The 288,358-nt window shown below is 42.9% G+C and overlaps 1 protein-coding gene across 1 annotated transcript; it reads left to right on the forward strand.

The window, feature by feature from the left end:
- Positions 1-7,712: 7,712 nt before the first annotated feature.
- LOC126455320 (tachykinin-like peptides receptor 86C) lies at positions 7,713-200,375 on the forward strand. Its single transcript, XM_050091165.1, has 3 exons — positions 7,713-7,904; positions 190,987-191,183; positions 200,354-200,375. The coding sequence occupies exons 1-3, from the start codon at positions 7,713-7,715 to the stop codon at positions 200,373-200,375; spliced, it is 411 nt and encodes a 136-aa protein (XP_049947122.1).
- Positions 200,376-288,358: the final 87,983 nt, after the last annotated feature.

The following is a 288,358-nucleotide window of genomic DNA, read 5'->3' on the forward strand; positions in this document are numbered from 1 at the left end:
GACTACAAGGAGTGACAAATTCGAAGAACGCTACGTCACACACTCACCATGCAATCGGTGGAAGACCTCATGAAGATGCAGCCAATGCATTTGTTCCTTTTTGTGGCGTATTATCCGGAAATGTAGGACGAATTCTCCAGAAACATCAAGAAAAGAGATCCACGCATCAACTAAAACATCGGAATTGCTACGTAGAGTCAAATACGACTTCTGAGTACGGAAATTCGGAGTCTACCAGATAACCTGCCAGTGTGGGCCAGACAAATACATGGTGGTCAGAAACAGTCTGAAAAGCTGATAATGGTGTTGCAGGAGAGATTGTGCTGGGAATTAACTGCTCAGAAAAAAGTTCGATACGTTCCGCTGTTTCCGAGTTATTTAGCATTGAAGTTGGCAATTAGGTCATCGCGCGCGCAGAGTCAAGCAGCCTGCCAGAGACAGTGTGGCTAAACGTGTACTTCAATTGGTTTCCTCATACCGAACAAAAGTAGCTTAAATTTATTACTTCCGGAAAAGGCACATTTAACTAGCAACGACCATTTAAAGTAGTGGCAACTCACGGATCAAATGGCTCTGAGCACTATGGAACTTATCTTCTGAGGTCATCAGTCCCCTAGAACTTAGAACTACTTAAACCTAACTAACCTAAGGCCATCACACACATCCATGCCCGAGGCAGGATTCGAACCTGCACCCGTAGCGGTCGCGCATTTCCAGACTATAGCGCCTAGAACCGTTCGGACACCCCGGCCGGCAACTCACGGATCCATAGATGTCTGTGCATTACCGCATTTCAGCGCATGAAAGCGCTTGAATTTGCGCGTAGGTGACTGGCTGGCTAATTTCAGCGATCATTAATTCAGCGCCGCAACTATCGAATTTTTTCTTAACAACTACACACATCAAAAAAGTTTTCCATTACCTCAGTTCCGAGAGTTCCGGAACCTGTACAGAAAATTGGAACAGAGATCAACATAAACATCACTTCCGCCCATTTCATTGTTCACTAAAACCACACAGTGTATGTTGTACCACTATGCAGCGAGATCTTCAGAGGTGGTGGTCCAGACTGTTGTATGCGTCGGTACCTCTAATACCCAATAGCACGTCCTCTTGCATTGATGCATGCCTGTATTCGTCGTGGCATACTATCCACAAGTTCATCAAGGCACTGTTGGTCCAGATTGTCCCACTCCTCAACGGCGATTCGGCTTAGATCCCTCAGAGTGGTTGGTGGGTCACGTCGTCCATAAACAGCCCTTTTCAATCTATCCCAAGCATGTTCGATAGGGTTCCTGTCTGGAGAACATGCTGGCCACTCTAGTCGAGCGATGTCATTATCCTGAAGGAAGTCATCACAAGATGTGCACGATGGAGGTGCGCAAATTGTCGTCCATGAAGAAGAATGCCTCGCCAATATGCTGCCGATATGGTTGAACTATCAGTCGGAGGATGGCATTCACTTATCGTACAGCCGTTACGGTGCCTTCCATGACCACCAGCGGCGTACGTCGGCCCCACGTAATACCACCCCAAAACATCAGGGAACCTCCACCCTGCTGCACTCGTTGGACAGCGTGTCTAAGGCGGAAATCATCCTGATCGGGTTGCCTACAAATACTTCTGCGACGATCGTCTGGTTGAAGGCTCGTGCGACACTCGTTGGTGAAGAGAATGTGATGCCAATCCTGAGTGGTCGATTAGGCAAGTTGTTGGGCCCATCTGTAACGAGCTGCATGGTGTCGTGGTTGTAAAGGTGGACCTCACTATGGACGTCGGGAGTTAAGTTGCGCATCATGCAGCCTATTGCACACAGTTTGAGTCATAACACAACATTCTGTGGCTGCACGAGAAGCATTATTCAACATGGTGGCGTTGCTGTCAAGGTTCCCCCGAGCCGTAATACTTTGGTAGCGGTCATCCACTGCAGTAGTAGACCTTGGGCGGGCTGAGCGAGGCATGTCATCGACAGTTGCTGTCTCTCTGTGTCTCCTCCATGTCCGAACAACATTGCTGTGTTTCTCTCCGAGACACCTGGACACTTATCTTGTTGGGAGCCCTTTTTGGCACAAAGTAACAATGCGGACGTAATCTAACGTCTAGGCATGGTTGAACTACAGACAACACGACCCGTGTACCTCCTTCCTGGTGGAATGACTGGAATTGATCGTCTGTCGGACCCCCTCCGTCTCATTGAAGTGGCTCATGCATGGTTGTTTACGTCTTTGGGGGGTTTAGTGACATCTCTGAACAGTCAAAGGGACTATATCTGCGATACAATATCCAAAGTCAAGGTCTATCTTCAGGAGTTCTGGGAACCGGGGTGGTGAAAAACTTTTTTTGTGTATATTTCTCAGTGCAACCTCCCCTACAACACCCTTCAGGTTTTTTAGATTGTTCCGGCTCACTCTCAGTAAGTCAGACGGTGCGTACTGTCGTGCATCGTTGCCGATTGCAGCAAATGTACGTCATCAGATTGCAGCAGCCTAACAAGTCAGCACTCGCGCGACATTGCCTACTGGAATTACATGGAATGGATTACCACCATTCTAATTTTCCCACACAAACTTCTAACTTCTGCGACTGTGTCACTAAAGAATTTACCAAGTTTGAAGAAAGGCGATGAGTGGTCAGTCGCGATAGTGGCTACATCTTTAGTTAGGCCTGGAAACTGACAATTAGTCTGATTAAGAAGTTGTTGTTGTTGTCGTCTTCAGTCTTGAGAGTGGTTTGATGCAGCTCTCCGTGCTACTCTATCCTGTGCAAGCTTCTTCATCTTCCAGCACTACTGCAACCTACATCCTTCTGAATCTGCTTGGTGTATTCATCTCTTGGTCTCCCTCTACGATTTTTACCTTCCACGCTGCCCTCCAATACTAAATTGGTGATCCCTTGATGCCTCAGAACATGTCCTACCAACCGATCCCTTCTTCTAGTCAAGTTGTGCCACAAACATCACTTCTCCCCAATCCTATTCAATACCTCCTCATAGTTATGCGATCTACCCATCTAATCTTCAGCATTCTGCTGTAGCACTACATTTCAAAAGCTTCTATTCTCTTCTTGTCCAAACTATTTATCGTCCACGTTTCACTTCCATACATGGCTACACTCCATACAAATACTTTCAGAAACGACTTCCTTACACTTTTATATTTTATTTTATTTTTTTTATATTAGTTATTAAACTGTCTTAAGAGCATGTAAACAAAAACCAAAATAATAATCCTACCCTGAACCTGAAGGTTTTACAAGATCTTTGATTTCTTGAAGTGAACGCTGCACATTTTATATCCTCTCTACTTCGACCGTCATCAGTTATTTTGCTCCCCAAATAGCAAAACTTCTTTACTACTTTAAGTGTCTCATTTCCTAATCTAATACCCTCAGCATCACCCGACTTAATTCGTCTACATTCCAGTATCCTCGTTTTGCTTTTCTTGATGTTCATCTTATATCCTCCTTTCAAGACACTATACATTCTGTTCAACTGCTCTTCCAAGTCCTTTGCTCTCTCTGACAGAATTACAATGTCATCGGCGAACCTCAAAGTTTGTATTTCTTCTCCATGAATTTTAATACCTACTCCGAATTTTTTTTGTTTCCTTCACTGCTTGCTCAATATAGAGATTGAATAACATCGGGGAGACGCTACAACCCTGTCTCACTCCCTTCCCAACCACTGCTTCCCTCTCATGCCCCTCAACTCTTATAACTGCCATTTGATTTCTATACAAATTGTAAATAGCCTTTCGCTCCCTATATTTTACCCCTGCCACCATCAGAATTTGAAAGAGAGTATTCCAGTCAACATTGTCAAAAGCTTTCTCCAAGTCTACAAATGCTAGAAACGTAGGTTTGGCTTTCCTTAATCTTTCTTCTAAGATAAGTCGTAGGGTCAGTATTGCCTCACGAACTGATCTTCCCCAAGGTCGGCTTCTACTAGATTAAGAAGAGGAAGAAGAAATTCCACAACGAGAACGAGATGACTTTGTGGGCAGCCGGAGGAAGAGCAGAGGTGCTGCCAGCACGCGTACGTGGGCGCTAATCTAGGACGGTGCAATGTGTCGGACGGCGGATAGAACGGAAGATCCAGGGGAAAGGGGGGGGGGGGGAGGAGATAAAAATGTTCAGATATGTTAATGAAGATATAACAGTTCACAGAGAGATCCTTGAGACACATCTGTTTCCTAGAATGTCTGACAACCAAGTGCAGCGTTTACTTCGAGAAATCAAAGATCTTGTAAGACCTTCAGGTTCAGGGTAGGATTATTATTTTGGTTTTTGTTTACATGCTCTTAAGACAGTTTAATAACATTGTAAAAATTAATAACATACAAAAAATATAGATTGTGAATGAAGGTTACAGTCGTTATTGGTATTTATTTATGAGAATATGATTTACTATGTTGTGTTGATAATGGTATGCTTAATCTGACTAGGGCACGTTTCCGAGTCTGATCGTCAAATAGGTGTTTCGCAGTTTTGTGTTTTTCTTCGAATAAGTTAAATACGTTTTAAGTTCAGTATCAGGAATAAAAAATAATAAAAGGAATTTTGTTGTTAACGGTTTCGAGAGTTATGTATGTTTTGGGATCCAAAATTACGATGCAGTTTCTACGTTTCAAATTTGTAATTTTCTGTTTGGGATAGAATTGACGAAAATTAGAAAGTGTTAAAGTATTGCTGGTTCCTAAGCTTTCGGATGTGTTCTAAAATCCCAAAAGGTAATTTAACATATAATTTAACACAATTGCAAAGTTAGTAAGTTTCATGTTTTGGTTTAAATAAAGTGGGTGTATCCATGTTGTTAACATTCTGAGACTGGTTGTATGTATTATGTCCTTTGCTCGTTTCATAATTTATGGTTTTTAGATAATTGTGTATTTGAAAATCTAGTTGTAAACCTATATGGGTGACAATTTCCATAATCAGTAAACTCTTACTTAACTAATATTGTATTTCTTGGATATGGTCCTTATTGGGTGTCTACAAATGTTACCTAGTGACATATTGTGTGAATAGATTAAGTGGTAAGATCTATATCCATTCAAAATCGTGAAGATGAACTAGAAAGCTTTAATGAAGCGGTCAGTACCGTGTCCATAATATTACAATCGTCGCTACGAAATAACTATTTCCGTGGATTTTGTACGTTTCTTAAATTATGAACGTAACTGTGAATACCATTAATCATCATATATGGTTTCATCACTTAAATGCGCAAATTAACTCCTGCAGCGATGTCAGACTGCAGTGGCACAGTGCCTGGGCTAGAGCTGTTAACAAAATATAGAAATATCGATAAATCTATATTTTCCCTGTAGAATATCGATAAACATCGGCAATATTACCTGCTTCAATATATATAAATTTGTCGATTTCAAAATGATAATATCGAGTGCCAATATTTTTATGGTATCTTACATTTTTTTCGCAACTTTCGTTAAATATTTGAAATTGTTCTTTTGAAATTGTAGTATAACATAATTTCACTTTCACTGTGCCAAGGAGCCTCACTACTTCTTGAGCTTTCATCACGTCCAGTCTTCCTCTTCGACTGTGTGAAGGAAATATGTATGGCACAATAGAAGGAGTCCGACTGCACTGGGAGTGGCGGTGTGGATGGAATAACAAGATTTCCGATGTGAAGAAATATCTCACATGTTGCGTTAAAAACCATTTTTAAGGCAACTAGTGTGCTATTTCTACACATCGGCATTCTTGGAAATGCTGAAAATGATGAACAGAAATCTAAATGAGAGGACTGGTTTTTGCGGCGGGTGGAGACGTGTGAGGGAAAATGCTGCCGTAATCGGCGCTCGGCGCCACCAACAGAAACTGCAACGCTTAGCTTCATTACGCAATTATCCTACATCGGCGTGAAAAAGGTTAATTTCGGCATGTTGCCAATGAAAAATTAAGAAAATAAGGTAAGAGAGTTTAACTAGAACGGAATACTGCATGACAGAGCAAAATGTACACAAATGAAACTCTCAAGGAAGTTTATGATTGATCAAGAAGTAATAAAGTGACATCGAACATAAAGAAAACTAATACCATGAATTTCAGTTTGATGAGTAAAAATGACAATGTTAAATTAAATGTAGGTGGCACCTCTATAGACTGTGTAACAAATGCAAAATTTCTAGGAATAAATATTGATTCTCAGTTGAGTGGTGTGAACACACAAAGGTACTTACAAACAGAATGTCATGAGCACGTTATGCCCTTAGAACCCTATGATCAGTGTGTAACATGCAGTGTCTTTTAGTTACATATTATTCATATGTACACTCAACTCTTAGCTATGGCATTCTTTTTTGGGGAACAAAACATGAACACAGTTTTCAAACTCCAGAAAAGAGCCATAAGAATAATAACCAAAAATACTAGTCGAGCTCATTGTAAAGATCTGTTCAGAACACTGGGGATTTTAACTGCTCCATGTGAATACATTTACCAGTCAGTTGTACACATCAAAAATAACATTGGTAATTACTGCACAAACAGTTCTGTCCACGCCCATGCAGCAAGAGATAGAGTCAACTTACGTTTACTAAGAAGAAATAAACATAAAACTCAAAACAGCATTTTGTACCCAGGAATAAAACTGAACAATAAATTGCATAAAGAGGTTTAAAAAACTGCAAAAATACACTTATTTAAAAAGGCAGCTAAAAGGTACCTATTATGCAATACGTTTTATACATTGAAGGATTATTTAGCTAAAACAGAATAAGGGTTTGATAAAAAATGTTATACTAATAATAATAATGATGATGATGATCATAAAACATCCAACATTCCACGTAACACATTCACTTCATGTTTTTTCCTTCTTTTTTTCTTTGTACAAATATTTATCCCCCTAGCTATGCATGGCACAATACTAACACCTCTTCCTCCTTCTGAGCTCAACATCTCACTCATTATGGAGGGATGCTGACTCAGTTTTTCAGGATAGCGAATGGGAAGTTGCGGTACAGAAAATGGCCCAGAGATCACCAGTGTGTGTGTGTGTGTGTGTGTGTGTGTGTGTGTGTGTGTGTGTGTGTGTGTGTGTGGTGAATGAAGTGTTATGAAACAATGTGTGTATAGCGTGAGAAGTGACTGATAATGAAATATGAATGAACAATGTGTCATTACATCATTTAATAAGTTATTTGTAAAAAAGTATTGCATACTAGGAGTAAATCTAATGATTGTCTTTAACTAGAAGTCTGTAAATATATGTGTGAATTAGCTTATTTTAAATTGATCTAAATTTGTAAATAGATTGACATGTCCTATATGCTTGTAAAAAGAGATCTACAGATGAATAAAGCTACTACTACTACTACTACTACTACCGTTGTTAATTAAGGACAGAACAGTCGACCCAAAAATTATTCTCTTGCAAGCTTTCCGTCTGCACAAAGCCCCATTATTAAATTATAAATTTTCAAATTAAGTGTTTTTCTTTCAATTCGTGCTCTAAGGAGGATAGGCAGGCTGTTGACTTGTTGATGTACCGAATATCTAATAATAAATCAATACGTAAATGCCCCACTCTAAAGCCAGGAGTATATTTACAACGTGCAGCCGATTTTTTATAGGCCTTTAGGTCGATGTATTTCCCTTCTATATACCGATACTATCTATCGATATATAAAGTCCCAATAACGATGCTTTTGAAATATTGATGTATCGGTTTCCCAGCACTTTTAAAAATGTCAACAGTCCCAGTCAGTGAGGGACCGCCGTGTTGCAGGTACAACCTGGTGCTGCTGCTGGTGACTTACGTACTGCCGGTGGGCGCCATGGTGGGCTGCTACAGCGCGATGGGCCGCGAGCTGTGGGGCAGCCGATCCATCGGTGAGATGACGCAGCGGCAGGCGGACTCCATCCGCTCCAAGCGCAAGGTGAGTGGACCCGCGTGCGAAGGCAGGCACAGGCTGATCGCAGGCTGTAAGGCCAATGCAACAGACTGAAAGACATCACCATTTCACAGTGAAAGATTGATCTCACCGTTTCTGTCTAAAGGAGTGCCAGCCAAGGCGTGCCAATTTTCACCTGGCCCGGATGTACGAGCTGCCTGTGGACCAAGGCTCTCCATCTCTCGGCTTTGCTCGTTTCTTCCTGGAACTACTAGGTATAGCGTGACAATTCGTTTGGTATCGCGGAGTGGCGTTTCTCGCTCGACACAACTCTCTTCAGTTCCGCTCAATCGTGATGTCAGAACTGACTACCCTTCGCTGTTTGTTCGTCTCGTGCAGGATGTTCATAGGTCCAGTAGCTATTTGCACAGAAAGAGGCAGCAAGCAATCTATCGTCATAAGCCTATAAAAAGCATTGGAAGAAGGATGAGGATGCTCAATATACACCATTCTATCGCTTGCTCCTTGTCCCGCAGTTACGCAGGGTCGGCCATGCTTAACTGGATTTGGCATGTTAATTGTTAATTTAAGGGGTGGCTGGGTGACCTTCCTGCCGCCACCCTGTACCCCCCCCCCCCCCCCAGGACGGAATTAGTGTACCCCAGCTATCTGCATCGTCTAGTGTAAATCGTGAAATAATGTGAATGTGTTTCAAATATCTGCGAGTCGTGGAACTGAGGCGGGACGTGGGGACCAGCCCAGTATTCACCTAGTGGGATGCGGAAGACCGCCTAAAAACCACATCCTTGTCGTTAATCAGCCGGGCGGATTCGATCTGGGGCCGGCGCTCTCGGCTATCCTGGCGGGTTAATGCCCAATGTGCGAGGTGCATTCAAGTTCTAAGGCCTCCGATTTTTTTTCTCTGGACTGGAAAGAGATAGAAACATGCGCATTATTTTAAAATGAGGCCACGTTCATTGTCAATACGTCCCAGAGATGGCAGCACCGTACGACAGATGGAATTTTACCGCCAGCGGCGAGAATGAGAACTGTTTTAAATACTTAAAATGGCGACGTTTTCCTTACTTGAACAGCGTGCAATCATTCGTTTTCTGAATTTGCGTGTTGTGAAACCAATTGAAATTCATCGACAGTTGAAGGAGACATGTGGTGATGGAGTTATGGATGTGTCGTAAGTGTGTTCGTGGGTGCGACAGTTTAATGAAGGCAGAATACCGTGTGACAACAAACCGAAACAACCTCGGGCTCGCACAAGCCGGTCTGACGACATGATCGAGAAAGTGGAGAGAATTGTTTTGGGGGATCGCCGAATGACTGTTGAACAGATTGCCTCCAGAGTTGGCATTTCTGTGGGTTCTGTGCACACAATCCTGCATGACGACCTGAAAATGCGAAAAGTGTCATCCAGGTGGGTGCCACGAATGCTGACGGACGACCACATGGCTGCCCGTGTGGCATGTTGCCAAGCAATGTTGACGCGCAACGACAGCGTGAATGGGACTTTCTTTTCGTCGGTTGTGACAATGGATGAGACGTGGATGCCATTTTTCAATCCAGATACAAAGCGCCAGTCAGCTCAATGGAAACACAGATTCACCACCACCAAAAAGATTTCGGGTACCGCCAGTGCTGCAAAAATGATGGTGTCCATGTTCTGGGACAGCGAGGGCGTAATCCTTTCCCATTGCGTTCCAAAGGGCACTACGGTAACAGGTGCATCCTACGAAAATGTTTTGAAGAACAAATTGCTTCCTGCACTGTAACAAAAACGTCCAGGAAGGGCTGCGCGTGTGCTGTTTCACCAAGACAACGCACCTGCACATCGAGCTAACGTTACGCAACAGTTTCTTCGTGATAACAACTTTGAAGTGATTCCTCATGCTCCCTACTCACCTGACCTGGCTCCTAGTGACTTTTGGCTTTTTACAACAATGAAAGACACTCTTCGTGGCCGCACATTCACCAGCCGTGCTGCTATTGCCTCAGCGATTTTGCAGTGGTCAAAACAGACTCCTAAAGAAGCCTTCGCCGCTGCCATGGAATCATGGCGTCAGCGTTGTAAAAATGTGTACGTCTGCAGGGCGATTACGTCGAGAAGTAATGCCAGTTTCATCGATTTCGGGTGAGCAGTTAATTAGAAAAAAAATCGGAGGCCTTAGAACTTGAATGCACGTCTAGGACACTCTAGGACAAAAAAAGGTGACGCGCCACTAAGGAGTTATCCGAATAGGACGGAAATTTATAGCTGTGATTTACATGTGCAGACAGTTAACTTGTAGCTCCAGAAAAACTGGATGTGTGGGAGAAAAAAACTTCACGAACTAAGAAAGTAAATAAAACATTTGCACACCTTTGGCCCTTATGCGGGGAATTATTCGGCTTGGCACTGGTATTTGTTGGATGTCTATCTGAGAGATATCATGCCAAATTATGTCCAGTTGATGGACAGACCGTCAAAATCTCGAGATAGTTGGAGGACTGTGCCCATAATGCTCCAAGCATTCCCGATTGGGAAGAAATCCGGTTATCTTGCTACCAAGGTAGGGTTTGACAACGACGAAGACAGCAGTGGAAACTCTCGCTGTGTGCGAGCAGGCACTGTTTTGTTGAAATGTAAATCCACGAGCTTGCCATGAAAGGACACCTAACAGGGCGTAGAATATCACTGATGTGCCGTTGTGCTCTAAGGGAGCCACGGATGTCAACCAAAGGGATCTTTCTACGAAAAGAATGTCACATCAGACCATCAATCTTGGTTCTCTGTCCATATGGTGAGCGACAATCATGTTGGTATCCCACATCCGTTAGAGATGCCTGCAGGCACGTCTTCGTTAATCTTCGGGACTCAATTCGTAGCGGGACGCACCACTGAAGCCAATTCTACTACATTCGATGAGTGACCAGTCTGAAGACGTGTCTGGATACGCCACGCCACACTTACAGCAGTGCGGTATGCCGATGATATTTCTACGCCCCGTTTTGTTGCCCTTTACAGCAAGCTATCCAGGCTTTACATATCAGCAAGATAATACCCACCCGCACATGGCGAGACTTTTTTCTGATTTCCTTCATGCTTGCCAAACCCTACTTTGGCCGGCGAGGTTACTGGATCTCTCGGTATTTGAGAACGTTTGGAACATTATGGGCAGGGTCCTCCAACCAGGCCGGGATTCTGACGATCTAAAGCATCAATTCTACATAATTTGGCACCACGTCTCTCAGGAGCTCAACCAACAGGGCTATCAACAAATGCCGAGCCGAATAACTGCTTCCATTGGGGCCAGAGGCGGACCAACACGTTATGACTTGGTCAAATTGCGAAGCGCTTTCCCTTCAATAAGTTATCCAGTCTTTCTTAAATTGTAATCATTCTTATGTCTGTAGATGAACATCACAGCTATCGATTTCCGTCCCACTCGGATAATTCCTTTGTGGTATGCAGTATTTTTTGTGTACATTAAGCAGTTGCATAAGTGATGGTTACTACAAATTTGCTATGAAACGACATGACAACACCTCGCATAAAGCATTTAAAGATCCATTTTACATTGAAATAGCAAAAGATTACAATTATTGACAGAAATATTTTGTGCTAAATTTGCAGGAATGGAGTACGGGAAGGAATTGGTGGTACGAATAGTAACATTTCTGAAGTCGTACGCATTACTCCATTGTCAGTTGCAACAGGTTTCGATGGAATAGAACGAAGAGTATGGAGACTTTATTTATTACTGCAAAGTACTTTGGTTATGTCAAGGGACAAGCCTGGAACGATTTTTCGATTTAAAACTCGCTATTGTTGAATTTATGAAGGAAAAAAGGAGTTCAGGGGTGAAACTTGGAGCATCCAGAATGGATTGCTGAATTTGCATTTTAACTGGACTTGACTACACACTACCCGCAGTAAGACATTGCTAGGTGAGAAACAACGTATTTAGGATTGTGCATTTAAGAAGATAATCGCATTGCGGGAGTCAAATACAGACAAATAAGGTCGTCCATTTTCCTAAGCTCACTGACGTCAAAGAAAATGAGAAAACCCTGAGGTTTGAAGAATTCATTGTCGTCTTGAAAATATTTCAAGGATAATTTCGTAAACGTTTTGAGGACACTACCAGTTTTACTTTTGTTTCTTCGGGACCATTTTCGAGACCATTATCCGTTTCAATTGAAAGCACCACTTCGTATTTCCTGATTGACCTGCAAGGTAATTTCCTTTTTAATGGCAAATTCTTTTACAGTAAATCTGTCCTGGTTATCTACATGCCTTTCCTCAGTGGAATTTCCACACCTCCATATTCAGGCTGCAAAAGTGCTACGACCTTTCTATCGACTTATTTGTGTGCAAGAACTTTTCGGAATTATGAAACCAAATAAGTGACGATTGCATGGCAAACTGAGTGAAAAAAATCTGTGAAACTGTGTCTGTGTCTCAACAGACTATACTAGATAAAAATCATGTCTTCAGTACCCCAAAAGTAATTAAATAATACTGAAAATTTATTTTGGTTTCATCTGTGTTGTTAAAGAAACTAAACTCCGCTCGAAAATGCCATGGTACCGACTGGCCGCCGTGTAATCCTCAGCCAACAGGCGTTACTGGATGCGGATATAGTCAGCACACCGCTATCCCGTCCGTATGTCAGTTTACGAGAGCGGAGACGCTACTTCTGGATTAAGTAGTTTGCCGCACAAGGGCTGAGTGCAGCGTGCTTGCCAACAGCGCTCGGTAGACTGGATGGTCACCCATCCAAATGCTAGCACAGCCCGACAGCGCTTGACTTCGATGATCTGACGAGAACCTACGGTGCCACTGCGGCAAGGCCGTAGGCATCTGTGTCCTTACGAAATGTGAAATATAAAACCAAGTCATGCGCAGTGAAAGTGCACTGCTATTTAAGTGCATCATATTTACAGTTTCCCACCTCTTCACCCCGCTCGCGGTCAGACAGCACAGTGTGGTTGCGGGGAAAGTATGGAGCAAGGCCGAGCGCTATGGCACTCGTGAAGAGGAAATCTCATGAGCTGAAATCTTGGGCTCAGTCAAACAGAGGGCAGTCTGCCCGCGTGGGCAGAATGCTCTGCTGCCTGCAGTAGATGGCCGTGGACCGACAGCCCGTAGACAGTGTGCAGCGATCCAGTTGTAGAATGGCAATCGTTGCGAGCGAGCGAGCTTGTACGGCTTCTACATTACGACACCTGCTTGATCCTTTTGTAACATGTGTCTTCGGATACCTAAGCAAAATGGTGATATGTAACTCTATGGTTGCCAGTGGTTGTACTATGAGCAGACGACGTCACTGTCATTCTGCCACGAGCAGTAATCTGTTGTCCGTGGTCAGTGAGAGAGCAGTGTGGATGGCGGACATGCTGGATAGAGGACGATTTTTGAAATGCTACCTTGTGAGATGGTGCTTGTGGAATGAGGTATAAGGGGCAGTCAAATAAAAATAGAACATTCACCATATCACACAGTCTGCACGACAGATAGCCCCACAGTTGTTACGTTTCGATACTGCCACCCTTGTGGTAGGGGAACAGCCGTGCGGTTAAAGGCGCTGCAGTCTGGAACCGCAAGACCGCTACGGTCGCAGGTTCGAATCCTGCCTCGGGCATGGATGTTTGTGATGTTCTTAGGTTAGTTAGGTTTAACTAGTTCTAAGTTCTAGGGGACTAATGACCTCAGCAGTTGAGTCCCATAGTGCTCAGAGCCATTTGAACCAACCACTTTTTTTCTCACCATAACGCTGAGCGGCTACTAAACTGTTATATGCTTTTGAGTCTCCATCACCTAAGAACTTAGTGTAACACACTCCTCTTTCGTTTACAAAACGGTTCAAATGGATCTAAGCACTATGGGACTTAACATGTGAGGTCATCAGTCTCCTAGACTTAGAACTACTTTAACCTAACTAACCTAAGGACATCACACGCATCAATGCCCGAAGCAGGATTCGAACCTACGACCGTTGCAGTAGCGCGGTTCCGGTCTGAAGCGTCCAGAACCGCTCGGCCACAGTGGCCGGCTTTTGTTCACAGATCGACTAAAAATTTAAATAGCTGCAGAGGCCTTCATACCACCACTTAGTCGTTCATAGTTTCTGTCACAGATATACCTTCTTCATTCCCTGATTTACACTCATAACAATGTTTGGTTAAAATCTGGAAACCTATTACCGTTCCAGTATCCACACTGGTTACTATAGCAACAGAATTCTTAGACCTGTAGCCGCCATTCTGACAAGTGTCATCAAAAGCTACTGGTATGTTAGACATACCATCATTTATTTTAACAGCTTCGTTTGCAGCACCCTTCATCGACTCACATGCAACAGATTCCACAACAGCCCCAATAAATCCTGCATCCTTGTCGATTGTACAAGGTGGACGTGGCATATCCATCACGGCACACATTGTTTTTTCTGCAGTGTGTCCTTTGCCAATAGCTCTCAATCCATAAAATCACCTAACATTTCTTCAAAATAATTATCTTTACACTTATCATAATTCAAAAATGGATTAGTATATTTACAACTGGCATGTCCACTTGATACCTCACTGTCTTCATGTAAACTAACTGGCCCTCCACATATTTTACAACACACACATTCACCTAACGCCCTTGATAAGATGTGTAAATCTATCAGAATATAACCTAACCTACCATTTATATCACTTTCGTTTTGAGACAACTGTGTATCACAACGTTTTATTGTAATTTTCGAAGCACTAGTGGGTGTTTCTCTAGACACTGAACGAGTCTGCTTGTATTTCATTTTCTGTAACTTCACATGTCACATGTTGAACACAGTTTTCCCCTTTATCCGAAAATATATTACCATGAAACCCACGTTTCCTAAAAACTCTTCGTTTTGGCGTCATACTTTACTTTTTGAGAGATTTACCAATCTATTCGTCATTTTTCCTCAGAAAAACGTTAGCACTTCAACATACAACGCGTGTTTGTACTATGAAACGATACGATACTGTTTTTGACGGTGCTGCAAATACAAACACGTAATTTATAACACAGCAGTCCACGGCCTTCTATTCAAAAAATTACCGATTTCATTAGATCTTGAAGTAATGTATATAACAATTATAACATTTTCAACTGTTGTAGATTATATTTAATAAAATAAAATAAAATACTTTCCATATGAGTTCATAAGTGATATATCATTTTATTCGGAAAACTGCGGAAAATTTTATGAGATAAAAATCTGAAAATGTGTAAAAAAAATTTTCGTTTTAACTCCACTTAATTTAGAAATTTAGAGGTAACATTCAAATACGAATTGCGCATTGTTATGTTATAAAATTTTACCGCTTCAGAGACATAACTGTTCTACTGATCCACGTGTCGTCTTTGATGGAGATTACCGACTTTCATATTGCCATAATATTCGTTGCTATTGATTAAGACGACATACATAACTTTCACGCTCCGCCACTGGTGTAGATGAACTTCTCTTTGTGTGGCTGTAACTGGTGTGGCGAGTTGCTGGGTACAAAGAATACGCTCTCTAAAAGAACACGTTTGATATTCTGTCTCGATATATAGTGCCCTAAAAGTTGCAGAAGGTGCTCAGGAAGTCAGGGCTCCCCAGAGTTATCTTTTAAACTCTTGACAAAAAAAAATGCATCATTTTACACCTCCACACGTACCCATATCGGCAGAAAGAATATGATCAATTTATGGCGAAATCTAAATTTCAATACTTATGACTGAACTCGTTCACTATCGTTACGGGTTTGTAAGTTACATTGGCCGTGTTCACCTTTTAGCCACGCTAACCACTGAGCTAAGGGGGACGTGGATTTGATTCGCGAGCCAGTCACAAATTTTATCCACTTGGCGACTGGGTGTTGTCCTAATATCCATTTGATCATTATCGACACTCAAGCCGCCAAAATAGCGTCAGATAAAAAAGACTTGCACCAGCGGCTGAACTCCGCAGAAGGAAAACCGCGGCCAAAATGTGCCTTACGCACATTTCATTTCATTCTGAAGATGTCACTTCAGTGGTCGTCTCTAAAGGAAATAAAAGGATGTATGAGGAACAGTCAAATGAAACTCAACATGAGACACAACGGGATCATGGAATGGCTCCATTCAAAAGTGTTCAATATACACGTTAGACACTTACCGCACTGAGAGATGAGACGGTCTGTCGCTGACGGATCCACAATCGCATCCACTCTTGCGCTTCCTCGGCCAGCTGAAGTCGACGTCCACGTGTGTCTTTTTTCAGGTCGCCAAAGAAGTGAAAATGCGACGGTGAAAGATCCGGGCTATACGGAGGATGTTGCAGTGTTTTCCAACCAAAAAGATGAAGCGTAGCAGCCTTCATTTGATAGGCAGTGAGGGAGCGACCGTTATCGTGCAACGGGATGACACCGTCCGACAGCATTCCGACAGACTGAGAGAAAACGGCATAATTAACAGTGGCAACATCCCACGTCTCCCCCGCCAAAGAAATCCAAAGCTTTTGACTCAAGTTCGGTAAGTTCTTCAACTGCAGTGGCGCTTTACTCGTCGCAATGCACACTGCTATGAGGACACATTGTAGAAACAGCGACGCGCAGTTAGTCAAAAAGCTCCGGAATTCTGTAAGATGGCCGCGTGGAGTGGCCGAGCGGTTTGCGGCCCCATATCACGGACTGGGTGTATATGTTGTTCTTAGCATAAGTTAGTTTAAGTTAGTTGCAGTAGTCTGAAAGACTATGGACCGATGACCTCAGCAGTTTGGTCCCATAGGACTTCACACACATTTGAACATTTCTTTGGAACGAAAGCATACTGTTGCACAATAACGCTCGCCTTCACACTGCCGATCGGACGAAGGCTACACTTCAGCAATTTGGGTGGGAAACACTGCAACATCCTCAGTACAGCCTGCATCATTCGCCATGTGATTTTCACATTTTTGCCGACCTGAGGAAAAACATGGGTGGCCTTGGGTTTCAGTCGGACGTTTCTAAGGCGTGCTGAATGAAAACCTTCGCTTGATGAATACATTAAGACTGCGCCGTTTACATGTATTGAATAACTGTACACTGAAATTAAATTGCTATTACTACACCTATACAAACAACCTGACAAAAAAGGGGAAGCACCCATTAAGGGAGCAGAAAGCGAAATGAAATTACAAAGATAGAGTGCATCTGCAATTACAAAATCCAGTAAAATTTACAACGAACTTGGCGTATGAGCCCAGTTAACACAATGACGTTGCACCCTATCTGACTTTGATGCCTGCACTAATTCGGTAGGTAGGGGTGTGATATCCTCTTCTGAGTCACGCTGACCCCCAAGTGTTGTAACTGGTCCTTGATATACTGGATACGGGTACTGGGACGCAGTTGACATCCGAACTGGACTCACATATGTTCTGTTGGTGACTGATCTGGGGAGCTTCCCGGACACGCAGTCCGTTCACATCTGGATACTGCACTACTCGACGAGCCGTCCAAATGGAGTCTCTTAGTGAGACCACTTTCAAACCATGTCAGGTGCTGATAACGCTGTCTCACACGAGAGCCCGGCGTCTCAGTGCCTTTAGAATGATCATTCAACATCTGACGCTGTTCACGTTCCTTGTACACCTTACCAGGTCTGGAAACAACACAAAACACGAGAACACTAGTGCACTCTGCGGACCTTTCCGTCGCAGAGACTTGCGACTCAAATCATTTACACACCAGCCAATTGTGTGAACGTGTACAAACATGTGTTCTGGTTGCTTCACTTCTGTTGTCATGCCGTGTAATTCGTATAAGACCACCGACTCTTTTCTGTGTTATGGACAGTTGGTTGCCAAGAGAAAAGCATTAAATGAAATTTAATCCTTGCTGGTACCAAATACGAGTACATCGTAGCTATCACGTAACCATTAACAATTTGAAATATGATACCAGCGCGTAACCCAGAGTAAAGATATAAAGTTGGACTCTCTCAACAGGTCACATAATATGGATACAGCATGTAAGAGCTACATAAAGCAGATGGAATATGAAATGGAAGTCAGACGACAGCTGCAAGTGACTGCCAACAGAATTCTAGATCACTTTGCGACGGACAGGGTTCGGATGAGGATGAGGCTCACAGTGCTACGAAAAGACTAAGGCTGACATTTTTGTCTTGTGAGTAGCAGTAACTGTGTTGATGTTTAAGATAATTCTCGTTGTTCCGCCACCGCTGCACATTTTCAGTTAGATTACATCTTTCCATCTCTCAGATTCATCTTCAGATCTGAGTAGTGACAGTACTCTGACACGTGGTTCTCAGCAAACAAGACGTTTTGCTAACGCAACTACTTAGATTTGAAGATGATCCTGAGTGATTTAAACATGTAATCTAATTAAAACTGTGCAACTGAGATGGAAAAATAAATGAGCGCTATCTTAAAAAAACTACTTAAAAAGTAACTCCTTATGTAATGCATTATTTGCTTAATATCGACAGAGGAATTTTAACAAACAGGTAATTTCTATAATATTCATCCGATGAAACCACAGGCATCGATATGCATTGTGTGTGTATAATAAGCTAGGTGACCTAGGGCAGATTTCTTAATCCAAGGTTTCGTTTATAATCTGGGCTTACGACACAAACACCAGTAATAACGAATCACAAGTAAAAGCAAATTCTTGGAATTAAGGAATTAATACACTGAAGCACCAAAGCAACTGGTATAGGCAAGTGTATTCAAATACAGAATGGCTCAAATGGCTCTGAGCACTATGGGACTTAACATCTGTGGTCATCAGTCCTCTAGAACTTAGAACTACTTAAACCTAACTAACCTAAGGACATAACACACATCCATGCCCGAGGCAGGATTCGAACCTGCGACCGTAACAGTCGCGCGGTTCCGGACTGCGCGGCTAGAACCGCTAGACCACCGCGGCCGGCTCAAATACAGAGATACGTGACCAGTCAGAATACGATGTTGCGGTCGGCATCGCCTTATATAGGCGAAGTTGTTAGATCGGTTACTGCTGCTACAATGGCAGGTTATCACAATTTAAGTGAGTTTGAACGTGGTGTTATAGACGGTGCACGGGCGATGAGACACAGCATCTTTGAGGTCGCGATGAAGTCGAGATTTTCCCCTAGCGACCGTTTCACGAGTGCTTCGGGAATATCAGGAATCCAGTACATCAAATCTCCGACATCGCTGAGGCCGAAAAAAGATCCTGCAAGCATGGGACCAACGACGACTGAAGAGAATCGTTAAACGTGACAGAAGTGCAACCATTCCGCAAATTGCTGCAGATTTCAACGCTGGGCCATCAGCAAGTGTTAGCGTGCGACCCATTCAACGAATCGTCATCGACATTAGCTTTCAGAGCCGAAGTCCCACGCGTATACCCTTGATGACTGCACGGCGCAAAGCTTTACGCATCGCCTGGGCCCGTCAACACCGAAATTGGACTGTTGATGACTCGAAACGTGTTGTCTGGTCGCACGAGTCCCGTTTCATATAGTATGGAGTGGATGGACGTGTAGGGGTATGGAGACCACCTCATGAGTCCATGGAACCAGCATGTCAGCAGGGGAGTGTTCAAGCTGGTGGAGACTCTGTAATGGTGTGGGGCGTGTGCAACTGGAGTGATATGGGACCCCTGATACGTCTAGGTACGGCTCTGACAGGTGACTCGTACGTAAGAATCCTGTCTGATCGCCTATATCCATTCATATCAATTGTGAATTCCGACGGACCTGGGCAATTCTAACAGGTCACTGCGGACGCCAGACGTCCAGAATTGCTACAGAGTGGCTCCAGGAACACTCTTCTGAGTTTAAACATTTACGCTGGCCACCAAACTCCCCAGAGATGAACATTATTGAGCACATCTGGGATGCGTTACAACGTTCCGTTCAAAAGAGGTTTTCACGCCCTTGTACTCTTACAGATTTATGGACAGCCCTGCATGAATGATAGGGTCAGTTCCCTCCAGCACTACTTCACACACTAGTCGAGTCCAAGCCACGTCGTGTTGCTGCACTTCTGCGAGCTCGCGCTGGCCCTACACGATATTAGACAGGTGTACCAGTTACTTTTGCTCTTCAGTGTACTTCAGAGCCTCTGAAGGCTAATGTTTTTCCACACGTCTTTTGATTCCTGTCTGATTTAAAATCTGTAAAGTCAGGAAGATACCCGACCATGAAAACACTATCAGTAGTAATGGCGAGAGGAAATATCAAAACTGCTTGTTAGAATTGTCGGTAGTAAAGATACAAGACATTTGCATACTTACGTAACTCCCTTTCTTACAAAATGTGTTTCGTTCTTGCTGCCAATTTTGGGTCGAGCCTTCATAACATTGTTGTAAAAATGTTATCATACATCTTAAACCATCCATACTGGCATTATAAGTATGCAACCCAAATTCCTAAATTTTCAAGCATGTTATAGTGTTTCATAGCTGCTCAATCGACTTTGGAGAACGTGTCAATAGACACATTCTGGTATTTTGAGTATGTAGTTACACTGTTATATTTATTCTGGCTCTGCCGTTATTACATCTCGTTAATTTTGCGCCACCAAAGAGTTAAGTTTCATTACACCGGTGCTATCTGCAAGGCATTTCTTTAGTAGAATACTTATTCCTTACTTCTTAACTTTCGGTAATGCGCCACGAGCCGGGAGTGCGGTTTGCCTCCTTTGAAAAGACTCCCAGACTTTAATTACAAACGTATCGATCCCGGCACTTATTCCATCACTCCTCCGGAACCCGTAATTCAATTGTCGCCACTCTTCGAATGGCTTTCAACTACTTAGTACTTTCCTCGATGATCTGATACTACAGTTCTCTTGAAGCTAACTGATTTCTGTTATCTTCACTACTTAACACGTTTCATAAATGATTTCACTTACGTTTCATATCAGACAGCATTTCTTATCTCGGCACAATATGCATCCATCGCTGCTAGTGACGAGTTAAATTGTTTTCGCAAAAATGTAGGATGCACGCATTTATCTCATTCTTACATAGTATTCTATCTGAAATTTCTATTTAAAATAATTTTCTTATAATTATTAACTTAGCTCCATGAGACGTACTAGGTTCTTCTGTGAAGTTTATTGTAATGACGTCAATCTTATGCCACATTCTTTTAACCGTTCATATCCCCAGTTACCTCACTGTAGGTTTACCTTGCACTTACGTTAGTGATGTCGGAGTACAATTCTTTTTCAGCTGTTGTTCATCCACAAGCGAAACCCAACAAAAAGAAATTAGAACGTACAACGAGACCCTCCGAAATGTGTGTAACTTCGATGTATTTTTTGTCTTTTTTCTTTTTTTAATTTGTTGTTCACTGTAATATCGCCAGACTTTGCTCGATGTAAATGTAAATGTCGTGTGACTAGGGCCTCCCGTCGGGTAGACCGTTCGCTGAGGTGCAAGTCTTTCGATTTGACGCCACTTCAGCGACTTGCGCGTCGATGGGGATGAAATAATGTTGATTAGGACAAAACAACACCCAGTCTCTGAGTGGAGAAAATCTCCGACCCAGCCGGGAATCGAATCCGGACCCTTAGGATTGACATTCTGTTGCGCTGACCATACAGCTACCGGGAACGGAGACTTTGCTCAATAATTTCGCATTTAATTAATGATATCCGTATCTTTGGAGGAGTTAACACTACTTTTCTTCTTTCTGAAATGGATACAATTCAAGTTTGTCCAAAACTTCCATCTTCCGGTAAATGGGCAATTTTAACTCTTGCATTTATGTCTAATTAGTGTTTTGAACTGTGTGACTAAATGTATCCATTCCTTCCCGAAAAACCTCATAAAGGACCTTGTGATAGCCACGTATAACCAGATATCACTGTCGTGTGGCCGCTCGCCGCCAGGTGATAGTCTTCTCACGTGACGCCTTTGAGCCGTCTTGCATGTCGTTGATGATAAAACGATGATGAGGATGACGCAACGCCCAGTCCCCGAGCGGAGAAAATCTCCGACCCTGCCGACAATCGAACCCACGTTACTTCCGTTAATATTTACGGACGCTGACCCTGCAACTACCGAAGCGGACGCAATTTTAGATACTCAGTGCTGCTGCGTATTTAGTTTTATTGAAGCTGTCTTAATTATTTCACTTATAAAGTAGCTTTAATGGATTCTACGCAACAAATCGATACAGTAGTTGATTCATGGAATGTACATGAACAATTCAGCAACCCTTATGACATATCAATTAAGAAAAAACTGCAACTAGCCTAACATTTGAAAGGAATAATTTATTTCGCCGTAAGACATTTCGGGCCCGAACCCATCGTCAGACGGCTGCGAGGATTTGCCTTCTCTATACATTACAGCATGAGGGTCTGCACCATTCAATTGGAGCATGCTGAATATGTGGCAGGGTGGTTGCAGTTTTTTGTTAAGTGATATTTACGAAAACATCTACGGTGTTCTCGAACTACAGATGACAAAATAATGTCTGTACGGCATAATTCAGAGCGCATGTATCCCAACACATGTAAAAACAAAACGCAAATACAAAGCTTTATCGAAGGACCATTAGTCATGTCGCCAGTTATATCAGTATGAAATAAAATACTACGGTATGTCAACATGTGAACTAAAGCCGCCACGTGCTTCATTAAACGGAATGTGCAGTAGTCAAGAAGAAACGAAGAGCGTTGGTTCAAATCACCCTCCAGTTACCCACATTAAGGTTTCGCATAATATTACCGAATCGCTTAAGTCAAGTGATGAAATGGTTCCTTTGCAAGGCCACCGTCGCTTTACTGCTCCAGTCCAGGTTATGTTACGTTTCTAATGTGTGGCTTGCGATGGAAGGTCAAGTAAGAGACCTGCTAACAATATACGATTAACTGAGCACGCTCTTCACATTGCTTGAGATCGTTAAATATCAAGTACCCTTTTACTAAACAATGAGATGACAAAAGTCGTGGGATAACGATATGGACGTATACACATAATCAGCTGAGTAATGTGAAAAGGTTTCCGACGTGATTGTGGCTGCACGACGGTAGTTGGACCTAGACGCACTGGTCATTTCATTTGGGAAATCGTTAAGGAATCCGACGTTCCGAAATCTACAGTGTCAAGAGCCTGCCGCGAATACAAAACTTCACGCATTACCTCTCACCAAGAACGACGCAGTGGCCCACAGCCTTCACTAAACGACCGAGAGAAGTGGCGTTTGCGTAGAGTTGTCGGTGCTTACAGAAAAGCAACACTGCGCGACATTCCCGCAGAAATGAATGTGGGAAGTACGACGAATGTATCCGTTAGGACAGTATGGCGAAATATGACGTTAATGGACAATGCCGACATACGATAGACGCGAATGCCTTTGCTAACTGTATGACGTAGCCTAAAGTGACTCTCCTGAGCTCGTGACTACATCAGTTGGATCCTTGAGGATTGTAAAAGCGAGGTTTTGTCAGATGAGTCCTGATTTCAGATGGCGAGGGCTGATGGTATGGTTCGAGTGTGGCGCAGACCCCACGAAGCCATGGACTCAAGTTGTCTACAAGGCACTATGCAAGCTGGTAGTGGCTCCGTAATGGTGTGAGCTGTATTTAGATGGAATGGACTGGATCCTAGGGTCCAACCGAACCGATCATTAACTGAATAGTTATGTTCGGCTACTTGGAGACCTTTTGCAGCCATTAGCTGACTTCATGTTCCCAAACAACAATGGAACTTTTATAGATGACAATTCGCTATGTCACTGGGCCACAACTGTTCGCGAATGAGAAACGTAATAGACAGTTGGAGCGAATGATTTTGGTACACAGATAGTCCGACATGAATGCCATCGTACATTTATGGGGCATAATCGAGAGGCCAGTTCATGCTCAGAAAACCTGAACCGGCAACACTTTCGCGATTATGGAGGGCTGTAGAGACAGCATGGCTCATTATTTCTCCAGAGGACTTCCAACGTCTTTTTGAGTCCATGTCGAGTTGCTGCACTACGCCAGGAAAAGGAGACCCGAAACTATCTTAGGAGGTATCAAATGGTTCCAATGGCTCTGAGCACTATGGGACTTAACATCTGTGGTCATCAGTCCCCTAGAACTTAGGACTACTTAAACCTAACTAACCTAAGGACATCACACACATCCATGCCCGAGGCAGGAATCGAACCTGCGACCATAGTCTTAGGAGGTATCCACGACTTTTTTCACATAGTGTACTAATTTCATTGTTGCGTTTCGGGTATGTCCCATCAGTAAAATACCAGCAAGAAAGTGGATACAAACTATCGCGTTAAGTGACAACTCACTTCCTTCCGAGCACCACTGCCAGCAGACTTATCACTTGATACGATACACTCTGTCAAGTATTTTCTGCTATTCTGATGATGAGCCATGACGGAAATGTAGGAAGGAATTTGTTGTAGAAAGTGGATTCTGAAACAGTGTTACGGGTCTGCTGAGTTACACGCTTCTGATGTCACCGTCATCGCGTTTGCGACGTTAAGCCCTGATCTTCTTTTCTTCCATCTTTCTTCGATGTGACTGTCACAGCAAAACAGTCTGAACAGTGACGCACCTAGCTTTTCTACGGACACTGTTAAACACAGGTCTCCTGTGTGATGCGAGACGCCACTGGCTCATCGAAGTAAAGTGCTCTGAGCTGACGTTGGTAATGTTATTATTTTTTTTCAACACTCACAGCTTAAACACAGTGACTGTTGAGCAAACGTAAGTCAGGATTTGCTAGGGTTCGCTGGTCGCACTATGGCTGGGGGTGAAGAGACATTCGCGCAGTCGGCGTGACGTGACTGTGGTTAGCCGCCGCCGCGACCACACAGGCGGCTTCTGCGGGGATTAACACGCGCGACCAGGCTTGCGGCCGGCTTCTGTCTCGCTACAGCAACGCACAAAGCGAGAAGCTTTGGCGCAAAAGATTTAGCGCCGAACAGCCGACGAAGGAAGCGAGAGGATATTCCAATAAGGCACGGCGAATTACCCGCTCATATTTGCTGAGAAGTCTCTCTGGCAGAGGCGTTTCACTTCCATTTCTCACCCCGTTAAATATTACGGTTTCAGTCACACGGCGCGTCGGATATTTCCGCGCAATCGTTTAGTCTTATTTTAGGCTTACCCTTCTGCTTTATACACTGTCTACCGTATCTTCCTTCGCCGTCGGCGTTGCCGTGGTTATCGTGAGACACCGTTATACCAAGAGGAAAGGCGCGTCGATCTTAGAGCATGAGATATGATGACCTTAAGCCATTGACAACACACAACGGTCACGGTAGCACCTGATTCCAGAATAGCTGCAGTAGTTAAGATCTACGAACTATCCCCTGTTGACCAGGTCCCCAAAACTTAACTCGTAACGAGATCCCTTCAAAGCAAATTGTCATAACGATCATCTATAAAGGCTTCGTACAACGAGAAGAAATGTTACGGTTTATGGAATAATAACAGATACGACCAAACTGTCTTTTCTCTTCTGCTTTATTTAACATAACTTCGTTCACAGTTTCATTTCGCATTCACCACTCATTCACCGAATCCCTTTTATGAACAGTTTTGGTTGCTTAACACCAACAGTCAATGATAATGATACAGCTTTTCTCCTTTTTATAAATTGAAGCCCGCTCTCCGTGATATAATTTAAAAAAAACCGGTCTCAATACCGCGTCCCTCGTGAGATGCGAATAGACTTATCCCGGAATTGACCGCCCTGTAGGTGTACTCAATTTAATGACCACACTTCGCTGTCCACTATTTCGCGTAACTGAATGTCCATTTGTTAGTCTGATTATACACTGTAGCTATTTAAAATTCGCCGCTATATTTTTCACAACGCACAATTAGCACTTCGTTACTTGTTTGTTTTTTTCTTCTTCTAAGAGTAAACGGAAAAAAAGACGCCGTATCATCGGCTTAGTCGACATAAAGCAAAACACCTTAATATGCCCAATTTTACCTCTTCTTATAGGATCGGCTACCTTACTCATTAATTTATTACATATTATTTCCAATAACGCTAAACAGGTATCGCCGTTATATTTTAATTGTATTCAAAAGCATGTTACTACTATTATGACCGACCAAATCGTAACAAATCGCGCGGCGTGCGTTTTTAACGATAACTTTACGCTATTCAAGTTCCGTTACAGCTGTCTTGACTCGTAATGTTACAACTGGTATATAAAACATAAGGACGTAAGTATCTTCTGTTTGACATGTGACGGAATTCAATTCAAATCAATTCATTTCAATTTACTGCCACTAATTTTTGGCCTGTTACTATCAACTCTAAACACGTCGAACATATTTAATAATCATCGTAACGTACAATGATTTATATTTGCTTATAGTAATAAATTATGTGAACAGTAACCATTTGTAGTGTTATGTAGAAAGACAACAGAAAAAATAAATAAAAAATAACATAAAATAAAAGGAAAGAACTCAAGTTCCAAGTGAATACTTTCCACCTTATATTACTAGATCTGTTACTGGCAACCACGGAATAACTCGACGTTTGCCGGATAATTACAACCTCACCTACTTCTAAATCTGTTATTGCTACACTGTTCCATATTTACCAGGATGCTCACGTGCGTGTCACCTGTCAGATTCCTATCTAGACGTATCAGGGGTCCCATATCACCCCAACTGCACACGCCCCATATCTTCACAGAGCCCCCAGCAGCTTGAACAGTCCCCTGTTGACGTGAAGGATCCATGGATTCATGAGGTTTTCTCCGCTCGATTCAATTTCAAACGACACTCGTACGGCCAGGCAACATGTTCTCACTCATCAACAATCCAATGTCAGTGTTGACGGGCCCAGGCGAGGGATAAAGCTTTGTGTCGTGCAGTCATCAAGCGTATACGAGTGGGCCTTCGCCTCCGAAAGCCCGCATCGATGATGTTTCGTTGAATCGTTCGCACGCTGACACTTGCTGATGGATTTGTGTGATCCTCGTCAATCCTCGGGTGTATGGATACTTGTGTGGGTTGCCATAGCATTATTTTTTTTCTTTCTTTCTTTCCTTCTTAAAAATGTTCCTTCTATATATGTATACATGCTGAAAAGCCTAAGAAACTGGCACACTTGTCTAATATCGTTTAGGGCCCCCGCGACCAAGAAGAAGTGCCACAAAACGACGTGGCACGGACTTGACTAATGTCTCAAGTAGTGCTGAAAGGAACCAACACCATAAATCCTGCAGGGCTGCCCATAAATCGGTAAGAGTACGTATCCCAAATACGGTCTATAATGCTCATCTCTGGGGAGACTGGCGGCCAGCGGATGTGTTTAAACTCAGAAGAGTGTTTCTGGAGCCATTCTGAAGCAATTCTGGACCTATGGGGTGTCGTATTGTCCTGCTGAAATTTCCTAAGTCCGTCGGAATGCACAATGGACATGTATGGGTGCAGGTAATCAAGCAGGATGCTTACGGGAGGACGACGGTTCAATCCCGCGTCCGGCCATCCTGATTTAGGTTTTCCATGATTTCCCTAAATCACTGCAGGCAAAGGGCACGGTCGACTTCCTTCCCCGTCCTTCCCTAATCCGATGAGACCGATGACCTCGCTGTTTGGTCTCTTCCCCCAAACAATCCAATCCAATCCAGGATGCTTACATATGTGTCACCTGTCAGATTCCTATCTAGACGTATCAATGGTCCCATATCACCCCAACTGCACACGCGCCATACCTTCACAGAGCCGCCAGCAGCTTGAACAGTCCCCTGCTGACATGAAGAGTCCATGGATTCATGAGGTTTTCTCCGCTCGATTCAATTTCAAACGAGACTCGTACGACCAGGTAACATGTTCTCACTCATCAACAGTCCAATGTCGGTGTTGACGAGCCCAGGCGAGGGATAAAGCTTTGTGTCGTGCAGTCATCAAGGGTACATGAGTGGGCCTTCGGCTCCGAAAGCCCATATCGATGCTGTTTCGCTGAATCGTCCGCACGCTTACACTTGTTGATGACCCAGCACTGAAATCTGCAGCAATTTGTGGAAGAGTTGCACTTCTGTCACGTTGAACGATTCTCTTCAGTCGTCGTTGGTCCCGTTCTTGCAGGGTCTTTCTCAGACTGCAGAGATGTAGGTGATTTGAAGTGTTACCGGCTTCCTGATATTCACGGCACACTCGTGAAATGGTCGTACGAGAAAATTCCCATTTCATCGCTACCTCGGAGATGCTATATCCCATCCCTCGTGCACGGATTATATATAATGTGCGTATCATTATCTATAATCGAGGAAACGCTTCTTGTGCTCTGTTTTGATATTCAGATCGTCCAATTTACCATAGAGAATCAAGGTTAAGCAACTTTCTTTTAGATATTTCATGTACAATTATATTAACTGTAGTTCACAAGTTTTGGTCACTTACACCTTAGAACGACGTGATCAGCGGACCTTCCGTCTCCACATTCACAGACTGGTGTGCTACGACATCATACTCAATGCAGCTCTTTGGGATATGGTCCGTGACCGGTTAATAAGTGCACCATACCTCAAGTAAGGCGATGTCGCGCAGTTTGAGGTGTACGTGATGCTTCGGAACATACTGTAAGCCCGCCTTGCAGTGCTTCTAGGGTCACAGTGAAACTGCCATTCAACTAACTTCCAGGCTCGTAAATATCTTTTATCAGTAATAAGAAGTCCTGTGATCTCGTACACACCATCATATAGTCCACGCCCCAACCAATGCAGCGCTGCTGTGTAACGTACAATATCCATTGGACATATCCCGAGAATCATAAGTAATTTATAGTCAGTACTGCTAGCACTGGCCGGCCGGAGTGGCCGAGCGGTTCTAGGCGCTACAGTCTGGAACCGCGCGACCAATACGGTCGCAGGTTCGAATCCTGCCTCGGGCATAGATGTGTGTGATGTCCTTACGTTAGTTAGGTTAAAGTAGTTCTAAGTTCTAGGGGAGTGATGAACTCAGATGTTAAGTCCCACAGTGCTTGGAGCCATTTGAATCAATCTTTTGCTCGAATCTCGTCCTGGAGTCTATAGACACATTAACAGAATGTCATCTGCGTATGCAAGAACACTTTCAGTTACGTCTGACAGGTGTAATAGGGGTTCAGTACTATGATCCCAAAACAGTGGACCACTTATGTAGCCTTGAGGGCAGTCCTTGGTAACTTTTCTTATTACCTTGCTCTGGCCCGCAATCCACTGGGCGCTACGTCCGCTACAGTAATCTACAAAGCTGTTATACAGACATTTGGGGACATCGAGATCTCAGAGGGGTGCAAACATCACAAACTACCAAAAACTATAAACTGCGCCTGCGATGACTCTCATGAGCGTGACTGAATACTTAACTGTCGAATTTTCTGCAATATAAAGAGCTCTGTTAACCCCATCATGTATACACTTCCCTTTTCTGAATCCATATTTACACTGGTTTAGACTCAAGAGCTCCCTTTGTGCAAGCAACCGGTTTTAGAGCAGGCGCTCCTGAACTTTGGTCAAGACTTGTAATCAACTAATAGGTCTATAGGTCATCCGATCTTTATCCTTTCCCTTTTTAATCACTACTTCTCTAGCTTTTTTCCATATCTCCGGAATCCTACCTACTCATAACGCTTCGTTTAGTAATTCTGTCAAATATATGACACTATTAGTGGAACTACCATCCGCACGACCTCAGGGTACAAGCCTTTACCGTTTTGAGCTTGAAAATTGCGATAGCAACTTTTTATTGAGGGAAAGGTATCACCAACATGTGATTGTCGTATTCATTGTCTAATTCAGTTCTAAGTTGTGCGTATATTTAAGTATCTGTGCTAGTGGTATCATCAGAGAGGAGGGCGGGGAGCATTTATTCTGCTCACTCTCCACATTCAGCCGTCGTTGAGTCATCCTCTTTACGAACGTGACAGTAAGTTCCTTAATATTTTCAGTCAATAGCTTATATGGTCTCACCCATATGTCAGACTGCAGTCGCCTTCGTAGAAACGTCGCCCAGTGTATTCTTTTAGCTTTCTAAAGCAATGTTCTCTAGTGTATCTTAACTGAATGTGTGACTGCCAAGTAACAAAGCTCGATGAAAGTTGGACCATATATTGAAAGAACTGTTACAGTATAGAATAGAACAGAAGGTAATTGAAAAAATGTGAAAAAAACGTATGATAGCCAGAAATAATGCTGTAACTCAAAGACAGTATATGTTACATGAATGGTTGGTATTAGTCCTTTCGGACATGTTCAAAAGAATAAATATCACACATTCAGATAATTGATTCGTCTCGATGGGCAATGAATCCACAACCCCCAGTGCGGAAGCACATTTACACTATGTGATCAAAAGTATCCGGACACTCCCAAAAAGAAACGTTTCTCATATTAGGTGCATTGTGCTGCCACCTACTGCCAGGTTATCCATATGAGCGACCTCAGTAGTCATTCGACATCGTAAGAGAGGAGAATGGGGAGCTCCGCGGAACTCACGGACTTCGAACCTGATCAGGTGATTGGGTATCACTTGCGTCATACGTCTGTACGCGAGATTTCCACACTCCTAAACATCCATAGGTCCACTCTTCCCGTTGTGATAGTGAATTGGAAACATGAAGGGTAACGTACAGCACAAAAGCGTATAGAGACCGCCGACGGTTGAAAGGGTCGTAACGTGTAATAGGCAGACATCTATCCAGACCGTCACACAAGAATTCCAAACTGTATCAGGATCCACTGCAAGTACTATGACAGTTAGGCGGAGGTGAGAAAACTTCGATTTCATGGTCGAGCGGCTGCGCACAAGCCACACATCACGCCGGTAAATGCCAAACGACGCCTCGCTTGGTGTAGGGACATAAACATTAGACGATTGAAAGGTGGAAAAACGTTGTGTGGAGTGTCGAATCACGGTACTCAATGTGGCGATCCGATGGCAGAATGTGGGTATGGCGAATGCCCGGTGAATGTCATCTGCCAACGTGTGTAGTGCCAAAAGTAAAATACGGAGGCGATGGTGTTATGGCGTGGTCGTGTTTTTCATGGAGGGGGCTTGCACCCCTCGTTGTTTTGCGTGGCACTATCGCAGTACAGGCCTACATTGATGTTATAAGCACCTTCTTGGTTCCCACTGTTTAAGAGCAATTCGGGGATGGCGACTGAATCTTTCAACACGATAGAGCACTAGTTCATAATGCACAGCCTGTGGCGGAGTGGTTCCACAACAATAACATCCCCATAATGGACTGCCCTGCACAGAGCCCTGACCTGAATCCTATACAACACCTTTGGGGTGTTTTGGTACGGGGACTTCGTGCCAGGCCTCACCGACCGACATCGATACATCTCCTCAGTGCAGCACTCCATGAAAAATGGGCCGCCATTCCCCGAGAAACCTTCCGGCGCCTGATTGAACGTTTGCCTGCGTGAGTGGAAGCTGTCATCAAGGCTAAGGGTGGGCCAACACCATGCTGAATTCCAGCATGACCGATCGAGGGCGCCACGAACCTGTCAGTCATTTTCAGCCAGGTTTCCGGATACTTTTGATCACTGTACTTCGACTTCTAGCGAGAACCTGAAATTACCGTCATGGAGGACATCGATGGAAACAGCAGACAGGTGGCGCTAGATGTGAATGCGAGCCTCCTGGGAGCGTGCCAGGATAATCCATGCATTTGCTATAAACATTGTGTCTGGGTGGCGCAGTGATTAACGCAACTGCCTAGTAAGCAGGCTATCCTGGGTTCGAGTCCCAGTCTGGCAAACATTTTCACTCGTCACCACTGATGCTACGTAAAGTCCTGCTGCAGTTGATATCATTAGTTCCTTCCCTTCCTTTCCTTTCTCCCCCCTCCATCTTCAGTTTACATAATCAAAGACAATAATTACACTAAAGTCATTGCGATTTATGATGGTTCTCTGGACATTTCAAAAGGAAAGACGTGGTTTTTAATAGCATGTTTTTGTGGTAGGGTATTCTAATCCTCCACCAACGCGCTTGGTGGTCCTTAATACAAGTGGACGCACTGCAGTACCTCTCCCTGCCACATCCCAATCGTGCCCTTCTGATTTAAGTCAGCGAAGTGGGCAAACCAGTCCATTCACCGAATACCCTCTCGTTCCAAGAGCTTTCCCAGCTGCGCTATTAAATATGATGGAGCATTTTCATCCAAAAAATGAAATCTGTGCCGGAAGCACCCCTGAAAAGACTCACATGAGGAAGGAGTACAGTGTCTCGCTCCAAGAGGTCCTCCACCTGCCCTATTCGACGAGGTCGCACGTTGTCATCCATAAAAATGAAGTCAGGGCTGAATGCACCCTTGAAAAGTCTCAGATGGTGTAAGAGCTAAGTGTCACAATAACACTGACCGGTGAATGCACCTTGTTCAAAGATTATGAGACCAGTGCGCCCATGTCTCCAGACACCATGACACCTGTACCACCATAACTATCGTGTTGGACAGTGTTCCTGGGTACAGAAGTGTTCTCACCTCTCGCCATATGAGTTTGCATCAAGACTCACCACCCACTGCTCTCATCTGAACATCGGGCGAAGAGACTACGCCCATGCAGTCGCCGAGCTATTGTGAAGCATGAGATTGTTGACCTTGCAGTCCTATTAAATGTGGTTGCAGTTGCACCTGTTGTTTGACTTTGTTCCTTTCTTCCCTGTTGCACAATGTACCAGTCACCTGATGGTCTCCTTAGGGCAGCAATACCTGTGCTTCGGAACGCTCCCCATGCACGTGAAACACTGCAATGAGGAATACCAAAAGCCTAGGCTACGCTCGTCACACTTCGTCTTTCTTCCAGTTTCCCCATGATTCTACCCTGTGTGAAGTAATCCAGGTGTTATCTCCGAGCCATGTTGTAATGAATAAAACCACCAGGATGCACCGTAACTGCTCATTGATTGATACACTTTCCTTTTCCCGTTCCTTCAACTGCCTGGTCTTGTTGTGCCAGCCAATTTGGAGGTATAGTCACGCAACTTTATGGGTAAGAGTGGGAGACCTCTGGCAGCATTCTCCCACACTTTCATTTATTTCCACTGAAACTTTATCTAGCTCGACCTTGAGAGCAGAGCAGTGAATATTCCGGCAGAAACTTAGTACAGAGTTTAAATATGCAGTATAAACTTATTACCAGAACAGTTTAAGATATCGAAATTGTATTTTCAGACAGAATAATTGTGAGAAAGTCCTCACCAAACTTCGCACAGTCTCTTTCCATAACTATGTTAATTATAGAGATATCGGTATCAGCTCTACTTTTTCAGATAAAGCTGTAGCACTTCCTGTGAAAAATACGATTACTGGTTTCTGAGTAAATCCTTGGAATTTAGGACTTATCTATTTTCAACATCAATTTCTGTCTAACAGGTAAGTTCGTGATTTCATACTCATACGTCATGTTGGATATAGGTATACCAGAGTCCCAGAGGAAATGCAGTTTACGAATGGTGTCGTTCATTTGGGTCGAGTGAGGGTTAGTGTGAAAAAAATTGTCTTTCACAAACCATGAGAAATTAGATATGTTACTTTTTTATGGAGAGTGCAGAAGAAATGCGGAGAGAGCATACGAGCTGTAAGCACGGAAGTATAACAACAGTCGTTTCCAAGAAAAACGAAAATTCAGCGGAAACGCAAAAAATTGTTATTGGAAGATGGCCGGAGTACGGCGCTGGGTGTTAGAAATAAGCCTGCAACGAGAGACCCAAAGGAAATAGATGCTCTGCCAGTTTTAGCTCATAATTCATAATTCACGTGTTAACGCCAGAGAAATTGCGCCTCTAGAACAAGTCAGTCCAGTATTGTTCGCATTTTGCGCGCAAACAGCGTCCATCTCTATCAGGTGCCTCTTCCCCGTGAGGTTAACCAGACGGATTGTAAATGATGCATGGAATTCTGTCGCTCGGTCCCGATGCTGCAGCAGGTCTACAGTTTCTTACATCTAGGAAATCTTACCGGTGAAGTTATCGTTACAAATTATGAGGAGCTGAATGTAAGAAACGTGAGTCATTAGGCTTGTAAGGTAACACTTTTTCGAGTATATACTTTCACGCGGATTCCGTTCACAAGCAGCGTGTTTATTGTACCGCATCAAGTGCAGATAATTCCTCGCAGCACACAAATGGAATGTAATTTTAATAAAATGTTTTAAATTTTGTAGATAAAGACGAAGCGATAGTTAAAATGGGTTTCATTTCGTTTTTCATGTCGCAAGCAATGGCGATAGCGAGAGAGACAATGTGGGACAAAGAAGTGCCATCTGTCAGGATTACGAAGAACTCGATAGAGAGGACAATGAGCTGTCGATGAGTGTGACAACTGTGCCTGAGTGTGCAAACCTAAACAGCGCCAGTGAGTTTTTTTAACGATGTATCAATTCCATGATTAATTTCCTTTTCTTAACAATGTTGTCGGGTTTTTTGGATGGAGAAATAAAATGTGCTGCGCCTGGATTATGGACAGCTTTTCTGTAAAATTTTGAGAAGGAAAGAGCATTGAGCATCGATAAACCTACAACAGAGTGTAACTAACGAATGTGTGCAAATGAAGTGGAATATTAAATGCATTGTAAGTAATTATTTCTTTTCTTTCAGTAAACAGATTGCAGGCGTTTTCTTGTCATGTAAAAATTCAGTTACCGCCTTTTAGTTCCAAACACAGCTCAGTACAAGGGTATGTTGCTGGTAATGTAAGTAAGCTGTAGTGGATCGGCACGCCATTACACTCACGGAGGGACCGATTATAACTTTATTTTCAGAAAAAAGCTCGGCATGACATCTATTCACCGAATAGGTTAACTGAAAAAGCCATTTCACAACAATTACTTTATAGCAGTTAGCATAACAGTTTTCTCCTTTATGATTACAAAAGCGAGAATGTGTATTAGCTGGATGGTTTTTATTAAACCTATTCACTCACTTTCTCGTTTATAGGTAGTACCACTAACCTCCCAGCTGCTAATGTGGAAGGTGCAAAGAAGTTTTTCCAAGAAATTGGAATATGCTTGTTTTTATCTGCTACCTCAGAGTAGTAGCTTAGCACACTACAAAACTGTCGCTGCAATTGTGAAAAATAAAATATCGTATATCCAGGGAAATCCAAGTCTTAACTTTCTCTCACATTACATTACAACAACAACTCCTCTTTACTTACGTTGGATAATGTCTTGGATCAGTATCCTGGCGATCTAAATTGAATATAGCACACTCAAAATACTTAGTTCACCTCGTGGATGAAGCCCGAAGCTCGTGGTCATTTCGTGCGCTAGCAGGCTACAGAGAATCCCCTCCACATTGTGGAGTGCGATCATTCGTTACGGGATTGCTGGAGACTGCGTCATTGGTCTTTACAGCACTGAAGAAAACTTAACGGACAAAAGATGCGCACTTCGGAAATACCACACGAAATACGTGGCTGTGTGTGGTACCAGCACGATCGATCTCGGGCTCATAATTCCCTTTTGGCTGTGAAAGCGCTCACACAGCTCTTACTGGTCGTTGGACAGGAAGTGGAGGCGTAACCAGTTCGCCTAGATCTTCGACTGATTTGACGATATTCTAGGAATTTCTTCAGTCTGCTCAGAAGTTCTTGTACCGGTGACTGCAGACGGTGGGTATTTCGAACCTTTCCTGACATAAATGGAATTTCAAATAGCCTTTATGGCTACATTTCTTAGAGGTTTCGTTTTAGTTGGTGTACTTGATGTAATTTTCCAGTGTAAGTACTTATCTCGGCATTAAACTGATAATGCGAAGTTATTGTTTAACAGTCTTTATACCACAATTCATGTTTTTAATATCCATTTAGTTTTCAACGTGTGAATGCCTTGTTTCAAGGTTCTGGGAGAAATAAGAGCAGAACTGTTACCGTAATTAATTGACTATTCACCCTTAAATGCCACATCCTTGCCTTCCAATGTAATGAGTAAAAATAAACTCCGCATACTCGCTTTAACCTCACCAGCGAGTCCTGTGACGTCATCTCAGGACCAGCCGTCTCTGTCTCCTCGTAGACTCGTCTCCGCTGCAGTCGTCACCTGAGTCTGTTGTCGCGTGCCAGTGGACTCGACTCGCTCAGAAAGGAGCGCGAGACACGAGTTCGCAAGTACAGTGTAACCGCGGAATCGCGGCATTCCCGCTACACACGCAACCGTTTTGAAAGAAATTTTCACCTTAAACTGTAAATTACTATTCATTTATTTCACACAATCACGGTTTTGGCTTTACAGCCATTCTCGAGTGCAAGCTGAAATGTCACTCAATATACGACCTGCCTAACTGACAAAAGCAAGTTATATTCCAGTATAACGACTGATCGGTTAGCAATGAATATTATTCTGTTTACACGTAAATTTGTATAGAAAATATCTATTCACAAAATGTCTAGCAATTGTGTTGACGTACACTGTCGGTAATGTCTCGAAAGTATGTATAATGACAGTACCAGGAAATGTGACATGAGGATGAAGTTCTTTCTCTAAATGGTGATAAGTTATTAAAATAACTTACAGAAATGGGTGATGGGGAATACTCACAAGGGAACCTCCCCATCGCACCCCCCTCAGATTTAGTTGTAAGATGGCGCAGTAGATAGGCCTTGAAAAACTGAACATAGATCAATCGAGAAAACAGGAAGAAGTTGTGTGGAAATATGAAAAATATAAGCAAAATATGCAAACTGAGTAGTCCATGTGCAAGATAGACAACATCGAGGCTGGTGTGAGCTCAGGAGCGCTGTGGTCCTGTGGTCAGCGTGAGCAACTGCGGAACGAGAGGTCCTTGGTTCAAGTGTTCCCTCGAGTGAAAAGTTTAATTTTTTACTTTCAGACAATTATTATCTGTCCGTTCGTTCATTGACGTCTCTGTTCACTGTAATAAGTTTTGTGTCTGTGTTTTGCGACCGCACCGCAAAACCGTGCGATTAGTAGACGAAAGGACGTGCCTCTCCAATGGGAACCGAAAACACTTGATCGCAAGGTCAAAGGTCAACCGATTCCTCCACAGGAAAACACGTCTGATATATTCTATACGACACTGATGATGGCATGTGCGTCACATGACAGGAATATGTTGTCGACCCACCTAACTTGTACACTTGGCGAATGGGTAAAAAGACTCTTCTACCATGCCCCGATTTAGGTTTTCTTGTGGATGTGATAATCACTCCCAAAAAAGTGATCGCATCGAACGGACGGACGGACAGATAATAATTGTCTGAAAATAAAAAGTTAAACTTTTCATCAAGGGAAGACTTGAACCAAGGACCTCACCTTCCACATCTGTTCACGCTAGCCACGGGACCACGGCGCTCCTGAGCTTACACAATCCTTGATGTTGCCTATCTTGCGCATGGGCTACTCAGTTTGTATATTTTGCTTATTTTTTTCATACTTCCACACAACTTCTTCCTGTTTTCTCGATTGATCTGTGTTCAGTTTTTCAAGGCCTATCCACTGTGCCAACTTATAACTAAATCTGACGGGGGTGCAATGCGGAGGTTCCCTTGTCAGTATTGTAGAATACTCAGTACAATGTCGTTTATTGAAACTGAACTACACTTCTCGAACAATCACTATATACACAGAAAAACAATTAACTTGTAGACGACCATTCATCAAGAGCGTCGGTGAGGTCCGTCGGACCTGGTCCTAGCTGGGCGAGGAACTGGCCGTACTGCTGCTGCGCTGGCCTTATAAAGCCGGCGGAGGCCGGCGTAGTACTCCAATCTGTGAGGCGACCTCTGCAGAAAAAGGTTCGCATTAGTCTCTAGCAAGTTCTGTTTGTTTTGAAAAATTGTTTTCCTCTTGGTTGCGCCTGCAAGTGCTTGTGTATGTTATATGGTACACAGGGGTGTCTTGAGTGTAGTCTGCCAGGCAGGGGGCGTCTGTGGCAGACGTAACAGGTGATTAGCTACACAACTCGTTGTTAGCAAATTGTCAGGACTAAATCAATACAGAAATAGCGCGATTATTTGTCGATGGGCGTGCAAAAAGAAACGAGCCAGAGGCATAATTACAGAAACCAGTACCTGTACGTTAGATGTTGAGACACTTGTCCCACTGTGACACAAGATGGTGAATGGCTCTCTCATAAAATTCCCAGGGGCTGCGATGTTAACCAGTTCCGCACCTACAGCTGGACGTCGTCGTCCAAGACGAATCGTTTGCCCCACATAGACTTTTTAAGGAGACCAAAAATGGCGTAATCACAGGGAGAGAGGTCCGGGCTGTATGGAAGGTGACCGAGAACCTCCAATTTGAATTTCTGCAGGAGTGCCGCGATTGTGTTATCCGTATGAGGCTTTGCATTGTCGTGGAGTAGAATGACCCCACGTGTGAGAGTTCCTGGTCGTTTTGATTTGATCGCATGGCGAAGGGTGGCTGAGGTTTGCGGGTAACGCTGGACATTCACTGCTGTCCCGTGCTGCAGGAAGTGAAACAGAAGGGGCCGGCCGGCGTGGCCGTGCGGTTCTAGGCGCTTCAGTCTGGAACCGTGTGACCGCTACGGTCGCAGGTTTGAATCTTGCCTCGGGCATGGATGTGTGTGATGTTCTTACGTTAGTTAGGTTTAAGTAGTTCTAAGTTCTAGGGGCCTGATGACCATAGATGTTAAGTCCTATAGTGCTCAGAGCCATTTGAACCATTTTTTTAAACAGAAGGGGGCCATCTTGGTCAAAGAAGAACGTCAGCATAACCTTTTCTGCACTCATCCAGCTGTACGTGAGGAACTGGTTAACATCACAGCCCTGGGAATTTTATGAGACAGCCATTCACCAACTTGTGTCAAGAGGGACAAGTGTTTCAACAGCCAGAGTCAGTACTTCTAACATACAGGTACTGGTTTCTGTAATTATTGTCAGCGCTACTTTACAGTAGCAAAATCGTGTAACCATCATCCTTACTAATAAGAAGTCACGACTAGCTTACACCCCTGCGCGCTTCAGTAGGAGAGAACGAGTCGACGAGTACATCTACATCTACATACATACTCCGCAATCCACCATACGGTGCGTGGCGGAGGGTACCTCGTACCACAAATAGCATCTTCTCTCCCTGTTCCACTCCCAGACACAACGAGGGAAAAATTACTGCCTATATGCCTCCGTACGAGCCCTAATCTCTCTTATCTTATCTTTGTGGTCTTTCCGCGAAATAAGTTGGCGGCAGTAAAATTGTACTGCAATCAGCCTCAAATGCTGGTTCTCTAAATTTACTCAGTAGTGATTCACGAAAGGAACGCCTCCTTCCCTCTAGAGACTCCAACCCGAGTTTATGAAGCATTTCCGTAACACTCGCAGTGATGATCAAACCTACCAGTAACAAATCTAGCAGCCCGCCTCTGAAGTGACCCCTGCTCCACAGTTCTCAGACTCCTCACAATTGCGTAGCTACAGTGCAAAATAAGAAATCCCATTGTGCGCCACCGTACTTGCTGTGTTGGCACGGCGTATTGATAACCGGAGGCCTGGGTTTGATTTCCGGTCCTGTCTGAGATTTTCTCCGCTCGTGGATTGAGTGTTGTGTTGCCCTTGTCTTCGTACCGTCACAAGTGACAAGAAAATCGCCTGCACGGTGTCACATGACGACTCTAAACCCATGTAACTCGTACTAGGGTACAGTCTTGCCCTAAGGAACGTTCGAAATTGTCGAAACACACTGTCGTAAGCACTGTTGAGATGCCTGTAAGTACACATCCTGAAATCCACATTTTTATATACAAAAAGAGAGCCCATTTTCACTGATGTAGCCGGCCACTGTCGCCGAGCGGTTCTAGGCACTTCAGTCCGGAACCACGCGGCTCCTAAGGTCGCAGGTTCGAATCCTGCCTGAGGCATGGATGTGTGTGATGTCCTTAGGTTAGTTAGGTTTACTTAGTTCTAAGTCTAGGGGACTGATGACCTCAGATGTTAAGTCCCATAGTGCTTAGAGTCATGTAAGTGCACTGATGTACGAGTAACAGCGGCGCCTTTATTTGTAAAGTATGCAACCCGAGTTTAGGCTCGTAATCGCTCCGCCTCTATCTCTACTCCAGAGTCTGTTCAGGCTTCTCTGGCCCAGTGTGAATCGTTATCAGTTTTAAACTAAACTTTTCTCCACTTCTGACGTTTCGTAAGGAGACTTTCTTAGCTGCGACAAGTCGAAGTGTGCCGTCGGCCTGATGTGACAGATCCGTGTAACAAAACGAACTTCCACATAACATGGTGATGGCTTTCAATGGCCAAAACTGATAACTCCTAAGTCATAAATATTTGCAGTCTCTTAGAGATTACAAGTCGGATTTTGGAGAGTAAACCACCGTTGAATTCGTCTCTCTTCGAACTACAATACTAGATGCATGAATTGATGTAATTCCATTTCAATGATAAGTTGATACGGATGGTAACTGATACAGCTACAGCTACGAAAAGAGATGTATGCGTTTAGAAATGGCTTCACAATTCATGTCGGTGTTGGCAGAACTACAGTATCTTCAACGACTTAGAAAATATCTGAGAGGGACAGTGCAACTAAATCATACTGTATACTGTAGGTAAGGGAGCTATTCAGAAAGTAAGTTCTGATTGGTTGCGAAATGGAAACCACTGTGAAAATCTGGTGAATAGATGTGTTGGTTTGTGTCTCTAGTACGCTCGTAGATCGTGACACGTCGCTCTTCACAATTCTGAGCGCACAGTGAGGACGTAAAGATTCCTAGAAAATATTGCCTCCCACCAAGAATGAGGGTCTGGTGAGAGATTTCGCCGTATGTTGCGCAGCGCAAACAACGTAAATGTCACGCTTTTCTTTCTTTATGACAAGTATCGGTCGCACCCTGCAGGGGCAATGAAGATGCTCCTGCAGCGTTTTCGATGGGAAGCGTTTGATCACCCACACCACAGCCCGCAACTGGCGCGCCCTGAGTTTCATCTCTTGTCACATGAACTGCACGGTATAGAGACAACATTTTGGCACAGACAACAAGCTGGAGACAAGAGTAGAGAATTGGTGGAAAGCACAGGCAGCAGCCTGCTATGACGAGGGTATTGGAAAGTTGGTACAAGGCTATGAAAAAGGTCTAAGTAGGAGCGAGGACTGTGTAGAGATGTAGCTGTAAAGTGTAGCTAAGTATTGCAAATAAAACATTTTTGGCTTTCACAGTGAGTTCCATTGGAATTACTTTCCGAATAGCCCTCGTACTTACCATTTGGTAGTACCGACCGAAGTCTAAAATCTGCAGTTATTTAGTTTTTCACAAATTTCTAGAACATTTTACGAGTGTGCTGAGTTCACATTTGTACTTTAGCGCACTTAAAACCTTTGTTGATTTTGTGTATGTTTACAAATTCCCACTTAATAATAATTCTATTCCGCCTTGCTCGTTATTATTTGACCCACAGACAATGAACGGTTCTTCCGTGCGCAAAGCGTTAATATCATTCATTCCGACTGTAAATCAGTCCAGCTCGCCACTTCGTGTGCAGTTCGCTGATGAATAAGAAAATTCATGTGCTCAGTAGATTTGTTAGTACATTGTATTTACTGTTAATATCGTTACTAATGTAGGCTAATATTTACTTCTCTGGACTGTGGTAGGGAAGGGGTAGGACTGATGGCTAACGATGGGAGAAGGAGACAGAGGGGCAGAGATCAGGGAAAGGAATTATGAGCACAACAGCTAGGGTATGATTTGGAGTGGACACTATTGAGCAAAAAATTGCGTTCAGTATCTACACCCTCCGGAGTTCTTCAGACTGTGCCTCGGATTTACATTTTCGGTTGATTTAAGGCTAAAAATATGACAGAAACAAAAGACGTGAGAGGTTCCGTGGACAGTTATGATTCATCTTACCCTCAGGAGGAGATACAGAGAAAGCGACATCAGCAAATCATTACATGTTGGCATTTGCTTACCTTCCTGAGACTATTCTTTCTATCGCGAGACGTAGACGTGCGTTAACGCTAGAACACGGCCAAGTTTCCACTAAATCGTAGGTGCGCCCAAAAAAGTGCAAAGAAATGTTCAAATGTGTGTGAAATCTTATGGGACTTAACTGCTAAGGTCATTAGTCCCTAAGCTTACACACTACTTAACGTACATTATCCTAAGGACAAACACACACACACCCATGCCCGAGGGAGGACTCGAACCTCCGCCGGGACCAGCCGCACAGTCCGTGACTGCAGCGCCTTAGACCGCTCGGCCAATCGCGAGCGGCAAAAAAGTGCAATGTACTAACTTGCCTGCACAATGCCTGGAGCGAATTACGGTGGGACGTACGTGACTGAACGGAGAGTAAATATTTGTCTGGGGAACGCGCTTCCGCTGCAGAAAAGAAACACGTTACATCGAGTAAGACGACGTGAACGTTCCACCACCTGTCAGTGCTCTGGGCTTATAGTGCCTTGCCGCCGCGCCGTCACGAACACTTTCCGCTCTGCCAGACAATACTTCGCGAGGAAGGTGCGGTTCTTACAAAGCTGAATGTGGTGCGCCGAAGAGGCTACCGCCTTATCAAGGAGATTACGCATTAATCTCTAAATAACACGTTTCGATTCGTACCGTGACAGTTCATCTTACACAAATGGCTATCACATCTACATCTACATTTATACTCCGCAAGCCACCCAACGGTGTGTAGCGGAAGGCACTTTACGTGCCACTGTCATTACCTCCCTATCCTGTTCCAGTCGCGTATGGTTCGCCGAAGAACGACTGTCAAAAAACCTCCGTGCGCGCTCCAGTCTCTCTGATTTTACATTCGTGATCTCCTCGGTAGGTATAAGTAGGGGGAAGCAATGTATTCGATACCTCATCCAGAAACGCACCCACTCGAAACCTGGACAGCAAGCTACACCGCGATGCAGAGCGCCTCTCTTGCAGAGTCTGCCACTTGAGTTTATTAAACATCTCCGTAACGCCGTCACGCTTACCAAATAACCCTGTGACGAAACGCGCCGCTCTTCTTTGGATCTTCTCTATCTCCTCCGTCAACCCGACCTGGTACGGATCCCACACTGATGAGCAATACTCAAGTATAGGTCGAACGAGTGTTTTGTAAGCCACTTCCTTTGCTGATGGACTACATTTTCTAAGGATTCTCCCAATGAATCTCAACCTGGTACCCGCCTTACCTACAATTAATTTTATATGATCATTCCACTTCAAATCGTTCCGCACGCATACTCCCAGATATTTTACCGAATTAACTGCTACCAGTGTTTGTTCCGCTATCATATAATCATACAATAAAGGATCCTTCTTTCTATATATTCGCAATACATTACATTTGTCTGCGTTAAGGGTCAGTTGCCACTCCCTGCACCAAGTGCCTATCCGCTGCAGATCTTTCTGCATTTCGCTCCAATTTTCTAATGCTCTGTATACTACATCATCATCCGCGAAAAGCCGCATGGAACTTCCGACGCTATGTTCTAGGTCATTCATATATATTGTGAAAAGCAAAGGTCCCATAACACTCCTCTGTGGCACGCCAGAAGTTACTTTAACGTCTGTAGACGTCTCTCCATTAACAACAACATGCTGTGTTCTGTCTGCTAAAAACTCTTCAGTCCAGCCACACAGCTGGTCTGATATTCCGTAGGCTCTTACTTTGTTTATCAGGCGACATTGCGGAACTGTATCGAACGCCTTCCGGAAGCCAAGGAAAATGGCATCTACCTGGGAGCCTGTATCTAATATTTTCTGGGTCTCATGAACAAATAAAGTGAGTTGGGTCTCAGACGAGCGCTGTTTCCGGAATCCATGTTGATTCCTACAGAGTAGATTCTGGGTGTCCAGAAACGGCATGATACGCGTGCAAAAAACATGTTCTGAAATTCTGCAACAGATCGACGTCAGAGATATAGGTCTATAGTTTTGCGCATCTGCTCGACGACCCTTCATGAAGACTGGGACTACCTGTGCTCTTTTCCAATCATTTGGAACCTTCCGTTCCTCTAGAGACTTGCGGTACACGGCTGTTAGAAGGGGGGCAAGATGTTTCGCGTACTCTGTGTAGAATCGAATTGGTATCCCATCATGTCCAGTGGACTTTCCTCTGTTGAGTGATTCCAGTTGCTTTTCTATTCCTTGGACACTTATTTCGATGTCAGCCATTTTTTCATTTGTGCGAGGATTTAGAGAAGGAACTGCATCACTTTCGGTCCCCACTTCCCCAGCTCCTAGCCATGCAGTGTAGCTCGATTTCCGCCTGGAAAAAGATAACAGAAGTAACTCATTTTCCTCCGTAAAAATTCATCTTGGCGAAGCAGATCACTTACCCTATTTAAAACGATGGGAAATTCTAACGTTTGGCTGGAAAAAGTTAAGAGGGGGAAATTGTAATAAGCCATAAATACGGGGGGAAATCTGAATTCATTCGAAGTAGCTCACTGGAGCTATGCTAAAAAGGTGGACCGGTCTCATGCTGTGGTACACGCGTAATGCGCACTGTGTTTAAGTTCCAGAGTGGTGCATCTTTTGATGATTTTTTTATCTTTTTTTGATATAATCGGTTTTATCCGCAAATCACAAGCATCGTACAAGCACCAAATCATTGGGATTACACGCCGAACCACTGGTTCTATCCCGATAGACAGTTTTTTCCGCATTTTTCTGATAGAGGAGCTTTGTTAACTGGGTAACACTCCAGTAGCTCTACCGTGTCTAGATGTATTTATATAATGTTTTAAGAAAGTTACAGCTTTATATAACTGGAAGGCCTCTCTCTCCTGCACAGCCACTGTACTGCTATTCGCCATCCGACGGTGAGGAGTTCAGCAATACTTCCAACCTCTCACCCTCAGATGTTGTGATCCTACATGTAGATTAGGTTCTGTTTTCCATCTACTCTGCACGGAAATATGTGCCGACTCCCATTTCTACATTTTTCTTTCTTTCTTCCAGTTTAATATCGCTGTCTAATGTACACTTTTTTTGTGATCCTTCAGTGACAGTCACCATTTATGTAACTTCCTGGCAGATTAAAACTTTGTGCCGGACCGAAACTCGAACTCGGGACCGTTGCCTTTCGCGGGCAAGTGCTCTACCAACTGAGAAACCCAAGCACGACTCACGCCCCGTCCTCACAGCTTCACTTCTGCCAGTGCATCGTCTCCTACTTTCCAAACTTTACAGAAGCTCTCCTGCGAACCTTGCAGAACTAACACTCCTGAAAGAAAGGATATTGCAGGTTCGCAGGAGAGCTTCTGTAAAGTTTGGAAAGCAGGAGACGACGTACTGGCAGAAGTGAAGCTGTGAGGACGGGGTGTGAGTCGTGCTTCGGATGCTCAGTTGGTAAAGCACTTGCCCGCGAAAGGCAAAGGTCCCGAGTTCGAGGCTCGCTCCGGCACACAGGTTTAAACTTCCAGGAAGTTTCATATCAGCGGACACTCCGCTGCAGAGTGAAAATCTCATTCTGGAAGTCACCAGTCATGTTTCATTATGACCCGTTCATGATTTTACTGTTCTAGCTTCTGGTCAGTATGTGTAGGACATAGGATTTACCTGCGTTTCGTAGTTGGCAGTTATAATACAGGTTTACTATAAATGATTTACTTGTTTTCAAAGTTCTGTATTTTGCAAAGCATTACATGTACAAGTATGGTTGATGCATATTTGGAATCATAAACTCACCAACCTACCATTTTCCCCACCACTTGTCGTTGCGGGTACGGGGCCTTGACAAAATGACGACAAAGAAACAAAAGAGTTTCTATATACTAGATTATGCGAGATATTTGTGTGTTGCAAACAATGCAGCGTGCATTCGGAAGGAATTAGTTAAAAGAACAGCCACAGTATTGCGCGATGGTGTCGAGCATTTAGGAACACTGGCTGTCTCTGTAAGCAAAAAAATTAGCGGTCGACCAAGAGCACCAGATACAACCGTGGAGAGGGTGAGGCAAAGTTTCGTACGCCGTCCAAAAAATAGACGGCATGCGCAAGCCGCGAACTTGCCGTTCCGCAGAAAACTGTGTGAAGAAGTTTGTGACGGCAGTTAAATTTCAAACCGTACTGTCTGCAGATCGTGCAACAGTTAAAACCGGGAGATTATGGCCGGCGCCTTCAGTTTTGTATCAAAATGCAGGAAGCACTTGAGGAAGAACATTTTTGGCTCTGCGCTGATATTCAGCGACGAAGCAACCTTCCATTTACCAACCTTCCATTTATCTCTTAATTGCCACAATGTCACAGTGAACATCCTCAAGTAATTGTAGCTCATGAACGAGATTCGCCACAGGGTTTATGTTTTCTGTGCAGTGTCACAGCCGAAACTGTACTGTCAGTACTTCTTCTGTGAGAAAACTGTGATGAATGCCTTTTACTTGACACGTGGCGGTTGTGTTTGTTTCCGCAACTGACTGCTGATTCCGATAATTTCATCTTCAAACATTCCGGGCCATCCTCTCATTGGAGCATCAATGTTTGACGCTACCTAAACGACGAACCTCCGCAGGGTATAGAGGTGAAGGTGATGCGGCTCTGTTCACTTGGCCTCCCCACGCCGCCTCGCCCAACTCCCTTTCCTTTGAGGGTAAATTAAGGACCGTGTTTATGACCCCCACTGCCAAAAACACTGGAACCACTCAGAGAATGCATCAATGCAGGATTTTGGTAAGGTGTGCAACGAGTCTGACTACGACTTGGACGTAAGTCGAGAGTTCAGAAGGGTAGCATAGAACATTAGTAGAGTGCAAAATCGAAACTTGGTGAGTTTACGTTTCTGCTCATGCATCAACTATATTTATACACGTAAAACGTTGGAAAATATAGAGCACTGAGAAAGAATGAATGATTTATAGCAACCCCGTATATCACTTCGTCTATATTCGTACTTCCCATTTAGTCATTCTATGTTGGTACATCTTCTTGTGCCTCCGTCCTGTGATCTGCTACCACTTCTATTGTTACCTTTGGAGTCATTTGTCACCTCTGTCTGTTGTCTGCACTCTTGTTGTTGCAAGTACACCTAATGTAGCGCTCTGCACTATAGTTGAGAACTAAGTGATATTGTGAAGAGTCATCGTGCGTGCACTCTAGTCGTCTTCCATGCTGCGAATGGTCGTAATGTAGGTGTATGTGCTCTGCGTTCTCTCTCTTTCTCTCCCTCTGTATTTCTCACTATCTCTCTCTCTTTATAGGCACTTCCAGTCTCCTGACCGTGTTTAATAAGCAGAAAATACATGGAGTATGGCCCGTGGCGAGTTAAGAAATGAATCATGTCATGGCTGAGATTAAAATGTTTCATCCTAGAGTGGGATACCAACTCCCTTAGTGATGTAGGATTTACCTGGTTTCTATAAAAAAAAAACATGCTCGATTTCTTTTTCTTTCCTTGCTTTGTCGCAGAATGACCGCATTTAACTTTCTCCACAGATTAAACTCCAGAGGTATTAACCCTGATGAGACTGCAAACCGTTTTGTGTTTCTCTAAATATCAATACAGCCAGCGAGAATTTGTAGCTGACCAGTTGTCCTTATTGCAAATATATATTTACTCATCGTTTGTCAACAACGCTTCACACATAAACAAAATCACATTTCGAAACGCCACATCATTTTGCAGTTTTTGTAGATAGCAGTCGGAAACAGTAACCCATTTTGAAAGTCGCTGCCATGAATATGTTATTGGAGGGATTATGGAAAGCATGAAATGCTTTGGAATATAATATTTTCGGAACACTCCTTTTAATAATCCCATTCACACATTCAAGTTGCTTCGTAGAGACATGTGAACTGTGAGTTACGCTGTTAAAATGTTAGTTGCATTTCGTTCAGCTGATGCTGCTGCTTTTGCTTGGTGTGTTTTATTTTTCACATTTACAGTCCCGTTAAAAAATAATTTTTGGAACGACAGGTTGTGAAGGTTAAGCACTATCAGGGTAGCTGTCAGTTCTGTTCTAAGAATTTGGCGACATGGCCATAAATGATAACTATACGTACTTTTTCAGTTGTTGTGTACATTGTGAAAATCTGAATAGCTTCATAAGAAAGTTGTCTGATCCCTATGACAGCAAAGCACGGGCACATACATTAGCTTATATTTGGTACAGAAGGCGGACTTTAGGACCTCTTTCCCTAATGGCAGGAGAGTACGTTGTAGTACTACTGTCTTGTTACTATTTGATCAAGTTCCACACTTGTTACGCAGTTTCATCTTCTAGGGCTCTTTACATTGCCGCCAAAAACAGTACAATGATACACTCTCTTTTTCAAAAAGTATCTGTCATAATTCGGCAACTACAAAGTTCAAAAATTACTTTCACACATCAGAAAATTCACCAGGCTATTCGCCATAAATTCGAGAATCGTTCCTCGATATATTTATTCGTTTTTGGTATGCGAAGGTCATTCCAAAAGTAAACGTCGTTTTGATGGGATGAGCCATGAAATTTTACCCCTACCCTCAACCGTCGTGTCATGGACCTTCCTAATCGTTGGCGCTAGTGCAAATGGTCCTTCATTGTCTGCTTTGAAAGGCATCAGGTTAGAGCCAGTGTGTCGGCTTCATATTTATTAAGAGCATCAGTCGTTCAATCGAGCGATAGAGAAATTTCTTTCTTTTCTGTGTTAGTAGAATGAGGGTTTGGATATGCAGCTGAATCTTACATGATGATTGCTGAAGTTACAATTTCCCTCTAATAAAATATTTTCCATTAATTACGTACATGTTTGTCTGTGGTATCTGGCTCGTTTTGGCTGCGTCGAGTTGTGGGACCAGCCTTTACCTGGACGTTACTGTCCGGAAAGTTACGCGCGTGAGTGGTCTCAGTATTGCGAATGGCGGCGTATTGCCGAGTACAGGCCCGTGTCCAGAGGATCTGGACCACTTGCAGTGGTCGCAAGAGAGCACTCACACGCGCAATAAGCCCGCTTTGGTACTTCTCCGTATCGTGTGTAGTGCCGCAGCCGCGACCCCACAGAACGTGTCCAGCTATTCCGAGCAGCTCTGACGGGTTCAGACAATATCTTGAAGAGGCTGGAGGAGGGCAACTGCGTACATATTAGATCCATTCAGGAATACATCATATTGGGGATCCAGCCCTGCGAACCGAAAGGGATGCTTTTGGAAAATTTGGGCAGTAGTTAGTACTGGAAATAGGACCTTCCGTGAACGTGGAGTGCTATTTTGCACATTAGACCTACTCCTGAATTTCACCAGCGCTTCCATGATGCTAATACTTGGAAGTCATCAATCCGAACTTTTGATCCAGGAAACGGAGCACTTGTTGATTGGACATTGTCTTAATAATTAGCCAGAACGTGAAAACAGGTGTCGCCATTCGTAGAGGAGGAAACGCTAGTTCTCTCGCGTTAGTCAGGGCTTCCGCCATTCTCCCAGGGGGGGGGGGGGGGTTTGATGTAAATTTTTTTAACTGATATATTAAGAGACTGGTTCAAGTAATAACGTTTTCGGAAGAGAGAGGGATATCTTTCGTACGTTTCCTCTAATTGGTGGTTTTCTAACGTCCTGTTTGATTGTACAAGTAACAGTTTTTGACAGTCTTTCCACGGAGGGCTCAGAGAAGCGTCGTCTTGGTAAGACTCTCTTGTTCGAGACCCGAAACAGAGAAATTCTAGTTATCAAGACACGGAAGGAAGCAAAGCGGTACTCTTGGTTGGACCGAGCATTAGCAGAAATTTTGGCTTCGTGGTGACCGAGGCGAGAGATTCAACGTCTGTCAAGTCCATGGACAGCACTTGCATTGCAAATGCCTTCTGCAGTTGCTGAAGTTGCTGGCCATCTTCCCGCATCTTAATGCTGGTGAGTTTTGGCGCCGGCCGGAGTGGCCGTGCGGTTCTAGGCGCTACAGTCTGGAACCGAGCGACCGCTACGGTCGCAGGTTCGAATCCTGCCTCAGGCATGGATGTGTGTGATGTCCTTAGTTTAGTTAGGTTTAACTAGTTCTAAGTTCTAGGCGACTGATGACCTCAGAAGTTATATCGCATAGTGCTCAGAGCAATTTTTTGAGTTTTGGCAGCAAAGATGTTAGTGATGAGGTAGGAGTAGACAAGTTTTCAGTCAAAGAACAGTGGATCTCATTTTAAATCATACTCTGGCAGTCGACAGTTTAATCATAAGTTATTTGGCTTCCAGTACGCATTACCCTAACCCCACAAGAGCGGCACTGTCATAATGTCCGATTTGAAGCCGTTTACTTAATTTGCTTGAATGACCTCGTGAGTTAGTTTTCTTCCCTTCCCCGTGGACTTTGCCGCTCAGTTTCTGTCAGCTGTTTAATTATACAGATTTCGTATTCCGATTCCTACTTACCTTTAGAGTGTAAGGACAGCTATTACAAATACTGGAAGTATGCAGAATGAGATTTTCACTCTGCAGCGGAGTGTGCGCTGATATGAAACTTCCTGGAAGATTAAAACTGCGTGCCCGACCGAGACTTGAACTCGGGACCTTTGCCTTTCGCGGGCAAGTGCTCTACCAACTGAGCTACCGAAGCACGACTCACGCCCGGTACCCACAGCTTTACTTCTGCCAGTATCTCGTCTCCTACCTTCCAAACTTTACAGAAGTTCTCCTGCGAACCTTGCAGAACTAGACTCCTGAAAGAAAGGATATAGCGGAGACATGGCTTAGCCACAGCCTGGGGGATGTTTCCAGAATTCTGGACACATCATGTTTAATGGCAGATGAACGAATAGCCATGATGATCAATCTGATGTTCAATTGCGACTGACGACCACAAATAAAAGAATTAGAAAATTATTCAGCGGGACAGAAATCTGACAACTGATGCGCTGAACTTTTGCTTTCCATAAATGTCACGGTCAGTTCTCTGTCAAATAGTCAGTTGTGATTCGGAGTAGAGAAAAGTACCAGTAAAACCCCATTCTTTAAAGAATCGAACTTCCGTGTATAAAACAGCCTCAAAGATCTTATTACTTTGAGAATGAGTTAATGTTAAATATTTGACTTTAAGCACGTAAGCGATATAAACTTTAGGGGAGGTTTAAAATTATGTCCTAAGTTTCTTGGAAGTCGCTAAGTTCTTTCATTCTCAAATATTGCTATTTGCGCACATGCAATTATTTTTGCCTCAAGGTACACATTTTTTAAACGTAATACTGTTCGCTTAGTGAAAGATGTTCCCGGTGGTTACATCGATTTTTGACAGATGAACACTGCGACTAGGATGACGAGTGTTTGGACTACATTGTTACTGGTGTCGAGAAATGGGAGGACTGACCATAAATGCATGGGTCTACTGTCAGTCTTTCCAGCGACTGGACAAACGGCTGGATTTTTGTTCATGACATTGTGCTGCTTCACGATAAAGCCACCCACATTCTGCTGCGCTGATGAAGGATTAGCTTTGGCAGTTTAAGCAGTTTAAGTGGGAAAACTTGTTGAACATCCCCCTAATAGCACTTTATAAGCCAGGACTCAGCCCCGACTGATCAACTTTTGCACATCGAGAATTTTTTGGGCGAAAAGCACTACGGAAACGACAAGGATCTTAAAGAGGACAAGAGGTATATCTAAGATATCAAGCCGGCCGGTGTGGCCGTGCGGTTCTAGGGGCTTCAGTCTGCAACCGCGTGACGGCTACAGTCGCAGGTTCGAATCCTGCCCCGGGCATGGATGTGTCTGATGTCCTTAGGTTAGTTAGGTTTAAGTAGTTTAAAGTTCTAGGGGGCTGATGACCACAGATGTTAAGTCCCATAGTGCTTAGAGCCATTTTTTAAGATATCAAAATATGAAAACACAAAGGAATTAATGACATTATTTGCCAGTGGGCACTGATTTAAACGAATGGGGAAAGTTGAAAATTTGTACCGGACCAGAATTCGAACCTGGGTCTCTCACTTACTAGGAAGATGCACTGACCCCTGCGCCAGTGCCCCTCCCCCATTATTCTCATTACGTGCGGCATTTCGGCGAATCCCGTGAGAGTTCGAGCCTGGTGTGGCAAAGTTGAGAATTTGGATCTGACAGGAGTTGCGCTAGGGTAATATGTGCAGCTGCGCTGACGTTGTGTCCGGATGGCACAGTGGCCAGTGTATCAGGCTGCTAAACAGGAGATCCAGGTTCGGCTCCTCGTCCAGCACAATTTTGAACTTTCCCTATTGATTTAATCTTGCGAAAATAGACGTTGTTTAATTTCAGAATGGCCCTCGTATTTCCTTTGGGCTCAGCTCCTCACCCTGTACATATTTCCACAGAGAGAGAAAGAGACCGCGCGGGATTAGGCGAGCGGTCTCAGGCGCTGCAGTCGGCTGGTCCCGGCGGAGGTTCGAGTCCTACATCAGGCATGGGTGTGTGTTTGTGTTTGTCCTTACGACAATTTAGGTTAAGTAGTGTGTAAGATTCGGGACTGATGACATTAGCAGCTAAGCTCCATAAGATTTCACACACATTTCAACATTTTGAGAGGGAAATAGAGAGAGAGAGAGAGAGAGAGAGAGAGAGAGACGGCTAGTGTACATAAGCAACTGATAGTTTGTCATTCGTTACAGGGAATATGCTTACCAAGAATAAAGTGAAATTGAAGGTACGAGGTCTTTTACGGCAGTGGATGGACGTGTGTTTTTGTAGGAACTGTACTGAACTACACTATTAATAAAACTGAAGTGTTCTGTCATGGTACCATTGGTGACCGTTGCTATCGTTCGCTATGGAAGTATTTCTGAAATTGGCGGACTTGAAGGTTTCAGTTATCGTGATGTAATTACGTATCGTACTTTTAATGTTTCTGAAGTCTTTAATAAAAACATAGATACATCCTATTTTAATGCTAATATGCCTTTTGTAGTAACAACACATGTTACATGTAGGCTTGGTCCTGATGAGGCAATTTACGTAAGGTATACAGGACACAATGTGTGTGAAACTGTAAATTTTATTACTGATGCGACTGTATGTTTTCATAAATAAAGCCTGTGAACTTGAAAAAAAAAAAAACTCACAACACACACACACACACACACACACACACACACACACACACATTGATCTTGCCAAAAGCCGAAAGTCGCTGTGCTGGAAGTTAACTGTCTCTTATCGGTCCACCTACTAGTATTTTCTATTATAGTCTGATACTGTCGACCATATTTGAACGTCCTACCTACTATGAAATGGTGGTGAATGAAGTGTTCATCGCATATTTGTTGAAACCTATACAGTATCGGAAAGCTTTGGAGGAATATGTTCTTGGGCGTTTGGAAAAAACTCTGTTTTGCTGCTGGGGCTGTCAGTGGATTTATTACATCTATGGTCATCAGTCCCCTAGAACTTAGAACTACTTAAACCTAACTAACCTAAGGACATCACACAACACCCAGCCATCACGAGGCAGAGAAAATCCCTGACCCCGCCGGGAATCGAACCCGGGAACCCGGGCGTGGGAAGCGAGAACGCTACCGCACGACCTCGAGATGCGGGCAAATAACAGTTGTGTCATATTCCACCTATGGATTTAGCCCTGCAGCACACTGTGGCAAAGTGACGCCTAAAAACAATATATCTCTACCCCGGTGGTTCTTTGCGAAGTACATAGACTGTAATTGATGGCACTTAAGGAGAAGTAGAGGGAAATAATACCGTTGTCAGCCGAACAACAGAACGTGCAAAACACACTACACAGAAAGCTGCATATAGCATTTCAGTAGATATGAAAAATAGCACAGTACTGGAATCGCACCAAACTAAACGAAACACTGATGACTTCAAATAAATTTTTATCAGTTTTCTGAGAGAGAAGAGAGAGACCATTGTTTGTATGCTGATGTTGAATTGTATTACTGTCGTTAAGGGAAGAGGACAATTAGACTGTTTTCCTTTTTCAGATCACAATTTCATTCCCTTGGGGTTTATTAAGTAAACAAGTAATTTGCATTTCGTTCTCTTTCCCGTTCTTAAAAGTATACGTTGACTTATGAGAATCTGAAAACATTTTGCGTACCTCTCTGCTGAAGCTGCCAGTGATACAGGACCATTAAAGAAGACTGCCAGACAGGCAATGGAACCAAGCAAATGCCAACCGCGCTACTTTGCCTCCTCAGCACTGAGGAAAAGTTTATATTGGTGGTCAATGCATTGTTGCGGGACAGAATACGACTACAATATTTAATTTAAAAATTGGTGTGTCTCATCAGTTTTTAGGGCATGTACAAAGTGAATACTATTTGTTAAAAAATACCTGAAATATATACAGCACTCAATCTCAGAATTAACAATCTAATATTTATGAGTACAATGCCACATGACTATCGAATATGTGCTGCAATGAAAAAAAATATCGCTCTTTTGTTATGATGAGTCGATCTCTTACTCGATCGTGTAGAATAAATTAGCACCGTACAGCATATTCTAAACACACTACAGTATAAACTACTGAAAACAAATGGAAACTACCTTTGTTTCCCAAAGGCAATGCTGAAAGTGTGGTAAACAGTTTCCTTCAAGCGGATGCTGTCACCTACTGGGAACATGCAGAAACGAAAACAAATTATGCACGGAAAGCGCATGCTGTGAAGCGTATCCCACGATTGGACACAGCGAGTATAGTTTATTCTCTGAGCTAGCAAAAAGTAAAAACTGGATGTAGCATTTACGCTGCATAAGGACTGAGGATGTTCTTCACGGGAGAATTTTGTGACAACATGGTTATTTTCGGAGACTTTAATGGGAAGGTAATTCCACTATTTTCAGTAAATGTAGATGTTATATGGCTGTTGTTAATTCTCATCTTTTATTTTAACGGATGCCAGTCATAATTAAGAAGAACGTTGCTGAAATTTCGATTTACTTTTTAGAAATAAAGGAAATGATTCTTTTTTGTAGTTTCATATAGGACGGAGGACTACAGTTTTTCACAGAGTTTGTATATTCGGCATTTATTCACAACTTACAAGTATTCCCCTAATTTCTGTCTGTATCTGTTATCTGATTATTTTCCGTTCTCCTCCCGGTATCCCGGGAGGAGTAAATAAAGATGCAGCTGACGCTAAAGAACTATACAGCCTATAGGACTGTCAGATGCACGATTGATTTACAGTATCTCGCACTGGAAGTAATTAAAACGGAAATAATTTTTCACTGGACTGAAAATTGGCAGTAAAAGTAATTAGATCAACTTCGAAGTGTTAGCTTAGTTATGCTTTTCTTATAACATAGACACATTTCTAAGTTGGACCAGTAAATGGGACATGGTAAGAGAGCTGCGCTAAAGCAGTAAATATTGCATACTCTTGTTTATTCGCTTAAAAATTCTAAACAGACCTTTGCAAATGAGAAAATCAGGGTGTTAATGAGCAGAAGGGAAATAACTATTCTGAAATTGTTGCATTAATATAAAATGTAACTGAGCATCTAATTAAAGTATTCATCGACTGATTATACACGTTACATGGAAAGTTCCATTCTAAAAATATTATTTTCGGTTATTTAGAAATTAAAGAAGTACAGTTCTTTATTTTGCTCCCACAAGTTTTCCGGTTTGTTTTTTCCTGCTACACAGAAGTTCATGGCTCATAAATATTTGTGTAATTTAATAATGGCTTTGCGTTACACGCCATTTTAGGTAACTTTTTTTAATGGTATTATCCAGCCATCATAACACGATTTGTTACTAATTACCTCACTCGTTATGCTTTCTCCATTTGCAGTGCAATATACTTTCAGTTTATAGATAAATCACATCTGATTCAAGCTAGGCACCTGTGGAAGATACGCATTTGTGATGCAGAGTTATTGTTGTTTAAGGGTGATGGAATCTGAAAGAGAAAAAGTCTGATAATTGTGATTTCCCACATGGTCATTATATATATATAGAGTGAGTCACGTAAGACGTAACACCCCATTTATTTCGTGAACGATTACACATATCGAAACGTGGTTTTTGGCAAACGTTAGAGCGCCGAAGGGCACTTCTTTTTGTTTGGTTAAAACTCTTAGCGCTGTTATCAACTGAGATACTGAAATAAATATGTTTTTTTCATATGGAACCGTGTACTTTTGATGACTCCATTCAACAGCTCTTGAGAAGACAACTACAATGATATAGCGATTTTTAATGTTGACGTTACAACCTATCGCAAAAAAATTCGAGAAATGTCCTAGAATTTGAGAGAATAGTGGCCGGAATCAGCATTAACGGTGCAAACACCGTCAAGCAGAGTTTTCGTGCTACAATGCGTCAAAATATCAATATATTTGCCTGTTTACTTATGTGCATTGCAGGCCATTCATTTCTGCTCCATTATTCGTTTCGTGCAGACATGTACACCAATGAGGAGAAGTTGGATAAATGTAAAAGAAATGCCGTAGAAACAGTACAGCGATATAGGGCTACATTGTCAGATCACCAATATGAGACGGGCCAGGCCATTGCACGAATTATTAAGACACTAATGTGGACAGACTACTTGAACGTCAAAAGGAGGACAAGAAAGAAGACTGCAACTGGCAGAGAACATGAAGAAACTGTTCTGGCCAGTTTGCTAAGGAATCCTCACAGTAGCACAAGACTTATTGCAGGGGAGGGTCATTCGCATCCTGCATTGACATAATTTCCATCCCTATCATCTGTCACCACTTCAGTCACTCGACTACCAAGCAGTACAGATTTTTGTCGGTTTGTCCTTTACCCACTGAGAGACGACCCTGCGTTTTACCAGCGTGTGTTCTTTATCGACGAAGCAACGTTTACTAACCACGCTAATGTAAATTTGCGTAAGAGGTACTACTAGGCAGCCGAAAATCCATACTGGCTTCGTCAGGTGCAATATCAACGGCAGTGGAACGTAAACGTATGGTGCGCCATCACAGGGAAATGCATTTTGAGACATTACTTCAACTGAGGCGTTCTACATGGACATTCGTGGGCACACTTTCTGACCAACATTCTTCCGGTTCTTCTAGAAGAGGTACCACTGGATATTCGACAGTGACATGTGACGGTTGTCCAGCTCACTCGCCCCGTGTTGCAAAGCAAATACTTAATGAGAACTATCCTGGACGTTGGACCGGGCGAAATTATGTTGTCGAATGACCTGCGTGGTCCCCCGAGATGACTCTCTTGATTTATTTCTTTGGGGAGCACTCAGTGATGCAGTCTATGACGAAGCCCCAACTACGCTAGACCATATGTGTCGTCGAATCGGCAGTGCATGCTCTACCATATCATTCACTATAATTACAGCAGTTCATTGTTTCGAACAGTGATTGCAAATTTGCTTTTCGGTCCATGGTCATCAGTTTGATCATATGAAACTTCCTGGCAGATTAAAACTGTGTGCCCGACCGGGACTCGAACTCGGGACCTTTGCCTTTCGCGGGAAAGTGCTCTACCAACTGAGCTACCGAAGCACGACTCACGCCCGGTACTCACAGCTTTACTTCTGCCAGTACCTCGTCCCCTACCTTCCAAACTTTACAGAAGCTCTCCTGCGAACCTTGCAGAACTAGCACTCCTGAAAGAAAGGATATTGCGGAGACATGGCTTAGCCACAGCCTGGGGATGTTTCCAGAATGAGATTTTCACTCTGCAGCGGAGTGTGCGCTGATATGAAACTTCCTGGAAGATTAAAACTGTTCGAGTCTCGGTCCAGCACACAGTTTTATTCTGCCAGGAAGTTTCATATCATCGCACCTCCGCTGCAGAGTGAAAATCTCATTCCAGTTTGAACATATGCTTAAATAAAGGATAAAGTTTTTTTTTTTGAGGACATAATTTATGTGACGTCATTTGATTTGTTACCAAATCATTGTCAGTAAACTGTTTATTTCATTTACATGTGCACAAAATTGAATTGCAGTATCAAAGAAGTCGACAGCGTGTATTGTTCATAGCTGGTAACACTGTCATTATGCGCTTAGGTTCAGCGTACACGACGTTTCGTTAAAAAGAATATTTATTTTGCCGTATACACGTGGTCACAAAAGTAATTTTAATAAAACTGTTTGACGAATGTATCACATATGGTATAATTCAGAACAAAGTGGGTAGAGACAATTGTCCGACAGCATGTGTTTTACCTCTAAGAGGCGCACAACCACGTACAGGAAAAGATAGGTCACATCTTCCTCCTAACCAATAGATATTTAATACGTTAGCTGCTATTTGCAGTATATAAGACTTCTTTATTTTTGAAGAATGCACAGTTGATTTCTCTGTTTCAGCTCACGAAATGTGGAAGGATTCACAAATGTGAATTTTCCTTAGCCCTTTGTGATAGGTTATATTCTAGCCTATATCGTATATCTCTATACAACATTCGTATGGGAAAGCTTTATCTTCATAGTGCAGGCCTGCCTTACGGTATGCAGCTACACTGCTGTCCAAAATTAAAGCAATAAATAGAAATTTTGCAAGGTTGCGTTTATTTTGCCACAAAACGCTATAAGCAGGTGATAGTAAAGTAGAACAAATGTAGAGACTACAAAACGTAAACAACTGCAACCTGCATAACTCTAGGCAAAAATGTTCTTCGTTTTTTTCACCTCAACCTATTTGCACACACATTCCGACAACTGATTAATGTGCTTAGTATGGGTTGTGACTACATCTGGTAGCAATAAAGCCTGACAACGACAGGACAAGCGATGAATGATGTCATCAGTCTCATGTCGAGGTAATAACGCCCGTCTTTCTTGCATAGCTGCTCGCAAGTCTTGGGGAGTCGTTGGTGGATGCCGACGTGATGGAACCAAGCTCCGCACTGCATCCCAGACATGCTCCAGGGGATTCAAATTGGAAGAGCGAGCAGGCTACGCCCTGCGTGCAATTTCTTCCGTTTCCAGGAAACATTAACCACCCATGCTCTCTGAGGTCGAACATTATTGTGCATCAGTACAAAGTCTGGGCTCACAGCACCTCGCAACAACCACATATGAGATCCCAAGATCTCATCACGATACCTTAGAGCAATTAAACCTTACCGAATCATCCGTACAGTTTAATGAAGAACTGTTCGAGTGGTCAGGATAACCCCTGCCCACAGCATTAGGGATGCTTCTCTATGTCGGTCTCTTTCCACAAAGTTTGGGTACCGCAATCGTGTTCCACGTTCCATCCAGATGCGAATCCGTCGAGAATCACACTAGAGATCACATCGGGACTCATCCGTGAAAAGAACATTGGCCCACTCTTCGACTGTCCAGGTGGCATGGAGACGACTCCACTCTAGAAAAAAAATGGTTCAAATGGCTCTGAGCACTATGGGACTTAACATCTGTGGTCATCAGTCCCCTAGAACTTAGAACTACTTAAACCTAACTAACCTAAGGGCATCACACACATCCATGCCCGAGGCAGGATTCGAACCTGCGACCGTAGCAGTCGCGCGGTTCCGGACTGAGCGCCTAGAACGGCGAGACCACCGCGGCCGGCCCGCTCTAGAAGTTCCCTTCTGAGAAGACATGTCGGTGGTACACTTACAGCAAGTCTCCGACAGTAAAGGCTACTCTTCCGAAGCCTTCCCTACACCGTTTCCCTCCAGACAACATGTCCAGTGGATGCTGATAGGTCAGATGCTAGTTGCCGTGCTGTAGCGTCGTGCTCTTACAGCCAAACACCGGTCCTCTCTTTCTGATGTCACAAGTGGTCGCTCTGCCCTGCTCTCTGGGAAACAGTTTCGGTCTCTACAATCTATCGCCACATCCGAGAAACAACAGAACGATTCACATTAAACCATCGGGCCACATCAGTTTGAGACTGTCCTGCTTCCATTTTTCTTACGGCTCTCCACTGCAGAGAGTCTGTTAGGGGTCTTCTCTGTGCCATACTTCATCCTCTGTAACTGTGTACACCGCGATTGTGGATGTGGGACTACCCGACAAATACTTCCCCGTTTGACGGCTGCCCTGACGTTATCGCTGGCTGGGTTGTCCGTTGACCGGAATGCCATCTTTCGTGCAGAACACGATCGTACGGTCAACTGTTGACAGTTGGTTTTATTGTATAGCCACTATGGATATAGCGGTTTGATGCTTTAATTTTGGACACCAGTGTACGCAGTATGGTCCGAGACGCCTGCTTGGCAGTGTTCGCACCGCAAATGCCGTTTCCGGTTGCCTTGCTCACACATTCTAGGACATTTCTCGATTTTTTACGACAGTTTCGACTTCAATATTAACAAACGCTATATCGCTGTAACTGTCTTCTCAAGAGGTGTCGAACGCAGTTATAAAAACTACACAGTTCCATTTAAAAAAAACCACTTTCTTCAATATCTCAGTTGATGCCAGTGCTAAGAACATTAATCAAACAAGAACACGATGCCACTCGACTCTTTAACATTTGCCGAAAACCACGTTTTGATATATGTAATGTGAATCACCTAAAACTTGCACTGTAAATATTGCAGAAATGGAAATGGTTTTCAAATGGCTCAAATAGTCTAAGTACTATGGGACTTAACATCTGAGGTCATGAGTCCCCTAGACTTAGAACTACTTAAACCTAACCAACCTAAGGACATCACACACATCCATGCCCGAGGCACGATTCGAACCTGCGACAGTAGCAGCATCGCGGCTCCGGACTAAAGCGCCTAGAACCGCTCGGCCACAGCGGCCATATGGTTTTCACAGCTTGGGCTGGTAGTAAGGGGCTCGTATTATTAGCCAAGCAACAGAGTGTAGTAGTACTTAGAAATGGAGCAATGCCTACTGACGTTACAGTACTAAAAGAAGGGTAAATTAGAATGTCTGTTCGTTGCAGGAGTCGAGCGCGAGTCGTTTACGGGGGATACCGTGCTGTGCAAAGTTACCATACCAACACGTCTTGTTTGTGCCATTGATCCCGTGCGGTTGCTAGGTATGAAGTTGTTATGTTTGCTTACAGAGTGTTTGTGTGTTCCTTGGGTGCACTGCGACTTGCTAGTCAGTTGGTGTGTGACAGTTAGAAGCAGTAGGTCCTGAGTGGCGATGGGATTTACCAATGCAGAAAAAGCCGATATTATCATGGCGTATAGAGAGTGTTGGAAGAATGCAGTTCGTTCTTTCACGCTGTATGCTGCTAATCGTAGATATTCCAATAGACGTCAACCATCTTGGCAATTAGTTATCGCCGGCCGCGGTGGTCTAGCGGTTCTAGGCGCGCAGTCCGGAACTGCGCGGCTGCTACGGTCGCAGGTTCGAATCCTGCCTCGGGCATGGATGTGTGTGATGTCCTTAGGTTAGTTAGGTTTAAGTAGTTCTAAGTTCTAGGGGACTGATGACCACAGATGTTAAGTCCCACAGTGCTCAGAGCCATTTGAACCATTTTGAATTACTTATCAGCCTCTGCAACTAGTTACGTGAAAGTGGTATCGTAAGACCTAGACAACGTGACAGAAGGAAGCAACTGACGACAAAAACAGAGGAAATTAATGTTCTTGCTGCTGTTCCTGTTGATCCGAATGTTAGCTCCCGCGCAATCGCACGAGGAAGTGGCATTAGTCAGGCAAGTCTGCAACGCTTTCTCCACCGACATACGCTCCATCCTATCACATCTCTCTCCATCAAGAGCTGCATGGACACTATTACGAGAATTGTGTTACCTTCTGTACATAGACATTAAGATAGGATACTCTAGATGTACAAAGTATCTTGTTTAGTGACGAAGTCCAATTTATCAATCATGGCCAGGTACAACTCGGAAACATGCACTGTTAGTCTGTTGCCGATCCACAATGGGACGTGGAATGTCCCGTCCATGGAGTGTAAACGTCTGGTGTGGGACTGCGAACCATCAGCTCATAGGCCCATATTTCACAGGCAGAACACTGAACGCGCACAGGTATTGCAGCCCTAACAGACCATCTTCCACGAATGCTAGAAGACGTCCCTCTGCAGACTAAGAGGAACGCGTGGAACCAACATGATGGCTGTCCAACACCTAGTGCGCGATGTACTACAGCATGTCTTCACGAATTGTTTCCAAATCATTGGATTGAACGCAGAGGACCTGTACCTCGGCCGGCCCGTTCCCCGGATTTGACGCCTCTAGACTTTTTTCTGTGGGGAAAGCTGAAAGACGATGTGTATGAAGACAGACCGACTACATCCGATGATATGCAACGACACATTACTGCAAGCTGCTCGGATATCTCTGCTGAAATGCTAGCACTTGTGTAGCAGTAGTTCCACACCAGACTGCCACTGTGAGTGATCATTTTGAACAGAACCTGCGATGGTCAGTTGTCTCGTTACTGGTCAGGATGTACATAACTACTGCATCCATTTGTGTTGTTCTTTAAAGTGTACCACTACAGTCAATGTACAAGTGTCGGAGTGGGAACATTTCAAAACGTGATATCTCGTAAACGACTCGCACTAGAATGCAGCAATAAACACCACTGACATTCTGATTTATCGTCCTTAACTTTTTGATGACAATAGGAATTATTTCATTTAAAATAGTGTACTTATGCACAAAAATACACTTTTTAAGTATTACTGTAATCTGTTGATTGATTAATAATACAGGCTATAAACACGTCACTTACATACAGGCTATAAACACGTCACATACTTTACTACATGATGTAACTGCGCTACTAAGTGGGCTACACCTATCAGTATAGACTAGCCGTCTTGCTTCCAAGCGTCCATACTTCAGCAACTGAACTGTTGCCCAGGGGAAAATAAGCATTAATGGCTTGCCCTTGCCACATGTACTTAAAGGTACTAACCAACCTAAAAACATACTACTCGTAATAGCTATCATTATTAGTCAGTAGATGGAGCAAATACTGTTGCAATGTTGTTCAGTACACTGCCAATAAAAATATCTGCACTTATATCCCTCTCGCCTTAAATAACAATAATAAAAGAACCCTACAAAGGTAAAATTTCAGGTAACGAAATAAGTTACGTATAATGTCAGTAAATTCAACATCGTATGTAACCCAGATATGCTTTAAAACGAAGTAAGTGATGTAACATGTACGTAACCATTACATCAAGCCCTGCCAGACAGAACATTCTCGTAAAACGATGTAAGCGCAATGAAGCAGAGAACTGTCAGCTATAAAGCAATATCTTAAATTCCGGCTGCTCAGCACAGAGCTACAGGCACCGTGCAAGTTGTTCAATTATAAGAATTTAGGAGGCACTAGGAAAAAAGCCGATCGAAAGACTCTCGTGGGAACCCGTCTCTGAGGTCGGCGCCGTTGCTTCTGTGTCGTCCTCCCTGCTGGAAGGCGACGGCGCTGCCCCGTTGCTCACTCGCCTGCGATGTACGCCGCTAGCCTGCCAAATGCCTTCCTCACGCCGCTGTCCCCAGCTAGTTCCTTCCGCTACTAGAGTGTCCAGCTCACTCCGCTACCCTCTGTAAGTCTGCACTCGGTCGCTCCAGCTGCTACCTCGTAGAAACATCCGGTATCCGTGTACCGATCGGATTGGTCGGTCGGTTAGTTGTCATCGGTCCCATCGAATGAGGGAAGGATGCGGAACGAAATCGGCCACGCCCTTTCAAAGGAACCATCCCGGCATTTTCCACGTGGCCTTCCGAGTGAGCGGCCCGGTCTCCGTCGCTGCCAAGCGAGTGAGAGAGCGTAGACCCTCCCAAGTGACTAAAGCCGTCGGCACACGGACCTTGCTGTCGTACGTCAACGCTGAGCGTGCTAAGTTCAACGTGATGCTGAACGCTCAGAAACGATGCGACTTGCGCATACGGTACGTGGGCCCCAACGTAGTACACGCGATCGCAACGCACTCCGGCGGCTGTTGCGGGAAGTTTCTAGTTCGTAAATCACACTGTTTACTAAACGGGCGAGCGTAAAATTCCCACGTTAGCTCTATAGAACCGCACATTTTCCTCCATTGTCCACGAAAAGGAAAGTACCATGTCCAATCAATAAAGACACAGGCTTATAAAAGTTCCATTACAAACAGTACGATACAAATTTGCAATACTTCTTCACATAAGATAAACATTATTTCATCACTCCCACATTTTAGTAAAACCCCAAGGTCAGTTTTACTTGATCACTGTTCCTACTCAGTAGCAGAATCTTTGCAAAACGTGAATTACGAAGCGTAAAAGAAAAAGGAGCAAAATAGCTTTACGCAAGTAGCGCAAGGTTTCCTGTAGATCAAGCCAATCGAACACGCAAAGAAAGGTGGACTTATATTTACATAACATCAAAAATTATAGTATATTCTTATATTAAATTAATAATAAAGTAACAGAACCTAATAAAAATTCAAATGTTAGGAAAAAATTTTATGCACTGGCGAGTCGCGAACAACCGCACAAACATAAAAATTTCACTTTGGTAACGCTACTCACCACGCTAAACCAACATCATGAAGCTTGTTGCCATTTCTAGGATCTTACCGTTACCACTCTTAGCACTTGCTGAAAGATTTAATCGTAGCTATGTTACTAACTGAAATTTAATTATAACGAACTGTACCAAGTTCAATGCGTTTTGGGTGCATCCACCGTGTATCGCTGCCTTCAAATAGCATACTCTCATAATACGCAAGTTACAATAATTCTTTTACCACGAATATGATATTTCTCATTATTTTATTGGAACGGATCACACAGTTAACAACGGGTTTTCCAGTGATTCTCAATTTACTGGTTCTCAGAAACGGCATATATATCTGTAGGCTTGAAATGAATGCCAATATGACGCCTCACAACTTCGTACTGAAAGGAGACGGCGTGCATGTGATGTAGGCGGCGTTGTGCCATCTCATTGGTCAACGCTCAGACGCCTGCTGAGAATATTTGACATGCTAGATATTGAGCTGCACGTTCGAAAAGACTCCCGAACGTGGTATTCCACGCTATGACGTCCGAAATTCGGCACGCTCAACGCTCAACGCTCAACGCTCGGATGCACGGTCCGTGTGCCGACGGCTTAAGGAAACTTGAAGATTAGTTACGTCATAAGGCAGCGCTAGTCATATCGAAGAGAGACAAGCGTGCGCAAGTGCAGCTTTGCTGCCTGTTCACATCGGCGTGGCTTACGCGTAGCTATGGGTTCGAGTAAGGTATCACGACCGATCACATCCATTTTCAAACTGTCTCTATCGCGTACGCGAATGTTTATGATCGTTATGATTGTCATGGAATCTTTGCGTTACTCGGACGCATATTTCGTTTGTTCCGATATCCGGCCATCTGTCGAGTTAGTCGACACTTTCGCTCTCTTCACGTTGCTCAAACGTTTCCGATATAAACGTCGTTGTGCCTCTTTTGCTGTGTACTGTGTCGTCTGTTTGCGACTGTAAGGTACTGTGTCTTTGCCTTTACGCATCAAACCACACACACAATATGAAATTTCGCGGGCAGTATGAGTGACGCTGCGTGTGTCTTTGATTTTCTGCATAATGGGGGAGCCACCTAACAAACACGACTACAGTGCAAATTAGAGGCAGAACGACAAAAAAAAAATACATTGACAGAAAAAAACGCAACAGCAAATAAAATGTAGAGTAATGAAATTTTGGGAATACATTTGTCTAGGAACGTATTTAAATGATTAACATTGAAGATCACAGGTTAACGTAAGCGCGAGATAAGCCATTGCAACTGAGAAATGGTGGTACATTAATAACCGATGTAGCCACCAGAATGTTGAATGCAGGCATGCTGGCATGCATGCGGTCATGCATTATGTTGTACAAGTGCCTGATGTTAGTTTGTGGGATGTTGCACCTGGCCGGTCAATACGGGGACGGCGAATGCCGGTTGTGGATGACGATGGAGTTGTCGTCGGATGATGTACCTTATGTGGTCGATTGGAGGCAGATGAGGTGATAAGGCAACATGTAGACATTCTGTAGAGCATGTTGAGTACAACAATGATATGTGAGCAAGCGTTATCCTGTTGCGAAACACCTCCTGGAATGGTATTCATGAATGGCAGCACAACAGGTCTAATCACCAGACCGACATACAGATTTGGAGTCATAGTTGTGGGATCACCACGAGAGTGCTCTTGCTGTCATGCGAAATCGCAGCCCAGACCGTAACTGCAGTGACTAGCATGCACACAGGTTGGTTGCAGGCCCTCAACTTTCCTTCTCCTGATCAACACACGAGACTGAACAGAATGAGGTTTGCACATGTACGGGCTTATCTGTTTGGATCAAGGTTATTAAACGCTTTGGAATCGCCGGAAAAATGCTCCTGGTCAGTCAAAACTAATTGTGAGCATCCATTGGCCGCCATTCAGTGGCAACGACGTTCTGCCAGTCATAACGCACTGGAACTGGGAGAATGTCTCTGCCGAACGCATGCGCTTGATCATGACGTTTGTGATCGCTATTCGAACGAACCTTATACAAGCCGTGCAAAGGGAAATTCCATTACACGAGGCAGTTTTGGTCATCTTGAGCACGCCTCCAAAGTTAATTCGCCCTCTGTGCGTGTGTGTGTGTGTGTGTGTGTGTGTGTGTGTGTGTATGGGTGAAATCTTATGGGACTTAACTGCTAAGGTCATCAGTCCCTAAGCTTACACACTACTTAACCTAAATTATCCTAAGGACAAACACACACACCCATGCCCGAAGGAGGACTCGAAAGTCCGCAGGGAACAGCCGCACCGTCGCCCTCTCTCACGAGCTCTGCGAACGCTCGAGCACAATGTGGATCGGGCACTCAATTGCAGTGGTCCGGTCACAAGTGGACGCGGGTGGCGCTGGTTGCTGATGACTACGGCCCTGTATCAACTGCGGTGAGGAAACTGCCACCTTGTGAGTGGACCGGGCTCTCCAATGCGACTATCACGACAAAAAAAGTCAGTATGCAGAGTGTAACAAATCGAGAGTCTCTAGAGGGTGCATCAGTATCGGAACTCATGTCCAGGGAGCCAATCCGATGCAGCTACTGAGCGTTGAAGTTGAAGGAGCGCACAAGAATGCGAGCGAAGCACTCCCTACCCTCAACACTGCAGCGTCACCCACCTCCCAGCAGCAAAGTGGAGGGTAGCACGCCACTAATATATTAAAGAATCCGTGATCAAAAGTATCCGGACTACTGGCTGACAATGACTTACGAGTTCGTGGCGCCCTCCATCAGTAATACTGGAATTCAGTAAGGTGTTGGCCCACCATTAGCCTTGATGACAGTTTCCGCTCTCGCAGGCATATGTTCAATCATGTGCTGGAAGGCTTCTTGGAGAATGACAGCCCATTCTTCATGAACTGCTGCAAAAAAATGGTTCAAATGGCTCTGAGCACTATGGGATTTAACATCTGAAGTCATCAGTCCCCTAGAACTTATAACTACTTGAGCCTAACTAACCTAATGACATCAAACACATCCATTTCCGAGGCAGGATTCGAACCTGCGACCGTAGGGGTCGCGCGGTTCCTGACTGAAGCACCTGAACTGCTGCACTTACGAGGGGTATCGATGTCGGTCAGTGAGGCCTCACACGAATTCGGCGTTCCAAAACATCCCAAAGGTGTACTATAGGATTCAGGTCAGGACTCTGTGCAGGCCAGTCCATTACAGGGATGTTATTATCATGTAACGACTACACCACAGGCCGTTCATTATGAATAGGTGCTCGATCGTGTTGAAAGTTGCAATCACCATCCCCGAATTGCTCTTCAACAGTGGGAAGCAAGAAGATGCTTAAAACATCAATGTAGGCCTGTGCTGTGATATTGCCAAGCAAAACAACAAGGAGTGCAAGGCCCCGTCAATGAAAAACACGATCACATCGCAACACCACCGCCTCCGAATTTCACTGTTGGCACTACACACTCTGGCAGATGACATTCACCGGGCATTCTCCACATTGTGTAACGTGATCTGTCACTCCACATAACGTTTTTCCGCTGTTCAGTTGTCCAATGTTTACGCTCCTTACAGCAAGCGTGGCGTCTTTTGTCATTTACCGGCGTGCTGTGTGGCTTATGAGAAACCGCTTGACTACGAAATCCAAGTTTTCTCACCTCCCGCCTAACTGTCACAGTACTTTCAGTGGATCCTGATTCAGTTTGGAATTTCTGTGTGGTCACCTGAATAGATGTCAGCCTATTGCAAATTACGACCCTTTTCAACTGTCGGCGGTCTCTGTCAGTCAACAGACGAGGTCGGCCTATTCGTTTTTGTGGTGTACGTCTTCCTTCACGTTTCCGCTTCACTATCACATCGGAAACAGTGGACCTAGGGATGTTTAGAGGTGTGGAAATCTCGCGTGCAGACATATGACGCAAGTGACACCCAATCACCTAACAACGTTCGAAGTCCGCGGATCGCCCCGTTCTGCTCTCTCATGATGTCTAATGACTACTGAGGTCGCTGATATGGAGTATCTGACAGTAGGTGGCAGCACAATGCATCTAATATGAAAAACGTATGATTTTGGGGATGTCCGGATACTTTTGATCACATAGTGTATAACGCTCGTCGAAACATCGAGCTATTTTAAGTCTACGACCCAGTTGGAAACCAAAGAACTTTTCACTACCAAAGCAACATACTGCTCATTATGTCAGTTCGTTGAACTCCCATGTTGATGTTTGCTAACATCGTGTGAAGTGGAGAGAACCTTTTAAAACTAAAGAAAATTCTTCACAGCAAAGTAAAGGCATTTATACTGTAGAATTTGGAAAGAAAGTAGTAATGTATTTTAAGTTAATAACATCGGTCTGCATGAAACAATTGAAGGAAAACAAAAATATTTTTAAAAGCTGTTCTCAATTTTCTTCTATCGTGTAGAGTTTCTTACAGTGAAGTAAAGTTTATTTTATTTACAATACAAGATGCCTCTGGGGTAAGGCTCTAGCCGATCTGACACGCATTGAGTGTCCCCTCTCAAGGTGAAAATCCCCCACTACTATGGTAGAGGTGTACGTAGAGGAATCGTGCGCACTGAAACGGGACGAAACGGTTGGCCGCTACAAGTGAAATGTAGGTATGTGAGCTGATTACAAACTAATAATTGGTAATTAGTGATGGGAACTATCAGCTATAGTGATGGGAACTATCAGCTACCGTAACGAAACGAGGGTTACAAATAATCTACATTTATTGTTATGTCTTCAGCGATTGCTCGGAACACACAAGGGTCAAACACTCTTCATTGGAGAATGAGTGCTTATACAGATATGAGCGTATGATAATTGTGGATCTTCAGAGGGAAAGGACTGGAAAAGTTACCATAGGATAGACCGAATGAACAAGAAATCGTGTTAAGTGACAGCTACTCATAGAATTGAAGTGTTGGTGATGACTGCATCGGAAGGTTAGTAGATAAAGAGAAATAGAATCCCAAGTAGTAAAATAATGCCCGAAAGGTCACCACATAGTGACTGGTTGATCAATCTGAAACAACGTGCCGTCATCTTGTACGAATGTCGTACGCCGTGGCTGCGACACTTACATCATTTGTAAGATATCGCAGTGCCTGAGTTATTCTGAATTACAATTCAAAGTTCCTTTGCACGACCAGACTGTAGCGCCTAGAACCGCTCGGCCATCCTGGCCGGCAAGGTATTCCCAGCTAAAAGAAGTCAGACATGTGCCTTATAGAGAGAGTTAGGTCAAAATGCATCCCTGTACTTAAACATATCTACCTCCAAAAATATTGTTGCTAAAATAGTAAAACTTGAGTCTATTATGTACAAGAAAATGCTCGATATTCTGTGCAATTTTTGTTTGAAAGTGCGCAACGACATACATTTTATAAGGATTTGAATTTTTAATTGCCATTGTTTCTATACCGTACCTTTTCTCGTAAACTAATCAAACAAAAAACTAAAGTTTCATAGTTTACATCGACATAAGAGGCTAATAAAATGTCTGGAACAGATTCTTTTTTAAGGTCATAGTTGCTTTGAAATTAATTTTTCAGTTTTGTGTTGCCCAGGATTGCTCTATTTTTCTCAAATTTTAAAGGAGAACTTTTCTCAGAGAAAAGATAACAGATAAGTACTGCACGAGATCATTCATCAAAGTAATTCCAGAGAACTATGGCAAATTTCAGGATGTTAGCTTTTATAGTTCCTGCTCAAAAAAGTTGGTTGGTTGGTTGGTTTGGGGAAGGAGACCAGACAGCGTGGTCATCGGTCTCATCGGATCAGCGAAGGATGGGGAAGGAAGTCGGCCGTGCCCTTCCAGAGGAACCATCCCGGCATTTGCCTGGAGTGATTTAGGGAAATCACGGAAAACCTAAATCAGGATGACCGGACCCGGGATTGAACCGTCGTCCTCCCGAATGCGAGTCCAGTGTCTAACCACTGCGCCACCTCGCTCGGTGCTCAAAAAAGTCAGTTCACGTCAGTTCGTATTTAAAGTTTTTATTTCAATTTTTAAAATATTGCTATACAGATACGTCTAGTGACTAATGCTAACCACATCGTAGTTTTTATTCTCTTCCTCGTCTTTCTGGAGTAATCTCTTCCCCTGCCTCCTTTGCTTAGCCAAATTTTGCATCTTTCCTTCTGATACCTAAGCTTTGTCCAGTTGCGCTTCATGGATGCATTCATCTTCAGTGTGAATGTACCTGGATGGAAGGCTAGTCTCTGAAGCCACTTGATCCTACCTACATTTCCACTATTGAACGCTAGACAGGCATCAGATGTAGCTACCATCACAAAAATTGAGGATACAAATACTTTTTTTTTTTTTTTTTGGACAACACGCCCATATAAGATGATTTTAGCTCATATCTGTATTCTGTGTTTTCCCATGTACTTTTTTTTCAGCAGTTCAGGACCAGCTAGGTTCCTGTAAGTTGGTTTTATAACATCTAAAACAGCAAGTGGCAAATCATGTTTGTGGGTGGAAATGTTATACGACCATGATGCTGATGCAGCTCTAGCTGCTGTAGAGCGCTAAATTAATTAGTTGCTTTGATCGCCAAAATTGTATCGTATCTGCGTGCACCTAAGCTTCTCGTGGCATAACATAATCTCGTATTCGCCTCATAATCTTCCCATGGAGACTATTGAGCTGAATATCATATGTATATTACTTACAATGCCAGTTCTGTCACTGCCATCACACAGTCTAAGGCCCTTTGACCCACAAGTACCACATGCACATGAAACATTAATCATATGAGCCAGTATTTCTAAAGCAATTAACCTAAATCCACTGAAAAACTTGTCTGTGGCACTGTACACAGAATCATCATTTCCTTCACTAATTTTCTTCTTCGATGAACTCGGTGACTTCACCGAAAATTGTTTTTCACACTTAGGAGCAGCATCTGTAACACTGTTGTTTAAGTTTCCTGTACCGTTTACATTTGAAATTCGAAATTTCCTCTCATTTTTGAACATACGTCCACTGTTACCATCCATTTCGAGCAAAACAGCTTGATATATGCCATACAACAAACTTAAATAAGTTTGTAGCATGTACTATTATAAAAAACCATGTTGTAAACAAAGGAAGAAGCAAAGAATCTTTCTCACAGCCTTGTAGACCCATCTGCAGTTCGCTTCGATCGACTGAGCGAAAAACATTTCTAGCGTAGAGGTGTGCATGACAGCATAGAAGGAAGGGGCGCCCATACAAACTTTTCTTAAAACATATTTCTAGCCAGAATTGCATTATGAAAGTTTGTGATGTTATCCTTGAAGACTTAATCTAATAAATTATGCAATAAGAAAAATCTATTTTTTCGCAATTTTGCCCTATATCTGACCTTAATTTATGGAGAAACTTCTGAGAATGTACGTTTGGAACACAGCACTTATGGAAGTGAATCGTGGACTGTGTAAAAATCGTAAAAGAAGAGAATTGAAGCATTTCAGATGCAGTGCTGCAGAAGAACTTTGAACATTAGGTCGACTGATAAGAAATTAGCTGGAGCTTTGCAGAAATCGTGAGGAGAGTAACACATGTAAATATTCATAATATGAAGGGACAGGTGATGAGACATTTGTTAAGATATTAAAGATGAACATCCATGACATTTGAGGGACCTATAGAGGGTAAGAACTGGAAGGAGTTCTATAGGGGGTAAAAATTATAAGGAGAGACAGTGATTGAAAAATATCCAACAAATGATTGAGGACCTTCAGTGTGAGGGAGTAGTGGGGCAAAGAGAGAGCTGGTACATTTTGTTCATGCAGTTGCATGCATTCAGGGGCATGAATATAGACAGGGCCGAGTTATCCCCTTCCCCCCCCCCCCCCCAACCTATTGTTATCTAATTGTTTATGACAGCTTGGGGATTGATTTGTTACCCCTGGGGATAATCTGTCCTTCTGAGAAACCCCCTTTCCCAGCCTCCACCTCCCACTCCTCTGTATAAAGGCATTGTCACTCCACCCCAATTCAGTTCCAAACCACATTTTCCCCTCACCAGAAATCCCACAGCCTTCCCCTCTCCTCCTCCACTTTCCCTTTTCCCATCCTATTTTTCTTCTCTCTCAGAAAAACATTAGCAGGAAAATCGATCAGTCTGTGGAAGTCTGTGGTAGGTGGAAGTATTATTTTCTCAAGCAACTGCATATCTTAATCATGTTATTGCACTGCTGCATATAGAAGGTGTTGTGGTGGAAAATTTTCATGTGTGTGTTTACCTTGACCTGCAGGAATCGAGTCAGCAAGTACACAATGCCACCACCAGAGGATGTCCCACTCTGCCATCTCTTGCCCCCTCTGTTCTGATGTCTCCCAGGAAAAACTGACTGGAAAAAAATCGCTCAGTCTTTGCTGAGCTAGCAGACTGGAAGGATCCCATGACATGAAATTCAGTATATTGCAGAGAGCATAATAATATACTGTTTGTTTGCAAAATTCAATTGCATATCAGTTTGGAGTGGTTGGCTACCCTTTGGGTCCCAAGTACTGGACAGGGAGGCACCGGTCACCTTATGCAGGTTAATAGATGTCTGCTTTCTTTGAAATTTGGTACCAGACTAACTTCCTGTTTTCTCTCCAAAACATAACTTCACACCACGTCAGTGGAAGCAGCTACTCTACATGCTCACCCTGCTGTGCAGATACCGAGTTAGTTCACAATACCATCAGCAGAGGACACTGACAGGAGCTACCTTCCCATCACTCCCCCAACTCCCCTGCCCCCTTGGTCATCTGGTTATTTCCTGTCAGACAAAGCATCAGATGGTGGCAACTCTTTGGTGTTAATATCTGGGACACTCCTGTCAAAACACATGCTCTCTCTCTCTCTCTCTCTCTCTCTCTCTCTCTCTCTCTCTCTCTCTCTCTCTCGCTGGCACTCAAGTGGTTACTTCCTGGCCACTAAGCATCACATGTCTTGTTTTGTCCTAAACAAAGCAGCAGATACCTAGCAAATACCCAGCTCTCCCCAAAATGCTGGGGTGTGAATTTCTTGGAGCTAGTCCATTTGCACTGCCCCTATTCAATCAAACTGATTGACTAATTTAGTAAATCGATACTCTCTATGTGGAACAGTTTTTCATGGCTTTCTATTGGAGGACACTAGGACTGATATATTTGGCGGGAAACTTTGGGGGCTATCTGGGTTCAGTGCCACAATTGCCTCGTTTCCAAATCCTGCTCTTCCCTCTTTTGGATTTTACTTGCCTCCTATTGATGGATATTGACACAAAGGTTGTTTGGCAGGAAATCCATTACGATGGAAGTAGCTGAAAATAGTAGTGAGAATTTCAAATTTTAGCCCAATTTTGCTATATCCTTAAACAATTTGCAGGAGACGTGGCAGGGGTTTGACTGGAGTCTGCTTGCAATACCACTATCAGAAACAATAAAGTTGGGAATCTGAGTCACGATTAGAAGTGGTGATGCATAAAATCTTAGTTGTAATTTCAAATTTCGGCGGGAATTTATACCGTCACGTTTGTGTAATTCCTGACCACCTACAGGTCTGCCAAGTATAATTCTTATATCGCTATAGAGTCCCAAAGTTGGTTTCCTCTGCTACACAAAAGAGAAGGGAGGTGGGAGGGTCTACTGTGTGACAGGACAATAATAACATCAAACACACTTTTATTTAAACAAATACCACCCCACTTTCCACTGCAAGACAAGGATCCACTGAGATCTACTGAGAAGCACCCAGTGCCATGCACAGCAGCAATCACCACATGGACAGGGAACTTTGTAAACCACATTCCACTCTGTAGTAGTTATATAGTTAGATGTCAGAGATAGCTGAAACATCTGTAGGCCACTGCCACTGGTCATCATGCACCAGCAAACATTTGCTATATTGAATCTTCTCACGCAACACACGTGTCTGCTTCTCTCAATGCTCTACCATCACATTGGCTAGATCACTAATCAGACAGTTAGAAAGTGCCGCAGGAGGGTGTCCCCGTGGCTGTGGGCAAGAGCTGACATGTCAGAGAATTCTTTGTGCCCGCCACTCGGACGATGCTAAGTCACATCTTCCGGTCGGCAGCTGCCTGTGGGCAACGCGAAACAAGCAGGCATGGCTTGGATGTATAGTTCTAACTGCAATTCCACCCCAACATCGATTCCCCAGTTTAACAAATCTACTTTACCCAACCCAAAATAGGAATGTTGTTGTGCATACACATCGAATTTCTCACACAAAATGTAGATTCGTATCTTTTATACGAGGTATTTTCAAAGATAGAAGACACTGGACTCGCATTCAGGAGGACGACGGTTCAATCCCGCGTCCGGCCATCCTGATTTAGGTTTTCCGTGATTTCCCTAAATCGCTTCAGGCAAATGCTAGGATGGTTCCTTTGAAAGGGCATGGCCGACTTCCTTCCCCATCCTTCCCTAATCCAATTATACCGATGACCTCGCAGTTTGGTCTCCCTCCCAAATCAACCCAATCAAAGACAGAAGGAATCGAACCATGCACACGTTTTCACATCGCTAAGGTATCTTTACTTGTTGTGAAAATTCAGTACAACAGCATGGCATAGGCTGTATTTCCTCTAAGTATTTTCTCGTCCTGTAAAAAAGAATAAAAATCTCTTCTTATCAGATTAATATTTGTTATGTCCTGCACCACAGGACTAGGATATTAAACTCATTTTTGGTTCATTATAGAGAGAGCTAAGAGTATGCTCTGCTATCAGGTTAATACTATGCATCATTTTATAAATTCGCTAATATAGCTGATTTTATTATAATGGCCGTCTTTCCCTGTCTAGGTGTGAGATTCAAATTTTGTTATAAGATCTCGTTGCAATGAAATAGCGCCTGCTTAACACACTAATCCGCGAATCATATCCGTGGTACTATCGCCCTCTCTTCCATCCTACCGGCGGCACATCACTGATTAACTAAAGGGAACCCTTTTTGCACGGTATTTATTTTCTCTACAGTCGGATTACACTCGATAGGTAACTCAAATGGGAATCCCTGGAGGGAAGGCGATGTTCTTTTCAAGGGACCCTATTGAGAACCAACACGTGAAGCTGATTGCCGAAGGTTGCTACTGCTGCCAACATACTTTTCACGTAAGGACCACGAAGAAAAGATACGAGATATTAACACTCACAAGGGGGCATAAGACAGTCTTTCTTTCCCTCGCTCTGTTTGCGAGTGGAATAGGAAAGGAAATGACTAGTAGTGGTACAGAGTACCCTTCGCCATGTTTTGTGCAATGGCTTTCGAAGTATGCATATAGATGTAAATTTACTCTACCTGTTAAGATATCAGCCCAGCAATTTATAGACACACAAAAATCACGGAGGAATGTTGTCTCTTATTTATCGAGAAATAAAACTTGGAACTTCTGCTGCTGATTGTCTCGCGGTAAAAACATTCGTAATAGCCCATAATTTTCTCACTGCAGTCTCTTCGCAAGACATACATGAGATGATGTGATATGTTTGTCTACAATACTTAGAAGAAACGGTATAAAACTCACCTCTCATCTCAGCAAGAGGAATATTGGATGAAACTGGCAAGGAATCACTGGAAACCATTTCGAAGAAATACATAAATCCTTTGGTATACCATATAAAATTGAATTAGCTGACATTAAAATTGATATTCTAATGGAACAGCTGCCTGGAATATTACAGCAGTTACTTGTATACGACTATTATCTTTTGGATGTGGACATAACGCAGGACTTCACCGGGACTTTTAATAAAATCGAGACGTGCGACTATTAAATGTCAAACCACTACCTCTGCATGGGAGGAGGCCTCCAGGAAGGCAAAAGTGTGACTGGGGACAACGGTAAGATAGTTGTAATAGCCTGTTGCACATCGATGGCTTGCAGCTGTGAACTAAAGACCTATAACGAATGTAAACGTCAGCTCACAAGCTCAAGTGTGAACAAAGTTGTTGCAACCGTCTGACAGAGTGTGTCGAGACTTGCGACTACAAGAAACTTTTACGTCCTCCTCTGCTACACAGCATGGTTTACCGGACCGGAGGCAACAATATACAATTACAGAATGGATCATGTGTTTGATCCTGTGGAAAACAATTTAAGTGCTTTAAACTCTAACAAGTAGTATTTACAGTAGTGTCCAGTCACATCCATATGGTGTCAGCTAAGTAATAGCCTACAGAACAGCTGCTGTGTGGTGTATAACAACGTTCTGCAGTTTGTCTACTGGGCTAATAAGAATACCCAAAATTTGACGGGTGTGCAGTTAAGTGTCTGCCAGACTCTCAAGACCGAAGAAAGCTTGTACGTTATACACTGTCTGCACGCAGTTTTAATTGTCTGTAAACTATGTGGAGATTCTTAACACTGACTCCAACAAAGACAATGTAAATATTACGCAGGAGTATTATATTAAAGCAGGAGAAACATATTCCTCTCAATACAGGACATTGTTCTCCACAATATCGTCGTATAAAGATATCGTCGAACTGGGATTGGTTTCTGCAAATAATGTTACACCACAAGTCTTAGGAAAACGAACCAATGCATCAAACAAACTTAAACCAGTCTGTATTAAAGATATTACTCCGTTAAGTGCAGTTAATGTATTAAGTGAACGAAAAAGAAAACTCGAAATAGAAGAGGTCGAAGACGAAAAACGAAAACTGTAATATATGACGAAAACAATTGCCACAAAGGAGGAGCATAAACTGCTACTGGAAAAAGAAGAAGCCGCTGCAGATCTACAGGGAAAACTAACACATTCCTTTATACACAGAGTATGGTTGAAGTCTGGGTACAAGTGGAGAATATATGACATCACCACTCACTGAAACAGTAGTGATAAGTGGCCTTATGTTGGAGTAATGGACGAAAACGCCTGTATCGAAACGTTTACTAGATTAAAGGACACATAAAAATGTGTTTATAAAGCTCTATTCCCATTTGTTTGTTGATGGTTTCATTGTTTCTAAATGTTGTGGACACAATATTGTGCACTTAACAACAGAACAATAGTTTGCTGAGTTTAAAACTGATGGAGTAACAACATTTAACGATAATTCGTCTGAAAATGTTGGAAGTTAAAGTTTTACATGAAAATTCTGCAAATATTTGGTATTGATGACCCAGGATGACGTGGTGCGTCTTAGGAACTCTGTTATGCAAGACATAAGAGGGAAAATGAAAATTCGCGATCGCTCTCGGCTAAAAGAACTCCATGAAGGAACGCAACTAATTGTTACAGCCATAAAGGAGATAGTTTACAGGGAAAAAGCTTGATATGTAGTAGAACTGGAGAAAACTTCTTTGTACTTGTTAAATTACTGCCTGGAGAAAGAACTATATGATTCGGATGTACACTTACATTATAAGTTAAAAGTTATTAAAACTACACCAAACAAAAATGAAGAAAGAGTTGTTTTCTTATTGTAAATGTATATGAAAAAATTAAATAAAAGTTTTTGTACAAGAATATTTGTTTTCTTGTTCTTTACCCAGTCGATCATCCAACACAGTCAAATATCTACAGAGATCTATGTTTATTTCTTTAGGATGTGGGGCTGTAGAAAGGGGAACGGTCTTGAAAAGTAATTGAAACTAGATAGCTGAAAGTATAGTAATCCTCGTTTTTTACCTATGTGACGATGGGTCGAAGCTGGGTTGCTGGAATGGCTGCAGTGTCATCTAAAATGTTCTGATGTAGTTCTTGAAGACTATGACTGTCGTTGTGATGCCTCTCAGACTTGAAGGCTCCCCACACAAAGAAATCGCACACTGACAGATCAAGTGACCTGGGTGGGCAGCTAGAGCCGCGACCAAACTAACCTCCACTAACAAATCTGTCAGGCATGAAGATTGTGTAAATGCGCTCCAAGATTCGGCCGGCTGTATGGGCGGTTGCTCCATCCTCTTGAAAGCAACTGTAGGTCTTTTCCTCCTCCGTTAATGCTGCCACAAATCCACGTTCGATCATATCCACCCGTAGATGTGAATGTGAAAGTTCTTCCCGCTCCGGCACACGCCAATTCACCGATTATCGTGCAAGAACGTACGTAACATAAATATAAGACGCGAGGGCTTTTAATTGTAATTACGTCCTTTATTCCTAGACAAATATGTGATAGCGGGATGAGGCAGGAGGGTTTTGGTGGTGCGAAACTAAGGTAGATCGTGTGAAACGGCACCCAGCTGGTGTGATTGTGGAAGTAGAATAATTTTCCGGACTATGTGTACCTATAATAATCACATTATTTGTCGTAAATGTTATGCTGTTGGAACGTAAAGTTAGTATTCTGACCAGACGTGTGTGGGAAGTGATCAGACTACTATTCCTGTAAAAAAAATTACGTATCGCTAGCCATAAGGGGAGGATAGATCTTACGTGGGGAATTGCAATTTTAGCGCATTGACGTGTACACCCGACCGTAAGGGGCGATCGATTCATTTCGTAAAGACCTACACAATATACCAATGCAATGGTTCAACTAGAGCTGATATGATGTACAAACAGGGTAGGCAAGACAGCTGTAACATCATGGAAACACAGAACGTCCTCTCATTGGCTCTCCTAAGCAGATCCTCCCAAGTTCTTTGTCGCATGATTGTGAAGTTTATTATAGTACAACAACTAATACCAGTAATGTCTTTCCAATCATTTAGTCCACAGGAGCTCTGTTATCACCTGCTGCCGGAAACCTGTGCTTTAAAACCCTTTGAAACAGTCCTGGTGCTTGCGGCACCTTCCAGAAGCGCTATTTGAAAATACTTTTAATCTATTCTCGAATCTAATTGGCTGGAAGAACTAATTGTCAAATAATTTCCTAGAACTCAGGAGAATCGAGACATTAGCCGGTGTGAGCGTGAACGTAACATAATTTTTTCGGATGCTATACACATATAAAACATAACTGCACTACTTGTCTGAGATATGTATGTGTTGGAATGTAAAGTCACTGTGGTCAGTGTTCCGAAAGGTGCAAAGAAGATTATGTGGGTGGGACTATGTCCGGCTGTAAGAGAGGTATAGATCTGCTGTGGAAAACCGTGATTTCAACACATCGATAGCTGTATGGGGTACGAAGGATTTTACTTGAGAAGTTATTTCCAGATTAACGTGGAAAATCGATATTGCCAGAGCCACAGTCGTCAGGAGGAATTATTTTCGATTCTGCCCACAGTTTCTAACATCTCCAGATTGGTGCTGCACTCGTAATATTTAACTGTAATTACACTGATAAATATGTGGCTGGTTTCCTAGGACAACTCCACTTGGCGCCCTGTCACCTGGTGACTGGAATGAGTGGACATTTCTAGCTTAAGGCGTTAGCCACCACTGAGCCTCCCAAACCAGTCAGGTGTGGTGTGAGTGTGCAGTTGACCTAAATGTGTCACCCTCTGGATAGGTGAATGGCAAATTAATACTCGGTATGTATTGGGCGGCCTTCGTGATCACTTGCATTGTGGTAAGTAATCTCCTGTTTTTATGTTGAGGGGCGAGTGTTTGAGCAGGACGATTATACACACCCCCTCCCCCCAATATAAATTGACTGGTTTACTGTTTGGTGTCCGTGGTGATAGTCTCTCTGGCCAATGGCGCCGCAACTGCTGGCATGGCCTACGTGGTGGTGGCGCGTGGGGGCCTACAGAAGTTTCCGATATCTCCGACATTTAACCATGACACCTACTTCCGAAAGGATTGTAGTTTAAGTGTATGTGTTTACAAAGTGCCCTGCCCCTGTGGTAATGGCTGCTGTATGTGGCATTGAGTACTTCTCAATACATCCCAGTGGACTCTGTGTTGCACAAGAATGATGGAGAGATATTTGTTCAAATAACGGTGGATTTGTAGTTCTTATTATCCTATCAAACGGTAAACCCTTTCCCCTCCTTCTTTCTGGTGTATCAGAGATAACCAGCTTGAGAATTCCACAGTGCTTCAAAAATTCACTTAGCAGACCTATAGGTAGTCTGGAATTACACAAACGTGACGGCACAAATTCACACCGAAATTTGAAATTACAACTATTATTTTATACAGTACCACTTCCCACTGCAATTTGAAATTCCCGATCGATCAATTTGTTTCCGATAGTGGTATTTTGAGTACACTCCAGTCAAACCCCAGCCATGTCTCCTGCAAATTGCTTGAAGACATGGCGCTACTGAGCTGAAATTTGAAATTCTCACTACTTTTCAGCTACCTCTAATGTAAAGCATCACCTGTCAAATGACCGGAGGGGGGGGGGGGGGTTGGAAACAGGGCAGAGTTGTGGGATGAAATCCTAGAATCCTAGATATCCCCAGAATTTCCCACTAAATATACCAGTCCTAGGATCCACCAATATCAAGCAAGGAAAAACTGTCCCATACAGAGGGTTACAATTTAAATAATTACTCAATCAAGTTGATGAATGGCAGTAGTGACTGGACAATTTCGAAGACATTCACAGCCCAGTACTCCGCAGGCCTGGGCACAAGACTTCTGAACACCGTAGGAAGCAAAGGTGTTGACCCAACAGTCCCAGTGAAGTGCACTAAGGGAGTTATTTTTCTGGCACCATGCAACAGCTAGGAGCTGTTAGAAGATGTGTGTTTTATAGAGCAGTACACATGTCAGGTGGGGCTTTTCACGACCTTTGTGAAATGTTTAGGTCTTTATTAGCGATGTTTCTTTTGTGACATGTTATTTCCACTGCCAATGTGTAGCACTATAATCAGAGCAGAACATCAAGTCTGAAGCAGCTTAGCCTCACATGAGCCGTGGGTACAAGGAAACATTACGGCTGCCTGCTAGTCGGCTCTTGCCAGCAGCCGCAGGTGCAAGTCTGGCAGCGGATGGCATGTGATGCGGCCCAGTAGATGGCGGAAGACGCAGTTGGAATGCTTTTCTTTTTGCCAGATATGTTTAGTGTGATCTGTAACAGCGTAGTTATGTGCAGAGAGTGTTTTATGTTGACATCGATTTCATGATGATATTCCTTGCGAGTACAGGAAAAAATCGTTCCATTTACTTATTTAATTACTTCCTTTCAATATATTTTACAAGACCTGCATCTTCCAAAATTAAATAAACAGCAGGGAATGATAAGCTTTTTCCACCAAATAAAGAGATCTAAAGCCTGTGAATTCGTATGAAAATTGAATTTTAAAAATAATTATTATGCCCTCTGCAATTGTAGCTGAATTTCCTGTCATGAGATGCTTCTAGTCCACCAGCTAAACAAGGAGTGAGCAATTTTTCCCTCTAATTTTTTTCTGGAAGGGGTGGCGAGGGGATGGGGAATGGATGGATTGGGGCATCCTATGGTGATGGTATTGCGCACTAGTTCAGTCGATCCTTGCACATCAACAAGACAACACCTCCGATCTGCAGCAGTCAAATTACATAATTAGCACATGTATATTCTAGACAGGGTAATCCTTGCACCTTCCACACAAACAGTTCTGCACAGACTTATCAGTTTCTCTGCCAATTTTTTGTGGAGGTGGAGGAGGGGAAGGCTGCAGGATTTCCCAGAGGGGGGAAGGATGAGGAAATAAGCAGCAAATAAGTTAAGGGGGAGGGAGGCAGAAAGGGAAGGGGTGGAGTGTTTCTCACAAGGATGCATTATCCCCAGAGGATCGTGAATGAAGGGGGCAGGAGGGGTTGGGGATTTATCAGAAGGACTGATTAGTCCCAGGGGGTCATAAATCAGGGGGAGGGGAGGGGTGGGGTGTTTCTCAGAAGGACTGATTATCCCCAGGGGGTCATACAACAGTTAGCATAATAAAAGGGCCGAATGTATGCATATGTGTAACTGACACTTACAAAATGCAGCAGCTCGCTCTTTTCCCCACTAATTATGTGCTACTCAGAGATAAAGCAGTTGGCACAGGAGTGCAATTCGTTGCAGGCCGCATAGGACCTGTCAGAGGCCTGGCGATTTTTGCCCACCCCTCTCCTCACAAATAAAAAATAAAACATTAAAGTCATTTCTAGTAAATATTAATAATTTCCTTGTCCCCACATCATAGTAAAGTAAACTGCTCGCATATTCAATGCAGAACCCTCACCCTCTGCCATATTGTACAGAAATTACAGATTACTGCTGGCACTGGAAAGACGCTACTTCACGTTCAAAGCTAGAAGGAAGCTCCTCTGGGCTGATGAGAGCAGTGAACGTTGGTACACAATGACGACAGGGTACGAGTGTATCAAAACCATATGACATGATGTGTCACGCTAACTGATAGGACACTGTGGTGGACGGATTATGGCGTAAGGCGTATAAATGGATCTGTGACATTTCTGCCATCCTCCGTTGAGAGTAATTACTTGTATTTAGTGCTGCCTTATTTTCTTACACGCTTGCGTAAGTTTTTCCGTGGATTGTGATGTTTCTATAGAAACAATGAGAAATAGAATGACTGAATGTGAAAGCTGCCAAATAGCTTGCGCTGCCCAGCGGTAATCCTATGTTGTTGGTGAATGACGGGTTAGTAAACAGATCAGACTGCCATGAGGAGGGGGAGGGGTCCCAGGCTCGATTCCCAGTACTTCCAGGGATTAATCCTTGGTGGAAGGTCTGGATCGGCGTGTAGTCAGCCTCGTGAGGCCAACTCAGGAACAATGCGATCGATTAGAATGGTTATAAGGTCAAGAAACATAAAGAGTGCTAGGAGATGGGTGTGTTGAAAACCTGCTCCTGCATACCGTATCCAGTGACGTCATTGACAAAAAGATGACATGGCGGTCGGTCGGGTCAGATTGGACCGTCTTGGACCACAACTCTGAACATAACCATTACTTGCTTACATAAATTACTTATTGAGCATTTGCTTCGGTAGTCAAGAGATTTGACAGCCACCACAGAAACCAGTAAACCGTTTCCCAGTTTTGTTTGTACAGGAAAGGGGCTCACCATCACGCGGACAAATAAAAAGCTGCTTTTCGAAGTAACTCTCTTCGAAAGCTGACACAACAGCTGGTAGAGCGGTGTGGTAACCACAAGCACTTTCTGTCCGATGTCTCGATCAGTGTCTCTTTAGGTAGCAGGTAAAGCAGCTGTCGATTAATGGTAGCACTACTCCTTGGAGCGGATCGTAGAGCTCTCCTTCTCTTTAGTTTCTACACTTGTTAAAATGTTATACGTGTTAATAAGGTTTCACTCACTTACAGTGAAGGTCCAATTACAGAAGTTGTAAGTAGTCTCTCATTTACCAATAAGTTGCACTTCAAATATAAGCACACCGCACAGACTTTTTCTCTCTTTTTCGGAATTACAGTGTGTACAGTGAGCATTCGCATTTCTCCATTTCAGTAAAAGCCAAATATCTGATTTCGTTACAGCGCAACTGCTCTATTGATTACGCAAAAGTGAATGCCTTCTAGCTATTAGTCGTATTTACCAAGGCGTAACAGAGAGCAGTAATCAATAATAAAACACGACACTATGGAAGGGAATGTGCCCTAATCCGTAAGCAGATTACAGGCGAATACTATACAGAGAATCGAATGCACGAGAGACGCATTACATTAGTACTGTCACCAAAGCACAACCATCCGTCCCTCCCTGTACCACCCCCCCCCCCCCCCGCTCGCTCTCTCTCTCTCTCTCATACACAAACACACACACACACACATTGATAAATGGATACGCACACAAACACACACACACTTTCACGTCATTGAATGTTAATTTTTAAAAGTCTCATGCACTGATAGAAATGGGAAATATTATACCATGTCGCACAAATCCGACATTTACTGAACTTTGTGCAGATGTTCATCACATTACAGGTATTAAAAGGTTAAAAATTCATTCCAGCCGGAACTGATGTTCCCCATTAGCATGAGTACTAGAAGCTTCACCAAGTAGGGAAAAACGCATCGACGGGCACGGCCGCAAATAGCCATTGAATGTCATCTTCAGGAATGTCTTGCCCTCCTGAAACACACGCTGTGTCATTTCATGAAGATTACTGGCTGTAGGCTCGTATGTACGTTTACTCTTCTTACTTGTTTCTAGACATGTTCAGTAGTACACAAATCATTGTCGATCGGGCAGTCCTGCCAAAGACCCGTGCTTTCCTCAAGGCGTTTGTGATCTGAAGTGCAGTTTTAGGTTTTAAATTGCCCCGCTGGGATTTGCCATACAGTAGCCTATTGGTGGTAACGATTTACCATCCTTGCCACATATTGGCAAAACTTCAGTCGCCTTTCAACAATTACATCAGTCCTGCTTGCGAAAGGCCCTGTATGCGCTTGCCTGATTTGCATTAACTGAATCTACTGAGAGGCAGATCGCTCCAGTCCAAATGCTTAGTGATTTTATGCAACGGAGTTAAATTTAACGCAATTTTCATAGTAAGGTGATGCTAACGTTGAATTCCAAGTACCACCAGCTCCATAACTATTATACTGATTAATCTCATGAGAGAGATCTAGTTGTTTTGGAAATGTCGCATGGTAAATGCCAGTTACATTGCATGTTGTGATCCAGAGAGTAATAAAAAGTACATTTCGTTACACACCCTTCGAGACCATTCAACTGCTACATGATATAGACTGCAAAAGGAGGTACGTTATGGATTTCGGAAGGCTGTCTGATAAGGTTATGTATAACAATGGTAAACCGCTTCCTAACGGATTTATTAGATACAACGGAGTCACGTAAGTATAGTGATTGTATGATCGAGGAAAAAAGGGAAACTACACGTGGCCTGTGCCTGTGAATTCAGTCATGGTGAGCCTGTCTGGATTTACTTGAGTCCAGAGAAGCCCTAACGATCTTCGCCATAATTGTGAATACACGAGATACCTATAGACGTGTAGGTGGAGGTCACCAGAATTCCAGCTGCTATCAGTCTAGTTACAGATATAGCCTTTGCCTCTCGCCATCTCCAAGTCGGAGACTGTTTGCGCTCTCTGGATGTCAAATGACTTGAAGAGAAGCCTACAATCGAGTGTAAAGTGAAGTGAAATGTTGAAATGGCTCTAAGCACTATGGACTTAACATCCGAGCTCATCAGTCCCCTAGACTTAGAACTACTTAAACCTAAGGACATCACACACATCCATGCCCTAGGCAGGATTCGAACCTACGACCGTAGTAGCAGCGTGGTTCCGGACTGAAGCACCTAGACCCGCTCGGCCGCAACGGTGAAGTGAAGTCACTTCACTCCCAGCATCTGCTTTTATACGAGTTTTCAGCACGCTTCTTTCCGCCCGTTGAGGGCGAAATTGCTCCAATCCCTCTGCTGTGAGGTCAGACAGTTGGCTCTTCACTTGGTAAAAAAGACGTACATGACGTCTTCCGCAGTGATTTACTCACAGGTATCTGGAGAAATGTATGTCCTTACTCCCGTCTTCCGGAAGTTCGTCGGGCATCGACCAAACCTCAAAAAACAGGTAGTGCATTAGTAGGGGAGCCGCACAGTAAAGACTGTTACTCCTCTGCTGGGAAGATTCGCTACGGTACCGTCTTAATGGAGGGCGAGTCTGCTAGGACTGTCCTTTAACTGGCGAAACTTGCCTCTCGCCACGCCGTAACGCCACACATCCCTACAATTGCCATACCTCATTGGTGTGTCCTAGAGCTGCGCGTTCTCCCCGTCGAGTGGGCCGCAATCCGCACTTCGCTCTTACTACCGCCCCCCTCCCCCGCCCCAAAAAAAACCGAAACTCAACGTCTGCGTTAGCCCATATTGACAATTAGACAAGAAGGTGATTCGACCATACACTCATTGCTATTATTCTCTTATTAAATCACAGGGGCATTCGATCGGTCTTAATGTGATTTGTCCGATTGTTAATTGAATTTGCATATGAGAAAGAGAAAAAAAATGAGGAGAGGCAGGCCAAGGAAGGCCTGACACTTCTCATGCTGTCATATCAAGTAGGTCCCCTCACCACGATTCCAAGAGTTGGAAAGGCATGGGTCTCGAGTGTCATTGTTTCTTGTGACCTTTCGCTATGTTCTAGCACAGAATAGTAAGGTTTATAAATTCACGTTACGACAGTCAAATTCCAGTCATACCAGAGACAGAAGTGGAAGCTGGAAGTGAGCCTTTATGACGCAAGAAGGTCAGTTCGACAACACTGTCTGCCACGTAAGAATACACATTCAGCAAAACGTAGACTGTAACAGAAAACCAAAGGAAGCGAGAGGGATGTGTTGCAAGAGACTCCATGTCTTTCATAAGAACACGTAGCAAATGACGCACACAACAGCTAACGGCCAGTTAAGTGAGCATAGCAGAATAATGAGGATACATTCGGTCACTACGAACCGAGCCTTGCGTCACAGCCTTACGCTAACTTCCTTTAAATACTCCAGCTCTCCAGCTGTCGTCATGAGTTGATCATAGGGAGCGACGGCATTCACGGTAATAGCACTCAATTCCATGATTAGTAAATAAGTGTCCTAGATGGTCCGCGAGAGTCTATCAACCATCCGAAAGTGGCCTTCACGTGATGAACTTCGTGCTGTTCGCCAATGGAGGAATTAACTGTCTTCCGACAACACCACAGCACAGAGTGCTGCCAACACCGGACTTCGACGTGGAAGCCAGCGACAGGTCCTCTTGTGGTCCACACACCTGTTCAACACCCAGGCACCTACAACAGACAGGGAGGAGATCAATGCACCACACGACTACCGGCGCCAGGTGCCTCACCGATGTGTCATCGAGGGTCATCGTAGAATTCAGAGTGTGACGGAGTAGAGTCCAGCGGCCAGCGCGTGAACCACTTCTTGCTGGGCAGCGGCGGCACATACTGGCCGGCTGTCCACCTCGGCGCCAGAGTCGCTGACATCTTCTGCTGGGAGTGCAAACGCTGAGCTGATTCGACGGACGTCCACTACAATCTACCAAGCAACTGAATGAGCAACAACCGAGGCTAGTGTGAAACAACGACTTTTGAACACCGTGAATAAATAATTGAACTCCAATACCGTTTTACTAGCGTCCAAGACGCTTCACAGGTTCCCAATGGATAACCTGACTTCATGCAGACGAGTCCATTCTCGATCCTCTGTAGCTAGATCATCTACACATATGTTGGTGATATACAGGACACAAAATCCCGTCTGAGGCCTGCGATCGTTTTTATGTTAACAATTGACAACCAGTGCTGTACAATCGCAATAAAGTCATGAGATGTTCAATTGAATCTTTTATTAGAACATGTTACGCGTTTCGGGATCACACCCATCTTCAAACATCTGTTACACAAAAGTACAAAACATAAGTGAACAGCACACTCAACACGTCTCAACGTTGCAGAAATGAGATCGGGTAATACGAGTTACATACCACAAACGTCAATTCCTTCCTAACCAAACAGGTGTATACACCCTTGGAAATCCAAAAAAATTTTAAATAACTCAAAATTTTTACATTGCCATACTATATCTATAGTCAGTAGTGGCAGTAAGCACAATTCAAACCGTATTTCCCCTATTATTTATTTTATATTGACATATGGTTTTAGTTGTGCTTTGTGCCACTACTGGCTATAGTACGGCAATGTAAAAATTTTGGAGGTTTTTTTTTCAAATCATTTAAAATCCCTTAGTGTTAACGTGTACGGAAGTACCATTTCGGTTGCCAGTAGTAATTACACCCTGTTATAATGTTATATGTTGAGTATATTGTTATTAAATTACATGTGAACGCATGGAGCACATGACCATGCAGCGCCCACTAGCGAGAGCGCTTCGCTGCTAGTTGACCTGTTTAGCGTCAGTATACGCTCTGCTTCAAGACTGCTTGTGTCGCAGTTATAGTCATAAGTTATTGGGCACTTTCTTTGAGTTTTCAAGGGTGTACCCCTGGTTGGTTAGAAAGGTGTTGAAGTTTGTGGTATGTAACTCATATGACCCGATCTCATTTATGTATTGTTTAGACGTGTTGAATGTGCTGTTCAGTTATGTCTGAAGACGGGTGTAATCCCGAAACGCGTAATATGTTCTAATAAAAGAGTCAATTGAACATCTCATGACTTTATTGCGATTGTATAGCATTAGTTGCCAATTATTAACGTATGTTGGTGTCCACCTGACCGGCAAAATGAGAAACGAGACTCATCGCTAAAGACACGGAACGTCACCCAGTGTTTCGAGGTTCCACGGCACACAGGTCTCTGTTGTCTGTGGTATCGAGTTTAAAGTAAATTATGCATGGCAATTAAAGATCTCAACACAGATTCTAGTAAACTATTCCCGATCACTCTTGATGGTTGGTGTGTTGACATCACGGTTACAGATAGTCGGCATAAACCAGTTATGTTGGCCACTGATGAAGCGTATATATGGATCGTGATAACCCCTTCAGCATCAGCGAAGGCCTGAAGATGGTTTACTGAAGCGCCGAAACTGGTAGCTACATAATAAATGACTACCTAAGGACGAGATAAGATACTGCGTGAAGAGTTTGACAGAGCACTGAAAGACCTGAGTCGAAACAAGGCCCCCGGAGTAGACAACATTCCATTAGAACTACTGATGGCCTTGGGAGAGCCAGTCCTAACAAAACTCTACCATCTGGTGAGCAAGATGTATGAGACAGGCGAAATACCCTCAGACTTCAAGAAGAATATAATAATTCCAATCCCAAAGAAAGCAGGTGTTGACAGATGCGAAAATTACCGAACTATCAGTTTAATAAGTCACAGCTGCAAAATACTAACGCGAATTCTTTACAGACGAATGGAAAAACTGGTAGAAGCGGACCTCGGGGAAGATCAGTTTGGATTCCGTAGAAATGTTGGAACACGTGAGGCAATACTAACCTTACGACTTATCTTAGAAGAAAGATTAAGAAAAGACAAACCTACGTTTCTAGCATTTGTAGACTTAGAGAAAGCTTTTGACAATGTTAACTGGAATACTCTCTTTCAAATTCTGAAGGTGGCAGGTATAAAATACAGGGAGCGAAACGCTATTTACAATTTGTACAGAAATCAGATGGCAGTTATAAGAGTCGAGGGGCATGAAAGGGAGGCAGTGGTTGGGAAAGGAGTGAGACAGGGTTGTGGCCTCTCCCCGATGTTATTCAATCTGTATATTGAGCAAGCAGTAAAGGAACCAACAGAAAAATTCGGAGTAGGTATTAAAATTCATGGAGAAGAAGTAAAAACTTTGAGGTTCGCCGATGACATTGTAATTCTGTCAGAGACAGCAAAGGACTTGGAAGAGCAGTTGAACGGAATGGACAGTGTCTTGAAAGGAGGATATAAGATGAACATCAACAAAAGCAAAACGAGGATAATGGAATGTAGTCAAATTAAATCGGGTGATGCTGAGGGAATTAGATTAGGAAATGAGACACTTAAAGTAGTAAAGGAGTTTTGCTATTTGGGGAGTAACATAACTGATGATGGTCGAAGTAGAGAGGATATAAAATGTAGACTGGCAATGGCAAGGAAATCGTTTCTGAAGAAGAGAAATTTGTTAACATCGAGTATAGATTTAAGCGTCAGGAAGTCGTTTCTGAAAGTATTTGTATGGAGTGTGGCCATGTATGGAAGTGAAACATGGACGATAACTAGTTTGGACAAGAAGAGAATAGAAGCTTTCGAAATGTGGTGCTACAGAAGAATGCTGAAGATAAGGTGGGTAGATCACGTAACTAATGAGGAGGCATTGAATAGGATTGGGGAGAAGAGAAGTTTGTGGCACAACTTGACTAGAAGAAGGGATCGGTTGGTAGGACATGTTTTGAGGCATCAAGAGATCACAAATTTAGCATTGGAGGGCAGCATGGAGGGTAAAAATCGTAGAGGGAGACCAAGAGATGAATACACTAAGCAGATTCAGAAGGATGTAGGTTGCAGTAGGTACTGGGAGATGAAGAAGCTTGCACAGGATAGAGTAGTATGGAGAGCTGCATCAAACCAGTCTCAGGACTGAAGACCACAACAACAACAACAACAACCTAAGGACGGCTGTCAGACTGTGCGCCTGGTCCCGGGGAGATTCGAGTCCTCCCTCGGGCATGGGTGTGTGTGTTTGTCACTAGGATAATTTAGGTTAAGTAGTGGGTAAGCTTAGGGACTGATGACCTTAGCAGTTAAGTCCCATAAGATTTCACACACATTTGAACATTTTGAACGGCTGTAAGTGTTTCATTTTCTTACAGTAGTTGTTTATTTTAATCCATATACCGATTTAGGCGGTTGTATTGAAGCCATTTTCTAGTGGATCTATAGAAGGCTTCAATTTAAAAATTCAAACGGATCGTGGACTAAAGTAAAGAACACATTAGCAGATTGTCACTGGTTCAGCACACAGTTGCGGGGCAGCAGCTCTTTCCAAACGTGCAGGAACTGATACCAGTAAACGTAGTCTCTCTGCCGTCGTAAGGCAATCCACAGATAGAAAGTATACTAAAATCACGCAGCACAGGAAGGGTGGCTGGACCTGACGGGATAGCTACACTGCCTGACAGAAAAATGAAGCAAGCAGAAAACGTGGTCCGATGTCAATGTAACTTCGTACACGTAAATACAGTCGGCACGTATGTAAATGATCAGAGCTGCTGTTCTCTGTGACAGGTGGAACGGTCACCAGAGCGCATTAGTGTTCTTCATGTTTAGTGCTGGTAGGCTATTCAAGGATAGTGAACAATGTCAGATGTTTAGTGATCACTGGTAAGGATACGTAGATGGCGTGTGCTCTTCAGCATCAGCGAAGCCCTGAAGATGGCACACTGAAGCGCTGAAACTGGTAGCTACAATATAAATAAGATGTTAGGGACGGCTGTAGGAGTTTCATTTTCTTACAACTCTTGATGACTATCTGTAACCTCTGTCTGTGCAGTCTGCCACTACGATACTTTCACACCCCTCATGATAATGACCCGAAATTTTTCAGTGTCTGAAGAATAGCGATAAACTGAACTTCAACATCCTCTGGACATGACGTGTTACGATCTCCAACTGAAAAGCTGCAGTAATATCAGACACACATAAAAGGCATAATGTATTCTCACCATTTCTTATGCGTTGGAACGACTTTTTATGTGCAGAAAATATTAAGAATAAGATCGCATCAGTATGATATTTTAATCGCCATATCCCACAGGCATGGAAATACCGGACCAAAATTTTGTAGCTTTCAGTCCAGGAACTCATGGCTTAACGCTTTCTGTTTCAGTCAGTGTATATCTTAATAGCACCAAGCAGAGACACAATGATACGTTCTGCAAGCGTAGCTAGGTCGAATGAATACTGTACTTGAAATGAACAAAATGCATTGTGAAGCGAAAGGCTTCCACAGTTACACAACACGATCTTTTGTGTAGAAACAAAAAAAATGGTTCAAATGGCTCTGAGCACTATGGGACTTAACTTCTAAGGTCATCAGTCCCCTAGAACTTAGAACTACTTAAACCTGACTAACCTAAGGACATCACACACATCAATGCCCAAGTCAGGATTCGAACCTGCAACCGTATCGGTCTTCACGTAAAATAGATTTTGGTGTATTCCTGTTAGTAAAAGTGCCTTTCTTAGTTCTGACGGGAACCGACCTAGAGTCTCATATACTAAACGTGTACCAAGTCTCACGTAACACATAATTTCTCATTCGCTTTATAACTGTCGGAGTACGAGTAATATATAATGATAACCAGTTTTGCAAATCCATTGAATTAGCTAGTTATCATCGTTTATAAAAATGTCATAAATGACACGTACGTTACTTGAAGAACCAGAAACAGCGCAATGATAGCAATTTGATTAACGAAACGCACAACAGTGTTTTTGATTAATGGTGTTTCTTCAAAAGTTATCAAATATGGCACTATATTGCTGGTAGGTACAAAGGTGGACAACACACACACACACGCACAAACACACACACACAATAATACATACATGTAGTATTGCAAATATTGTAATGAGAAATGTTGTGTATAATAAAAAAAGAAACCTTTATTGAGAATATTGTCCTCAGAAGCTTTGAAAGGATGCAGAAATTTGACGATAAGAGGACGACCCATCAACGCCATGAAGCATGCACATGACCTGGTAGTGCTCGGCAAAAATCAAAGACAACTGCAACATATAATGAACCAGCTGGTGGAAGCTGGAAGGAAATACGGTACGAAAGTCAACAACGAGAAATGAAAAGTTATGCGGATTGCAAAATTGGAGATACCTTTGAGGATATCTGTCTACAATTGAGAACTAGAGAAGATGATACATTTCAAGTGGGATGCTCACTGCACAAATGAAATTCGAGCAAGAATCGCCATAGCAAATGCCGCATACAACAAGAAGAAGACTCTGCTGACCAGCAGGTCTAGCTTCGACTTAAGGAAAAACCTGGTGAAGTGCTGCATTTGGAGCACTACACTGTACAGGTTAGAGACAAAACCATGAGAAAAATGGAGAAAAAATATCTGGAAAGTTTTGAAATGTGGTGCTGGAGAGTAACAGAAGAACAAGTGGATAGATCAGCTGTCAAACGACGATGTTCTGAGAAGAGCAGGAGAGAAGAAAAGTATTATAATCACAATTCTGCAGAAGAAGGCCAATTGGGTACGACACTTCCTTAGGGATGAGGGGCTTATGAACGACGTCATAGAAAGGAAGATCAAAGAAATTATAGGACGAAGGAGAAGAAGTTTCATCATCTGGATGACTTGAAAAATGGAAGGAGATACAGCAGATTGAACGAAGAAGCTGATGAACATTGGTGTCAGAAATTCTCCTTACGAAGACATGGTCCTGCTCCTAGACAGAGTACTACAGCGTAATAATATTACTATATTTATTACTACATTAAATTCTAAGTTTTATTTTAGACAAAGAAAGTAAATATTAATTTTTTGTACTATTCTGAACATCGCAAGGATATAATTTACTTTCCTGAAAGTGTAGAGTGAAAGACGGCCAAAGAGAGCGTTTGTTGGTGGAGACGACCGAGTGATGGAAGAGAGGCGAGAGTGAGTCTTATGTGACAGAAGCAGGCAGATGATTGCCAGGCGCAGAGACTAGCCACTGAGTGTGGGCGTGATACGGGGCGCCCGTTGGAGCCAGAAGGGGGCTTCAGGCGTTGTCCGGAAAAGAAGGAGGCGGTGCACAGTCCATCTTTATACTGCCTTCATAGGTTTCGCACCTGCTGCCATTTTGGAGCATTACGGAATGAATCAGCTCATAACGCCAAGACTGCGCAGATTAGTTGAATACTAGACTCGATAGTAAAGACAAAACGGTTCAAATGGCTCTGAGCACTATGCGACTTAACTTCTGAGGTCATCAGTCGCCTAGAACTTAGAACTAATTAAACCTAACTAACCTAAGGTCATCACACACATCCATGCCCGAGGCAGGATTCGAACCTGCGACCGTAACGGTCGCTCGGTTCCAGACTGTAGCGCCTAGAACCGCACGGCCACTCCGGCCGGCGATAGTAAAGACGACTACCATTTGCTGTGCCGCAAAAAACAAAGAGACCAGCACCATCTTGTGTAACGACCTCTGCAATTTCAAAGACTTGCTGCAAGGACATATTATAAATTGATCTTAACGCTGTATCGATGCTTCAGAATCGTATTTCCGTGAGGTACTACGTTTGCTGAGAATTCTTCATTCACAAAATTTGTCTCCTGAAGTTATTATAAATTACTGATACCGTCTCCTTTACTAATATTCTTATCGTAACTTTACCGGGGAATGATATCAGAGGAGGGGCCGGTAGGTAGCCTCCTAGCATGATATCGCCGAAATCTATGATATGAAGACATTGCAAGTTAGTGAACTTTCTGATGATATAAAACTGTAACTAGTCCAAATTCACACAATGGACTTAACCTGCTTCAGTTAAATTTTACTGATTAACTCTGCCACTGTTACAGACTGTGGTTGGACGTTAATTACTGGTTTCGTGCATTAATATCTAAGTACTGAAATTAATAGTGGTATCAATGTAGCTATTTTTATTTATATATTCCTTATTCCTTTTATAGATCACAAAATTTTTTAATTTACGAAGTTATTAATTTCATCAGGAATGGCTATCTTCAGACCTACAAAACGCACGAGTAGGGAAAAATACAGAACTGGCCATTAAAATTGCTACACCACGAAGATGACGTGCTACTAATGCGAAATTTAACCGACAGGAAGAAGATGCTGTAATATGCTAATGATTAGCTTTTGAGAGCATTCACACAAGCTTGGCGCAGGTGGCGACACCTACAACGTGCTGACATGAGGAAAGTTTCCAACCGACTTCTCATATACAAACAGCAGTTGACCGGCGTTGCCTGGTGAAACGCTATTCTGATGCCTCGTGTGGGGAGGAGAAATGCGTACCATCACGTTTTCGACTTTGATAAGGGTCGGATTGTAGCCCATCGCGATTGCGGTTTATCGTGTCTTGACATTGCTACTTGCGTTGGTCGAGATCCAATGACTACAGAGTATGGAATCGGTGTGTTCAGGAGGGTAATACGGAACGCCGTGGTGGATCCCAACAGCCTCGTATCACTAGCAGTCGAGATGACAGGCATCTTATCCGCATGGCTGTAACGGATCGTGCAGCCACATCTCGATCCCTGAGTCAACAGATGGGGACGTTTGCAGCAGCATGGACTATCAGCTCGGAGGCCATGGCTGTATCACAGTTGTATCACAGACAGGAGCGCCTGTGATGGTGTACTCAACGACGAACATGAGTGCACGAATGGCAAAATGTCATTTTTTCGGATGAATCCAGGTTCTGTTTACAGCATCATGATGGTCGCATCCGTGTTTGGCGACATCGCGGTGAACGCACATTGGAAGCGTGTATTCGTCATCGCCATACTGGCGTACACCCGGCGTGATGGTATGGGGTGTCGTTGATTACACGTCTCTGTCACCTCTTGTTCGCATTGTTGGCACTTTGAACAGTGGACGTTACATTTCAGATGTGTTACGACCCCTGGCTCTACCCTTCATTCGATCCCTGCGAAACCCTACATTTCAGCAGGATAATGCACAACCGCATGTACGGGCCCTTCTGGATACAGAAAATGTTGGACTGCTGCCCTGGCCAGTTTATTCTCCAGATCTCTCATCAATTGAAAATGTCTGGTCAATGGTGGACGAGCAACTGGCTCGTCACAATACGCCAGTCACTGCTCTTGATGAACTGTGGTATCGTGTTGAAGCTTCATGGACAGCTGTACCTGTACACGCCATACAAGCTCTGTTTGACTCAATGCCCAGGCGTATCAAGGCCGTTATTACGGCCAGAGGTATTTGCTCTGGGTACTGATTTCTCAGGATCTATGCGCTCAAATTGCGTGAAAATGTAATCACATGTTAGTTCTAGTATAATATATTTGACCAATGAATACCCGTTTATCATCTGCATTTCTTCTTGGTGTAGCAATTTTAATGGCCAGTAGTGTATAAAACAAGGCATCATAAATCTATTTAAGCATAAATTAAACAGTCACATACTTGAGTACACACAGTTCGCTCATCATATCAAGTCAGCCCATATAAAAATTGTACAGTCACAATAATGATCCAAAAACTGAAGCTTTTTTGGCTCATTATTGTGACTGTATCACTTTTACATATGTCGACTCGATATGATTAGCAAACTGCTTGTACTCGGTTTTATGCATAGATGTCTCAAGCTTGGGTTTCCAGTTTTGGTATATTTTGTCCGACAAGGTGCCTCTTTATTTTCTAGGTCTAAAGATAGTCTTTACTCGTCGAAATTAACGACATGGTATGCAATTTTTGGTTCGTAAATGGAATAGACAAATACATAAATATCTTTCTGGATCACTGGGGAAATTCTGCTGTGACTTCGCGGCAAGTATTTGGGGAAGAGCAGGGTAAGGCTGAACCGAGTGAAAGTGGTGACGGCTGCAGTTTGGCCAGTTTTCGGGAGCAGAAAGTTTTTTGTATGGCGTATCGGACGCCAGTGTAGCGAGAAACGATTGTCAGCTGACTTCGTAGAACACGTTTTTCAGCCGTTAGTAACTTTTGCTTTCGCCATGCATATGTCATAATAGTGAGTCTGAGTCAGTACCATAAGTCCGACAGCCGATGAATTGTTTCAGCCGCAAGGAAAATAGGGCTTTTGCGACAGCTAACGCCTGGTGCATTGTAGATAACGGTTTTAAGATTTCAAGCGTTAGCGGACATTACAACTGGAGCACTGTTTCGTAATGCGCATTTTTAAGAAACGTAGAACATTCTCAGGTCGTTTTCAGGAAGATAATCCAGTAATGTCAATAATGCTTCTTCCATCAGGAGGAGTTCGAATTGTTTAGGATAGAGGAAAATGGCATCACTTTTGTTTCACATTTCCCGTTACTAGGCCGTACAGAGGAAATAGTGGCAAGAGGAACGAAGGAGGGTAACTTTGTGACACTGCGCCGACATGGGATCAATATTAAACGAAGTCTTCTCTCGTAGCTGGTATTGTCTGCTGTAAGTGCGTGCATGTAACTTATTACATTAGGTATCTCTGGCATCAAAGTAGGTATGCATTTAACTAGAGAGGCTGGTAAGAATGCCACGTTACATGACATCATAATAAATAGCGAAAACAGGCAGGGGTGAAGATATGTGAAAATACAAGCAAAAACATTCCAGTGAACATGGACCCACTGACGAAGTGTTTGAGAGATTTTCGAAAGTATGGTTATAAGTCGTCACTGATTTCAGTACAAAATATTGTTCTAATTAGCACAAATGGTCTGGAAATGGAAACCTTTTGTTTAAGTCCCCCTCTAATGAGAATCAGATTTGGCCGACCTTGACAGTAAATACAATACTGTACAAAACCTGGCGGTATGTGGATGTGAAATCGTACCGGAATGATGGAGCTGCTCAGACTCCATCACGCATCCCGTATCACCGGCCGGCCGCGGTGGTCTTGCGGTTCCAGGCGCTCAGTCCGGAACCGCGCGACTGCTACGGTCGCAGGTTCGAATCCTGCCTCGGGCATGGATGTGTGTGATGTCCTTAGGTTAGTTAGGTTTAAGTAGTTCTAAGTTCTAGGGGACTGATGACCACAGATGTTAAGTCCCATAGTGCTCAGAGCCATTTGAACCATTTTTGAACCTTATCACCGAATGTTAAATTTTAATTTCCCAACGGAATCGCTATCTCAAAAATGACCCTAACACGGAATACTATGATGGAGAATCGCTATAAAATCCTACTGAATGACTATTTGCACTCAATCTGAGACGAATAATAATAATTAATTGAAGGAAACTACAAGTTACTTCAAATTAAATATAAATAAAATTAAACTGATGTTTTATTATATTAATAGCAGTGACGTAGCATAACATTCGATGACATGACTTATTTCAATAAAGGTATGAAGCAATTAGGGGGGGGGGGGGGGAGGGGGGACTCACTACCGTATCTAGCTGTTTTTGTTACTCCAGTAATTTACTGAATAATAAATGGAAACGCTACCATCACTGTAACCAGGATTAACTGTACTGTGGCAACAGTATGTCCCCTTTGCAAACGTCAATTCCCACCTATCGCAGTTGCTGATGCACACTCTCTTCAGTCTGCTGTGGCGGTAAGTAAGCCATGCGTGGTCGCATTTGAAGCACCAGAATCTCGCTCGTCATGACGCGGACACCCTGAAGTCCCATCCACTGTCAAAACTCAGGGTCCGCGACGTCTAAGACCAGTGACCTTTCACCTTCCACATCCAAAACCGGGAGTGTCCATTTTCACGTGTCTCTGCTCCCGACTCTGCTCTTTGCGTCTTCCCGGCCGCGACCGCCAGTCAGGATGTATATTACTGTTTCCGCCAATAGTTTTAAAACTACCACGTTTAACAAATGTCTCCAGACGTGAGTCAATCAGAGCACATCTTCCTCGTAAGTTTGCTCTAAGAATTCCCGTCTGACGTCAGTAGACGATGGACGTATCAGGGAGTTGTTTACACACTTCTGAATTTCCGGAAGCCTGACCAGTGTGACGGGAACTCCGCGAGGCTCCGCCTCCGACCGCGTGGGCCCCGACATTCCAAGACTTATGGTTTCTCACCATAAATTATTAAGCGGTATCCAGCACTTGAGACGGCCGCCCTCAACCTTCTACTGAGATGAACCGTGTCGAATACGATGGACCCGGTCTTTGCTTGATTGACAGCGGAGTTCCGTGAGCCCTCTCAGGTGACTCCATGATACGCGTAACCTGAAACAAAGCCTCTAAATGTCGTGTGGTTTCTCCTGTCACTCTCTGAAATCTCTGCGAACTGGGCGGTTTTCACGCATTCTTAGATCGGAAATACAAGCCTCGACGACAACCACTGTATAAACTACATTCCCCAGTATTAAATAACGTCGTGAGTCTTTTAGCACGATGGAACTAAAGTGCCCTTCCTACAGCTTGTCGTGACAAGGGACAGATGAATTTAACCTTCCAAATGCTTCAGCACTCTACATGTGACCATTTACAATATACTCTGCCTAAAAACGAGGTATTATTCGTATCGACCCCGCTTTTGGCTATAAAACAGCACTCTGTTTTACAATTACGATTTCCTTCGGATACCCGAGGATTATCTCATTGCCGGTCAGTGTGGCGGAGCGGTTCTAGGCGCTTCAGTCTGGAACCGCGCGACCGCTGCGGTCGCAGGTTCGAATCCTGCCTCGGGAATGGATGTGTGTGATGTCCTTAGGTTAGTTAGGTTTAAGTAGTTCTAAGTTCTAGGGGACTGATGACCGCAGATGTTAAGTCCAATAGTGCTCAGAGCCATTTGAACCATTTTTTATTATCTCATTAATCTTGAGCTGCACCCGTTCATCAACCGTATCAGTGCGAATGCTGTACACTTCTCTGCTGAGATGGTCGAAGACAGAAAAATCCAGAGGATTCCGGTCTAACAATTTTGGAGACCAAGGTACAGGCTGTGCCAGACTTGCCCGTTTTGGACCATATTGGTGCGTTGGATGTCTTATATCACGAGCAAAATGAAAATGTGTCGATATCCTCGGTACATTCACACAGAGCGGCCCCTAGTGCCATTGTACAAGCTCATTTGTTATATCAATAGGAAGCACAACAAGCGGATGGGGCCAGAAATACTGCCGAAGACTAACGGACATTGTGGAAATCGAGCGGTTCTGTGATGTACCTGGAAGGACGCAAGTGGACGAATGTAAACGTAAGGCGAAGAGTTTCGTCGTAATAATTTTGCATTACTGGCCATTAAAATTGCTATACCACGAAGATGATGTGCTACAGACGCGAAATTTAACCGACAGGAAGTAGATGCTGTGATATGCAAATGATTAGCTTATCAGAGCATTCACACAAGGTTGGCGCCGGTGGCGACACCTACAACGTGCTGACATGAGGAAAGTTTACAACTGATTTCTCATACACAAACAGCAGCTGACCGGCGTTGCCTGGTGAAACGTTGTTGTGATGCCTCATGTAGGGAGGAGAAATGCGTACTATCACGTTTCCGACTTTGATAAAAGTGGGATTGGAGCCTATCGCGATTGCGGTTTATCGTGTCGCGACATTGCTGCTCGCGTTGGTCGAGATCCAATGACTGTTAGCAGAATATGGAATCGGTGGGTTCAGGAGGGTAATACGGAACGTCATGCTGGATCCCAATGACCTCGTATCACTAGCAGTCGAGATGACAGGCATCTTATCCGCATGGCTGTAACGGATCGCGCAGCCACGTCTCGATCCCTGAGTCAACAGATGGGGACGTTTGCAAGACAACAACCATCTGCACGAACAGTTCGACGACGTTTGCAGCAGCATGGACTATCAGCTCAAAGACCATGGCTGCGGTTACCCTTGACGCTGCATCACAGAAGGAGCGCCTGCGATGGTGTACTCAACGACGAACCTGGGTACACGAATGGCAAAACGTCATTTTTTCGGATGAACCCAGGTTCTGTTTACAGCATCACGACGGTCGCATCCGTGTTTGGCGACATCGCGGTGAACGCACATTGGAAGCGCACATTGGCGCACATTGGCGTGATGGTATGGGGTGCCATTGGTCACCTCTTGTTTGTATTGACGGCACTTTTAACAGTGGACGTTACATTTCAGATATGTTATGACCCGTGGCTCTACCCTTCATTCGATACCTGCGAAACCCAACATTCCAGCAGGATAATGCACGACCGCATGTTGTAGGTCCTGTACGGGCCTTTCTGGATACAGAAAATGTTCGACTGCTGCCCTGGCCAGCACATTCTCCAGATCTCTCACCAATTTAAAACGTCTGGTCGATGGTGGCCGAGCAACTGGCTCGTCACAATACGCCAGTCACTACTCTTGATGAACTGTGGTATCGTGTTGAAGCTGCATGTGCAACTGTACCTGTGCACGCCATCCGAACTATGTTTGACTCAATGCCCACACGTATGAAGGCCGTTATTACGGCCAGACGTGGTTGTTCTGGGTACTGATTTCTCAGGATCTATGCACTCAAATTGCGTGAAAATGTAATCACATGTCAGTTCTAATATAATATATTTTTCCAATGAATACCCGTTTATCATCTGCATTTCTTCTTGGTGTAGCAATTTTAATGGCCAGTAGTTTACCTTATGACTACAATGTGAGCAGAGAACTTTTGTTCTAGTCGTTTTAGACAGTGACTGCTGCTTCGCATGACATATCATGAGTCTGAACTCATTGTTGTGCCTCTCTATGGCTTAATGTTGTTGTTTCCTAAATAAATAAAACGATTAACAAAGGTTTCGGGTTCAAGTCCCTATCGGACGCAGAGTTTTGTCTGCCAGAAACTTCCAGTTTAAATTCATATTACTTGTAAAACAATTATTAGCTATGTACTAATACATATATAAGGATTCTAAAACACTGTCAAAGTAAGACTACAGTCTTTCTGACTACCCATGTAGTTTAATCTACGGATGGCTCTAACTAATAAATAAATGACAACAGACAGGAAGATTTTCTTGGTACTCAGATGCTGCACATCTTCATTTGCTTTTCTGTTTCGCAAATACAGAGATGGGATCCCACATGAATTAGTTACGTGCTCGCTCGCATCCGCGCTTGACCCTTATTGTTTGCCGTTGTCTTGCCACGTGTTTTGTACGCACTGTTTGTGTTCTGTGTTGCAAAGCGTGCAGTGTTTGGCTAGCCGTTACTCACAGCGAAGGACAACGTCAGCCACTGACTTAGGTCACGGAGCTAGTTTTTACCATGAATGTTACAAACGTGATAAATTACCACAAAACCGGTATCTGGAAAAGACCATTTTATTACAGTACCAAATCAACACGAACGTAGATTCATTTAAATAAAATAGAATATGTGCTAATGTTCTTATGTCTACTTACTTCTGCTCAGGGTAGCATTTATTTACTTCCCGAACACCACTGCTGGACATCAGCGCCACTGTTTCGTGGGAGGAATGCAAGAGATCCCGTTTCTATGCGAGAGTGAGTCAAGATTAGGAATACAAATCATGTATTTCTTGATAAATTGTGACTGAAACTTTTTGTTCACAGTAAGGGTGTTGGTGACTTTTCCATGGATGATTATATTCACTTTGTATGTGAATAGAACGAGCTATGGTTCGTTCATCTTCTGAGAGGCTAGTGGCTTTTGCTCTTGTAACTACCATCCAAGACTTTCATGCTTATATTGTTTAGCTTAAGGTAGCAGCTGTGTCAGACACATTTAATCGTCGATCATCCAACACTGAACTGCGATTTTTTCGTCTGTGGTACAGCTTTGGAACATACTTCCCTACTATCATTTTCGAGGGCAGTGAAGTCATATTTAAGTTGAGGCGGCTGTTTCTTAAATGTTGGAAATTAAGGAGAAGGCGACTCCATGTAAGACATCAACTTCGAAGCAATTTTCGTCGGCAACAAAGCATCGTAAACAAAAGATGATTTCACGGCAAGGTATTTCAGCTTATCCATTTAAACGAAATACTTACAACATGGCTACTTTGGCAAAAATTCACAAAAAATGTACGCCACAAACTGAACTGAGACTGGACGTTATTTCTCAACATGCCTTGATACAAGAAACAAAATTTTCCTACTCATTCATCTTGCCTTAGTCTTGACCACGTTTTGATTTTATAGTGTTATTACTCTTACATCGTTTCTGAAGATATTATACAGTGCCTGGAAAAGAAAGTGAAGCGCCCCAGAAGGGGAGGAGGAAACTGAAAATCAAGGCCTGAGAGGGTATGTGATGTTATCTCAATAATTAAAAATTTTGTTATTTAATTCGGTTAGGGGAGGTGTCATAAGGTCGTTCCATTCTCTCCTGAGGCAAGCTGATGTACAGCTGTAGTAACTCGTTCTTAATATGTTAGATACTGGCATTGGGACTGAGTTGAAGTCCGAGTTCTACAGATGTTTAATCAGGGACAGACGTGGGGAATTTCCTGGCTTCTGGATCACCTGAACATCACGCAGACAGTTCATAGAGATATGTGCCATGTGTGTACGAGCGTTGTCCTGTTGAAAAATGGCACGATACTACTATCGCATTACAGATCAACACATGAAGACGCAAGATGTCCGTCAAGCAACGTTGTGCTCTCAAATCTCCCTCTGTCTCTACCAACCGTGACCTGAAATCATAGGTGATGGCTCACCACATCATGATACCACTGGTAACACCACTTTGCCTCTTCAGAACATTGGATGGATGGTACTTACCTGCTGGCCACCGCCATACTCGCTGAATATGGTCATCCGGGAAGGTGCAGAACCGCGGTTAATCGATGAACACAATGGGAAAACTCATCAACAGTCAGTGTATCCAGATCAATGCACCAATCCAAACGCAGCAGTTTCTGTAGTGGTGCTAACGGCAGCCAACGCATCGTAACTGCTTATTCCAACTGCTGCTAAATGATACGGGATGACACAGGATATTGCAAGGAGGCTATCACTTGTTTACGGGTGGCAAGTGCAGATGTCAAGTGCTTACGATGTGCTTGGTGCATAATACGGCTGTCCCCCCTTGTGGAGGTCAGATTTCGACCGGAGCCTTGATTACAAGTGTACCTGCCCTCACGTACCCGCGTTTGTCCTCCAACATCGGGCCATTGTCATATCCGAATGTCCCACAAAACAGAACATTGCACAATCCGACCAGCCGGCCAAATGGAGACCCACAATGACGTCCTTTTCAAACTCTCCCAGGTACTGATAATGCTGTCTCGCAAGAGTACACGCCATCTCCTACCCTTAGCAGTGATCGCTTAACATCTGACATTGCTCATTATCCTTTTATACCCTACCAGCAATCTTAACAGCACTGGTGACCGTTCCACCTGTCACACAGAACTGCAGCACTAATCATTTACATTCCTGCCGACTGTATTTACGTGCACAAAGTTACATTGACATCGGACCACGTTTTCTGCTTGCTTCATTTTTCTGTGAGGCAGTGTAGCTATCCCGTCAGGTCCAGTCACCCTTCCTCTGCTGAGTGATTTTAGCATACTTTCTATCTGTGGATCGCCTTACGACGGCACAGAGATTACTTTTACTGGTATCAATTCCTGCACGTTTGGAGAGCGCTGCTGCTCCGCAACTGTGTGCTGAACCAGTGACAACCTACTCCAGCTGCTAATGTGTTCTTTACTTTAGTCCATGATATGTTTGAATTTTTAAATTGAAGCCATCTATAGATCCACTAGAAAATGACTTCAATATAACAGCCTAAATCGATATATGGACCAAAATAAAAAACTACTGTAAGAAAATAAAACACCTACAGACGTCCTTATGTAGTTATTTATTGTGTAGCTACCGATTTCGGCACTTCAGAGCACCATCTTCATGCCTTAGTTGATTATGAAGAGGTTATCACGATCCGTATATTCGATGCGTCACTGGCCAACAACTGATTTACTCAGAGTACCCAGCTACTGCCGGATCTGGGTGCTGAAGAGTCCTCTCCATTTGGCTCGGTCCTCCCACCACTTTTCTTCCTCCACTTGCTGCCAGGTCACACCTCTCCTTTCTACAGATATTCTCACTCCCATTTTCCACCGTGTTTTGAGTTCCCTCTAGGTCTTTTCCCATCCATCTTCATTTCTTCCATAATTTTGGGGAGTCTCTGCCCATACATCCTTTTAACATGCCCACACCATCTTAATCTCTTTTTTTTCAATTTCTTTTCTCATACTTTCTTGTTTAAGGCCCTTCCTAATCTCTACATCCTAATCTCTGTCCATTTTTGTTTTTCCCTTAACTGCTCTGAGAAATTTCATTTCCACTGCTTGCAGTCTGCTCCAATCTCTTTCTGTCATTGGCCATGTTTCTCCACCATAGGTGACAATAGGGAAGTAATAATTCTTATACATAAGAATTTATGCTTTTTCTAAAACTTCCTTATTCCAAACCAGGTGTTTTATTGTTTGGTAGAAATTGCCTCCCTTCTGTAACCTCCTATTAATTTCATTAGTTATTCTTCCGTCCCTAGATATATCACTCTCTAAATAAGTGAAACTTTGTACCACTTTGAGGGGTTCTCCATTCAAGACAATATTTCCGTTGATCCCTTTCTCTCTTCCAAATACCATTACTTCACTCCTATCTTTATTTATTTTTAATCCATACCTTTTCATTATTTCATTCCACGCATCAAGCTGTAACTGTACATCTACCTCTTTATCACCCCATATTACCATATCATCTGCAAAAATCATCTTTTTGTCTTTTTCTTTCACTATATATTTAACTGCCCTATTCATTCCTTCCATCACAACATTAAAAAGTCCAGGAGATAGAATTCTCCCGTGCTTAAGTCCTTGTCTTATTTCGAAGTATCCAGAGATCCCCAATGGTGTTCTAATTCTACAATTGTGTCCTCTGTAAATTGTCTTTATTACATTCATGTATCCATCATCTATATCTATCTTCTTCATTTCTTCCCAGACTCTTTCCCTGTTAACTGCGTCATATGCGTTTTCTATGTCTATAAAAAACATTATCACCCTTTTGTTATACTGCCAACTTTTTTCCATCAGTTGACGGATAGAAAATATCAGGTCGATCGTGCTTCTTCCTTTCCTAAACCCATGCTGTTCTTCACTCAGCTCCTTTTCTATCTGTTCACTTATTCTATTTAGTAAAAGAGTACCTGCAACTGTGTTATCGTTTTTTCAACCATCAACAGTGAGTTGAAAGTTGATAGTTGGAGAGACGACATCACAGTTACAGGTAGTCTGCGTAAACCAGTTGCCATTGACGCATCTTATATGTGGATCGTGATAACCGCTTCAGCATCAACTGAGGCCTGAACATGGTTTACTGAAGCGCCGAAACTGGTAGCTGCACAATAAATGACAACATAAGGACGGCTGTAGGTGTTTCATTTTCTTACAGTAGTGAGCGGTCCTCGTCTCCCAGACCTCCTGGTGCAAGGATGGACATACAAAAAATAAAAACCATTTTAACGTCTAGGGTGGCTATTCGAAATTCCTACATCTATTATTTTTAATGTATCTTTCTTGGGTTATGTAGTTTCTTGAGCTATACTTACATCAAGATCTGGCATAACATTATAACAATAGTTACGAAACTTTTGCTGTCAGAAGGTAGTTATGAATCGCGACGTACCATTCCCTAGAACATGCACGTACACTATCAAGTTAAAACAACATTGAGGATCAACAATATACAAATAAACAAAAAGGTTTATGAAGTTACTACCAAAATGAAATTTCAAAACTTTTTTCGTAAAGTAACAAGTTTTAAATTAACTAAACGGCCTGAAAAGCCAAATTTGTCATCCAGTCCAAACGTAATTCCGGAAGATTTACACAGGAAGTGCATAAGACTCAGGCAGAGGTCAAGCCTGCACTACCTCGCTTAGTGTACTGCCACATAACACTGTATAATGGTTCAACTGAATACTTTCCTTTTCAGAACTGAATTACCACTACTTGTAACTAAGGCAGCGACCAGAACAAATCTTCTTCAGAAGTTCTTTCTGTAAATCTGTTATTCTTAAAACTGATCAGCAGTCCCAACACGAGATCTATATGTTTTCTGCTACAACCAACTAGTTTATCAACATTTTCTTTCGTGAAACTGTTCCATTCCAACAAGAGCATAAATTGGCGAAAGAAGCAGTAGCTACTTATGTATTAGCACCAGACATCTCTCCTCATTAGAAAAGATAGCTAACATTTACATATTAATAGATGTCGGAGTCAGTTCAAAATTTCTACACAAAATCCTGAAGTAATAACGGATAGGAACGTCCCCTTCACTAAATCATTCAAGAATACTCGTATGTTACTGAAGTTTTCGTCTCTTGTGCGGCAAGCAGTACAGAGGAATGCTTGTGGGAGATGTGGTGGGTTGCGTGAAATGGTCCTTCTTCACTTCCACTCCATGGTCCGTGTTAAAGTAACGATCGTCCGAAAACTTGTGGGAGATGTGGTGGGTTGCGTGAAATGGTCCTTCTTCACTTCCACTCCATGGTCCGTGTTAAAGTAACGATCGTCCGAAAACTATTGCCCTACTAGCGTACTTCATTGTCAGGACCGTTATGTCTTGTTTCAATGTTCCCATTAAATTACACTCCTGGAAATGGAGAAAAGAACACATTGACACCGGTGTGTCAGACCCACCATACTTGCTCCGGACACTGCGAGAGGGCTGTACGAGCAATGATCACACGCACGGCACAGCGGACACACCAGGAACCGCGGTGTTGGCCGTCGAATGGCGCTAGCTGCGCAGCATTTGTGCACCGCCGCCGTCAGTGTCAGCCAGTTTGCCGTGGCATACGGAGCTCCATCGCAGTCTTTAACACTGGTAGCATGCCGCGACAGCGTGGACGTGAACCGTATGTGCAGTTGACGGACTTTGAGCGAGGGCGTATAGTGGGCATGCGCGAGGCCGGGTGGACGTACCGCCGAATTGCTCAACACGTGGGGCGTGAGGTCTCCACAGTACATCGATGTTGTCGCCAGTGGTCGGCGGAAGGTGCACGTGCCCGTCGACCTGGGACCGGACCGCAGCGACGCACGGATGCACGCCAAGACCGTAGGATCCTACGCAGTGCCGTAGGGGACCGCACCGCCACTTCCCAGCAAATTAGGGACACTGTTGCTCCTGGGGTATCGGCGAGGACCATTCGCAACCGTCTCCATGAAGCTGGGCTACGGTCCCGCACACCGTTAGGCCGTCTTCCGCTCACGCCCCAACATCGTGCAGCCCGCCTCCAGTGGTGTCGCGACAGGCGTGAATGGAGGGACGAATGGAGACGTGTCGTCTTCAGCGATGAGAGTCGCTTCTGCCTTGGTGCCAATGATGTTCGTATGCGTGTTTGGCGCCGTGCAGGTGAGCGCCACAATCCGGACTGCATACGACCGAAGCACACAGGGCCAACACCCGGCATCATGGTGTGGGGAGCGATCTCCTACACTGGCCGTACACCACTGGTGATCGTCGAGGGGACACTGAATAGTGCACGGTACATCCAAACCGTCATCGAACCCATCGTTCTACCATTCCTAGACCGGCAAGGGAACTTGCTGTTCCAACAGGACAATGCACGTCCGCATGTATCCCGCGCCACCCAACGTGCTCTAGAAGGTGTAAGTCAACTACCCTGGCCAGCAAGATCTCCGGATCTGTCCCCCATTGAGCATGTTTGAGACTGGATGAAGCGTCGTCTCACGCGGTCTGCACGTCCAGCACGAACGCTGGTCCAACTGAGGCGCCAGGTGGAAATGGCATGGCAAGCCGTTCCACAGGACTACATCCAGCATCTCTACGATCGTCTCCATGGGAGAATAGCAGCCTGCATTGCTGCGAAAGGTGGATATACACTGTACTAGTGCCGACATTGTGCATGCTCTGTTGCCTGCGTCTATGTGCCTGTGGTTCTGTCAGTGTGATCATGTGATGTATCTGACTCCAGGAATGTGTCAATAAAGTTTCCCCTTCCTGGGACAATGAATTCACGGTGTTCATATTTCAATTTCCAGGAGTGTACTTTCTAGTGAGTCACTTTGAAAGTGCTAATTGTAGGGAGTGGTTGATTTTGGCGATGGAGGAGTAAGAAATAATCTTGATCATTTCGTTCTTCAAAGCCCGTAAGTGTAAATGTTATTGAAAATCATTACAGCTGTGTTTGAGGTTCATTCATGGCGCTAAAATTAATTTCGTTCTTAAGTAATATCTTCAGGAGACCTGACCGTAAGTTCACCGGCTGTCTTCAAAAATAATTCTCACAAAGTAGCAGAGGTCGAGCGTGTAGTACCCCGCTTAGCATTCTACCAATAGCAAACAACTACGGTAGCCATTACTCAGAGCGTCAGTTTTCAATTTTTTTAGTAGCCAACTACAAATACAAGATCACGTCTGATAGTCACAGAATTAGACAATGATCAGAACCACGCTCTGCTACCAGCTGGAACTGCAGGTTTCCACTCATTTTCAACATTCTATTTTTTCTGTGCTTCCATAGCAAAGTGTTGATCAGGTGCTCTGCTGGAATGTCCAACTGCACGGTACTAAAACTTGGACCATGATGAGAGAAGACAAGAAGAGGCAGGGGGATTTTCAAATGTTTACGAGTCGGGGAATGGACAATATAAAATCGCTAGAGAGTGCCTAACGATCAGGGGCTGAAGACGGCGGGATAAGAATGGCAATTAGGCTACTCTGGAAAAAAATAAAGGCATGTAACATGTATGTGAACACGTAAAGAAATTTTAGAAGGATATGTAAAGACAAGAGAAGGCGACTACGAGTGAGGTATCCTATCATGAAAGATACGCTGAATGGATGAAATTATAACAAACTGAATGACGAAGCAGAGAACGCTAAAAACAAATATAGCAAAGACCTATTTACTGCCCACAAAATTGATGGCGCTGGCAGTGACGGGGGATATCGTCTAAGGTTTGGATGTAGTATCTCTGTAGGGTAACTTACAATTATGCAGCAAATCATCGCTGATTTTCGTAATCATAAAAAACCATAAAATACAAGTAATCATAAATATCAAGAATTGTGTCTCTCTTGCAAAGTGCAGTGTTACATTTTCTCATAGCTGTCCACAGCTATCTCGTAGTGACCCGTAGCTATCCATTATCGATTGGTGATTCTAAAAAGCACTCGTCTAATACTACAGCAAGAAAAACTCCATAATTTCTACTACAGTGTTGTATGTAGTGTTCAGTACCAAGTTACACAATAGTTAGTACACAAACTGTACTCCTCTCAAGTCTTTTTCTGCATCATGTCGTTAATTCCTTTTCATGTTCAGGGCTTAAGCTTCAATGATACCCAACACGTATGCTTAAAAGCTATTTACGTGAATAACATATTTTCCACCTATTGCAAACAAATCCCTGAGGGTGTGGACTGGTTTCGATGCACCTCGTTAGCGAAAACGGCTCTAGTGCAACGTTAACAGTAAATGGGCCAGTATTAATGTAGCTGTAGAGTCATTCATTATGCAGGCCTATACAAATGAAGTTAATCTCCTCAGCTGTTCGACAAGGAGGATTTAACCAGCGAGCCAATCGAGTTACTCTGTGGTCGACCTGAAAATCTATGCCGGCCAAAGTGGAGCTCTTTGTGGCCGGGTGCCTAAAGGATGTGACATGATGGCGCGCATACATTACTAGCCATGCAGACACAAAAGACATTAACTCTCACATCTGCCATAATTCAGAATTGCTAATATTCTTAGTTATTGTTTTCAAGTTGCAAAGAGAGCAATAATTGCCAACTTCTATATATCTGTAAAACCCAAGAAATTGGTTCTCCATGACCCGTGTAAGTGGCAATGACAAGTGACATCAAAAACCTCGAACGCTCGAAACCGTACGAAACCATGCTTAAAATCACATTCGATCGTAAAAAGAAAATGTCTGTGTCATTTCCATGCAAAACGTTGCATTTATTAGCGAGAAACAAAGTAACAACATATCAGTACTATGGGAGGAAAAATTTACGTAATTTAGAGGGTTAGGACGTCAAACGGGCCGACCTGGAGCAGGTGAGGCACCACAGGACATTTTAATTTCCACTGTCTATACTTTTACAAATAAATTCATAAAACTTTGTCAGCATGACCAAGAAGGATTCAGAATTCACACTCACAGCAGTGGATGTGCGAAAACATAACGGAGTAATTTTTTTACATGTGAAATTTCATCATTTTTTTCTCTTAATAATGGCTGAATTTGTTGCTATAGGTACACTTTTCTTCATAAGTAAGGGAGATTCTTCGATGAATTTTGCACAGCATACAAACCATACTTAAAGGTGTATGAAACTCCAGAATTTTCAAAATCTATTAAAAACTGTGGTAAAAATTGAGGTCTTTAACTACAAAATTTGTGTTTTTTCTAAATATGAAGTTTAAAATATAGCAGCTCATTCGTTTTTTCATAAATTAAATAAATTCTAGAGTTTGATTCACCTGTAAGTATGGTATGAATGTTGTGCAAAATTCATCGAAGAATCTCTCTAACTTATGAAGAAAAGTGTACCTATAGCAACAAATGCAGCCATTAGTAAGCGAAAAAATGATGAAATTTCACACGTAAAAAAAATTACTTCGTTATGTTTTCGAACTTCCACTGCAAAGAGTGTGAATCCCGAATCCTTCCTGGTGATGCTGACAAAGTTGTATAAATTTATTTGTAAAAGTATAGACACTGGAAATTAAAATAGCCTGTGATGCCTCTCCTGCTTCAAGTCGGCCCGTTTGACGTCCTACCCCCCTTAAACAATGTCAGTGTATCATTACATTTTCAATTAACAGTGCCAAAAACCCTCTGCTTAAAGTAATTATAACAGCACAAAACGCACATGATCTACACACCTGACAGTGCAGATGAGGTATTTCGATGAAGTGGTTAATGGTTCAAATGGCTCTGAGCACTATGGGACTCAACTGCTGAGGTCATAAGTCCACTAGAACTTAGAACTAGTTAAACCTAACTAACCTAAGGACATGACACACATCCATGCCCGAGGCAGGATTCGAACCTGCGACCGTAGCGGTCTCGCGGTTCCAGACTGCTGCGCCAGAACCGCGCGGCCACTTCGGCCGGCGAAGTGGTTAATACAAAGTGGAAGAGAACACTGTGCACACCTCACTAAAGCCAAGTTTTTATATTCAAAATCACTTTCGTATTAAAGCAGTCCAACATCAAAAATCACACAAAGTACATTTTCAAATGATGATATGGGTATATCGATGTCGGAACCTACCTTTCGCCAAGCATATTGCAACGTAGTGTGTAATTTGGTGCAGAAAATTGATCGCAAATCAGAGAGTGAAGTTTGATGATGAAATAACAATCGTATATCTTCACTTGTGGTTTGGCATATTGTAATCTTCTGATAAAGAGCTTATATTGGCGAAAGAAGTAAACATCATGGGATTGGCAATATTGTGTTGTTTTCGGCGGCAATTACTGCAGCATAACATCTTTGTTTGTAAAACAATGCATCTAGAAGGCTACTATTTGTATAACCTGACCAGGAATCACACAGCAATAGGCTCTTTTCAATTGTTACACATCCGCCAAGTTATAGTTCTAGGAGTTACAGTCTGGAACCGCACGACCGCTACGGTCGCAGGTTCGATTCCTGCCTCGGGCATGGATGTGTGATGTCCTTAGGTTAGTTAGGTTTAAGTAGTCCTAAGTTCTAGGGGACTGATAACCACAGCAGTTAAGTCCCATAGTGCTCAGAGCCATTTGAACCATTTCTTTTTTGACCGAAAGTCCCTTGTGCCTCTTGAAAACAGATGTACAGCTTGTTTGCTAGTCTGTCCGTCATTGATAGAGCCACATCAGTTGTGTATTGTCCTATGTACAGACTGCAACACACTAGCTGTAGGGTTCGGTCCTCTATGAGACACTGCTGACGATGAAGACTTTTGTACTGGAGATGACTTTGGTCACTGTTCCACACATTTCCTTTCGGCATACCCTGCGCTGTCATAAATATGTTCAGTTCCTCCAGATACTGTTGTGCCTTCTGACATATACTATTGTCTTCTATGTTCTTACATGTGACAAATGTAGTAACATGCCTTGAAGAAATGCCATATTCAGCCTTTAGATTAGCAATTTAAAAAAATCAAAGCTTTCAAATTGTCGAAACCAATCATTTTAGACGCTTCTAGTGCCCACGTTTGCAGATGCCACAAGTGAGCTGTAGATCCATGCGACCTTACTCTATCAAATTGTGATATTACATGCTGTTTTATTGTTTGTAATTCTGACAGTCTATTTCCTTTTAAACGAGAGCTCCTCCTCGCCTTTTGCTACACACATAATTTAGGTTTACTCTGCAATTTTATTTAGTTTTAATGCAGTTACAGTCCCTCATTAGTTTGCTATAGGAACTGAAGCCACGATTGTAATAGACTTTATAAATTTTTTCTAGTGTGCTGTCATCAGTATCTTCTTATGCACTGCGTTTCGACTGTTTTGGTGGTGACAGTTCGTACCCACTTTGACTGGACTGTTCCTGTTTCTCTGGAGATGAACGTCATGTATGTTTCAACAGCTACCTTCAGGTTCTTCCTGACCTTCGAAATGAGTAACGTCATATATTTGTGCTTCATCCACATTATATTTTTTCCCCTTTATTGTTATATCATCCCCCCTCGCCCAATGTAGGAGGGGGAGGGGGGACGGTACAAATAACCCGCTCTTCAGTCATTAGAGCTTAACCCTGACTTAGAGCTAACAAAAAGGAAGAAAGAACAAGGCAACACATGGAATATGAATTCAAAATAAATTGAAAGATGACATGAATGGGGGAAACCCATTATATTTTTGAATTGTTATTGGGTATAATATATCCACTAACTCTCTATTTAACGACCCCGTTTTCATTTCCACATGCAGCGCGTTGTAACTTTGTCCCCAATATTTGGACCACATTCGTAGGATTAATTCCCTTAATGACATCACCGTGCACAGTTTACACATAAACCCGGATGCGAACACTCAAAGAGGAACATTCGTGCTGCAGTTACACCATTCATGCAACTCGAGCACTTGTTAGTGCCGCTATAATATGTCACCGTCTAATGCATGGAAATGGAATGGTCTGTAGACCAGATCGAGTGTTAGTCTAAGCATGGTTTCGTGCTGTTCCGAACGTTCGAGGTCAAAGGTTTCCTTTGTGACGAGAAAGCAGTCAGCCTGAACTAGAGGGGAAATAGCAATTTTTTGTGATAGAAGAGACAGACAGATGCTGATCAAGTCTTCTGGGCTCTTTATATGTTTAATCTGAGGCAAGATAGAGGTGGTGATGCGATATAAGCGGACTTTCTGAAATAAGAGAATATTTTAGGATCTACAATTTCATTCAGACTGGTATCATATTAAGCGCCAGTAATATGGTCATCATGAACCGAAGGAACCATGGGCAGATAAATGTTCGACGTATCGGACTATCAGTTCGGTATTCCATGTGCTTACATCATGTTTCGGATAGCAGAAAAATATTCACACGTGTCTTGAAAGAAATACTTTTCCTACGTCAGCTATTGGTCACTTCCATTTTATTGTTATTTTGTTTTCTACAACATTTCGGTTGTGTAACCATTTTCAAATAAAGTGTTTAACCCATTAATTACATGTTTTGGGTTACAGTCATATAATTTTTCCCGTGCTGCACGGAATAGTCCACTGCTCCCTCACGGTAGTGGATGCTTCGCTTCTGATGTTTGCTGCTGTTTCTTTGAACCTGCAACGTGCTTACTTCTTGTCTTTGCTTTGTGTTGCCACATTAATCATCGGAATTAGCTGATTACGTATCATTCGTAGTTCTCGTGCCTCAAGTGAATGCAAGGCCGGGCGAGCGAGACTGAGGTATTAAAAAAAAATGGTTCAAATGGCTCTAAGCACTATGGGACTTAACATATGAGGTCATTAGTCCCCTATACTTAGAACTACTTTAACCTAACTAACCTAAGGACATCACACACATCCATGCCCAAGGCAGGATTCGAACCTGCGACCGTAGCAGCAGCGCAGTTCCGGACTGGAGCGCCTAGAACCACTCGGCCACAGCGGCCGGCTGAGTTGTATGGAACCCTGATGGTGAAAAACATAAATAAATACACACAATGAGCGGCATATGATATTTAGTATAAAACATTACGATCATACATGTAGAACATTTAGATATAATCTATTTCCGCAGGATTTTTCAACAGTCAGTCTTCCAGTCTACCATCGTGTGACCGTGCGGGACATCCTTCTGTAATATGTCTGTCGTTCTCCGCAGACCCAAATGGGACTGGCAGCTTACCCCAATCGTCTAAAAAGTATGCACATCACCCATGCCGAGTTATAATTCTGTTTAGCATTGACAATGCTTTGCTTGGCAAGTCAAATGCCGGTGAGTTTTTGGAGATACACGGAACACTGTCCAGTCACAATAATGTGACAGCCACCAGTCTCATATATATAGGGGGACGCGGACAACAGTGCATTCGTCGTCGCACTGCGGAAAGAAGGTAACTGCGAAGAACCGGGGGAACAGAAGAAATACAGAATCCGCCAAAAAAATACATACACACTTTAAGGAACGAAGAGTATTACTTGTGTGTTTATTTTACATTTAATAATCGATCACACATGTTGTACAACCATCAGTTTAGAACATGGTTATTTTAAATGTTCAAAATGCTCACCGTTGGCGGCTGTACACATAAAAGAACGACGAGCGGTCGCCGCAACTACGTCAGTCCATGTTACAATGGAGATCACTACACATGTCGCTGTGACCTCCTTGCGAAGTTCCTCCAGGGTGCGTGGCTGACGTCGATATACGTTATCTTTCATAGTTCCTACAAGTAAAAGTACATAGGTGTTACTTCTGGCGACCGTGGAGGGAGCTCTATGGACCCTCTTCGTTCAATTCAATGCCCCAGAAAATTTTCATCCAGGAAAGGTCGTATGGCTAGGAGGTAGTGTGGTGGCGCCGAGCCCGTTGTTAGAAGACCTATTTGTCAGCTCCATGAAGTGCACTTATAACTGGAAAAACTGATTTGCGTACCATTTCCAGGGACACTTCTCCAGTGTGAGTAGCAACAAATAAAAAGGGTCCTACTAAGCCCCTAGATGATAGTCCACACCACACGTGAACCGTGGTAGATTGACCGCTTTATCCACATAAGCATGCGGATTTTCCGGTGCCTAGTACACGCTGTTACGCCGATTCACGGTTCCCGTAAGTTTAAATTGTGCCTCGTCACTCTACACTACCTTCGTCTCAAACTGTTCATCAGTTACTATTTGCCCATACCATTCGCAAAATTGCATTCGGCGATCAGTATCGTCATCATCAATCGCGTGCAGTAATCGTGGAACATAAACATTCTTTTTGCAGTTTTCAAAATTCGTCGTACACTTACACTGCTAATCCCCAATTAACGTGCATATTGTGTAGCAGACTTCTGTGAAGAATTAACAGACGTTTTCAACACTAGTGCCGGCGAAGCAGGACTTCTAACTGTGCGCTGTCTTCCTGATCATCCTTTGTAAATGTCACAAATCGTTCCATGCAATTCAAACTTGTCAATGATGCGTTTGATTGTTAGTCGGGTTGGTGGTTCTGTTTAAAACTCCCGCCTCCTCTGACGTTGCACATCAATGGCATTACCAAACTTAAAAAACCACTTCTCAAAGCATTTTTGCTGCTCGAATGTCAAGCGTGTTCCAGCCATCTTGTTTTCTCAATACCGAGATGAAAGTACTATCATCTGTCGAGCCAAAGATAATGCGACAACACACTCGTAACTCAAATCGAACGACAATATCGATATCTCTATAGAGCCTGACAAATAGTTTATATATTTTTCTGGCGGACTCTGTACATTAGTTGATCGGTGAAAGAAGGAAATACAAAAATGTTCATGAAAGTTCAGGAGCACAGAAATAAAAGCCCCTTAGAAATGAAATAAACAGGAAGTGTAGGGAAGCTAAGGCAAGATGGCAGCATAAAAATATGTGAAGAAATCGAAAAAGAAATGATTATCTGAAGAATTGACTCAGCATACAGCAAAGTCGAAACAACCGTCGGTGAAATTAAAGCAAGGGTAGTAACATTAACAGTGCAATGGGAATTCCAATGTTAAATGCAGATGAGAGAGCGGATTGGTAGAAAGAGTACATTGAAGGCCTCTATAAGGGGGAAGATTTGTCTGGTGTGATAGAAGAAGAAACAGAGTCGACTTAGAAGGGATCCAATATTAGAGTCAGAATTTAAGATAGCTTAGAAAGACTTAAAATAAAATAAGTCAGAAGGAATGGATAACATTCCATCAGAATTTCGAAAATCGTTGGGCGAAGTGGCAAAAAATGATTATTCGCGTTGGTGTGTAGAATAAAACTTTTATCCGTTGTGGATGTGGCAGAATGTATGAGACCGGCAGTATACCATAAGACTATTAGAGAAACATCATCGACACAATTCTAAAGACTGCAAGAGCCGAGAAGCGTGGAAATTACCGCACAATCTGCTTAACAGCTGGAAGAGGAAGGGAAACAGGATAAGTTAGATGACGATCAGTTTGGATTTAGGAAAGGCAAAGGCACCAGATAAGGAATTCTTACTGATAATGGGAGTAAAGCAAAAATCAAGACACGTACATAGTGCTTGTCGACCTGGAAAAAGCGGTTGACAATGTCAAATGGTTCAAGCTGTTCGAAATTCTGAGAAAAATAGGTGTAAGATATATAGAAATAATGGTGATGTACCAAATGTACAAGAATCAAGAGGGAACAGTAAGTGAGGAAGACCCTAAACGAAGTGCTTGGATCAGAAAGGATGTGAAACATGGGTGCATTCTTTCGCCCCTACAGTTCGATCTATACATCGAAGGAGCAAAGTCATAAATAAAAAAGTTCAAGAGTGGAATTATAATTCAAGGTGAAAGAATATCATTGACAAGATTCGCTGATAACATTGCTATTCTCAGAGAAAGTGAAGAAGAATTACAGGATCTGTTGAATGGAATGAACTGTGTCATGAGTACAGAATATTGGTTGAGAGTAAATCGATCAAAGACGAAATTGTTGGGAAGTAGCAAAAATGAAAACAGCGAGAATCTTAACATCGGAATTGGTGATCACGAAGAAGGTGAAGTTAAGGAATTCTGCTACCTAGACAGCAAAATAACACATGACGGATGGAGCAAAAAGGACATAAAACGAGGACTGGCACTGGCAAAAAGGACATTCTTGGCCAAGAGAAGTCCACTGGTATTAAACATAGGCCATAATTTGAGGAAGAAATTTTTGAAAATGTGCTTTTGGAGGACAGCGTTTTATGATGGTAATAAATGGACTGTGGAAAAACCAGAAGAGTAGAGAATCGAAGGCCTTGAGAGGTGGTGCTACAGAAGATTGTTCAAAATTAGGTGTTTGATAAGGTAAGGATGAGATGGTTCTCTGGAGAATCGATGAGGATAGGAATATATGGGAAACACTGACACGTAGAAGATTGTAAGGCATCTGTTAATAAATCACAGAATAGCTTTCATGCTACTAGAGGGCGCTGTAGATGGTAAAAACTGTGGAGAAAAACAGAGGCTGAAATCCATTCAACAATAATTGAGTACGTATGTTGCAAGTACTACAAGTACTACTCTGAGACGAAGAGGTTGGCACAGGAAGGGAATAGGATGCGGGCCGCATCAAACCAGTCACAAGACTATTTTTTTTTTTTTTTTTTTTTTTTTTTTGTCATCAGTCTACTGACTGGTTTGATGCGGCCCGCCACGAATTCCTTTCCTGTGCTAACCTCTTCATCTCAGAGTAGCACTTGCAACCTACGTCCTCATTTATTTGCTTGACGTATTCCAATCTCTGTCTTCCTCTACAGTTTTTGCCCTCTATAGCTCCCTCTAGTACCATGGAAGCCATTCCCTCATGTCTTAGCAGATGTCCTATCATCCTGTCCCTTCTCCTTATCAGTGTTTTCCACATATTCCTTTCCTCTCCGATTCTGCGTAGAACCTCCTCATTCCTTACCTTATCAGTCCACCTAATTTTCAACATTCGTCTATAGCACCACATCTCAAATGCTTCGATTCTCTTCTGTTCCGGTTTTCCCACAGTCCATGTTTCACTACCATACAATGCTGTAGTCCAGACGTACATCCTCAGAAATTTCTTCCTCAAATTAAGGCCGGTATTTGGTATTAGTAGACTTCTCTTGGCCAGAAATGCCTTTTTGCCATAGCGAGTCTGCTTTAGATGTCCTCCTTGCTACGTCCGTCATTGGTTATTTTACTGCCTAGGTAGCAGAATTCCTTAACTTCATTGACTTCGTGACCATCAATCCTGATGTTAAGTTTCTCGCTGTTCTCATTTCTACTACTTATCATTACCTTCGTCTTTCTCCAATTTACTCTCAAACCATACTGTGTACTCATTAGACTGTTCATTCCGTTCACAAGACTAATGATCCGAAAAAAAGAAAAAGAAAGAAAGTGGCCTACCAATTCGAGGAGTAAGTTTGATATTTGGCTCTAAGGTGCCTACACCTTCCTCTGTAATGGTGTAACGGCGTGGCGCCCTGCGCCGCCACCCTTGGACGTGGCGACCTTCCGAATAGCAAGGTGTTGACACGTGAGAAAAATGCCCACCTGTGGCGTGATCAAGAGGGAATGCGACATAAAAATGTGCGTGAATGGAACGGCGAATGGCCTTTCTAAGACCCCCAGTTTTGCAACAACCTCGGTGCCATACACGCAACTTTGTTGAATACTTATATATTCTATATCTACATTTATACTCCGCAAGCCACCCAACGGTGTGTGGCGGAGGGCACTTTACGTGCCACTATCATTACCTCCCTTTCCTGTTCCAGTCGCGTTTGTTTCGCGGGAAGAACGACTGCCGGAAAGCCTCCGTGCGCGCTCGAATCTCTCTAATTTTACATTCGTGATCTCCTCGGGAAATATAAATAGGCGGAAGCAATATATTAGATACCTCGTCCAGAATCGCACCCTCTCGAAACCTGGACAGCAAGCTCCACCGCGATGTAGAGCGCCTCTCTTGCAGAGTCCGCCACTTGAGTTTGCTAAACATCTCCGTAACGCTATCACGCTTACCAAATAACCCTGTGACGAAACGCGCCGCTGTTCTCCTCTGTCAGCCCGACCTGGTACGGATCCCACTCTGATGAGCAATACTGAAGTATAGGTCGAACGAGTGCTTTGTAGGCCACCTCCTTTTTTGATGGACAACATTTTCTAAGAACTCTCCCAATGAATCTCAACCTGGCACCCGCTTTACCAACAATTAATTTTATATGATCATTCCACTTCAAATCGTTCCGTACGCCTACTCCCAGATATTTTACAGAAGTAACTGCTACCAGTGTGTGTTCCGCTATCTTATAATCATGCAATAAAGGATCCTTCTTTCTATATATTCGCAATACATTACAAGGATCAGTTGCCACTCCCTGCACCAAGTGCCTATCCGCTGCTGTTCTTCCTGCATTTTGCTGCAATTTTCTAATGCTGCAACTTCTCTGTATACTACAGCATCATCCGCGAAAAGCCGCATGGAACTTCCGACACTATCTACTAGGTCATTTATATATATTGTGAAAAGCAATGGTCCCATAACACTCCCCTGTGGCACGCCAGAGGTTACTTTAACGTCTCTCCATTGAGAACAACATGCTTTGTTCCGTTTGCTAAAAACTCTTCAATCCAGCCACACAGCTGATCTGATATTCCGTAGGCTCTTTGTTTATCAGGCGACAGCGCGGAAGTGTATCGAACGCCTTCCGGAAGTCAAGGAAAATGACATCTACCTGGGAGCCTGTATCTAATATTTTCTGGGTCTCATGAACAAATAAAGCGAGTTGGGTCTCACACGATCGCTGTTTCCGGAATCCATGTTGATTCCTACAGAGTAGATTCTGGGTTCCCAGAAATGACATGATACGCCAGCAAGAAACATGTTCTAAAATTCTGCAACAGATCGATGTCAGAGATATAGGCCTATAGTTCTGCGCATCTGCTCGACAACCCTTCTTGAAAACTGGGACTACCTGTGCTCTTTTCCGATCATTTGGAGCCTTCCGCTGCTCTAGAGACTTGCGGTACACGGCTTTTAGAAGGTGCGCAAGTTCTTTCGCGTAGAATCGAATTGGTATCCCGTCAGGTCCAGTGGACTTTCCTCTGTTGAGTGATTTCAGTTGCTTTTCTATTCCGTGGACACTTATTTCGATGTCACGTTTCACTTGCACGAGATGATGCCACTGTGGGCGTTTTTCGCATGTGTCGATACCTTCCTATTTGAAACTTCGCCGACCCAAAGATGACGACGTGGAGCGCCACGCTCTTGCTCTATAGTAGAGGAAGGTTTCAGTCAACTTAGAGCCGAGCTTCAACCTTATGGGTCACTATGGGAGACAACTGCGGGGTTTAGAATAAGTGATCTCTCTTTTTTTTGCCAAACTTGGTTAGTAGAACAGCCAATCGTGTAAAATTCAAAGAGCGATCATTGTATTTCATTACATACTAAATCACGCTCATTCATAATGTATAAATGGAATATTATACGGGTATTGTCGAACTGGCACATGGAGCCTGCTCTTTTCTAAAGCAAGTTCAGGCTCGGTGGTGTGTAGGGACGCATGCCACGTCACTATATCTCAAAGCGCTGTTTACACACGGGTGGCAAGCAACGGAACGTAGTACCGCTGTTCCATGACCCGCCACAGTCCGCCGCCGCAGCCGCCGCTGCTGCTGCTGCGGTCTGTTTCCCAGGTAACGGGTAGCAGGCCGATGGCCGCAGCCCGCCAGACAAACGGGTACACATGAAAGGAGATGTCACGTGGCCGCTAACGCATGTGGACGGCGAGAGAAATAGTCAGCAGAATTTCGTTCTGTTAATCTAACGAATTGCTGTGTTGCTCACTGCGTGCTGTCAACGCCCTAGCCAAATAATTGTATTAGACTGCTAATAGGTTGGCTCGAGACGCTTATTAAATTACTTGAGGCACGAGTCTGCAAAATACAGGCAGCTTTTGTACAGGATCTGCGTGCCGTTATTGAATTTTCCGAATGTCACTTGCTGTTGCTGGCGCGAGTAATTCGTCCTATTCGTAAGCTTTCTGAAAATGTACATTTGTCTACGTATGTATTTTCAAACAGCAACACGGGCAACGCAGTTGCTGATAATACAGAAATCTTATTTGTCTTCTGGTAAATAATTTCAGTCTGAATATGAGTCGATATTTGCAGAGTGCTTACGTCCAAAGTTGTTCATCGAGCTAGTGACTGGTTATTTTCTCCTATTTTTCACTACTATTCGCTGTTTCGGTATTGCGTGTCCCTAATATTTTATTTGTGTAACTTGATTTCACACCAAACTTCCCGCAATCTACCAAATGATATACGGTTGGCGCCGTCTGACGAACTGTTTATTCATCCCCCTGCAAATTTCCCATCTTTAATTTTGATTCAATAGCTGAATCTTTATGCGAACGTATGGTTTCCTGTGTGACTTCATTTTAAAACCTGGGGCTGTTTCAACTTTAATTACGTTTTCGCATTAGTCTGAAAGGTACTATCATGGCTGTCATAAACTAAATGGCGCACATAAGACTACGTCTCACAGATCGAGCATGTAGAGGAAATATTTCTTCAATTTCTGACACAATGCTTTCTCCTGTCCCATTCAGTAACCATTATCTGTGTCAGAAACTTGCAAAATTTGTATGACAAGTAACGTGTTAGGTGATGCCAGTGTCTTTGCCTCACATGCACAGGTACGTAACCCAGTATTACTTCTACAGTTTCGGTTGACATTGACTTGAAGGAGTGACATTTAGTTTGAAAAACTAAATGTCGCAATCCATCGCTGTAAGCTCTTGATTTTTCTTTCAAATAAAAACCCTTAGCTAGTAGTCTAATTGTCGACCGGAGGCTAAAAAAATAATAAATACATAAAACGTGCTGATACAGTGCGATGATAAAGCCTATTCCCACTGACTGAGGTTAAGGAAGATTTAAAAGTACTAAATGTAACTGCCACCATAATTATCACGTATCTCCAATTAAGAATAAAGATAATTAAGACAAACGTGAAAGTGACTTTGAAAATTGGAAGATGGGGAGAGACAATAGAAACGAAAAAACTCTGCAACTTTTGAAATTGATAGGATGGCTAAACCAACAACTGTGTCACTGGCCCATTAACAAAGGCAAAGTGAGGTCTCCTTAAGAAAATGCCTGTTCTGCTATCAAATAGTAACAGGTGGTTGAGCAATATGTTTCTAAAACTGTACATAAGGAGCACGTGTGATGCTATAGATAATAATAAACATTATTTTGCGAACTTCACCATTCGTGTCAGTTTCCACAGAGGCATGTTCGTGCCTGTTCTCCTTACCTTGGACTGACCGTATCCTTGGATTGGAGTTCGTTCAGAAGCTACTTTGTGTCAGACACTTTTATGAATCAGGTCTCTGGGTCTTTTAGTAATTACGCGTACACTTCTGGAAGCAACAAATTTACGTAGAAAGTAGGTCCAAAAGAAACTACAACTATTAAATTTTAGATTTTGTTATACTTACTCTTTGGTGTGACTTCACATGTGCTAGACTGCTGTTCAAATCGCTCGCAAATATTTTATATAGTCCTAGACTTCAGATACTTGTTTTAAAGATTATTGATGTTAAATTTGTTGTAAAAGTAACTTATTAGTGGATTTTCGTTTGTCTCAATCTTCCTTTTATTGTTATTGATTCCAGTGGTCTGTTATTCCTGAGTGTGCTTACGTCGTCCATCGAAGTCTCAGCAGCGTGTTTACATTTCGCGGCGTGCTGCTACATCTGTAGCGTTTCTAAATCTAAGTACTGACAAAGTTTTGTGTGCACTGTTATTTGGTATTAAATGTAGTTGCTTTCAACGGTGTCCCGTGCTCTTTCAGGGGAAATAACGATTTAATAAACTTTCGGAAGCTATTTAATACAGTTTTTCTGTGTTGAATTCATTTATTAAATTTAGTACGTTAGTTTTCAGCTGACATTTCTTATTGTCTGTAGTGAAATGTTTTGGTAAAACATTCGTTCACTGTGCTTAACTTTATTGAGTGTTCTAGTGGTCGCTTGAATTTTCAGTTTTAGATAAGAAATTGTGTGAAAATTTTGTAGTATTGCTATTACTTATAGTAAAATAATATTAATGATGGTAGTTGCTTTCTTAGCAGAGAACGATATTTGATATCACTAATGTTAGAACTTTAAGTAGTTCTAACTGAACTTAGGTAACGTAGACTTTTAGTTTATCCAGCAACTGTTAATATTTTGCCTTTAGTGAGAAGTGTGGCCTTTGTCGTAGGTTTGTGAGTAATGGGTTACGGTGTGAGAATTGATCAAAGTATTTTCATTGAGGGGAGGGGGGTTGCAGTGGGGCAGCCGGTGGGCATTCTAGCGAGATCCTCTCCTGGAAAGGCAGCATTTGTAGCAGAAATAAGTTGACAGAGAAACAGGAGCGTGAGATCTGTGCCCTTCAGGTGCAGTTACAAAACGCGAAGGAGGAACTAGATAGGTTGAGGAGGTTAAAGGGCGCTGGGGAACGGCAACTGGCAGTTGGTAAGGAGGCAGCTAGGAGGAGGAAGAGATATTCAGACAGTTGTATATCGCGTAAAACCAAAATATTTGACCAACTGTCAGAGTTTACTGGAGAGGAGTCTCCTGTAGCTGTAGATGTAGGAAACATGCAGCAGTCCTCAGCAGTTAGGAAGGCTAAGTCAGTTGCAAATTCTAACAGAAAGAAGAAGGTTCTGCTGCTCGGTAGTTCACATGGCATAGGTGTGGGCCAGCAGTTGCAGGATGTGTTGGGGAGTGAGTACCAGGTCACCAGCATTTTGAAGCCTAGTGCAGGGTTGCTTCAGGTGACTGTTAACATAGGGGAGCTCTGTAGAAATTTTACGACAAAGGATCATATAGTGATTGTCGGTGGAACTGTGAACAGTCTTAATAGGGAATGAGAGTAGTATGTAGGTGGTGACCTGGTAACGATAGCTACTCAAACTGGTGGCAGTAATGTGCAATCTGTGGATCATCGTCATGATCGGCCTCTCTTAATGCTGTTGTTAGACGTGTGAACGTGGAGCTGGAGAAGGCACTGATGGTGGAGAACATGGCTCACATTGCAGTGGTGCCAGATGAGTCTATTAATGGCATGGCCTGCACCTCAGTAGGTATGGGAAGGGGAGGCTGGCAAAAGTAGGTGACAGTATAGTGGATGGTGGAGTCACACATGGGAGAATTCCTGTAGTAACTGGTGTTAGAGATGCACCTTTCTTAGACTGAAATCAGCTGATAAGTATTCCTGCTTAAAGGAAGTCCCGTTATACAGAATTCGCTTTCAAAGGAGGCCAGTAATCCAAGTAGTGAAGGAATAAGCATATTTTATGAAAATACGAAAAGTTTTATAGATAAAGGTATTTGATGTTGTGCAAGGGCAGTTGAAATTGGTGAAACTAAAATTCTAATTGTTGTTGTTTATAGGTCCCCTAACTCTAACTTCAGAGCATTTCTGCTCAAGCTAGAGAGGTTTCTTGGTTCACTTTACAGCAAGTGCGAAAAATTATATCTTTGGCTTGAGGACGTCCAGGGGCGGCTTCCAAGTCTGCTTGTGTGGCCTAGCAGGGAAGTTCTTGGGACGTGCGACTTTTCCACCACGAACTAAGGACTGTTGCCGTAAGCCGCCGCCTGTGCCTGTCGCCACGTGCTGCATGTTTACGTCTCTCCATTTCTGCGTTGTGAGAAGCTTTAGATGTGGTTGCTTACATTTAATAATGCAGTAGCGCTGCTCTGCAATTACGACACGTTATACCAGCCGAGTGTCTTGCAGTGTGCGCATAGTTAATGCTCGTTAACTGGGCAGATCTCTGAGAGAACTCGATACCCACTAGTTATCGTCTTGTTATTTAAATCACTTTATCTATTTGACAAGGTTCAACCTCCAGTTCTAACATTCCGCGTGGTGTCTGTTTGTTCTAAGTCGTGTCTCCTTACCACTTTCGCGCAACGACGCTCTGAGCGTGTTTTTTAGGGAATTGACTAGTTTGAACCTGGGACCTGTTGCTGGTAAGGAGACGCCAGACCACACATGACATGTAGAGATCAGAAGAGCTCAGTGAGACTAACCATGATATAACCAAATACTTAATGATTTCAGCGTCAGCTCCACTGCACTCCCTGTAAAAGAATCTCAATACTAACTAAATTTAGTGGAAGGGGTTCAAGGCTTTCCTATTTTTAGTTAGCTGGAAAAATAAAGTCAAAAAAGCAGTTTAGTTTACCATTGGAAATTTTATTCTACTCACAAAACATTCTTTATAAATTGTACTGTTGATAAAAGGAAATATTTTAATACAGGATGACAAAAACCAACTGCGTTCAACAAAAATGTGAACGAATATTCCCTGAATGGGTTTCCAAGTTCTACAATGGATCGAAGGATGACCTATGCGATATCACATCTATAATCTAGGTTTAAATTAAGTTTCACAAAAGAGAAAACTATCAAAATGGCCTACAGTGACCCTCAATTATGTTTAATTACTTATCTAACTTGTCGTAAATTACAGTGGCTGATGTGGCTTCTCAATAATTATATAACAGAAAAATCATCGCATTTAAGATTTTTACTTCAAGTAGCAAATGTGAACACCATGAGATTTAATAGACGATCGACACTAGTATTACGTTAAAAGGGGGTGTAACAGATGAGACTCCTGCAGTTCTGAGTGAAGCTTTATGCGCTGTTATGCGGCATCGCGTGCGTTCATTACCTTGTCGTTGGTTAGGCAGCGTCAGGGGGCGGCGGGCAGCGCAGCTCCACGCACCTCGCCGTCTCAGAAGCAACTCTCTCCTAACTTCTCCTTACTACAATTTACCGAAGTTCGTTTAAAAAAAGCTGACCAATCAGGGTCTCAATGTTAGCCTTAAGCTTCGCCTACAAAATTCTGTCTATCCAATGAGAAACGTTATACTTTTCGTGGTGGGGCAATGTTTTTAACGTTTGCAACGTAACAGAGACGCGAAAAAGTCTCACACTAAAACTTGCAGCTGGTGTGGCCCTTTTAGTATTATCGTAGGATCTATACTGTTCTTCTGGAAGGCTCTATGTTTTAACATGGGCTGGGGGGTGGTTCTGGCGGTCGTCTGGCGGCGTGAGTGTCTGTCCCTTATCGTAGGGCCTCCTAGCCTACACGATTCTGCTCTCGGCTTCTGTTCTCGTTTCTCCCCTCAAAACTGCGTCTGTTTCACGGTGGGAAGGTATGACATGCATTTAGGCATTCTTGTGTTAGTCTGTGGTGTTCCATTTGCTCACTCGTTAATCGTATTACTTTGGTTAATTTAATGTCACGATTTATTCGGAGCTATGTGACATACTGCTGGATTTGCTTATCATGTCAGGGCTTTCATGGAAGGTGTTGGATTTGCCTGACACTTTACACAGTGGGGAAGCTTCCTTCTGATTACATGCTTGCTGTTTGTTGTGTCCGACTTTGGGTGAGAGAAGCAAGTAAGGACATACAACTTTATATTCAGGAAATTTTGCCGTTCAGGACAGCGTCAAGTTTTGGTGTGACTTTTAATGCTCCATCTATGTTCTTTGAGGAGCGCAGCCTAGCCTCCGTAAGCCATTAATGGGATTCTCTTACTAAACCTGGTAGTGCGTGTTTTGAAAGCAAAAATTTTCTACTTCTTACAAATGCAGGAAAATTGTGTTAACTTATTGCAGTTTTCTTTTACGTCACCAGATACCAGGAATTTTTACTTGTCCCTTCTTTTATTGTAAAACTGTGTGGTACTGAAGGAAGGCGAGTACTTAATCCCTGTGTTAATTTTATTGTTTTTGTAATAATAGTCTTGTGTATGTACCAGAACCAGTTAATTTGGGCTGCTTGGCCGAGTTCATGTTTTCATGTCCAACGAGTGGTCTGGATGCTCATTGACTTTGGGGACTGGGGAAGGTCTGTCCATTCAGCTAACTTGGAGATGACTAACTGGAATTTGAAAGAGTTATGGAACTCGGTACGGGAATATTCGAACAAAGACAAGACTTAAATAACTACAATCTTTAATTTCTCATCTTAACAAGAATTGGATAATGATTTGAATGACAGTACACTACTCCTGATTGCAAAATCCCATGGAGGGAGGTAAGTGGTTAAGTATGAGTGTGAGAGCAAAGCCAGAGTGAATATATATATATATATATATATATATATATATATATATCCTGCAGGAGAGTTCAATATAGACAGCGGTCCACGAGAGACCTGCGTAGGCCATGCCCAGGGCCTGGATTTATACGAGTATATATATGGTGGAGCCCCTCCACGCCCACACCGGTATGATGGCCAAAGCAAAAGATCTACTGCCATCTCAGCATATTGGTTAATTATCAATAAGTGTGGTCTCGCAGGATGTGGGTACTGCGATGTTTATGTACATCTAGTTATGATTAACAATTAATACGCGCTCACCTGAAAATGGATTGGGTCGAAAGTTGAAAGAAGGGTTGCGGTTTGAAGGGCAGAGGAAAGAAAGTTCCAAGGCAAGAGCCAAGAGGAAAAGCCTCTGCGATAGTCGGGTCGAGTGGTAAGAGCAGCAGCGGTTTTCTTTCTGCCTGCGACAGGTCATGCAAGGGTAGGCTATGTTAGTAGTGGGTATCATGCAGGCGGATACCTTTGACGTTGTGGAGCGGTGTTACCCGGCGGCTACAGCCGGGTACCGGTGTTGGCTTCTTGGTCAGCTTAAGCCTGCCTGTAACAGCTGGGTTCATCGGCGTTTAGTGTCTGGAGGTCATATATCGGACTCACAATGTAGGGTACTGTTGGAGCTTAGTTTGTGCGTTAGTGTACAAGCTTGTCCGCTTCCCTGCTGTAGCCTGTTGGTCAGCCTTAATAGCAGCTGGCATATCCAGTCAATGTTGCTGATTTGCAGGGGCTTGCCGATTTTGTCGCTTGTGAGTGTATGTTAGCTCGCCATAGGTGGTCATGTCCTAGCTAATAGTGTCTTTGGCCGCGTATGCTTCCACCTATGGTTGTGCTCCTGCAGGCTATGCCATCCCCGCCCTTTATATGTACGGCAGGCTGCATCGCTCCTTCCGCGTTGGTGCTTCTGGCCACTGCCCTTTCCGGCCGCGTATGTGTATGTGGCCATATATTGTGCCCCCCACCCCCCCCCACCCCCCTCCTTGCCACGCTTCGCGGCTTCTCCACACATAAGCTCACGTGATACCTCGTGAGTCCACGTAACACTGCCAGCTAACGCCCAAGCTACCACCCTTTCTGTGGTGTTGCTTTTGTACTCAAGGTACTTTCTAGATGTACTTATTCCCTTTTTGCTTCTATTCGTTCCATTTTCTAACTGTCCGACACCTTCCACCCTAAGGGTAAAATCTGTAAGCGCTGTCCTCAGCAACTACAAATTTTTATACCAGGTTTTCCACAAATTTTATTCCCTTAATGGGGAAACATCCACATTTGCTTTACAGTAATGTTCAAAAGACGTATAACTGCTTAACAACCATCCGAAATACATAAAAATCAATCATTTTTACATTTCATACTTAATATCATTATTACATATTCTAATACCTGGAATAAAGATATATTTTATTTGACAACGTGAGACATTTCGTACTATCCTACCGATTCTGTTTTCTTGTGGGATGGGTGCATATACTATTTTACAATAAACTTTACAATGAATTACACTTGACACATTGATATACAATTCATAACATTATTACAATTTCAGTACTTGGAAAAGAATACATTAGTTTTCGCACTTTCTATCAATGTTATCACTCTTCAGCATTTGTCCGTTTTGTCTTAACGCTTGGATTGGATAAACATCACGTCTAACTTCACTTCCAACGTGTCTTGCAGGCACTAGAGATCTGTCAAGGGTTATCTCTTCACTGTCTTCAGATGAGCTTCTCGTAGGACGGCACCTGACCATATCCCTTTCTTGGCACTAATTTATGACAGTGTTTTTAACACAAATTTCTCTACAACAATCGTTACCCATTGTTTTGCACACAAATTCGGCGCGATATCACTACTGTGGACATTTGTTCGTATTACGAGGGTTGGAACTTAAATAGTGGCGACTATCTATTCACAACCGATACAAAAGAGTTACATGTTTGCACCTGTTACTGTCCGCTAAAGAAGTCACCATTGTTGTGTAGAACCCGTTGCCAGCGATGTGGAAGGCGTAGTATACCGCTAGCAGAGCTTGTTCTGTTGATGGTACGAATGGAGCGATCTACTGCCTGTCGAATCTCTTGAACAGTTCTGAAGTGAATGCCACGAATCTTGGGAATCAAATCAAAGTCACAAGGACTTAGTCTGAGTAGTATGGTGGATGGCACAGTACTTCCCAGTCTCATCGACCGAACAGAGCAACCACAGCTGGCGCTGTATGCGTCCGCGCATTGTCGTGCAAAATGATGGGTGGGTTGCGCTGAAAGTGTCGCCGCTTCTTTCGCAAAGCTGGTCCCATGTGGCTTAAGTCCTTGTGGCTTTGCTTCGATTCCGAAGATGAAGGAACCACTTCGTGGTATTCGCTTCAGAACTGTTCCAGAGATTCGATAGGCAGTAGACCGCTCCATTCGCACCATCAACAGAACAGGCTCTGCTGACGGTATACTACGCCTTCCACATCGCTGGCAACGGGTTCTTCACAACGCTGGCGACTACTTCGAAGGACAGTAACGGGTGCGACTGATGACCTCAGCAGCTAAGTCCCATACTGCTCAGAGAGTAACGGGTGCAAACATGTAACTCTTTTGTATCGGTTGTGAATAAATAGTTGCCGCAATATAAGTTCCAACCCTCGTATATGTTGAGACTGTATCACCATCTGAGCCGTAAACCCACGACATTTACCTAAAAATTTTATCTTGCCTGTGCCTCGGGTCACGATATCTGTGGGACTTCCGTCATGAGTGGTGGCGGCAATGGCTTCGTGTACTGGGGTGACAGACAGCCATTCATTATTACTTAGCAGTGTCCACAGACTTCCGGTTAACATTATTAGCTTCTGCACACAATCCTTCGGAACTTCTCCCACTAACTGCAGCACACTACCCTCACACTTCTCATTATTTCTCATTATCATTCGTGAACAAAAGTGTAAATACCTGCTTGTATATTCCGAGGCTCTGATCTACCGACTTACGCTGCTCGATATTTAGCTTCAAATAATATTCTCTGGGGCAATATACGTAATTAAATGTCTCGTTCCGTCCACATCTGAAGGTAACGGTAGTATTTTTTAGAGGTTATACAAGTCGTTCTTTACTAGCGGGACATTTAACACTTAACTGAAGATGTTCCCAGCTGCGCTACATCTACATCTACATCCATACTCCATAACGCAACTGACGGTGTGTGGCGGTGGGTACCTTGAGTACCTCTATCGGTTCTCCCTTATATTCCAGTCTCGTATTGTTCGTGGAAAGAAAGATTGTCGGTATGCCTCTGTGTGGGCTCTAATCTCTCTGATTTTATCCTCATCTATCTCTTCTATCAACCCTATCTGGTACGGATCCCACACCGGTGAGCGGTATACAAACAGTGGGCGAACAAGTGTACTGCAACCTACTTCCTTTGTTTTCGGACTGCATTTCCTTAGGATTCTTCCAATAAATCTCAGTCTGGCATCTGCTTTACCGACAATTAATTCTTATATGGTCATTAAACTTTAAATCACTCCTAATGCCTACTCCCATATAATTTATGGAATTAACTGCTTCTAGTTGCTGACCTGATTCTTTCTATGTATTCGCAGCACGTTACACTTGTCTACATTGAGCTTCAATTGCCATTCCTTGCACCATGTGTTAATTCGTTGCAGATCCTCCTGCATTTCAGTACAATTTTCCATTGTTACAACCTCTCGATATACTACAGCATCATCTGCAAAAAGCCTCAGTGAACTTCCGATGTTATCCACAAGGTCATTCATATATATTGTGAATAGCAACGGTCCTACGACACTCCTCTGCGGCACACCTGAAATCACTCTTACTTCGGGGGAATTCTCTCCATTGAGAATGACATGCTGCGTTCTGTTATCTAGGAACTCTTCAATCCAATCACACAATTGGTCTGATAGTCCATATGCTCTTTGTTCATTAAACGACTGTGGGGAACTGTATCAAACGCCTTGCGGAAGTCAAGAAACACGGCATCTACCTGGAACCCGTCTCTATGACCCTCTGAGTCTCGTGGACGAATAGCGCGAGCTGGGTTTCGCACGATCGTCTCTTTCGAAACCCATGCTGATTCCTACAGAGTAGATTTCTAGTCTCCAGAAAAGTCATTATACTCGAACATAATACGTGTTCCAAAATTTTACAACTGCTCGACGTTAGAGATATAGGTCTATAGTTCTCCACATCCGTTCAAGAATGGTTCAAATTGCTCTGAACACTATGGGACTTAACTTCTGATGTCATCAGTCCCCTAGAACTTAGAACTACTTAAACCGAACTAACCTAAGGACATCACATACACTCATGCCCGAGGTAGGACTCGAACCTGCGACCGTAGCGGTCGCGCGGTTCCAGACTGCAGCGCCTAGAACCGTTCGGCCACCGCGGCCGGCTCCCATCTGTTCGACGTCCCTTCTTGAAAACGGGGATTACCTGTGCCCTTTTCCAATCTTTTGGAACGCTACGCTCTTGTAGAGACCTACGGTACACCGCTGCAAGAAGGGGGGCAAGTTCCTTCGCGTACTCTGTGTAAAATCGAACTGGAATCCCATCAGATCCAGCGGCGTTTCCCCATTTTGAGAGATTTTGTTTTTCTATCCCTCTGTCATGTATTTCGATATCTACCATTTTGTCATCTGTGCGACAATATAGAGAAGGAACTACAGTGCAGTCTTTCTCTGTGAAACAGCTTTGGAAAAGGACATTTGGTATTTCTGAGCTTTGATAATCGCTGATATTGACATATCATGTTCCCCTTCTAGCTCGTTGAAAAAGCCCGTCAACTGAATCAGCTGTTCGTTAACGGTACTCTATAACTGTTTATCAGTGCTGTTCACAAATTCTACTACGTGCCGGCTTCATTGCTTCATTCCATTAGTGATAATTTCTTCATTTTTCGCTATAAAGCTTACCGTTTGATTAAATCTAGTCAAGGTTGTTTTAACTTCTGTCACTTGCTCCTTCGAAAGGCGGAGTAGCTGTTTCTGTTCCCTTTCGAAGTCATCTGTCTTCGTCTTGAAGCAGGTGGCGTCGTCATCGTCTAGTCTTCCGAACAGAATCTTACTGGTCTCGCCCACGAAGTTTAAGGTTCCTCGTTTTTTTTTTTTTTTTTTTTTTTTTTTTTTTTAACGGGATTCATGCCATACCAATTGCCCAATCAGACCCAGTGCGTTTTCTGTTTTTCCTACTTGCCATTTTAACACGAGTACTGCTTTGTTGCAATCATATTCAGTATGCTGACCTGTCTTTACGATATCCGATTACTCGCCTCGCGAGAACCTAAGTGCACCCAAAATTCTCTTTCAGTCACATTAAACTAAAATAACTCACAATTTTCCACATTGCACTGTAATTTTTCACTCGACTCATACTGTCATAATACAGTCCAGGTAACGGTTGGAACTTCGTTACTTGCGTCAACGGTTCTTGTCTAGTGTACTCAACCCCAACAAGCAGTATGACGCTGACATGTGCAATTAGAAATAATTACTTCAATCTTTTTGCATGAACTGTGAGATTCGAATGGAACCACCAGTCTTAATTTGTTTGTGCTCGTTTTAGATACTGTCACATCTCTTTTAATGGTCGATGAAACCTCTCTAACGCTCCGTTTGTTTGAGAATGGTAACTTCTTGCCTTTATCTTCTCGATACGCAGTAGTTTACATACTCTTTTCATAGTGTCACTCATTAAATCACTGCTCGTATCACTTAACAGTAGTGTTCTTATTCCAAATCTCAGTACAATGTTCTTAACTAGCGCCCTCGCTACTGTATCGGCATTTTGCCTTACAGTGGTTTCAGCTGCCGTAAACATTGTCAAAGCATCCTGAAAAGTAAGGACACACTTGTGGCCTCTGCCCCTCTGGCATAATGGACCTACTGTATCAATGTCACATCTTTCGGAAAAGTTCTCAGGCATGTTCGTAATCTCTAGAGACATCTGATTGCGTTTCCTACTGAGATTACTGTTTTGACAAATCTCACATTTTTGGATATATTCTTCTATATATCTCTTCATACCATTCCATTTTGGATATATTCTTCTATATATCTCTTCATACCATTCCATACTCGGTACTTCACAATTCGCTCGTACGTTCTTCCTAGGTCCTGGTGTCCTCCAGTGGGAGAATCGTCAAACTGTTTTAATACCGCAGATTTCTCAGTCGCACTTATTTCTTCCCTCTTTCCCCGACTCAGCTGTCTCCTGTTTTCGGATATACTTTTATATACTCTTGATGCAGTTTTCGCATTCCTGAACAACATCTTTTACTGTTCTCGGACCAGCTGTTTCTGTCCTGTCTCCTTGTCAGCCGCGCCTGCCACCTGCTCGCATGCGCCAGCGGCTCCACTGTCGTCGTCTGCCGGTAGGTCGCTTTACGTGCCACGGTTTCTGTTTACACTGTGTCTTGACCTTCCGGTCGTGTACTAGCCGCCCTCACCTCTCTCACTCGAGAGTGCGTCGGCGCCTTGATTTTGTTTGCCGCTCTCATGCAGGGTCTGATAGTCATATTCCTCCAGCCTTACCAAAATTTCATAAATATGAATGACAGATCTGGTACACCACTTACCCTTGTTAGTGGTTTATGGTCAGTACATATTAGGAACTCTCTTTCGAATACATATGGTTTAAACTATTTCACCACGCAACAAATGGCCAACCTCTCCCTCTCAATCGTACCGTACCCTCTTTCTGCCTCGTTCTGCGTCGTTGAGGTGTATGCGACTTCTCACGCCTCTCTGTTTCTCCACATGAGCACAAGTGTTACCTCCTGAGTCCACGTAATATTGCCACCGAACGCCCAAGCTGCCGCCCTCCCTGTGGCATTGTCTTTGTACCCAGAGTACTTTCTAGAAAAATTTATTCTTTCTGGCTTCTGTTCGTTGCGTTTTCTAAGTATACTCTTAAAACATTCTTCAAATTAATTTAAACATCGGTCAATGTGCCTAGTTATGGTGCGGTTGGGTGTTAGTGAGTACATGTAAATTATTTCACGTGCTGCTAAGTGCTTTTTTAAATTTTATTTAAATGCCTACGCCCTTAAGATTACGTAATTTTACTCTCAAACGCTTACTGGTGTAAAGCATATTTGGTAAATTTCATCGCATCTAAACCTTTGCTTTACAGTGCTGTCAATTTGGAAATCTGTTAACTATTAACTATACCGTTTGGTTTTGGTGACCATCCTTTTAAGTTTGCTAATTTGGTGAATTATATGGAATTTTGTAATTTTAGTAAATTGTGGTTAAAATGTGTATTACGGAATGATGTTAAGTCTCCCATTTGTGCTTCCTAGTAGAGGCGCATAGAGTCGTATAAAACTTGATAATTTATTGAATGATATCCAACATAAATAGCAGTATACACAGAAAGTGCACTGTCTCATAAACCATTCAGCATACGACAAATGACCACATGAAACTTTTTGGTTGCGATGATCGTTCCCATAATATCCCTGAATATTGACCATTCCTCTAGGGACACCACGTACAGGCCTACAAAATGACGTAGCAGGAAGCAGTTGGGTCACTTCTCAACAAAGATAGATTCTTTGCATATCGCTGTGGCGTGTGATATCACCATATTCCGAACTTCATTGCACCGTTCCGAGCATAGTCCCTCGAATACCAAACAACAACCACGTTACTGTTCGTATCTATTCCAAGTCACTCACAGTTTTTAAATTAATAAATCGCCACTGCTTCACCGAAGATTACGAGTCCGAGAACGCACGTTGCCATGGTACACACCCAGGAGTTAAGTTTTTTCTCTCTCATGCGAATGTTGTTGTTGTTGTTGTTGTGGTCTTCTGTCCAGAGATTGGTTTGATGCACCTCTTCATGCTACTCTACCCTGTGCAAGCTTCTTCTTCTTCTCCCGGTACCTACTGCAACCTACTTCCTTCTGAATCTGCTTAACGTATTCAACTCTTGGTCTCCCTCTACTATTTTTACCCTCCCCGCTGCACTCCAATACCAAATTAGTGATCCCTTGATGCCTCAGAATAGCCGGCCGAAGTGGCCGTGCGGTTAAAGGCGCTGCAGTCTGGAATCGCAAGACCACTACGGTCGCAGGTTCGAATCCTGCCTCGGGCATGGATGTTTGTGATGTCCTTAGGTTAGTTAGGTTTAACTAGTTCTATGTTCTAGTGGACTAATGACCTCAGCAGTTGAGTCCCATAGTGCTCAGAGCCATTTGAACCATTTGAACCATGCCTCAGAATATGTCCTACCTACCGTTCCCTTCTTGTAATCAAGTTGTGCCGCAAATTTCTCTTCCCCCCAGTCCTATTCAGTACCTCCACATTAGTTATGTGATCTACCCATGCTGTGTTAAGTTACGTAAAAACACAAGAGCGTGGACGGGAAACTGCGCGACTGCGTACTTATATCCAACATACCCGTATACCCACGGCAGTTGCTCTTTTGAGTTGCTATCGTTCATCATTTCAATCCTGAAGTATTTGTTCGTGATAACAGGGTGGGATCGCACTCACACAGTGAGGTCGTTCGTCTGCAAGTCTGCCGGCAACCATTTCATTCTTGAAATATTTATTAATGGTAGCATGTTGGGGCGCATTCACACAATGATTCCAACTTTATCCAGCAAGGCAATACATTTTAATGTGTAACAGGTTGAAAGTGCATTAACACAATGAGGTCCAACGTTATCTAGTTAGGTCCACACATACTCTGTTAATTAAGCTCTTCAATTTTGGGCTGCACTGTTCACAACTAATATTATCATATAATCATATAATCGACGTAATCATCAACTGGCAATCAACACTGTAGTCTGTTTGAAGTCGGTTGTCGAAGTGTCAATCACGCAGTTAATTATTTGGACCACAATCACGCAAGATTCAGCGTTGAAGTAGGCTGTTATAAGATCTGGCAGGTGGCACAGTCTATGCAGTTAACGTTAATGCGTGCTACCTGTGTTAACTATCGTTTTCACGAGCATACGCGTGATCGTTCACGGTGCGGTTGACTACGATTTTGCGGCACGAGATCGGAAGTAAAAGTATCACCGCTCGTAAAATTAAGTCTGCTAATTATATGTCTCTGTTTCACTTAGAGTAGCCTCTAATATTTTATCAAAACCACACTGCAGGTCCCGCAACCGTCGCGACACGGTTGGTTGTTGACTTCCGATACGACTCCCGGCTTCAAAATTTTTGCATCTCAGTTAACGTACTGACACCCAGAACAATCACCTCTGACCGTAATAACGGCCTTGATACGCCTGGGCATTGAGTCAAACAGAGCTTGGATGGCGTGTACAGGTACAGCTGCCCATGCAGCTTCAACACGATACCACAGTTCATCAAGAGTAGTGGCTGGCGTATTGTGACGAGCTAGTTGCTCGGTCACCATTGACCAGACGTTTTCAATTGGTGAGAGATCTGGAGAATGTGCTGGCCAGGGCAGCAGCCGAACATTTTCTGCATCCAGAAAGGCCCATACAGGACCTGCAACATGCGGCCGTGCATAATCCTGCTAAAATGTACGGTTTCGCAGAGATCGAATGAAGAGTAGAGCCACGGGTCGTAACACATCTGAAATGTAACGTCCACTGTTCAAAGTGCCGTCAATGCGAACGAGAGGTGACTGAGACGTGTAACCAATGGCACCCCATACCATCACGCCGGGTGATACGCCAGTATGGCGATGACGAATACACGTTTCCAATGTGCGTTCACCGCGACGTCGCCAAACACGGATGCGACCAATCATGACGCTATAAACAGAACCTGGATTCATCCAAATAAATTACTAATTTTTTAAAAGAAAATCTGAGGATGTAAGTTGGTCTATCCAAAATGACGTGTGTCCACGACGGTAGACCTGCAGTCTGCAAATCTTATCAGAAATCGAGAAACAAACGTTGTTCTTAATCTGTAGGATATTGCACAGTGAGCAATTGCACAGTTTCTTTGAAATTTGACAAAAGAATAAAACGGCGAACGTTTGAAACAGATGTAGTTTGTCGTGTGCTGTTGGTAGCCTATCACTCCTTGAGGACATGCCTGACGAGTAACGCAGCCAAATGTCAGAAACATATCGTTATCAGCGTGCCCACAATCCATTCCATCATCATGAAGTACAGTGTATCTCAAGGGCACACTAAAAACTATATCTTTCTGAAATTTGGCTGAATTATTGTTCGGGCATGTCCGTTAGGGGTAATAGGCTATTTATTTTTATTTATTAATTAGTTATTGCAAAAAAGTGACCAAAACACACGATAAAACTATATCTTTGCATCAAATATTCGCCATTTTACTATTTTGTTAACTTTCAAAAAAACTGTGGTATTACACCGTGCGGAATATACTATAGACTGAGGAAATTGTTTGTTTTTTGGTTTCAGATAAGATTTTCAGACTGCAGGACACACATTTTGGGCAGAGCAACTCTTACTACTTGGGTAATGAGCTTAATGATGACTAAATTTCTTTAAAAAATCAAACAATATTGTCCAAGAATCAATAATCAATCTGAAAAAAATTTGCGTTGATTGCTTCATTAGTTTTTTTTAAAAAAAATTCTCTTATAAATCGTTTACGTACAGGCTGACAGGTGAATGAACCCTTAAGTGCCGTTAACTCTGCCGGAGACACAGTGAAACGTCGGCCTGCTCATTAACGCGGCAGCCTTCAGAGGCTTTCTCAAGCCGCTCCAACGTAAAAGGGCACGTTGAAAGAGGAAGCTACCGGCAGGGACGTCGAGACGACAAAAGACACGGAGGCTGTTGTCTTGTGAGGCTTTGTGCGACTGCCAGATAACAGTCGGCGGCGTAAACACGAGGCGGGCGCAGTGACGCAGCGAACCGACGCGCTTACGCTGCACCGTGAAGCGTACTGGCACAGGGACGCCGGAACTGGAGTGGATTGGTGTGACCGTCCTGTCATCGCTCATACTCCTCCACAGAGAACTGTAACTGATGTTGGAGCAATGACTGTCGATATCTATCGGTTCCATAAAATTCAGCCAGACATTACGTTTGAGGCAAGTGTGCTTCGTCTTTCGATACTGCTCCTGCAGTGGATTATTAGCCGCTCATTCACCGTTTGCAACAGACCTCGTTGGAGGCTACTTCCACGTCCCTCAGAAATAGTAGACACATTGAAGTCGACTTGAGTACTTCGTTGGATTAACGGTTGCTCAAACCTCTGGTACACGGAATGTGCAGTACAGCGTAGGGCTACCTCTGGCGTTTATATCCAAGCCGGTGAAATTTTCGACTTGCTTGTGTTTCAGGATGACGTAGCAGTGTAACAAGTGAAGATCGAGAAGCGCGGGGGCGCTAGGCTGGGGTGCGAACCAATCCCAGTGCAGTAATCGCTTCCGGTCGTGATGTCTAAGCTCCTGCGTTGTCGGCTTTGTTTTGTGTGTATATAAATAACGTGTGATATTGTTGGCTTCTACTGTGTGTTTGCCTTGCACTGTGATTTAGAAATTTTTTTTACGCGGTAAATGCCACAGGAAAAAAGTTCGTTTGCCTCACGACAATCCTTTCCGTCGAGGTGTCCCGCTAAACAACCAGGCACTGGAGTTACTACAGAAAATTCTTGAATCTCACGAGCAGGAGAAAGTTTTCGTTACGTATCATTGACAGCTCTCAGTTCCTGCCGGTTAAGTAGCGGAATGCACATCAGAAACTCTCGCAATTAGTGCACGAACGTCACTAAGTAAGGGAGTGTTATTGCAGAAGTTGAAAGATTTAGACGAGAGCTGCAATGATTCCGAGACGTCTGGATCAGATGAGGTATATTTATCTATTCCTGAAAAGAAAAGAACTTAGTCTTACCCTGTCACCGACTTTGATTCTTTCCAGACATGCAATTCGCAGGTGTATTTGCGCGTACTAGAGCAGGGAAGATTATCTTTCTGTAGCAAAGTTGCTACTATCGTTAAAAGAAAGTCAACTTTTCAAGTTTAGAAAAACATCACTAAAAATATGCTGAAAAGTATGGGTTTCCGTTACAAAGCGCTAGACGGACGCAAGGTCCTATTAGAAAAAGCGTATATTGTAATCAAGCATATTCTTGCACAAAATTATTTGCAAAGACATTCTTTGGGTAATGTTGACAGACGAATCGTGGTTTAATGCCATGGAAGTTGTCGGTAAATGTTGCATGGATGGCAGTCCAAGCAGTAGCGGTCATTAGCTGGCAAGAAGAGGAAGTAGATTAAATGTGATCCACACATCATCTTCCAATGGTTTTGTTCCTAAAGCACTTAGTTTTTCGGTCCAAAAAGACAGGTGATTACCACGAAGATATGGACCACAGACAATATGTCAAGTGGTTCAGCAACATTTTAAAACAGTTTTCCGTCTCTATAAACAAATGTAATGGACAATGCTCCGTGCCATTCAATGACACTGAACAAAGCCCCAACTAGAAAGGAGGGTGCAGTGGTTACAGATGCGAGATATTGCTGCAGTTATGGGCATGACGAAGCGTCTGTTGTATTCACTTGTTAAAGAAAATAAGCCTACGACGCCCACACATGTAGTAGGCGAAATCGCCAAGGAGCAGCATCATACTGCAAAAAGGCTGCCACCATATCAGTGCCATTTCGACCTCATTCAGTCAGTATGGAATAATGTGAAGACATATATATGGAATAATAACAAGTTCCGTACAATAACAGAGGTGGAAATCTTGTTACTTGAAGCTCTTGCAACTGTGGGTGCAGCCTCATGGAAGAAAAAGACAGGGCACGTCGAAAAACTTATTCGAGCAGCACAGACAATGGAAGCTATCATCAGTGAACATGAATAGTTAATAATTTGTCTTCGTGATGACAATGAAGACAGTTTTAACACTAACGTCGACAACAGTGACGATGGGGATCTGGATGGAATGCACCACTGTCGCCGTAAATTTGTCAGTTATTAATTGTCTTATTGCCATTATAAAGAAGTTACAAACTGGGTTATTGTTTATTTTATAAACGAGGTACCGTATTGTTTTCAAGATATCGTTCATCAAATGCTTATTTCCAATTTGTGTGTGCTTTGTTATGCTTATAGCTATATTACTATTCCGTTATATGCTGTCATTGTGGTAGCAACTCAAAAACGAATTCCTATATACACTGTTATTGCTCAATAGTTCACATTTGCAACATAGAACGGCAACCCATATCATTTGCTGTGTGTGTAGAGGCTGCAGTTACAACATTGCTATTGCAGCATAGCCAATCTAACTTGAGGTATAAATCAACTTAATTATTCCGGGGACTGATGGATACCAATCTAAAGCAGCATCTCATACCATTCCTAAAAAAAAACTCTTCCGACTCCCTGAGAGATATTTGTGGAATCCAACAGAATATTATTTTCCCAAAATAAGCCACAATGTAACATTTCTGGTGAACATGGCAAACGTGTTATTTTGGCGCACATCACTCTGTACTGCTTCAGCTCTGGTGGCGCTACCTATTAGACATCGTACTTGCACTGGAGTGGATGGCGATTCAGATCCATGTCCAGTCATATGAGTTTAGGTGTTTCCGTAGTTTCCGTAAACAGTTCAGGCGAGTCCTCCGTATTCCTCAGAAAGGACACGGCCAGTTTCCTTCCCAAGCCTTCCCCAATATGAGATTGTGTTTGGTCTCTAATAACCCTCCCTCAGACAGGATCTTCCTACATTGTTTTACCTGCAGCCGTGTTAGCAGACATATTAACACAGAAATACGTCTTGCCCTGTTAGAAACAATTATTGCCTCTTGGAGTGATTATGATCTCCGAAAATATCGCAGTCCTTACTTGTTAGCTCGCCCTGCACTGTCATCAAAGGGGACACTAGAAAATCTGACAATACGCCCATAACCTATATCTACTTATACAGGGTGGTCACAAACAGTCTGAAAAGCTTGTTGGGGTGTCGCAAGTTAGGTTTTGCTGAGAAATAATTGTTTAAAAAAATTCGACACTGAAAGGTAACACCCTTCCTTCCGTTTATTAGAAAGGTCACAGATCGCATTGGGAAAGTTTTAAGCAATTATTGGGTGGAAACTATTTTCCGACTCACCAGGAAAATAAAAGTATATTTAAGATCGGCAAAAGATGCACGTCACCCTTTGGCTTCACCAGGGGTATATAAAATTCACTGTAGTTGTAGCCAGGTTTATATCGGTACCACAAAAAGAAGTGTGAACACCCGTCTTGTTGAACATAAGAGGAATTGCCACCAGGGTCACACGGATAAATTGGCCGTAGCGGAACATTTTTACCAAGAAGGTCATCATGAAATAAAATTCAGCGAGATGAGCGTCTTATCAAAAACCTCGCATTATTATGCACGCATATATAGAGAGGCTATTGAGATTGATAAACACCGTAATAATTTTAACAGGAAAAACGAAGGTGTTAAAGTGGATAAAATTTGGATGTCAGCGTTGCAGCGCATGCGTGACGATCGATTACTTTCAGTCGAGAATGTTGGCATTACCAGAGACAATCTCATAGCCGACGCCACGTGATAGACAGTGGCGCCCTCTGTACTGCCTATATAATCAGCGCTTCCTCGAGTTTTCTTCGCAGTTCGCCACTGTACCTCCGAGGATGTCTCCCACAGTCGGAGACGAAACGTCAGGGGAGAGTTTTATACTTCCACCACGGCCTATCAGCCCGGAAGTGGAAGTTTTAAGTGAAGACAATACCGGCGGTGAAAGCTTACGTTGTATGAACGAAAGGTAACACTGTTTGGACTAAACAAAAATGTTTGAGAATGTGTGCAAAATTTAGTTTACTGACAACATTTATTTTCCGAAAACAAAGACAGACATAAATCATGCTAAACAAGTTATGTTTGAAAACGTACACAACTAACAGGTGGTTTAAGACCACAGTAAACAGGGATCCTGTGTGGCAGAAGTGAGTAAAATACTTTGGCCCTAGAAATGTGGATAACGCAATCTGAACTGATCTGACGTTGACCAGAGTTTGATTGTCCAAATCTACAGAATTTTCTCTATGTAGGTGCAGCTGAGAGCAAGTGACAATTGAGATCTGTGTACCGTGACAAGGCCGGAGCAGCAGTATGTTACCGTGTTTTCTTCGTGCAGCGATAAAACTTGCAGCTGGAGAGATGTGTGCGGCGGAGGCGAGACGTTGAGGCTGCACCTGTGAATCGATCGCGGTCACGAAAGAAGTGCAAAAATCTCACGGTCTAGCGATCAGGCAGACGGATCGCAACTTACTACCAGAGCCATGAAATCACGATAGATTTCAGTGTGTGACACACCCATTCGCTGGTCACACCAAGGACCAATTTGGCTCACTTATACGACAGAGCGCACAAGGATACCAAATGTCAAGACTGGTAAACCAAAAACGAATAAGTGTGCCCTCGCCAAACGAGTAGTCTGAGACGTTTGAAGTCACTCTATCGGTACAGTAAGAACTTCACCACAGCCTCCCCAGTCTAAACTACTCGCAAGTGAAGTCAGTCTCAGGACAGGGCCCAAGCACCAACCACACAGGTCAGAGCTTCGACCAGAAGTCTCCGGCTCTAGAGGCGCAAAGTCTCCCCTCCCACATGACAAACTCATGTTAAACCAGGGCAAGAAATGTTCAAATGTGTGTGAAATCTTATGGGACATAACTGCTAAGGTCATCAGTCCCTATGCTTACACACTACTTAACCTAAACTATCCTAAGGACAAACACACACACCCATGCCCGAGGGAGGATTCGAACCTCCGCCGGGACCAGCCGCTCAGTCCATGACTGCAGCACCTCGGACCGCTCGGCTAATCCCGCGCGGCCCAGGGCAAGAGTTACGAAACCTGCATCTCTGGAAAAAGAGGAAACCTCCAGTTACTGGCTTTTTTTAAGTTTCTGCGGAGCGGGAAGATGTTTTCTTTCCAAAGTTGCATCACTTCCCACTGCAAGAAGTGAACAGAGACAATCTTATAGATCTTTATCTAAATCGCCTATGCCTTGGAGCTTGTTAGCTATTAAGCGTAATAAAGATTCAATCTCTAAACGTTTCTCAGACGCCAGAGTTTCTTATACAACTGAGGCAGCCGATGGAAGTGCGTCACAGGCCTATTTGCAGTATCGGCGAACACGAAAACTTGTGAACTTTTATTACACGTGGCTCTGCACACAATGCCCGGTTTGTGACTCCACTGGGTAGACATGTCCCTTCAGTCCATCGCCCCCAGCCCAGCCTTTGGCTGGCGCCAATGCAGGTATAATGGCATTGTTCTGCTGGAGACCTGTCTAGACAAGGGGCTGCTCTGTCTGCCCTGTACGGCTGTGGGCCTGTCCAGCAAGATATACTGAGGGATGGGCTCGCCAACAATTGCTTCCAACTCCCAACATGCCGTTTCTACGAGCTAAGAACCATAAAAATACCTCATGCTTTTAGCACCCTACCAGGTTCCATCAACGTCTGCTCAGACTGTTAACTTTCTAGCGTCTCACTCAAGGTGCGTCAAGTTGTACTAAAACCTTAATTATTTTCCGTATACGAAAAATAAGTCAGAGAGTAAGTTTTCCTCTCTCAATACGTTGCGCCGTTTCTGAGTTAATTAACATTGAAGTTAGCCAATCGGGCCGTTGAGGGCTCAACTTCAAGCGCCCCATCGGAGACGATGGCACCAGAGGTGTTCTTTGTTTGGTTTCGTAAGATCGAATAAGAGAGTGATACAAAAATTGGATATGGGACGGTAGTAAGGATCGAAATGGAGCTGAAGTCTGAGCAATTTCGGGCGCTATTACCTATGCTACGAGAACAACTGATACAAATTGTACCTGGCGTGCTGCTTGAATTTGCGCTCGCAAAGGTCTGAGCTAAGTTCAATGCTGATTAACGTGCTGATTAACGTATGCAATTTTTTTCTCGACAGTTGTTTCCTAACACAGTATACCACTCAATTTACTCAACAACGTTTCTAGACCCATTGTAACCACCGTGTAATAATCGCCAGGCCATTGCACAGTAGTACTTGTCTAAAGACACTATGAGGGAAATATGAGAAGGATGCCCACGAAACAAGGTGGTGTTCGGCGACAGACGTCTGCGTTAATTGCTAACTAAACCAACTTGTTTGTAGCCAATTTATTTTGGAAGAAAAGTAATTAGTGAAAGTTACGACAACAGCGAGAAACTCTTATCTTGAAACAAAAAATGAATGTAAGGGTTTACCACCTTCTTTTTTTTCCCTCAACTTCGATTGCTCCAACTAAAAAAAAAATCCATAGCAAGTGCTAGTACCACCTCACAAACATAGGCAAAAGAGGTCAGGACAACACATGCACATGCAGAGAGATTGGACGTCCCACAACACAGAAGTTGTATAAGACTGCAGCTCTGCAACAATATTTTCAGTAGAATTAGTTCGCAAATTATGGAGACAAAATTTATTAACAAATTCCAAAGCGCAGACTAGTACAACTCGTCTCAAACAAACTGAACAGAGTATAAGAAAGAACTCGAGCTCACGGAGGAAAAAAAAAGTCTCGCAAAGGAAGCAAGCACAAAACAGAAGGCTCGAAAACAGAAGGCTGGTGGTGTTCTAAATCCTCGTACGTCTAGACTCCCTGTATAAACGGTAACACTAAAGCAGACACAGATAAACGGCGCTTACTGAAGTTGGATGTGAACTGTTCGGGAAGACAAGTGAAGGAACTACAACAGGAAACATTTTAGAGATGATACAGTCCTTAACGCTTGTAAAAATTACATATTTACGACAGTAAGTGACATTTCAAATATGTTACCAGTCTCATTGTTAACTGTGACAGATAATACCCGTAGTTCTGGCACAAATAGTTTAGCAATCCGAAGCCAAAACATTTTTTTTCTAAATAATTGATTTTACAGTAATATCTGGACTTCCAGAGTCATACATACAATGACTCCAAGTGCTGTCTGAAAGATTTTCCAACCACCTGTCAAACGTCGTTCTTTCAGCGACTGGCATGTACTGATTAACAAACTGACAATCTATACAGAGCGCAAGTAACAGCATCAAGCGCTCAATGTAAATCTCAATGTCGACAACATATCACCAGTAATTTCACTGCAATCACGATGTCACGTGGACTTGCGTATATTTCGTAGATTATCTGGCAAACAGTGACATTAAATATCTAAGTTTCTCGCCAGCAGTTAGTTATGAACACGTTTGAACTTTAAGAGACGAGACGAACTGTTTTGCTCTGGATACAGATTCCCACCCATCACCTATAATCAGCATTGAGTAAAGCTTTCGTACCTGACCGAGCCTCGAACACTTCATCGATCGTCATAGCTGACTAGACACGAAGATACGTGAAACATCTCATTTCATTCCAGTTTCAGTTAGCAAGTATGAACTTAAAATTACGCGACGAAAATTTTCGTACTGCTGCGGGACGCCTATCTAGGAATTATCGTTCTTAAACAACCAGGAAAGATGCTAAAAGGTTGACCGGCGCGCGCTTAGTGATAGATGTTTGACCGTCAGACCAAGCCAGACCACGTTGTCAGGCGTGAGGCTCTGCCATGGGCGCCAGTGATCACACGGTAGTCAAAGAGTTAAATATGGTTTCTCTCACAAGCAACGACATGTGCGCATGTTACAACTTGAAATGATGTGACGTAAAGTGTTTCGTTGGATTGTTAACATAGCACAAAAACTAGTTAGCTATCGAAATTATTCAACACAAAAAGGTGTTAGATCGGCCGCACGAATACTAACAGGCACCCGATACATTTCGGTTACACGCAAAGTCACACAGAACTAAAGGCTGCAAATTCGACTAAATGCCTAGAAATTACAGTTACGAACAACTTAAATTTGACCGATCACATAGATGTTATGGGGAAGGGGAACCAAAAACAGCGCTTCATTGGAGGAAAACTCAGAAAATGCAACAAATTCACTAAATAGGCTGCCTACACTTGTCCGTCCTCTGCTAGAGTACTGCTGTGTGATGTGGGATTCTTAACATACAGGATTGACGAAGAACAACGATAAGTTCAAAGAGCAGCAGCTCATTTTGTATGTCGCGAAACAGGGGAGAGAGTGTCACGGATACGACACGCGAATTGGGTGGCAATCATAAAAACAAAAGGCATTCCGGCGAGGTCTTTTCTCGAAATTTCAGTCATTAACGTTCTCCTTCGAATGCGAAAATATACTGCTGATGCCTACCGACGAAAATTCTTAAATCCGAGCTGAGGTCCATGCACTGCCAACAGAGTAGTGCATCGGGTTCAGCTTCAGATTGAAGAATTTTCGTCTTGCTGTGTATGAATAATGTTGATGGTTGTACTAGTAAAGTGGTTCCAAATCGCAATTTGTGTGACAGGTCAGTTGCATTGTTCATTAATTCGTACCAGGTGACGGTCAGTGACTGAAACCGACAGTATACTAAAGGAGTTCAGTACAGCTTGGTGTCACGAATTTATCAAAAAGTTATATTTTCAGTGAAAAATCTTGTGAACTTCGAAGATACTCTTTGTGTCGCTTTGCTCATTTTATATAATCAACTTCAACTCCATTCATGTGCTTTATTGCAGTTAAAAAACTGTCATTTCTTCAAAAAGTGGAGATCTGTTTCAGCAGTGTGCGGATGGTCTCCAGACCATAACTCACAGGCAAAAGTAAATTCATGTATGTCATACGGAGCGTTTATCTTTCGTCAAAAGACACATTTTATTAAAGCAGGATGGTAGTAAAATTCGCCTTTTACTATTGGCACAATTTCGAAGTTTCTTAAACTTTTCACCATTAGACTTAAGGGGTACTACACCGAGGTTGCAAGAAGACTTAAGATTTACTGACCGAAGCTTGTAGGTTGGTAAGAGTAGAGGTAAAAAGCTGACGAAATGTCTGTGAGATCTGAACGAAGAACTAGGCCATGTTCCACTTCACAAAGCGACCATGTATCCATGTAACCCTTGTGTTAGTACTGCCTGTTGTTCCCTCTCATTGCCATAGTGGTTGAAACAAAGGTAACTCTTGATGTAGATTCTGCATGGAAAGACCTGCCTTGAATCAGATCATAAACTTGAGAACCCTTCGTTGTACCCTAAGTGAGAATCATTCAGGTTATTTACCGAGGTTCTGGTTCATCGCATGGGAGGGGGGGGGGGGGACTAATGTACCCCATGCGCTGGACCCACAGGTTGAGTGGTGGGTGGTAGGCCTTCGCGTCGCCCGAGACGGAGAGCCATATGGTATCGCCTGTTCACCCTGTGAGTGAGCAGGTGGTCGCTGCTTTAGCAGGGTCCGAGCAGGTACACTTGGGCAGGGCTTTTTCCAGTTATTAGGAGCTCCATTGTTAGGTGCTTTATGGAGCCCTTTGGGAAGAAAGCCTTCAGAGCTTGCTATGTCTGCCGGGGGCCTCATCCAAGATGTGGAGGCGGCCTTGCCTGCTGCTGTCGAGCGTACACAGTCGTCTGCGAGTTGTGGTTCAGGTCGCCACCAACGACGCCTGTAGCATGGGTTCTGAGACCGTCCTCAGTTCTTAGAGGCGGCCGGCGGAGGTGGTGAGGACTGCTGCCCTCGCACGTGGGGTGCTAATTGAGCTCGCAATTTGCAGCATCATTACCAGAGCTGATCGGGATCCTTCGGTTTGGAGCCGGTTTGGTCTCAACCAAAGGCTTTGTCGTCTCTGAGACGGTCTTGGCTGCAGATTTGTGGACCTCGTTATCGGGTGAGGATTTCTAGGACTTTTCTTGACAGGGCGGGGGTGCACTATACATAGGTAGCACCTACTCGGGTAGCACAGTACTTGTAGAGTGCACATGTGGGTTTTTTAGGCTAGGCAGAAAAATGTACTCTCATGAACACTCTCCAGTTGATATGCATATAGCGAAATCAGACCATGTTCAGAGTAAGGACAGTTCTACTGAAAAAATTTTATCAGTAAATTGTAGAAATATTCGTAAGAAAATCCCAGAATTTACTGCCCTCGAGGAAAGTTCTCAACCCCAAATTATTCTTGGGACTGAGAGCTGGATAAAACCCGCAGTAGAAAGCTCTGAGATATTTGGCGAATTTTGGAATGTTTATCAAAAATGGCTCTAAGCACTATGGGACTTAACGCCTGAGGTCATCAGTTCCCTAGACATAGAACTACTTAAACTTAACTAACCTAAGGACATCATACACATCCATGTCCGAGGCAGGATTCGAACCTGCGACGTAGCAGTCGCGTGGTTCCGGACTGAAGCGCCTAGAACCACCCGACCACAGCGGCCGGCTGAATGTTTATCGGAAGGACAGGTTGCACACGGTAGGAGGGAGAGTGTTCATTGCAGTCGAAAAAGAAACTGTCTCTACTGAGGTTGAAGTTGAGTGTGATAGTGAAGTTATCTGGTCGCGCATAACAGCTCTAGGTGAAACCAAAGTAATTGCTGGTTGTATTCACCGACCTTCCGATTCACAGTCTTGTGGAGTACTTTTGAACACGTTTTCTGAAAACTGTTTTGAGCAGCTAGTCCGGCAGTCAACAGGCAATGGAAGTATCTTAGGTCTTGTAGCTACAAACAGGCCGGACATTATCGATAGCGTCAGTACAGAGACGGGGATGAAATGAAATGTCGTGTGACGAGGGCCTCCCATCGGATAGACCGATCGCCGGGTGCAAGTCTTTCGACTTGACGCCACTTCGGCGACTTGCGCGTCGATGGGGATGAAATGATGATGATTAGGACTACACAACACCCAGTCCCTGAGCGGAGAAAATCTCCGACCCAGCCGGGAATCGAACCCGGGCCCTTTGGATTGACAGTCTGTCGCGCTGACCACTCAGCTACCGGGGGCGGACAGAGACGGGGATTAATGATAACGATGTCAGCATAGCGCCTATGGTAACGAAACTTAATAAATCAGTCAAGAGGGCTACGAGGCCGTTTTTGCTAGAAAGAGCAGATAAGTAGCTGTTAGCATCTCGCTTAGACAATGAGCTGCAATCATTCATTCCAGAATGATGGCCTTGGAGCAATTATGGGCCAAGTTTAAACAGAATGTAAATCGTGCTCTGGACAAGTATGTGCCTAGTAAGTGGATTTAGGACGGCAAAGACTCACAGTGGTTTACTGACGAAATTCGGAAAATGCTGAGGAAGCAAAGGCTGTAGCAATCTCGGTTGAAAAGAGGACACACAAATGACGACAGGCAACGATTCGTAGAGATCCTTGTGTCTGTCAAAAGATGTATGCGCCAAGCATACAACAGCTATCACCGTCATACTTTGGCTAAAGATCTGGCAGGAGAATCGTACAAATGTACCGTCGTTTGACCATCGTATAGAGTCCTATATGTATGACATACTAATAAATATCCCCGGCATAGAGAAACAACTGAAAGAGTTTAAAACATACAAGTCGCCAGGTCCCGATGGAATCCCAGTTCGCTTATAAAATAAGTACTCTACGTCATTGGCCTCTTACTTAGTAAGCATTTCTCGCGAATCTCTCGACCAGCGCATGGTGTCAAGCGAGTGGAAAAAAGCGCAGGTGACTCCTTTATATAAAAAGGGTAAAAGAACGGACTCGCAAAGTTACAGACCAATATCCTTAACATTAGTTGGCTGCAGAATCTTAAAGTATATTCTGAGTTCGAATATAATAAATTCCCTAGAGATCGAAAACACGAGTCCAACCCTGTTGCGAAACTCAGCTTGCTCCCTGCTCACATGATATATTACGAACTATACATGAAGGGCAACAAGCTGATTCCATATTTATTGATCACCGAAAAGCATTCGACCCGGTACCCCGCTGCAGACTGTTAACGAAGGTATATGCATACGGTTCCCAGATATGTGATTGGCTCGAAGATTTTTTAAATAATAGAACCCAGTATGTTGTCCTTGATGGCGGGTGTTCATCGGAGACAGGGGTAACATCAGGAGTGCCCCAGGGAAGTGTGGTAGGACCGTTGCTATTTCCTATAAACCTAAATGATCTGGCTAGACAGGATGGGCAGCAATCTGCAGTTGTTCGCTGATCATGCCATAGTGTCCGGTAAGGCGTCGAAGGTAAGTGAGTGCACGTTGATACAAGATGACTTAGACAAAATATCTAGTTGGTGTGATGAGTGGCAAGTGGCTCTTAATGTAGAAAAATGTAAGTTAATGCTGACGACTAGGAAAAACAAACCCATAATGTTCGGATACAACATTAGTAGTCTCCCGCTTGACACAGACACGTCGTTTAAGTATCTGGGCGTAATGTTGCGAAGCGATATGAAATGGAACGAACACGTGAGAGATATAGGTGAGAAGGCGAATGGTGGACTTCGGTTTATTAGGAGAATTTTAGGAAAGTGTGGTTCATCTGTAAAGGAGACCGCATATAGGACACTAGCGCGACCTGTTCTTGAGTACTACTAGAGTGTTTGGGACACGCACCAGGTCGGACTGAAAGTAGACACCGAAACAATTCAGAAGCGAGCTGCTATATTTGTTACAGGTAGATTCTACTACCAAGCAAGTGTTACGGATACGCTTCAGAAGCTTAAGTGGGAATCCCTGGAGGGAAAAAGACATTCATTTCGAAGAACACTACTGAGAAAGTCTAGAGAACCGACATTTAAAGCTGACTGCAGAACGATACTGTTGCCGCCAACATAAATTTCGCGTAGGGGCCATGGAGATAAGATAAATTAATGCTCATACGGAAGCATACAGACAGTCTTTTTCTCCTCGCTCTGTCTGCGAGTGGAACAGGAAATGAAACGACTATTTGGGGTGCAGTGTACCCTCCGCCACGCACCGTACGGTGGCTTGCGGAGTGTACATGGAGATGTAGATGAAAATCAAGTGGATTTAGCAGAATAATTTTGTACCGCACTAGGAAATAAGTCGACGATCACATACTCTCAGTTGCCAAACGTATTCTAAAATGTCGCTAAGTCTACTTTAGACAAGTGTACACATCCACAGCCGATGTGTTTTGAAGTTGACTTCCCTTAGGGAGCTTGCACTTCAACACGCTGCAGCATTGGCTGCTACCGCATTGACTGGGGGCTGAAATACCATAATTTACAGGCTAACGAGTTTTACTCCCATTTCTGTAACTATGATTAGGATCTAAATCATAGTTATGAATTACATAAGATGCAACAGCGACAAGCCGAAATTCTTAAATAAAGATCAGGGGGAAACATTTGGGAGACCCTCCTCGTAGGTAGCTGCCTTAGTTATATTTGTTTTCACTTTTGAACACACTACAAACTAAAACCTCATTCATCGGAAGCGTTTCGAGTTTTTTGACCACCAGACGTTATGATTAATTAACATTTTTCAATGTTACTGACTTAGTTTTTACAAGAATGCTCTCATTGCCACTACCTCTAAAATGTAGGAACACAAGTGAAAAGACCACAGAGCACCGATTACAAAACGCAAACACTGGTAAAGAAATTTTGTAATCTGTGAATAACATAAAATTTCAAATCAAGGAAGAAAACTACGCAAGGAAATCATGTAAAATGACCGAAAAACTGTGAAGGAAGTGATACAAGTGACTGAGTAGTGCAAGTTCGAATCCACTTACTGCTGACATGAAATGAGAAGCAGTTATGATCAGAAGGTGCAAAAAGGAACACAAGGTTCCAAACCTCTAAAAGATCTCCATGAAAGGTGCATATGTGGATTTGACAGCTTGTCCAGCACAAAAGTTCTCTTTTGTTATTTAGAGCTATAGGATGTGGATACCTACCTTCTAGTGAGAAGCATTATGTGGTCTTGCAATGTCTCTTCGAGCTGTCAACAATAACGATAGGGCTGGTTTTGACTCCTCTCAGGCACAGAATAGTAAATCACACCATTTCCAGTTCAAACGTGCCACTCCTAGAACCTGAGGAAAAAGTATTCCGCAGTAAAATTTAATCTTCTGTAGTGAGCACATCTTGCTACTGATCGATGAAACTGATATTTAACGTCTCTTCGTGACTCGAAAGCAATGGGGATAGGTACAAGAATCAAATCCGATAAAGCAAATCTCCTTCGTCCCATCATTGCAGATTCAAATATTACGTTATTTGTGAATAAATTCGATATGTAACACATGATTGTGCGTAGACAACAATTAGATTAGGGGCTGGCTGTGCCGTATGTTTAAACATTCTTACATTTTGCAACTTGTGAATTAAACCATATTCAACATCTTTCGCGGTTAGTTAAAGGGAACAATGGTTGTTGGATAGCAGTCCCATTACAGTAAAAAAAAAAAATTGTCATGTATTTTCAAATTGATGCTTGCTAACTTACAGTGATCAAAAATTCCATGCATAACAAGCTGCTTATTAGTCACTTAAATATTAAGGTTCTTCTAGATAATAAGGGCGATAGGTGACTAGCCATCCGCGCGTAGATCCACATTTTACCATGAGTGCTCTGAAATTACTGATAATACACTGCTGACATGAGGTTTCCATTGACAAAAAAAAATGGTTCAAATGGCTCTGAGCACTATGCGACTTAATTTCTGAGGTCATCAGATGCCTAGAACTTAGAACTAATTAAACCTAACTAACCTAAGGACATCACACACATCCATGCCCGAGGCAGGATTCGAACCTGCGACCGTAGCGGTCGCTCGGTTCCAGGCTGTAGCGCCTATAACCGCACGGCCACTCCGGTTCCATTGACCACTGGCCGGTATTAACTACTGTCTTTCTTATTGGTTAGATACCAGCAGCCGGCCGGTGTGGCAGAGCGGTTCTAGGCGCTTCACTCTGGAACCGCGCGACCGCTACGGTCGCAGGTTCGAATCCTGGCTAGGGCATGGATGTGTGTGATGTCCTTAGGTTAGTTTGGTTTAAGTAGTTCTAAGTCTAGGGGACTGATGACCTCTGATGTTAAGTCCTATAGTGCTCAGAGCCATTTGAACCATTTTTTGTAAGTTAATGTGGATGAGTGGAATAGAAAATCCTGTAACGTTCGAATACAACATTAGTGGTGTACTTCTCGACACAGTGATATCGGTTAAATAACTAGGCTTAACGTTGCAAAGGGAAATGAACGAGATGCTCGAAAATATATGCTTCACTTGTGAACTCTAAAATGAGTTCCGGCAGTTAAACTTTCTAGATTTCGCACCTATGATAGTATCTTCCTTAAATTAACCAGTTCTGATCAAATTATACCTTTCACTTCAGTACAGCTGCATTCTCATACGAAAGCCTTTTTTCATTCAGCTATCCATAGAGCCACCTCAACCCCCTTTCAAGTGAAAATCTCAAATTAATATAATTGAAACTATTGCAGTCAGTAATGGCTATGACCCTTCCGTAGTAGATAATATTTTCAGTAGTAAAACCAATAAGAGAATTACCACCCTAGGCATTTCTAATAATGAACCTGATGAAAAGCAAAATTTTTTGTCTATACCATTTCTGGGTCCAGTTTCATACAAAATACTGAGCCCGCTTCACAATAAGTACAGCTGTAGTGTAACCTTTTCCACTAATAATTCTTTAAAAAATAACATCATATGTAACTTGAAACCTACGCTTTCTCCTTTGCAAAATTCTGGTGTTTATAAAATTATTTGTGACAATCGTCCCGCCTATTACATAGAACAAACAGTCCGAGCTATTTCTATAAGATTTAAGGAATACCTTTCAGGGAAAGAAGGCACCAATGCTCATAATTCAACTTTCGCTGATCGTTTATTAATCACAGGGCATAATCTTAAAGCTGTAAAAGACGTCCAGATCTTGCACTCAGAGAAAAAAGGCTTTAGGCTTAAAATCTTAGAAGAGCTAGAAATTTTTAAAACACCTATCTCTGAAGGACGGTCTCATTCTTAACGAACAGTTGCAATTATAAAACAAAAACTTTTTCAAGTAAAGAGCCGGTAATTAAAATTGTCTCTTCAATGTAGTCTCCTAAATATAGTTTTTCCTTCCAATTTTATGTTGTCTCTGTATATTACCTGAACTGTGTTTTCTTTTGTAAAAAAGACAAATTGTTCAAATGGCTCTGAGCACTATGGGACTTAACTTCTGAAGTCATCAGTTCCCTAGAACTTGGAACTACTTAAACCCAACTAACCTAAGGACACCACACACATCCATGCCTGAGGCAGGATTCGAACCTGCGAGCGTAGCGGTCGCGCGGTTCCAGACTGTAGCCCTCCAACCCCTCGGCCAACCCGGCCGGCTAAAAAAAGGCATTTTATGTTGTAACTTCCATAAACTGGTTTCTGTTTGTTACTAATAATATTTAAAATTGTCCTTTGAAATGCCTCATTTGCTCTTAAATTGTCTGTAATTCAATTACTTCCAGCTAGATGGCGCAAATCCGTTTTCGTGTCCACCTCGTGGCTGCCTCGGCGTGTTAACCGTTTAGTCTGACAGTAGCTGCCGTGCTCTGCCGCTCTTGGCCCTAAGCGACCTTGCGACTTTCATTATATTCCATGGAGTATTTCATCTAGTTGACAATCATGTTATACTTTTACATTTTAGTTTTATCCCTATGACATTTCTGTTTGACGAGAGCACTTTTGCTCTGCAGTTTTTAACAATGTGATTACATGTAAGTACATTCTGTTTGTACATTATTTATGGTAGTAATCCTATTAAGAGTATTTTAACCTGTCAGGTTAGCCGGGAGCGCTAAAGCGCTGCTTCCTGGACGCGCCGGCCCCGGATCGAATCCGCCCGGCGGCTTAACGATGGAGGCCGGTGTGCCGACCAGCCTGTATGTGGTTATCAGGCGGTTTTCCACATCCCACTAGGTGAATACCGGGCTGGTCCCCACGTTCCGCCTCAGTTTACAGGGCTCGCAGACATTTGAACACATTTGCACTATTCCATGGATTACACTAGACACAGACAGTTGGGGGTACACTAATTCCGTCCCAGGTGGGGTACAGAGTAGCGGCAGGAAGGGCATCCGGTCACCCCTTAAATTAACCTTGCCAATTCCGATCAACCATGCCGACCCTGCGTCATTGCGGGAAAACGGCACTATCAAAAGAAAGAAAGAAAGAAAGAAATCCTATTAACAGTATTTTATTTCAAACTATGTCATATTTTTTAGATATACCATGCAATTTTTTATTCTGATGAAGATTTCCGTTGTGCAATCGAAACCATGGTAAGCTGACGAAAATTTTGTGCAACCGAAGTGGCTGTATATACATTCTTTAATTTAATAGCGTACAGTTGCTGGATCACAGTCAATCAAACCGTTTAAAATTCCGATATGGAATGCAATGAGCACATCAGGTTAGTAGTAGGAAAGACGAATGGTCGACTTCGTTTAATTGGGAGAATTTTGGGAAAGTGTAGCTCATTTACAAAGGAGACGGTGTACAGAACACTAGTGCTACTCATTCTTGACTACTGCTAGAGTGTTCTGGATCCCCACCAGGTCAGGTTAAAGGAAGGTACCGAAGCAACTTAGAGGCCGCCGCTAGATTTGTTACCAATAGGTTCGACCAGCACGCAACTACTACGGAGATGCTTCATGAACTGGAATAGGAATCCCCGGAGGGGAGACGACACACTTTACGCGACGCACTACTACGCACTACTGAAAAAGTTAGAGAACCGGCATTTGAGGTCGACTGGAGATCGATTCTTCTGCAGCCAAAGTACATTTCGCGAAAGAACCACGAAGATGAGAGAAATAAGGGTTCGTATGGAGGCTTGTAGACAATTCTTTTTCGCTCGTTCTATTTACGAGTCGAACAGAAAGGAAATGAACACTAGTTATACGTAGAACCTCAGCCATGCACCGTAATGTGGCTTGTGGAGTACGTAAATGGAAGTGAATAACCCACCAGTTCATGTCAAACCACTTGCCTAATGAACGACGGTTAACAGCTGGTCCAGGAACATTTTACAGAGGAAGAATACTTCGCATCCTCAAAGAACTTTGCTAGTCCAGGTATCTTTGCAAAATCACAAGAATTTAGAATGAGATTTTCACTCTGCAGCGGAGTGTGCGCTGATATGAAACATCCTGGCTGATTAAAACTGTTTGCCGGACCGAGACTCGAACTAAGCTACCCAAGCACGACTCACGCCCTGTCCTCACAGCTCCACTTCTGCCAGCACCTCTTCTCCTGCCTTCCGAACTTAACAGAAGCTCTCCTGCGAATCTTGCAGAAGTAGCACTAGTGCAAAACTAGAACTAGTTCTGCAAAGTTCGCAGGAGAGCTTCTGTTAAGTTTGGAAGGTAGGAGACGAGATGCTGGCAGAAGTGGAGCTGTGAGGACAGGGCGTGAGTCGTGCTTGGGTAGCTCAGATGGTAGAGCACTTGCCCGCGAAAGGCAAAGGTCTCGAGTTCGAGTCTCGGTCCGGCCCACAGTTTTAATCAGCCAGGAAGTTTCACAAGAATTTAGTTTTGCCGAAAGAGTACTAAATGAATTCCGTTATTGTGTTGCATATATTGCTTGTTTCAGATACTAATTGAGGTGGTAATGTTTTTGAAATGATACTTATCGTAGTAAATTCGTATTTTATACAAGTGTTAACGACAATGTCTTCTCTACTAACATATTTCCTGATATTAGCAATATCATGGTATTAATTTACACCTGGATTCGTTGCCATAAAGAGCAGTATACTCTAATGGTCATTTATGGTAACCAGTGTGTATAGTGAAACGACTGTACCGAAAAAAGAAAATTACGTAGTGTGGGCTGCATGCAAATCAGAAGGAACGCAGCTGAGAACATTGGTATAATTTTGACCATATACAGGGTGTCCGTAAGGGCCCGCTGTCATTTAAAAAATCGTAACTTGGCAACTATTAGAGAAGAAACAACATAGTTTGCTATAAAACGTTTAGCGTCTCTGAAAGTGGTTTTTTTTCTGTTATGCCGAATATCAATGTGTGCCGCACTCGTCACCTGTCGAACATAGAGAGGATGTTTGAGATCTGGCCACGTATGGGTCAGCACTGCAGCATCAGCCTCTCTGAATGCTTCAATGATTGTTATACGAAGGGTAGCAATGTCAGTGACTGGTGTTGGGTACACGCGATTGTTGACTTAACTGCACGACAAGATGTCTAATGGAGTGGCATCGGTAGAGCGCGGTGGCCACTCGAGGAGGGTCTTTGACACTGCCTGTCTCTTTAAAGTTTTTGAACCATATGATTACTGTTATTTTTTGCCGGTGTTTACTTCACATACTGGCGCAGATAATTCCGCATTGCTTTTTTCACAGATTTCCACTCTGAATATCAGTTCACACATTATCCATTCTCCTCATCTCTTGCTATTTTGGTGCACTCAAAGTTAAATCTGCAACAGGGATGAAGGATGATTGGTTGGTTGATGTGGAGGAGGGGGCCAAACCGTAAGGTCATCGGCCCCATTGGATTAGGGGAGGATGGGGAAGGAAGTCGGCCATGCTCTTTCAAAGGAACCATTCCAACATTTGCTTGAAGTGAATTAGGGAAATCAAGGAAAACCTAAATCAAGATGGCCGGTCGCTGAACCATCGTCCTCCCGATTGCCAGCCCAGTATATTAACCACTGCTGCGCCATCTCTCTCGGTAAGTAGGAAGGAAGAAAATACTTTGAAAGCTGCTTTTTTCCAAACAATTTTTTTTTAATGATAGAGGGACTTCAAGGATACAAGATACATATGTAATGCTTTGCTTTGACTCTTTGATTAAAAGTTATATGCTCCACAGGAAGAATATTTTAAATAATGAATCTGCTATCGGTAATTGGGGGGGGGGGTGAGGGCGGGCAGTACTCGTCCTAAATACTTGTAATTTTTTGCCTGTGGACCTTGAAAGTACATCTTGTGCCCTGCCTCAGGAGTAGAATATTGGAAAGGTTCTCTTGTCTAAGAATGTCTGCCCAACTATTTTACGCCATATAAACATTGTCTTCCAAGGCATAATCTGGAACCGGAGTAGCCTATACCTTCCACGGACAACTCGCAATAAATTTCGTCTTTCCTGCATGTCGTGTGGTCCATGAATTTCAAGTTGTCACTTGTTTGCTCCGCCCAGAGTAAGTGATGTTATCTTAATATCTCAGTACATGATAAGGGGAAACAACAACCTGAGCACTGTAGGAAGATCATACTCAGCCGATGATTTGGCACCTGCTTCTCGTACGTTAGCCGATACTGTCCTTTGAGAAGTGGCAGAGGGCTTGAATCCTGATGAATACTTCCCCATTTGCAGCTATTCTGAAGACAGACCAGCATCCCTCAGGAAGCTACCTCAATGATACTGGCAATTTCCCCCAACCTTGCTCTATTAAAACACCAAACTAGCCTCAAAGAGTAGTTAAAGTGTCACTATTTAGGAGTATTCATTGATAGTATAGGGTCCGCAGCCTCTCCATTACTCTTTGTGCTAATTTTTCGACGTTTTACCGGTCATCTAGGCAAGAAACAACTGCTAGATACTCCAGATAACACCGAAAACATTAGAGATGATCGAAAATCTCAGACTTAAATATTTAGTCTTGCACACCAAGTTTTTAATCAGCGCGAATTACAACTTGAGTTCACCATCAGTAGTTTCAAGGGAATAATGTTCGTGGCAGTCATTTTCAAAGAGTAAGTTACCTAGATGCCACCCTTGAAGGATGGTAATGCATGAACTCTAAAGAGCAAGAGACGTATAAGAAGGCAGAAAACAGGGAGACTGCGAAGAAAATAAGTCTTTCAAGAGGGAGAGAGGAAGGCAAATGGTGAAAATACAGTGATCTGCATGAAAATACGAAGCAATACTCACCTACTTCCGATAAGAGACAGTCTAGCTCTCATGAGTAATTACAGTCCTGAAAGAAATTACCATCACTCTACTGACATATCTGTCGCAAGAGAGTTCAGCAACTGTGTTGATATTTAAATAAATTGATATATATATTTTTGTAGAATCACTATGTCAACGGCAGTGCTTCATAAGTGAACGTATCACTCTCTGAATCTGTCAAAAGCAAAATTTACAACTCCGAGTAACTTACGCACGTGGTGCAGCCTCCACGCACTGTGAATTCTTTCAGAGTTTTAGTAACAACACGCTGGAGTGAAACTGGAGGAAAGTATAAAGTGTAACTGATATTTGAGAAACCTTTATTGGTGTAGCCTTTTGGTTCTGTTGTTATTAACAAAACTATTCACAGATTATTAACAAAACTGTTGGCCTGGCCTGTTACTCGTAGTAAGGGGAACGTCGCTTTTGTGGAGGTACAATCCAGCTCGCTATCGACAGACGATAAAACGAAACGATTTCTGCCACTGCTAAAAGCTGTTTGGACGACAAGCTGAAACAGCGTAATTGGAAAAGTCGCTGAGCCGCATTTAGGAAGTTACACGTGCGCAAAGCAGGAAAGTGCAATAAAGTGAGTAGCCTCCGTACGAGAGGAATTCCGAGCTGCGTAAAAGGACTCTGTTTCCTCTAACAGCTTTGAAAGCTGTCTGAACGATGCACCGTGTGTTGAAACGAAAATTCACAGTTTTAAACATCGTAGTTTCTCAGCAACCGTATATTAGTTTCAACATAGGATTATACAGCGCGAACCGATTGTCTGTAACTGTTTGGTACACTGACCTAGGTTTCGACACCTCTACGGATGACTTCATCAAAATGAAATTTTGAGAAAACCTAAATTAGATTACGAGAAAGCAATGGTCAGGAATAACAGCAGAAATGCTCAAGTCAAAAAATAAAATAAAACATGTGTTTTATTTTAATTTGCTATTTTGTTTTATGTTATTTTATTTTTTGACTTGAGCTGTTAATTCTAACAATTGCTTCCTCGTAATGTAATTTTACGGTGTCTCAAAATTTCATTCTGATGAAGACATCCGTAGAAGTGTCGAAATCTAGGTCATTGTACCAAACAGTTATTCGCAACCGTTTCACGTATAATTCGATGTAGGAACGAAAAGAAAAAGAAAATTACTCCGTACAAAAGTTTGAATGTAAAGATTTCTTTACGTTTAGATTCTCGCCACTGGCAACACAATAAAACGATGACAAACGGGGAAAGTACGAGTAAAATCATCTATTAACGTAAATGTCCTAAAAGCAGGGAAGGAGACCCTGTATTCAATTTCGCCTGCTTCATTTGCTGTATTTGTTTTCCTTTCGTCATTTAAATTTAATATCTCCTGTGCTATCCAAGTATTTCTACTGGCCTTTGAGTTTTTTTGCCAGTCACCTCGTGATTACTCATACTTATTGGCAATGCAGATTTTCTTGGCGAATTTCATTGATGAAATCTTGAGTTTGCAGCCGATCCGTGGCGTCACTTTATCACAAGGTTTTGTCAAGTTTCCTGCTCGTCATCTTCAATTCAAGTCTTCGCCTGAAGATGACAAGTAGAAAACTAGTCAAAACGTTGCGACAACAAAACGCCACTACTGGGCTGATAACCTTGGAAGTTTTCATTAATGTGTACTCAATGTTTGTGTCACTTCCGACAAAAACGTTAAGCACACGTAACCACAAAGTGAATGTGTATAGAGTGTCTATTTTAACTTCATACAAACAAATATCACGAAAACAACGCATCGTCCGCATAAAGCGTTCTGGGCGAAAAGTTAATATTACGAAACGGGACATCTGTCTGTATTAAAACTGGCCATTCCTAACTACGCCCCATGCGTGGGAGGGGTCAACCTTGTGTTTTCAAATGGGAACCCCCCCCCCCCCTCCTACCCTATTTTAATTGAATATTCGGATCCTACGCCAAACCGCTGTTTCCCATTCGTGCTAGATGGCGCTGTAATCGAAAAAATATCAATTGTGCCTGTTTACACAGTTAAGAACCGACGCATTTGATTTAATTTACGATATAAATGTAAACCTCAGTGTTCTAACGGTTGGTAGTGGTGTTGCAAATGTGATTGTACATTACAAATAATATGGCTAGACGTTGACATTTCTGGCAAACAAGCTTCTTATTTTGCAACGTAGTTTTCTGTTCTCTACGGGACTGATTGCGTGAGTCACCAAACCATCAGAACGCTGGATTTCGGTGGCCGCCTTCGAACCCCACTATCAGGGTGACTGAATTCTGTGTGTGTTATCATCCAGTCACCGTCAACTCTTGCACCGGCTGCTACGGCGGAATACAAACCACAACCAATTTAACAAGGTAAAATGTCCACGATGAAGTAGTAATGATCTGCCATGGATACTTACCGAAATCAAGCCCCTAATAGTGAGAAGCAAGGGGACCCGCCGAAATCAAGCGCCTCAGTGACAAAAGGCAAGGAGACTCACAGACATCAGGCACCCCAAGCAAAGAGCAAGGGGACTCGCCGATATCAAGCAACCCGATGGGAATAGAAAACTGTTGTATCGACGCCGTAGTTCCTGAATCACACTAAACGTAGTTTCCAACCAGGCACTGAAGCAGTTAACCATATTATATGTTGTGTCTAGACAAGACAGCCTAAACACAATGAGAGGAAGCCGAAAGGCACGCGCTTAAACTCACGCAGGCTGGCGTGAGGTCTGAAACAGGATACGTAATGAATGCTATAAAGAAAAGTACGTAGCTTCTGGAATACTTAACTTTAATCCATAATTGTATAACATCGCTCTTGATGATACATGCTTCATATAATAAATATCAATTGAATACGGCGCCTTGCTAGGTCGTAGCAATTGACTTAGCTGAAGGCTATGCTAACTATCTTCTCAGCAAATGAGAGAGTCTTCGTCAGTGTAGCATCGCTAGCAAAGTCGGCTGTACAACTGGGGCGAGTGCTAGTACGTCTCTCTAGACCTGCCGTGTTGTGGCGCTCGGTCTGCTATCACTGACAGTGGCGACACGAGGGACCGACGTATACTACCGGACCGCGGCCGATTTAAAGGCTACCACCTAGCAAGTGTGGTGTCTGGCGGTGACACCACATTATACTATACAATTAAATGTGTAACACTAAAGTAACATCTGAAAAATCATTATCAACCATTACAACACAAAGGTTTACATTTACTTCGTAAACGAAATTTAGAATCGAATGCGTCGGTTCTTAATTGCAGAAGCAAGCTCACTTGATATTTGTCGATTACAGCACCATCTGCCACGAATAGGAAACAATGGTCTGAGTAAACCGTACGTATATTTGTCGTAGAACCCGAATATGCAATAAAAATGGGGTCGAGGTGTTCCCATTTGAAAATACAAAGTTGATCCCACCGATTCAGCTGGGGTGGTTAGGAGGCGGCCGGCTGCAGCACGAACAAACGTCCCCTCTACTTATGTTAACTTATCACCTAGAACATTTTCTCTGTACGATACGGCGTTTTCGAGATAGTTATCTCAAGTTAAAGCAAACATTCTGTATATAGCAAAATCTACACAGAAGAGCCAAAGAAACTGGAACACTTGCCTAATATCATGTAGGGGCCCCGCGAGAACGCTGAAGTGCCGCAAAACGACGTGGCATGGACTCGACTATTAGTCTGAAGTAGCACTGGAGGGAAATGACACCATCAGTCCTGCAGAGCTAAGAGTACGAGAGGGTGGAGATCTCTTCTGAGCAGCACGTTGCAAGGCACCCCAGATGTGCACAATAATTTTCATGTCTGGGGAGTTTGGTGGCCAGCGGACGTGTTTAAACTCAGAAGAGTGTTCCCGGAGCCACTCTGTAGCAATTCTGAACGTGTGGGGTGTCGCATTGTCCCGCTGGAATTGCCCCAGTCTGCCGTCATGCGCAATGGACATGAATGGATGCAGATGATCAGACAAGATGCTTCCGTACGTGTCACCAGTCAGAGTCGTATCTAGACGTATCAGGGGTCCCATATCACTCCAGTTACACAAGTCCCGCACCATTACAGAACCTCCACCAGCTTGAAATATCTCCTGCTAACATGCAGGATCCATGGATTCACACCCGTACACGTCCATCCGCTCGTTACAATTTGAAAAGAGACTCGTCCGACCAGGCAATATGTTTCGAGTCATCAACAGTGCAGTGTCGGTGTTGGGAGGTATAGGCGAGGGGTAAGCTTTGAGTCGTGCAGTCATCGAGGGTACTCGAGTGGGCCTTCTCCTCTGAAAGTCCATATCGACGATGTTTCGTTGAATGGTTCGCACGCTGACACTTGGTGATGGGCCAGCATTGAAATCAGCAGCAATATGCTGAAAGGTTGCACTTGTGTCACGTTGAACGATGCTATTCAGTCGTCCTTGGCCCCGTTCTTGACGGATCTTTTTGCGGCCGTAGCGATGTCGGAGATTTGATTTTTTTTATCAGATTCCTGATATTCAAGGTACACTTTTGAAACTGGCGTACGGGAAAATCCCCACTTCATCGCTACCTCGAAGATGCTGCGTCTCATCGCTCGTGAGCAGACTGTAACAGCACGTTCAAACTCACTTAAATCTTGATAACCTGCGATGGTAGCAGCAGTAACTGATCTGACAACTGCGCCAGACACTTGTCTTACATAGGTGTATTTTGCCTGTTTACATATCTCTGTATTTGAATACGCATGCCTATACCAGTTCCTTTGGTGCTTCAGCGTTTATGGCTCAGTGAGTTGGAAAACGCCTGTGTGTACGCGAAGGACATGGGAATAATGTAAGGAACGAAGAAAACTATCCACTGAAAACGTAAACTCGTTTCAGGAGTCACAAAAGACGGCAGTACGTCATATTATTAGTAAAGATTAATGAGTTTACAAACTCACATTCGAACTTGTTTGATCAAAAAATTTGGAAATAATGGAGTAAGAAATAAGAAATTACTTTCAGAGCTTCAGATAGATATTTTGCTCCTTGTATGTTGTACCTTACACTCTCCTCTAAAGGTATCGTTGACAGCTGCACAGTAATCACAGTTCGGAGACTGTATCAACCTTAAAAGGGGTTTCATTTCGTTGTCTTGTGGCGTTCTCTAAACCTACTGATTATGATGTTCTTCCGTTCGACGGCGGAGTTAGGGAGCCATGAATAATGTGTTACGCGCTCTTTTATAACAAAAGACTACGTCCCTTCGAAGTTTATCTCCTCGATGCATAGCGCTGAACCACTATGCCTTTGTCTCAACTGTAAGCAGACTGTAGTTGTAACAGTGTGGAAGTGAGTTTGAAGTCGGTGAGGACTGTTAGACGTTTTTGGAAGGTTGGTCAGAATGTTCGTTACTCGTTACACCAATGCGATACAATATGCACTGGAAAGAGAATGTTTAATGGAGATCATTCGTAGCTTTAACATTCCTTGGGATGTCCTGTGCTAGATGATTTCCGCAAAGTTTGACTCGTGAAAGACAGCACTGTATTCATGGAATCTGTACACACCAGGACTGTCGATTTATAGATGTTGCATATAGTGTGACCTGTTAAATGAGAAATAACTCAGCTATTTCCACGCAGACATATTGTCAAGTGCTTTGTCGTTAAATCTTCGCCTTATAAGGGTTCTTTTGCTTTTGGATATTTCCTGGACTGGTACTTATTCTTCTTTTGACAGCCTGTGAGTTGTAAAAGGATTCAAAGTGGGCACTGCTGGGTTCCCATAGGTAACTAATCTCGCCGCAGTTGTTTCACGTCTGGGATCACATTACCTGTAGAATAAATTGTCTTGGTACAGATGGAAAAAAATGTATGTCTAAAACAGCAGAGGCCGCATCATGTTTTAAACCGTTTGACATTCACACGAATACTCGTAGAGGGCTGCAGGGCCTACTCGCCTCCATAGGCAAAGTTGCGAGAGTACGCTGTTTTGGTTGTACTGATATGTAGGTTCAAATGGCTCTGAGCACTATGGGACTTCTACATCTACATCTACATCTACATTGATACTCCGCAAGCCACCCAACGGTGTGTGGCGGAGGGCACTTTACGTGCCACTGTCATTACCTCCCTTTCCTGTTCCAGTCGCGTATGGTTCGCGGGAAGAACGACTGTCTGAAAGCCTCCGTGCGCGCTCTAATCTCTCTAATTTTACATTCGTGATCTCCTCTGGAAGTATAAGTAGGGGGAAGCAATATATTCGATACCTCATCCAGAAACGCACCCTCTCGAAACCTGGCGAGCAAGCTACACCGCGATGCAGAGCGCCTCTCTTGCAGAGTCTGCCACTTGAGTTTATTAAACATCTCCGTAACGCTATCACGGTTACCAAATAACCCAGTGACGAAACGCGCCGCTCTTCTTTGGATCTTCTCTATCTCCTCCGTCAACCCGACCTGGTACGGATCCCACACTGATGAGCAATACTCAAGTATAGGTCGAACGAGTGTTTTGTAAGCCACCTCCTTTGTTGATGGACTACATTTTCTAAGCACTCTCCCAATGAATCTCAACCTGGTACCCGCCTTACCAACAATTAATTTTATATGATCATTCCACTTCAAATCGTTCCGTACGCATACTCCCAGATATTTTACAGAAGTAACTGCTACCAGTGTTTGTTCCGCTATCATATAATCATACAATAAAGGATCCTTCTTTCTATGTATTCGCAATACATTACATTTGTCTATGTTAAGGGTCAGTTGCCACTCCCTGCACCAAGTGCCTATCCGCTGCAGATCTTCCTGTATTTCGCAACAATTTTCTAATGCAGCAACTTCTCTGTATACTACAGCATCATCCGCGAAAAGCCGCATGGAACTTCTGACACTATCTACTAAGTCATTTATATATATTGTGAAAAGCAATGGTCCCATAACACTCCCCTGTGGCACGCCAGAGGTTACTTTAACGTCTGTAGACGTCTCTCCATTGATAACAACATGCTGTGTTCTGTTTGCTAAAAACTCTTCAATCCAGCCACACAGCTGGTCTGATATTCCGTAGGCTCTTACTTTGTTTATCAGGCGACAGTGCGGAACTGTATCGAACGCCTTCCGGAAGTCAAGAAAAATAGCATCTACCTGGGAGCCTGTATCTAATATTTTCTGGGTCTCATGAACAAATAAGGCGAGTTGGGTCTCACACGATCGCTGTTTCCGGAATCCATGTTGATTCCTACATAGTAGATTCTGGGTTTCCAGAAATGACATGATACGCGAGCAAAAAACATGTTCTAAAATTCTACAAGAGATCGACGTAAGAGATATAGGTCTATAGTTTTGCGCATCTGCTCGACGACCCTTCTTGAAGACTGGGACTATCTGTGCTCTTTTCCAATCATTTGGAACCCTCCGTTCCTCTAGAGACTTGCGGTACACGGCTGTTAGAAGGGGGGCAAGTTCTTTCGCGTACTCTGTGTAGAATCGAATTGGTATCCCGTCAGGTCCAGTGGACTTTCCTCTATTGAGTGATTCCAGTTGCTTTTCTATTCCTTGGACACTTATTTCGATGTCAGCCATTTTTTCGTTTGTGCGAGGATTTAGAGAAGGAACTGCAGTGCGGTCTTCCTCTGTGAAACAGCTTTGGAAAAAGGTGTTTAGTATTTCAGCTTTACGCGTGTCATCCTCTGTTTCAATGCCATCATCATCCCGTAGTGTCCGGATATGCTGTTTCGAGCCACTTACTGATTTAACGTAACATCTCAGGTCATCAGTCCCCTAGAACTACTTAAACCTAAGTAACCTAAGGATAGCACATACATCCATGCCCGAGGCAGGATTCGAACCTGCGACCGTAGCGGTCGTGCGGTTCCAGACTGAAGCGCCTAGAACCGCTCGGCCAACATAGGCCGGCTTGATATGTAGGTTTTCGCTTTGAACTTCATGGTAAAATGTATTTTACGGAAAGTGGAAGAAAGCTTGCGAGGTATGGTTCTTTATCACTAGACTGTGTAATTATGTGCACCGTTTTATGTTCGTTGGTTGATGGGGATAAACCTTTTCACGTCGTCTTGAAGATTCGTCCGGTCAGATAGAAATGCAACATCATCGAATCCTTTTGTGGTGTTCGAGAAGAATAGTCTGTTCTATTAATTCCCTTTGCTTTTACTTTAAAAACTCACCCTCTATTTTACGGAATACAACATTGCACAATACTCATTACAGTCAACCATCTACATGTAAACTCACTTAGCTCTTTACAGTGAAGGGAAAGGGGATCCAACTTCGGTGTGCCACGACATGCCATGAACCCCCCCTCCCAAAGAAAAGAGTTGCTGACTAACAACTACGCAAGCTATTCAGTGTTGTGTGTAATGAAGTACAATTTGCTTCATATGAGAAGTATATAGAGACCCGAATCGTCTACAGAATCGTTTCGTCTTCCATGTTTCCCATTATAAAACCTAAACAGCCATTTCTGCTTTCGTCAGTAGACAAATTCGGATAAGTGTACCTTTCCCTACTAATACAACTAGCGGGAGAACCGAAGTTTCATAACGTTTCGGCGGCGTCAGTGAGGCAGATGTCCTTTTCGCCTCTCAACAGAGAGGGTCGTGTATCGAAATGAACAGGTAATACAGTGACACTTACCTTCAGGCAGTTTCAAGTACAAAAGTCACATAAAAAGCTGTTCACTAAGTATGTGTCGTCGAGCAATTAGTCGAGTAAAAGCTTCTCGAAGAAGCACTTCGACCAGTTCGCCAGTGAGATTGGCTGATAAATCCTCCATTCTCAGCATTTAACCACCCATCAGGATGTATGGTTATTCAGCTGACTGAACTTCTACAAATTTACGAAACAGATGCAGCTTGATAATTTTCAGATTGCTAATTGCTAATTACAACTTCCATTAAAACGTTTCATTCACGATATTACTTTCAATCACTGCTGTACCAAATTATCCGCAACTCGTAACGATGACCCGACAAATATCCACGTGGTACAGTAAAATGTCGGGTAGTTATAATTAAAATGCAGCTACTCACAAAGGTCCAGTGTAGGCTGTAATTATCGTATGTCGGTGAAACTTGGCAAACTTGCTAAAGCGTTAATGCGGAACCAATTGGCGCTGGAAAACAAATTAGTTCCAATTTTGGTCATCAGGTACAAACCCGGCGCTGTACGGTATACTGTTTGTATGACGGTATGACATCTACGTTGTCAGTTAAGAAGCCATACCGTGAGTGAACAGTATGGCTATCGAGAAGAGAGATCATGCGCTGTTATTCAAACTGTTTTATATGAACAGTGCGGCATTGAGAGAGTTTCGCCGACTGAAATGTCTCAGGAGAGTCCGGATGTCATTAAATGGTTTAAAAAATACGGTAATGAAATCCGAAAACACGAGTGAGCTTGGTGTAGCATCTGAAACAGGAAGACTTCCTACCCCAGTGGAAGTTATTGATGACGTTGCTGTTGCTGTAATTGACCACGCAACACGTGGCCTAGGTAGTGATCCTGCTCGTGCAGTGTCTTTGGAATTGTCCATCCCACGACCAACAGTATGGAAATTTTTTCGGTGTATTTTACAATGGTACCCAAACAATATCCAGACGATGCAACAACTGAAACTACACGATCCTCAGCAACGTTCTCAATTTACTCTTCGGTTTCTGGCACGGATTGAAATTGATGACTTGTGGTTGGGTAATATACTATGGAGTGACAAGGCACGTTTTACACTAGAGGGTGCAGACAATACACAGAAGTGTATGTGTTGTGCACGACGAGGCACCATTTTCGCCGTACGTGACTCTATAGCATGTATTCGCAAGCACTTGTATTCTCGGTCCGTTGTTCTTTGAACAGAGTACGTCCAAAGGGTCTGTGACGTCTACGTATTATCGAAACCTCCTTGTACGTCATGTGATTCCTGTTTTGGAAGAGCGTAATTGTGTGGAAACCACTGTTTTCATACAAGATGGGGTAAAACCTCACGTCGCTCGCCCAGTGAAAGATCTGCTTAATGCAACCTTCCACTAACGTGTCATCTCAAGAGGTTTTCCAGATGCATAGTCTGCAAGATAACCTAATCTGAATCCATGTGACTTTTCGCTCTGGGGATATCTAAGAGAAAGCGTTTACCAGGGATACTTTCGGTTTCACCTGATCTGAAGGAAAATACACAAAAACACGTTGCTTAGCAACTGTTGGTCACGTCGTTTTGCAGATGCAGCATCTCGACGACGTTTCCGGTGCTCATATTGAACAAATTGTGTGAATTTCGGTTAATAATAGAAGTGATAATAGAATTTATCACTTATTTGACCTTTCTGCCCATGTCCCATTCCCAGCCCATTACATATAGAAGCACTTATGTATATCTTTATTGTGATCACAGCGCCAGATTTGCCCATGGCTGCCAAAATTGGAACTATTTTTTTCAGCGTAGATCGATTCTGCATTAACGCACTACATGATAGACCAAGTTTCGCTGTCATACGATCATTACAGTCCGCTCTGGACTTCTGTGAGTAGTTGCACTTTAATTGTATCCGCCCGGTAGTATTTATTAGAATTATCATTTACCTGAAAATGCATTGAGCAACTGCAAAGACGTATGACGGCAGGTATTATATGTAACTGTGATAGCTATCATTGACGATAGTTTATGCAGTAGGCAGATTATATAGTTACAGCCCCACTTAATATTTCATTTTAGAATGAAATTACGTAATATTTTTCACGAATCACAATAAAGAAACGAAATATTTTTACTCTGGATTTTACAGATATTTAATAGTCGATTACAAACAAGAAATTTTTTTCCTAGTTACAATCCATACCAGAAGCCGTATGATGTATTTCTATAGCAGTGAGCAAATTTGAAAAGACTACAGTTTCTGTCTGCGCCCATCCTATCACCGCTTCCATGCAGTGCACTATCCATTCTGGACGTATATCAGGTCCAGGAGGATCTGACGACGTTGCACCGTGTTTGACAAGGAACAAAGCGCTACTTCAGAGGCTCATCGCGTTCAGATTCTTAAACCAAAATTGCATCTTGAGGTGAAGTTCCCTCTTCTCGCTCTCCGCACAGCGCAGCGTACGAAACTAAGGCAGGGCATCATAACCCTGCAGCTTTACGAGAAATAATATTGCGTACCCTCCAGGTGAAAGACCCTGCTGTTCTGCAGTATCAAGAGACATGTTTCTCTCCAAAACTCTAGCTCTTCAAAGAGTACTCTAATATTAGACTTGGAAAGTTGTGTTGTGTCATGCTTCTCATTTGTGATATTCTACTGCCTTTTTAGTTCTGATGTCCAATGAGAATTCCAACATCCACCTCACGTAGCATCTAAAAGTGGTTGAATTTTATAACTCATTGCGACCTTGTAAGCCTGTTTACAGTTTTACTACTAGTTCAGATGAATCCTAACGTAAAATGTTTGGGAAAGCTATGCCATGATTCCAGAGAAGGTTATGACCCATGTAATTACCCTAGACAAAGAAGAGCGTAAAACAGGGATGTGGTCTTTAGCCCCTACTGTTCAACCAACATATCCATGAAGCAATGACGGAAGGAAAGACGTTCAACAGTGGGATTAAAATTCGAGGTGAAAGTATATCATTGATAAAATTCGTTGGTAACATCGCTATTCTCACGGAAACTGGAGACGAATTATAGCATCTGCTGAACGGAATGAACAGTCTAATAATTACAAAATACAGGTGAGAGTAAATCGAAGAAACACGAAATTAATTGGAAGTAGCAGAAATGAGAACATTGGAATTTGTGTTCACGAGGTGGACGAAGTTAAGGTATTCTGCTACCAAAGCAGCAAAATAACCTATGACGTACGGAGCAGAAAGGAGATAAAAGGCAAACTAACACTGGAAAAAAGGACATTCCTGGCCAAGAGAATTCTACTGCTATCGAACATAGGACTCCTTCGAGGAAAAAAAATTCTGAGAATATACGTTTGGAGCACAGCATTGTATGGTAGTGAAACATCGACCGTGGGAAAATCGGAACAGAAAAGAATCGACGCATTTGAGATATAGTGCTACAGACGAATGTTGATAACAAGGTGGACTGATAACGTAAGGAATGAGGAGGTTCTCCGTAGAATCGGTGTGAAAAAGAATATATGGAAAACAATGACGAGAAGAAGGGACAGGGTGATAGGACATCTGTTAAGAAATCAGGGAATAACTTCCATGGTACTAGAGGGAGCTGTAGAGGGTAAAAACAGTAGAGGAAGGCAGAGATTGGAATACATACAGAAAATAATTGCTATTAATACTCTGAGTTGAAAAGGTTGGGACAGGAGAGGAATTCGTGACGGGCCACATCAAATCAGTCTGGAGACTGATGACAAAAAAATGCTTGTGGACGAAATGTGACTACGATATGGTAAGTAAAGAATGGTTCAAATGGCTCTGAGCACTATGGGACTTAACTTCTAAGGTCATCAGTCCCCTAGAACTTAGAAATACCTAAACCTAACTAACCTAAGGACATCACACACATCCATGCCCGAGGCAGGATTCGAACCTGCGACCGTAGCGGTCACGCGGTTCCAGACTGTAGCGCCTTTAACCGCTTGGCCACACCGGCCGGCATGGTAAGTGAAAGTTACGTGAACAGTTCACACTTACTTAAGAGCAGAACGATATACAGCAAGACAGGAAATGTAAATTGAACTAAAGCGAACATGGAAAGTTGTTTGTGATATTTCAGGAATACTGAACGTGTAATTATAACAGTCAAATACGAAACATCGAACATGCACACTACTGTACGATCAAGTACCATCAAGTGAAAGCTGCACTAGCGCTACAACTTACGAGATTTGCTGAATATCACGTGCAAAGAACTGGATACATAATATTCAGAATAAGGGAAGCTGTCTTCTGTGTTAAATTTCATATGAAATTCGTGGAACGTATAAAACAGTACAGCCAAAGGTTGCGTATTGCGGTGTGCGACTGCGTAATAGCTACAACGCATCTCGGTAATGCGTTTAAATACTAGATAAATGGCCAGAGAAATCAAAATAAAAGCGAATACGTAGATGGCACTTCATAGAACTGATTTGAAAAATCAAAGGAACATGTTAATTCATTTTCTTTTAGCGCACCACTCACACGCGATAGGTAAAATTCAAGTGCTTATTCATAAAATGCACAAAGTTTCCATGCAAGTCAAAAATCATTTAATAAGCGAAACTGATGGGAAGATTAACTGACGTGACTGGTATGTTTTACGAATCAATTCACTGAAGTCAGACTGTACCTAACCTCGAAGCTACAGACCTCTCAACTGCACAAGGTAGCACAACGTCACTTGCGCAGTTCATAGCACCTTCTCAACGTTAATTAGTGAAAACTTGATCGCGATTAGCAAATCCTCACAAATTGCTACTGAAATAATTTTGTGCACATACGAAGGGCGCTCAAGAAGCAACGCAGCACTTTCCTTCTGAAAGCGGGTTGGTTTTATTCAGGACCCAATACACCATATCATTCCCCACTCTTTTGGCCACAAAATCTTATTTTTCAACACCGTCTCCGTTCAATGCGACTCCCTTATACCACCTTATTGGGTGCATGGCGCATGTCGCAACGGCACATGTTACCACTCTACTGTTAGACATGAGAGCCTACCTACGTCTTACTGCATCAATAACCTCCCCATCATCCAGGTGTTGTGTCCTACGGAGTGAATGCTTCACTGGGCCAAACAGTTGGGAGTCGTAAGGTGCGAGATTCTGGCTGTGCGGTGGATGAAGACGAACAGTCCAATACAGTTTCGTGAGCACTTTTCGGGTGCGCAGATCTGTGTGACACCTTGCGTTGTCACGGAGAAGTTCATTTACGTTTCTGTGACGACGAAAACGCTGAAAGAGTATCCTCAATTTCCTGAGGGTAGGACAATACACTTCCGTGTTGATACACTACTGGCCATTAAAATTGCTACACCAAAAAGAAATGCAGATGATAAACGGGTATTCATTGGACGAATATATTATGCTAGAACTGACATGTGATTACAATTTCATGCAATTTGGGTGCGTAGATCCCGAGAAATCATTACCCAGAACAACCATCTCTGGCTGTAATAACGGCCTTAATACGCCTGGGAATTGAGTCAAACAGAGCTTGGATAGCGTGTACAGGTACACTAGCCCATGCAGCTTCAACATGATACCACAGTTCTTCAAGAGTAGTGACTGGCGTATTGTGACGAGCCAGTTGCTCGGCCACCATTGACAAAGACGTTTTCAATTGGTGAGAGATCTGGAGAATGTGCTGACCAGAGCAGCAGTCGAATATCTTCTTATCCAGAAAGGCCCATACAGGACCTGCAACATGCGGCCGTGCATTATCCTGCTGAAATGTAAGGTTTTGTAGGGATCGAATGAAGGGTAGAGCCACGGGTAACGTCCACTGTTCAAAGTGCCATCAACGCGAACAAGAGGTGACAGAGACGTGTAACCAATGGCACCCCGTAGCATCACGCCGGGTGATACGCCAGTATGGCGATGATGAATACACGCTTCCAATGTGCGTTCACCGCGATGTTGCCAAACACGGATGCGACCATCATGATGATGTAAACAGAACCTGGATTCATCCGAAAAAATGACGTTTTGCCATACGTGCACCCAGGTTCGTCGTTGAGTACACCATCGCAGGCACTCCTGTCTGTGATGCAGCATCAAGGGATACCGCAGCCAAGGTCTCCGAGCTGATAGTCCATGCTGCTGCAAACGTCATCGAACTGTTCGTGCTGATGGTAGTTGTCTTGCAAACGTCCCCATCTGTTGGCTCAGGGATCGAGACGTGGCTGCACGATCCGTTACAGTCATGCGGATAAGATGCCTGTCAGCTCGACTGCTAGTGATACGAGGCCGTTGGGATCCAGCACGGCGTTCCGTATTACCCTCCTGAACCCACCGGTTCCATATTCTGCTAACAGTCATTGGATCTCGACCAACGCGAGCAGCAATGTCACGATACGATAAACCGCAATCACGATAGCCTACAATCCGACCTATATCAAAGTCGGAAACGTGATGGTACGCATTTCTCCTCCTTACAAGAGGCATCACAACAACGTTTCACTAGGCAACGCCGGTCAACTGCTGTTTGTGTACGAGAAATCGGTTGGAAACTTTCCGAATGTCAGCACGTTGTAGGTGTCGCCACCGGCGCCAACATTGTGTGAATGCTCTGAAAAGCTAATCATTTGCATATCACAGCATCTTCTTCCTGTCGGTTAAATTTCGCGTCTGTTGCACGTCATCTTCGTGATGTAGCAATTTTAATGGCCAGTAGTGTAATAAAATGTATGTCTTGTGCTTAGATTTTTTAATGCCAAAACGTTCCCTATTTTCTGAATAGCCCTCGTAAATACTCTGAAAATTTGTATAGGCTGCATAACGTCTAACATCTCTTTTAAAGCACATTATTCAGCGGTTCTGTGTCACACGCCGTCCAGAGATCGAGAATTTAAAGTGCCTTTGCCCTCAGTTGTCTTAAAGTAAAAATGTTCTCATTACAGGATTAACCAAGAGAATAAAAGAACTAAAATGTAAGGCTGTCTCTCTCTGATTGAAATGATACTGCAGTTTCCGTCCTGCGCCAGAGAGAAAAACGATTACTAAAAGAACTTATTGGCCACGACTTCTGCAAGCAAAGAAAGGGCGAAAGACTTGAGTTTGCGACGGCAGCCTGCAGGGCTGTTTCTGCTCGTGGATCCTAGGGCGAACATTCTATTTTAGTTTCTTCTCCATACCGAGAGGGGAGAGACAGGTGGTTGGGAAGTGGAGCCTGCTGGTTTTTCTACTTCAAACTTAGTGTTTATTAATAAACTTATCATTTATTATAGCAATAAGTAAAAGTTGTTGGACCAGCCTTCCCGATTCACAATACTTAGTTCCCACGCTCAGTCACTTTAAAAAAGAACACCAAAACTGTAACGGCTTGAACAATTTCATTATAACTAATTTAGTAATGCTTCACAATTTCTGATGTTGAAGCTATGTCTTAAGTAAATATATTGTACCTAAGTTAAACTCTTGTTGTCAACAATATTAAAGGTTTCAATGGCATCAATGTAAATAGGAAGTATAAAATAAGTTAAAAATTTAACGGCAGTTTTTAAGAACTGTTACAGGCACAATCCTGAAACTAATACCAGATGTTTATTCTACCTTATTCTAGGACGCAAACCCAGAAAAAAAGGCAACAAACAATGGCCATAAATAATATTTTTAAACATTTGGAATCAAAATGTCGTTAAGATAGTGTTTGTTCATAAATGTCGTTAAGAGACTGGTTAACCAATAACGTCGTTGAAAGGAACAAACAAAATTCAGTATGAAACTTCCTGGCAGATTAAAACTGTGTGCCCGACCGAGACTCGAACTCGGGACCTTTGCCTTTCGCGGGCAAGTGCTCTACCAACTGAGCTACCGAAGCACGACTCACGCCCGGTACTCACAGCTTTACTTCTGCCAGTACCTCGTCTCCTACCTTCCAAACTTTACAGAAGCTCTCCTGCGAACCTTGCAGAACTAGCACTCCTGAAAGAAAGGATATTGCGGAGACATGGCTTAGCCACAGCCTGGGGGATGTTTCCAGAATGAGATTTTCACTCTGTAGCGGAGTGTGCGCTGATATGAAACTTCCTGGCAGATTAAAACTGTGTGCCCGACCGAGACTCGAACTCGGGACCTTTGCCTTTCGCGGGCAAGTGCTCTACCAACTGAGCTACCGAAGCACGACTCACGCCCGGTACTCACAGCTTTACTTCTGCCAGTACCTCGTCTCCTACCTTCCAAACTTTACAGAAGCTCTCCTGCGAACCTTGCAGAACTAGCACTCCTGAAAGAAAGGATATTGCGGAGACATGGCTTAGCCACAGCCTGGGGGATGTTTCCAGAATGAGATTTTCACTCTGCAGCGGAGTGTGCGCTGATATGAAACTTCCTGGCAGATTAAAACTGTGTGCCCGACCGAGACTCGAACTCGGGACCTTTGCCTTTCGCGGGCAAGTGCTCTACCAACTGAGCTACCGAAGCACGACTCACGCCCGGTACTCACAGCTTTACTTCTGCCAGTACCTCGTCTCCTACCTTCCAAACTTTACAGAAGCTCTCCTGCGAACCTTGCAGAACTAGCACTCCTGAAAGAAAGGATATTGCGGAGACATGGCTTAGCCACAGCCTGGGGGATGTTTCCAGAATGAGATTTTCACTCTGCAGCGGAGTGTGCGCTGATATGAAACTTCCTGGCAGATTAAAACTGTGTGCCCGACCGAGACTCGAACTCGGGACCTTTGCCTTTCGCGGGCAAGTGCTCTACCAACTGAGCTACAGAAGCACGACTCACGCCCGGTACTCACAGCTTTACTTCTGCCAGTACCTCGTCTCCTACCTTCCAAACTTTACAGAAGCTCTCCTGCGAACCTTGCAGAACTAGCACTCCTGAAAGAAAGGATATTGCGGAGACATGGCTTAGCCACAGCCTGGGGGATGTTTCCAGAATGAGATTTTCACTCTGCAGCGGAGTGTGCGCTGATATGAAACTTCCTGGCAGATTAAAACTGTGTGCCCGACCGAGACTCGAACTCGGGACCTTTGCCTTTCGCGGGCAAGTGCTCTACCAACTGAGCTACCGAAGCACGACTCACGCCCGGTACTCACAGCTTTACTTCTGCCAGTACCTCGTCTCCTACCTTCCAAACTTTACAGAAGCTCTCCTGCGAACCTTGCAGAACTAGCACTCCTGAAAGAAAGGATATTGCGGAGACATGGCTTAGCCACAGCCTGGGGGATGTTTCCAGAATGAGATTTTCACTCTGCAGCGGAGTGTGCGCTGATATGAAACTTCCTGGCAGATTAAAACTGTGTGCCCGACCGAGACTCGAACTCGGGACCTTTGCCTTTCGCGGGCAAGTGCTCTACCAACTGAGCTACAGAAGCACGACTCACGCCCGGTACTCACAGCTTTACTTCTGCCAGTACCTCGTCTCCTACCTTCCAAACTTTACAGAAGCTCTCCTGCGAACCTTGCAGAACTAGCACTCCTGAAAGAAAGGATATTGCGGAGACATGGCTTAGCCACAGCCTGGGGGATGTTTCCAGAATGAGATTTTCACTCTGCAGCGGAGTGTGCGCTGATATGAAACTTCCTGGCAGATTAAAACTGTGTGCCCGACCGAGACTCGAACTCGGGACCTTTGCCTTTCGCGGGCAAGTGCTCTACCAACTGAGCTACCGAAGCACGACTCACGCCCGGTACTCACAGCTTTACTTCTGCCAGTACCTCGTCTCCTACCTTCCAAACTTTACAGAAGCTCTCCTGCGAACCTTGCAGAACTAGCACTCCTGAAAGAAAGGATATTGCGGAGACATGGCTTAGCCACAGCCTGGGGGATGTTTCCAGAATGAGATTTTCACTCTGCAGCGGAGTGTGCGCTGATATGAAACTTCCTGGCAGATTAAAACTGTGTGCCCGACCGAGACTCGAACTCGGGACCTTTGCCTTTCGCGGGCAAGTGCTCTACCAACTGAGCTACCGAAGCACGACTCACGCCCGGTACTCACAGAGTGAAAATCTCATTCTGGAAACATCCCCCAGGCTGTGGCTAAGCCATGTCTCCGCAATATCCTTTCTTTCAGGAGTGCTAGTTCTGCAAGGTTCGCAGGAGAGCTTCTGTAAAGTTTGGAAGGTAGGAGACGAGGTACTGGCAGAAGTAAAGCTGTGAGTACCGGGCGTGAGTCGTGCTTCGGTAGCTCAGTTGGTAGAGCACTTGCCCGCGAAAGGCAAAGGTCCCGAGTTCGAGTCTCGGTCGGGCACACAGTTTTAATCTGCCAGGAAGTTTCATATCAGCGCACACTCCGCTGCAGAGTGAAAATCTCATTCTGGAAACATCCCCCAGGCTGTGGCTAAGCCATGTCTCCGCAATATCCTTTCTTTCAGGAGTGCTAGTTCTGCAAGGTTCGCAGGAGAGCTTCTGTAAAGTTTGGAAGGTAGGAGACGAGGTACTGGCAGAAGTAAAGCTGTGAGTACCGGGCGTGAGTCGTGCTTCGGTAGCTCAGTTGGTAGAGCACTTGCCCGCGAAAGGCAAAGGTCCCGAGTTCGAGTCTCGGTCGGGCACACAGTTTTAATCTGCCAGGAAGTTTCATATCAGCGCACACTCCGCTGCAGAGTGAAAATCTCATTCTGAAAAATTCAGTATACTAAACAACGCTAGTGACTATTCCAGCTGCGGCCCACTGCTTTCACATTGCCTTCTAACAATCTTCGAATGTCAACCGTTGGAAATAAAGTAGATGGCACTGAAACAATATCTTGACGAGGGGCCATCTGATATGCGTGAAGCATGGAGGCTGTTTGTGCAGCTGAAGAAAAATCTGTTCGTACTGCTGTAAGATGGCAAAACCGACGGTTTCTTCGACTTTCACATTATCGCTATCTCATATGCAAATTATACAGAGTGATATGTAGAGTGAATTAATTTGATGTGAAAATAGCGTATTTCTTCACTTTTATTAAGGATTACCCGATAGTGATTGCCAATACATGAAGTACTTGTAGGTTTTTTATTCCTTAAAAATTAAGTTTGACTTGGCTGGCAATTTCACAGACAGACAACAATTCAAAGTCGGCCGAAGGACATCGTTAACTTGAGGAAGGACGTAAAAGGTGACGCCAAGCCCAGGTAGGATAGCATTCACCAAAAGCAGTTGTGTGTACTGGACAGGATGAGGGGACGCCTGTCGTGGGCCGACACAATGTGGACAGCAGGTAACACTGAGACTGTCCGGATGGCCACAGAGGAGTCACTCAAAGCAAGAGACGACCGCCTATCCGACGTTCCTAAATGGTTCAAATGGCTCTGAGAACTATGGGACTTAACTTCTGAGGTCATCAGTCCCCTAGAACTTAGAACTACTTAAACCTAACTAACCTAAGGACAACACACACACACACACACACCCATGCCCGAGGCAGGAGTCGAACATGCGACCGTAGCAGTCGCGCGACGTTCCTAAAGCGTTTTTCTGCAGTGAGGGCGTTATGAAGTACAGTAAAGGTCCGGAAGGCGGGCAACAATGAGCCTTGGGTGGAGAATGCCATTCAGCCGATAGAAGAGCAATATAATGGTGGACACTATGCAGGCTCTGGAAAAGCTACACGTATTTAAGGCTCTATGCTCTCAGGAGAACAGGGCAGGTGAAGTGTGAGGATTCTGTAAGTGCTGGCCTGCAACTTTCTCTTTCCAAGAATACCTGTACCTCATATTTATAAATGAGTTAGGAGTCTTAGGAGAGTAATAGAAAACAACATGCTGTAACACAATAACACGCTCCTTTGAGGCTCCAAAAGAGCAGCTCCAAAACAAATTCTTTTCTTTAGTTGTAGGCCTCTGGGCCGGGAAACGTGGGAGTTTCGTTGCTCAGTGTAGTCTGAGGCAGTAGTTTTAGAAAATTATTGAGAAGCGGAAGGACGCTCCAGGAGAATTGACGCTTGTCATTGGATGACTGCTCGTGAGCGGCTAGGATTGGCTCTCGAAGAACTGGCAAGTATTACGAAGGAAGACAGGAGGAACTAATAGACTTCATCCAGTGTAGCGAGAGAAACACTTCAAATTATGCTGGCAGAATTCAGTGTGAGAAGTAGTCATTTTCACTTTGCAGCTCCAACTGGAGAATGATGTAAGTTTTGTATTAGGCAGCTTTTTGGCATTGAGAGGCATCGTATCCGACACAGTGACCTCTGGCAGTAGCACTGGCAGACAACAAAACCACACTGTTTAGAAAAAAAACGATAAGATCTTCAATTGGCTTCGGCATGTATAGGTCGCTGTGTACTCAGTAAACGTTACAGTGTTAATGAGTATAAGGAAGGCGCGCTTCTGACATGCATAATTTTATGAACTCAAAGTTTGGGAATCACTGCCGTCAGATCACAGTAACGGGCGAGAGTGCTAATAATGTAGTACCTATCTATTGGTTCCTCGTCTTGCAACTCCGCCATCGTTAGTTACTTGTAACTGTTTCATTTTCTTGGGATGATTTGCCAGTGAATAGGATGTTACTAAACATATTCATTTTATACTTCAGTGCAACTATTGCACTCGTTTAGTTTGAGAATTTACAACAAATAATGGAACGTATGGTAACTTTGACTTTCTTTATACATGTAGCTCACCTGGTTATAAAATTAAATTACAGTGTCACTATTTCACCTCACTTTTGAAGTCTGTAGGGCCATAATTTAGCGTTAATTCTAAGTTCTTCCATAATCTATGATAGTTTACAGTCTTCATTGGGCATCTACATACCGACACAGGTTAATTATCTAAAAGCATAGGCGGTAGGGCAGTACACTGCAGCGCAGTTTACCAACCAGTAACACTTTTGGCAGACATGGGCATTCACACAGTGCGACCCCTACCACCGCAAAGACCTCCATACACAAACGAGTGCAGTTGTGCATTCCTAGTCCGTCTTATGGAAAATGCCACATCCTCCACACAGGGAATGCTTGCTGACTACCAATGATCACAGAACGTCCACCAGCGCCCGAGACAGCTCCCGTAACTACAACGTCATCTTGTCCATCTAATCATTGCTAACGAGGACAGCTATTGAGGCGCTACCCTGCGTTTCCGATGAGTGGAGTCGATGACACTCATAGCACTGTTGTTGAAATATTTGACCTGCTCGTGTGTCTACGAATTCAATGAACAATATCCTATCGTTACGTTTTAACTTCCTTTCTATACGTGATTTTGACTATCATAATATTATAATTGGAAATGAAGATATGTGCATTTTTGGAAAATTCCACAGCTGAAACTCATATCCTTGATTGGTGTCGACGTACAGAACAAGAGTCGTAGTATATGCTAGTGCAATGGTGCCGAGCGAAATGAGAGAGCGAGAAATGGACTGGGTACATGGAATACAGTTTACAGTATTTCACAAGTGATGTATTAAACATTAGACTTTACAGAAGGTAATTAATTTATTGATACCGGTCTCAGAATTGATAGTTAAACCTTCAAACATATGAAAGTATAAAAGGCAGGCAAGTGAAAATGAGACATATGACAAAAAGTAAATAAACGGTTTATTATTTAAAAATTAATCGCCATGGCCGTTAATACACTCACCCCACTGTGAGACAAGACGGTCAATTCCTTCAAGGATAAACGTTTGGGTAGTAAGTTGGAACTCCTACAGGTGTCTTCACTCTGTTACTTATGATGTGGCTATGAGTTTCGGTGCTTCAGTACACCATCTTCAGGCCTTAACTGACGCTGAGGGAGTTAACTCCAATTGTATACACGACTCTTCAGTGGCCAACATCTACGTACTGGTTTTCGCAGACTACCTGTAACAGCGATGTTGTGTCTCCAACCTTCAACAACCGAAAAATGTGTGAAATCTTATGTGTATGAAATATTATGGGACTTAACTGCTAAGGTCATCAGTCCCTAAGCTTACACACTACTTGATGTGTCGACAGAAGTGCCGACACAGTGTGATTTGAGGGGACCGCAATGCACGCTATAAACACACGAAGGATGGCGTGAGGTCTGAAACAGGATACGTAATGAATGCTATAAAGAAAAGTACGTAGCTTTTGGAGTACTTAACTTTAATCCATCCTTGTTGTATACATCGTTCTTGATGAGACATGCTTTATACGATAAGTATCAATTGCTATGTAAGGCTAATGGCGCCTTGCTAGGTCGTAGCCATGGACTTAGCTGAAGGCTATTCTAACTTTCTGCTCGGCAAAGGAGCGAGGCTTCGTCAGTGTAGTCGCTAGCAAAGTCGTCCGTACAACTGGGGCGAGTGCTAGTCTGTATCTCGAGACCTGCCTTGTGGTGGCGCTCTTTCTGCGATCACTGACAGTGGCGACACGCGGGTCCGACATGTACTAATGGACCGCGGCCGATTTAAAACTACCACCTAGCAAGTGTGGTGTCTGGCAGTGACACCACACTACTGAATCTAAATTATCCTAAGGACAAACACACTCACCCATGCCCGAGGGAGGACTCGAACCTCCGCTGGGACCAGCAACACAGTCCCCGACTGCAGCGCCCTTAGACCGCTCGGCTAACCCCGCGCGGCTTCAACAACCAACTCTGGTAATCAATCCGATTATTTAGAATAGTAAGTGACTCGCAATACGTTTAACTGCCATTGGGGGAATCTAAAAACTTTCTAAGATCGCATCAGGCCAGTGTCGCGCGCACGTATGCTATGATGCCTGGTCGGGCACGTCGTGGTTGTCGCCCCATCAGCCTTCAGCCGCCGGCACACGGACCGTGGTTTCGAACGTCGATACTTAGCGTGCCGAGTTCAACGTGCTGCTGAACGCTCGCAGCGGAAACTCCCCATCGCATCCCCCTCAGATTTAGTGGTAAGGTAGTCCACTGGATAGTCCGTCCAAAACTGAACACAGATCAATATGAAAACAGGAAGAAGATGTACTGGATTACTAAAAGAGAAGAGAAATAGGAGGAGGAGGAGGAGGAGATTAGTGTCTAACGTCCCGTCGACAACAAGGTCATTAGAGACGGAGCACAAGCTCGGATTAGGGAAGGATGGAGAAGGAAATCGGCCGTGCCCTTTGAAAGGAACCATCCCGGCATTTGCCTGAAATGATTTAGGGAAATCACGGAAAACCTAAATCAGGATGGCCGGACGCGGGATTGAACCGTCGTCCTCCCGAATGCGAGAAGGGAAAAAGAAACAGGTAACGGTCCAACCTCAAGATGTGAACAGCGACAAATTGCAACTGCCATGGCGTCGTGGTTGGAGTGTGAAGGGGGAAATCCGTGTTCAAACCAACATCATGGCCGAATTCTTTCTTTTTTTTTACGTAATTATGTACTGTCCGTCCAGCTCTGACGTGTTTGTTCGCTGTAATCAAATTTTTGTCTTTGTCGTGGTGTAACGTCCGTTTACAACAGCAAAGTGTCACGAAGTGATCTACAGACGTACGTAGCTCCTATTTGTTCTACAGAAGTACCACATGTTACGACTCCTGCGTTCCGTTTTGGAAATTTTGACTCTTGAATTCCTTCACGCCCATTTCTTGTTTGTTTTCGTTTCTGTGGGAGATCTATGAGGCATCTAGCCTGCTCTCACTTCGTCACATTTACTTCCGATGGTAGTATATTCTTACCACATGACTGATGTTGTATAACCAGTGCATGGTAAGACAACTGCCATGACTACAGAAGGAGAATAGACGCGTCATTGTCCGGACGTGGGACACCAGAGAGACTTGAACGCAGATCTCCCGCTTGGCAATCCAACACCGTGACCACACAGCCAGGACACTGTGGTTCTTGCACGTCCCTCGATATTGCACGTCTTAAGCTTGGACCGTTCACTGTTTCGCTTTTTCTTCTTTTTCTCGCAGTTCAGTGTACTTTCTTCCAGTTTTCTTGCTTGATGTGTGCTCAGTTCTTGACAGGCTACCCGCTGGGCCATTTTACCACCAAATCTGAGGATAGTGGGATGAGGAGTTTCCCTTGTCAGAAACGATGCGACTCGTGCTTACGGTATGAGTGCTTGAACGCAGTACATGCGATAGCAGTGCGTTCCGGCGGCAGTTGGCTGTATCTGGCTCGCATATAAAACTGTTTACATTACCTTTATTAAAACGCACATTCCCTCCCTTATCCACGTGCTAGTCACATTGTTCTGTCCGTTGTATACGTAAATAATAACTTTAAGTCCATAAACATGTTGAAAGACAAAAGGATGGTATCGTGTCCAGTCAATAAAGACTTCAGGTTATAAAACTCCCATTACAAATAGTGCAATACAAATTTGTCCTTCTCCACATAAGATTAAAATTACTTCATCGTTCTCACTTTTTAGTAAAACACTAAGGTCGTTCTTACTTGATCACTGTTCCTCTTCAGAAGCAGAATCATTCCAACATGTAAATACAAAACTAAAAACAAGAAAGTACAAAATATCACGCTGCAGTTAGTGAAAATTCTCTTGCAGACGAGGCGTATCTAACAAACTCACTCCTTAGAAAGAGCTTACGTGCATATGCATAATATAGAATATTACAATATATACTTTTTAAACTAATAAGAAAGTATCAGAAGTATCAGTACCTGTAAGAAAACGCGAGGCTAGTACAAATACTTTTGGAACGCGAAACATATCACATGTTACCTTAAAATAGTACGACCATACTTTGCATCTTATCATCTCCTGAAAACTTTAATCGTAGATATGTTATGAAATGAGATTTAGTTACAACTGTTTGTACCAAGAACAATGCATTTTTGATGGATCCTCACTGTGCCGTCCCTTAATATGGCATACTTTTATAATACGCAAGTTACAATAGCTCTTCAACAACCAATGACGTTTCCCGTCATCTTATTACAACAAACAAGTTGTACGTACCAAAGGCTGGAAAGTTTTTAATTTTTAATTTTTGACTTGAGCATAACTGCTGTATCCCTTGACTATTGCCTTCTCGTAGTTTAACTTTACAGCTTTTAAAATTTCGTTCTGATGAAGACATCCTTAGAGGTGTCGAAACACAGTTCTGAGTAGTAAACAATTATTTGCAACCGGCTGGTTGAGTTATTTGTCCGTTTGAAACTTACAGACGGTTGCTGAAAGACAGCCATGCTCAAAAGCTATATGTGAGAAACACATTTTGATTGTCGTGAACTGAATGACACAACCTCTTCTCCACTCGCAGTCCAAATGCTTTCCCACGTCAGAAGTCGACCTATTCCGTTCTAAGGCCAAACTACTCTCACTTGTTGACGATCTCGAGAACGGACAGTGTTATATGCAGTAATTAAAGCACAGTATTCTCTCTTTCCTTGCGTTTATCCAGTCGCACTGGGTTCGCTGTTTCCATGATCTGATAATTTTATTTTATCTTTGTGAAAGGGTGCTGTTTCTGTCGCCACTATCTACGTTTGACCACAAATGAGACGGAAGTGTCTGCATTATCTGTGCGTCAATAGTCTTTATTTCTTTGTGTATCATAATTTTCTGAGGTGGAGTTATGCGATCAGCGCAGCGTTTGCCTAAACAAGCGTGGAAAACTGCAAAAGAACCACACTCAGCCTGGCAGGTAGACCAGACGAACGGTCATTAACCTGAGGCGCGGCTTTCATCCGGGTTCAGCACACCTGTCTGTCTCTAACTAGTGCACTATGCATTAAGCTACGCGAGCAGTCCGATTTACACACGGGACTATGTGCTTTAAAATAACAAGTCCCCCATCTTGATTTAGATTAATCTTAGCTTATCCAGTCACGTGAGTTAGATTTCAGAATGGTTCCTTTAACAAGATCTTACCTATTTTACGATTTAGTTCTGTCATAACGACCCAACATCCCCTTTCCTGTTCATAGTTATAGTGCTCTCTTATCTGGTCGCACCTGTTCAGCAGAAACTTGGCTGTCTATAATTTATAACTTCCGACACGCTACTAAAAACATTAACTAAAAGGATATTAATATAACGTAACTACTTTGATCGTTGAAACAATTCAGAAATTGCAGTTGAAAATTTGTGACCGGACCGGGTCTCGAACCCGGATGCTCCAGTCCTAGCGTTTAGCGAAGAAACGCTTTTTTTTTCTTTCCTTTACTGTTCGTTGCGTTTTGGTGTGGGTGGACGCCAGATGACATCCGTTCAACTTCTTCTTCCTTTACTCAGTTTTTTTATTACAGAGGGCAAGCAACCCTCTGACGTGAGCTACCGTGCCGGAATCCGCCTGAGCATTACGGACACGCTTCACGTGTGAATCAAGTTCCCAAGTACTGCTCACCTCTGATGATGTGACTTCGTTCATTTTCTCCGTTGTTCGCAGCCTCACTGCAATCCCGCAAGGGGACGAAAGATGGTATGCATTCGCGTTGAAATAGTCGTATGCCTCTCGAGGCGGACCTACACAATTATGAGTGGTGTATGTTCTTTCGGACACGACTGAATAGTCAACAACCTCCAAGCAGCTAAGTCGTGCACATTTCTCTTTAGTTACGAATTTAAGGTGTGTAAGACGATCGTTGGTGTCTATTCTTCCGGACATGTCCGAAAATAACAGGCATCACACATATGATTATATAAAAACAATATTAACACTCCGAACACTATTTTAAATTGAACTCTCCAGCTAATGTTAACCGCGTTTGCACCTGTCCGAATATTAAGTAAGCTATCGTACTTCTTCCCGAACCTTTAGTGGGCAAACTGGAGAGCCTTGTATCGAGAAACAAACTATAAGGTAAGCCTAATTGAAGAGGAGACCATCGATGTAGCGCAGGTGTAAGCTTCGCTGCAGTCTCCTAATTTCTGGAGATTTTCTTTTTCTTTCTTTCTTTTTTTTAAACAAAGATTGGATTTCGGGATATGCCCTTTCAACCATCTCAGCAGCGGAATGTCAATTCCGTCTATACGAAAGTAAGGACAACACAACACCCAGTCGCCGAACAGAGATTCCTGGAGAGTTGTTTCTGCAGTTCGTTGCATTGTGGATTCCTCCCGATCAGCACAAAGAGAGGTTATCCAGTTTCTTCGCACAGAAGTTTAGCATGCTTCACAAATTTACAGCAAGATTAACGAGGTGTGGGGAACAGTGTTTCGCCAGTGCACAGTACGTCGCTTCTGCCAGCGCTATTAAGCGGTATGTATGGCAAAGGAAACCCTTCAGTTCCTTTAAAAACTTCGGAAGGAGGCCCTGGAACATCGTTCTTACAGCCACGATATCTCCTCATATTACCCGCATATCTTCGGCCCGTTAAAACAGTCTCTGAAAGGTCAGAGGTTCACCTGTGACAAGAAACTGTGGAACACAATGGAAAACGTTCCGACAGCAGCTCAGAAGCTTCTACACTCAAGCCATCCATTCCTCTCCTATTCGCTGGGATCTGCATATCAGTGTCAATGGCTGTTATCTATAATTGTACTGTTCCATGTGAAGTGTAATTATAATATTTCTATTAAAATTCGTTGACATATAATTGTAGCCTCCTTTTTAACCGCGCACACTTTATATAAACTTCCCTTGACCGTTATCTGTAATTATCGTTCTGATAATTAATGTTTCCCACTAAAACACACTGAAACACTCACAACTGCGCTAGAAACGAATGCTAACTTGAGAGTTTTCCTCCTGAAATATCAATAATTGTACTTCTTAATATTGGTAGCGAATTCTGAAAGTAGTTTTCAACCAACTTAGTACAGATGTTGACTTTATAATTCCAGAAATGTAATTGTAGTTTTTGTCTAGAATAAAACTAGCATGATGTTAAATGGTACTCTTTTCGGATATTACTATGCGAACTTTTCAAAGACAAAAATGAAAATAGTAATTATCATTGGACTAAAGTTTCTTTAACCTTGAGATTTTTAGTGACTAAATTTAAATAAAATCTAAGCGCGCACTGTAACAAAGCGATGCATAGAAGTTGTCTCCACTTTCTTCCTTGAATAAACCACACGACCATAGCATTCGCTGCTGTTAATTTTCCATGCGGTAAATGATGATTTAAAGACAGAGTTAAATCAGACTGATGGTAGGTAATTGAAATTAGACGGTGACACTGATTAGAACTAACTGTCAGTGCACTTAACCAAACAAATTTTTCACACAATTTGACTCCAGCTATACTTCACACAAATAAAGAAATAAATTGTCCTTATCTTGCCTTGTCAGTAGCAGTTCAGTTGAGAATTTGCTGCAAAAAGCATTCTGTAGATTTTCAGACCTCTTATTAAATGGATAGATAAAAAGTGACATAATGTCTGCCTTTCATACGCATTCCTGAAGAAGGTGTAGTTTTTGTAACACCATATTTTGTAGCCTGGGAAAGTCGCACCAAGTGTACAATTCGCAGGAGACGACATATTAACGCAGAAGTGCTTACTATCGACTTACTCCATAATTGTAGCATGTTAGCACCAATATTTAATCTGATGCAGAGCGTACCAATTCATACCTCATTAAAAATTCCGGCCGTCTATTACTTCCTACAATTCAGTCTGCGGCATACTCCATTCCCCATTAAAGGCGTTCGCGAAACGGAACAACAAGCGAAAAGGCTTGTCCGTCCACAGGCCCATCACTTCTTCGGCAGAATTTTATACTTCTCGTAATAATACGAGGATCGTTCAATAAGTAATGTAACAGTTCTTTTCTGGCTGTAGGTTGATTTTATTGGGGATTACATTAAATAATATGACTCCCCACCCTTTTGGGTACAAAACCCTGTTTTTCAACATAAGCTCCGTCCAATATGACGGCCTTACGTATCTTTAATGGGAGAATCTGTATGCACGAATGATACCACTTTATTCGCCGACATCTTACTGCATCAGTAACTACGTACTGTTTCCCACGGACTGTATTCATCATTGGGTCATACGGTTGGAAGTCGGAAGGTACGAGATCCAGGTTGTAGGGTGGATGAGGAAGAACACTCCAACGAAGTTCTGTGAGTTCCTCTCGGATGCGCAGAATTATGTGCGCCCTTGCGTTGTCATGGAGAAGGAGAAGTTTGTTCGCATTTTTGTGGCGACGACCACGCTGAAGTCGTCGCATCACTTTCCTAAGGGTAGCACAATACATTTCAGTGTTGATAGTGACACCATGATCGAGGACATCCAAGAAGACCGTCGTCATGACTTTACCGGCAGAGGGCGCAGATTTTAATTGTTTCTTCAGAGAACAGGTGCTTTGGCGCCACTCCATTGATACACTGGCGTTTTGTTTCCGATTCGGTTTGATGAAACCCTATTTCATCGCATGTTACAATGTTTGACAAAAAATTGTCACGAACAGCCACGTAAGGTGCAATCAATTCCGCACACATGGTCCCTTGTTACTCTTTATCGTCTTCAATTAGGCAGCGATGAACCCAGCAGGCACACACCTTTGAGTACCCAACTGATGGACGAGTCTCTCAACTATACCAACAAAGACATCCAGTTGTGCAGCGAGGTGTTTGGTTGCGATCCGTCGCCTCGAATGAGAGTCTCCATAGGAATCACAGCTGTATGCGACCGGCCGGCATGCTGTTAAACGGAGAGGTTTGCGCGACCACGTTACAAAGATCACAAACGCTTCGCCCAAAGACTCATCGTGCTTTTGTTCACTGTCGGGTCTCCGTAGACATTCTGCAATGGCCTATGAATATTTGCGATGCTCAGGTTTTCCGCCAAAAGAAACTTAATGACCGTTCTCTGTGTGGGACGCACCTCCGTTACAAACGCCATTTTGATGGCTACAATAGCGCCGCCACGTATCGGAATTTTATGAAACAGTAGTAGCTGCAGCGGGAATATTCCACAATGTCCCACAACGAATTTTGTATTTCTTCCAACCGAAATTTTCTCAGTAAAAAATGAGTTGCTTTACTTATTGAACGACGATCATAAATAAAATCATAAGGGAGAGCTCAAACTTTACAAATTGCTTTGTTTTATATTCTTAACTATATACCAATAAAATGACTATACAGCTACTAATCCAACTATACTTTTAGAATGGTTTGTTTACATCTCCTTGTATACAGTCGTCATTAAATAATCTTGTCAGATGAGATCAACACATTACATGAATGTGAAGTAACGTTGACGAAAAACACACACTATTTCAAAAATACACCAAATCCACGGCTTTGGATATATGGCAATGAAATTTCTTTCTACACTTTACATGAAAGTAACACATTTACATACAAAATTCTTCGATAATATGTATTCAACTTTTTTTTATTGAAATTTGAAATTTTATTTTCAAAAAATAATGTATGTTCCTTTTTCTCAGAAAGTATTCAAGAGATTTCTAAAAAAGTTTCTCTGTTGTAAGATTCTCTCATGATGTTTTTGGAATAGGTCAAATAGGAGAATTTTCATAACTTTTTAATTATAATTCCACAAGTACAATTTTAAATTCATGCAAAATTCCAAGCACTTTGCCCCATACCTTAGCTAGCAATCAGAATTTTAAAATTTTCTCTTGAGACAACGTTTATTAGGTTTACAGAAATATGTGTACAGAATTTCATAGTTGTAGCATTCATAGAATCTGAGGAAAAGGTAGATAAACTTTAAAAAACAAACTTTTCAGTAAACGCAATTTAAAGTTCAACCCAACTTTTTTCCTTATGTCACTTCTTCAGAAGGCACCACATTTGTACTCAGGGATGTCTTTCCCTTCAAGGCTTCTCTTCTGGTTTCTTGTTGTCCGTCTTCTTTCCTTTACCAGGTCTTCCACTGACTTTTCAGCTGCAGAGACGCTCTGTAAATCTATTTTTCTCAGGATGTCTCGAGTAAAATTTCCTATCTTGAAGCCCATTTTTTCCTAATACCTTCATCCTCCCGACGTTCCCATCATTAAATACAGTAACTGCATCATAAGTTGCAATTTTGACAACTGTAGCAGATGCAAATGTGTTTTTATGGTATCGTTTCCACATGAGTGAATTTAGAGACTCATTTGGATTTTGGGTTTTGCCATGAACACACTTTTTGAAGATTGCAGGATCGGCCAGAAAACTGTAAGTGGGCTTGACAAGATCCAGGATAATTTTTGGAAGCCTCTCCTTGTGAATATAGGGGTTGTTATCCTTCTGATCTTGGCGTGGCAGGGAGGCCGCTTCTACTTTTAATTTATTTTCAGGCACTTCGGATGCGATTTCAAGATTGAAACTTTGGGAACTTGTTGTCCATGAGTTGATCTAACAAACAAAAAAATAAATCGAAAATTGACATTTTGTGTCAATTTCATTAGCATCCCCCCTGAAGAACTTCCACGTCGTCGCATCGCATGATCATTGTTAGTTACAGTGGTCCTTTACGAATTCTGTTGAAAATAATTCAAGGGGTTATTAATAACTCCTGAGAAAGGAGTTACCGCTACTCCTACAGTTGCACGACAGCTGCTGTGTCTGGAGGCGCCAACACAGCGCCGGGGTGCTACGAAACTGCTCTCTGTTGCAGGTGGTCCGCATGTTCATCGTGGTGGTGGTGATCTTCACGGTGTGCTGGCTGCCCTACCACGCCTACTTCATCTACACGCACCACGACCGCGCCGTCACATACGCCAAATACGTGCGCCACCTGTACCTCGCCTTCTACTGGCTCGCCATGGCCAACGCCATGGTCAACCCCCTCATATACTACTGGATGAACGCAAGGTCAGTCGCGGTGCACTGCAACTGCCAACGCAAATCCTGCCCGCTTCACAGACAATGCTGCTGGAGCAACATACGCAGCTGAACATTATAGCAGAATGAAACTACCGCTTCAGCTGTAAGGTTTTATTTATATTCCAATGCTTGGACCACAACCCGTTTAGCACCGAGTGCCTCGTTGGAGACTATAGGAGGCGGTGTGCCACCAGCAAGCTAATTAGCTTCATTGTTACTGAAGTAAACCTCACCTTAGATAATTCTGTTTCGAAATTATATTGGCCAAATACGTTTAGAGTGAAATGCTGATCTGCCGTTTAGAATGAATAATTTATCAACAAATAGAATTTCAAACGTACAGTTGGACATTCCAGCAAAACACTTGGTCAACACTTCGCTATGAAAGCACAGAAAAAATTGAATGTTGAAAATTAGTGGAAACCTGCAGAAGATCAGCTTAAGGCCAAGTCATAAACTGTCAGTCAATCGTATCTTGTATTTGTAGTTGGCTAGCATCAAAATATATCGAAAACTGACGGTCTGAGTAATGGCTACCGTAGTTGTTTGCTATTGGTAGTATGCTAAGCGGGGTTGTACAGGCCTGACGTCAGCTACTTTGTGAGAATTATTTGAAACGAGCGACCGCTACGGTAGCAGGTTCGAATCCTGCTTCGAACACGGATGTGTGTGATGTCCTTAGGTTAGTTAGGTTTAAGTAGTTCTAAGTCCTAGGGGACTGATGACCTCAGAGCCATTTGAACAATTTTTTTAATTTACCTGGAGGTTACGTGTTTTGTCAAGATCATGCAGCAATTCACCATCCATTTGAAAGTGTTTCTTTTTACCTTGTCATTTCTTTAGTAATGATGTTCCTTACTTCATCATAACAGCCTATTAACACACCCTCTAGAAGAATGCTACACGGTTCGTAATGTTTACAGTAATTATAAAAATGAGTTCACTACGTTAAAACGTGTACGTTTGGTCCAATACAGGTAATAAAAAGGAAAAATGGTAGCAGTTGGTTGGTTTGTGGGATTGAAGGGACCGGACTACAAGGGCTATCGGTCCCTTTTTCCATGAACTTGAAACCCCCACAAGGAGTAAAAACAACAGTTGTTGGCTGACCATAGAAACAACAAAAGGAAAAGCCAACCACCAAGAAACGCACTAAAAACCCCAGTCTAGAAACGTAGGCCAAAGGCCAGACACGACACAAAAAAAGGACAAACACTTAGATCAAGCGATAAAAACCCCCTGCACTAATAAAACTCAAACCTAAATCTGCCATCGCAACGTCATGTGATAAAAGTGCAGGAAGCGTATCAGGCAGCGCAAACGTCTGCCTGAGCGGTGTTAAAAGCGGGCAGTCCAACAAGATGTGGATCACAGTCAAAGCTGACCCGTAGCGACATAAAGGTGGGTCCTCACGGCACAATAAATAACTGTGCGTTATCCAGGTGTGGCCAATGCGCAGCCGGCAGAGGACAACAGAGTCCTTGCGAGAGACCCACACGGAGGAGCGCCACGCACCGGCAGCCTCCTTGATGGCCTGAAGTTTGTTGTGTGAAGGAAGGGCGCGCCATTCTTCACACCAAGTGCAAAGTACCTTCTGCTGCAAAACTGACCTGAGGTCACTCTCTGAAAGGCCAATCTCCAAGGCTGGTGCACCGACAGCCTGTTTGGCCACCGTGTCAACACTTTCATTTCCCGGGATGCCTACATGACCCAGACTCTACACAAAGCCCACAGAGTGGCCATAAGGGGCAAGAGTATGGAGAGACTCCTGGATAGCCATCACCAGACGAGAGCTAAGTTCATATGGTTCATATGACTCTGAGCACTATGGGACTCAACTTCTGAGGTCATTATTCCCCTAGAACTTAGAACTAGTTAAACCTAACTAACCTAAGGACATCACAAACATCCATGCCCAAGGCAGGATTCGAACTTGCCACCGTAGCGGTCTTGCGGTTCCAGACTGCAGCGCCTTTAACCACACAGCCACTTCGGCCGGCACGAGAGCTAGGGAAACACTGGTCGATAGCTCGTAAACCGTTCAGGGAGTCACTACATATAACGAAGGACTCACCTGAACAGGAGCGGATGTACTCCAGGGCACAAGAGATGGTGACCAGCTCAGCAGTGAAAACACTGCAGCCAGCCAGGAATGAGTGTTGTTCACAATGAACCCCTAGAGTAAGAGCATAACCGGCACGACCAGCAACCATCGAACCGTCAGTATGGGCAAGGTCAGAGCCTTGAAACATGGCAAGGATTGAAAGAAAGCGGCGGCAGAGGGCCTCAGGAGGAACTGAGTCCTTCGGGCCCTGTGCCAAATCGAGCCGCAGGCATGGACAGGGCACACACCACGGAGGTATACGCAGAGGAGCCTGGAAAAGAGATGGAAGACAGAAAACCTCAAGCCCAGAGAGAAGAGCTCTCACGCGCACCGCAGTCGTACAACCTGACCGGGGCCGCCGTTCCAGAAGATGGATGACCGACTGAGGGAACAGGAGACGATAATTGGGATGCCTGGGCAAGCTACAAACGTGTGTAGCATAGGCGGCCAGTAATCGTTGGCGCCGGAACCGCAATGGAGGGCACCTGCCTCCACAAGTAAGCTGTTGACAAGGCTTGTCCGGAAAGCTCCAGTGGCTAGTCGGATCCCACTGTGAAGGATAGTGGTCCAGCAACCGCAATGCGGAAGGGGATTTCAAACCGTAAGAAAGGCTCCCATAATCTAGACGGGACTGAATTAACGCCTGGTACAGCCGTAGAATGGTGGACCGATCGGCACCCCAGCTGGTGTGACTCAAGCAACGAAGAGCGTTAAGATGCCACCAGCGCATTTGTTTAAGCTGCCGAATATGAGGCAACCAAGTCAACCAGGTATCGAAAACCAATCCCAAAAACCGATGTGTCTCCACCACAGCAAGAGGTTCGTCATCAAGATAAAGCCGTGGCTCAGGGTGAACAGTGCGTCGCCGGCAGAAAGGCATAACGCAGATCTTGGCAGCCGAAAACTGGGAGCTATGCGCTACAGCCCAAGACTGCGCCTTTCGGATAGTGCCCTGCAGCTGCTGTTCAGCAGCTGCAATGCCAGTGGAGCTATAGTATAGGCAGAAGTCGTAAGCATACAAGGATGACGAGACAGACGTTCCCACCGCCGCTGTGAGCCTATTAATTGTAGTCAAAAAGAGGAACTATGGGAGGCCGCAACTTGCACACGGCAGACACGAAATGACAGAAAATTTTGTACGAAAATCGGGAGCGGACCCCAAAGACCCCAACCATGAAGCGTAGAGAGGATGTAATACCGCCATGTCGTACCGTATACCTTCCGCATGTCAAAAAAGACGGCGGGCAGAGGCCGTATGGATGGCAGACTCCAGGCACAAAAGATTATCGGCGGCGGAGCGGCCCTTGTGGAACCCACCCTGAGACGGAGCCAGAAGGCCCCGAGACTCAAGTAGCCAACTCAACCTCTGGCTCACCATGCGTTCGAGCAACTTGCAAAAAGCGTTGGTGAGGCTAACAGGGTGGTAGCTGTCCACCTCCAGTGGGTTCTTGGCAGGTTTCAACATTGGCACTTTGGAATTCCCACTCACTGAATGGAGCATTGTACGATTCAGGGCAGCGTGTGTGAAATGAAAGGCTCCGACATTCCAACCACTCTTTCAGGGAGCTAAAGGCTAGCGGGTAATTTGCAGAGGTGGAACTCTCAGCAAAATGTTCCACTAAGCGGTTTGCAATTGTGTTGGAGTCAGTACAGACTTCTCCATTGAGTGAAAGCGCAGGTATGCTGATGCGGGGTCTGACAGCCATACAGTGGCCTAATCTTGGCCCAAAGCTGCAATGGAGAGGTACGGAGGCCAAAGGTGGAGACAAACCTTTCCCAGCACTCATGCTTGCATTAGCGAATGAGGCGGCGGGCTCGCGCACGGACCCGTTTAAAGGCGATGAGGTGTTCCAATTAGGGATGCCACTTGTGATGCTGGAGTGCCCGACTGCGATCTTTAATCGCCTCAGAGATCTCGAGCGACCACCAACACACAGTCCTCCGCTGAGAGGACCCAGAAGAACAGGGAACGGCAGATTCTGTGGCAGTAACGATGCCTCTGGTGACCGAGCGAACCACCGCATCAAAGGCATCATGGGAAAAAGGCTCAATAGTGGCAATGGAGGAGAATAAGTCCCAGTCAGCCCTATTCATAGCCCATCTGCAGGGGCGCCCAGAAGAGTGACGCTGTGGCAGTGACAGAAAGATCGGAAAGTGGTCACTACCACACAAGTCGTGATCCATACTCCATTGGAGAGATGGAAATAGGCTAGGGCTGCAGATCAAAAGGTCGATGGCTGAGTACATGCCCTGCGCCATACTGAAATGTGTGAAGTCACCATTATTTAAAAGAGAAATGCCGAGCTATGCCAATACTTTCTCAACGATGCTGCCTTGGCCTGTTACCACTGATCCACCCCACAGAGGGTTATGGGCGTTGAAGTCGCCCAGTAACAGAAAAGGTGGCGGCAATTGGGCTATCAGCACAGCCAGGACATACTGCAGGACATCACCATCTGGTGGAAGACAGAGACTGCAGACAGTAACAGCCTGAGACGTCTGCAGCCGAACAGCGGCAGCCTGTAATGGTTTTTGTAGAGGGACAGACTCGCTGTAAATGGAGCGAAAGATGTAGATGCAGATGCCACCAGATACCCTCTCATTAGCTGCCCAGTTCCTATAATAACCCCAATAGCCATGGAGGGCGGGGGTTCGCATCGCCGGAAACCATGTTTCCTGAAGAGCAGTGCAGAGGAAAGGGTGAAGGCTGAGAAGTTGTCAAAGCTCAGCAAGATGGCGGAGAAAACCTCTGTGGTTCCACTGGAGGACGACATGGTCCATGGCCGAGAAAGGCGTGAAGGGACCCAGGAGGCAGATTACGCCACTGGATCACCTGCTGCCACCGATTGAGTACCTATGGAAGCGACATCCATCATGTCTGAAGGACCGGCGAGATCTAGGTCCTCAGCGGACGCCAGAATCTCCACCGCATCCTCAGACGCAGAGCTTGTAGGTTGCTGTGGGGTGGGTGCCATCGCAAGTTCCTTCTTCTTAGAGGTCGTCTTCTTCGATTTTTCTTGCTGCTCCTTGGGTTTCACTGGCTGGTAGGGCTTCACTGATTCAGTCTCCGGGACAGAGGAGGATCGTGAAGCCCTACAAGCAGTAGCTTGTGGGCTCTGATGCCACTGCTTGGCGTCGTCTTTCCCACTTGTGGAAACCTGGGAAGGGAGGGACCCAAGGGACCCCTTACGAGCCAAAGGATCCTAAGAATTTGGACGCTTCTCCAGCTTAGAAGTAGAGGCAGTCGTCTCTGATGGGTGGGGGAGGGGTGTTGCTCCCTAGGTAGGTGGTGCAGGAGCAACAGGGTGGGTAGTGCCCCCCTTGGACAAGGGGGCACGTGTTGTACGGCTCGGTGAGCCGACTGGAATTCGCTGAACTGATGGGGCTATCACGGTTGTCATAGTGGCAGCATATGAGGAAATCATTCACACAGGATGGAATCGTTCATATTTCCTCTTAGCCTCAGTATAGGTCAGTCAGTCCAGGGTCTTATATTCCATAAGGGTCCGCTCTTTCTGTAAGATCCTGCAGTCTGGCGAGCAAGGTGAATGATGCTCTCTGCAGTTGACACATATGGGAGGCGGGGCACATGCAGTATTGGGATATGATGGGCATCCGCAATCTCGACATGTGATGCTGGAAGTACAGCGGGAAGACACATGGCCGAACTTCTAGCACTTAAACTACTGCATTGGGAGAGGGATATAGGACTTGACACCACAGCGATAGATCATCACCTTGACCTTCTCCGGTAATGTATCACCCTCGAAGGCTAAGATGAAGGCACCAGTAGCAACCTGATTATCCTTCAGACCCCGATGAATGCGCCGGACGAAATGAACACCTCGACGCTCTAAATTGGCGCGCAGCTCGTCATCAGACTGCAAAAGAAGGTCCCTATGGTAAATAATACCCTGGACCATATTTAAACTCCTAAGGGATGTGATGGTAACTGAAACATTTCCCAACTTGCCACATGCAAGTAACCTTCGTGACTGGGCAGAGGATGCCGTTTTTATCAATAATGACCCAGAGCGCATTTTGGACAAGCCTTCCACCTCTCCAAACTTGTCCTCTAAATTCTCTACGAAGAATTGAGCCTTTGTTGACATGTAAGACTCCCCATCAGCTCTTGTACATACTAGGAACCGGGGCGAAAAAGTGTCACTGCCATCCTGAACCTTACACTCAAAAATGGTTCAAATGGCTCTGAGCACTATGGGACTCAACTGCTGAGGTCATTAGTCCCCTAGAACTTAGAACTAGTTAAACCTAACTAACCTAAGGACATCACAAACATCCATGCCCGAGGCAGGATTCGAACCTGCGACCGTAGCGGTCTTGCGGTTCCAGACTGCAGCGCCTTTAACTGCACTGCCACTTCGGCCGGCGAACCTTACACTCCTCCCATGGTGTGGCCAGGGGGGGGTAACGATTTGAGATCGTATTTCTGAGCGTTGAATTGAGCCCAAGAACGCTTAGAGGCTGCTGGCGGCTGGCCCCCAGCCAGAGATGATGAACCACGCTTCATTGCAGGTCATCCGCCCTGATGCCACCCACTCTGATCAAGGGCCCTCCCCACGGGAGCCACCCAGCCTCAGCAAGGGCCACGTGGCAGGATGGCCATTGCCAGGAGTCCCGATGCCCCATGGAGATAGTCATCTGCTCGTTGGCATACATGGGGAGTTAATGGCGCAGGCATCAGCGGAGCGATCCCAGTGTTGTCAGGGGGCTACAACCAAGAGGGTACACGGCAGCCCCACCATAACGGACTGGCTACCATGCTGGATTTTAGGTGCAAGGAAGTCCATGGTTGTCGTCTCCACAAAAAGCAGCACTGCACAGTGCATGGTGGAAATCGCACCCAGGAATGCATCCTCGCCCAAGAGATGGAGAACGAGCGGGACGGCAATGCGACGACAAGAAAGCTGGCTAAAGGTCTCAATGCATGATGGACACAATCCACCATGTAAGGCGCCCATTCTCAATTGGCTCACTCTTTGGAAGATTGGGACCATCATATATAGGCCGAAACTTTTGAGACTCCTTTTAGTCGCTTCTTACGGCAGGCAGGAATACTGCTGGCCTATTCTACCCCCAAACCCATAGGGGGGAAAAAAGGTTGCGAACTTGCATCGTAGATTTAATATATGTCATAAAAAGGAAAAGAAGATAAAGAATTTTCATCATAGGTTGCAATATCCTAACTCTTTCGTACATCCACAACAGATGAAATAAAAATAATGGTATCTTAAACATGTGTCCTGTGAGGTAACGGGCGAGTCGTGGCGCCCTGAAAATATTCTTAAGTTCAGAGGAAGCAGTGGTCACACAGGCCGCTTGGCGGGCGCGGGCAGCTAGGCAGGCCGACCACGTGGTGGCAGACGCTGGCCGAAGGAAGAGGGGTCCATCCGGATGGCTGGGAATTCCATGTTGACACTGTGGCGAGGACGGTGCTTTGTGTCGATGAAGAAGATTTTATGCCGGGAGTGCCAAAGATGGCGGACTTTGTGAAACCTTCATAGCAGACATTTCACAGTTCGTATAGAAATTAATAGTAGCCAGATGAACCATGATACCTCAAAAAACATGTACATTACCATTATTTGCACGACGATTCTGATGGTGTAATCAGATTTTCAATATAGTTTAAAGTTCAGTATCTGACGATAAATTATACAAGTAACACTCAGCAACGAATTTCCAAAATCTAAACGGTTCATCCGATTTCGTCGATCTGCGTGTCTTTAGAAAGCTATCAGCGTAACCCTAAATTGGTATTAATTACAGGCATGTAACTTAAATAGTACATGAGTTATTGGAGGTCAAAGTGGCCGATTACTATCGATCGCGTCAGGCCATAAGTACTCCACAGTTACACGAAAATACGGTAGCAGCATGCTTATAAATATATTTATTCATCTATGTCTTTGTTTATATCCGATATATACTATTCATGAAGAAATTGGTTAAATATTTACTGTGTTTTAGAAAGCACAGAGACATCGGGTTACTGCCCACCTTTTGGTGCTATTCCTTTGATATATGTTTATTTAATTTGTTTATGTATTTAATAGTGTGTGTTAGAGCGTGTTTATGGTCCAGCCGTGGGAAAATTTATTTACTTTCAAGTTATTTAAATGTAAATCCGGTATCTCGTATGTGTTTCAATATGTTTGCGAATGCACGTTCGTTTCAAGACAGGGTGGGAGCGCTCTAGCCAATCACAGCGTTCGTTAAGTGGAGAGACGGAGAGACTGTATGGAAGTGGGGAGGAGCATCGCTCCCAGAGAGGACACGAGGGAGTTCTGGACGGTACGGCACAGGACACGGGAGTGAGTGCTGGACGCGGACAGTACAGCGCGACGGACGCACAGTTGGCGGAAAGACTTGCACAGTGGAGCAGTTTGCGCGTGGTCGCGAACCATAGAAATATTTCGGAGTGCCGACCCGTGCTCTTGTGTGATTTCCGTGGCATCTGAAGTGCAGACGTAGTGTGCGTTTACAAGTGAATATTTCGCGAGCTATGTTGTTCACAACTAATTACATGCAGTAGGAATCTATTGTTTCCCTGTTATTCAATTTTTATTTTATTTAATTGCTGGACCATCGACACCAATAAGTGTTTTGCAGTAATAAACGGCATTCTTAAAGGTACTTCTACTATCGTACTCATCATTTAAAGTCGTTAAGATAGTACCTGCAGATTTTATTTAATTGCAATTTTTCATTTATTAATTTATATCTTACTTTTACAATTCGAAATTTCCGAGTGATTGAAATTTTCAACCATTCGATTCGTGTGGTTATTCTTATCGTATACTGTAGACTCAGCAGTATTTGGCCTGTAATGCGGCAACTACGTATCCCAGCCCCTAGACAACGAAACCAGCCAAAACTTTTAATATTTCAACGTTGAGTCGGAGGGTGCGTAGGTTTTTGAAAGCCCACAGTCCTCAGCTTCCTAATCCAGAAAGCGGTAGAACTTATTTCATAAACGTTGGAAATGCTAACACGTACAGTGCATAATGAGTTAGCTTTCTGTGTTCCATAGAAATTCAGATACCCTAAAATAGAAAAACGCTTTATTTTCTAATATTCTGAGATAAACATACCCATTCCTCAGTAACGTAGAAATCCACAGAGTAGTATCGAGGTTGAACAAAAGTTCTGACAGTGTGTTATCGGAATAAATGCTACTTGCGTGCATGTTGCGTTCCCATGTTCGTGTCAGATATATGATTCGCTTCGCAGTGAGAGTTCAGATGCAACTGTTGCACACAGCCGCAAGTGAATCTTCCCGGCAGATTCAAACTGTGACGGATCGGGAATCGAACCTGCGACTTTTGTCTTTCGTGGTCAGCTCGACTAAGCTATCCAAGCACGTCTCGCGATCCATTCTCACTGCTTTACTTCACTCCTCCCACGTTTCAAACTTTACAAACTTCTCCAGTTTACTTTTCGGGTCTAGCACTACTGGAAGAAAGGGGCTTTGTTTCCAGAAGTTTCGAACGTTGAAGATGAGGCACTGACGGAAGCACCGCTATGAGAGCGGTTCGTGTGTCGTGCTTGGATAGCTCAATTGATAAAGCATCTGACTTCGAAAGGTAAATGTCCCTAAAGACTGAGTCCCGGTCCGGCACGAGGTTTTAATCTGACAGGATATTTCAAATCACTGCACATACCTCTATGGAGTGGAAATTCATTCTGCAAATAATTCCCCGGGCTGTGGCTTCGCTATGTTCCAACAACGTCTTTACTTCCAGAAATGAATGTTCCTCAAGGAATGCAGGAGAGCTTCTGTGAAGGTTGGAAAGTAGGAGATGAGGCACTGGCGAAAGTAAAGCCGTGAGGGTGGGCCGTGAGTCGTAATTGAATAGATCAGTCGGTAAAACACTTGCCCGTGAAAGGGAAAGTTCCAACGTTGGACTCTCACTCCAGCACACAGTTATAACCTGTCAGAGAGTTTCAAATCAGCGCACACTTCGCTGAAATGCGAAATTTCACTCTGGAGCCGCGAGTGGTTTATCCTCTCAGTAAATATTGCACCGGTGGAAAATGTCAACAGCAAATCGGACAGTGATGGCATATTAATTATACGTCCCCGATCGGAAGCTGTTGCTTTATTCTATTTAATATTTCACAAGAACAATACCAGGGGGCATACAGACCCGTGAAATGGCAAACAGAGCCTCCGTTTGACAAAAGTGAAGCCACATATCGTAAAATTGGCTTCCACTTATCGGCCAATAATGCCAGATTCGTTTGACTGTTGTGGCTAACATTATTATTGTTATTATTATTGCTACAGTTAATTAAACTGCACTATTCATGTATTTTATGTTAATCTTCTTATGGTTAAAAATTCATGTTTACCTTTCATTTTCTTTTAATTTTTATTTTTTTGTCAGATAGTAATTAAAAACTGAATTATCATTCTTTACAAGAAAATGTTCCTCCAACTAGAACTTACTACTTTGTGAAAAATTCAGCTTTATTCATTATCTGGCCTATTATTAATTATTCAAGTGATTGAAATACCTCTTCCGTTATTTTCACAATGAATGCTAATATTTCAAAAATAACAACATTTGCAGAAATATTTTTGGTATTACCAAATACATGATTCAGTTTGAAAAATTTAATTTCAAAATTTTATTAAATTAAGACAGTATTTTTGCACAGACGTAAAAGTAAATTTACTGTTCCGTAAATATTATGGCAGAACTAGGTGCATTACAGATTTTGTATACAACGTAAACTAAGGACTTACAAAATCTAAGCCATTATCCTTTGGCTCTGTTTCTCAAGTCTAAAGAGACACATTACGCTTAATAATAGGAACTCTCTCTGTTGTCCCTCAACATAATCTGCCTACCTGTGTTTCTATAAGCAAGTAACCTGAGCAAATTTATTCATAAATGCTATTGTGAGATTCAGACTACATTGGAAAAATCTACAAAGGCGCCAGCGTTGTTTCATAACCGACTACAATATTATTCCCATATTCCCCCATGTTTTTAACGCGTTACGTAATTTCGTAATTTGCTATGTCATCGAGTGTGTTAGACACAAGGATATGTTCAAAGCCTATTTATTTACCAACCCGTTCAGTCAAAATATGAAACAGACAGCGTGCACTGTCTGTTCAGCGCTAGTGTGACGATAGATAAAGAAAATGCCTGCCGTGGAATATAATCGCATGAAGTGGAATATCACTGGTTCTCATGGAACGAAAACTTTAGCCTAGGAATTATCTTATTCCGTTTATAGTAAGTTGCGTGTATTTTCATAATTCGTATTGCCTTTCATGGAAACTGGGACTCACGGGGTCCTTCGAGCGAGGCAATGCAGTAAATCACCATTTAACGGAGTTGGTAGCGTGGGAGGCAATTTCTAGCGACCCCACTACAGCCGTGGCCCATTTGGAGAGAGGAGACCACGATCACTCATTGCCGCTTCCTGCGTTCCCACATTCAGACCCGGTCTACTCGGTTACGACACGGTGGCGTTATCAGCCACTGGCATTACAAGCATTCTCCGTATGCACAACATCTCTATGTGATGCATGTTCATTAGGCTGTTGTAGAGGCGAAAAGTTGTAGGTGTTTGTATCCTGTGTGCAGTCATCTTCGCCAACGGTCAGGTAACTAAAACTGAAATGTAGCGATGCCAGTTACATGCCCCGAATGTTCAAGGAACATTATTGAAATGATAGATCTTATAATCTATAAGAAGAAAACAGAATTGGGGCACAGTGCGATACAAGAACAGAAAACTGCTTAGAGACCGAAGTCGTGTACTTATTTAGGAGTCACCCTGCTTCAAACGCAACGGATGATGAAACTTCCTGGAAGATCAAAACATTTGGCCAGACCGATACTCCAACTCGAAACCTTTGCCTTTCGTGAGCAAGTGCTCTACCACTGAGCTACCCAATAAAGACTCTTGTCCCGTCCTCATAGCTGTACTGACGACAGTGTCTCATCTCCTATTTTCCAACAGCACTTCCCCGCGAAAGGCAGAGATCCCGAGTTCGAGTCTCGGTCCGACACACAGTTTTGATCTGCAGCGAAGTTTCTTATCAGCGCTCACTCCGCTGCAGAGTGAAAATTTCATTCTGGGAACGGATGATGTTGGCAATAAGATCGATCACGCTAAATGTACAGTCCTTCAACTCAACATTGTACTCTGGAGCACATACGTAACGGGAAGTACGTTTTCCTAAGTAGCACACAATCATTCTAGAACTTGCGTCCAGACCGATGTGGCGCAGCGGCTGGCGCAATGGACTCGGATTTGGGAGAACCGAAAGTCAAATCTTTTGATTTACTTCACCCGTGGTTACTATTTACTCCCCATTCTTCTGGTCGCAAAGTTTCAGAAAAAAATTTGCTCCTTCTAATAAGAGCTGTGTTGAAAGATGTAGGATAAACGCGCGTTATCAGATACTCTACAGATTAGTGCGTCTCTCTCTAAACTTTTAATTTCTTCTTTTTTAAATTATTTTTAGTCTAATGGCAGTTCATACTGTTGTGTTGGCAGAAGAGCCAATACCGTGTTACTAGAGGAGGCCGAAATGCACGCGTTTTAGCTCACGCAGACTAGCGTGAGGATGGAAGAACTATACTGACATGAGGTCTGGAACATGACAAGGAATTAGAATTGAGAAATCGGACGTAATTAGTTTGATACTTAACTTAAATCCTTTAATGATGAACGTCGCTCTTGACGGTACATGAGTCACAATATTATCTGTTCAGAAGACATAGTAACTGAATATGGCGCCTTGCTAGGTCGTAGCAAATGACGTAGCTGAAGGCTATGCTAAAATGTCGTCTCTGAAAATGAGAGCGTATGTAGTCAGTGAACCATCGCTAGCAAAGTCGGCTGTACAACTGGGGCGAGTGCTAGGGACTCTCTCTAGACTAGACCTGCCGTGTGGCGGCGCTCGGTCTGCAATCACTGATAGTGGCGACAAGCGGGTCCGACGTATACTAACGGACCGCGGCCGATTTAAAGGCTACCACCTAGCAAGTGTGGTGTCTGGCGATGACACCACATATATGACAATGGGTTTGCTTTTACGTAATCCTGACAGCAACAATCTTCTGTAACCGAATCGAAGAAAAATATCCTCGATCGAAACGGAACATCATCTGGAGAAATGTGCACAATGTTCACCTCAGGTCCACTGTGAAATATAAATGGTACATTATCGTCAATGACAGATTCTCTACCAATGGAAAACTCTGCGAACTCAGACAGACTCCTGTATATGTGGGAATGTTGACACTTTCATCCACGGATTTACTTGTGGAGACGCAGGTGATTTGCGGAATTACCTCCGTCAGAAACGGGCAGTCACTGACAGAACATCTCTGCGAATGTAAATAAAACTAAATTGATACGACTGGAAAGACAGATACGCAAGAACAAAGAACGACGCAGCGATCTAGATGCTTGCACGTAATGTTACATACTTACCATATCTTGCGCACTATAAAACATACTTACTTTCTTCGAAAAATTGCCTCCAAAATTAATGTGCGTCTTATGCTCGACATCAATATAAAAATTCCAGTGTTTGATTTAAAATTCCCGCCTGCCTTAAAAATGGGCCATATATTCGATGCCGCGGGAAACCTCCGTCTATATGGAAACATTGGATTCAAATGACTGTGGTAGTGCACCGATGCGACAAACATGAGTTGTGAGGATTCACACGGCTGCTAACTTTGTGTTCCTCCCGCCCCGCCGTCACAAACGAGTACACTGTCTAGTCTACGATGCGTCATTACACTCTACGATGCTAGTAAACTTGAACTGAAAGTTATGTGTGTTATCGGTAACAACACAGTATTTTTGTTAGTAGACAGTTTCATAAAGGAAAAAAATAAAATGTGTTCATATGATGCAGGCTATCGATTGAAAGTAACAGCACATGCTAAAGAATATGGAATCAGAGCAGCTGAGCGGTATTTCGGCCCTCCATCAACAGAAAAAAGCATTCGCGATTGCGATCTATTAAAGAAGAACGGAAAAAATTTGGAAGACTAAATGTGAAAATAGTGGAATGATTGCAAAATGGCCAAAACTGGAATATGACGTATTGAAATGGATTCAAGGACACTGTCAAAATGATTTTGGAATTATTACAAAAATGATTCAAATACGCGCTTATGCGTTAGCGCTACAGTGGAACTTAACAGACTTTCGGGTGATGTTGGTTGGTAGTATAGGCTTATGAAGCGTCATGGACTTAGCATGCGGACCAAAACCAAAATATCTCAGGAAATGACACAAGGGCATGAAGAGAAAATATTATCTTTCGATCGCTTTATTGTTCAACATCGAAAGAAAACCAGTGTGGAACTAAGCCAAATAGCGAATATGGACGAAACTCCTCTGACATTTGATGTGTCAAGTAGCGGAACTGTTGTCATGAAAGGTGCTAAAACTGTAACTATAGAAACAAGTGGATATGCAAAAATGCACTACACTGTTGTCCTTTCATGCTGGGCTGACGTACTAAACCTAATCCGATGATTATTTTCAAGCGCAAAACAATGCCAAAATCTTCTGAAATACCGCCAAGTGTTGTTGTTCACGTAGTTGACAAGAGATGGATGGACGAGGCTGGTATGACATTATAGATTAACAGAGTATTGAAGAAGAGTTCTCTTCTTGTGCTGGATCAGTTTAGCTGTCATTTGAAAAATTCTGTAAAAGAGAAACTGAGACAGGGAAATACAGAACTTGCTGTTTTTCCAGAAGGACTTACTTTAAAACTGCAACCTCTTGATGTCTCGATGAATAAGCCATTTAAAGTGTATATGAGACAGGAATGGATAAACGGATGGTGGATGAAACCCAACATGAATTCACGCCTAAGAGAACTTTAAAACGACCTACAATCAAATAAGTATGTCAGTGGATAAAACGGTACTGATCTAGAACGAGAGAAGAGATTATTGTTAAATCTTTCAAGAAGTGCGGCCAAAGTAACGCTCGATGGCCGTGAAGACCATCTTAGAAAAAAGAAGAAGTAGAAGAAGAAGAAGAAGAAAGTTTAGATGATATTCAGGGCTTTTAAAGGTCAGTTCGGTTTTATAAACTAAGAGTTCGTTTAGCTTTTCAGTCTAATAATAAAAATGATAAAAATGTTAATTTATTTAAAAAATTGGTTAAAAATTAAGGTGTGTCTTATAGTCACTTCGTATGCCAAATACACGGACAGTTTTGTCAATATGCTAAAAGCAATGACCACGCCATAAACACAATATAGCCGGCAGCATGCCTACAGTCAATGGAACCAAGCGTTGTCATTTAACATCTATTTTCTTTAGAGTCTCTACTTAAATGATATTTCATTTTCTCTTTTAAATACCGTGTCCAGTAAAAGAGAGACGATGCATAAAATTTTCCTTTATGTACCGGTATGTGTCATTTAATTTCCGGTGACTGAACGAGATATATCATCCTCGAGAAACAAACATTACGTCCGATTTGTGTGCGAAAAAATGAGAACTATTTTTCCTTAAAAAAATTACCATACGATTTGTACATACTTCAGCGATGACACAAATACAGCAGGTCAATGAATCGGCGCAGATAATAAGGAACTGCTGGTATTGGTGATGTTCTAAGTCCAGCCAACAAGAGAAAGAAATGTTAATAAGTCTGACAGGAAGAAACGTAAAACTTATATAATGTGACGATTAAAAAATGCATTTTTATATGCTGCTTGATGTGAATGTCTGTATTGTATTGAAAGATTGTATATTTACACTATTGGCCATTAAAATTACTACACCAAGAAGAAATGCAGACGATAAACGGGTATTCATTGGACAAATATATTATACTAGAACTGACATCTACCCCCATGAACCATGGACCTTGCCGTTGGTGAGGAGGCTTGCGTGCCTCAGCGATAGAGATGGCCGTACCGTAGGTGCAACCACAACGGAGGGGTATCTGTTTGGAGGCCAGACAAACGTATGGTTCCTGAAGAGGGGCAGCAGCCATTTCGGTAGTCGCAAGGGCAACAGTCTGTATGATTAACTGATCTGGCCTTGCAACACTAACCAAAACGGCCTTGTTGTGCTGGTACTGCGAACGGTTGAAAGCAAGGGGAAACTACAGCCGTAATGTTTCCCGAGGGCATGCAGCTTTACTATATGGTTAAATGATGATGGCGTCCTCTTGAGTAAAATATTCCGGAGGTAAAATATTCCCCCATTCGGATCTCCGGGCGGGGACTACTCCAGAGGACATCTTTATCAGGAGAAAGAAAACTGACGTTCTACGGATCGGAGCGTGGAATGTCAGATCCCTTAATCGGGCAGGTAGGTTAGAAAATTTAAAAAGGGAAATGGATAGGTTGAAGTTAGATATAATGGGAATTAGTGAAGTTCGGTGGCAGGAGGAATAAGACTTTTGGTCGGGTGAATACGGGGTTATAAATACAAAATCAAATAGGGGTAATGCAGGAGTAGCTTTAATAATGAATAAAAAGTAGGAGTGAGGGTAAACTACTACCAACAGCATAGTGAACGCATTATTGCGGCCAAGATAGACACGAATCCCATGCCTACTACAGTGGTACAAGTTTATATGCCAACTAGCTCTGCAGATGATGAAGAAATTGATGAAATGTATGATGAGATAAAAGAAATTATTCAGAAAGTGAAGAGAGATGAAAATTTAATAGTCATGGGTGACTGGAATTCGAGAGTAGGAAAAGGGAGAGAAGGAAATATAGTGGGTGAATATGAATTGGAGGAGAGAAATGAAAGAGGAAGCCATCTAGTAGAATTTTGCACAGAGCGTAACTTAATCATAGCTAACACTTGGTTCAAGAATCATGAAAGAAGGTTGTATACATGGAAGAACCCTGGAGATACTAGAAGGTATCAGATAGATTATATAATGGTAAGACAGAGATTTAGGAACCAGGTTTTAAATTGTAAGACATTTCCAGGGGCAGATGTGCACCACAATCTATTGGTTATGAACTGTAGATTAAAACTGAAGAAACTGCAAAAAGGTGGGAACTTAAGGAGATGGGACCTGGATAAACTGACTACACCAGAGGTTGTACAGAGTTTCAGGGAGAGCATAAGGGAACAATTGACAGGAGTGGGGGATAGAAATACAGTAGAAGAAGAATGAGTAGCTTTGAGGAATGAAATAGTGAAGGCAGCAGAGGATCAAGTAGGTAAAAAGACGAGGGCTGGTACAAATCCTTGGGTAACAGAAGAAATATTGAATTTAATTGATGAAAGGAGAAAATATAAAAACGCATTAGATGAAGCAGGTATAAGGCAATACAAACGTCTCAAAAATGAGCTCGACAGGAAGTGCAAAATGGCTAAGCAGGGATGCCTAGTGGACAGGCTTATCTCACTAGGAGTAAGATAGATACCGCCTACAGGAAAATTAAAGAGAAATTTGGAGAAAAGAGAGCAACTTGTATGAATATCGAGAGCTCAGATGGAAACCCAGTTCTAAGCAAAGAAGGGAAAGCAGAAAGGTGGAAGGAGTATATAGAGGGTCTATACAAGGGCGATGTACTTGAGGACAATATTATGGAAATGGAAGAGGATGTAGATGAAGATGAAATGGGAGATACGATACTGCGTGAAGAGTTTGACAGGGCACTGAAAGACCTAAGTCGAAACAAGGCCCTGGGAGTAGACAACATTCCATTGGAACTACTGACGGCCTTGGGAGAGCCAGTCCTGACAAAACTCTACCATCTGGTGAGCAAGATGTATGAGACAGGCGAAATACCCTCAGACTTCAAGAAGAATATAATAATTCCAATCCCAAAGGAAGCAGGTGTTGACAGATTTGAAAATTATCGAACTATCAGTTTAATGAGTCACAGCTGCAAAATACTAACGCGAATTCTTTACAGACAAATGGAAAACCTGGTAGAAGCCGACCTCGGCGAAGATCAGTTTGGATTCCGCAGAAATGTTGGAACACGTGAGGCAATACTGACCCTACGACTTATCTTAGAAAATAGATTAAGGAAAGGCAATCCTACGTTTTTAGCATTTGTAGACTTACAGAAAGCTTTTGACAATGTTGACTGGAATACTCTCTTTCAAATTCTAAAGGTGGCAGGGGTAAAATACAGGGAGCGAAAGGCTATTTACAATTTGTACAGAAACCAGATGGCAGTTATAAGAGTCGAGGGGCATGAAAGGGAAGCAGCGGTTGGGAAGGGAGTGAGACAGGGTTGTAGCCTGTCTCCAATATTATTCAATCTGTATATTAAGCAAGCAATAAAAGAAACAAAAGAAAAATTCGGAGTAGGTATTAAAATCCACGGAGAAGAAATAAAAACTTTAAGGTTCGCCGATGACATTGTAATTCAGTCAGAGACAGCAAAGGACTTAAAAGAGCAGTTGAACGGAATGTACAGTGTCTTGAAGGGAGGATATAAGATGAACATCAACAAAAGCAAAACGAGTATAATGGAATGTAGTCAAATTAAGTCGGGTGATGCTGAGGGAATTAGATTAGGAAATGAGAAACTTAAAGTAGTAAAGGAGTTTTGCTATTTGGGGAGCAAAATAACTGATGATGGTCGAAGTAGAGAGGATATAAAATGTAGACTGGCAATGGCAAGGAAAGCGTTCCTGAAGAATAGAAATTTGTTAACATCGAGTATTGATTTAAGTGTCAGGAAGTCGTTTCTGAAAGTATTTGTATGGAGTGTGGCCATGTATGGAAGTGAACCATGGACGATAAATAGTTTGGACAAGAAGAAAATAGAAGCTTTCAAAATGTAGTGCTACAGAAGAATGCTGAAGGTTAGATGGGTAGATCACATAACTAATGAGGAGGTATTGAATTGAATTGGGGAGAAGAGGAGTTTGTGGCACAACTTGACAAGAAGAAGGGGCCGGTTGGTAAGACATGTTCTGAGGCATCAAGGAATCACAAATTTAGCACTGGAGGGCAGCGTGGAGGGTAAAAAACGTAGAGGAGACCAAGAGATGAATACACTAAGCAGATTCAGAAGTATGTAGGTTGCAGGAAGTACTGGGAGATGAAGAAGCTTGCACAGGATAGAGTAGCATGGAGAGCTGCATCAAACCAGTCTCAGGACTGAAGACAACATCAACAACAGAACTGACATGTGATTACATTTTCACGCAATTTGGGTGCATAGAACCTGAGAAATCAGTACCCAGAACAACCACCTCTGGCTGTAATAACGGCCTTGATACGCCTGGCCATTGAGTCAAACAGAGCTTGGATGACGTGTACATGTACAGCTGCCCATGCAGCTTCAACACGATACCACAGTTCATCAAGAGTAGTGAATGGTGTATTGTGACGAGCCAGTTGCTCAGCCACCATTGACCAGACGGTTTCAATTGGTGAGAGATCTGGAGAATGTGCTGGCCAGGGCAGCAGTCGAACATTTTCTGTATCCAGGAAGGCCTTTACAAGACCTGCAACATGCGGTCGTGCATTATCCTGCTGAAATGTAGGGTATGGCAGGGATTGAATGAAGGGTAGAGCCACGGGTCGTAACACATCTGATATGTAATGTCCACTGTTCAAAATGCCGTCAATGCTAACAAGAGGTGACAGAGACGTGTAACCAATGGCACCCCGTAGCATCACGCCGGGTGATACGCCAGTATGGCGATGATGAATACACGCTTCCAATGTGCGTTCACCGCGATGTCGCCAAACGCGGATGCGACCATCATGATGCTGTAAACAAAACCTGGATTCATCCGAAAAAATGACGTTTTGCCATTCGTGCACCCAGGTTCGTCGTTGAGTACACCATCGTAGGCACTCCTGTCTGTGATGCAGTGTCAAGGGTAACCGCAGCCGTGGTCTCCGTCCATGTTGCTGCAAACGTCGTCGAACTATTCGTGCAGATGGTTGTTGTCTATCAAACATCCCCATCTGTTGACTCAGGGATCGAGACGTGGCTGCACTATCCGTTACAGCCATGGGGATAAGATGCCTGTCATCTCGACTGCTAGTGATACGAGGCCGTTTGGATCCAGCACGTCGTTCCGTATTACCCTCCTGAAGCCACCGATTCCATATTCTGCTAACAGTCATTGGATCTCGACCAACGCGAGCAGCAATGTCGCGATACGATAAGCCGCAATCGCGATAGACTACAATCCGACCTTTATCAAAGTCGGAAGCGTGATGGTACGCATATCTCCTCCTTACATTAGGCATTACCACAACGATTCACCAGGCAACGCCGGCCAACTGCTGTTTGTGTATGCCACCGGCGCCAACCTTGTGTGAATGATCTGAAAAGTTAATCATTTGCATATCACAGATTCTTTTTCCTGTCTGTTAAATTTCACGTCTGTAGCACGTCATCTTCGTGGTGTAGCAATTTTATTTTTTTGGGAAAACATTAGTCATTCGCTAACTTCAAGTGTTAATTGCAACAAGGATAGAGAGGGAACCATAGTTATGTATTGGCATAACTGTGGCGTACCAGTGGAATATTTGGAAAAAATCGAAATAATGTTGTGTTATAAGACGGAACGATTTACCATGTCAAGCATTTTGTACGAAAAGTTGTAAGATGGTGTCACATACATTCGAAACTCTGTCATAGAAGGACGAAAGACTAGGATTTAACTTTTCATAGACGAAGATGTAGTTAGAAACGAAACATATTCATGGCCGAGAATGAAATCGGCCGTAGTCATTTCAAGGAAATCGACCTTCAACGGAAGTGGTTGAGAGGAACTACGTAGAAGCTCAAATCGCATAGTCGGTTGGTTATTGGAAGCCGTCTCCTTCTGAGAACGAGTTCAGTGTTATAATCACTGTGCCACATATACACTCCTGGAAATTGAAATAGGAACACCGTGAATTCATTGTCCCAGGAAGGGGAAACTTTATTGACACATTCCTGGGGTCAGATATATCACATGATCACACTGACAGAACCACAGGCACATAGACACAGGCAACAGAGCATGCACAATGTCGGCACTAGTACAGTGTATATCCACCTTTCGCAGCAATGCAGGCTGCTATTCTCCCATGGAGACGATCGTAGAGATGCTGGATGTAGTCCTGTGGAACGGCTTGTCATGCCATTTCCACCTGGCGCCTCAGTTGGACCAGCGTTCGTGCTGGACGTGTAGACCGCGTGAGACGACGCTTCATCCAGTCCCAAACATGCACAATGGGGGACAGATCCGGAGATCTTGCTGGCCAGGGTAGCTGACTTACACCTTCTAGAGCACGTTGGGTGGCACGGGATACATGCGGACGTGCATTGTCCTGTTGGAACAGCAAGTTCCCTTGCCGGTCTAGGAATGGTAGAACGATGGGTTCGATGACGGTTTGGATGTACCGTGCACTATTCAGTGTCCCCTCGACGATCACCAGTGGTGTACGGCCAGTGTAGGAGATCGCTCCCCACACCATGATGCCGGGTGTTGGCCCTGTGTGCCTCGGTCGTATGCAGTCCTGATTGTGGCGCTCACCTGCACGGCGCCAAACACGCATACGACCATCATTGGCACCAAGGCAGAAGCGACTCTCATCGCTGAAGACGACACGTCTCCATTCGTCCCTCCATTCACGCCTGTCGCGACACCACTGGAGGCGGGCTGCACGATGTTGGGGCGTGAGCGGAAGACGGCCTAACGGTGTGCGGGTCCGTAGCCCAGCTTCATGGAGACGGTTGCGAATGGTCCTCGCCGATGCCCCAGGGGCAACAGTGTCCCTAATTTGCTGGGAAGTGGCAGTGCGGTCCCCTACGGCACTGCGTAGGATCGTACGGTCTTGGCGTGCGTCCGTGCGTCGCTGCGGTCTGGTTCCAGGTCGACGGGCACGTGCACCTTCCGCCGACCACTGGCGACAACATCGACGTACTGTGGAGACCTCACGCCCCACGTGTTGAGCAATTCGGCGGTACGTCCACCCGGCCTCCCACATGCCCACTATACGCCCTCGCTCAAAGTCCGTCAACTGCACATACGGTTCACGTCCACGCTGTCGCGGCATGCTACCAGTGTTAAAGACTGCGATGGAGCTCCGTATGCCACGGCAAACTGGCTGACACTGACGGCGGCGGTGCACAAATGCTGCGCAGCTAGCGCCATTCGACGGCCAACACCGCGGTTCCTGGCGTGTCCGCTGTGCCGTGCGTGTGATCATTGCTTGTACAGCCCTCTCGCAGTGTCCGGAGCAAGTATGGTGGGTCTGACACACCGGTGTCAATGTGTTCTTTTTTCCATTTCCAGGAGTGTAGTTAGACTGAGCCCAAGACGTGACTTGGCGCTGGTTTACAGGCGAGGGGCTGGGGCCCGATAGCTTCCCATACGTACCCGGATAAAGCAAATACGGTGGCCAAAACATATCAACGTGAAGTTATTATCGTGCTGCTCAAATCACTTAAGTGCGATTCCGAATTTGTGACACTGGCAGCTGTCCTGCTGCACGATTCCGTAGCCATCGGGGATGAATTCTAACGTGAAACGATGCAGATGGTCCGCAACAATGCTCAGGTAGTCCATAGTTGTTATGGGGCCTCCAAAAAAGGTTCAAATGACTCTAAGCACTATGGGACTTAACATCTAAGGTTATCAGTCCCTTAGACGTAGAACTATTTAAACCTAACTAACCTAAAGACATCACACACATCCATGCCCGAGGCAGGATTCGAACCTGCGACCGTAGCAGCAGCGTGGTTCCGGACTGAAGCACCTAGAACCACTTGTCCACAACGGCCGGCTATGGGGCCTTCGGTTACGGCCATAGATACCATGAGGCCCAAGTGAATGTCCCTATGTGATAATGCAGAGGTGTGACAAAAGTCATTGGATACCTCCTAATATCGTGTCAGACCTCTTTGTGCACAGCGTAGTGCAGCAATTCAACATGGCATGGATTCAGCAAGTTGTTCGAAGTCCCCTGTAGAAATACTGATCCATAATACCCCAACAGCCATCCATAATTACTAAAGTGTTGCTAGTGCCGGATTTTGTGCGAGAAATGACCTCTCGATTATGTCCCATAAATGTTCGATGGGATTCATGTTGAGCAATCTGAGTGACCAAATAATTCGGTCGAATTGTTCAGAATTTTCTTCAAACCAGTCGCAAACAGTTGTGGCACCGTGACATGGCACTTAGTCATCCACGAAAATTCCATCTTTGTTTGAGAACATGAAGTCTATGAATGTCACCAAATGGCTTCCAAGTAGCCGAGCATAGCTATTTCCAGTCAATGATTCATCTAACCACAGCCCATACCATTATGGAGCCACCACCAGTTTGCACAGTGTGTTGTTGACAACTTCGTGGGGTCTGTGTCAGACTCGAACCCTACCATCAGCTCTTACCAGCTGAAATGGGAACTCATCTAACAAGGCCACGGTTTTCCAGTGTCTAAGGTGCAACCGTTACGGTCACGAGCCCAAGAGGAGAGCTTCAGGCGATGTCGTGCCGTTAGCAAAGGCACTCGCGTCAGTCGTCATAGCCCTTTAACGCCAAAGTTGGTCGCACTCTACTAACGGATACGTTCGTCGTACGTCACTCATTGATATTGTAAGAAGCCTGTTTAGGTTTTTATGTTGGTAGTGCCACATAGGGCTCTGTATGAAAATTACTAACTTTGCTGTCTGCACTCTGTGGCTGGTTGGCATTGTTGGAATATTCGCTATTGTAGTGTTGGGCAGTTGGATGTAAACAGCGCATAGCGTTGGGCAGTTGGAGGTGAGCCGCCAGCAGTGGTGGATATGGGGGGAGAGCTGCCAGAGTTTTGAGCGGACGATCTGGACGTGTGTCCGTCAGAAAAAGGAAATTTGTTAATTTGGATGTCACAAAATTATATGTAATGACTTTTGAACGCTATTAAGGTAAATACATTGTTTGTTCTCTAGCAAAATCTTTCAGTTGCTAATTATGCCTATCAGTAGTTAGTGCCTTCAGTAGTTAGAATCTTTTATTTAGCTGACAGTATTGGCGGTCGCTGTATTGCAGTAGTTCCAGTAACGAAGGTTTTTGTGAGGTAAGTGATTCATGAAAGGTATAGGTTATTGTTAGTCAGGGCTATTCTTTTGTAGAGATTATTAAAAGTCAGATTGTGTTGCGCTAAAAATATTGTGGGTCAGTTTAGTGATGATCAGAATAAGTAAAGAGAGAAATGTCTGAGTACGTTCAGTTTTGTTAATCTGTTTGAAAATCAAATAACGCAGAAGTTTACCAGCACAGTCTTCCATAATTTTACAAAGGGGACGTTTCAATATCTGCGGTTATTTCTCGCAGTGTTGTTTGTCTGTTTGCACTGACAACTCTACGCAAACACTGCTGCTGCCGGTCATTAAGTAAAGGCCTTCGGGTTGGTTCAAATGGCTCTGAGCACTATAGGACTTAACTTCTGAGGTCATCAGTCCCCTAGAACTTAGAACTACTTAAACCTAACTAACCTAAGGACATCACACACATCCATGCCCGAGGCAGGATCGGAACCTGCGACCGTAGCGGTCGCGCGGTTCCAGACTGTAGCGCCTAGAACCGCTCGGCCACTTCGGGCGGCAGGCCTTCGGGCACAGCGCTGTTCGTGGTGAGAGGTGATGCCTGATTTATGGTATTCTCGGCACACTCCTGTCACTGTGAAGCTCGGAATACTGAATTCCTCAATGATTTCCGAAGTGGGCTGTCCCATGGGTCTAGCTCCAACTTCCATTCCGCGTTCAAAGTCTGTTAATTCCCGTCGTGCGGCCATAATCACTTCGAAAACTTTTACGCATGAGTAACGTGACTACAGGTGACGGCTCTGCTAATGCACTGCCGCTTTATACCCTGTGTACGCGATACTGTCGCTGTAGTGGCGTGGCAAGACAGCCAAGCCACTCGGAGGTAGCCGAAAGGCACGCGTTAAGCTCACGCAGATTGGCGTGAGGTCTGGAACAAGGTAAAGTAATTATCCTATAAAGAAAAGAACGTAGTTCTTGGAATACTTAACTTTAATCCACAATTGGAGCATCGCTCTTGTTTAGACATTATTACACTGAATATAAACTGGTAATGGCGCCTTGCTAGGTCGTAGCAAATGACGTAGCTGAAGGCTATACTAACTATCGTCTCGGCAAATGAGAGCGTATTTGTCAGTGAACCATTGCTATTAACGTCGGCTGTACAACTGGGGCGAGCGCTAGTACGTCTCTCTAGACCTGCCGTGTGGCGGCGCTCGGTCTGCAATCACTGACAGTGGCGACACGCGGGTCCGACATATACTAACGGACCGCGGCCGATTTAAAGGCTACCACCTAGCAAGTGTCGTGTCTGGCGGTGACACCACAGCCGCCATCCAGATACATGCGTATCGCTATTCAATGACTTTCGTCACACACCGGACTGCGTCGGCGACACGGTACATGTTTCGAACAGCCTGGATCAAGCCATATCCGGACACGACCACCAACTGGTGTAACAGGAAACGTGGTTTATCCGACCACGGTCCGAAACAATTGTGCCTACACCAGCAATGTGCTCTGTCGTCAGACACGCCACAGACCGCTGCCCTTTCTGCTTTACAGAACAGGCAAGCCTCCGACTTCCAAATTTCGTGGTGAGACGCGAACCTTTAATATCTTTTCAAAAGTTTTCAATGACGTTAGCCGCATTCGAGCTAACAGGTGAAAATTTATGGTGGACTGTGACTCGATATCGGTTCTCCCGCTTAACACGAGCGCGCGTCGTAACTTCCTCTGCCAGCGAAGCACGCCTTCCATTCGAACCGGATTCCCAGCCTTTCGCATACCACTAGAGTGAAGTCATCTACCCATGAGCTTCTCACTCGCCATTTCGGATTCCCACAAGAGATCGGGTATGGCTTGATATGGATCCACATTAAAAGAATAGACCATTGGTTGTCGTACCTTGACCATATATAATGGCCAAGGCGGTTAAGACGACCGCTCGCTTTAGGCGGGAGATCAGGTATGAGTCCCGTTCTGTCATAAATTTTCACCTGTTGCCACTGATTCATTTGAATGTCCAAAGCCGCTAATGTCATCGGAAACGTTTGAATAGTATTTCTATGTCCACTGGATCACATACGGGGTGATTATGATTAAAGTTAAACTTTCAAAACGCTGTAAATATAACTCCACTGTTCAGAATGACGTCAAATGGCAACGGAATATTATCAGGAAGGGGAAAACGTATGGCAGAAGAAAAATAAATAGTTACAAAATGTAGCAATAGATGGCGCTGTAGGCATCATAACTTAACAGTGGTCGACTGCGAATGACAAAAGAATCAAACAGCAATACCTACCATGTACGTTTGACGTTAAACAAACTGAACTACTCAGTGTGCATGGGGGTTCAGGTGTGATACTGATAGTTACGTAAGCCCATCCACCACAGCAAGGTCATATCACATCGGATGGGAAAAATAGGTTTTTAATTGTCCTGAGGCCAACAACCGCATAAGAAGCATCATCCACATCAGTTTTTAATTGTCCTGAGGCCAAAAACTGCATAAAAGGCATCAATCGCCGGCCGCGGTGGCCGGGCGGTTCTCGGCGCTTCCGTCCGGAACCGCGCGACTGCTACGGTCGCAGGTTCGAATCCTCCCTCGGGTATGGATGTGTGTGATGTCCTTAGGTTAGTTAGCTTTAAGTAGTTCTAAGTTCTAGGGAACCGATGACCTCAGATGTTAATTCCCATAGCGCTCAGAACCATTTGAACCATTTGGAAAAGCATCAATCAAAATCAAATCAGATTATTAATTTCCATGTGACTGGTGAAAAACGTGTTCAGTATGCTGTCCACCGTTTTCTGCAACTGGTTGAAATCGAGAAACAGCATGTTCCACAGATGATCGAAGTGTTTCCGTGTCACGATCAGAATGTGTTGCTCATTGCGTGCCTTCAATGCAGCTAAGTTTGCAATCGGTACACTAAACACAACATCTATCAGGTAGTCCCACAGCCAGAACATACACGAATTAAGATCACGGGATCGGGACGGCCAGGCTCTAGGAAAATGGTGGCTGATAATTCTAGCATTTCCAAAAGGGCGCTTCAGCAACTGCTTAACTGGATTTGCAACGTGCGGAGATGCTCCATCTTGCATAAAAATAATCCCATCCAAACAACCACGCTGTTGGAGAGCTGGAATGACGTGGTTGCGCAAAAGATACTCACAGCGCTTACTAGTGACGGTACAAGTAACAGGACCGGAAGCACCTGTCTCTTCGAAAAAATATGACCCTATGATAAATGATGCCGTAAACCCGCACCACACAGTGACCTTTTCAGGATGAAGTGGTACTGGTTGATTTTCGTGTGATTTTCCGTTGTCCGTATTCGACAATTCTGTGTATTGACATATCCTGTCAGATGGAAGTGGGCTTCGTCGTCTGTCCACAAAATCTTCCACGGCAATCATTGTACACTCCCATGCGAACAAAAAACTCTAAACCAAAGTTCTCTCTTGACGGCAGGTCAACAGGAAGCAACTCCTGCACATGGGTAATTTTGAATGGATAGCAAAGATTTTAGGCAGCGTGCTCACCGGTATGTCCAATCTTCGGACAATTCTCCGTGCACTACACGTTTACACACCACCAATTGTCTCCTACTGCATTGCTGTGGCCACTGCTTCCACTAACGTCGAATCAATTCGTTTCCTCCTTCTACCAGGTTGCACACCAAAAGCACCCGTCTTTTCGAATTTCCAAATCATTTTCTCCAGACTCGCGGCAGTCATCGGACCAACGCCTTTTCTCAAACCCTTCAGTGTCCGGAACTTCTGCAGAGCGACGTGTGCGCAGTCAGCATTCTTGTAATACAGCTTTGCATCACTTTCGTACGGTTCTTCAAAGTTGGTTCGTCCAGAGTCACGATGACCCCTTAGAGCTATTTGTTGCCTCCCGCAAAATGGAATTGTTGGTATTATGGGGATAAGCAATTTTCTATTATTCTCAACATCCAGTCTTCTTTGGACATTTACTTGAGTGATAACACTTTCAGCTTTTTTTCTTAACTATATCTTTTGTGTTTTCAGCGATCAAAACATATTTCTTATCATATGATAAGTTCTGATGTTCGCTAAACATTTCCCTGGCTTTTTCAAAATTAGTAAAAGCCTGAGTAACCAACGCCACTGCTGCCTAGTGATTTCCTTTTCTGTCATTTTCGGTACAGGAAAATAACACGCAGTACTTGCAAAAACATCCAGATTTTACCGCTAAATAAGCTAACCACGTAAATTCTTCTTCCCACTTCGTTTGAAAAGATCTAGTATGGTTTGAACTAGTAATTGAGGGAAATCTGTACTCAGGCTCAGGTTTCCTAATATTTTCTAACAAAAAAAATTGTTTTTTCTCGTTTGAGAAAAACTGAGTGGAATTGTTTTGACAGTAGTTTCCAATATCATAGATATTTTTTCCTTACTTGATCAGGCCCACTATCCTCCGTAACTGGAACCACAGGAACTGAGCTCGAAGTAGCGACATCACAAGAAGCAATTCTACCAACGCAGCTGACTTCAGAATTGACACCGTCAAGCCCATTTGCACTTTGTCCTTTCGTAACACTACAGACGCCAGGCTTATAAACACTTGGTTTTTTGGAGAGAAAGTTTTAGAAGCTTGCCTCTTCATTACGATTGTGGTTCACTTACGGCCAACTTCAATACACTGTAAAGTTCATAAACTTTAAGACTTAAAACACCACCATACGGATGTCGAAGTAACAATAACCTAGAACAATCAGTTATAGATTTTATTGGTGTCCGGTTCGGACAACTTGGCTCCTGCAGCCGTTCGGTGATTCTCGGTAACCGTCGCCGTTGAGACAAACGCAAACGTATGTGCAATGACAATGGTAGTGCTACATAAAAAGATGCTATTACATCATTACGTTCGTTCACACTATGACAATCACTACATTTGAACATGAACGTGTTTATAATGCGCTTTTACCAAACATTTTTACTTCCGCGGCACTCCTACTTGAGCAAATAATCGATATGATGCGAGAATTTCGCAAGCACTGTGCATTGCTGTCACTCCGCAACATTCCTTACCTAGTGTATGCCGTTACAATACAGTTTTCTGTTCCTCTATTAATTTATCCATCTAAGGATATGTGATATGTATTATTAGTGAACCAGTGTATCGTATATATACTACGCACTTATAAATAAACTAGCACATCCCACGTCACAAGTTTTAGTAACTTTAGTCTGCTGGTGAGGACAGAACTGAATCACAAAACTTTTGTCTCAAACGTAACTGCAGGTCAGACGAGGCTAATATATACGACATTTGAACAGGATCTCTTAAAACCTCTTTCAGGAATTCCTTGTTGGGAAATCAGCTTACATTTTTACATTTACCTAAAGACAAATAACATGCTTCGAACGACATATATTGATAAAAAATTAAGTTTGTTTTTGAATTGGATCAAAGCGGAATCGACACGATTTAACGAGTATTTTGATATATTCCCTTGCGGTCACGGTATGAAATTGTTTTTCAAATCCATTAAAGACATTTCGTACAAAAACAGCTGGACGATGAGAAACAAGTGTTTGTCACGTGAACTTACGGAAGGTTGACGGAGGCTAGCATGAGTGCTACACCATTTTCTGAGACGGAACGGGCACTGAAAGGAACAGAAATGAACAGGAGCGGAGACAGATAATATAAATTGGTCTTTATTCTGAACGTGGTATAATTGTCCGCATGCGCACAGGTAGCCGGGTGCGATCCCGACTCAGACCGAATCAACCGAACTGGCACTCACGCCACTAACACCTCACTCCCCTCAACAATACAGGAACGTATGACTGCCTACTACAGTGATGCCTTCATGCATCATTCATTAACATAATTCAGATACCTACTTTTTTTCTTTGCATTCATTATTTCTGGGGTGTGGGGCCAGGAGGCCTTCCCCCCTTATATACGCCGCTGGACCGGAATATGGAAAACGGCGACATAGAGGTCATATTGCTCCATGATAACGCCCCATCACACACAGCAAAATCGGCCAGGGAAACGATAGAGGAGTTCAGTTGGGAAATACAAAGGCATTCAGCTTCTTCTCCACACTTGGCTCCGTCCGATTATCATCTATTTGCATCACTGGGACACGCTCTCGCTGAACAAAGCTTCTATTCGTATGAAAATGTACAAAAATGACTCGCTGACTGGTTCGCTTTAACTTATTTTTTGGAGTAGCATTCATAGCCTGCCGGAGGGGTGGGAGAAATGTATAAATAGCAATGGAGATTATTTTGAATAAAATATTGTTTATCAATTTCTAACAGCAGACGTGTAATTATGGCGAATTTCGGTTTCTTACTTCTACACCTAGTAAGTCCTCAAACTTCTCTGCCTTACTATGTGTGTAAGTCGACTGTTTAGGTTTTTATTTTGGTAACGCCACGTAGCGTTCTGTATGAAAATCACTGACTGTGCTGTGTGCAGTCTGTGGTTGGTTGGACTCATTGTTGGAATATTCGCTTGTGTAGCGTTGGGCAGCTGGACGTGAACAGCACATAGCGTTTGGCAGTTGGAGGTGAGCCGCCAGCAGTGGTGGATGTGGGGGGAGAGAGGGAAGAGTTTTGAGAGGTTACTATAAGCGGACGATCTGGACGTGTGTCCACCAGAAAAAGGGAACTTGTAAAGATGGTTGTCCTGAATTTATAGATATATGATGACTTTTGAACATTATTAAGGTAACTAAATTGTTTGTTCTCTATCAAAATCTTCTATTTGCTAACTATGCTTATCGGTAGTTAGTACCTTTAGTAGTTTGAATCTTTTATTTAGCTGGCAGTAGTGGCGCTCGCTGTATTGCAGTAGTTAGAGTAACGAAGTTTTTTGTGAGGTAAGTGATTCATGAAAGGTATAGGTTATTGTTAGTCAGGACCATTCCTTTGTAGGGATTATTGAAAGTCAGATTGCGTTGCGCCAAAAATATTGTGAGCCAGTTTAGTGATGATCAGAATAAGTAACGAGAAAACTGTCTGAGTACTTGCAGTTTTGCTCAGCTGTTTGAAAGTCAAATGACGTAAGACGTTTACCAGCACAGTGTAACCTCCCCACCGAAATTTCGAAAGACAGAAATAATAAATGGGAGCCAAGCGTAACCTCCCTAGCAATTAAATTTAATGACAATAAGAATGAGAATCGCAATCTGACTCAAGGTGTAAGCTCTCACGAAAATAATGAAAAACAATTCAATGCTAATGAGACTTCAGTGACAATGTAAACTCAATTAAACCGAAATATCGGCCTTTGGCCCTGTGCAAAAAATCATAATTAATTTCTTACCTCATTCGAAACTGCATGTCAAAGTTCTGCTCTTATTGTTGCCCACGGCTTGGAGGAAATGCATTGCAAGTATTATTTTTTTTTTATTTTTGAAATTTAACTGAAACTTTTCTTTAAAGGAAATGGAAGGAAATCGTTGGTTCAATTAAATGGTTCTTTTGTTAAAAATTGCTTTGAAATCAAAATTATTATTGGGGCACTTGTTGAAAATTAATTACAATAAATAAACTTTACATTATCTGATGTGCGCAATGCAGCTTGGTTACCTTAATTAACAATATACCTCATTCAGCATCTTGACCAGAGACCCATGTCGACGCCTGCGACTGCGTCCCGCTCGCGACCGTACTCGACTACTAGTGCTAACAGACTGCCATTCGCAACTGAACTCGACTACTGTTACTGACAGAGTGCAACAGACAACAGCACTGCCGACAGACTACTCACAGACTACAGCTCGCAACACTCGCGCGGTCAAGCGTAGACTAGGAATGACAAATAGCTCTCTGGTCAGAGACTCTGCAATGCCTCGCCATCGCCGCCACACAACATACGTGTTTCATAACCCTCCACTGGGGGGGGCAAAAATTTGGCAGCGATGGTGAGTCATTTGGACTTGCCAAGCGCGGCAAAATTTTTTCTTTAATTAATCAACTTCTATAATTTACAGAATATTTAGATGTAGTACATGAATTAAATGTTGTGCACATGCACCGAGTACAAAACATTTCAGACAAAGACAAAATGTGAGTACAAAACATAGTAGCAAATCAGAAAAATGTATATACAAATTATTTGACAGATAACAAAGTGCACACGCACTGAAAAAATTCTTTAGCATTGTCAGAACAAATAAACAGAATGGCAAAAAATCATGTTGACAAGTGACATGAGTGCACATGCACTGCAGTTGAGAACATATCAGCAAATGACGAAATGTATATACAATGAGTAACAAATGACCTAAGTGCATATGCACTGAAGTAATGAACATATCAGGAAATCATAAAAGGTATACAGAATGAGTACAAATCATATTGAAAAATGAGAAAAGTGCACAGGCACTGCAGTTCAGTAGAAAACATCTTAACACATAACATAAGTGCACATGCACTGAAAAACGTTTGAACATTTTCATAACAAATAAACGCAAAGGTAAATAATCATTTTGACAACTGACATGAGTGTACATGAAGTGAAGTTGAAAATATATCAGCAAATCACAAAATGTATTAATAAACGGCAAAAAAATACACACGTACTGTATATGACTTTTTCATTTTACAAGAATTACGGAAGGAATAGGAAGGATTGCATCATGGTTGTAGCACTTAGGTTGCACGAAGCTGCACTAAAAGTCCATATCTTTCCACAGAAGTACAACACCAAGTGAGACAATTTGCAATTCTTTTCCCAGAAGTATTTATCAGCGTATCCAAGACACTGAAATGTCGTAGTAATATTTCCTGTTATCATTTTGGCAGTACATCAGGTACACCAAACAGTGGGACCATAATAACGCCTTCATCGCTCACGGTGGTGGACAGCATGTCGTGTCAACACCACGCTCTTACAAGGCACACCAACGTAGAATTAGTGCAAAAACCAAATATAGTGCTCCATGATCATGAGGATGGACAGGGCAAATGGATATTGCAGTAATTCAGGGTAGTTAGCTCATAAGGTGAAGGACATTAAGTCACATAATAGGCTTCAGTGAGAATTACAGTAGTAGTTTGCGGCATTCATAGCCCAGTTATTGAACATTTCTGTACCAAGTATGTAGTATTACAGAATAATGTTCATAAAATTAAATTATTGGCATCATGGGTAATCGTATTACAATAAACAGTGGCAGTCCTTGGCCAGTTACAAAGCATATTTAGTATGACAGAATAATGTTCATTAGAAGTCTTCATTGAAAATGAGAGTCAATTATTGGCCTAGCATTAACATAATACATTGAGTGATACAAATTATTGGCACTCATTGGCCATTTACCAAAACATGAAAAGTCATCATTGAAAACAAGAGCTGATTCATTTAGTTACAATAATTATCGGCACTCAGTGGCCAGTTATAGAACATGAAAAGTCATAATTGAAAACAGGAGCTAATTAATGGCATAATTATTAACGTAATTCATTTAGTGACATTAATTATTGGCAATCAGTGGCCAGTTATAGAACATGAAAAATCATCATTGAAAACAGGAGCTAATTAATGGCATAATTAATAACATAATTCCTTTAGTGACATTAATTATTGGCACTCAGTGGCCAGTTATAGAACATGAAAAATCATCATTGAAAACAGGAGCTAATTAATGGCATAATTAATAACATAATTCATTTAGTGATATTAATTATTGGCACTCAGTGGCCAGCAAGTATTGAATAGTGTAAAACATTGTTCATCATTCAGTATTATTCAGATCATTAAGAAGTCATTATTAAAAATCAGTTAATTACAGTCATAGCATTAATAATCATGGGCATTATAAGTAGTCTTATTACAATAAACAGTGGCAGTTATTATCCAGTTACAAAGCATTATTTTATATATTTTTTTGTATCATTAAGAAGTCATTACTGAAGTGACATACTATTCAGAGCTGATCAGCATTACTCAGAACTCTCTTTAACTGGTATCATTATTTGGGACTGGTAATACATTTTTTTGTTAGCAATGCATTGCTTAGGGGAAAGCAAGAAGAAAAAATTTGTTTCTGGTTTGTTGGTATAAATGAAAATGTGTAACGTCATCTGTCATAAGTCAGCTGTGGCAAGATTATGAAACAAGTAGAGTGTATGTAATCACCTTCATAGATTTAATGAACAACTGCTTATAGCACATTAATCTCATAAATATCTCCTGCAAAAAATGTATAAAAATGGATTATTAAGCTGAAAAGAGAAATGCATTTTGTGCTGAAAAGTAGTGAACTTCGAATTAACAGGTAGTGAAATGTGTATAAAAAATGTGTTCCATAGCTGTCCTTTCCAAAACCTTAATCATTATACTATGCAATATAACACCTGCTGTCAAAACGAACTGCAACAAATACTTAAATAACTACATAGCATAAATATAACTTCAACATTATCCTCATCTGCAAAGAAAACTTCATTATCCATATCATCAAAAACTCCATTATCAACATCACCTGTAAGGAAAAACTTCATTATTCATAGTAGCATATCCTTCATCGTTACTCTTCATCAGCATTCATTATCATCTGCAAAAATCACTTCATTATTCATTACACAACTATTCCTTATCTCTAGCATATTTCATCACTTAAAACTAAGATGTGTAGTTCTGTCTGACAGCTTGCATCAATCACCTTGTATTCTGAAAGAAAAAATTAGTTAAGACTGCTATTCTACGATGTGTATAGTATATTCTTGTTAATGCTTGTTAATCCTGATCCATTTACTCTTCCTCATAAAGTTATTGCATCTTCTTTCGATCATTCCGTAGGTGAAGTTCCCATTTCTGTGTAATTTATTTCCTTTACACGTTATTTCTTTCTGAAAATGATGAACAAAGATTAATGCCTTGCATTTAAATCAAATACCCACTAAATAATGACTGGTTTAAGGTAACATAATTAAGCATACAGCATAACATGACAGGAAACGTAATATGTCAAAGACATTGACAGTGTTCAGATGCAAAAATGTACACAGAATATCACAATGCAGCAGCAAAATATGTAAAACAGTCACGATCTTGAGATGTCATATGGCAAAAAATGTCAAAGTCAACTGGTGTGTGTTATATCTTAACTATTTCACAGTGCAGACAAACAAAACATGAAAAAATCGTATATATATAAGAAAGAAAAAATGTGATGTTCGTTGTGTTCAGCTTGTATGTAGTGTAGTTAATAGAGGCGATAATTAAAGCCTGTAATGGAGAAAAAATGTAATGAAATTAACATGTCATTAGATAACATTGCATAATTAGTCATAAAATACGTAAGTGTCTCTGGAAAAAAATGTGCACAGTCTGATATATAACAAGAAAAGCGACCTGCTAACCTTACCTTGCCGGGCACTTGCCAAGAAAAATACGATAATCATCAGTAGTTAACTACGTAATTATAATTGCATAAGTGCTCATAAGATGTGTAAATTCATCTGGAAAATATGCACGGTCTGATATGTAACGACAAGAAAAGCGACCTGCTAATCTTACCTTGCCGGGCACTTGCCAAGAAAAAAAAAATACGATAATCATCAGTAATTAGTCATGTGAATATAATTGCATAAGTGGTCATAAAGATTAGTAAATGGCATCATAGCATGTTACATCATAAAGTGGTTTCATTCAATAAACGGTTTAACGTTTGAGATATGGTGATTGCCTTTCGATTTTCTGGTTCTCAAAGTTTCGATGTGTACAACATTGGGGTGAGGGATGCTGCGAATCCGATATGGACCTGCGTATAGAAGTTCAAATTTACTGCACTTACCTTTTATTCTGCTGGATAAATAGTGTGTACGTACTAATATCTTCTATCCAACGTGAAAGTCGCGGCGTGTACAAACCTGTTTTTGCTGTCTTCTCCGGCGCTCTGCGGCACGTTTGATGTTGTTCAGTGCAATGTTAATTATTTCATGGTGTCGTAGGCGACGACTTGTAGGGAAGTTTACTAATTCTGTGATTTTGTTAGGTGGTTCAACATTTTTCAGTATAACAGGCGGACATAGCATAGTGGACTCATTTGGAATCGAATTAATTACATCTTGGAATGAGAATATGTGTGTGTCCCAATCAATATGTCTTTTGTGGCAGTATATTCTACACAGCTTACCAATTTCTTTCATTAATCTTTCACAGGGGTTCGAAGAAGCATGGTACTTGGATACATAGATCGGAGAAATTTTTCTAGCTCGTAACATACGTGTCCATGTAGCAGAACGAAATTGTGATCCATTGTCAGAAATTACTTTCATCACATGCCCTACATGAAATAGAAAATGTTTTACAAATGCTTTCGAAACAGTTTTAGCTGTAGCTTTGGGTAACGGAATGAAAGTAACAAATTTTGAAGTGAGCTCAACAGCGACAAATATGTAGCAAAAACCTCTGTTAGTTCTCGGAATCGGACCAAAAATGTCTACAGCTGCCATATGTTTTAATTTAACAGGTACAATGGGATATAAAGGAGGAATATGTGAAGTGGTGTCTGGCTTAGCTTTCTGGCAAATTTTACATGACGCTAAAACTCGTCGTATACGTTTCTCCATGTTGGTAAAATAACAGTTCTGTCTCAGTATAAGAAAACATTTTCATGCTCCGTAATGTGCGTAACTTAAATGAGTGTACCAAACTAATTTGTTAATCAGTTCATCAGGAATGCATAATAACCAATTGTTGCTGTCTGGATGAGAGCGGCGAAACAGAATGTCATTGCGTACAGTGTAGTGGTTCCTAATCGTAACATTATTCTTATCTTGCCAGAGGTGTTTAATTTCTTTCCACACGTTGTCTTTATTTTGCTCTTGTGCTATGTCCTGTAATGACGACGAAATAAAATTTTCAAATGCAACTTGCTGAATGTACATGACACTGAAATTTGCTTTGCAGAAGTTGGTTGCTACGTCTTGCTGATTGTTGCTGAGAGAACGCGATAGTGCGTCTGCTATAACATTTTGTGTGCCGGGAATGTGAACAATCGTAAAATTAAATTCCTGTAAATATAGCTTCCATCTACTTAATCTATCGTGTGTGAATTTAGCCGAAAGTAAAAATTGTAAAGCTCTGTGATCTGTGTAAACTGTAGTGTGTCTCCCATAAAGAAAGTGCCGAAATCTCGTGAAAGCCCATACAACACATAATGTTTCCAATTCTGTAACGGAATAATTTCGTTCAGCAGGTGACAGAATGCGACTTGCAAATGCGATGTTTTTAATTACTGTAGAGCCATCTTCAATTTCCTGAAAAATATGTACGCCTAAAGCGGTACTGGAACTGTCGGTGGCAATGGAACAATTTCTAGTAAGATCTGGGTGCGACAAAAGTGGTGCATTCAGCAGAGCATGTTTCAGGTTCATGAATTCACAATGTGCTTGCTTATCCCAAGACCAAATAGTGTTTTTACCTGTTAATTGACATAATCTAGGCGTGTCTAAAGCAGAGTGATGAATAAATTTGCGAAAAAAGTTAATTAACCCCAAAAAACTGCGTAATTGTTTCTTCGTCGTAGGAACAGTAATGTCACGTAGAGCTTGAAGTTTTTCTGGATCAGGCGCAATGCCTTCAGCTGAAATTACGTGTCCAAGAAATTTTATAGAAGTTTTACCAAAATGCGATTTACTAAGATTAACTGTAAGTCCTTGTGCACGAAAAGTTTGCAACAGATGTTCAAGAATCATATTGTGTTCAGACCAGTTAGCTTCTGCGATAAGAATGTCGTCTACGTACGTCGTAATAATATTTTTCATGCAAACGTGTGTCGGATGGCGTCAAAATTGATAACATTTTTCGTGAACAAGATTCTGCGTGTCAAAATTATTGCTTATGTTACTGGAATATGCAACCTGTACTGTATGTGGTCAAATTCTATCGTACGTGCTGTTATTTATTTTACGGGATGGGGCTGTGGCGTATCAACTATTTGAACTGTTCTGTTAACTCTTCCTGACGTATTATGCTCTGGATGATACCTACTGTCCGGTTCATTCATGAGAATATGTTCTTGTGGATAATTTTGCTGTTGGTATGACCGACTGTTGTTGTATGTACGCTGAAAATTGTCCTCATTATTTTTACGTCTGTCGTGATAGTCATTCCTATACGGTGCATTGCGATAGGAATTGAAATACTGTGTTTTCTGTACGTAGTTGTTCCTTTGCTGCCGTGCGTTACTATTGGTTGTACCAGGGACTATACGTACACGCGGCCAAACATTAAAGTTTGGTTGACCTTGTGCATTACATTGTTGTTTAGGTATGCTAACCGGCTGGTTTTGTTGCTGCTGTTGTGGAAAACCTCTGTTGTTGCTAAAATGTGGTTCCTGTTGCTGAAAATTTTGATGATATTGATAATCAAAATTTTGTCTGCTATTAAAGTTCTGGTGATTGTCATTCCTAAAGCGTCTGTTACCTTTCCTATTAAAATTACGTGTCTGATCATAATTACTGTACGTCTGTTGGCCTTGGTTGTTATATGAAAAATTTTTGTTTACGAAAGAATAATCTGATTGTTGTACTTCCAAGAGCTGTAACAGATCTCTGAACGCTGAAATATTTTCTTTTTGTTGACCTGTTAAAAGTGACACTCTTAATGACCGTGGTAATTTAGAGATACATAATTGAATGAGTGCGGATTCACTATAGGGTTCACTTAAATACTGATTTTGCTGGACCATGTGCTCAAAAAATTGCGTCACATTGGGAAAATTTGTGTTTTCATAATTTGGTAAACTAATTAACTGATCTTTAATTCCGCGCTGCGTCGTCTTCGACCAGTACGCTGACAGAAAGGCATTCTGAAACTCTTCTACCGAGTAACATTGCCTCGCGATCGGTCTCATACGAGTTGCCGGTTCGCCTTCCAAAAAGCTGCAAATAAATTCAAGTTTATGCGTAACGGGCCAAGTCGGTGGAAAAGCAAAGCTAAATTGTTGTATCCAATCTAGCGGGTGAATCTGTGTTCTGTCGTTTTTAAACACTTTAAACTTTCTCACTGACAGAAAATGTTTGTAATCAAAATTATCGTCTCTGTGTGATGGAACAGGTTCAGGATTGTAAGAGAATCTGTTGAACTGTGGTTGTTCGGAATCAAAGTCCCGTACTCTCTGTAGATTACCCAAATTATACGCGCTCCGTGAGTCTGACAAATGTTCGAAAAGTGGCGTCTGCTGTGATGTGTTATTAACTGAAATATTTTTCATCTCTGTTACTTCTTGCTGTTACTTCTATGTAAGGTGTTATTAGACGAATCGATCTCATTAATCGTCTGCTGTAAATTTTGTAATTCAGGTGTTTGGTTAAATGAAACCGGTGCAGTATCGTCTTGATTTATTGTCATTAGTACTTTCAATAACATCAATACGACTGGCCAATTCATCATATTTTTCAGTCAGTATTTTTGTCTGATCATCGGTTTTAGTGTCAGTGGCATTAATCTGTTTTTGCAACTTACGTGTAGTTTCGTTCAGTTTTTTAACATCAGCTTTGACGACATCGAAATCCAGTGTTAGTTCTAATTGTTCGAGTCTGTCGGTCACTGTTTGAAAATCTGTTGTGTATGTATCTGCTTTGTTTTAAGGTCAGAAATCTCGTCACGTAATTCAGTGTTCAACTGTTCGATGGTATTAATTTTGTCCGATACTGTAGCAATATTGTTGTCTACATATGTTTTTGCCTTCGCAAACATTTTACGTTTGTATTCCTGTCTCTGTGCAGTGATTGTTTCCATTACCTGACGTTTTACTTTATTTTGATCCTGAATAAATTTACGGAAACGCGTATCACTGTTTTGTATGTGAACACTAAGACGTTCGTTAATTTGAGAGTTCTGTTGCTCGAATTTCGCGTCTATCTTTTCATCCATTGTGCGCGAAAGTTCTGCTGTAATTGTTTTAAACTCGTCGCGTAATTGTGTAGCCTTTTCAGAGCATTGTTTAGCGACTGTACTAATTTCCGCTCTAAGTGTTTCTGATGCGGCTGTTTGCAATTCCCTTAATTCTTGCGCAACAGACCTAATTTCTTCGCTACTTTTCTTTGAACAAGCCTCAATTTCCTCGTGTAACTGTTCCTTAGTGTCATGACACTGCGCGGCAACGGCTCTAATTTGTTCACTAAGCTGTCTGGAATTGTCGTCTAATTTTTCATTAAGCTGTCTGGAATTGTTGTCTCATTTTTCATTAAACTGTTTGTTCTGCTCACTAGGTTGTTTGAGATTTACATCATTGTTGTCTAATTTTTCATTTAAGTGTTGTTTGAGATTTTCACTCTGTTGTTTGGACTCTTCCTTATTTTGTTTGGAATCGTTATCTAGTTTTTCAATACGTTCATTAATTCGTAGCAACAATGCCATGATTGGATCCTCAGTAACATTACCTACTCTATTATCTGTGCTGTTTAGTGGTGTACCTGGAATTGTCTCGCTTTGTGTGACCATTTGGTCATTCTGCAATTTACAAAAAGGATTATCAGTCAGACGTACACTGTCACTCACTATTTCGGAATTAAATACATCCGTCATACTTTGTGTATCCTGTTCATTTTCATTAGACAAATTTGTCTGTACGTTACTTGAATTTTCCAAACCAGGTGTGTTAAGCTGGGCATCGCTCATTAGAACAGAACGCCCCACATCATCGATTGTCGTCAATCCAACAGAGGACATAACCGAGTTCGTTTGTTCATCATTAACATAATAATCATCATTAGAGGTTGGAACGCACTGATTGTCGGTGAACGCAGGATTGTCATCATTACACTGCATGTCACAATTACTATCGGTCACGTTGTTTAAGTCGGTAATTTCGTTCATAATACCTCGCGATACACTATTCACAGTCTTTCACGGCATTTTTACAATAGTCAAAATAATTCACAAAATAAATAAGCACAATGCAAAAACAACACACAAATACAACAGAGCATCGAATTGCCGATGATCTGTGGAAAGAAATTCACAAAATTAGTAAAAGCGTTGCGCCAATTCTTACTTATATTTATGCAAATAAGAGCAGAATCTGACTACTTTTCAAAAGATTCTCAACGAAATACGATCCTGGCAGGGTCGCCAAGTGTAACCTCCCCACCGAAATTTCGAAAGACAGAAATAATAAATGGGAGCCAAGCGTAACCTCCCTAGCAATTAAATTTAATGACAATAAGAATGAGAATCGCAATCTGACTCAAGATGTAAGCTCTCACGAAAATAATGAAAAACAATTCAATGCTAATGAGACTTCAGTGACAATGTAAACTCAATTAAACCGAAATATCGGTCTTTGGCCCTGTGCAAAAAATCATAATTAATTTCTTACCTCATTCGAAACTGCATGTCAAAGTTCTGCTCTTATTGTTGGCCACGGCTTGGAGGAAATGCATTGCAAGTATTATTATTTTTTTTTATTTTTGAAATTTAACTGAAACTTTTCTTTAAAGGAAATGGAAGGAAATCGTTGGTTCAATTAAATGGTTCTTTTGTTAAAAATTGCTTTGAAATCAAAATTATTATTGGGGCACTTGTTGAAAATTAATTACAGTAAATAAACTTTACATTATCTGATGTGCGCAATGCAGCTTGGTTACCTTAATTAACAATATACCTCATTCAGCGTCTTGACCAGAGACCCATGTCGACGCCTGCGACTGCGTCCCGCTCGCGACCGTACTCGACTACTAGTGCTAACAGACTGCCATTCGCAACTGAACTCTACTACTGCTACCGACAGAGTGCAACAGACAACAGCACTGCCGACAGACTACTCACAGACTACAGCTCGCAACACTCGCGCGGTCAAGCGCAGACTAGGAATGACTAATAGCTCTCTGGTCAGAGACTCTGCAATGCCTCGCCATCGCCGCCACACAACATACGTGTTTCAACAGTCATTCATAATTTTTCAAGGGGGTGTTTCATGTGTTTCCTGATATATAAGGTATCTCTTTACCTGGCCCACTAATCGTAAATTAACCACACGTATACGTGTCCCACCTGGCAGTAGCTACATAATTGTTAATAAACACAGTAGCCTCCTCTGTTGTTTTTCCGGAAAAAGGTGTTCAAGTTGGCTGCTGACAGATCCACAGGAGGGGGTACACTTAATAGACTACTGATTTTACTTGCCCGATCCCGACTGTACTTGCTGTTCAGTGGCTTTTAATACTTCTTCTTGCCCTCGTAATCCCTCACTGTATTATTTCTACTGAGCTTTAGCTGCCAAGAGTCTCACCCGTAGTCTGGGTTTCTTATTCTACAACAGTCGTTATAAAAGTAGAAAAAAATAGAAATGCTATACTTACAATACTCACAAAAAAATGAACTAAATTAGTTTTTACATCGAATTATGACCCAGCAGGACTCAAAACAGTCATCTACTAAATGACCAAATCGTCTACAAATGTCACATGTAGATGGCCCTGACTCAGCACCTCTTGAGTCCTGTGGTTTACCACAGCACATCTCACTATCGTTAAACATGTTTTCCTTTGAAAAAGTCTGCAAGCTCGTGCAATATAACAAATGACAGTATTGACACTGTCGATGTTTCTGCAACTCGGCATGGCTACATAAAAATAAGCGCAAAGAGAGAGCCGACAGAGAAATGATCACTCACCGCAGTGCATTGTGTCGGACTGCATGTCCACATAGGTTGTGACGCTGACTCTGCAGGCTTCCACTGTCACTAAAGTCTGTTATGACAGTTAATTCTGACACCAATATGTATGAAACAGTCAGCTGTGACCCTTATGCATGCAGGATGGAGAAGTGTGGAGTACGGCGAGAGAAGCCTGTCAGACGCTCTGGACGCTAATCACATAGCAATAGCGATCTATACATTTATTTGTTTTGGTTTTACAACTGCATGATCTTCTCCACGGCTGCAGCAAGAGCAGCAGAGGTGGCCAGATTGGAATGCAATGACATAAGCATCTCAGTAATCTTGGGGGTGTCAACGAGGTCGCGGCTGCTAACATAGCGGAAGCAGCGCCAGTTCAGCTGATCCAGTGGTGACGCCCCACCACTCGATGGCACATCTTACTAGGGCGCACTAGTTGACAACTAAGAAGGACCGCAGTAAGGTTCCACCAGTTCTGCACAGGCTGGCAGTGGCGATGCAGAGTTCCTTCATGGCTGCTTCCTGCTTCCCCAGAGAAAGTCCATGAACGCCAGTGTCCACTCATGGATGGGATGCAAGTCAGGGGCGGGGGGAGAGAGGGGGGGGGGGGGGACAGCAGCAGTTAGGGCACCCTGGACCCTGGTACAGTGACAGTTGAGAGCTTTCCAAACACCATCACTTTAGCTGTTGGGTGTTTTGAACTGCCAGCCTCTCCTTCCTTAATGCAAGACTTTGGAGTCCCCTACCACCAGCTCACTGGGTAGCGAGCCAGTGGCAGAAGACTCGAAAGTCACAGAAGGAGAGGTTGGCAGTTCACAGCAGCTGAGTCTAACAGACCAGGCTGGCTGCAGTCTCAATGGTAGTAATCATCTGGCGAATGGTAGCCAGCACATCACAAGTGCTGTCTCACTGTAACTGAAGTAGAGAAGGGCTTGGGACCCCACCGTCTGTGAGAGACAACGACATTACCCTTGGCAAACATGACCGAATATTGCCTGGTTTTCTGGGCTGCTCAGTGCTCATCGTTACAACATGATATCTCACATGTAGCTTTCAGCTCTTCATCTTGGAGCTTTCTGCAATGTCTGTAAGCTGCAAGGCGTTCTTTTGTAAGATTTACATGTTGTTATGTCACGTTGTAATGCTGTTTGAATGATGTTATGTTCCCTACACAGATTGTATTGCTGAATTGGGGATGCAGACATCTTACTCAAGTAATTTGTGGCAATGAACTCGATTCTGTACCATGATATTTGCAGCATGTAGTCTCTTGCCTGCTTGAAATTCTTCTTGTGACACTGTGCTCGAGCCTCTCTTGACTTGGCTCGGTGTTGGCTAGCCGAAACTTTAAAAATTTTGACATTCGCCCAGTATATCTTCAGCAGCGCAACAGACAGTCATACTAGTGGCACACAAACAACCGACTAGCTTCGCCATTTCCGATACGCTCGTTACCAGGTGCTGGGCCATAGTTACATGTCATTTGTTAGAGTCACTTACTTAAGTGGATTTCCCAATTTGCGGTCCATATCTCTATAATGATCTCACCATTCGTATCTCCTCTGCTTATACACTTTCCTTATCACGTCGCATGCCTGCATCGGTGCCGTCAGTGCATTATGGAAGTATTGTTTCAAGCGGCTGCGGCTACTAAATAACGTAGGCTTAAACAACGTTTCCTAGCGAAAATAACATTTTATTTTGCACTTCAAATTAGTCCAAAACTATCTGCAGCTGGAAAATTTGCGTAAATTCTCTAGACCAGCGGGTTATCGAGCTACAATACTCGACTGTCCGAACAAGACTTCGATCAACGCCTTACACTGTTCGTCAAGCTCTTACCAGTCCGAATTAGTGTGGCCAACTGGCCGCTCGTCCAGCTGCTTGTCACACAACGCCTGCCACCCTATACGCAGATGCCTCAGCAACCTCCACCTCTTCCCAAAAGCCTATCCCTTCCAAACGGGTCCCGGCGGAGGTTCGAGCCCTCTCTCGGGCATGGGTGTCTGTGTTTGTCCTTAGGATGATTTAGGTTAAGTAGTGTGTAAGCTTAGAGACTGATGACCTTAGCAGTTAAGTCCCATAAGATTTCACACACATTTTTCCTTCCAAGCGTCCTTCAAGATAGTTACCTTAAAGGCTGTCATATCGTCTCTTAATTCCATTTTTAACTATTCAGTGTGAACATTTAACATGTTTGTTTCCTCTTTTTAAAGAAAACCTTTGGTATTTAGTCTTTTATCCACACGCTTTACTAATCGTTGTAATCATTTTTTTTTTCATTCTTCCACAGCAACGACGTATTTTAATGTGCTCGTTAACCCTCAATTTGCCTGTGCTCGTTAACCCTCAATCTGCCAAACGACAGGAACGGTTAATTATCTATCAGTCAAAACGTCTGTTCAACGTTTCTCGTGCAACACATTTCACATATCCACGCCAATTTCCCAATATGTGCTGGCTCTAGTCCCACCACTCCTGTCTGAAAACATGACGGTAATTATTTTTCCGCAGTTCGTGTCGATGCAGCGTTTGCGCAGGCAAGGCTTCGGGTGACTCGTTACGCGTGTACCGAGGCTAATTAATAACCGCGCCAGTCTCTAATTTACGTGTTCCGTGCATGGTCACCAACAACTCTGAAACGCCAAATGACTTCCAGCGCCCATTTATACAGCTAAAGATAGAAACATCTGTGCCTCATTATGGGTCACGGAAACTTCTGAAAAGCAGGTAATAGCTAAGAAACGTAAAGCATTGTAAATACTTATTTATAAACTGATAATTTCGGTTCGCTCTAATAATTTTTGCTTCAGTACTCCTGCGACAGCCTGTTCCGTCAGGAATACTTCCCGGTAAAATGGAAATGTCGTGTGGCTAGGGCCTCCCGTCGGGTAGACCGTTCGCCTGGTGCAGGTCTTTCGATTTGACGCCACTTCGGCGACCTGCGCGTCGATGGGGATGAAATGATGATGATTAGGACAACACAAACAACACAACACCCAGTCTCTGAGCGGAGAAAATCTCCGACCCAGCCGGGAATCGAACCCGGGCCCTTAGGATTGACAGTCTGTCACGCTGACCACTCAGCTACCGGGGCGGACACTTCCCGGTCATCCAGCGGTATTGCATGAGCTGCAGCCACAGTGCAGCATTGTTGACGACAATGCTGTCGCGGCCACACTTTCCCGTAAAATATGATAGTATAAACTCTCCTTTAACATCAAGGATGTAGGTTTCCTACTTTTCTTTCAAATACCACTTTATTAACAGTTCTATATTCACGTCTCGAGTTGCCCGCTTTTAGAGGAGCAAGAGGCTCGGAAGAAAAGGGATTAAGATTAGGGTTTAGCGTTCCGTTGGCATCGAAGTAATTAGAGACAGAGCACAAGCTTGAGATGTTTCAAGGATGGAGAATGAAATCGGTCGTGCCCTTTCAAAGGCAATTCAGGGAAATCACAGAAAAATTATACCAGGATGGCCGGACGCGGACTTGAAACGTCGTCCTCCCGAAAGCGAGTCTAGCGTGCCAACCACTAAGAGGCTTGGTAAAAGGAAGGAATCCTGTTCGCTTGCGCTATACGAGTAGTTAAGTCCTAGCAGCAAACAGTCCTATTGTGTGATAAGTGGGCCAATGTTGGCAGTTCAGTCTGTAACTATGTCTGTAACCTGAGTCTATTCCGGCCCGTCTACGGTACAAATAGTTGTAGTTGTTGTAGTAGCAATAGTAGGTGCGAAACGTATACATCTGAGATTAGTGATAGGGGAGACAGGTGATACACTGACACCTTAAGACTTTTCATTTTCTTTTAGAATCTGTCACTTCTATGAAAAAATGCATAGCACCCTGTGTGATCCAGGGTTGTTAGACGCATAGCTGTACCAGAAAAATCGAAAATTGTTGAATGCTTTCGGAGCTACATAAACATTTTCTCAAGCTTCAAACCTGTCGGTATTGCCCCGAGTACGTAGATAACATAGACATCCTGACAATTTAATACCAGCAGTATGAAATACATAAAAAATAAAATTCCTGCTCTAAGAAAGTAAAATAATTTATTATCTTAACACGTATTAAAAAACGTAAACATTTTTCGAAAATGGTGTTCAAATTGGAAAAAATAGGTCCAACTTATTGCTGACGATTTTCTTAAGCTTATCTTCGGATTTCTCTTTTTAAACCCAGGAATTCAGTTTTTTCTAGCGTTTTGGTAATTTTATTGAAACTGTGCTTCAGGCCTAGTTTATAGACAAGGTCACAGGCAATTCACAGCAACTCATCTGTCGTAATGCCATATACTAATTGTGCCACTGTAATCATACGGCTGACTAATCCTAGTGCTCAGGAGTAAAAGCAGATCTTCTCCCAAACTGAAGGTATCTTGTCTCAATTTCATTTTAATCTATCATAAAGTCTAATTTCGTATGTTCAACTCCTTTCATACACTGTTCAGTGGTGTCCGTGACTTCATACACTTAATGCGATTTTTAGGGTTTCTTCGGTCCATTTAGCCCTCTATGATTTTTCTTTTTTTTTTTTTTTTTGTGTCCTCGCTACCTGACATTACATATACGACATTACTTAGGTGTAAACAACTCTTTTTTCCAAAAAAATGGCTCTGAGCACTATGGGACTCAACTGCTATGGTCATAAGTCCCCTAGAACTTAGAACTACTTAAACCTAACTAACCTAAGGACATCACACACATCCATGCCCGAGGCAGGATTCGAACCTGCGACCGTAGCGGTCGTGCGGTTCCAGACTGTAGCGCCTTTAACCGCTCGGCCACTCCGGCCGGGCTCTTTTTTCCAAATCTGCCGATGTTACACCAGTCAAACGTAATGGTAGAGAACAGACTTTAATGGTTTTGCTAACGTTCGAAAAGTAAGAAATCCGATTCTAAAAGACGAATTAGAAACATATTGTCTATCTAAATTATATTTATTGGCGCTAAAAGAGTATCGAAATCAGTCAATGTACAGTGTGTTTGAGATGTCCTGGTTTGAGATGTCCTGGCTCCCCTTTATCAAAACAATATACTGCGAATTGTATGTTGGAGTACATACATATGAAAACTATGTATTGTTGCGGACTGTCGGTGGTCCAAACCAGGACTCCAGTTGGCAGAGCTGAAGCCAGGGCCCACTGCGACGTTTCTCGCGGGAGGCCGAGCAAGTTCCATAGCGTCAAGGGGCAATGCAGAGTGATACAGCGGTATTCGGAAGTACTCCTTTATTCTTCTAGTTTACAGTAGCGTAATGTCGGCGAGCCGCCAGCGCGTTGTTCTGCGAGTCCGGCCATCTCAGCACTCCTGGACTGTCGACACCGCTGCTGCCGTCATCAAGGCTGCCCAACAATGGAAAACATCCGTGATCGCCCGGTCGCCGATATGTCGCGTCTTGCACCGCATAGCTGTCCGTGATTGTGATTCCGGAGACTGCTAGAGTTCCCCTGGTACTCGCCCCCCCCCCCCCCCCCTGCCCTATTTGGCCTGCTCTGTCTGAGCATGAGACAAGGTGGATGTACTGGTCACCAGTGGCCCTCGGGCTGCCGCTGCTCCCAGGGCAGGCCCGGACTCGAACCCGCGCCCTTCTGCATGCTGTGCCGCAACTTGCTGTTAGTGGTGCTTGCCGAATGGCAACACCGCCGCCGTCTCTAGCGCTGCCACGCCTCCTGCAGCGTACGTCTCGCCCGGACCGCAGTACGCCAGGTGGGAAGCGAACGTGGCCCCTCCTGAAGCCGCTGCAGACCGCTGTCACTGCCCTCCTTCAGGCAGACCTTGCAGTCTCCAAGTACCCAGCTGTCGTTCTATCCTACCTGGGTGTTGTGTCCCCGAAGGTGGAATACAGCCCGAAAAAGTACACAGAAAAGAAGTACAGGTTTACGCAGAATACCTACAACATCGCTGCCACACTGCCCCCTATAAGCGTAGACCAGCACAGGTCCGATCCGACTCTTGACTGATGTTTCGCAACCCTCAAACTAAAAGTGGCTCACTATTTATACTGCTTTTCCCCTCACTTCTGACGTAGTGTCAGAGAGAGACAGAAACTATGGCAGGGGTAAATTCCCATACATCAGCCACTTACACATCGCCACTCCTGGCTCTCGCCTACTGCCTCGCCTCATACATGGCAATAACTTAAATCGATGCTGTAGTTCCCTCCCTCCCTGTTGCTTCACTCCGAACAAATCGTATGTGCAATATGCTGCTGCAGCTCCGCGCCATGTTTACCCTGCCTGGCCTACTGGCTGGCGACTATTACCACACACTACCAGCGTCCCCAGACTTCATCACCCAACTGCGCCTTTACTGAATTTTAACAAAATTCCCGTTTCCTACGACTAAGTCTAATACTAGTGCAGCAGTATGGAGGAGGTTGGGGGAATCAAATGAAACCGAGACAGACTATATAACGAGCATGGTGCGGACAATAGTAATGCAGGCGGGTGTGTGTGTAGTTGTGCCCTCTATTGGGATCAAGAGGGACCAGCATGAACTTTCACTGTTGAGTCATTTGCGTATTAGACGTGATAGACGTTAAGGCCAGCGGGTTGTTTGAGCGTTCGACATCGATATGGATCCAGGAAACATCAACAGCGAGGTGGAGTACGGTTTTGACTGCGGAAGCATTTTTGGTAATTGAAATTCATGCTGCGTATGGCGAACACAGTAATGTCACGTGTGCTTGAGTGTGCCTGGAATAACGATCTCGAGAAAGTCGGGTGTCATTGAAAGACAGTAGCCGCCAGATAGGCTCGCCGTGTCGTTACCCCTTCTCTCAGTGCTTCGGTGGATCTCGGCGTCAGAAATGACCGACGACGGACGGTCGAAGACATTCGGTTCTTGTTGGTTATCAGTCACGGTACTGCTCATACCGTCATGAGAGCATCTGAAGTTCGAGAAACTCTTTGCGCAGTTGGTTCCCCGCATTCTGACGGAGAAGCAGAAGTTGAACAGAAATCGACATCACTGCAGCGCCTGAGACATGATGCCATCAATTTGAGTCGGGGAGCAAGTGTCAGAGCCAACAATGGAAGCACATGGATTCACCATCACCGAAAACATCCAAAGCCGTACATGCCATCTCCGTCAAAGTGATAATGACGTTTTACTTTGAATGCAAAAGCCCGCTGCTAATTGATTGTCTGTATCACAGTACCACAATTAACGCACAGCGGTCCGCTGTCACTTTGCAGAAATTGAAGCACGCAATCAAGTCTACACGCCCAGGAATGGTGACGGATGGCATCATTGTGTTCCAAGATAATGCCCGCCCACATATAGACAAGTTTGTTTCGACTACGCTGCACAAGTTTCACTGGGAATCCATACACATCCTAAACAAAGTTTAGATCTGTCATCATGCGGTTACCATATTTTTTGGAGACCTGAAGAAAGACTTTCGTAGCCGTTGATTTGCTTCGGACGAAGAGATGTAAGCACAAGTGCAGACATTTTTCCATGAAGCCACTGACCATCCTGTCTCACAGTGAAATAAATGTATTAACAGTTACGGCGATTGCTTTTGATATAATGAACAGTTTACTTACTATTTTCCATGTGTTTCGTCTTCATTTTACTGCCCCCTTACATCCAGTGGATTCGTGCAGTATATGCACCGTCCTGCCTTATACGAAGAGCTGTTTGTCTCCATGTTTTCATTCACATTTGCGGCACATCTCGGGAGTTAGCTTATGAAGGCCTGCTCAACGTTCTTGTGGGCTCGCGGTCGCGTTCTCGCTTCCCGAGCACGGGGTCCCGGGCTCGATTTCCGGCGGGGTCCTCATCATTTCATCCTCATTCATGAACGTGGCGAGATTGGACTGAGCAAAGGTTGGGAATTTGTACGGGCGCTGATAACCGCGCAGTTGACCGCCCCACAAACCAAACGTCATCATCATCATCAACATTCTTGCGAAATTCTTCATTAGGCTTTTACCAAAACTGAACCACATGGAAGTTAATTATTTAGCACAAGAAGCGATCTGACTTGTTAAGGTCTTGGCTACGCGCTGACCATTTCAGTGGGGCTGCAGACTGTGATTGCAAATTTCATCATTTACTCCAGTTACCGGTTTCGATCAATACGATCATCATCAGACTCATATAACTCTTTAAACTCAGTAAAGAGACATGAGTCTTTGGTCGCAGTGCTCGAAACCGACAATTGAAATAAACAGTGATATTTGCTATCAAAGATTGTTCTAGTTTCTGCGAATTTTTCAACACTGGATCACTGCAGTCTTCAAGGTGATCATGTTCCCCCTCATCAGAGGGCTGCAGGATACCCAGTCGTGATGACGTGCCAGCCTGTAGCATAAGACGCGTTCCTTTCAAACGCTTGCTGGTAATGGGGATTCCTCCAGTGAAAACTGCGATATATCGCATACTCATGATAAAAATAACATTTTTGAGCAAGACCCAGCTAGAAGCCGTTATCAGACAATTCACTCACAAAGACCTGTCTAAATCCTTTCATTATCAAATCTTTTACAGTGTGCATTGTCAGCAATTGCCCTTTTGCGAAGATAGCTGTACCTCCAATGGAGACTGCTCAGCCGATTGAGCGGCTGCGCCACACGTGCCCTCTCACATCTTATGGCGCCACTAGCGGCCCATCAGTAACACTGCCTGAAACAAATCCACTTGCCTCCCAGTCAAGCAGGGTTACTTTACGAGGTGGGGCTTTCACAAAGCGGTCTCTAAACACATTCATTATCTCTGTCATTCAATGCCCCGTCTGTGGATGTTCGGTCATCCACACACAATCCACTATTCGCTCCTTGACAGTATATGACTTCACATTAACCGTGGTTTCACAGCTGAAACAATGCAACAGAGAAACAAACCGATGCCCTGATGACACCAGCGCTTTTCGTCAGCTTGAAAGCAGTGATTAAAGAGGAGCAGTCAGTCTTTGTTTCCGTTCTAGGTTTATTAGAGCAGATCCAGATTTCGTCTAGTAACTAGCCATTGTCAATTTAGTGCTTCGGAGCTGTTGTAAACACCCTAGTATTTTTACACCTGTTGTTTAGGCTTTTGTCACAGTTCATTTTAGTGAACGGTGACAAGAGTCTGATGAATAGGTGTACGTACTAGGGCATGTGTAACAGCTGCGAAATACGACACTGTTAATGGCTAGTTACTAGCCGAAATATGGATCTGCTCTAATAAACCTAGAACGGAAACGTCGACTGCTGGTGCTGCTCTGTACCATTTTCAAAGTTATATCACAATCGTGGAGTGCCTCCACTTTTCAAATGGAACGAAATTTGAACTACTTATTTTCCCAGTTTTACGAAATTAATAGCGTTACAGGGACTTCCATGACACCCTGTATGTCTAGTACGTGTCAGAAGGTACTGCAATAAAATAATTCCAAAACCTTAAACATGTCTGCGAATCAGCAACTGTATAAATTTGAAGTGGTTGAAAAAATCAGCCAACCACTTGCAAGCCAAAGGTTTATTTAGCCGTTGATTTAGGTTTGGATGTTTCTAAAAATATCTTCTTCAGAAGGAGTGGGCCCTGAAAATGTATATACCCAGCGACAAACTATATTTACATACATAACAATACATTAATAATAGAAAAATACTTGTGAGGTAAGGGTACTCACTTGTAACATTACATGGTGTTAAAATTACATTAGCTGAACCCGAGCTGCTCTTGCCTTACATAAAATTGATATAAAAACCAGGAACATCACATGCCATGGATTAAGAATTCTTCATTTGCTGGACATTTACTTATATCATAACATTCTCCAAGGGAATTAGAAGAAACCATAATTTTACGTAAGGAAATAAAAGGCTGGAAACTGGATTTATTAGAAGAACGTGAAATTTATAAACATCTTGTTAAGGGAGATGGTAACATTTTAACGGATCAGTTGCAACTAGCGAGTAAGTACTTCGTGGATGGATTTAAACCGCTGCTCACGGTCATAAAATATGTGTTTACCTGTCTCCACTAGCATCGGTGAATGTGCCGTTTTCCTCAAAATATTTCCTCTATTCTGTTGAGCTACTGACATTTCATATCATTGGATTTCGTTTTTCATGGACTTTTCAGTATGTGTTCCTACAGTTTGCATTCCAAAACAAATTGTATTTAAACAGTTTAGCGGAAGGTTCTTATTTTTTTATGTTTTGATGTAATTTTACCGATTCTATTCTCTCCTCCAGCTTTTTGTTACAGAAGTATTTTTTGTAATAGAATTGTTATCTTCTCCACACTAAATGTGCGTGCAGTATCACTCTGCTACATGAATTTTTACACATAATTTTATATTTAATGTATACCTTTAAAATTATTGCATTTATTACTGGCCTTCTACAATAAATTGTCATAGTGTAAACAGGAAGTTTCGTTTTTTAGTAACGTTGTTTTAGCTCATACTGTATTTGCTCTTCTTTCCGCATGCATTTGTTACAGTGGTCCTTTGTAAATAGGACTCTAGCTTCTGCATGCTGAATTTGCGTGCAGTAGTTCAAATGGTTCAAATGGCTCTCAGCACTATGGGACTTAACATCTGAGGTCATCAGTCCCCTAGAACCTAGAACTACTTAAACCTAACTAACCTAAGGACATCACACACATCCATGCCCGAGGCAGGATTCGAACCTGCGACCGTTGCAGTCGCGCGGTTCCAGACTGCAGCGCCTAGAACCGCTCGGCCACGCCGGTCGGCGTGCAGTAGTACTCTGTCAGTAAATGTATTACAGATTTTATACGTAATGTATACCTGTAAATTTATTGCATTATTAATAACCTTGTAGCTGAAATTTTAATTCTTACTTTAATGTAACATGCTGTTACTTAACACAAGCAAGCCGTAGTTCTTACATGCATGTACTTAGCACCCTCTGTAGCCCAATTTTTCCTTATCACTTTTGCCTGTACCTCCGAACAGTTAGCCTTTGTCTCCGGCATGGTGAATACTTTGGTTATGCAAATATTTTGTCCTTTGGATTCCTGTTATAATTTTATGTTGATTGCGCGTATACGTATGTGCATTTGTTCTGGTATATGCCGAATGTAATCTGGCTGCTGTCGTAAGCCATGGCATGTGGTGTTTCTGGTTTTTATATCAGTTTTGTATATGACAACAGCCGCTCGGATTCAGCCGATGTAATTTACCATCATGTGATGTAACAAGTGAGGGACCCTACCTCACAAATATTTTTCTATTATTAATATTTTGTTATGTTTGTACAAATAGTTCGTAACCAGTTACACACAATTCTGAAAAAGTTATTTTTAGAAATATCGAAATCTAGGTCAATAGACAAATAAACCTTTACCTTGCAACTAGTTGGCTTATGTTTTCAACCTTTTCAAATAAAATGATTATTTCTGTTGCAGACGAAGCGAAAAGCGTTGCTTAGTGTTCTTCTTCTCTGGACTATTGATAGGTCTCAGTAAATATTCAGTACCAAACAGACGATACTGTAGCGAGTAATGTTCTTCCTCTCGATATCACTGAGTACTTTCTAAACACTGTCTGGACTTCAGCCAGAGAGCACTCGTAAGACATCGGAAGAGGGAAGAGGCTGTCTAGGTCACTTGTCAAAAGACTGTACACAAAATGCAGTTGGTAACTCAGAAATGTGAAAACATACAAGCGATCAGTCACGCTGAGATAAACTTAGAAATCAAATTACGTGACAGATTATCATGAACCAATATCTCAAAACTTTGTCGATCTTTTCTCGACGTTACACAAGAAAGAACGTTACACTTGCTTCATGCCTACGTACTAACAGAAATAAACTCTTGTGGTGCGAATTTAAAATAATGGACTCGTGTTCAGGACTCAAACGGCATTTACGTCAATCGGATTTCAATATATATATATATATATATATATATATATATATATATAACGGCATTTACGTCAATCGGATTTCTATATATATATATATATATATATATAAAACGGCATTTACGTCAATCGGATTTTTATATATATATATATATATATATATATATATATATATATATATATATCTTTTCCTGGTAACAGCTGGTACGAAGCTGGATGTTTTGTCCAATGGTTTCAAAATATATCACTTATTTAGATCATCTGTGACCACGGTGTTCTGCGTCAGAGACTTATCTATTCGAATCTTTCTGATTCTGATGAAATGTCTGTGTGCCTTTCCCCTGTTTGTTCCTCGACGACGAGTTTCTGTGCTGAAGATTCTAAAATTTGTATCATTCCCTTGTGTTGTTGATGAGGACCTGATATACTGTACACTGATATACTGTATACTGAAATTTGTATCATTCCCTTGTGTTGTTGATGAGGACCTGATATACTGTAGTTATGAATGGGATTATTTTCTATTGAAAAAGATAAAGGATAATCACAGTATTAGTAACTACTCATAAGAGCCTCGAGCATTGAGTGTGGCTGTCTGCATATATTCATTAAGAAACTCGTCTTTCGTTCTGGTAAAATGATCCAGTGATAAGCGTTTCGCCAACTTGAACACATTCAGGAAAGGAATTGTATATATTAGAACTTTTCCTTGAAGTAGATTCTAATGAAAGACGAGCTGTCGAGGTTTGTGATTTCCTCGTGCCTGTTCAGCTTTACTTCCTTTATTCCATTTTCAGACTACCTAGGCTAGAACGTAATTGTCTCATTGTTCTTGTGAGAGCTATTTTAATCATATATTGATAGTGGGTGAATTCGATTGCTTCTTCTGCAAAAACTCTAGGTCGGGCACAGATTTTTCTATCGTTATGCTCTTATGTTCTTCTTATGGCAGAGTACGCCAGCTTTATTATGTATCACCAGCCGAGTTGAATGTTCAATCCGACTGAGAGTCCTATTATTACACGTTCATTGTGCACGAGAAAAAAGTCGCGTTCCTCCAAGTGACTACCTACTGAGCACAGTTGCTCACGTTTATTGCGCCTGATGTCATTGCTAGAGTACCGAGTCTTATCCGGATAACCCGGCACACACTGATAAACGAACTTACTTCTTCGGTGTACATGATTCATGGCACATCGTTATCAGACAACTTGGCCTTACAAAGAACATGACTTTCTCAGAACCGTGACGGAATTAGAGATTCTAAGAAGCGCTTTATCTCCGAATCACCAGACCCAGCACTAAATGACTAGAAGTTCAATTCTCTGTCGCACCATTACAGACGACAAGGACTGCGACCGTTGTTTTGAGTTTAAGACGGAGAAATGAATCGATGTGCTATAGGTGCTGTTGTTATTAGGTCAGCTAATCTATGGTAGAGCTGATTAATTCTCTTGTTTCCTTAAGTAAGGAAGATTACTGTTATGTTCAAAGTGTCAGGGCTGCGGCGCTGCTATTGTCAGTGGAAGTCTCAGAGGAATGATTAATCTTCTTGTTGCCTTGAGTAATGGAAACTGCTTTTGTTTAGGAAGTGCCAGATAAATAATGCTACGGCCTTCAGAGAGGTATTCGCGGTAGCTACAGCAGATGAGAAATCTGCAGAAACCACCTCTGATATTGCCCTTCTTCCCTGTGTACCACACTAATTCCATACTTTTCTAATTTACCATTGCAAAGTATCTGTTTGCATTCCATCCACTAAATGCAGCCCTAGCGTTGCTGCAAATTTTCCCACACTCTCCCTTATCCCGCCGCCGCAGCCACACCTCAGTGACCAAAGCGCAGCGAAGTAGTGACTCGTGGTAGCATCTGCCGCACCTAAGTGTTATCAGGCTTGGTCTGACGATATGACGGGATCAACCTCTTCTCCACATTTTTCTGTAATGGCATGAAGATTAATATTCAAACTCTGCATCTTCAACCCCGGCTCAATCTGTGTGCCATTGGAGGGTATCAGAACTCCACCAAAGAAATGATATCGATAACCAGTCCTGTCTTCAAATCCACTGTAAATGCGTTTGGAATTAGTAGCAGCATAACTGAAAAGTTACTTTGCTCCTACTCAGTAACCCTGTCAACATCGACACACATGTCCCGCCCTCTTTTCCACAGACAATTAAATAGTGAAAGGTCTATGTATGTCCAACCACGTACCTGTTTGATGTAACAAATAACTGAATTCGATTATTCTTTACGTACAGTCCAGTATGTGCAAGTGGTTCGTTCCTATGCACCTAAATTATGGTGCTGAATTCTAACACACACTGGCCGGCCGGAGTGGCCGAGCGGTTCTAGGCGCTACAGTCTGGAACCGCGCGACCGCTCCGGTCGCAGGTTCGAATCCTGCCTCGGGCATGGATGTGTGGGATGTCCTTAGGTTAGTTAGGTTTAAGTAGTTTTAAGTTCTAGGGGACTGCTGACCTCAGAAGTCAAGTCCTATAGTTCTCAGAGACATTTGAACTATCTAACACACACTATTTGTATACTCTGAGTGTTATTTGTTATAACTGAAGTGTTCATAGTCCAAATTAGGTCATATGATACAGCCAGGTACAAAGAATATGCTACTCCATTGTCACAGTAATTCCATTGTTTACAATTGTAACAAGTCTTGAAAATAATGCACTCTTATACATTAAGATATTTAACAACGCTCCATTTATTCTTTTTCAATGTGTCCGAACATTAACAGCAAAGGAAGCTACACTAACACATACTTTCTGACACACTTGCCAATGCATTAGACATAAAGAATGTCCAGCACTAGAACAATTTCTTCTTCTTCTTCTTCTCAGCAATCACAGGCCCTGTAAACCACGCGGTGCATCAACGATCTGCTCCCATCGCCTTCTATCTCTCGCAGTCTCTCTCCACCCCGCGGAAATTTCTAATGCTGCGATGTCCTTCCCTATGTCATCTTTCGACCTTATACGAGGTCGGCCCAATGGTCATGTTGCCTGGAGAGTTCGTTCAAATGCTTTCTTGGTCATTCTGTTGTTTTCCATTCTAGCCACATGTCCAGCCCATTGCAGTCTCCTACTTTCTAATTTCTGGATGATAGTGGGTTGCTTCATTAACTGATAAATTTTATTCTTGTTTCGAATTCTCCGTACGCCATTCTCCAACACAGGTCCCCAGATTTTTCTCATTACTTTTCTTCCGAAAACATTCAGTTTTTCTCTTTCATTCTTTGTAAGCGTCCAGCTTTCTGAACTGTACAGTACTATGGGGCAGATGATAGTGTTGTATATCTTCATCTTTGTGGTGATTGACAAAGCTTTACTTTTGAGTGGGCTGCTTAGTGAGTACAGACATCTTGACCCTGAGAGTATTCCTTCGTTCATATCCATTGTTATGATAGTTCTACTGTTGAAACGTAATCCAAAGTATTTAAACTGAAGAACTTTTCTGAATTTAGAATGTTGGGTAATTTCAAAATAAGGATTTGGGTTTATGACTCGATCTATTTCCATGTATTCTCTTTTCTGTTGGTTAATCAAAAGCCCCATTTTGCTGGCACTGTGCCTGAGAGATCTGTACATGTCTTTCAGTCCTTCTTCAGTTTCATTCAGCAACGTGTATCAACTGCATAAGCCAAAAGTTTTATTTCACCGTGTTCTAATTGGAGACCATTGTGTAGATGTAAATTACTCTCCCGAACCACTTTCTCTAATGCAAGATTGAGGAGGATACATGAAAGAGCGTCTCCTTGTCGGAAGCCTGTTTTAATTAGAAAGGTAGGAGATATGGATCCTCTGAACTTCACAGTTGTATCATCCAAAAATTTCTGAAAGAAAGAAAGACTTCAACACCTCAGTATACAAAAGAAGTATACAAGTCGTTATCCTGCCAAAACATTACTACATAAAACACCACAAATACACTGGTATAAAGACCAAAAGGACAAAAGTAACTTTCGCATGACGTGCCCCTGACAGGTAACATAGCTACATGGAACTTGGACCATACGTAGAAAGAACTGCCACAGTGTAGTACACAAGACAGCTGAAAGAAGTAGGCAATGATACGAACAGAAATGCCGCTTTTGTTCAAAGGCAACAATTACACTGAAGTCCGCGTGATTTATGATGGTCTTCTTGATATTGCACAAGGCGGGACATGGTTTCGAATGGGAAGTGTGACCACCATGGACGGCAATGCATGGAGGTTTGCAAGGAGCTTTTGTGATAGGGCACCCCATTTCTCCACCAGTACGGTTCACTATTGCTGGATGGACGTTGATACGCATGAATTTACTGCGTCTCCCCAGCGCATCCGCCAAGTGCTCCACGGGATTAAAGTGGGAGGAACGAGCAGGCCAGTCCAACCTTCGAGTACCTCCCGTTCAAACAGCTCCTCTACCTGCGCCGTTCGATGCGATTCTGCATTGCCATCTATTAAAATGAAATCAGGACCGAATGCACCCCTGAAAAGACGCAGTTGGGGAAAGAGTTCAATGTCATAATAATTTCGGTCGGTGAGTGCACCTTGTTCATAGATTTGGCGGTCAGTATACCTACACAACGTTATGCCGCCCCAAGCTGTAGCATGTGAACCACCAAAACGATCATGTTCGAGAATGCTCCTGAGTTCATTATGTATTCCCAACTCTCGCTTACGTCCAGAACCACTAAAAGCAGACTGAATCTGCTCTCATCCCAGAGGAGCACGAGGTCCTTTCCCTATGCTCTTGGCACCATAGTAAACGATGCCGTCGACGTACAGGCGTCGACGGAATAAGACGTACTGGTCGTCGGGCATGAAGGCCACCCCCATGCAGTCGCCGTGACACTGTGCAGCATAAGATTGCGTGCCTTACAATCCTGTTAAATGTAGCTGCAACTGCAACCATTGTTTGACATGGATCCCTTCTTGGTTGTTGCACAATGTAGCTGTCATCTGCTGCTGCAGTTGACTGTGGTCGATCATCTCCTCTCCTTTCGGCAGCAGCGCATGTGACTCGGAACGTTCCCCATACATGTGACACAATGTTGTGAGCAGTAGCAAACTCTTGGGCTACACTCGCCACACTTTGTCTTCTTCCAGTTTCCCAGTCATCCTTCCCAGGTGAAGTCATCCATATGTTGTCAACAGGCCATGTTGTAATTAAGAACACTACCACAGCGCACCGTTACTGTTCGAAGATTGGCATGCTCTGTCTTCCCGTTCCTTCAAGTGCCTCATGTTAGGGGCCAGCCCCACTTGACGCTACAGTCATTCTGACCTCCTGGCAAGTGACATCCAGTTTTCTGAACACGACTGGGAGACCTCTGGCACCGTGCTCCCGCACTTTCATTCATTCCCACCGAGCAGTTAATAATAATGTTACTTTATCTATCTTCTCCTTACGTTTTGCAGGGCAGTGTATTTACAGAGAAAGAGAGCATAGAGGAGAGATTCGTGCCTGGTGGATAATGCATGATGTTTCCTGGCCAGTGCTTCAATCTAGTGTCTAATTTTAGATCCATATCTACACCATAAACCACCATAAGCAGTTTCCGACATTTTCAACAGGTTTTTATTGTTGTGATACATAGGGTCGTGTTTTCTACAGATATTGTAAATAAAAGTTGTTAAGGGTATTAGTGCAGATATTTCTATTGATGACTGTGGACAGTGTCCTGGACAACTTGACAACACTATCTACTTCATTTGCTGATTAATAATTGAAGCTATTTAGGGTAATATGTTTTTAGGTTGGTTAGTACCACCAAGTACGTGAGGCACGAGCAATACATTATCGTTTATTTAGGTGTGCACACGTGGACGCAAAGCGGATACTCTATACTGACAGGCATGCTTCACTTTGCACCTCAATTACGACCGTGCAGAAAACATTAAGTAGGAAATTATGTGATGCGTCGGCGAGAAGACTGTCAGACACAAAGAAAAAACAACTAACACTCTTTAATGGGTACAAATCAAGGTAACAGTCATCACAATATCTGCACATATATCCCTAAACCCTGCATTATGAGTCCTACGTATTTAATAGTGGTATGATATGTTAAAACTGTTTGGAGGATATTGTTAATTCTTTGGATACAGAACTTTATATTTTATTTTCAAAACTAGTTGTCTAACCTGTGGACGTTTAAGCTACACTTCGTCGGTAGTGGGTCATCTTGTACCTTGAAATGGAAGGAGGTCTTCTACCATGGAACACTTGATATTTGCAAATTAGCAACGTTTCTTTAATGTCTTAACAATTTTTCTTTTTTTTAAATATGGAAAATTGCGCTAGTTGCTAATAGCTTCTATTCCAAAATGTTTTAAACGTGGAATTCGTTTTTGATAAAAATTCTTAATTTGTTTTCAGTAACTGATTAATGGTGTATAGTAGAGTAATAGTGCAGTACTACATAGACTATTAAATACAATACTGACAAAATTTTCTCTGTTGCAGAACTTTTCCATGTTTGAATAGGTACTTGATCATATCGTACCTTGAAACAGTGTTTCACATTCCGCAGTAATTTTTGTAATTTCAGAAGAAGACTCCAGCACATACAATGTGAATGCTATGTAACATCCCCTTAGAAAAATTAGTGAATAATTGTGCTGGTAAACCCCTTACGCCTTACGTTATTTGATTTTCAAACAGCTGATCAGAACTGAACGTACTCAGACATTTCTCTCTTTACTTATTCTGATCAACACTAAAGTGACACACAATATTTTTAGCGCAACGCAATCTGAGTTTCAATAATCCCTACAAAAGAATGGCCCTGACTAACAATAACATATACCTTTCATGAATCACTTACCTCAAAAAAAAAAAAAAAAAAAAAAAAAAAAAAAATATATATATATATATATATATATATATATATATATATATATATATATATATATATATATATATCGGAAGATCGACAAAGATCCGACGAGCAGAGTAGAAAGAAAAACGACAGTTTTGTTAAACTCTTCTACGCTTCCACCTGAAGTCATTAAAAGACTGAAACCGAATAGCTCTGTTCCACCGAGGCTTTATGGTCTTCCGAAAATTCATAAAGAGGGACTACCATTACGCCCTATTGTTAGTAATATCGGTGCGCCAACCTATGACTTAGCACAACATCTGTTTTCGTTACTGAGACCTTATGTGGGCAAGTGTCCACATCACATTCGTAATTCCGCCGATTTTATTAGTAGACTGAAGTCGCTCCAACTCCACAATTCTGACTTATTAGTGAGTTTTGATGTCGTCTCTTTATTTACTAAGGTTCCACTGATGGACTCACTGGTACTCACTAGCAGAAGTTTCAAAGCCGACAGAACAGCATTATTTCATCATTGCCTCTCCTCAACTCATTTCATATTCAATAATGAATATTTTGAACACGTTGACGGTGTTGCCATGGGCAGTCCTTTGTCCCCTCTGGTAGCAAACCTTTTTATGGAGGACTTTGAGGTGAAGGCACTCGAGTCGGCTGAATTTAACCGAAAGTCTTCTGGCGTTACGTGGATGACACATTTGTAGTTTGGCCCCATAGAGAAGAAAAACTGGCAGGATTCTTAAAACATCTGAATTCCATCCACAAGAATATGCAGTTTACCATGGAGGTCGAAAAAGATAGATGTCTGCCGTTTCTGGATGTCCTTGTCAATCGTGGAACCGATGGATCTTTGGGGCACTCCGTCTACCGGAAGCCCACACACACACACAGATCTGTATTTGTAGGCGACAAGCTGCCACCACCCTGCACAAACCATGGGTTTGCTGCGTACTCTGGTGCACCGGGCACATGTGGTATCTGATAAGGACAGCCTTCCTAAAGAATTAGAACATTTGCAATCCGTCTTCAGGGAGAATGGATATTCTACACGCCAAATCCGCACAGCTGTAACAAAGAAGAAATGTAAAGAGAAACAAGAAGAAGAAGACAAAGAGGTGGTCAGGTCCAGGGCGATTCTTCCGTATGTGGGTAACCTCTCCTCTAAAATAGGAAGGATTTTAAAGAAGCATTGTGTTAAAGTGATCTTCCGACCACCTACGAAAATATCGGCTTTGCTTGGCTCTGTGAAGGACGATCTGGATCTGAGGAAGGCGGGTATTTATAAGATCCCTTGTCAATGTGGCAAATCCTACATTGGCCAAACTACTCGCACAGTACGGGAAAGATTCGTGGAGCATGAGCGCCACACACGTCTGCTACAGCCCAACAAATCAGCCATAGCAGAACACTGTATTTCGACGGGACACTCCATGGATTATTGTGGAACAAAAATTTTAGCGACAACTAGATCTTTTTGGGAATCCATTATCAAGGAGTCCGTGGAGATACGATTGGCAAAAGATCTTATTAATCAAGTCGGCGGCTTTCAGATGGATAAAGCATGGGATCCTGTAATTTCTTTAATCGCTTCACAGAGACATGGGTCTGCATCTAGTGCGACGGCTGACGAAAATTGATTTTATACTTTCGACTACCGCGCCTCAGCTGCGCGAAGGCGCTTTACGATAGATAGCGCAAATGTAGGTACACCACAACGCATGCTCGGCCCGCTTCTGCTGCATAGCGCGCCAAATTAGATAGGGTGCGCGATATTAGCCTTCTCCACTGCGCAGGCGCCGCCGCGCTAATTTTCGGTATATATAGAACGACGCGCACCAGTAATCTTCAGTCTCGTACTCACCTGAAGATGGCTGCATGTTTGTTAGCCGAAATATCGTGCCAAGATGTCAACGTGATCCGGCTGCAAGCCCGAAATATGATGGACCAGCCTACTTATAGCTATCATTGCAAAATAGAGTAAGAGAAAGACTAAAATTTTATTGTAGGGCTGACTAGAGGAGAAAGTCTGAAAATGTCCCATAGTACGACGCTCTCATGTGCTCAACATGTCTTTCCATGCGGATATCCTAACAGAAGAAAAGTAATCATATCTTTTTTTAGATAATTTATTGTGTCGTTACTGCAGTAGGCACACGGATAGAGATTCCTGATTAACTTCAACTACATAGGAAAGCTTCAACTGGACAGACTTTTTGATTCCGATACACTGCTGCGATGCTACACGTGACATTTAACGTTGACCTCTGGTATACTGTATTCTACTGTCGATTTTCGTTCAGGCCTTCTCGACTATCTGCTCTCAGCCATATGAAGGTGACGTCGCGCCTGTGATTCATATCGTCTGCTCTCGGTTACGTCACCCCTGGCTGCGAGTGCCCTGTGTTTACGCCGAGGCCATCAGCTGTGTTTACATTCTTGCCGTGTTACGACAACAGTAGCTGCCGCCATAACTGCGATCGTACCGTCTTTTGTTGCCGTGGCCCCACTAGTGAAGTTCGTAGCATTCTTTCATTTAGTGGAGGTCCTAATGCATAAGATCTCTATTAACTTTTCCCTGTAAGAGATGCTATACGTACGCGCATCTTACACTTTCAAACGTATAAAATATCGACTTCCTTATTAAGAACGAACCGTCAGCTGTTTCACAAACTCTCCTACTACTTACCGCTAGGCGCACCTTTGCCGCTGCAGGGCCTGACATTCATTGCAAGACGTAAGAGAAGCGTTAAATGAATGTAAAGTCCCACGACCAATGCTTAACGTTTAGCTTCCATGCATTCCCTCTGACGTAATTGAAACTGTATTTGTTAGGCACAGTGGGATGTTATCTATAAAGATAACTTCGCAGTTAAACTCACTGAACAAAGTACTGGTTACCGTCTTAAAGAAGCACAGTGATCGTACACTGTGTAGAACTTCTACCAGGTAGTCATGTGACCTTTCTCGCTCACGTAAATCATAGCAGCGACGTAGTGACTATGTGCCATTCGGTTGTATGGCTTCAACACAGTGAACACTGAAGACTCGACGATGAGATGTGAAAGAATTTCAGAAAGGAGCTACCATATTTGATCTTACCCATCAGCCACGGTGGATAACGTTGTCCAGTTGTTTGGTGTATCAACGGGGATTGTCCAACTCCAATATGGAGAGGGCGTAGCTCAGAATGGCGGTGATTTTGTGATATTCTGGGTGTGTTTTTCGGGCGACGACACGGTTCAGGTTACCGCGAACAGAACATGAACCTGGATGCTTATTTCAATACTCTCGGAGATCAAGAGCTGCCCTTTCTACAGCTTCATGATGAGTATGCTGTAGTACACTCCCGTCACCCTTCACCCCACCTGTGTGTTAACAGAGTTACGTGCATACATTCCTGGTTTGACTAACATTCAGGCATTCTATTGCATCTTGCCTGGGGTAATAGATCATCCGATCTTAATCCCAACGAAAATTCCTGAACCAGAAACTACTTGGAGGAGCGTTTAAAACGTAACGGTCAGCATCTCTATAGGCTGGCAACACTAGGGTACCGAAACATCTACGAGTAGGTTCGGCTGGATTGGTGTACCTGAAGAAACGTGTGGAGTCTCTTCTTCGTCGAATTGAAGTCATTATCAAGATTAGATGTGGTGTTACTTGGCATTAGTGTGTTGTCTTCTGGGGGTGACTTTTCTCGATGTACATAAAATAAATAAAAATATTTGTATATTCCGATCTTTATCCGAAGAACTCACCCCTGACATTTGTATGTGCCATTGTGCACGTGACACACTGCCTATTGCTTCAAACGAAAAACCAATAATTCCAAAAATATCCCCCGTAGCGCGATGCGTTTATTACAGAAATTGAGAGAGACAACATTTTGATACCGTAAAAATTGTTTGGGGTGTAATCACATTTTTTGACAGACCGGTGGCGCTGAAGCAACACTGGAGCTGTCGGCCGTTATTTAAAAAGATTTTCTGGCTGGTGGTACCGCAAAATAATACTGTTTGGCTACACAATAACGCTTGGATAACCGACGCGTGTAAATGTACGGAGCCGTGTGTTCCACTGCGCCGCTATACAAGTCATTCGGAAGGACTGCATTTCACAGCATCATTGAGCTATCCAAATTAAGGTTTACCGTGACTTCTCTAAATCGTTCAAGGCGAGTGCCGGAATTTTACCTGTGAATGGTCATAGCCAATTTCCTTCTCGAATTCTAATTTGCGCTGAGTCTAATGAAATTGTAGTCGATTGGCCGTCAAACACTAACCCTCTTTTCTCTTCCAATACAACTGACTCAAGGTATCATTCTTCCGGGAGTGTCAGTCTAGTTCGGTTTTCAGGAACTTCAGTAAAGATTTATTTTTCTCTGTTTTTCTTCCTGGGTTCCGTACCGCCATCACTTATTGTTTTAAGTATTTTTTGGGTCTTTGCAGGATACTGTTACACACTGCCAGAAAAAATGCAGCACCGTATGTACAGTGGCACCAGGGTATAATACGTGCATTCTTAGGGGTTGTAGTGTTAGTGATTGATTTAATACGATCATCGGCAACCAGATAGTGGTCAGGTGGCCTGCCCCATCTCTTATGACTTTTCAGGCAGTAACAGTGATGAGTATAGAGTGACAACAATACATTGTCAGTCATGGCTGCTCTGGTTCCGTGGAAAAGTTGACTAGAAGGTGGAATGGTGCTCGTCTTCAGTGATGAGAGTAGGTTCTATCTGTATTTAAGTGGCGGAGGTACACTTGTATGGCTTAGAACCTGTTGAGCTGCCTATTCCAGATTCCATTCGACCATGACACTCTGGTCCCACCCCAGGCTTCATGGTGTGGGAGCCATCAGTTTCCATTTGCAGTCACGTCTTGTGTTTCTGGAGGGTAAAGTAACCAGTGCCCACTAAATTGCACGGGCAACTGACACTTCTTCGGTAGGGACGCGGTGTGCTTTTGCAGCAAGTCAGTGCACAGTCACATACGTCTGCTGGTACATAAATTGTTCTTCATGATGCACAGTAATGCCCTGACGAGATAGATCACCAGATCTCTCGCCAACTGAACACCAAGCTAGGTGGCGCAGTGGTCAACATACTGGACTCGCATTCGGAAGGACGGCGATTCAAACCCGCGTCAGGCCATTCTGATTTAGATTTTCCGTAATTTCCCTAAACCACTTCAGGCAAATGCCGGGATAGTTCCTTTGAAAGGGCACGGCCGACTTCCTTCCCCATGCTTCACTAAGCCGATGGGACCGATTACCTCGCTTTTTCGTCCCCTCCCCCAAATAAACTAACCAACCAATCAGCCAACTGAACAGTATGGGACACGATGAAGCAGGTATTTACTAGTTGTCCAGAGCCACTTGCAACAAAATGCCCAAGATGTTTGAGACAATCTATTGCAAGATGCCATTTGTCACCTTTATGATCGTTTACATGTGACAATACACGCCTGTGTTGACGCCAGAGGGGCAGTGATACGACTGTGACATGTGTGTTTCATTTAGTCTGAATTTGTTATCATATACTCCTACAATGATAAGCTGCCGTCATGTCACCTCACTTGTCAGCAAAATCATCTTTTCCTGGAAGGTTTTGCGTTTTTTACTTTTAAAATTAATACATCATGAAGAGTAATTTCTTTATTAGAGAGTAATAATTGTTAAAATCTGATTAACTGTTGTAAGAATGGCGCTTGTTGGTTTACATACAGCCTATATGCGAAGATAATGTGTTTTAGCTCTACTGTTGTTACATACTCACATTCACAGCAAGGATTACTTACTAGGTGTGTGCAATAAAAATGACTGGGGACTTACCCATTATTAAATCTTATGCGGATATACTTTTTTATTCGTCTCAGTTGCGGGTGGGCATGGTATCGTCGGCTGTATTTGTCCTTAATACTTTCCTTTACTGAATTTAAAAACATAATATTCGTCTTCTCAGTTGGCTTGCTGCGCTTCTGTGTAAAGTAGTCTTTATGTCTGAAACCGTCTGTTTATTATTTTTAAATTCGTCATTTTGAACGGCCGTCCTCGCTTAGATGTGGACTTCGTCACTACATTAAATTTTAGCGTGTCCCTTGATTTATATCTTGCGTGGATAGCTCCATCGGTATGTGCACTACTAGGGAAAGGAAAGTGTCAGTATGCAAGTCCAAATGTGCGAAATACTTTTAATCTCTCAAGAAGTACTGACTTTTTTCCTGGTACGAATCACACCGAATATCACCCGTAACTTTTCTTCGAGACTTGTTCCTTTTCTTTTGATGCTGTATAGAACTGTATTGCTGCCATTCGAGAGTCAGTACAATACGGCGTGATTCGTACAGAGTAAAAGGAAAAGGAAAACAAGTGGTTAAAATGTGTCTGATATCTCTCCCAACAGGCTGATCATTTACGCATCTAACGAGGATGGTGGACGAGAGTGGCCTTTGCCTTCCACAAGGAAACATCCCGACGCGGTCTTCTCCCATACCAAATACACGTCCACAGACGATACAATGGCGATGTGGCTGTGACATAATTTACACAGCTATTATTCAATAAGTTCCTCGTTGCATTTTACCATGCACTCATCGAGGTCATGTCTGGAGTGACTTGTTTGGCAAGAATGGGATCCCAAGAAACCGTCTACGCACTTAAAGCAGGCGCTCTGAAGACACTGTATTATGACTGAATTAAAAGAATCCTTAGTCGGAACCGATAAAATCGGATATGTTCCGACCCTTCGCTTTGCAGTAAAAACACTCCCTGCCTGTTCTTAGTCTTTGTCCGCCAGGCACGTAGATACTAACTCTGAGAGCAGGAATACTTCTTTCATAAGCCAGTTGCGAGCTATAAAAAAAAAAAAAACATGCTCCCAGCTCTTTGATATTGCCAGAGCTCTTCATTATTAAACGCTATTCTTAGTGCGTCTCTCTGAGAACCTGTATGCTTACAGTTCTTACTAGTTGATGAGAAGGTTATGCTGTTTGGTAAAAGCATCCCACCGCATTTAACGTTAAGGATGATGAAATACGTCTCTCGTTTCGGGCATATATCAGCGAGAGTTTGCCGGTATTACATTTTCATTTGCCTGGAACAAGCGTAGCTGGAAGCTTTACGGCATCTGAAATGCAAATTGCGATCAGTGTGGACAGCATGCGGGAGAGAACCAGTGTGTTGGAAGCGTTTGCATTACAGGAATACAAACGCTGGCTATTACTGAAAACGGGTTCACAATCGCTCACTTTCTATGCGTGAGTTTGCGCACGATTGTCAACCAACTGAATGAATGCAGAAATTTCTGCTAAGATAGCTCCAGCAATATTAACAGGAACAACAGCCTCATGCATTGAACTGAAAATGTAGTGCATAAACGTGGCATATACAGCATCCCACAGTTGATACAAACTTCGGGTTTTGGTAGTTAAAACTTCGGATTATTATTCAGTGAGCAGAGTTGATACTGTGAAAGTTGCAGTTTAACTAGTTGCAAGCAGACGCTGCACAGATGTCTTGCAGCGCTGTACATTCAAGTGAGAAGTGTTTCAAAATACAAGAACATCTATGCTGCACAACACAATTAAAGGATCATTTTTCCGAGATGCCCTAATTCTCTTCAATTGTAACACAGGAGTTTGAAGTTTGGCTCAAAGGTGCCTACAGCCGTCCACTGTAATGATGCAAAAGCGTGGCCCCTTGTGACGTCGCCCTCGGGCTCGGGGACACTTCAAACATCAAGATGTCGACAAATGCGAAAAAAGACAAGAGCTCAGAAATTCGTGTGACGTTAAAGGCGTTCTAATGACGCAATATTGACCTCAGATTTCACTACAATAACGCCCAGAGCCACCATCACACGATGGGAATATCGTCACACCACCTCTTACCCTCATTTCATCCCTTCTCTTGACGCCTCTGCAATGGAGGTAAGAATCACTGCGCTTGGCTTTTCAATAACGCGACCGATGAAGAAGTTTCAGACACACTGACGCTAATAATCGAGACAAAATGGCCTTCGGGGTGGCATAAAGAGCGGAGATAAAACCCTCCCACCATCCCTTGGGGCCGCGATCCCAACATGTTTCGCTGTCCAAAGCGGCCGGTCGCAGTGTAATAATCAATGGGACGACGTACTCGAGATTTACATTGATGACAATTCTGCTCCTATCTGAGGACATCGTGGGCCAGCAACCCCACTGAACGTGATCACGCCTCTTTGGAAAGTAGTGCTACACAATTTTTCCTCTGGTGTACAGGAGGGGTGGGGGTTCGACGAAATCTGAACACCAACCGAAGCAGCAAGGGGTGTACATGCTTTTTTACAGAGGAGTGCGGATTGACATGAGCGTGATTGAAATGGCATAGGGTCCTTCTGAAAGACACCCACCCTCCCCCACCAACCCCAATTCGGCAACAGCCTTGGTGCCACGCACCCGCTGTTGTCGAATACTTTTAAAATGTAGTCGAGCAGAGAGAACCTGTGAGAAAGTCTTAGGCACATGCAGACAGGCAACCACTTCGCCAATCCACATTTCTGGATGGTTTACTAGCAGCCGCAGTAGCAGTAGCAATGCCTACTTGCAGGCGCCTATGTCTCGTCATGGGTTCTGCCTGTACTGGTACATTTTCAAAGTGCTCAACAAACGCGCGGGTGAGAGACACCGACAGTGTTCTCGAGTTAGGAGGTCTTAGAGGGATTCTTCGCCGTTTTAATGAAGCTTGAGTGAATTACCCTGACGAAAGATCCGTACCCAAAGACGGGAAAGTTGCACAGGTTCTAACAACCCTACCACAACAAAGGTCAGCATTCAATAACGATTGTGGTGTTGCTCACGCTGCTAAATACTGCATTGTCGGGCAACAACAGTCATATTATATGGCAGGTGTCATTAGAGCACTGTTAATAAAGTCATTTCATGTAATAATCAAAAAACTAGGCACTCATCTTTTGTGTTTTCCACGCTGGTCTCGTCGTAAAATCTTGGCTCAGTCGTTGAAAATCTAGGTGGTTATGATTCCAAGCTCGGATGCAAAGAGGCCTAGGTTTTATTCTGCTATATTCAAAAGTTTTGAAGATGCGCTTCACAAACCATTCTTGAAGCTTACACTTCCACTGGACAATGGTGATGTAAAAAGAATAATCAGCACTCCGAATTAAAGTTACACTTCATTTTAATTGCTTTTATTGCAATATCACGTAACACACAAAACATCACTTCACAATACAAAACATACTTGAAAACATCTTCATCACAGTCACTGTTAAAGTTCACATTTTATAAGCTGACTACGTTATGCGTCTTTCCAACATGACGTCCAACACTTGACCTTTTCAAGGTCCGACTCTCTAACAACTCAACAACTAACCCTTTAACAAGTTAACAACTAACTAACAATCGCTTACGCACCCAAAAATCAAGAGTTACAAGTACGTCAAAGATCATAGTGACAAAAGAAAGAATACACATAAGAATAATGTCATTGCAATATAAACATATCGATGTATCACAAGTGAAATCAAATCTGAATGTTGTCTCAGAAATATGTTAAGTAGTTAACAGAAATACAGTAGAATATTACTGGTATCGAGAGGTTCAGGTGAGGTACCATAATGGTTACGCAATTCAAGTACCATTACAAGGTCACACCAATATTCAAGAAAGGCAGTAGGAGTAATCCACTAAATTACAGACCCATATCGTTAACGTTGATATGCAGCAGGATTTTAGAACATGCATTGTGTTCGAACAAAATTACCTCGAAGAAAACGGTCTGTTGAAACACAGTCAACATGGGCTTAGAAAACATCGTTCTTGTGAAACACAACTTGCACTTTATTCACATGATGTCCTGAGTGCTATTGACAAGGGATTTCAGACCGATTCCGTATTTCTGGATTTCCGGAAGGCTTTTGACACTGTACCACGCAGGCGGCTCGTAGTGAAATCGCGTGCTTGTGGGATATCGTCTCAGTTATGTGACTGGATCCGTGATTTCCTGTCAGAGAGGTCACAGCTCGTAGTAATTGACGGAAAGTCATCGAGTAAAACAGAAGTGATTTCTGGCGTTCCCCAAGGTAGTGTTATAGGCCCTTTGCTATTCCTTATCTATATAAACGATTTGGGAGACAATCTGAGCACCCGTCTTCGGTTGTTTGCAGATAACGCTGTCGTTTATCGACTAATAAAGTCATCAAAATATCAAAAGAAAATGAAAAACGATTTAAAAGACATATCGGATTGATGAGAAAAGTGGCAGTTGACGTTAAATAACGAAAAGTGTGAGGTTATCCACACGAGTGCTAAAAGGAACTCGTTAAACTTTGGTTACACGATAAACCAGTCTAATCTAAAAGCCGTAAATTCAACTAAATAGCTAGGTATTACAATCACGAACAACTTAAATTGGAAGGAACACATAGAAAATGTTGTGGGGATGGCTAACCAAAGACTGTGTTTTATTGGCAGGACACTTAGAAAATGTAACAGACCTACTAAGGAGATTGCCCACACTACGCTTGTCCGTCCTCTTTTAGAATACTGCTGCGCGGTGTGGGATCCTTACCAGATAGGACTGACGGAGAACATCGAAAAAGTTCAGAGAAGGGCAGCACGTTTTGTATTATCGCGAAATATGGGAGAGAGTGTCACAGAAATGATACAGGATTTGGGATGGGCATCAGTAAAAGAAAGGCGTTTTTCGTTGCGACGGAATCTTCTCACGAAATTCCAATCACCAACTTTCTCCTCCGAATGCGAAAATATTTTATTGACACCGACTTACATAGGGAGGAACGATCGCCAAGATAAAATAAGGGAAATCAGAGCTCGTACGGAAAGATATAGGTGTTCATTCTTTCCGCGCGCTATACGAGATTGGAATAATAGAGAATTGTGAAGGTTGTTCGATGAGCCCTCTACCAGGCACTTAAATGTGATTTGGAGAGTATCCATGTAGATGTAGATGAATGTAGTACCCCTCTGTGTTCACACTACAGAAGGGCACGTAGCAGGAGGACTGGAAAGAGCATAAGCACCCTTTTCTGTTTCAGATCACTTTCAGATTTCTACGAATCGTTTTAGCAATTCCTAACGATTCCACCCTATACAGCAGAGGAAAATTTCGCTTCCATTGCGCTTCAAAGGGTTTCCATTACGTTCAGTGCAGTGTCTGGCCTATAACGTCCTTAGAGAAGGGTTGAATCGTCCGAGAGGTGTCAGCAGCATCCAAGGTTATCAAGAACGTCGTCCTGGTGTTCATCACAATGCGAACTGTCGTTTTCTACCGCCATTCTTTAAGGCGATTTGGTATCGGTTCTTAGCGGCTCTGCGACTGAAATGTCTTTCGCGACCACCTGTCGCTGTGGCCGAGCGGCTATAAGCGCTTCAGTCCGGAACCGCGCGACTGCTACGGTCGCAGGTTCGAATCCTACCTCGGGCATGGATGTGTGTGATGTCAGGCTACTTAGGTTTAAGTAGTTCTAAGTTCTAGGGGACTGATAACCTCAGATGTTAAGTCCCATAGTGCTCAGAGCCATTTGAACCATCTTCCGAGACTACTCACAAGAAAATCGCGTGATCTCGATGCTAGGCATCGCGTTTTTGACCTCCGTTGCAGAGGCGTCAAAAGAAGGGGTTCAATGTAGGTAAGAAGGAGTATGACGACTTCCCCATCTCGTGACACATCCTCAGTGGCGTTGGGAATAATTGTGGTGAAATTTTGCTGCCAATTTGACATAATTAACCTACGCTACAACTCACATAAACTAAAATGACGCCTTTCTTTTCTTCGCATTTGTCAGCACTTTGCTGTTTGAAGCGTAACCGAGACCAAGGCTCAAATGGCTCTGAGCACTATGGGACTTAACCTCTCAGGTCATCAGTCCCCTAGAACTTAGAACTACTTAAACCTAACTATCCTAAGGACATCACACACATCCATGTCCGAGGCAGGATTCGAACCTGCGACCGTAGCGAGACCAAGGGTGATTTCGCACAGTGCCGGACTTTTTTACCATTATAGAGCAGTTTTGTAGGCACTGTTGAGCCATATTTCTAACTTATGCGTTTAAATGGGAGACAATTAAGGCGTTCCGAAAAAGTGGTCCTTTAAATCTGTTGCACAGTCTACGTTCTCGCTGTGGATCGAGATGGCACAGCGCTATGCACGGATTTCCTTAGACATGATGATGAATTTTGCCTATTTGGTATTTTTCACCCTTAGCATCAAAGTAAATGTCAGCTGTAGATGGTGGTGGTGGCGAGGGTGGTACGTTCCTCTGGGACCAAACTGCTGAGGTCATCGGTCCCTAGACTTACACCCTACTTAATCTAACTTAAACTAACTTACGCTAAGGACAACACACATCCATGCCCGACGGAGGACTCGAACCTCCGACAGGGTGAGCCGCTTGAACCGTGGCAAGGCACCCTAGATCGCACGGCTGCGATATTAGGAAACATAGGCAGCCCCTAGATAGACAAGAGATGCAGCCACAAAGGCCATATCATTGCACATGTGACACCAGTATCTAAGAAAGAAAGTAAGATTAATCCGCTAAACTGTAGACTCATATCACTGACATCGATTTGCAGTAGAATTCTAGAATATATAATGAGTTGGAACATTACGAAATACCTCGAAGAAAGCGACCTATTGCCATACACACTTAGGTGACAAAAAATCATGGGATAGCGATATGCACATATTCAGATGGCGTGGTATTGAGTACACAAGGTGTAAATGGGTAGTGCATTAGCGGAGCTGTCATTCGTACTCGGGTGATTATGTGAAGAGGCTTCTTACACGATTATGGTCGCACGTCGCGAATAAACAGAGTTTCAACGCGAAACAGTAGTTGGTGCTGTACGCATGGGACATCACATCTTGGAAATCGTTAGGGAATTCAATATTCCGAGATCCACGGAGTCAAGAGTGTGCCGAGAATACCAGATTTCACCCATTATCTCCAATCATGGACAACACAGTGGCCGATGGCCTTTCCTTAACGACCGAGAGCATCGGCGTTTGCGTAGAGTTGTCAGTGCTAACAGACCAGCAACACTGCGTGAAATAACATCAGATATCAATGTGTTACGTACGTTGAGCGTGTTCGTTAGGACAGTGCTGCGAAATTTGCCGTTCATGGATTTTGGCAGCAGACGACCGGCGCGAATCCTTTTGCTAAAAGCACATCGCCTGAAGTGCCTCTTCTGAACTCGCGACCATAATGGTTGGATCCTAGACGACTGGAAACCGTGGCCTATTGAGAGGCGTCCCAATTTCGGTGTATAAGAGCTGATGTTAGGATTTTAGTATGGCGGAAACACGGAAACCCCGCTAACCCATGGACCCAAGTTGTCAACAATGTACTGTGCAAGCTGATGGTGACTCTATAACGTGTGGGCTGTTTTTCTTTCTTATTTTTTTTAATGGCCTGGGTGTTCTGGTTAAAATGACCCGATCATTGACTGTAAATTATTATGGAGACCTTTTTCTTCAGCCATTCATATTCCAAAACCACGATGTCAACTCACTGGGCCACAGTTGTTCGTGATTTGTTTGAAGAATATTCCGGACAGTTCGAGCGAATGATCTGGCCACTCAGGTCGCCCGTCAGTTCGTATTCAGCATCCTGAATCGGCAACTCCTTCACTCTTGTGGACAGCTAAACAGGCAGCATGGCTCAATATGTCTGCAAGGGACTTCTAGATGTCTTGTTGACTCCATGACACGTCGAATTACTGCACTACGACGGGAAAAAGATGTCCTATGATTTTTGCCACCTCAGTATAGCGAGCACGAATTTAGAAAATGTTCTTGTTAATCACACTCATTCACTTGAAGGAATGACTGCTATCGACAGTTGTTTCACTATTTCTAGATTTCCAGAAGACTTTTGACACCGTTCCTCATAAGCAGTTTCTAGTTAAAGTGCGTGCCTACGGAGTATCTACATCTACATGGTTACTCTGCAGTTCATACTTAAGTGCCTGGCAGAGGGTTCATCGAACCATTTTCATACTACTTCTCTACCATTCTCTCGAATGGCGCGTGGGAAAAAGGAACACCTAAATCTTTCAGTTCGAGCTCTGATTTCTCTCATTTTATTACACTCCTGGAAATTGAAATAAGAACACCGTGAATTCATTGTCCCAGGAAGGGGAAACTTTATTGACACATTCCTGGGGTCAGATACATCACATGATCACACTGACAGAACCACAGGCACATAGACACAGGCAACAGAGCATGCACAATGTCGGCACTAGTACAGTGTATATCCACCTTTCGCAGCAATGCAGGCTGCTATTCTCCCATGGAGACGATCGTAGAGATGCTGGATGTAGCCCTGTGGAACGGCTTGCCATGCCATTTCCACCTGGCGCCTCAGTTGGACCAGCGTTCGTGCTGGACGTGCAGACCGCGTGAGACGACGCTTCATCCAGTCCCAAACATGCTCAATGGGGGACAGATCCGGAGATCTTGCTGGCCAGGGTAGTTGACTTACACCTTCTAGAGCACGTTGGGTGGCACGGGATACATGCGGACGTGCATTGTCCTGTTGGAACAGCAAGTTCCCTTGCTGGTCTAGGAATGGTAGAACGATGGGTTCGATGACGGTTTGGATGTACCGTGCACTATTCAGTGTCCCCTCGACGATCACCAGTGGTGTACGGCCAGTGTAGGAGATCGCTCCCCACACCATGATGCCGGGTGTTGGCCCTGTGTGCCTCGGTCGTATGCAGTCCTGATTGTGGCGCTCACCTGCACGGCGCCAAACACGCATACGACCATCATTGGCACCAAGGCAGAAGAAACTCTCATCGCTGAAGACGACACGACTCCATTCGTCCCTCCATTCACGCCTGTCGCGACACCACTGGAGGCGGGCTGCACGATGTTGGGGCGTGAGCGGAAGACGGCCTAACGGTGTGCGGGACCGTAGCCCAGCTTCATGGAGACGGTTGCGAATGGTCCTCGCCGATACCCCAGGAGCAACAGTGTCCCTAATTTGCTGGGAAGTGGCGGTGCGGTCTCCTACGGCACTGCGTAGGATCCTACGGTCTTGGCGTGCATCCGTGCGTCGCTGCGGTCCGGTCCCAGGTCGACGGGCACGTGCACCTTCCGCCGACCACTGGCGACAACATCGATGTACTGTGGAGACCTCACGCCCCACGTGTTGAGCAATTCGGCGGTACGTCCACCCGGCCTCCCGCATGCCCACTATACGCCCTCGCTCAAAGTCCGTCAACTGCACATACGGATCACGTCCACGCTGTCGCGGCATGCTACCAGTGTTAAAGACTGCGATGGAGCTCCGTATGCCACGGCAAACTGGCTGACACTGACGGCGGCGGTGCACAAATGCTGCGCAGCTAGCGCCATTCGACGGCCAACACCGCGGTTCCTGGTGTGTCCGCTGTGCCGTGCGTGTGATCATTGCTTGTACAGCCCTCTCGCAGTGTCCGGAGCAAGTATGGTGGGTCTGACACACCGGTGTCAATGTGTTCTTTTTTCCATTTCCAGGAGTGTATGATGATCAATTCTCCCTACGAATGTGGGTGTCAACAAAATATTTTCGCATTCCGAAGAGAAAGTTGGTGATTGAAATTTCATAAATAGATCTCGCCGCAAAGAAAACCGCCTTTGTTTCAGTGACTGCCACCCCAACTCGCGTATCATATCAGTGACACTCTCACTCCTATTGCGCGATAACACGAAACGAGCTGCCCTTCTTTGCACTCCTTCGATGTCCTCCGTCAATCCAGCAGAGGACGAACAAGTGTAATGTAGGCTGTCTCTTTAGTGGGTTTGTCGGATCTTCTAAGTGTTCTGCCAACAAAGCGCAGTCTTTGTTTCGCCTTCCCCATAATATTATCTATATGGTCTTTCCAATTTAAGTTGCTCGTAATTGTAATTCCTAGATATTTAGTCGAATTGACAGCCTTAGATTTGTGCGATTTATCGTATACACAGAATTGGTCGGATTTCTTTTAGTACCCATGTTGATGACCCCGCACTTTTCTTTGCTTAGTGCCAATTGCCACTTTTCGCGCAGTAGAGAAATTCTCTCTAGATCATTTTGTAATTGGAATTGATCGTCTGAGTTGTACGGCTGGTTTCGTGATTTCATGTCTGAAAGGTCACAATACTTAGTAACGATGCAAAGCTGTCGAGTGAAACAGGAATGGTATCCGAGGTTCCCCAAAGGAGTCTTATAAGCCGTCTGTCGTTCCTAATCTATATAACCAGTTTAGGAGACAATCTGAGCAGCCATCGTACATTGTTTGTAGATGATGCTGTCGTTTATTTAGACAAGACATCTTTACTCTGTGAAAAGTGTTAATCGACATTGACTGGGATTTGGAAGGGCGGGAGAGAAATGGAGTGGACACTGCTCGGGATAAATCTGCCAGGAATACCGCACAATATCTTATTGATAAATGTTTAACATACATTTACAAAAATTTTTAACAAAGAGATCAATAGACAACCTTTTTAAAAGTACTGAAGGAAATTCAGAAAATGATTACAGAAACGCAAAAGGCGTTTTCACATAACAGTAATAAAAGTTTGAATCAAAGAGCAACAGACAATGTTTTTAAAATTACTGAAGGAAATTCATAACAGGATAACATAATTCACAGAAGGCGATCAAGGAACCAGAAGGTAGCACAATTTATATAACAACGACAGTTTTCCAAGACTGCGCAGAGGGCAACTTGACGCATTTGGAGGATAACACACAAAATTTTTAATCAGAGTGTCTCCATAATAACAGAACAATTTAACAAATACGCAATCAAATTAAAAGAAAACACAAGGACTGTTCACCTAAATGCTCTTATTTAAATAGAAACCGCTGTTATCGAATTACAGTTGAGCAAGGAATACTATTTGAAATGAAATATACGTGCAAGGCAGTTTCGCTGAAACGCAAGCGTTCGGAAATTATGTTATGAACATAAAGAATAAAACAGAAATACCAAAGCTGATGAAATGAGAAGTTTCAGCCAACTGAATGTTAAATTCCGTACATAAAAAGGGACAAATAGTAAAATTTATTTTATTTCATCCGCAAGGACGTTCATAATCCAGTCCGCTTATTGGTGTCAATTCAGAATTTACAGTGATCTACCGGACAAAGCCCGCAAACAACCGTAATTACAGGCCAGGCAACAGTGACCCGTACTACAACAGAATTTACAGTGATCTACCGGACAAAGCCCGCAAACAACCGTAATTATAGGCCAGGCAACAGTGACCCGTACTACAACAGGTAAAACAAATGAAACACAGGCTTAAAATATACCCTTTAGAATGAAGACGGCCAATCCGGAAAAGCGCATATATCCAGTTAGTACACGTGAGTCATGTGAAGTCGACGCAGAAGAAAATAGTGTTATCAGGATAGAGGGATTGCAATTTTATTTTTTGCTTTAGCAACTTATCCACTCGACAATGAAAGTGGATCGACTGTCACTACGGTGACGGTGACTATAGATGTCTGACATGCCAAACATTAGCCTCGTTTATCACCTTCGACAACACATTGAGTATGATTCAAATGGTTCAGCCGGCCGGGGTGGCCGGGAGGTTCTAGGCGCTACAGTCTGGAACCACGCGACCGCTACGGTCGCAGGTTCGAATCCTGCCTCGTACATCAATGTGTGTCATGCCCTTAGGTTAGTTAGGTTTAAGTAGTTCTAAGTTCTAGGGGACTGATGACCTCAGATGTTGAGTCCCATAGTGCTCAGAGCCATTTGAACCTTACTAACGCACTAAATCTCATTTCATTTTTTTCTTTTTTTCTTTTTTGTCAGTCTTTGTAGAGCTCGCCAATTATGCAACTTTGATAATTTTCTGGTCCTTTTGAGTCTATCAATGCCTTCCCTGTTTTTCTAAGGCTATTATTCTGGGACCAGGGCTTTGGCTGCTACTAACCACAGAAAGAATGGTGGTAGACACACTGCTTTCTAAATTTTGGACCCGGTGACATTTGTGAAAACACGTCTGAACTATCTTCTGCCACAGCTACATACCACAATTTGAAATGGTTGTGTAGAAACTGATCTTCAAGCTCCGAATTTCACAGTCCCGCTTCTGGTGGGAAACGACAGTCTGACCCACAGCCTTATAGACAGTCAAACATTGCTTAAATATGTCGCAAGAAGGTGTTCACAGTAGAGTAGTGTTCCTCAAACTAAGTACACACGATAACATCACAGCGACGTCACATTGTCGATTTGAGATGTCCTGCCGGTAACAGATACGTACACGAGCTGTGCCTTCTACTTCAGATTACTAAGAGTAACCATTCAAATGGTTCAAATGACTATGAGCGCTATGGGACTTCACTGCTGAGGTCATCAGTCCCATAGAACTTAGAACTACTTAAACCTAACTAATCTAACGACATCACACTCATCCATGCCCGAGGCAGGATTCGAACCTGCGACCGTAACGGTCGCGCGGTTCCAGACTGTAGCGCCTAGAACTGCTCGGCCACCCCGGCCGGCCATTGAGTATGAGTCTCACAAATTGCCTACCATGCACACCTTGCTCGGCCACAACGAGTCCACATTCGACAATATCAAAAAATTCAGACCGCCTTGCTTTCTGAGAGACAGTTCGATATGACCAGTGCTGCTTGAAAATCAACACCATAGTAGATCCACGTCCTGCGTGGGGCATCACAGTCATCTGCCAAGCCGACTCCCGGTGCTGTAACCAGCTAGCAGCTACGAGGAGAACAGTCCATAGTGACTGCAGTTGGTAACTTCCTTCTCCGAAGCCGCTTAAATCGCCTTTCCCGGGCCATGCACTCTCTCCGTTGTCCGGAGAAGTCAGATAATTCTGAGATCATAGATAGGTTGCTTGGAGATGTAGCTGGTCTTCGGTTCAGAGACTGATTTGATGCAGCTCTCCATGCTACTCTATGCTGTGCAAGCTTCTTCATCTCTGAGTAACAACTGAAACCTACATCCTTCTGAAGCTATTTAGTGTATTCATCCGTCCATCCTTCTGTCCCATACTAAATTGGTGATCCCTTGATGTCGCATAACATGTCCTACCAACCGATCGCTTCTTCTAGTCAAGGTGTGTCACAAATTCCTCTCCTCCCCAATTCTATTCAGTGCCCCCTCATTAGTTACTTGATCTACCCACCTAATCATTAGCATTCTCCTGTAGCACCATATTTCGAAAGCTACTACTCTCTTTTCGTCCAGACTACTTATCGTACATGTTTCACTTCCACACTTCCATACATGGCTACACTCCATACAAATAGTTTCAGAAAAGACTTCTTTACACCTAAAACTATACGCGATGTTAACAAATTTCTCTTCCTCAGAAACGCTTTCCTTGCCATTGCGTCTACATTTTATATCCTCACTACTTCGACCATCATCAGTTATTTTGCTCCCTAAATAGCAAAACTCCTTTACTACTTTAAGTGTTTCATTTCCTAAGCTAACTCCCTCAGCATTACCTGATCAACTACATTCCATTAACCTCGTTTTGTTTTTGTTGATGTTAATCTTATATCCTCCTTTCAAGGCATTGTCCATTCTGTTCAGCTGCTCTTCTAGTTCCTTTGCTGCCTCTGACAGAATTACAATGTCATCGGCAAACCTCAAAGTTTTTATTTCTTCTCCATGGATTTTAATACCTACTCCGAATTTTTGTGTTGGTTCCAAACTGGTTTTAGATTTGGCGTAACAACCACATTTCCAAGTCACGGAGAACAAAATATTGATACCAATATGTCCGAATGTTTTGTTAATACTAATTCACCTCATGTGTTTCCTATCCAGTTGTACGTGTAAAGCGCTATCTTTTTGTTCTCTAACATAGTTGAATGACCCATTTATTTGAAAGCTTCGTTTAAATTGATTCTGATATTGCACAATGGATTCCATTACCCATACTTGATGCAGTTTTGTGATTCACCAAAAGAATAGTTCCACCATGAAACGTATCTTGTTATCGCAATCTTTAGTTGTTATAGACCCTCAGTGTATGGTAACGGATTTATCTGGGTACATAGTTCGAAAATCCCACCCGTGGTCTATGGATAGTGTATTTGATTAGTTACCAAAACCGCCTCGGTCACGGGTGCGCACCACGCTACCCCTTAAATTTTGAACAAAAATCAAAAGCAGTAGCGGCCGATGACTTCCGCCATAAGGAGTCACCCACATTCACCCAACGGCCTTGTCAAAAAGTGCGGAGTAGCGGACAGACATTCTGGGCACTCTGTTGCCCTTGCGGTGGGAAATTTCCACTTACGGCGAAACAAACATGAGTGATCAGCAGCATGAGAATGCAGAAGGCAATGGAAACCACTGCATTAAAGGCACATAATGTTTATCCACAGAAGATGTGGCCTATAGTTGGAAGTGTGATGATGATCTTTCCATTGGCAAATGATTCCGGACTAGTCCCCCATTCGGATCTCCGGGTGACCATGAAAGAAAGATTGGGTAACCAACGACTAAAGGATAACGTTTTGCTAGTAGGGGCACGGAATGTCAAAAGTTTGAACGCAGTGGGGAAGCTAGAAAATCTGAAAATGGAGATGCTTAGGCTCAGTCTACTCAAAGTGGGTCTCTGTTAAGTGAAATGCAAAGAAGACAAGCATGTCCCGTCAGATGAGTATAGGGAAATACCAACAGCAGCCGGAGGCAGGAATAGGGTTCGTTACGAAAATGAAGGTAGAGCGGAGGTTGATTTCCTGTAAACTGTTTAGTGATAAGACTGCCCTCACAAGAGTAGCAAGCAAACAAACACCGACTACGATAGTTAAGGTATACATGCCGACGTCGTAAGCCGAATATGAAGAGATAAAGATTGTATATGAGGACACTGAACGGGTAATTCAATACGCAAAAGGAAATGAAAATGTAACCGTCAAGGGGGACTGAAATGCGGTTGTAGGGTAAGGAGCAGAACAAAGTATTACAGGAGAACATGGGCTTGCTAGCAGAAATGAGAGAAGAGAAAGACTAACTGTTTTCTACGATAGATTTCGCATGGTAATAGTGAATAATCTGTTCAACGATCACATGAGCTAGAGGTATTGTAACCTCCCCACAAAATTTTCAACGACAATATTTAAATGTTAATGGGAATAGAGCCCATGTGTAACCTCCCCGCAAAAATGAAAGAAAATATTTAATTAAATGTAAATGGACATCGTGCTAAGTGCAACCTCCCTGTAATTATTTTTAAATGATATGAATTGAATGAAAATGCAAATAGAGCCAAATGTTAGCTTCCCACAGTAATAAAAATCAATGATAATAAAAATGTGCAAAAATGTTAAGTCCCCACAAAATTAACGTCAAGATCAACTTGATAAATTTTACAAGGGCAGCTGCGCTGACCTTAGGCCCTGTGCAATAATTAAACTGATAAATTGATTCAGGGACGAAAAGCATAGGAAATATTGTTTCAATTGGAATGATTCTTTTTTTTTTTTTTTTTTTAACGATTGCTTTGAAAACAAAATTATTATTTGGGCATTTCTTGAACAAATTAATTACAATTAACATACATTACATTATCTGATGTGCGCAATGCTGCTTCATTACCTTACTTAACAATATACCTCGTCCCGAACCTTGACCAGAGACCCATGTCGACGCCCGGCAACTCCTCACACACAACTCCGACTGAGTACAACTCGCAACTGCTAACTCGCAACTACATGCTCTCGCGACTCGCTACGTACAACAACTCTCCTCTCGCGTGGTCAAGCGCAGACTAGCAACGATAAATAACTCTCTGGTCAGAGATTCTGTCATGCCTCGCCATCGCTGCTACTGAATACATACGTGTTCCATAACCCTCCACTGGGGGGGCAAAAATTTGGCAGCGATGGTGAGTCATTTGGACTTGCCATGAGCAACAAATTTTTTCTTAACTAATTAACTTTACAATCACAGAATATTCAGATGTAGTGCACATGCACCGAGTACAAAACATATATACAATGAGTAGAAAACAAATGACATAAGTGCACACGCACTGAAAAACTCTTTAGCATTTTCACAACAAATAAACATAACGGCAAAAAGTCATGTTGACAAGTGACATAAGTGCACATGCACTGTAGTTCAGAATATATCAGCAAATCGAAATGTATACACAATGAGTAGTAATCATGTTAGAAAATGACAGAAGTGCACACGCACTGATGAACTCTTTAGCATTTTCACAACAAATAAACATAATGGCAAAAAATCATGTTGACAAGTGACATAAGTGCACATGCACTGCAGTTCAGAATATATCAGCAAATCACAAAATGTATATACAATAAGTAGAAATCATGTTAGAAAAATGATAAAAGTGCAGACGCACTGTAGTTCAGAATATATCGAAAAAAATGTATAGGCCATGAATACAAATTACGTTAGCAAAAAAATGATTTTCACTATGTTACAAGAATTAGGATAGGAAAGGGAAGGATTGTATCATGGTTGTAGCACTTTAAGTTGCACGCAGCTGCACCGAAAGTCCATATCTTTCCACAGAAGTACAACACCAAGTGACACAATCTGAAGTTCTTTCCCCAGAAGTATTTATCAGCGTATCCAAGACACTGAAATGTCGTAGTAATATTCCATGTTATCATTTTGGCAGTACATCGGGTACACCAAACAGGGGGACCATAATAACGTCTCCATCGCTCACGGTGGTGGACAGCATGTCGTGTCAACACCATGCTCTTACAAGGCACACCAACGTAGAATTAGTGCAAAAACCAATGATCAAGAGGATATACAGGACAAATGGATATTGCAGTAATTCAGGGTAGTTAGGTCAGAAGGTGAAGGACATTAAGTCAAATACTAGTCTTCATTGGGAATTACATTAGTAGTTTGCGGCATTCATAGCCCAGTTATTGAACATTTCTGTACCATGTATGTAGTATTACAGAAAAATGTTCATTAATTGATTTACAGACAACATTGTCATTGGTCATTTCAATACCGTAATCAGTAGCGTTCATTTCCCAGTTACAAAGCATAATCAGTAACATTCATTTCCTAGTTACAAAGCATAATTAGTAGCATTCATTTCCTAGTTACAAAGCATTATTAATCATTGGTCACTTAAATACAGTAATCATCTCAATACAGTAATCAGTAGCAGTCTTTTCCCAGTTACAAAGCATAATCAGTAGCATTCATTTCCTTGTTACAAAGCATTATTAATTAATCATTGGTCATTTAAATACAGTAATCATGTCAGTACAGTAATCAGTAGCATTCTTTTCCCAGTTAAAAAGCATAATCAGTAGCATTCTTTTCCCAGTTACAAAGCATAATTAGTAGCATTCATTTCCTAGTTACAAAGCATAATTAGTAGCATTCATTTCCTAGTTACAAAGCATAATCAGTAGCATTCATTTCCTTGTTACAAAGCATAATTAGTAGCATTCATTTCCTAGTTACAAAGCATTATTAATCATTGGTCATTTAAATACAGTAATCATCTCAATACAGTAATCAGTAGCATTCTTTTCCCAGTTACAAAGCATAATCAGTAGCATTCATTTCCTTGTTACAAAGCATTATTAGTAGCATTCATTTCCTAGTTACAAAGCATTATTAATCAGTGGTCATTTAAATACAGTAATCATCTCAATACAGTAATCAGTAGCATTCTTTTCCCAGTTACAAAGCATAATCAGTAGCATTAATTTCCTTGTTACAAAGTATTATTAGTATCATTCATTTCCTAGTTACAAAGCATTATTAATCATTGGTCATTTCAATACCGTAATCAGTAGCGTTCATTATTCAAGTGACATATTATTCATAGCTGATCAGCATTACTCAGAACTCTCTTAAACTGGTATCATTATTTGGGACTGGTAATACATTTTTTTGTTAGCAATGCATTGCTTTGGGTAATTATAGGGGAAAGCAAGAAAAAAAATTTGCTTCTGGGTTGTTGCTGTAAATGAAAATGTATAACATCATTCATCATGAGTCCACTGTTGCAAGATTATGAAACAAGTAGAGTATATGTAATCAAATTCATAAATGACAGATTTAATGAACAACTGCTTATAGCACATTAATTTCATAAATAATTTCTCCTGCAAAAATGTACAAAAAATCGATTATTAAGCTGAAAGAAGAAATGCATTTTATGCTGAAAAGTAGTGAACTTCGAATTAACAGGTAGTGAAATGTGTATAAAAATGTGTTCCATAGCTGTCCTTTCCAAAACCTTCTAGATGCAATATAACACCTGCTGTCAAAGCAAACTGCAACAAATGCTTAAATAACTACATAGCATAAATACATAACTTCAACAATATCCTCATCTGTAAAGAAAAAACTTCATTATCCATCACTTCAATATCATAACTCCATTATTATCATTATCACCTGTAAAGAAAAACTTCATTATCCATAGTAGCATATTCTTCATCATTATTCATCAGCATTCATCATAATCTGCAAAAAAATCACTTCATTACTCATTATACAACTATTCCTTATTTCTATCGTATTTCAACACTAAAACTAAGATGTGTAGTTCTGTCTGACAGCCTGCATCAATCGCCTCGTATTCTGAAAGAAAAAATTAGTTAAGACTGCTATTCTACGATGTGTATAGTATATTCTTGTTAATGCTTGTTAATCCTGATCCATTTACTCTTCCTCACGAGGTTTGCATCTTCTTTCGTTCATTCCGAAGGTGAAATTCCCATTTCTGTTTAATTTATTTCTTTTACACATCATTTCTTTCTGAAATTGATGAACAAAGATTAATGTCTTGCATTTACCTCATATACTCACTAAATAATGACTGGTTTATGATAACATAATTAAGCATACAGCATACCATGACAGAAAAAGTAATATGAAAAAAAAATAGACAGTGTTCAAATGCAAAAATGTACACAGAATATCACAATGCAGCAGCAAAATGTTAAACAGTCACGATGTTGAGATATCATAGGGCAAAAATGTCAAAGTCAACTGGTGTGTGTTATATCTTAATTATTTCACAGTGCATATAAACAAAATATGAAAACAATCGAACATACATAAAAAAATGATGACAAGAAATGTGACCTTCTTTGAGTTCACCTTGTATGTTGTGTAGTTAGTAGAGGCGAGAGTTAAAGACTTTAATGGAGAGAGAATTTGATAAAATTAGTATGTCACTAGATAAAATTGCATAATTATTCATAAGATACGTAAGTTTCTCTGGAAAAAATGTGCACAGTCTGATATGTAACGACAAGAAGAGCGACCTGCTAACCTTACCTTGCCGGGCACTTGCCAAGAAAAAATACGATAATCATCAATAAGTAGTCACATAAATATAATTGCAGAAATAGTCATAAATGTGTAAATTCATCTGGAAAAATATGCACGGTCTGATGTGTAACGACAAGAAGAGCGACCTGCTAACCTTACCTTGCCGGGCACTTGCCAAGAACAAATACGATAATCATCAATAATTAGTCATGTGAATATAATTGCATAAGTGATCATAAAAATTAGGAAATGGCATAGTATGTTAAATCATAAAGTGTCTTCATTCAATAAAGGGTTTAATATTGGAGACATGGTGGTTGCCTTTACTTTTTCTGGTTCTCAGAGTTTCGACGTGTACAACATTGGGGTGAGGAATGCTGCGAATCCGATATGGACCTGCGTATAGAAGTTCAAATTTACTGCACTTACCTTTTATTCTGCTGGATAAATAGTGTGTACGTACTAATATCTTCTGTCCAATGTGAAAGTCACGGCGTATACAAACTTATTTTTGCTGTCTTCTCCGGCGCTCTGCGGCACGTTTGATGTTGTTCAGCGCAATGTCAATTATTTCATGGTGTCGTAGTCAACGAGATGTAGGAAAGTTTACTAATTCTGTAATTTTGTTAGGTGGTTCAACATTTTTCAGTATAACAGATGGAGAGAGCATCGTGGATTAATTTGGTATGGAATTAATTACATCTTGGAATGAGAATATGTGTGTGTCCCAATCAATATGTCTTTTGTAGGAGTATATCCTACACAGTTTACCAATTTCTTTCATTAATCGTTCACAAGGGTTCCAAGAAGCATGGTGCTTGGATATATAGATCGGAGAAATGTTTCTAGTTCGTAACATACGTGTCCATATAGCAGAACGAAATTGTGATCCATTGTCAGAAATTACTTTCATCACATGCCCTACATGAAATAGAAAATCCTTTACAAATGCTTTCGAAACGGTTTTAGCAGTAGCTTTGCGTAACGGAGTGTAAGTATCAAATTTTGAAGTGAGTTCAACAGCGACAAAGATGTAGCAGAAACCTCTATTAGGTCTCGGAATTGGACCAAAAATGTCTACAGCGGCCATATGTCTTAATTTAACAGGTACAATGGGATATAATGGAGGAATATGTGAAGTTGTGTCTGACTTAGCTTTCTGGCAGATTTTACATGACGCTAAAACTCGTCGTATACGTTTCTCCATGTTGGCAAAATAACAGTTCTGTCTCAGTATAAGAAAACATTTTCTAGCTCCGTAATGTGCGTAACTTAAATGAGTATACCATATTAATTTGTTAACCAGTTCATCAGGAATGCACAATAACCAATTGTTGCTGTCAGGACGAGAGCGGCGAAACAGAATGTCATTGCGTACAGTGTAATGGTTTCTAATGGTAACATTATTCTTATCTTGCCAAAGGTGTTTAATTTCTTTCCACACGTTTTTTGCTCTTTTGCTATGTCCTGTAATGACGACAAAATGAAATTTTCAAATGCAACTTATTGAATGTACATGACGCTGAAATTTGCTTTGCAGAAGTTGGTTGCGATGTCTTGCTGATTGTTGCTGAGAGAACGAGATAGTGCGTCTGCTACAATATTTTGTGTGCTGGGAATGTGAACTATTGTAAAATTAAATTCTTGTAAATAAAGTTTCCATCTGCTTAATCTATCGTGTGTGAATTTAGCTGAAAGTAAAAATTGTATCGCTCTGTGATCTGTGTAAACGGTGGTCTGTCTGCCATAAAGAAAATGCCTGAATCTCGTAAAAGCCCATACAACACATAATGTTTCCAGTTCTGTAACGGAATAATTTCGTTCAGCAGGTGACAGAATGCGACTTGCAAATGCGATGTTTTTAATTACTGTTGAGCCATCTTCTTCAATTTCCTGAAAAATACGTACGCCTAAAGCGGTGTTAGAACTATCGGTGGCAATGGAAAAATTTCTGGTAAAATCTGGGTGCGATAAAAGTGGAGCATTCAACAAAGCATGTTTCAGGTTCATAAATTCAGAATGTGCTTGCTTATCCCAGGACCAAATAGTGTTTTTACCTGTTAATTGGCATAATCTAGGTGTGTCTAAAGCAGAGTGATGAATAAATTTACGAAAAAAGTTAATTAAGCCCAAAAAACTGCGTAGTTGTTTCTTCGTCGTAGGAACAGTAATGTCACGTAGAGCTTGAAGTTTTTCCGGATCAGGCGCAATGCCTTCTGCTGAAATGACATGTCCAAGAAATTTTATAGAAGTTTTGCCAAAGTGCGATTTACTGAGGTTAACTGTGAGTCCTTGTGCATGAAAAGTTTGCAACAGTCGTTCTAAAATCACATTGTGTTCAGACCAGTTAGCTTCTGCAATAAGAATGTCATCTACGTACGTCGTAATTCTGTCCTTAAGTTCTGTCGGAAGTATTGTGTTCAAACCGCGAATAAAAGCTGCAGAAGAAATAGTTAAGCCGAATGGTAATTTACAAAATTTATAACAGTCGCCAAAACAGAGAAAAGCTGTATACTTTCTGCAATTCGGATGAAGTTGAATTTGGCAAAATCCCGATTTCAAATCTAATGTAGAATAAATAGCCGTACCATGAAATTTCTGTAGTAGTTCTTCTAGTGTCTGTGGTCGATCTGTTTCATTAATAATAATGTCATTAATGTGACGCGAATCAAGTACAAGGCGAAGTGAGCCATCTTTTTTCTTAACAATATGTAACGGGTTTATGTACGGACTAACTGCTGGTTCAATAATTCCTTGGTTGAGCATATCCTGCAACTCTTTTTTAACTTGTTCTCTGTGGATATATGGAATGGGATAATGCTTGGCTTTAAATGTGTCGTGCTGTTTGACTTGAAATTCATACATAAATCCGGACGTAGTACCAGGAATGTTGTCAGAAGCTGGAGCTTTCTGTAAAAGAATTTTGTGTAGTTGCGTGCGTTCGTCGTCTGTATTTGCACTGCTTTGTTTAACTTTGTCAGAAATCATCTGCATTACGTCGTAGTCAGCTTCGTCTGGAGTATTATAGTTATGTACGTACGTATCCGTGAACAATGTGGAATTACAGTCTATGCCACGTGATACGGAAATGACCTCTGCACAGTTAATTGTCTGTTCTTCTGCAGATAATAAGTGCTGAAATTCCAAAGCCAATTGTACATCCTCGTCCTTCAACATTAAGTAGGAATTTTGAAAATCAATAACTGTGTCGTGTTCTACCAGAAAATTAGTACCTAAAATAACGTCTGTTGTCAATAAAGGAACAATCCAAAAATTTGAGTGAAAAGTATGACCTGCAATACAAAATGATAAATGTGTCTGTAATTTAACGTCTACTCCTTTACTTGATACTGCTCCTTTCACTTTCATTCTGCCTAATGGTAATGTAGGATAGGTATTCTCTTTGTTACACTCGTTAAATGTTTCCTCATTTATTACTGACACAGGTGACCCAGAATCGATTACTGCTGAAAATTTCGATGAACCAATTTTAATTTCGATGACAGGATGTGAAATAGTTTTCTGAACAACTGGTCTTTCCTGTAAAAGGGTGCCTCTGATAACGTCAAAAGTAATTACATTTTCGTGAACAACATTCTGCATGTCAAAAGTAGTGCTTGTGTTACTGGAAGATGCGACCTGTACAGTATCTAGTCAGATTCTATCTGACGTGTTATTATTTTCTGGAGGATGTTGTGGCATTTCTACTATTTGAACCGTTCTATTACTTCTTCCAGACGTATTACGCTCTGGATGATACCTACCGTCGGGTTCATTCATGAGAATGTGTTCTTGTGGATAATTTTGCTGTTGGTAAGACCGACTGTTATTAGATGTACGCTGAAAACTGTGCTCGTTATTTTTACGTCTGTCGTAATAGTCATTTTTATACGGTGCATTACGATAGGAATTGAAATACTGTGTTTTCTGCACGTAGTTATTTCCTTGCTGGTGTGCGTTACTATTTGTTGTACCAGGGACTATACGTCCACGTGGCGAAACACTAAAGTTAGGTTGACCTTGTGCATTACATTGTTGGTTAGGTATTCTAACTGGCTGGTTTTGTTGCAGTTGTGAAAAACCTCTATTGTTACTAAAATGTGGTTCTTCTTGCTGATAATTTTCTCGATACTGATAATCAAAATTTTGTCTGCTATTAAAGTTCTGGTGGTTGTCGTTCCTAAAGCGTCTGTTACCTTTGCTATTGAAATTACGTGGTTGACCGTAATTACTGTAAGTTTGTTGGCCTTGGTTGTTATATGAAAAATTTTTGTTTACGAAGGAATAATCTGATTGCGGCACTTCTAAAAGCTGCAACAGATCCCTGAATGCCGAAATATTTTCTTTTTGCTGACCCGTTAAAAGTGACACTCTTAATGATCGTGGCAATTTAGAAATACATAACTGAATGAATGCAGATTCACTATATGGTTCACTTAAGTACTGGTTTTGTTGTACCATATGCTCAAAAAATTGCGTGACAGTGGAAAAATTGGAGTTCTCATAATTTGGTAAACTAATTAATTGATCTTTAATTCTGCGCTGTGTTGTCTTCGACCAGTACGCTGACAGAAAAGCATTCTGAAATTCTTCTACCGAATAACATTGTCTCGCGATCGGTCTCATACGTGTTCCCGGTTCGCCTTCCAAAAAACTACAAATGAATTCAAGTTTGTTTGTTACAGGCCAAGTCGGTGGAAAATCAAAGCTAAATCGTTGTATCCAATCTAGCGGATGAATCTGTGTCTGTCATTTTTAAACACTTTAAATTTTCTCACTGACAGAAAATGTTTGTAATCGAAATTATCGTCTCTGTATGATGGAACAGGTTCATTATTGTAAGAGAATCTATTTGTCTGTGTCTGTTCGGAATCTAAGTGCCGTACTCTCTGTAGATCACCCAAATTATACGCGCTGCGTGAGTCTGAAATTTGTTCGCAAAGTGGCGTCTGCTGTGATGTGTTATACCCTGAAACATTTTTTATCTCTGTTACCTCTTGCTGTAAACTTGACAATTTTCTACGCAACGTGTTATTAGACGAATCGATCTCATTGATTGTCTGCTGTAAATTTTGGAATTCAGGTGTTTGGTTAAACGAAACCGGTGAAGTATCGTCTGATTTGCTGTCATTATTATTTTCAATAACGTCAATACGACTGGCCAATTCATCACATTTTTCAGTCAGTATTTTTACCTAATCACGGTTTTAGTGTCACAGGCATTAATCTGTTTTTGCATTTTACGTGTGGTTTCGTTCAGTTTTTTAATGTCAGCTTTGACGGCATCGGAATCCTGTGTTAGTTCTAATTGTTCGAGTCTGTCGGTCACTGTTTGAAAATCTGTTGTGTATGTGTCTGTTTTTGATTTAAGATCAGAAATTTCATCACGTAATTCAGTGTTCAACTGTTCGATGGTATTAATTTTGTCCGATACTGTAGCAATATTGTTGTCAACGTATGTTTTTGCCTTCGCAAACATTTTACGTTTATCTTCTTGTCTCTGTGCCGTGATTGTTTCCATGACTTGACGTTTTACTTTATTTTGATCCTGTATAAATTTGCGGAAACGCGTATCACTGTTTTGTATGTGGTGATTAATTTGAGTGTTCTGTTGGTCGAATTTCGCGTCTATCTTTGCGTCCATTGTGCACGAAAGTTCTGCTGTCATTAATTTAAACTCGCCGCGTAATTGTGTAGCTTTTTCAGAGCATTGTCTACCGACTGCGACAATTTCCTCTCTAAGTGTTTCTGTTGTAGCTGTTTGCATATCCCTTAATTCTTGAGCAACAGATCTAATTTCTTCGCTGCTTTCTTTGAACAAGCCTCAATTTCCACGCATAACTGTTCCTTAGTATCATGACACTGGCGGCAACGTCTCTAATTTGTTCACTAAGCTGTCTGGAACTGTTGTCTAATGTTTCATTAAAGTATTGTTTGAGTTTTTCGTTATTTTCATTAAGCTGTTTGAAATTTTCTTTAAATTGTTTGTTATCTTCACTCTGTTGTCTGACCTGTTCATTAAGTTGTTTGAAATCTTCTTTGAATTGTTTGTTATCTTCATTAAGGTTGTCTAATTTTTCACTCTGTTGTTTGAAATCTTCCTTAAGTTGTTTGAAATTTTCACTAAATTGTTGTTGTAGCAATCTTGCCATAATTTGTTCAAAGTCAATATTACCAGCTCTATTCTCTGTACTGTTTGTTGGTGTATCTGCAATTGTCGCGTTTTGTATGACCATTTTGTCATTCTGTAATTTACAAAAAGGTTTACCAATCGGATGTACATTGTTAGCCACTATACCGGAATTAAAAAAATCTGTCGTGCTTTGAGTATCCTGTTCATTTTCATTAGAAAAATTTATCTCTTCGTCACGTAAATTTTCCAAACCGGGTGTGTTAAGCTGGGCAGCGCTCATTACAATAGAGCGCCCCGCGTCATCAATTGTCGTCAAATTAACAGAGGAGACAATTGAGTTCGTTTGTTCATCATTAAGATAAAAATCATCATTAGTGGTTGGAACGCACTGATTGTCAGTGAACGCAGGATTGTCATCATTACACTGCGTGTCACAATTACTATCGGTCAAGTTGTTTAATTCGGTTATTTCACTCATTATACCTCGCGATGCACTATTAATAGTCTTTCGCGGCATTTTTACACTAGTCACAATTATTCACAAATGAGATAAGCACAATGCAAAAAGCAACAAACACAAATACAACAGAGCAACGAATTGCCGATGATCTGAGGAAAGAAAGTCATAAAATTAGTAAAAGCGTTTCGCCAAATGCTAATTATATTAAGTAAATAAGAGCAGATATCTGACTATTTTTCAGAAGATTCTCAAAGAAATACGATCCTGGACCGGACGTCGCCAAGTGTAGCCTCCCCACAAAATTTTCAACGACAATATTTAAATGTTAATGGGAATAGACCCCAAGTGTAACCTCCCCGTAATTATTTTTAAATGATATGAATTGAATGAAAATGCAAATAGAGCCAAATGTTAGCTTCCCACAGTAATAAAAATCAATGATAATAAAAATGTGCAAAAATGTTAAGTCCCCACAAAGTTAACGTTAAGATCAACCTGATAAATTTTACAAGGGCAGCTGCGCTGACCTTAGGCCCTATGCAATAATTAAACTGATAAATTGATTCAGGGAGGAAAAGCATAGGAAATATTGTTTCAATTGGAATGATTCTTTTTTTTTTTAAAACGATTGCTTTGAAAACAAAATTATTATTGGGGCATTTCTTGAACAAATTAATTACAATTAACATACATTACATTATCTGATGTGCGCAATGCTGCTTCATTACCTTACTTAACAATATACCTCGTCCCGAACCTTGTTCAGAGACCCACGTCGACGCCCGCCGATTCCTCACACACAACTCCGACTGAGTACAACTCACAACTGCTAACTCGCAACTACATGCTCTCGCGACTCGCTACGTACAACAACTCCCCTCTCGCGCGGTCAAGCGCAGACTAGCAACGATAAATAACTCTCTGGTCAGAGATTCTGTCATGCCTCGCCATCGCTGCTGCTGAGTACATACGTGTTTCAGTATATCGGGAAGAGACTAGAAGGTACGAGAAGATTTCAGTTAGATTACGCCATGGTCAAGCAGAGATTCTGAAAGTGGATTGTAAAGCGTACCCAGAGGCAGATATAGACTCAGGCCACAATTTGATAATGATGAAGAGTAGGCTGAATATTAAGAAACTACTCAGGAAGAATCAGTGTGGTAAGAAGTGGGATACGGAAGTAGTAAGGAATGTAAAGATACGCTTGAAGTTGATTGAGAAAATAGACGCTGCGGCAAAGACTAGATCAGCAGGTAGTTCAGTTAAAGTGGAACGGACATCTCTAAAAGGGCAACCACAGAAGTTATAAAGAAACCATGGGTAACAGAAGGAATAATTCAGTTGATCGATGAAAGAAGGAAGCAGAAAAATGTTCGGGGAAATTCAGGAATATAAAAATACAAGTCACTTAGGAACGAAATAGGCAGTATAAGGAAATAAGGCGAAATGACTACAGAAATGGGAAGAAGCCGGAAAATAAATTATTATTGGAAGGACTGGCTCAGAATATAAAAAGTCAAAACAACCTCCGGTGAAATTAAAAACAGCAGTAGTAACAATAAGCCTGCAATGGGAGTTTCACTGTTAAATGCAGAGGAGAGAGCCGACAGGTGGAAAGAATAAATTGAAGACCTCTGTAAGGGGGATGACTCGTGTGATGTCGTGATAGAAGAAGAAACATGAGTCGATATAGATGAGATAAAGGATCCAGTATTAGAGTCAGAATTTGAAAGAGGATTGTAAGACTTAAGATCGAGTAAGGCAGAAGGAAGAGACAACATTTTATCAGAAATTCTCTAGTCATTTGGGAAGTGGCAACAAAACGATTATTCACTTTCGTGTGTAGCATGTATGAGTCTGGCGGTATACTATCTGAGTTTTGGAAAACGTCTTCCGCACTATTCTGAAGATCGCAAGAGCCGATAAGTGTGAGACACAGTCAGTATAATAGCTCGTGCATGCAGGATGCTGATTGGTTGGTTGGTTGTTTTGGGGGAAGAGACCAAACAGCGAGGTCATCGGTCTCATCGGATTAGGGAAGGATGGGGAAGGAAGTCGGCCGTGCCCTTTGAAAGGAACCATCCCAGCATTGGCCTGGAGCGATTTAGGGAAATCACGGAAAACCTAAATCAGGATGGCCGGACGCGGGATTGAACCGTCGTCCTCCCGAATACGAGTCCAGTGTGCTACCACTGCGCCACCTCGCTCGCAGGATGCTGACAAGAATAATATACAGAATAATGGAAAAGAAAATTGAGGATGTGGTAGATGACGATCAGTTTGGCATTATCAAAGGTAAAGGCACCAGAGAGGCAATTCTGACGTTGAAAATTGATAATGGATGCAAGACTAAAGAAAAAGAAAAACACTTTAATAGGTTTGTCGACCTGGAAAAAAGCCTCCAACAATGTTAAATGGGACAAGATGTTTGAAATTCTGCGAAAAATTTGAGTAAACTGTAGGGAGAGACGGGTACTGTACAATATATGCAAGAGCCAAGAGGGAATAATAAGAGTGGACGACCAAGAACGAAGTGCTCGGATTAAAAAGGGTGTAAGACGGCGATGTAGTATTTCTGCCCTACTGTTCAATCTATACATTGAAGAAGCAATTACAAAAGTTGAAGAAAGGTTCTACACCTACGTGATTACTCTGCTGTTCACAATAAAGTGCCTGGCAGAGGGTTCAATGAACCACACTCATGCTGTCTCTCTACCGTTCCACTCTCGAACGGCGCGCGGGAAAATCGACCACTTAATTTTTTCTGTGTGAGTCCTGATTTCTCTTACTTTATCGTGATGATCATTACTTCCTGTGTAGGTTGGTGCCAACAGAATGTTTTCACAATCGGAGGAGAAAACTGGTGATTGAAATTTCTTGAGGAGATCCCGTCGCAACGAAAAACGCCTTTGTTTTTATGATTGCCACTCTAATTCACGTAATATGTCTGTGGCACTACATCCCCTATTTCGCGATAATACGAAACGAGCTGCCCTTCTTTGTACTTTTTCGATGTCGTCTGCCAGTCCCACCTGATGCGGATCCCACACCGCACAGCAATACTCCAGAATAGGGCTGACAAGCGTGGTGTAAGCAGTCTCTTTAGTAGAGCTGTTGCACCTTCTAAGTGTTCTGCCAATGAATCGCAATCTTTGGTTGGTTCTACCCACAACATTACCTATGTGATCGTTCCAATTTAGGTTATTTGCAATTGTAATCCCTAAGTATATAGTTGAATTTACAGCATTCAGATTTGTGTGACATCGCGATTTAGCGGATTTCTATTAGTACTCCTGTGAATAACTTCACATTTTTATTTAGTCAGTGTCAATTGCCACTTTTCGCACCATAAAGATATCTTACCTAAATCATTTTGCAATTCGTTTTGGTCATCTGATGACTTTATAAGACGGTAAATGACAGCATCATCTGCAAACAATCCAAGACAGCTGCTAAGCTTGTCTCCTATGTCGTTAATATAGATCAGGAACAGTAGAAAGCCTAGAACACTTCCATGGGGAACTCCGTGTATTACTTCTGTTTTACTCTATGAATTTCCGTCTATTACTACGAACTGTGACCTTTCTGACAGGAAATCATCAATCCGGTCGCACGAGTGAGGCAATATCCCATAGGCACACAGTTTTCTTAGAAGACGCTTGTAAGGAACGGTGTCGAAAGCCTTCTGGAAATCTATAAATATGGAATCAATTTGACATCTCCTGTCGATAGCATTCATTACTTCACGAGTATAAAGAGCTAGTTGTTATTCGGAAAGACGACATTTTCTGAATCCGTGCTAAGTGTCAATAAATCGTTTTCTTCGAGGTACTTCATAGTGTTCGAATACAGTATA

Source organism: Schistocerca serialis, chromosome 1, assembly GCF_023864345.2.
Source record: "Schistocerca serialis cubense isolate TAMUIC-IGC-003099 chromosome 1, iqSchSeri2.2, whole genome shotgun sequence".
Lineage (NCBI taxonomy): Eukaryota > Metazoa > Arthropoda > Insecta > Orthoptera > Acrididae > Schistocerca > Schistocerca serialis.

Excerpts from the sequence above, each read along its gene's own strand:
- LOC126455320 (XM_050091165.1), top strand. The coding sequence starts at position 7,713 with ATGTCAACAGTCCCAGTCAGTGAGGGACCGCCGTGTTGCAGGTACAAC. Across the intron at positions 7,905-190,986 it reads CCATCCGCTCCAAGCGCAAG|GTGGTCCGCATGTTCATCGT; the intron begins GTGAGTGGACCC and ends TCTCTGTTGCAG. Across the intron at positions 191,184-200,353 it reads TACTACTGGATGAACGCAAG|AAATTCAGATACCCTAAAAT; the intron begins GTCAGTCGCGGT and ends TGTGTTCCATAG.